Source organism: Dryobates pubescens, chromosome 31 (assembly GCF_014839835.1).
Source record: "Dryobates pubescens isolate bDryPub1 chromosome 31, bDryPub1.pri, whole genome shotgun sequence".
NCBI lineage: Eukaryota > Metazoa > Chordata > Aves > Piciformes > Picidae > Dryobates > Dryobates pubescens.
In genome coordinates, this window is record NC_071642.1 from 6,392,973 (window position 1) to 6,658,396 (window position 265,424).

The following is a 265,424-nucleotide window of genomic DNA, read 5'->3' on the forward strand; positions in this document are numbered from 1 at the left end:
GGAAGGCCCTGAAGGGGAGCCAGGGGAGGGTTGGATTGGATGTTAGGAGAAACTTCTTCACTGCAAGAGTGGTCAGGGAGGCCCCAGGGAATGGTGGAGTTGCTGGATGGTCCAAGAAGGCTGGAGAGAGACTGCTTCCAAAGGCCTGCAGTGCCAGGGCAAGAGGCAGTGGCTTCAAACTGGAGCAGAGCAGATTGAGATTGGATGTGAGGAACAAGTTCTGCACCAGGAGGAGGGTGGAACAGGTTGCCCAGGGAGGTGGTTGAGGCTCCAGCCCTGGAGGTATTCAAGGTCAGGCATGAAGGGAGGCTCTGAGCAACCTGCTCTAATGGAGGATGTCCATGCTGACTGCATGGGGCTTGGACTGGATGACCTCAGGGGATCCTTTCCAACCCAAACCCTTCTCTGTTTCTCTGATCTTCGAGGTCCCTTCCAACCCAGACCATTCCATGGTTCTCTGCTCTTTAAGGTCCCTTCCAGCCCAGACCATTCCATGGTTCCCTGATCTTTAAAGTCCCTTCCAACCCAGACCCTTCTCTGCTTCTCTGGTCTTTAAGGTCCCTTCCAACCCAGACCCTTCTCTGCTTCTCTGGTCTTTAAGGTCCCTTCCAACCCAGACCCTTCTCTGCTTCTCTGGTCTTTAAGGTCCCTTCCAACCCAGACCCTCTTCTGCTGCTCTGATCTTTAAGGTCCTTTCCAACCCAGACCCTTCTCTGCTGCTCTGATCTTTAAGGTCCCTTCCAACCCAGACCCTTCTTTGCTGCTCTGACCTTTAAGGTCCCTTCCAACCCAGTCCCTCCTCTGCTCCTCTGGTCTTGGAGGCCCCTTCCAACCAGCTCCATCCTGCGCCTCAGCGCCGTGGGGACGAGGCGGACAGGGGAATTCCTCATCCAGTTCCCCCTCCCTCCCCAGCCCTCAGGGGGATGGCTGAGGGGCTGGAGCAGGTCCTGTTGGTGACAGGTCGATGGCAGACGACTCCTCTAAGCCGTGCAGGAGGAGGTAATGAGACAGTGGTGAAATCTTGCCGGGATCTGTGTCAGTGCCCTAATCGCAGGCGACAGCTGGGCTCTGCGGCTGCTTGGAGATGATAAAATTCATGTCAGGAGGCATCAAGAGGAGGATGTGGCTTGGAAAGGAGGGGGGGGAAGAAAAAAATAGAGAGGGGATTACACTGAAGAAGAAGAGAAGAGAAACAGCCTTAATCTTTCACTGCTGGGCTCAGGGTGTGGGAGCGAGGCTGAGGGAAGCGTCTCAGAGTCACTGAAGCCAGCCCTGGATCCATCACGGAATGGTGCGAGGGGGCAAGGAACCTCTGGAGCTCGGCTACAGCTCCCTGGAAGGAGGTTGGAGTGAGGTGGGGGTTGGTCTCTTCTCCCCAGCAGCAGGGGTGACAGGAAATGGCCTCAAGTTGCACCAGGGGAGGGTTAGGTTGGAGATGAGGAGCAATTTCTTCCACGCGAGGGTCGGCTCAGGGCTGCCCTCCAGTCCCCAGCCCTGGAGCTGCTCCAGGAACCTGTGGCCACAGCCCCACGGTTTGGTGGCCACGGTGGTGCTGGGTTGCTGGTTGCCTTGGGTGACCTGGGAGAGCTTTTGCAACCCAAACAGGTCTGTGATTCCCTGACCCAGGGTGCCAGGGAGCAGCCCTTTGCCCTCCTGGCCCTGAAGCGGTGCCCAGCTCCCTCCTCTTCCCCTTGCAAAGCCATTACCAACGACCTGATTGCCTTTCCTCCCCACCCCAGCCCCTCTAATTGCTCTGCTTACCCCCTCCCCAAGCTCTCCCTGCATCCCCTCCAGCAGCTGCTGTAACCTCCAGGCCATTATTGAGCCATCAGCTCTTTCCCATCCCCTGCAGCCCCTTTAACCCACAGCCCTGGGCTCCTCCACCTGCACTTCAGGACCTTTGCTCCCCCACTTGGCTCTCATCAGCGAGTTCCAGGCCTGCTGCACTCTCTGTCTCCTGGGTTATTGATCCCTAATTTCTTCCCCACCCCCATGGGGAATTTGCTCTCTGATTGCTTCAGGAACTGATACCAGGGAGCAGAGCCCAACCCCCACCTGCCTCCAGCCTCCTCGCAGGGAGCAATGAGGTCTCCCTCAGCCTCCTCTTCCCCAGGCTGAACACCCCCAGCTCCCTCAGCTGCTCCTCCCCAGACCCTTCCCCAGCTTCTTTGCTCAAGGGTGAGGGTACAGGGGCAGCATCCTGCCTGCTTCCATGCCTGTGCAGAAGAGCTCTGGTGGGAATGGGATCAGCATTTCAGGATCCACTAGCAGCCAATTCCCTGGGGACTCCTCACGGAGCCAGAGAGGCTTTGCCCATGGCTTGTCCAGATCCTTGGTGCTGGATTTCCCCTTTCAGTCCCAGAAGGTCTCATTTCAGTTGTGATTTTCCCATTTCAGTTTAGTTTTCCCCTTTCAGACCCAGAATTTCCCCTTTCAGTCTAATTTTTCCCATTCTAGTCCCAATATTTCCCATTCTACTCCCAGAATTTCCCCTTTCAGTCCCAATTTTTCCCATTTCAGTCCCAGAATTTCCCCTTTCAGTCCAAAGATTTCCCATTTCAGTCTATTTTTTCCCCATTCTAGTCCCAGCATTTCCCATTTCACTTCCATTTTCCCCACTCCAGTTGGGACTTTCCCCCTTTCAGAGCCAGCCTTTCCCATTTCACTTCCATTTTCCCCACTCCAGTTGGGATTTCCCCCCTTTCAGAGCCAGCATTTCCCATTTTTCCCTTAGAGGGAAGCTGCTGGGGGATGAAAAGCCAAGGGGCAGCAGCTCTGTGTGCTGCCACAGCCCAGACAGGGCAGACCTGGGGCAGGACCAGGTCCTGCACGGCAGCAGCAGCAGGTTCAGGGGATGGGATGGAGATGTGGCCTGAAGGAGCTGCTGAGCAAAGAGCTTCTGCTGGCAGCAGGGCCAGGAGAGCTGGGCTAATTCGAAGCAGAAGGGAGTCTGGGGTGCTGAGAAGTGCAGAGCTGGTGGAAAAGTGGCTCCATGACTCAGTGATTGACTCTCAAACTCAATTACTGCCGAGGCTGCTGCTCAGCCTCAACCCAGCCCCAGCCCAGCTCTCTCCTGAGCAGATCTGCCGCTGCTGCCCTGCTCCTCCATCTCCCCCCTCCCCGGCTCTGCTGGTGGGGATGTGCCCTGGGTGGCATCTTTCTGGGCACCTGCTGAGCTCTGAGGGAGGCAGGGGCGAGCCCAAGAGGTCAGGAGAGCAGGCTGCACTCCACAAACCCCGGAGGGGACAGCTTTGCCGGCCCTCCCTTAGCACTTCTGCATTGAGAGATGGGATTGATGGGGCCATGAATCAAACTGCCTGGCTGGGTCGGCAGGAATGGGAGCTGCTCTCCTCTCCCACACCCTGGCTCCTCCTGCCCTATGCCTCCTCTTTCCTGTGCCCCCTCAGGGCTCTGGGGGGGGACAGGGCTCAGGGGTTGGGGGGCTCACACTGATGGCAATTGGGTGTGATGAATTTCCTCCCCTGCTCAGCCCAGCTCTGCCACAGGGTGAGGAGGAGAGCCCCAGCCCCCTGAGCTTCTGCTGGTGCCTCATGAAATCCTCCTCCTGAGGGCAGGAAGGGGTTGGGGGGGCTGGGAACCCCACTGCTAGAGGAGACAAGGAGGACCTGGGGGGCTGGGAGAGAGAATCTAGAGAGCTGGGGACCCCATCCCTCCTCCCCACCATGTTCCTGCCCTCCTGGCCACTGCCATGTGCCCAGGGGTGCTAGACAATGTCACCCTCTCTCCCCCACAATGCCCCTGTCCCTGGGGACATGTGGTGATGTCCTCTCCTCCTCCCCACACTGCTTCTGCCCTGCTGGGCACCGCCACATCCCCAGGGACACGAGACAAGGTCACCCCCTCCTTGCTGTGAGGCTCCTGCCCTGCTGGGCACCACCATGTCCCCAGGGGCACAGGGTGATGTCACCACCACCTCCTCCTCCTCCTCCTCCTGATGTTCCTGCCCTTGTGGGAACCACCACATCCCCAGGGACAGGAGACAATGTCACCCCCTCCTCCCCCTGATGCTCCTGCCCTGCTGGGCACCACCACATCCCCAGGGACAGGAGACAATGTCACCCCCTCCTCCCCCTGATGCTCCTGCCCTGCTGGGCACCACCACATCCCAAGGGACAGGAGACAATGTCACCCCCTCCTCCCCACGAGGCTCCTGCCCTGCTGGGCACCACCACATCCCAAGGGACAGGAGACAATGTCACCCCCTCCTCCCCACGAGGCTCCTGCCCTGCTGGGCACCACCACATCCCCAGGGACAGGAGACAATGTCACCCCCTCCTCCCCACGAGGCTCCTGCCCTGCTGGGCACTGCCATGCCCCCAGGGACACAGGGTGATGTCACCCCCTCCATCCCAGGGCTCCTCCACTGCCGGGAAGCTTTGGGCTGTGGTACAAACCTCTCCTCCAGCCCATCCTGGGAAGCCTCCTGTGCAGTCACAGCCCAAGTGCTCATTAAGTGCCATGCCCCAACTCCATTAATTAGTCCTGTTTCTAGTGGAGCATTCACAGCCTGCCCTGGGTGAACCCCCACTCCCCCCCTCCCTGCTCCACCTCCCACCCTCCTCTCCCTGGCACACAGCAGCAGCAGCAGCAGCAGCAGCTATTTTTACCCCTCTCCCCTGGAGATGCTTCGTGCCCAATTCCAATCATGGCATTTAGAGACACCCTGCTGCTCCTGCCACCCCCAGCCAGGCAGGGCAGAGCAGGGCAGAGCAGAGCAGGCAGAGCTTGGAGCAAGAGAGCAGCCAGGTTTGCTGCCAGGGCCTGGGGGCCATCAGGAGAATCAGGAGTCAGGGAATGGGTTGGGTTGGAAGGGACCTTGAAGCTCAGCCAGTTCCAAGCCCCCTGCCATGGGCAGGGACACCTCCCACCAGCCCAGCTTGCTCAGGGTCTCATCCAGCCTGGCCCTGACCTCCAGGGAGGAGGCAGCCACAGCCTCCCTGGGCAACCTGCTCCAGTGCCTCCCCACCCTCACTCTCAAGGTTTTCTTCCTCATCTCCAATCTAAACCTCAGAGCTGGTGGCCAAGGATGTGCTGGGGCAGATCCAAAGGTCATAGAACCACAGACTGCCTTTCCCTCCCACAGCCCTCAGCCCCCTTTCATGGGCACCCAGCACCCATCTTTCCCCCTGGATGATAGAATCATTCAGCTTGGCAAAGCCCTCCAGGATCACCCAGTCCAACATCAACCCAGGGAAGGGGCAGCCACAGCCTCCCTGGGCAACCTGTGCCAGGCTCTCCCCTCCCTCACTGCCAAGCATTCCTCCCTCATCTCCAGTCTCACTCTCTCCTGTCCCGACTCAAAGCCATTCCCTCTCATCCTGGCACTCCCAGCCCTTGTCCAGAGTCCCTCCCCAGCTCTCCTGGAGCCCCTTCAGGCACCCAGTCCAACAGCAACCCAACCCCACCACGGCCCCAGGTGCCACGGCCCCAGGTTTCCTGAACACCTCCGGGCATGGGCACTCCACCGCCTCCCTGGGCAGCCTGTGCCAAGCCCTGACCACTCTTGCAGGGCAGAAATTGTTCCTCATCTCCACCCTAGCCCTTCCCTGGCACAGTTCCAGGCCATTTCCTCTCCTCCTGTCACCTGATCTTCGCAGGCCCTCGGCTCCCACACCTCGCTGCCGCAGGGGATGTGTTTGGTACCTTCCCTTTCGCCTTGCTGTGAAGTCTTTGAGCCAAAATAATGCTCCCAGCTCCTCTTGCAGGCAGATTGTGTCAGGCCTGCAGTATAAATATCTCCACCAGCCTCCCAACACCCACCTGCCCCAAGTGATGCTTCAGGGAGAGGATGCGAAAACGCAGCCTCCGAGCTCCTCTGCCGCTGACGGCAACGATTAACCAGCTCCTGGGCTGCAGCCTCAGCAGTGTGGCCAGGCCAAGGGAAGGGATTCTGCCCCTCTGGTCTGCTCTGATGAGACCTCACCTGCAGCACTCAGCCCAGTTCTGGTGCCCTCAGCTGTGGGGAAAAAGTCCAGAGGAGGCCACAGAGATCACCAGAGGGCTGGGGAAGCTCTCCCGGGGGGCTGGGAGAGTTGGGGCTGCTCAGCCTGGAGAAGAAAAGGCTCCAGGGAGACCTTAGAGCAGGCTTCCAGTGCCTGAAGGGGCTCCAGGAGAGCTGGGGAGGGACTCTGGACAAGGGCTGGGAGTGCCAGGATGAGAGGGAATGGCTTTGAGTCGGGACAGGAGAGAGTGAGACTGGAGATGAGGGAGGAATGCTTGGCAGTGAGGGAGGGGAGAGCCTGGCACAGGTTGCCCAGGGAGGCTGTGGCTGCCCCTTCCCTGGGTTGATGTTGGACTGGGTGATCCTGGAGGGCTTTGCCAAGCTGAATGATTCTATCATCCAGGGGGAAAGATGGGTGCTGGGTGCCCATGAAAGGGGGCTGAGGGCTGTGGGAGGGAAAGGCAGTCTGTGGTTCTATGACCTTTGGATCTGCCCCAGCACATCCTTGGCCACCAGCTCTGAGGTTTAGATTGGAGATGAGGAAGAAAACCTTGAGAGTGAGGGTGGGGAGGCACTGGAGCAGGTTGCCCAGGGAGGCTGTGGCTGCCTCCTCCCTGGAGGTGTTGAAGGCCAGGCTGGATGAGACCCTGAGCAAGCTGTGCTGGTGGGAAGTGTCCCTGCCCATGGCAGGGGGCTTGGAACTGGCTGAACTTCAAGGTCCCTTCCAACCCAACCCATTCCCTGACTCCTGATTCTCCTGATGCCCCCCAGGCCCTGGCAGCAAACCTGGCTGCTCTTTTGCTCCAAGCTCTGCCTGCTCTGCTCTGCAGGGGCTTGGCACTGGCTGAGCTTCAAGGTCCCTTCCAACCCAACCCATTCTGTGCTTCTGTGAGTTCAGCAGCAAACAAAGCTCCCCACATCTTCCCTTCTCCAGCTGGCTGAGCACTTGGCAACACCAAAGGGTGCCCAAAGCTTTGTGCTTTTGCTGAGAGGACCTCAAGCTGCTCCCTCCCCCTCCCCTAGGCAGCCCCGGGGCTCCTCTGTCACCAGCCCCAGGGCCCTGGGCCATGTGTAGCTGGTTCTGAGAAGCCATCACCCAGGCAGTGTCAGGCTGTCCCTTGCCACCTTTCTTGGGGACTCATCTCATTAGAGAAGGAGCCAGGGCCAGGGCCGAGTTTCCACCCTGCTGCTCTCGGTTATCGCTGCGAGAGGGAAGCCAATTACCAGCAGCTGGCAAGGGCTGAAAATTATTATTAATTTCCAACAAAGCATATGCTTTGTGTTCACAATCCTCAGTGCTGTGGCAGAAGGGGGCCAACACCAGCCAGATGGCTCCAAACGTGCTGCAGGAGTGATTAATCCTCTCGCCCGGGGACGGAGGGGCGCGGGAGGCGCCCGCCGTGCCCGCCGCAGGGGCGAGCGGGCGGCTCGGGGCTCTGCTCTGCTGCCCCGTGCTGGGCAGCTGGAGCCAGGTGGGGTGGCCCTGCTGGCTGCAGAGGGCTTGGGCTGGATGACCTTAGGGACAGGCTCTGCTCAATTGCACCTTGTGATAGGACAAGGGGCAATAGATGGAAGCTACAGCGCAGGAGGCTCCACCTCGACAGGAGAAGGAACTTCTTCGCTGTGAGGGTGGCAGAGCAGTGGAGCAGGCTGCCCAGAGAGGTTGTGGAGTCTCCTGGTGTGGAGAGCTTCCAACCCCACCCTGGGCATTGTGCTGCTGGGCAAGCTGCTGGGGGTGCCCTGCTGGAGCAGTAGGGTTGGAGTGGATGAGCTCTAGAGGTCCCTTCCAACCCCTAACATCCTGTGAGCCACTGAGAGAGAGGATTCTGAACCTCTGTCCTGCTCTGCTGAGACCTCACCTGCAGTGCTGTGTCCAGCTAAGGGATCCCCAACACAAGAAGGACATGGAGATGGTCCAGAGGGGGTCACAAAGATCCAAGGGTTGGAGAACCTCCCCCCTATGGGGCCAGGCTGAGGCAGCTGGGGCTGTTCAGCCTGGAGAGGAGAAGGCTCCAGGGAGACCTCAGAGCAGCCTTCCAGTACCTGCAGGGGCCACAGGAGAGCTGGGGGGGGGATGTAGTGATAGGATGAGGGCAATGGCTTTGAGCTGGAGCAGGGCAGATTCAGGCTGGACATTAGGAAGTTCTGCATCTACTCATTGCAACGAAAACCACTGAGATGTGGTGCTGAGGGCTGTGGTTTAGTGGTGACCTGGCAGTGCTGGGCTAAGAGTTGGACTCCATGACCCTGGAGATCTCCTCCAACCAAAACCACTGAGTCTGTGATTCCAGGGCTCTCTGATTCCACCACTCCAAGACTCTCTGATTCCATCACTCTGAATCTCTGATTCCATCACTCTGAATCTCTGATTCCACCACTCTGACTCTGACTCTACCACTCTGACTCTGATTCCATCACTGTGAATCTCTGATTCCACCACTCTGACTCTGATTCCATCACTCCAAGACTCTCTGATTCCACCACTCTGACTCTGATTCCACTACTCTGACTCTCTGATTCCACCACTCTGACTCTGATTCCATCACTCCAAGACTCTCTGATTCCATCACTCTGACTCTGATTCCACCACTCTAACTCTCTGATTCCACCACTCTGACTCTGATTCCACCACTCTGACTCTGATTCCACCACTCTAACTCTCTGATTCCACCACTCTAACTCTCTGATTCCACCACTCTGACTCTCTGATTCCACCACTCCATGATTCTCTGATTCATTCAGCAGCCTGCACGGAGTCAGGACTTGGCCATAGCTCCCACCCATGGCCCAAATCACCACCTTCCTGCTCCTCATCCTGCACCTTCTCATCAACTTCCATCACTCCCCATCCCAAGAAGGCTCCAGAGCTCCAGCAAGGAGACAGGCAGAGAGAATCCAGACCCTCCCAATTAGGCAATTGTTCTGAATGAAGCGGGGTGGAGGCCAGGGGGAAGGCTGCTCCTCCCTTCCTGGGGCCCATGATTGACATCAATCCCAGGGCTGATTAGGGGCTTGTCATTTAGCACCTCTAATGCCTCCCTCCTAATAGCATTAGGGGCTCCTCAGCAAGACCTTAATGCAGTTTGCAGCTGCACCCTGGCGCCTGGGCTGCGGCTGGAGAGCTGCAGAAGAAGGAGCGCAGCTCTAATCTGAGGAGACAGCAAGGACAAGAGGAGCTGCCTTCAGAGGGTGCTCAGAGCAAGGAGGAAAAACAGTTCTGGGATGCCCAAGCCCAAGAGCATCCTCGTCCTGATTGCTTGGGGAGCTTGCTCCTTGATTTTGCCCATCCTCTCCACCCTGGAGATGCTTCTGTCCCCTCCCTGGCCAGGTTGGATGAGGCCTTGAGCAACATGGGCTGGTGGGAGGTGTCCCTGCCCATGGCAGGGGGTTTGGAACTAGATGAGCTTGAAGGTCCCTTCCAATCCAAACCATTCTATGGGTCTGTGGTTCTCTCCCTCTGCCCCTCCAAGCCTTGCCAGTGCAGCCGTCTAGCCAGCACAAGAGAGATGTGGAATCAGCTACTGGAGAGGGTCCAGGGCAGGCTGGGAAGGTGCTGAGGGGCCTGGAGAATCTCTGTGAGAAGCAAAGGCTGAGAGCCCTGGGGCTGAGAGCCTGCAGAAGAGCAGCCCCAGAGGGGAGCTGAGCAAGAGCTAAAGGAGCTGTGGGGGGCAAGAGGCTGGGGCCAGGCTCTGCTCAGTGGTGCCCAGGGGCAGGCCATGGGGCAGTGGGCACAAACTGGAGCCCAAGAGGTTCCATTAGATGAAACTTGTTTGTTGTGAGGGTGCTGGAGGCCTGGAGCAGGCTGCCCAGAGAGGTTGTGGAGTCTCCTGGTGTGGAGAGCTTCCAGCTCCCCCTGGGCATTGTGCTGCTGGGCAGGGTGCTGTGGGTGCCCTGCTGGAGCAGGGGGGTTGGACTGGACAAGCTCCAGAGCTCCCTTCCCACCCTCACCCTGCTGGGATTCTGGGATTCTCCCTCTTTTCTCCACCCTGGGATATATCTCTGGCTGTGGGCTGAGGAGCAGGGGGAGGTTTGCTGGTGCCCCTCAGAGCTCTCTGCCCAGTCCTGTGCTATGATCAGCCCTGCTGCTAAATGAGGTCTAATCAGCACCACACAATAAGGACAAGAACTCCCTAATCAGATTAAAACTCTCTCCATTCATCTGCAGCTTTACCTCCTAATCTCTTCCTCCCCTCCTCTCTATCCATTTTCTTCTCCCAACACCAACCCATGAAGGCTTTGCCAAGCTTCTGCATCCCAGATATTGATATTCCAGGACAGATCCTGGGTTGGTTTAGGTTGTTCCCCCCCCCCCCCTGCCTAAACCCTCAGCCATGCTGATGTGGAGAAGGGATAGGACAGAGTAGAGAAGAGTAGAGTAGAGTAGAGTAGAGTAGAGTAGAGTAGAGTAGAATAGAATAGAATAGAATAGAATAGAATAGAATAGAATAGAATAGAATAGAATAGAATAGAATAGAATAGACCAGGTTGGAAAAGATCTTTGAGATCATCCAGTCCAACCTATCCCCCAGCACCATCTGATCAACTCAACCATGGCACCAAGTGCCTCACCCAGCCTCTTCTTAAACACCTCCAGGGATGGTGACTCCACCACCTCCCTGGGCAGCACAGCCCAAGGGCCAATCTCTCTTGCTGGGAAGAATTTCTTCCTAACATCCAGCCTGACCCTCCCCTGGCACAGCTTGAGACTGTGTCCTCTTGTTCTGGTGCTGGGTGCCTGGCAGAAGAGACCAACCCCCACCTGGCTCCAACCTCCCTTCAGGGAGTTGGAGAGAGCAAGAAGGTCTCCCCTGAGCCTCCTCTTCTGCAGGCTAAGCAGCCCCAGCTCCCTCAGCCTCTCCTCCCAGGGCTGTGCTCCAGACCCCTCCCCAGCTTTGTTGCCCTTCTCTGGACACCTTCCAGCAGCTCAACATCTTCCCTAACCTGAGGGGCCCAGAACTGGACACAGGACTCCAGGTGTGGCCTCAGCAGTGCTGAGCACAGGGCAGGATGACTTCCCTGCTCCTGCTGGCCACAGTGTTCCTGACCCAGGCCAGGATGGCATTGGCCTTCTTGGCCCCCTGGGCACACTGCTGGCTCATGGGCAGGTGAAACCAAGAATGATTCCCTGCAGCAGCAAAGCCCCCAGCGCTCTGCCCAGCCTGGGCTGCTGCTGCTGCTGCTGTGAGGGTTGATTAGTGCCACTGGCAGCCAGCCCCTCGTTATCCCCCGAGGGGCACAGAGCAAATCTGGTTGGAGCCTCAGGAGCCTGCAGTGAAGTCTGGAAGGTGTTTGCCATTTGCTTGGGGCATGGATGAAGAAAAATCCTGGCTGGAGGCAGCTGGGAGGGAGGGGAAAGGATTGCAAGGGGAGGATGCTGAGGAGAGAGGACCTGTGTTAACACTGATTAATAATGGATAAGCACCTTAATGAGCACTAATTAATAATAGCACAGGCTTAAGGAATTGATTCCCTGGGAATGGTGGTTTTGCTGTCAGGAGGCTCCAGCTAAGCAAGCCTGGGGCCATGCCTGGGATGCCTGGAGGTTGGAGATGGGAACCAGCCTGGCTGTGGGCATGCATCATTGACTCCCAGAATCCTAGAATCCTAGAATCATGGAATCAGAGATTCATAGAATCATAGGATTACAGGATGCTAGGGGTTGGAAGGAAGCTCTGCAGCTCATCCAGTCCAACCTCCTGCTCCAGCAGGGCACCCACTGCAGCTTGCCCAGCAGCACAGTGCCCAGGGGGGGTTGGGAGCTCTCCACACCAGGAGACTCCACAACCTCTCTGGGCAGCCTGCTCCAGTGCTCTGTCACCCTCACCTCCTCATCCTCACCTGGGGTCCAGTTTGTGTCCCTTGCCCCTTGTCCTGACCCTGGGCACCACTCAGCAGAGCCTGGCCCCAGCCTCTTGCCCCCCACAACTCCTTTATCTCTTGCTGAGCATTGCTCAGCTCCCCTCTGGGGCTGCTCTTCTGCAGGCTCTCAGCCCCAGGGCTCTCAGCCTTTGCTCCTCACAGAGCTGCTCCAAGCCCCTCAGCATCTTCCCAGCCTGCCCTGGACTCTCTCCAGCAGTTCCCTGTGTGGAACTGAAGAGCCCAGAACTGGAGCCAGGACTCCAGATGTGACCTCCCCAGGGCAGAGCAGAGGGGGAGCAGAACCTCCCTTGCCCTGCTGGCCACACAGCCCAGACCAAGGTGTCGCGGTTGCCCTTGCTTGTTGAAACAGACCCAGGATAGGATGTGGAGCTGTGGGCTTAGGAGCATCTCCTCAGCCTGCAGCCTCCCTGGAGGTGTTCAAGGCCAGCTTGGATGAGGCCTTTGAGGTCCAGTGGGAGGTGTCCCTGCCTGTGGCAGGGGGCTGCAACTGGCTGATCTTTAAAGTCCCTTCCAACTCAAACCATTCTATGATGCTCTGTACCCATCCCACTGCCTTCTAAACCTCTCTTGGTCCCAGGGCATGGCCAGACCTGCCTCACTCTGCTCTTTTCCTTGCCCCATTGCTTCCTCTTTGGGGAAACCTGCCAGAGACTTGGCTTCTCCCTTGGGTTTGGACCAGTTTCAGGTATTTCTGCACAGGAAGCACCCCTGTGCCCTGTCTGCTCCCCAGCCCAAGGGGCCTGGTTGGTGAGGATCCATCCCAAGCCCTTCAATTCAGCCTGGGATGGATAGAGATTGATACAGAGCTTTAATCACCACACTACATAAAGCACTTAATTAGCCTTATTAAAACTCTGCACTTTGGATTTCCAGGATCCAGGAAATTAACTCAAGCACCTCAGAGTTTATTTGATTGGAAGAGTTTATAAATAATTCATGGCTTGTTGGTTGCAAACCTGCCAGGGTGCTGAGGGACCAGCAGCCACTTCCCAGGGTCCTCACATCGTGGTGGTGGAGCTGGTGGGCACTGGAGATGGGCACCAGTGGAGCCTGGGGACCATGGGGATGGAGCTGGTGTGCACTGGGGAGGGGTTGATGGGCACCAGTGGAGCCTGGGGACTGTGGGGATGGAGCTGGTGTGCAGTGGGGAGGGGATGATGGGCACCAGTGGAGCCTGGGGACTGTGGGGATGGAGCTGGTGTGCAGTGGGGAGGGGATGATGGGCACCAGTGGAGCCTGGGGACCGTGTGGATGGAGCTGGTGTGCAGTGAAGACAGGCACCAGTGGAGCCTGGGGACCATGGGGATGGAGCTGGTGTGCACTGGGGAGGGGTTGATGGGCACCAGTGGAGCCTGGGGACTGTGGGGATGGAGCTGGTGTGCACTGGGGAGGGGATGATGGGCACCAGTGGAGCCTGGGGACCGTGGGGATGGAGCTGGTGTGCACTGGGGAGGGGTTGATGGGCACCAGTGGAGCCTGGGGACTGTGGGGATGGAGCTGGTGTGCACTGGAGATGGACACCAGTGGAGCCTGGGGACCATGGAGATGGAGCTGGTGTGCAGTGGGGAGGGGGTGATGGGCACCAGTGGAGCCTGGGGACCATTCCATGCCAGGAGAACATCAGCTGATAGGGATTTGGGGCTAGAGGAGGTGGAAGCAGGAGAGTAGGAGGAGCAGGAGGAGGAGGAGGTTGCCCCAGAGCAGGTCAGGCTGTGTCAGGCCACGCACTGCTCTGGCTGCAGTGGGAAGAGAGGAGGCTGGCACTGCAGAGTCACCAGGCTGCTGGAGCTGGGTGCTTCATCCATACTTCAGAGGAGCTGGGAAGTGGTTTAACAATTAAGTAAAAAAAAAAAAGAAATAGAAATATCAACAACCCCAAAAAATGAATAATAATCAACCCTACAAAGGAGCTGGTGGCTGAGACAGAGGCACTGCTGGCAGCGGGCTCGTGGGGCGAGCAGGATGTGGTGGTGACCTCCGGACAGACACTGCCCAGCCCTGGCTGCTGCTGAGGGCTGGCCGTGGGCATCCCCTGGGGGGGGCCTCACCAGCTGGAGTGGTGAAGGAATTCTTCCCCAGGAGGCTGCTGAGGCACTGGGAAGAGATGCCCAGAGAATCTGTGGAGGCTCCAAGGACAGGTGGGATGAAGCCTCGAGCAGCCTGGGCTTGGAAGGAGGAGTCCACATCCATGGCAGGAGGCTGGAGCTGAAGGAGCTTGGAGGTCCCTTCCACCCCAAACCATTCTGTGGGCTGAGCATCTTCAAGCTGCCTTCAAGCTGTGGGATGTGCATCCCCAGGGATGTGCAGGATGGACCTGCATGGGCTCAGCACCATCTAGCTGTATCCATAAGATGGGATGTGCAGGATGGACCTGCATGGGCTCAGCACCATCTAGCTGTATCCATAAGATGGGATGTGCAGGATGGACCTGCATGGGCTCAGTACCATCTAGCTGTATCCATAAGATGGGATGTGCAGGATGGACCTGCATGGGCTCAGTACCATCTAGCTGTATCCATTATATGGGATGTGCATCCCTAAGCATGTGCAGGATGGACCTGCATGGGCTCAGTACCATCTAGCTGTATCCATAAGATGGGATGTGCAGGATGGACCTGCATGGGCTCAGTACCATCTAGCTGTATCCATAAGATGGGATGTGCATCCCTAGGGATGTGCAGGATGGACTTGCATGGGCTCAGCACCATCTGGCTGCATCCATGCTGTGGGATGTGCATCCATAGGACCGTGGATCAGCAGCCAGCATGGGATGAATGTCCCGGAGCTCAGCACCATCTGGATGCATCCATGGTACGGGATGTGCATCCCTAAGGACCAACCAGTGCTGGGTGAAGCATTCCAGGGCTGTGCATCGTCCACCCGCATCCCGAGTGCAGGATCTGCATCCCTAGGAAGACACAGGAGGATCCACAGCTCGCAGCGCCGGGCTCTCCGAAGTTCGTCAGGGCGAGAAGCAGGGGACCTGGGGGCCGATCCTGCCCGGCTTTGGCCCTCAGGCGTCTGGGATGCGAGCAGAAGGGCTGCGGGTGTGGGGGAACCAGTTGCCTGCCCGTCCTGCGGGCCCACAGTGCCCTCCAGTGGGAGCATCCCGGCTGGCGGCTCCACAGCTGCCCAGATGTGCCCCGCACCTCCCAAGGGACGTCTGGTCCCCTCCAGCCACGGATGGATGCGCTGCGCTGCGGGGAGCGGGGGTCTCGGCTCTACTGCAGAGGGGACGGCTTGGGGTGAGGGGGTGCTGCCAGCCGCAGGCCGGGGGTGGTCTTCTCTTCCTCTCCTTCCTCACCCCAATCACTGCAGGTTCCTCTTCTTTGCCAGCTTGGGGGCCACGTTGTCGTAGTCGGCGTCCCCCAGCCACTCCTTGCCCCGCAGCGGGAAGGGCTGCCGGAGCGGGACAGGTCTCTTGGGCACGGCGTAGTCGTCCCGCTGGGGGTTGTAGGGGTACTGGTGCCCGCTGGGCTCCTCTGGGGCCGCCTGGAGCTTCCAAGCCTCCCCCGTCACCTCCCGGGGCTCGTCGTAGACGCTGTGAGGGGACAGCCCCTCGGGCTCGTCGTAGATGTGGTAGGGCTTGGGAGGGGGTGGGGGCTGGCTGCCCTCTTGCCCCGCTGCCTCCCTGATGCTGGCATAGACAGGGTCAGAGACCTTCCTGGGGTGCTGGCCCAAGCTGCCCAGCTGGCAAGCCATGAGGTTCTTGGCGATGGTGTCGAAGGGGACGGCGTAGTCGGGCTCAGCAGCCCCCCCGGCCGCAGCCTCCTGCCTCCAGCTCTTCTCCGGCACCTGGGGGGTTGCCCGGCGCGGGGAGGTGCAGTGCTCGGCGTGGGGCGCATCGGCACCGCGGCAGGACAGGAAGGTGCCCGAGGGCTCCCCACACCCAGGGCAGCCGCTCGGGGTCGCGGCCGGCTTGGCTTTCGGCACCCTCCCTTCCCAGCCGGGCTCCAGCGAGGGATGCTTGGCGGCGCCAGGCTCCTGGTGCCCCTGTGCCCAGCTGGCGGCATCGTCCCCAGGGCCACCCGGCCGTGGCTCCTCGGCTGCCCGGCCCCGGTGCAGGCTGATGGCAGCCTCGATGGCCTGGAAGATCTCGTTGCCCTCCGGGGTCTCAAACTCGAAGCTGCCCTCTCCAGATGCGCAGCGCCGGCCGGCCTCGAAGGAGAAGGTCACCTGGGAAGGGGCAGGGGCAGGGTCAGGTCCCCCCTTGGCCACAGCCCACCCCCAGCCCACCCTTCCCCCGTCCTGCCTACCTTATCCCGCCCGAAGCGCCGCAGGAAGCGGTAGGGCCAGCGGTAGAGGAGCTCCAAGGTCTGGAAGTGCTGCAGCTCCAAGGCCTCCTCTCCAGCCCGCAGGAGGAACTGGCCCCGGAGCTGGCAGCGCTCGGAGGACTCGGTGGCCCTCACTGTCACCTCAAAGGCCTGCTCCAAGCCAGCTGGGGATGGAGGAAAGGGAGAAGTCTTTGAACAGGTCTTATGAGGAGTGGCTGAAGGAACTGGGGTTGCTTAGCCTGAAGGAGGCTGAGGGGAGTCCTCATTGCTCTCTACAGCTCCCTGGAAGGAGGTTGGAGTGAGGTGGGGGTTGGGCTCTTCTCCCAAGGAATGAGCAACAGGACAAGAGGAAGCAGCCTCAAGCTGCCCCAGGGGAGGTTTAGGTTGGACATGAGGAACAAATTTCTTCCACTTGAGGGCTGGCTCAGGCTGCTCAGGGCAGTGGTGGAGTCCCCACCTCTGGAGGTGCTCCAGAAACCTGTGGCCATGGCACTTGGGGCCAGGGTTTGGTGACCGTGGTGGTGTTGGGTTGCTGGCTGGACTCAATGATCTTGGAGGTCTTTTCAAACCCAAACAATTCCATGATTCTCTGACTTAACAGATGCAAGGAGCAGATCTCCTTGCTGCTAGAGCAGAGCTGCACCTCACACCCCAGAGGGGTTCTGTGGGGCTCACAACACCCAGCAGCTGGGGCAGTGGTCAGGCAGCGTCCGGCCGATAAGGACTGAGGGGCTCCAGCCACGTGGGAGCAGCCTGATAGCAGAGCAAGGGCCAGGCCCTGCCAAACCACAGGGCAGGAAGAGGCTGTTATGGGGAGGAGACTTTCCACTGTGCTGCCTGCATGTGCTGCTCCCTGGTGCAAAACTGGCCAAAGTGTCTTGGGAAGGGGGGTGAGGAGATGCTGAGGGACATCCTTGCCTCCTGTGCATGCAGCCCCAAAGAGGAGATGCTGAGGGACATCCTTGCCTCCTGTGCATGCAGTCCCAGAGAGGAGATGCTGAGGGACATCCTTGCCTCCTGTGCATGCAGCCCCAGTGAGGAGATGCTGAGGGACACATCCTTGCCTCCTGTGCATGCAGCCCCAGAGAGGAGATGCTGAGGGACACATCCTTGCCTCCTGTGCATGCAGCCCCAGTGAGGAGATGCTGAGGGACATCCTTGCCTCCTGTGCATGCAGCCTCAGAGAGGAGATGCTGAGGGATATCCTTGCTTCCTGTGCATGCAGCCCCAGAGAGGAGATGCTGAGGGACATCCTTGCCTCCTGTGCATGCAACCTCAGCTCCAAAGAACCTTCTCCTGCCCCAACCTCCAGTGCCTACCTTTGCCCCGGGAGCTGTAGAGAGAGTTTTCCTCCATGGAGAAGTCACTGTTGGTGCCCAGAAAGGTCTGCTGCCCATCCTTGCCCACAGCCTGCTCCTCCCTGCTCCTCTGAGCCAAACAACAGCAGCAAGTGAGCAGAGGGCAGAACATGGCCTGCCCCAGCATGTCACGCCACAGTATCCCCCTGCCAGGGTTCCCCCCCCCAGCTCCCAGTGCCATGCCCCAGTCCCTACCGGGAAGGCCAGCTCACACAGCTGCTGGATCCAGATGGCGGCCTCGGTGCCAGCAGCAGCCAGCAGGTACCTCTTGTCTGTGGTCTCCAGAAGGAAGGGGGTGGTGTCCTTGGGGCAGCTGGCATTGCTGCTGACCTCTGCCACGTGCACACAGTCGCTCAGCTTGACCAGCTTCTTGCTGCCCTCCCCCTTCCGCAGCTTCTCCGGGGCCAGTGGGGAGGAGCCCTCGAAGAGCTCCAGGCGAGCGGTGGAGCAGGAGCTGTCCCGGTACAAGACCCCCCAGAACCTCTTCCATTTCTGCTGTGGGCAGAGAGGAGCAGCGAGAGGGGTGGAAGCTCAGCACCAGCCAGCTCTGCTTCTGACCTTCCAGGAGTTCTCATCCCCTCGGGATCATGGAATCATGGAAGGGTTTGGGCTTGGAGGAGGTCATGGAGCCCAAGGCTGAACCCAGCCCTGCCAGGGCACTGCTGAACCGTGGCCCTCAGTCTCCACAGCTCTGCCCTGTCCTCCACCGTCGTGGGCATGGTGTGTGGTGGCAGTGGTCTTGATGGCAGGAAGGTGATGCCTTGCCTGCCACCCTGCCTGCTACCTTGCCTGCCACCCTGCCTGTGGCATTTGCAGCCTCAGCTGAGGGTGGCCGTGGGGAGCGAGACTCAGTGGTTTTGGGGTGCAAGAATGAGTGGCCATAGGGAAAAAGACTTGGTGGCCATGGGGAGCAAGACTTGGTGGCCATGGAGAAGAAGGCCCAGTGGCCATGGGGAGCAAACCTTGCCCGAGACACCTGGGTGGCTCCTTCCCCTTCTCGCCCAAGTGCGGTGCCAACGGAGCCATTGCCAAACCCTGGCTGCTATCAGCCACTGAGGCCACAGGGCTCTGGGGCTGCAGCTGTTAATGCCACAGCTCTGAGCCCCTGCTGGGGAGGCGGGGAGGGAGCTTTGGGGAGGGGGTGTCTCTTGGTGGAGTGTCCCCAACACCTTCCACCCTCCTGCCCATCCCTACCACTCCAGCGGGTGGTGATGAAGAGCTAAAAGATGGTTGGAGTCCTAACGAGTGGGAGCAGCACGTTCCCTTGGGATTATCCTCCCCATACCCCACTATACAGCCCAACCCAGCCCCCCACGGACCCAGCAGCGCCCCCCCCCCCCCGCCATCTCCTCACCTTCCCAAAGGTCTGCTGCAGCTGGAGGTAGAGCACACCCTGCTTCACCACTGCCTCCTCCATCCTCCAGCCACCAGCATCCTCCTGTGCTGCCCCTCTGATGGCGTCTCCCCGATGCTGTCCCACAGCTCTGGGGTGGAGCGGGGGTTCTGGGGGGGGGGGGGGTCCCAGCCCAGGCCCAGGTCTCTGTCCTCGTCCCAGCAGGGTGCTGCCGTCACGCTGAGCCTCGCTCTGTGACGTGTGGTTGGCTGCTTCTGCTTCCTCCGCAGGCTTCCTGTGGGCTTACCAGAAAGAGACCTTCCTGTGGCCTCCCAGGATCTGCAGGGGGCCTGCAAGAAAGCTGGGGAGGGACTTTTGAGGGTGTCAGGGAGGGATAGGACTGGGGGAGATGGAGCAAAACTAGAAGTGGGGAGATGCAGATTGGATGTGAGGAAGAAGTTGTTGCCCATGAGGGTGGTGAGAGCCTGGCACAGGCTGCCCAGGGAGGTGGTGGAAGCCTCATCCCTGGAGGTTTTTGCACCCAGGCTGTGAGCAACCTGCTGTGGTGTGAGCTGCCCATGGCAGGGGGGGTGGAACTGGCTGATCCTCTAGGTCCCTTCCACCCCTGACACTTCTGTGATTCTATGAAAGGGCAGCTGGTGGCACAGACCCAGTAAAAGCAGCTCTGTGCCCTCCCTGACCCCCAGCCCCAGTACAGCCCCAGTACAACCAGTCCCACACCCCTCCCAACCCACAGCATCTGCACTGGGCACCCCACCACAGCCCTGCCTCACATTTCCAATGGCTCCAGAGGCAGCTCCCAGGGTGGTCTTGTTGGCCTAACAACCCCACCCCCCTGCCTCCAGCTCTGCTGATCTACCCACTCCCAGGCATCCCAGTCCAAACCAGTGCTCCCAGTAAAGGTGGTGCAGCCCCCAGGGCTGAGATGCAGCTGGGGTGGGTTGGGAAGGTGATAGCAGCTATGAGGAGGAAGAGCTGTGGGCAGCACCAATGGCTCTGGTGGTGCTGGGCTGGGTAACTGGAGGCCACTGGTGCAAGGAACTGGGTGCAGGGCTGCAGCTGCAGGGCACTGGGGACACTGGCGCTGTGCCCCGGTGTCACAAGGTGACACTGGTGCTGTTCTGGGGCACAAGGCTCGTGTCTAACTGGGGTAACTGGGAGCACTGGTGCATGGAATTTACTATATGGATGCAGTACATTAGGAGCACTGGGAGCACTGGTGCATGGAAGTTGCTATATGGATGCAGTACATTGGGAGCACTGGGAGCACTGGTGCATGGAAGTTGCTATATGGATGCAGTACATTGGGAGCACTGGGAGCACTGGTGCATGGAAGTTGCTATATGGATGCAGTACATTGGGAGCACTGGGAGCACTGGTGCATGGAATTGGCCACATGGGTGCAGGATATTGGGAACACTGGTACATGGAATTGGTGACATGGCTGCAGGGTACCGGGAGCACCGGTACATGGAATTGGTGACATGGCTGCAGGGTACCGGGAGCACCAGTGCATGGTATTGGTGACATGGCTGCAGGGTACCGGGAGCACCGGTGCATGGAATTGGTGACATGGCTGCAGGGTACCGGGAGCACCGGTGCATGGAATTGGTGACATGGCTGCAGGGTACCGGGAGCACCGGTGCATGGAATTGGTGACATGGCTGCAGGGTACCGGGAGCACCGGTGCAGGGGCTGCTGGGGCAGGAGGCTGGTGCCAGCAGTAGCACTGGCTTAGGGAGCTGGGCAGATGCCTGCGGGACACTGCGAGCTGCGACACGGGGCCAGCGGCGCAGGGAACCGGGGGCACTGGGAGCAGCAGCGCAGGGGTTACCGGGGCACGAGTTTCACCCCTGGCTGGGCAGTAGTGCGGTGAGCTGGGAACCCTGGCTCTGGGGACATGGGAAGAGCCGGGAGCACGGAGGGTGCCCGGGACTCCGCCGGCCGGCGGCGCGGGGACCCGGGGCGGCCGGCGCCGAGGTCGCGGGCAGCGGCAGGCGCGAGGCGCGGCCCCTTTAAGCGCCTTGTCAACAAACCGCGCCCCTCCCCTCGGCGACGTCGCCGCCGTCATGACGTCACCGCCGGCTGCGCGGGGAGGGGCCCGCTGCGCGTGGGGGGCGCGACCAGGGCGTGGGAGGGCGTGGCCGGGGCGCGGCGGGCGGGCCGGCGCGTTGCGCGCAGGCGCAGAGGGGCGGGGCGGCGGCGCGTGCGCGCGGGCGGAAGAGGCCGCGGGGGGTGTGAGGGGAAGGGGGGGGGCAGGCGCGGCGGGCGCGTGCCGGGCCCGGCGGAGGCGGAGGGGAGCGGAGCATGAATGGAGCAAGATGGCGGATCATGTGCAGGTGAGGGGGGGCCGCAGGGGCACGGGCAGATGCGCACCGCTCCCACAGGCCGCCCGCCTATGCGCCTCCCCTCCTTCCCTCCCTCTTTCCCTCCCTCCTTCCCCGCCCGGTTGGCCTGCTGCGGGGCCTAGGTCTCGGTGGCGGCGCGGTGAGCCTAGGCCGGGCCCGGGGAGGCCCTCGGCGGGTGGGGGTGGCGGCAGGCCCGCGAGGCCCCGCGGAGCGACGGAGGTGCCGGTGTGGGAGGCGCTCCGCGAGGCCCGGCCGGCGCGGTGCCTCCGCTGCGTGTGGGCCGGGCGGCGGGGCGGGAGCCGGGCTGGCATGGCGGGCGCGGGGGCGAGCGGCCTGGCGGGGCCGGCGGCGCGGCCCGGCCCCTGCTCCCCGCTCCTGCTTCGCGAGCTGTTTACGGAGCCGCAGGCTTCGCCGTGCATCGCCGCCGCGCCGGGCTCGGCCTCGCCGGGGCGAAGAGCTGCCGGGCAGGATGCTTCGCGGCGGCTGCAGGCGCCGGTGTTTACCGGCCGAGCGGCCTCTGCCCCCTCCGGGAGAGTTCTCTAACGACGCCGGTAGCAAAGCTTCGGGGAGAGGAAACTCGGAGATCCTCCCCCTGCTTCGAAAGGCTCAGCCTGGGCCGCGCTCCGGCACCTCCAGAGCCCCATCTCTGCCACCCCTCTCCCGGTGCCTTAGGCAGGAGCCTGCCCCCTGCAGCCTCCCCTCGCCCCGGCTTCGGCATGTGCGGCTTTGCTTTTCCCCACGGCCTTCGCTTGACTCTTGTTTTTGCAAGCTACGAGGGAGAATTGGCCTTTAGGTAGAGCTGCTTGGATTGGCCTTCAAAACCAGCCCTTGGGGGCAGGGGGGAAGCCTCTCCGGGGGGGCAGGAGCCAGGAGGCAAACCGAAGGTGGCAGCGGCTTTGACCCCGTCAGGCTTGCCTGGTGTGCTGGAAAAGCCCTCGGAGGGGCTCTGTGCTGTCACTGAGAGACGAAATAAAAATAGCCCCAGCAGGAGGAAACGGTCGGGGTTGGTTGGCTGCTTGGTCGCTCGGGGGTTGGTTTGTTTGGGGTTTGGGTTTTGCATAACGTTTCAGGGCTGCGCTCGGGGGAGGCTTCGCTGGGCGTCCAAAAGCCTGACTGAAGTGTGATGCCGCCGGTAGTTCCATATTGTCTCTGCGAGTCCCGAACGAGGGAGCTGCCTCTCCTGCTCCCCCGCTGAACCACAAGGGTGAGCAGTTTATTAACTCACCACAGCGCCGGGCAGCTCCCAGGCTGGGAGCGAAATACCTCTTGGCTGATTTTCGCGGAGGGGGGAAGCCGAGGGATTGCTGCCCTGATAAACGATTCCCAGGCTTTCCCTTTCCTCATCTGACCCAGCCCTACCTGCCCCGCTTCAGCAAGTGAAACCTTGTTGCTTTAAAGCTCTGCTTTGCCCCCTGCTTTCCGTGTGAAAACGTTGAGGTGAGCTTATTGCGGGGCTGGGGTGGACTTAGATGACCTTTCTGGAGGTTCCCTTGCAAGCCAGAGCGTTCTGTGAGTGGAAGTGGGAGCTGCGGGGTTGCAGCGGCTGGATCCGGCTGGCTCGGTTAAAGTTTAACGGCAGAGGCTTGGAGGGTGCTGCCCCGGGGGCAGAACTGCTTTGCAAGTACAGCTAAAGGCACTGCAGCTGGCTGCAGATCCTGGGCAGGACAGCCAGAGCTGAGAGCAGCCTGCTGTGCTCTGCCTGGGCGATGCTGCCTCCCTCTCTTCCCTCCCTCTCTTCCCTCCCTCTCTTCCCTCCCTCTCTTCCCTCCCTCTCTTCCCTCCCTCTCTTCCCTCCCTCTCTTCCCTCCCTCTCTTCCCTCCCTCTCTTCCCTCCCTCTCTTCCCTCCCTCTCTTCCCTCCCTCTCTTCCCTCCCTCTCTTCCCTCCCTCTCTTCCCTCCCTCTCTTCCCTCCCTCTCTTCCCTCCCTCTCTTCCCTCCCTCTCTTCCCTCCCTCTCTTCCCTCCCTCTCTTCCCTCCCTCTCTGGTTTTCCTCTTCCTCAGCAGAGTGAGGTTCCCTCCCCAGGTGGTCTCAGGGGCTGCAGGCAGCAGTGGTGCTGACTCTCAGGGTGACTGATGGGGAGAACTGAGTTCTTGGCAGCTGCTGCTGGGGTTTGGTTCTGGGTTGGTGGCAGTGGGGACCTGCCAATAAATCCTGGCTGGCAGGAGCCCTGCAGAGTGGAGCAGGGGAGGTAAAGTCGTGCTGCTGTGTCCTGAGGGGCTTGGCTTGGGTGATAGATGTGCAGAGGGTGCTGCCTGCTGTTGCACCTGGGGTGCTCATACCTGAGGAAGCACAGAAGTGATATTTAGAGGCAGCTACATCTGGCCTGAAGTTAGTTGCTATGCTCTGTGGAGCAGCAGTGAGGGTTGAAGACAAACTTCTGAGGCCTTCATGAAAGAGAACCTCACAAGAGGTGTCCCCAGGGGGCTGCTGAGGCTGCACCTTGAAGTCTGGGTTCAGTTTTGGGCCATTCACTCCAAGAAGGACATTGAGGAGCTGGAGAAGGGCAACAAAAGTGGGGGAAGGCTCTGGAGAACAGGGCTGGTGAAGGAGCAGCTGAGGGCCCTGGGGGTGGAGAACAAGAGGCTGAGGGGAGACCTCATTGCTCTCTCCAGCTCCCTGAAAGGAGATTGGAGTGAAGTGGGGCTTGGTCTCCTCTCCCAAGGGACAGGGTTAGAGGAAATGGCCTCAAGTTGCTCCAGGGCAGGTTCAGGTTGGCCATGAGGAAGAATTTCTTTCCCCCTGAGGGTTGTGCAGGCCTGTCCCAGGCTGCCCAGGGCAGTGCTGGAGTCCCCATGCCCGGAGGGGTTCAAAGCTGTGGGGATGTGGTGCTGAGGGCCATGGCTTGGGGGGGTCCTGGCAGTGCTGGGTGAAAGGCTTGGACTTGGTGATCTGAAAGGTACTTTTGCCAAGCTGAACAGCTTCCTGCTGCTCTTCTTTAAGAAAGGGCTGGAGCTGGTGAGTGAGCCCTGCAGTCTGGGGGTGGGAATGGGGTAGTCCAGGCTGGCTGTGGAGCTTTCCCCTCCAAGGGAGAGCTGTTCCATGCCTGTAAACAAAGGATTCAGTGACAGTGATACAGGAGCAGGGAGAATCAGATGATTCTGGGTGGCTGAAAAGTAGGCCCAAGGTCTTAGAGCAAATTGTTTTGCAGCAGCTTTTCCACTTCCCAGACAGCTCACATGACCTTGTTTTGAATTTGTGCTTCTGCCTGTGCCCAGCCTCAGAAGCTTCACTTTAAACTGAGGCTCCAGCACCCTCACACCAAAGAGTTTTTATCTCATGGTGAGATGGAACCTCCTGGCTCCCACTTTGTGCCCACTGCCCCTTGGCCTGCCCCTGGGCACCACTGGGCAGAGCCTGGCCCCAGCCTCTTGCCCCTCACAGCTCCTTCAGCTCTTGCTGAGCATTGCTCAGCTCCCCTCTGGGGCTGCTCCTCTCCAGGCTCTCAGCCTTTGCTCCTCACAGAGCTGCTCCAGGGCTCCTCAGCATCTTCCCAGCCTCCCATTGGCCTTCTTGGCTGCACTGCTGGCTCATGGAGAGCTCATTGTCCACCAGCATTCCCAAGTCCTCCTCCTGGTTTGTTCCTCCCCTTGCCTGGAGTTCAGCCTTCACCTTCCATGTGTCACTGGAAGCTCTTACTGGGGACTTGTGTTGGTCTCTGAATATCCCAAGGGGATGCTATGCCTAAAAATGGAGCTGGCAGTGGTTCTTCAGCAAATTAGGGTAGGGTGGGGAGGGCTGGGTTGGGTTTGGGTTTTTTCCCTCGTTGAGAGCTGTTTGGATGCTCAGCACCACAGTTGCAGCACACCAGGGGTGGGTGTTGAGAGTTGGATATCAGGCTGGGAGCTGGAGGTGTCTGGTGTCACTTCAGTGTCTCAGGAGCCAAACTTTGGATGGAATTAAGGGGGATTCAGCTTTTCACCTCTGCCAGCGTGTCCCTCAGCTCTTAGCTGACACCTGCAGTGTGCTTAGGTGGAAGGTGAGCTCCTGGCAGCAGCCCCAGCCTGCTGAGCATCTTCTCTAGATGAAAGGGTGGGGAGGGTTGGAGGGGAGGTTTGAAGCAGACAGCCTAGGAGTGGAGAACCTGGGTGGAGGCCTTGCGGGTTTTCACACTCAGCAGCCTGAAGAGAGGTGGACTCGGCCTGCAATCCTCAGCTGAACTGCACATCTCAGCACTCAGCTCAGTGAATTCATGCTTGGTGTGGCCTCCCGCACCCAGCTGCTGGTGCTGCTCTCGGCCTCCCGCACCCAGCTGCTGGTGCTGCTGGTGCTGCTCTCGGCCTCCCGCACCCAGCTGCTGGTGCTGCTCTCGGCCTCCCGCACCCAGCTGCTGGTGCTGCTCTCAGCCTCCCGCGCCCAGCTGCTGGTGCTGCTGCTCTGGGCCTCCCGCGCCCAGCAGCTGGTGCTGCTCTCGGCCTCCCGCACCCAGCTGCTGGTGCTGCTCTGGGCCTCCCGCACCCAGCTGCTGGTGCTGCTGCTCTGGGCCTCCCGCGCCCAGCTGCTGGTGCTGCTCTCGGCCTCCCGCACCCAGCTGCTGGTGCTGCTCTCGGCCTCCCGCACCCAGCTGCTGGTGCTGCTCTCGGCCTCCCGCGCCCAGCTGCTGGTGCTGCTCTCGGCCTCCCGCACCCAGCTGCTGGTGCTGCTCTGGGCCTCCCGCACCCAGCTGCTGGTGCTGCTCTCGGCCTCCCGCACCCAGCTGCTGGTGCTGCTGCTCTCGGCCTCCCGCACCCAGCTGCTGGTGCTGCTCTCGGCCTCCCGCACCCAGCTGCTGGTGCTGCTGGTGCTGCTCTCGGCCTCCCGCACCCAGCTGCTGGTGCTGCTCTCGGCCTCCCGCACCCAGCTGCTGGTGCTGCTCTCGGCCTCCCGCACCCAGCTGCTGGTGCTGCTCTCGGCCTCCCGCACCCAGCTGCTGGTGCTGCTCTCGGCCTCCCGCACCCAGCTGCTGGTGCTGCTCTGGGCCTCCCGCACCCAGCTGCTGGTGCTGCTCTGGGCCTCCCGCACCCAGCTGCTGGTGCTGCTCTCGGCCTCCCGCACCCAGCTGCTGGTGCTGCTCTCGGCCTCCCGCACCCAGCTGCTGGTGCTGCTCTCGGCCTCCCGCACCCAGCTGCTGGTGCTGCTGCTCTGGGCCTCCCGCGCCCAGCTGCTGGTGCTGCTGCTCTGGGCCTCCCGCGCCCAGCTGCTGGTGCTGCTGCTCTGGGCCTCCCGCGCCCAGCTGCTGGTGCTGCTGCTCTGGGCCTCCCGCGCCCAGCTGCTGGTGCTGCTGCTCTGGGCCTCCCGCGCCCAGCTGCTGGTGCTGCTGCTCTGGGCCTCCCGCGCCCAGCTGCTGGTGCTGCTCTCGGCCTCCCGCACCCAGCTGCTGGTGCTGCTCTCGGCCTCCCGCACCCAGCTGCTGGTGCTGCTCTGGGCCTCCCGCACCCAGGTGCTGGTGCTGCTCTGGGCCTCCCGCACCCAGCTGCTGGTGCTGCTCTGGGCCTCCCGCACCCAGCTGCTGGTGCTGCTCTCGGCCTCCCGCACCCAGCTGCTGCTGCTGCTCTGGGCCTCCCGCACCCAGCTGCTGGTGCTGCTGCTCTGGGCCTCCCGCACCCAGCTGCTGGTGCTGCTGCTCTCGGCCTCCCGCACCCAGCTGCTGGTGCTGCTCTGGGCCTCCCGCACCCAGCTGCTGGTGCTGCTGCTCTGGGCCTCCCGCACCCAGCTGCTGGTGCTGCTGCTCTGGGCCTCCCGCACCCAGCTGCTGGTGCTGCTCTGGGCCTCCCGCACCCAGCTGCTGGTGCTGCTCTGGGCCTCCCGCACCCAGCTGCTGGTGCTGCTCTGGGCCTCCCGCACCCAGCTGCTGGTGCTGCTGCTCTGGGCCTCCCGCGCCCAGCTGCTGGTGCTGCTGCTCTGGGCCTCCCGCGCCCAGCTGCTGGTGCTGCTGGTGCTGCTGGTGCTGCTCTGGGCCTCCCGCACCCAGCTGCTGGTGCTGCTGGTGCTGCTGCTCTCGGCCTCCCGCACCCAGCAGCCGGTGCTGCTGGTGCTGCTGCTCTGGGCCTCCGGCGCCCGGCTGCCGGTGCCGCTCTGGGCCTCCGGCGCCCGGCTGCCCGTGCCACTCTGGGCCTCCGGCGCCCGGCTGCCCGTGCCGCTCTGGGCCTCCGGCGCCCGGCTGCCCGTGCCGCTCTGGGCCTCCGGTGCCCAGCTTTATGCTCTGGTGCTTGACATCTCACTGGTGGCATCCTTTGGACGCTGGGTGGTGTCAGATCTGTCTGTGACAAAATGTGCTCTGATGGTCTGATCCTTCTCAGCCTGCCAGGATTTGAAGGGAGCTGCAGGAGGGCTGGTGAGGGACTTTGTGCAAAGGCCTGGAGTGAGAGGGTGAGGGCTGGTGGCTGCAGACTGGAGCAAGGTGGATTGAGATGAGACATTAGGAGGAAATTCTTCCCCAGAGGGTGGTGAAGCACTGGAACAGGTTGCCCAGGGCAGCTGTGGAGGCTCCAGCCCTGGCAGTGTTGAAAGCCAGGTTGGATGAGGCCTTGAGCAAGGGAAATGTCCCTGCCCATGGCAGCAGGGGCTTGGGTCTGGCTGATATTTGGGGTCCCTTCCAACCCAAGCCAGTCCATGATTCCTTCTCCCCTCACCTATTGTCCTCTCTGGAAATGGGAAGCAGTTCTCCAGGCTGAACAAAATATCATGCTGCTGTTGAGTGCTGTCAACCAAAAGTCCTCCTTAGCAGCTCTTTGACAAGTTAAACTATTTTTAGGTGCAATTGGCTGGTGATTGCACTCTGCAGTGTGCTCTCCTGGTGCTTTTACCTGCTCTGGGCCTGTGTCTTCTGTACTTTTGCAGGTGGGCAGAGAATAGAATAGAACCAGAATTAACCAGGTTGGAGAAGACCTTTGAGATCATCAAGTCCAACCTATCCCCCAGCACCATCTGATCAACTCAACCATGGCACCAAGGGCCTCAGCAGGCTCCAGGGATGGTGACTCCACCACCTCCCTGGGCAGTACATTCCAATGGCCAATCTCTCTTTCTGGGAAGAACTTCCTAACATCCAGCCTAAACCTCCCCTGGCACAGCTTGAGACTGTGGCCTCTTGTTCTGGTGCTGGGTGCCTGGGAGAAGAGACCAAACCCCGCCTGGCTCCAACCTCCCTTCAGGGAGTTGGAGAGAGCAAGAAGGTCTCCCCTGAGCCTCCTCTTCTCCAGGCTAAGCAACCCCAGCTCCCTCAGCCTCTCCTCACAGGGCTGTGCTCCAGACCCCTCCCCAGCTTTGTTGCCCTTCTCTGGACACCTTCCAGCAGCTCAACCTCTTTCCTAAACTGAGGAGCCCAGAACTGGACACAGGACTCCAGGTGTAGCCTAACCAGTGCTGAGCACAGGGCACAATGACTTCCCTGCTCCTGCTGGCCACACTGTTCCTGATGCAGGCCAGGATGCCATTGGCCTTCTCGGCCATTTGGGCACGCTGCTGGCTCTTGTTCAGCCTGCCATTGACCAGTACCCCCAGGTCCCTCTCTGCCAGGACATCCCTCTGTGCTGTGTTGTGTTCTTGCTGGGGTGGTGGCCTGAGCTGGGGCAGGAGTGGTGGCTTAACCTCCCCCTGTGTACTCAAGGGGGCTGTCTGCCTCTCCAGGACCTACCTACTCGGAGCCTGCTGTGTGCAAATCAACACCCAGCTCCAGGTTTGGCAGCAGCAAAGGTTCCACCTTTTCAGCCTCCCCTTACTCCCTCAGCTGAGCTCCCTCAAGCTGCCTGCACCGTGGGAGAGCTCTCCTTGCTGCTTGGTAGTTTGCAGTGGAATTGCAGGCTTCTAACTGAACTTGTTCCACTCAGGCCTGCAGTGCTCAGTGCTCTGCTGTGATTCTGAGTCACACCAGAAAAACATCAAGCAAGAAGATCTTGACAGCAGTCAGACAAATTGGCCCTTTCCTGCCACTTTCAGCTGGCTGCTGGCTTGAATGAGTTGGATTTTCTAGCAATGGGAAACTTCTGCTTGCTGGCTGAATGCTGTAAAAGAACTTCTTAAATCCCCCCTCACCCCCCTAACTGGGCTGTGTTGTGGCTGTGCCCTCCCTGGAGGTGTTCAAGGCCAGGCTGGATGAGGCCTTGAGCAACCTGGGCTAGTGGGAGGGAGGTGTCCCTCCAGGGGGGAGATTGGAAGTGGAGGATCTTGGAGGTCCCTTCCGACCCAAACCCATGGCATGATCTTGTGGCAGAGGCAGGCAGCGGTGCGGGGCAGAGCCAGGCAGCGGTGCAGGGCAGGGGCAGCGGTGTGGGGCAGGGCAGAGGCAGAGGCAGGGCAGGGCCAGGCAGCGGTGCGGGGCAGGGCCGGGCCGGGCAGAGCCATGCAGCGGTGTGGGGCAGGGCAGAGGCAGGCAGCGGTGCGGGGCAGGGCAGGGCCAGGCAGCAGTGCGGGGCAGGGCAGGGGCAGCGGTGCGGGGCAGGGCAGAGGCAGGCAGCGGTGCGGGGCAGGGCCGGGCAGAGCCATGCAGCGGTGTGGGGCAGGGCAGAGGCAGGCAGCGGTGCGGGGCAGGGCAGGGCCAGGCAGCAGTGCGGGGCAGGGCAGGGGCAGCGGTGCGGGGCAGGGCAGAGGCAGGCAGCGGTGCGGGGCAGGGCCGGGCAGAGCCATGCAGCGGTGCGGGGCAGGGCAGAGGCAGGCAGCGGTGCGGGGCAGAGGCAGGCAGGGCCAGGCAGCAGTGCGGGGCAGGGCAGAGGCAGGCAGTGGTGGCGGGCAGAGGCAGGCAGCGGTGCGGGGCAGAGCCGGGCAGAGGCAGGCAGTGGTGCAGGGCAGGGCAGGGCAGGGCCAGGCAGCGGTGTGGGGCAGGGCAGAGCTGAGCCAGGCAGGGCCAGGCAGCGGTGGAGGGCAGAGGCAGGCAGCAGTGCGGGGCAGAGCAGAGCCGAGCCAGGCAGGGCCAGGCAGCGGTGCCGGGCCGAGGCAGGCACCAGTGCAGGCAGAGCCAGGCAGCAGTTGCTGTGTTGTGTTCATCGTTTCATTAGTGTTGGGCTTGTCCCCTGCCTGCCTCACAGGGCCTCCAGGGCTGCCTTGGGTTGTGCTGGCTGCGTTCCTTCTGCCCCTGGCACCCAAGTGAGAGGTGACTCGGTGCTTTGGGAGGTGATTTGGTGCTTTGAGAGGTGACTTGGTGCTTTGAGAGGTGATTTGGTGCTTTGAGAGGTGACTTGGGAGGTGACTCGGTGCTTTGGGAGGTGATTTGGTGCTTTGAGAGGTGACTTGGTGCTTTGCCACCCTTGCAGCCACTGGGGGGTCCGAGAAGCTTGGGCTGTGACACTGCAAATGGCTCTCTGGTTTTTCCCTTTGCAGTGCAAGGGAAAGTTAATGTCCTTCTAGGGATATGCAAATGAAGCATTTCCTGGATGTTTCTGTGCTGCTCATTAGGATCTTGAGCTCTGGTGAGAGCTGAAGCAGGCTCTGGGCTTGTAGGTGAGCAGTGGAGGACAGGCTTGAACCTGCTCTCGTCCAGCTGGTTTGGTGCTCTTTAGTCCTGCCTTGAGAAGGGAGAAGGCACAGGGAGGGAAGGAGCCACCCCTGACTGCTTGACTGAATTGCATCTGGAGGGGCTGAGGAGGCAGAGCCACCCAAGCAGAGCAAACCTGAATGTTCTAACACCTTCTGGCCTCTGTGGTCTCAGCACTGAGGACTCTGGCGAGGGAAGGGTCAGGATTCCTCTCTCTGCTGAGCAACTGTTTCCTGCCGCTCTTGCAAGCCCTTTGCAGAGAGGGAGCTGCTGGTGGGAAAGGAGTTGCCCATGAGCCAGCAATGTGCCCTCATGGCCAAGAAGCCCAGGGGTCACCTGGGGTCCAACATGAAGAGTGTGGCCTGCAGGGCAAGGGAGGTTCTGCTCTGCCCTACTGAGGCCACATCTGGAATACTGTGTCCAGTTCTGGGCTCCCCAGTTCAAGAAGGACAGGGAACTGCTGGAGAGAGCCCAGGGCAGGCTCCAAAGATGCTGAGGGGCCTGGAGCAGCTCTGTGAGGAGCAAAGGCTGATAGCCCTGGGGCTGAGAGCCTGCAGAAGAGCAGCCCCAGAGGGGAGCTGAGCAATGCTCAGCAAGAGCTAAAGGAGCTGGGTGGGGGCAAGAGGCTGGGGCCAGGCTCTGCTCAGTGGTGCCCAGGGACAGGCCAAGGGGCACAAACTGGGAGCCAGGAAGTTCCACCTGAGCAGGAGGAGAAAGTTGTTTGGTGTGAGGCTGCTGGAGGCCTGGAGCAGGCTGCCCAGAGAGGCTGTGGAGTCTCCTGGTGTGGAGAGCTTCCAAGCCCCCTCTGTGGGCATTGTGCTGCTGGGCAGGGTGCTGTGGGTGCCCTGCTGGAGCAGGGGGGGTTGGACTGGGTGAGCTCCAGAGCTCCTTTCCACCCCCCACTATGCTGGAATTCTGAATCCCCTGTGGACTCAACAGCTCTGGCTCTCCAAAAGGTTTATCTCCAGTTGCTGTCTGGTTCTTGCCCACACCTTTTCTCTGCCTTACTCCACAACCTCTTTCATCCTGGCTCAGTTCTCTGCTTGCCACATCCCTGTGGACAAGGAGGGGGGGTGGGTATGATCAGAGTGTTTTGGTTTGAAAGCTCAAGTGCCCTGGATTCAGCAGCTCAGTGTTTGTGAACACACTGATTAGAGGAGCTGCAGTCCAAGGACATCATGCTGGAATGTACCAATTCTGCTGCTTCCTCCTCTTGCCACTTGATAATGGTTTGGAGCCAGTTTCAGCAGTCAGTGGAAGGTGATTTGCAGCCCTGGGCTTGGTTTGCCCTCTCTGGAGGGTGACTTCGATCTGTCCTCTCAGAAGCTTGAATGTTTCCTGGCCCTGGAAGGGCTTCCTGACTTCTTTGGAAGGTTGCTGTTTTCTCCTCAACCATCATCTCAAGAGCAGAACTTGGGGCCTCATATTCATGTGCTTGGGTTTGGAGGCGGGGGGGGAGGGGGGGGGGACTTTGAGTCAAACACTGCAGTGGCTGAGGGTGGTGGTGGTGCCTGAAGGTGGCTTGTGCTGGAAAGCATTAAGAAGAGTGTGGCCAGCAGGTTGAGGGAGGTTCTCCTCTCCCTCTACTCTGCCCTAAGGAGGCCAGTTCTGGAGCACTGGGTCCAGTGTGGGGCTCCTCAGTTCAAGAGGGGACTCCTGGAGAGAGTCCAGGGGAGGCTGGGAAGGTGCTGAGGGGCCTGGAGCTATCTCTGTGAGGAGAAAAGGCTGAGAGCCTTGGGGCTGAGAGCCTGGGGAAGGCTCCAGGGTGACCTTGTAGCTGCATCTCTGTATCTGAAGGAGCCCTCCAGGAAGGCTGTGGAGGGGCTGTTTAGAAGGCCTTGTGACGCCAGGACAAAGAGCAGTGGCTTGGAACTGGAGCAGGGGAGATTGAGGTTGGAGGCCAGGAGGAAGCTCTGCACAAGGAAGGTGGTGAGACACTGCAACAGGCTGCCCAGGGGAGGCCACATTGCTGCCACCATTCAAGGTCAGGCTTGATGTGGCCTTGGGCAGCCTCCTCCAGCTGGAGGTATCCCAGCTCACTGTGGGACAAGATGACCTTTGAGGGGTCCCTTCCAACCCAAGGCAGTATTTGATCTGTGGAAGCTGGGGTTGGTCTCCAGCCCAATACTGCATGACCATAGAATCACCAAGGTTGGAAGAGACCTCAGACATCATCAGGGATCACCTCTCACCCAAGGCCTCATGACTGCTAAACCATGGCTCCAAGGGCCACATCCAGTCCCCTCTTGAACACCTGCAGGGATGGGGACTCCACCACCTCCCTGGGCAGCACAGCCCAGTGGCCAACAACTCTCTCTGGGAAGAACTTTCTCCTCCCCTCCAGCCTAAACCTCCCCTGGCACAGCTTGAGACTGTGTCCTCTTGTTCTGGTGCTGGGTGCCTGGGAGAAGAGCCCAACCCCCAGCTGGCTCCAACCTCGGGTAGTTGGAGAGAGCAAGAAGGTCTCCCCTGAGCCTCCTCTTGTGCAGGCTAAGCAACCCCAGCTCCCTCAGCCTCTCCTGGGATTTCAGTGGTGGGAATCCTGCGGGGGGAGGTTCTTGCCTGCCTGCTCCCCCTGAGCGATGGGGCTGCTGCCTCTGCCACCTTGAGCCCCCTTGAGCCCAGCAGGGGCTTCCTCAGGCAGCTGAAATGGGAAGCAGCAGGTGGGGAAGGGGGAGCCCATGGAGCTAGAGCTGCCTGAAGCTCCTTGCAGCCCCTGGGTGTGAAGAGCGTTGCTTAAGCAACCGTGTAATCCGAGCTCAATTGCACAGCAGCCCCTGGGGGCTCCTCTTAGGTAGCTGCTCCTTCTCCTGGTAAGTGTTTAGCACTTTAAAGATGAGCACAGGTTGCTTATCTTCAGCAGGGGGAAAACACTGCAGAGTGAGGAGGTTTCTTTTGTTGTTTGGGGCTTGCAGTGGAGATGAGAGGGAGAAGGGTTGGGGCCTTTGAGCCACCTTTGGAGCTTCATAGCTGCTCTCTTGTGGAGGAGAAGCTGAAGCCAGGTGCCAGAGCTGGAGGGAAAACAAAACTCACCTCAGAGTTTGGTGTTACTTAAGGAAATGAACAGTCAAGGGGTGCAAAGCTGAGAGGAGGGCTGAGGGATTGGCAACTCCTGCTCAGGGTTGCTCCCCCTGGGGAGAGAGTGGGTCAGGACCTGGAGGTGGGGAGAGTGTGGGTCAGGACCTGAGGTGCAACCAGAGCAGGATGCTCAGAGCCCCAGCCAACCTGACCTAAATTGCTTCCAGGGCTGGGGCATCTCTCTGGGCAACTTGGGGCAGGGTTTCATCAGCCTCAGTGCCACAAATTGCTTCCTTCTCTCCAAGTAAATCTCCCTCTTGGTTTGGAGCATCACTCCTTGGTCTGTCACAGCAGGCCCTGCTGAAAGCTCTGTCCTCATCCTTCTCATCATCCTGGAAGGCCACCAGAAGGTCTCCCTGGGGCCAGGCTGAACAGCTCCAATCCTCTCAGCCTGGCCTCCCAGCAGAGGGCTTCCAGCCCTCAAGTGATTTTTGTGCCCTCCTCTCCCAGGTGAATGTCCTCCTTGTGCTGAAGCTTCCAGAGCTGGAGCTGTCCCCTCTGCCTCAGCAGATGGCCTCCTAAACTGCCATCCCAAGCACTGCCTCACATCCCCTTCCCATCTCTCTGCCCCCTTCAGCCCTCCTTGCTGCCTTTTGCCTTCCCTGGCTGCAGAAAACTTCTTTGGTCTTTCTGCAGAGCATTTTGGGTTTGGAGCTCTTCCTTCTCCAGGCAACTTGTGGGTAGCTGTGGCTGTGCCTTGAGTGCTTCTTGCTCTCCTCAGCTCACCTTTCCAGCCCAGGCCACCAGTGCCTCCCCAGTTTCAAACACTGCTGTCTCATGCCTTGGGCCTTATCTGGCACCCCCAGAGGCCTGGCCCTGCCCTGATCATCCCACTGAATGGTGTTTGCTTTATCTTGGTTGCAGAGAGGAGGCAGGGCCTGGGCTCTAGGGAAGCAATCCACACCTCATCACCCCAGCTCCCTCAGCCTCTCCTCCCAGGGCTGTGCTCCAGACCCCTCCCCAGCTTTGTTGCCCTTCTCTGGACACCTTCCAGCAGCTCAACCTCTTTCCTAACCTGAGGAGTCCAGAGCTGGACCCAGGACTCCAGGTGTGGCCTAACCAGTGCCTGGCCCAGGCTGCCTGGGCAGGTGACTGAATCCTCATCCCTGGAGGTGTTTCAAAGGCCCAGAGCTGTGGTGCTGAGCCCCACCTCTCTCAGCCTGTCCCTCTGATCATCTTTGTGGCCTCTGGACCCTCTCCAGCAGGTCCTTGTGCTGAGGACCCCAGCACCAAGGCACAGCACCGCAGGCAGAGCAGAGCTGAGCTGGGGGCCGGGGCGGGGGTGGGGAGAATGCCTTCCCTCACCCTGCTGCTCACCCTGCTGTGGCTGCAGGCAGGCCATGGTTCTTTCTGTGTGGCACCCCCTGTTTCTGACCAGTCTCTTGTCCTGTTTTTGCAGAGCCTAGCCCAGCTAGAGAACCTGTGCAAGCAGCTCTATGAGACCACGGACACCGCCACACGGCTCCAGGCAGAGAAGGCCCTGGTTGAGTTCACCAACAGTCCAGACTGCCTGAGCAAGTGCCAGCTGCTTCTAGAGAGAGGGAGTGTATGTAAAGCTGTCTCAGGGGCCACAGTGTCTCTTGGGGTTGGGGGAATTGATGGGGGGAAGTGGCCTCGGGGGCTCGGTGTGCAGCGTCGATATTGCAGGCTGGAAGAGCCTGGAGGAGAGATCTTCAGAGAGACCTTAGAGCAGCCTTCCAGTGCCTGAGAGGGCTCCAGGAGAGCTGGGGAGGGGCTTCTGGCACAGGCTGGGAGGGACAGGATGAGGAGCAGTGGTTTTGAGCTGGGAGAGGGGAGATTGAGGCTGGAGAAGAGGAAGACATTCTTCCCAGTGAGGGTGGGGAGAGATTGGAGCAGGTTACCCAGAGAGGTTGTGGGTGCCCCCTCCCTGGAGGTGTTCAGAACCAGGCTTTGAGCAGCCTGGGCTGGTGGGAGGTGTCCCTGCCCATGGCAGGGGGCTCAAACTGGATGACCTTTAAGGGTTTTTCCAACCCAAACCATTCTGTGATGTTCCCAGGATGCCATGGGGAAGGGTTCTGCTCTTCAGTGCCAGGCTGGTGGGGAAGCTGATCTCAGCCCCTGCCCAGAATCTCTACACCAGGAGCATAAATCTTCTTAGGGGCTGCTGAGGGAACTGGGCTTCTTTAGGCTGGAGAAAAGGAGGCTGAGGGGAGACCTTCTGGCTCTGTGCAACTCCCTGAAAGGAGGCTGGAACCAGGTGGAGTCTCTCCTGCCAAGGAAGAAGTGACAAGGGCCAGAGGGCACGGCTTGGAGCTGTGCTGGGGGAGTTCAGATTGGATATTAGGAGGAGCTGCTTCACTGCAAGAGTGCTCAGGCCTTGGGACAGGCTGCCCAGGGAGGTGGTGGAGTCAGCATCCCTGGGGGGGTTGACAAGAACAGGCAGCTGTGGCACTCCAGGACATGGTGTGCTGATCATTTAGGTGTTGAGCAGAAGGTTGGACTTGATGACCTTAGAGGTCTCCTGCAGCCTTAATGATTCCATGATTCTCAGTTGCCCCAGGTGAGCTTCAGGTGGGCCATGAGGAATCATTCCATCCCCAAAAAGGGCCTGCAGCAGGGCAGGGCTTGAGTCTCCATCCCTGGAGGTGTTTCTGAGCTGTAGAGATGTGGTGCTGAGGGCCATGGATTAGCCCCAGCCTTGGCAGAGTTAGGGAATGGTTGGAGTGGAGGATCTTAAAGGGATCTTCCAACCCCAGTGCTTGGAGTGGACGATCTCAGAAGGCTTTCCCAACCCCAGTGCTTGGAGTGGACGATCTCAAAGGGCTTTCCCAACCCCAGTGGTTGGAGTGGATGATCTCAGAAGGCTTTCCCAACCCCAATGGTTGGAGTGGATGATCTCAAAGGGCTTTCCCAACCCCAGTGGTTGGAGTGGATGATCTCAGAAGGCTTTCCCAACCCCAGTGCTTGGAGTGGATGATCTCAGAAGGCTTTCCCAACCCCAATGGTTGGAGTGGATGATCTCAAAGGGCTTTCCCAACCCCAGTGGTTGGAGTGGATGATCTCAAAGGGCTTTCCCAACCCCAATGGTTGGAGTGGATGATCTCAAAGGGCTTTCCCAACCCCAGTGGTTGGAGTGGATGATCTCAGAAGGCTTTCCCAACCCCAGTGGTTGCAGTGGATGATCTTAAAGGGCTTTTCCAACCCAAATGGTTGCCCTGGAGGGCTTGGTGAGACCCCTGCCTGCTCTGGAGGGCTTGAAGGTGAAGGGAGAGCTTGTGCAGAGAGAGCTTCCTGTGGGATAAAACAAAACCCCCAGCAGCTTTCCTCTTGGAACCCTGCCCCTGCTCTGCTGTTGCCTTAATAAGGCAGCAGCTAAAAGCAGGGGAAATTGGATCCTGTGCCTCAGAATGAGTGTGTGAAGGGAGGGTGGCAGAAGATGCCAACCCTCCACCCTGGCTTCTTTTTGAGCCTGCCTCAGCCTTTCAGTGCCCCTTTCTGTGGCTGCTTTGGTTTGCTTTTGTCTCAGCCCAGACAATGAGGTGGAGGTGGTGGAGGGCCCCATCCCTGGCCACAGTCCAGGCTTTGAGTGGAGTTCTGAGCAGCTTGGATCTAGCTGGGGGAGAAGGGGGGGTGGTTTGGAGCTTCAAAAGTCCCCATCCAACCCAATGCAGCCCATGAGAGTGGCTTTGCCACCCTGCCCTTGGGGGGCTGTGACCCTTGGCAGGCTGTGCATCCAGCTGCTGTTGTGGGGGAGGCTCTGGGGAGACCTCAGAGCACCTGGAGGGGCTGTGGGGAGACCTCAGAGCACCTAGAGGGGCTCTGGGAGAGCTGGGGGAGGGCTTGGGAGTGCCAGGAGGAAGGACAGTGGCTTAGAGCTGGGAGAGAGGAGGCTGAAAGTGGAGAGGAGGAAGAAAGTGAGGGTGGGGAGAGCCTGGCACAGGCTGCCCGGGGAGGCTGTGGAGGTGGCTCCCTCCCTGGAGGTGTTGAAGGTGAGGCCTTGAGGAAGGTTTTTCCCCTGTCCAACCTGGTGCTGAGCATCTCCAGGGGGGAGGACATCCCACAAGCTCCCTGGGCAACCTGAGGTTGCCCAGGGAGCTTGTGGGATGTCCTCCTCCCTGGAAGTGTTGAAGGCCCAGGCTGGCTGAGGCCTGGAGCAAGCTTGGCCTGGCGGGAGGTGTCCCTCCCCGTGGCAAGGAGGGGGTGGGAACTGGCTGAGCTTTGAGCTCCCTTCCACCCCAAGCCCTGATTTAAGGCCTGCTTTCATTCTTCCCCTGTGCTGGGCTGAGGCCTGGAGCAAGCTTGGGCTGGTTGTAAAGCCACCCTGGCCCCAGGCTGGGGAGCTTGGGAGTCGAGGAGCTCCGAGATCCCTTCCGAGCCGGCGGAGGGTTCCCGGGCCGGGGTGGGGGGGGTGGAGGGTTGGGGGGGCACTCAGCTCTTCCAGCCTGGCTGCCTGGGCAGGCCCTGAAGCCCTGTGATAAACCTGTGTCTGTCTTCTGGCTGTTTGTTTTGTTTGCTTTGGTCTTGTCCTCCTCCAGTCCTCCTACTCCCAGTTGCTGGCAGCTACATGCCTTACCAAGCTGGTGTCACGCACAAACAACCCTCTGCCCCTGGAGCAGCGGATAGACATCCGTGAGTACAGCACCTCCCCCCTGGGGACAGGGCTTGGCCTGCAGGCCAGCCAGGGGCTGGGCAAGATCTCCTCTCCAGGCACTTTGTCCTGCCCAGTCTGGCCACCCTGGGCTGCTGCTGAGGGGCCTGGAGCAGCTCTGTCAGGAGCAGAAGCTGAGGGTGTTGAGGCTGGAGAAGAGCAGCCCCAAGAGGGGAGCTGAGCACTCTCTTGCTTTCCAGTCTGGCCACCCTGGGATGAGGCTGAGGGGTCTGGAGCAGCTCTGTCAGGAGCAGAAGCGGAGGGTGTTGAGGCTGCAGGAGAACAGCCCCAAGAGGGGAGCTGAGCAGTCTCTGCTTTCCAGTCTGGCCACCCTGGGATGAGGCTGAGGGCTCTGGAGCAGCTCTGTCAGGAGCAGAAGCTGAGGGTGTTGAGGCTGGAGAAGAGCAGCCCCAAGAGGGGAGCTGAGCAGTCTCTGCTTTCCAGTCTGGCCACCCTGGGATGAGGCTGAGGGCTCTGGAGCAGCTCTGTCAGGAGCAGAAGCTGAGGGTGTTGAGGCTGCAGGAGAGCAGCCCCAAGAGGGGAGCTGAGCAGTCTCTGCTTTCCAGTCTGGCCACCCTGGGATGAGGCTGAGGGGTCTGGAGCAGCTCTGTCAGGAGCAGAAGCTGAGAGACCTGAGGGTGTTGAGGAGCAGCCCCAAGAGGGGATCTGAGCAATGCTCAGCAAGAGCTAAAGGGTGGGGGGCAAGAGGCTCTTCTCAGGACAGAGGGCAGTGGGCACAGAGGGGAAGCCAGGAGGTAACAGCTCCAGCACAAATGGGTTTCATGTGTCTGGCACTGCCAGGGCAAAGTGGATCCCTCTGGGTGTGGATACACCAAGTTTAGAGACACCCCTGATACCCTAGATGGTTATTCTGGAGGGACCAGGAGGTCAAGGGAGGTTCTCCTCTGCCTCTGCTCTGCCCTAGTCAGGCCTCATTTTGGAGTATTGTATCCAGGTCTGAGCTTCCCAGGTCAAGAGGGACAGAGAACTGCTGGAGAGAGTCCAGTGGAGGCTCTGAAGATGCTGAGTGACCTGGAGCAGCTCTGTGAGGAGCAAAGGCTGAGAGCCTGGAGAATGAGAGAATCTGAGCAATGCTCAGCAAGAGCTAAAGGAGCTGTGGGGGGCAAGAGGCTGGGGCCAGGCTCTGCTCAGTGGTGCCCAGGGGCAGGCCAAGGGGCAGTGGGCACAAACTGGAACCCTGTTGAGGATGAGGAGAAAATTGTTTGGTGTGAGGGTGCTGGAGGCCTGGAGCAGGCTGCCCAGAGAGGTTGTGGAGTCTCCTGGTGTGGAGAGCTTCCAACCCCCCCTGGGCATCGTGCTGCTGGGCAGGGTGCTGTGGGTGCCCTGCTGGAGCAGGGGGCTTGGACTGGCTGAGCTCCAGAGCTCCCTTCCAACCCCTCCACGTTGAGGTTCTGGGATACTGTGAAATCCTTTCAGCCTCTCTGGCTGTTTCCATGTGCTCAATCTGATCACTCAGAGCAGGTTGGGGCTGTGGGGAAGGACTCACCTGTCTGTCACCACTTTCCAGAGCTGTTCCACAGCTTCCACTCTGCTAAAGGCACAACTTAAAGCTCCCCACCTGCACCTTCCCCCACTCCTGTGCAGAGCTGCCTTGGGAATCAGCTACCCAAAGGCTGCTTTTGCCTCTCAGTGTCACCACCTCAGCTCCACCTCTCCCATTTTCCCTCTCCAGACCCACCTCTTCTCTGTGTTGCAGGGAACTATGTGCTCAACTACCTTGCCACGAGGCCAAAGCTGGCAACCTTTGTCACACAAGCCCTGATCCAGCTGTATGCCAGGATCACAAAGCTGGGCTGGTTTGACTGCCAGAAGGATGAATATGTCTTCAGGAACGTGATCACAGATGTCACAAGGTTTTTACAGGTCAGATTTTCTGGGAGATGAAGTTCACCCCTGCTGGGATTTGCAAGTCCAGGCCCTTCACAGGTCTTAGAATAGAACAGGATAGAGCAGGTTGGAAGAGACCTTTGAGATCATCACATCCAACCTATCACCCAACACCACCTGGTCAACTAGCCCATGGCACCAAGCACCCCAGCAAGTCTCCTGAACACCTCCAGGGATGGGGACTTCACCACCTCCCTAGGCAGCACATCCCAATGGACAATCACTCTCTCTGGATAGAACTTCTTCCTAACCTCCATCCTAAACCTCCCCTGGCACAGCTGGAGACTGTGTCCTCTTGTTCTAGTGCTGCCTGCCTGGGAGAAGAGCCCAACCCCCACCTGGCTACAACCTCCCTTCAGGGAGTTGGAGAGAGCAAGAAGGTCTCCCCTGAGCCTCCTCTTCTCCAGGCTAAGCAACCCCAGCTCCCTCAGCCTCTCCTCACAGGGCTGTGCCCCAGACCCCTCCCCAGCTTTGTTGCCCTTCTCTGGACACCTTCCAGCAGCTCAACATCTTTCCTAACCTGAGGAGCCCAGAACTGGGCACAGGACCCCAGGTGTGGCCTAACCAGTGCTGAGCACAGGGCACAATGACTTCCCTGCTCCTGCTGGCCACACTGTTCCTGATGCAGGCCAGGATGCCATTGGCCTTCTTGGCCGCCTGGGCACACTGCAGGCTCATGTTCAGCCTGCTAGTGACCAGTACCCCAGAGGCTGAGGGAGCTGGGGTTGCTTAGCCTGGAGAAGAGGAGGCTCAGGGGAGACCTTCTTGCTCTCTCCAACTCCCTGAAGGGAGGTTGGAGCCAGGTGGGGGTTGGTCTCTTCTGCCAGGCACCCAGCACCAGAACAAGAGGACACAGTCTCAAGCTGTGCCAGGGGAGGTTCAGGCTGGATGTGAGGAAGAAATTCTTCCCAGCAAGAGAGATTGGCCCTTGGGCTGTGCTGCCCAGGGAGGTGGTGGAGTCCCCATCCCTGGAGGTGTTTAGGGAGAGCCTGGATGGGGCACTTGGTGCCATGGTTGAGTTGATCAGATGGTGCTGGCTGAGAGGTTGGACTTGATGCTCTCTGAGGTCTTTTCCAACCTGGTCTGGTCCTATTCTATTTGATTCGATTCTATTCTGATTCTATTTCTATTCTATTCTGGTTTTATTCTATTTCTATTCTATCTCTATTTCTACTCTTTCTCTTCTCTTTCTCTTCTCTTTCTCTTCTCTTTCTCTTCTCTTTCTCTTCTCTTTCTCTTCTCTTTCTCTTCTCTTTCTCTTCTCTTTCTCTTCTCAGCCATGCTGGTCCTGCTGACTGCTTTCCATGTGGCCCTTTCTTTTCCCCCCTCAGGATAGTGTAGAGCACTGCATCATAGGAGTGACAATCCTGTCCCAACTAACGAATGAAATTAATCAAGTAAGTGCTACAGCCTTCCTCAGTGAAGTAAGTGTCCCAATTTTCTCATTCATATTGTTGTGTCCTGCTCTGTGTGTGTGTCTTGTGTGGCTTTGGGGTTGCTTTGGGATGTTTTTAGGGGTTGGAGGAAGGGGGGAAGATGTTGTCTGCTTTGTTTGGGGTTTTTTCTCTCATGTGCTGTTGCTCTGGTGGTGAGATGCTGAAACTCCTTGTCCTGAGGAAGTGTTTTTGTTTGGCTGGCACCTTCCCATCTTCTCTCATACTGTAATGTGGTCTTCTGAGGTGAAAGAGGAAAAAGCAGTGCTAAGCAACTTAGTCAAGCCCCCCCAGGTGTGAGCACAAAGCCCTCAGTGTGAGGACAATCCCCAGAACCTCCTCTCCTGGGTCCCTGTGGTCATCATCCCAGCTTACAAGGAGGACATGGAGGTGCTGAAGAATATGGCCAGAGGAAGTCCTTGGAGTGTTGCTCAACAGCTAAAGATGAGTCAGAGTGTGCCCAGGTGGCCATAATGCCACTAGCATCCTGGCCTGCACCAAGAGTAGTGTGGTGAGCAGGGCAGTGCCCTGGCCTGGGCACCGGTGAGGCCACAGCTTGGGCACTGGTGAGGCCACAGCTTGAGCACTGGTGAGGCCACAGCTTGAGCACTGGGAGTCCCCTCCCTGGCCCTGCTGCCCACATTGCTGGGGATCAACCCATGACAGGCTGGGGCTGGGCTGGCAGTGCTCAGTGCTGGCTCATGTCCAGCTTCACACCCCCAAGCCCTCCTCCCCAGGGCTGCTCCCCAGCCTGGATTGATCCCAGGTGCAGGACCTTGCCCTTGGCCTTGCTGACCCCCCGAGGCTCACACAAGGCCACTTCTCCAGCTTGCCCAGGTCCCTCTAGCTGGATCCTGTCCCTCACTTGTGTCACCACTCAGCTCAGTGGCATCTGCAAGCTTTCTGAGGGTACACTTGATCCCAGTATGGCATTGCTGAAGGTACTAAACAGCACTGCTCCCAGTATGGACTCCTGAGGACACCACTTGTTACTTAGCTCCATCCAGACCTTGAGCTGTTGACCACCCTCCTGTTTGTGACCATCCAACCAGTTCATTACTCACTGACCACCCATCCAATCCATCTCTCTCCAGTTTAGAGAGAAGGATGTTGCAGGGGACTGTGCCAGAGGCTTTACCTAAGCCCAGGTAGACAACATCCACAGGGCTGGAGATGGATCCTATGGGAAGGGATGTTTGCATGTTGATGCTGTTGGAACAAGAGTCTGAAGGAAGTGGAGCCTCAGTGTGTGCCTCTGCACTGGGCTGCAAGCAGGCTCCATCCCAGTTGTCCTGGGGTAACTCCCTGCCCATCAGCTAACTGATCCTGGCCAAGTGCAACGTTGCCAGACCCTCCAAATGCATGGCCAAGATGGGAAGTTACTGCTTCACTTCTCTCCTTCTCCTACAAAACACTCCCAGAAGTGACCTCAAGCTGTGCTGGCCCATGCTGGAATGCATTGGTTGAGCCAAGTGGAGACTCTTAGCCAGTCTCAAGCATGGCCTGTGTGTATTTGTCCCTTAGATCATCTCAGCTTTTCATTCTGCTGTGGTGAGAGCTCCAGACCTGGAGTTTATAGCAGACACAGCAAAGTCCAACCTGGTTGTCACTGGGCAACTGTCCTCCTGGCTTGCTTCTCAGCTGTGCAGGTTCAGGAGGGGAATTAGAAGCGCTGGGAATTGGCCATGGGGCACTTCAGGACATGGTCTGGTGGTCATGGAGGTGTTGGGTCGAAGGTTGGACTTGATCTAGAGGTCTTTTCCAGCCTAAATGCCTATGATTTGGGGTCAGGTGGTCTGGTGGTCATGGAGGTGTAGGGTAGAAGGTTGGACTTGATGATCTTAGAGGTCTTTTCCAGCCTTGATGACTCTGTGATTCTGCCCCATGGCTGTGGGAAGGATTTAACCCTCAGGAGTTTGAAGCACTTCAAAAAGCAGCCTTGAAGGCTCTGAACTTGAAAATGCTGCTGTTGATCCTCCTTTGGAAGAGATCTAAATGAGCTTGGGGGAGGGATCTGAGTGAGCTTGGGGGGAAGATCTGAGTGAGCTTGGGGGGGAAGAGATCTGAGTGAGCTTGGGGGGGAAGAGATCTGAGTGAGCTTGGGGGAGAAATTTGAGCTTGGGGGAGGGATCTGATTGAGCTTGGGGGGAAGAGATCTGAGTGAGCCTGGGGGAAGAGATTTGAGTGAGCCTGGGGGAAGAGATGTGAGTGAGCCTGGGGGAGATGTAAATGAGCTCCAGAGCCAGCCCATCCCTGCTCTCTGGCAGGGGGAGCAGTCGAATCCGCCTCGGGGAGCGGCGGAGCTGGGCCCTCCTTTGAGGAAAGAGGCTTTTGCTCCGTGGATTTTTCTCCCAGCTGCTGGGACACCACTGCAGGGAGACAAACCTGGCTGCCCCAGTCTCTGGCAGGGTTCCTAGAGGTTCTGTTGCTCTGGTTGCAGCCCTGCCCCTCGGTTCTAAGCCTTGGTTTTCTCTCTGCTCAGGCGGACACCACCCACCCCCTGACCAAGCACAGGAAAATAGCCTCCTCCTTCCGAGACTCCTCCTTGTTTGATATTTTCACACTCTCATGCAATTTACTGAAACAGGTAAGGAAACCTTCAGCAGCTCCTCTGGGGGCTTGGCTGGTGAGGGCCACAGGCTCAGGGCTGAGGTTTCCTCCCGTGGAAGCTCCCCTGGAGCCAGCGCTTCGCTCCTAAAAGTTGGCTTCTGGCCTTCTTTCTCTCTCTCTCCCTCTCTCAAAGCTTTGGCTTGAGGAATCAAAGCAGATGAAGGTGACCCAAATCTGGAGCTGCTCAGTCTGGAGAAGGCTGAGAGGGGATCTGATCCATGTCTAGAAATATCTGAGGGCTGGAGGGGGCAAGATGAAGGGGCCAGGCTCTTTTGGGTGGTATCCAGGGACAGGACAAGGAACAATGGACACAAACTGGAACCCAGGAGGTGCTGCCTGAAGGTTGAGTGGTGAAGCCCTGGAATGGGTTGTCCAGGGAGGTGGTTGAGGCCCCAGCCCTGGAGGTGTTTAAGAGCAGGCTGGATGAGGCTCTGGCCAGCCTGATCTAGTGTGAGGTGTCCCTGCCCATGGCAGGGGGGTTGGAACTGGATGATCCTTGTGGTCCCTTCCAACCCTGACTGATTCTGTGAGGAGAAACATCTTTGGTGTGAGGGTGCTGGAGCCCCTGGAGCAGGCTGCCCAGAGAGGTTGTGCAGTTTCCTTCTCTGGAGACTTTCTAGACCCATCTGGATGTGATCCTGTGTGGCCTGGCCTTGGTGATTCTGCTCTGGCAGAAGGATTGGACTGGATGATCTCTAGAGGTCCCTTCCAGCCCCTACCCTTCTGTGACTCCAATAGATAACCCTTCAGCAGTTTGGATTGACCCATGCATGGCTGGAGCATGAGCTCTGGGTTAAACACTGCTGTCTTGAAGCATCAGGAAGGAGATGAGATGTTGGTGATGTACAGCACTGGCCAAGAGCTTTCCTGTAAAGTTAGGTTCTGGGTCTCTTTCTAACCTCAAGCTGAGGGAGCTGGGGGTGTTCAGCCTGGAGAAGAGAGGACTCCAGGGGGGACCTCAGAGCTGCCATCCAACAGCTGAAGGGATCCTCCAAGGAGGCTGCAAAGGGTCTTTTCTGAGGATAAAAACCCAGACACTGCAGCTTCCAAAGCAGCTGGGGCTGATGATGATCCAGAGGAGGCTGTGGAAGGGGACAGCACAAACACCTCTGATATGGAAGGTCCCCAGCACACCACAGCTTCTGCTCTTGGCATTGAAAGGGAAGAGGAGACCTGATTTCCTTCCAGGATCTGGAGGGATCCTCCAGGAGGGCTGCAGAGAGACATTTCCTGAGTGTGTCTAGAGCCAGGCCAAGGGGGAATGGTTTGGAGCTGAGGCAGAGCAGGGTTAGAGTGGAGCTGAGGAAGAAGCTCTTCAGTGTGAGGGTGGTGAGAGTCTGGCACAGGCTGCCCAGGGAGGCTGTGGCTGCCTCCTGCCTGGGGGTGTTGAAGGCCAGGCTGGATGAGGCCTTGAGCAGCTGAGTGGAGCTGAGAGCTGGCCCTGCCCATGGTGGGGAGGTTGGAAGAGGTTATCTCTGAGGTCCCTTCCAGCCTGAGCCATGCTGTGATGGTGATTCCCCTGGGTGCCTTGGAGCAGGATGGAGCAGGTCAGGAATCAATCTCTCAACAGCTTTCAGCATCTCCTGAGGCTGCAGGTCCTGCTCTTGTCCCATTGTTGTCAGAGCTCTGTAGCACTAAGCTCAACTCTGGAAGCATCAAAGGCTGAATGGCTGCCTCTGAGCCTTCCCTTCTGGGGGCTCCAGCTCCTCCTGTCCCACAGTGCTCAGAGCTCTGTAGCACTAAGCTCCAACTCTGGAAGCATCAGAGGCTGAATGGCTGCTCCTGAGCCTTCCCTTCTGGGGGCTTCAGCTCTTCCTGTCCCACAGTGCTCAGAGCTCTGTAGCACTAAGCTCCAACTCTGGAAGCATCAGAGGCTGAATGGCTGCTCCTGAGCCTTCCCTTCTGGGGGCTTCAGCTCTTCCTGTCCCACAGTGCTCAGAGCTCTGTAGCACTAAGCTCCAACTCTGGAAGCATCAGAGGCTGAATGGCTGCTCCTGAGCCTTCCCTTCTGGGGGCTCCAGGCTGGTGGAGATGAGCTCTGAGGTCCTCCCAGCCTGAGCCCTGCTGTGATTCCTATTGCCCCAAACTCAGCTCTCACCTTGATTATTTTGTTGTTGTTTTTTGGGGGGTTGTTTTTCCCTTTCATCCTTTGTTCTCCCCATGTTCTCTTCTAGGCTTCTGGGAAGAACCTGAATCTGAATGATGAGAGCCAGCACGGGCTGCTGATGCAGCTGCTCAAGCTCACACACAACTGCCTGAACTTCGACTTCATCGGCACCTCCACAGACGAGTCCTCAGATGATCTTTGCACTGTACAGATCCCAACCAGCTGGAGATCAGGTGAGCTGCCTGGCAGGGAAGAGGACCTGATACCAGCTGAGGGATATCCTAAAGCTCTCTCTCTGCCCCACAACCAGCACCAGGTCTGAGATCCACCCTTTCCCTTGGCGCGCCGGTTGGGGTTGGCAGTCTGGAGCCGTGACACCACTCCTGGAACCCTTCCAGTCTTCCACCTGCCAGTTCCACAGGAACCTGGGCTTTAAAAGCATCATTAGTATCTTCCTTGATGATCTGGATGAGGGGATTGAGTCAGGCATCAGCAAGTTTGCAGATGACACCAAGCTGGGAGCAGATGTTGGTCAGTTAGAGGGCAGAAGGGCTCTGCAGAGGAACCTTGCCAGGCTGGGCAGATGGGCAGAGGCCAACAGGATGGCATTCAACAAGCCCAAGTGCCAGGGGCTGCACTTTGGCCACAGCAACCCCAGGCAGAGCTACAGGCTGGGGTCAGAGTGGCTGAGAGCTGCCAAACAGAGGGACCTAGGGGTGATGCTTGACAGCTGCCTAAACATGAGCCAGCAGTGTGCCCAGGGGGCCAAGAAGGCCAATGGCATCCTGGCCTGCATCAGGAGCAGTGTGGCAAGCAGGAGCAGGGAAGTCATTGTGCCCTGTGCTCAGCACTGGCTAGGCCACACCTGGAGTCCTGTGTCCAGTTCTGGGCCCCTCAGTTCAAGAAGGACATTGAGAGACTTGAAGGTGTCCAGAGAAGGGCAACAAAGCTGGGGAGGGGTCTGGAGCACAGCCCTGTGAGGAGAGGCTGAGGGAGCCTGGAGAAGAGGAGGCTCAGGGGAGACCTCATTGCTCTCTGCAACTCCCTGAAGGGAGGTTGTAGCCAGGTGGGGGTTGAGTTCTTCTCTCTAGCAACCAGCACCAGAACAAGAGGCCACAGTCTCAAGCTGTGCCAGGGGAAGTTTAGGCTGGAGGTGAGGAGAAAGTTTTTCACTGAGAGAGTTGTTGGCCGTTGGGATGTGCTGCCCAGGGAGGTGGTGGAGTCCCCATCCCTGGAGGTGTTCAAGAGGGGATTGGATGTGGCACTTGGAGCCATGGTTTAGTCATGAGGTCTGTGGTGCCAGGTTGGACTTGATGATCTTTGAGGCTCTCTTTTGGCTCTTCCAACCTTGGTGATACTGTGATAAAGAACAGAGAACTCAGCAGCTGCTCCCCACCTCCTTGCTCTTCTCAGCACTGGTTTTGCAGGCAGGCCACAGGATGGCTTCTTAAAATAGGCTCCTGTCACCTGGGCTGTGCAGCCAGGAGCAGGTCTGCTGCATTTGTAAGCGAGGCAATGGGGTGGAAAAAAGGGCAATCCTTTGGGAATGTTCCTGCAGTGTGGTACTTTGAGGGTCTGGAGAGCAAGGCTTGTGAGGAGCAAGCTGAGGGAACTGGAGTTGTTGAGCCTGGAGGAAAGGAGGCTGAGGGGAGACCTTCTGGCTCCCTGCAGGGAGGCTGGAGCTGGGTGGGGGTTGGGCTCTTCTCCCAAGGAACAAGGGATAGGGCAAGAGGAAATGGCCTCAAGGTGCACCAAAGAGCTTTAGATTGGGCATGAGAAGAAAACTCTTGGCTGAAAGGGTTCTCAAAGCCTGGCACAGGCTGCCCAAGGAGGTGTTCCAGAGAGGCAGAGCTGTGGTGCTGAGGGCCATGGCTTAGCCCCAGCCTTGGCAGAGTCAGACTGGTTGGACTGGATGATCTCAGAGGCCTTGTCCAACCCAAACCATTCTGTGATTGGTGACACACTGCTGATCCTGAGACCCAGGGAAAGCAGTAAGTGGAGGTGTTCTCACCCAAACCCTCTGCTCTCTTGCAGCCTTCTTGGATTCTTCAACCCTTCAGTTGTTTTTTGATCTTTATCATTCCATCCCTCCTTCGTTCTCTCCTCTGGTAAGTTGGGGACTTCCCTTCTTTGCGCCCTGAGCTGGCACCAAGTGTTTGTGGGGCTCCTCTGCCTGACCTGCTGGGGACTCAAACACCACAAAGCTGACTTCAGACAGCAGCCTTGGCTTGGGTGCTGCCTGTTAAAGGCAGGGGGTGGCTCTTCTGGTCCTGCTGCAGCCACAGCTTTGGCATTTGACCTAAGAGCACCTTGGTTGCTGAAAAGCCCAACCTCCTGCTTTGGCCTTGGACAGCCTAGAACCTTCCTGCTCACTGCCAGCAAGGCCTTGCTGAGGGATGCAGCTTGCATGCTGCTAAGCTGGTGCTGAAAGCACCCTGTGAGGAGGCAGCGAGCCCGGGAGTTGCAACCCAAGGATGAGATCTCTCCTTCCATGCTTCCAAACTAGGCCATGTCCCAGTTGTGGTGAAATAGCCAAGAGCACAGCTGAAGGAGAAGCTGGCTTGGTCCTTCTTGACTCAAACCCTTTGCCTGCCAGGCATTTCTCTAGCAGATCAATACCCTTCATAATTGATGCTACAATAAATCCCCTGCCCTTGGGCTAGGGAGGGAAGGGGCCTTCAGAAGGCTCTTTTTCTGTTGTGTTCCACTGAGACCCTCAGCCCTCTTCATTATCTTGAAGGCCTTGCTGAGTTAAAAGTCTGAATTAGAGCCTCAAATATTCATGAGAGAACTTTCTAACAGTCTGAGGCTTTTCTTTTTAGCTCATTGCACTGCTGAAGGAAACTCTGAAGCAATTACATTTGGAGCTGGGCTGCCCCTTTGAGCCAGTAGATGTGAGAGCCAGTAGAGAGAAGCAGCTGGGAGCTTGAGCAGATGTTCCTTGCACTGGGCAGGGAGGGACTGGGGCTTTGCAGGGTGCTCCTCAGCACTGAATGCCGCTCTTTGGTGGCCCAGGGTGGTGGTGGTGGAGTCAACCATCACTGGAGGTGTTCAAGGAATGTGTGGCTGTGGAACTTTGGGGCTTGGTGGCTGTGGTGGTGTTGGGCTGATGGTTGGACTCAGTGATCTTAAAGGTCTCCTCCAACCAAAACAGTTCTGTGGTTCTTCCAGAGGATTGTGCCCCCTGGGCTGGGCACTGCTGAGGCCACAGTCCTGGGTTCAGTTTTGGGCCCTTGACTCCACAGACAGGGGCTGGAGCAGGGCCAGAGAAGGGCAAGGAAGCTGGGGAAGGGTCTGGAGAACAGGGCTGGGGAGGAGCAGCTGAGGGAGCTGGGGGGGTTGAGCCTGGAAGAGGCTGAGGGGAGAGACTTCATTGCTCTCTACAGCTCCCTGACAGGGGGTTGAAGTGAGGTGGGGGTCAATCTCTGCCAGGCAGCTAAAGATGGGATGAGAGGAAATGGCCTCAAGTTGCACCAGGGGAGGGTTGGGGATTAGGAAAGATTTCTCTGCTGCCAGAGTGGTCAGGGGTTGGCACAGGCTGCCCAGGGAGGTGCTGGAGTCCTCAGCCCTGGAGGTGTTCCAGAAACCTGTGGCCATGGCCCTTGGGGCCAGGGTTTGGTGGCCATGGTGGGGTTGGGTGGATGATCCTGGAGGGCTTCTCCAAGCCAAACAGCTCCTTGATTCTGGGACTGTTGTTCCTCTGGGTGCTGCTGTTTGGCTCCCTGCTGCAATGCTGCACAGGCTACAGAGAGCTGCAGAGGTGATGGCTGCACTCTCCCAGCCTCTCTCAAAGCAAAGGAGCTGCTGAGCAGCATTCAGAGGAGCACCAGGCTTGAAGGATTCCTTGTGCTAAGGAAAGAGCAGCATGGCTCAACATGGTTCAACAGCCCCAGGCAGTGCTGCAGGCTGGGGTCAGAGGGGCTGAGAGCAGCCAGGCAGAGAGGGACCTGGGGATAGTGGTGGACAGCAGCTGAACAGGAGCCAGCAGTGTGCCCAGGGGGCCAAGAAGGCCAATGGCATCCTGGCCTGCATCAGGAACAGTGTGGCCAGCAGGAGCAGGGAGCTCATTGTGCCCTGTGCTCAGCACTGGTTAGGCCACACCTGGAGTCCTGTGTCCAGTTCTGGGCTCCTCAGGTTAGGAAAGATGTTGAGCTGCTGGGAGGTGTCCAGAGAAGGGCAACAAAGCTGGGGAGGGGTTTGGGGCACAGCCCTGGGAGGAGAGGCTGAGGGAGCTGGGGTTGCTTAGCCTGGAGAAGAGGAGGCTCAGGGGAGACCTTCTTGCTCTCTGCCACTCCCTGAAGGGAGGTTGGAGCCAGGTGGGGGTTGGGCTCTTCTCCCAGGGAGGCAGCACCAGAACCAGAGGACACAGTCTCAGGCTGTGCCAGGGGAGGGTCAGGCTGGATGTTAGGAAGCTCTTCCCAGCAAGAGAGATTGGCCACTGGGCTGTGCTGCCCAGGGAGGTGGTGGAGTCCCCATCCCTGGCGGTGTTTAGGAAGAGCCTGGATGGGGCACTTGGTGCCATGGTTGAGTTGATCAGATGGTGCTGGGTGGCAGGTTGGACTTGCTGCTCTGTGAGGTCTTTTCCAAGCTGGTTGCTTCCCTTCTGTTCCATTCTAACCCCCTGCTGTCTGGCTGCCCTTGCCCCTGCCAGGTGTTGTCCTGCCTAGTGCAGATCGCCTCTGTCCGCAGATCCCTCTTCAACAACGCCGAAAGGGCCAAGTTCTTGTCTCATCTCGTTGATGGAGTGAAAAGGATACTGGAAAACCCCCAGGTGAGGCTGCCAGTGCAGCTGGCTCTCTGCTTCCTCCTGCACCTTCCTCCTTCCCTGAGAGCATCTCCTCATGCTCCTCTTCAGTGTGTTCCATGGGTGGTGTGGGCTGCGGGGGGCAGCGTGGCCTCAGCCGGCTGGCAGGCAGCACCACGCTGGGGGGGAGGGTGGCCTGCTGGAGGCTTGGAGGCTCTGCAGGGGCATCTGGCCAGGCTGCAGCCATGGGCTGAGTGAGGCCAGTGGGATGAGGTTCAACAAGGCCAAGCTCAACAACCCCATGAATGCTCCAGGCTTCAGGCAAAGTAGGTGGAAGCTGCCCAGCAGAGGAAGATCTGGGGGGGGGTTGGCTGACAGCGGCTGGAGATGAGCCAGGGGGTGCCCAGGTGGCCAAGGAGCTCACCAGCAGCCTGGCCTGGAGCAGCAATTCTGTGGCCAACAGGAGCAGGGCAGGGATTGTGCCCCTGGGCTGGGCACTGGTGTGGCCACACCTTGGGTATGGGGGTTAGGTCTGGGCTCCTCACTCCCAGAAGGACACTGAGGAGCTGGAGCCAGGCCAGAGAAGGGCAACAGAGCTGGGGAAGAGCAGCTGAGGGGAGCTGGGTTGTTGAGCTTGGAGAAAAGGAGGCTGAGGGGAGAGCTGCTGGCTCTCTGGAAGGAGGCTGGAGCCAGGTGGGGGTTGGTCTCTTCCTAAGGAGCAAGGACAGGACAAGAGGAAGTGGCCTCAGGTTGCCCCAGGGGAGGTTGGGCATTAGAAGCAACTTCTTGACTGAAGAGCTTCTCAAAGCCTGGAACAGGGAAGGGTCCAACCTCCCCCTGCTCCTTTCCTGCTGTCCCACCACAGCTCTCTGCCTCTTGCAGCTGGCTGCCCAGGGCTCTCCAGCACTTGCTGCTTCTCAAGTCTTCTCTTTCCCCTCCTAGAGCTTGTCAGACCCCAACAACTACCACGAGTTCTGCCGGCTGCTGGCTCGGTTGAAGAGCAATTACCAGCTGGGAGAGCTGGTGAAGGTGGAGAACTACCCTGAGGTCATCAGGCTCATTGCCAACTTCACTGTCACCAGTCTGCAGGTACCAGGTGGTTTGGTTGCCCTTCTGTGGGTGCCCATGCTCCTTGCCTTCTCCTGAAGCCAAATGCCAGCCGTCTGGTCTCTTTCTTTGCCCCCCACCCTGTATCCCCTGGGTGTTATTTTCACCCCAGGCCCTGCAGGTGCTGTGCCAGGAGCCTGCAGGCCTGCACTGCTTGTTCTGTGCAGGAGCAGTGTGTGGGGGCAGACAGGGTTGCTATGCCTCCAGAGGCTCCCTAGGTCCTAGCAGGGGGTGGGGGGGAAGAAAGAAACCCCAAATCTCATTAAAGAGAAGTTATTTTTAGAGCTCTCTGTCACTTCACTGGGAAAATGCAGTTGCAGGGAGTGCTGCTAAAGGGAAGAGCAGCTCCTTCTGATTGCTGGGGTCAGCTCTGGGTCCTGAGCTACAAGAAAGGCACTGAGGAGCTGGAGCTGGTCCAGAGAAGGGCAACAGAGCTGGGGAAGGGTTTGGAGAACAGGGCTGGGGAGGAGCAGCTGAGGGAGCTGGGTGGGTTGAGCCTGGAGAAGAGGAGGCTGAGGGGAGACCTTCTGGCTCTCTACAGCTCCCTGACAGGAGGTTGGAGCCAGGTGGGGCTTGGGCTCTTCTCCCAAGGAAGAAGTGATAGGACAAGAAGAAATGGCCTCAAGTTGCCCCTGGGGAGGTTTAGGTTGGACATTAGAAGAAACTTCTTCCCTGAAGGGGTTCTCAAGTCCTGGCCCAGGCTGCCCAGGGAGGTGGTTGAATTCCCCATCCCTGGAGGGGTTTCAGAGCTGTGCAGAGGTGGTGTTGAGGGCCAGGGTTTGGTGGTGCCCACATGTGCAGTGCTGGGCTAAGGCTTGGGCTCCATGGTCTAAAGGCTCTTTTCCAGCCTCACCCAGTCCACAGTTCTGCATTCCACAGGTTGCACTGGCTTGGCAGGGACCCTCAAAGGGCATCTTGTCCAACCCCATGGGTTCCCACTCGGTTCTCTCCTGGCTCACAACGTGCAGCCGAAGCCCTGCTCAGAAGCTGGTGCCAGGCTTGGGCTGCCTCAGTGCCTTCTGCTTGCTCAGTGGTGCACATTTCTCTGGGAAGTGGTTTTGAGCTGCAGACTCCCTCTGGGGAGCTGTCTGCAGCACCAGCCCAGCACTGGGTCAGGACCAAAACCTTTTGGCTCAGCTCCACAGCCCAGGGAGCTCAGGGATTCTCTCTCAGTCTCTCCTGGGTGAGCTCAGGTGGGAGCTGAAACTCTGCACCGAAGCCCTTTAAGGCTTTGAGATGTTGCTGCAGCTGACTCAGGCTCACCTGGGTGAAGCCACCAAGGCCACAACTCACTGTGGTTGCCTTCCCTTCTCTTCCTTTTGGCTGCTGGCAGCACTGGGAGTTTGCTCCCAACAGCGTTCACTACCTGCTGAGCCTGTGGCAGCGGCTGGCTGCGTCGGTGCCCTACGTGAAGGCCACAGAACCTCACATGCTTGAAACATACACACCAGAGGTCACAAAAGCTTACATCACCTCCAGGCTGGAGTCTGTCCACATCATCTTGAGGTAAGGAATGCAGAGAGGTGGCACCAAAGCTGCTTGGCAGCACCAGAGGCCCGAGGCAGGAGGCTCGGTTTGCCTTTGAAGACAGGCAGCGGCTTCACAGTGTTTGGGGAGACCTGAGGGAGGTTTGGCTGCAAACCTGGATTGTCTGCTGGGAGCCAGTATGACCAGAGAAGGGTCTGGAGGTATTGATCACCACTGAAGATGAGCCAGCTTGTGCCCAGGTGGCCAAGAAGGCCCCCAGCAGCCTGGCCTGGAGCAGCAGCGGTGAGGGCAGCAGGAGCAGGGCAGGGATTGTGCTCCCATACCGGGCACTGCTGAGGATGCACCTCGAATCCTGGGGTTGGCTTCCTCACTCCAAGAAGGGCATTGAGGGGCTGGAGTAGGTCCAGAGAAGGACAATGAATCTGGGAAAGGGTCTGGAGAACAGGGCTGGGGAGGAGCAGCTGAGGGAGCAGGGGAGAAGGGGGCTGAGGGGAGACCTCCTGGCTCTCTCCAGCTCCCTGCCAGGAGGCTGGAGCCCGGTGAGGGTCGGTCTCTCCTTGGGGCTACGGTTTCAACACGCTCTGCACTCAGAAGTTCTTTGCTGATCTGCTTTGCTGCTGCTCAGGGATGGCCTGGAGGATCCCCTGGATGACACAGGCCTGGTGCAGCAGCAGCTGGATCAGCTGTCCACCATCGGGCGGTGCGAGTACGAGAAGACCTGCGCCCTGCTCGTGCAGCTCTTCGACCAGTCGGCCCAGTCCTACCAGGAGCTGCTGCAGAGTGCCACTGCCAGCCCCATGGATGTTGCTGTTCAAGAAGGTGAGCCTGCTGGGAGGGCTGGCACCCAGCAGCTGGGGGCTGGCTGGGAGCCAAATGGCCCTTTCAGAAGCCTGAGCTCCTGGTGGAATCCATCAGCCAGGAGCCAGAGCCCTCCCCACCAAGGCTGCCTTGGGAAGGTGTCAGTGTGGGCTAGGATGTGCTTGGCTGTGGGCAGGCACTGCCACTGCTGGCTGAAGATGTCCTCCCAGCTGGTTCTGTTCCTGTTGGAGGAGCTGCAGTGCATCTCCTTGCCCAGTGCTTCAGAGACTAAGCTCTGAAGGTGCTGCCACAAAGGTGTGCCTCAGCACTGCCTGCCCCCTCCCTTGGCTTGTCTGCTGTGAAGCAGGGTGTGGGCTGCTCCTGTGAACCTCCTCACTGTCTGCATGGATGGCAGAGACTTGGAGAGATAACCATGAGCTTCAGAGTGGCATCTAAATGAAATCTCTGCTTGTAATGTGTTGTGGCAACACCAGGGACCTCACCAGGGTTCCTCAGAGAACAAGTTCCCCATGTGGAGAAGAAGATGAATCAAGAGGTTGCAAGAGCTCTGGCTGCATGGCATCAAAACTGCAGGCCATGGTCACACAGATCCTGATGTTTAGCCAACAAACCAGAGGCTGAATTGCAAAGCCACTTGAAGGAGGGTTGCTGGCCACAGCCTTGGGTGGGTTGAGCCTGGAGGTTTTGTTCTTGCCCAGCTGGTTGGTTTAGGATTTGCTTCAGCCTGGCCATAAAGTGGTTGGGAGGTTCAGCTGTGGCTGTCTTCTGCCTCCTCCCTCCCAGTGCAGCTGCCTTCCCCTCTTGTGCAGGGGTTGGGCTTATCAGCAAAGGTATGGCAGTGTTCCTCTTCCTTCTGAAACTCTCCTCTCATGGGGGAGGAACTCTGGAGGGCATCATGGAATGCTTTGGGTGGGAAGGCAGCTTTCAAAGCTCACCCTGCTTCCTTCAAGTTCAGAGAATCCCAGGCTGGGCTGGGTTGAAGGGACCTTGAAAGCTCACCCAGCTCAACCCCCCTGCAGTCAGCAGGGACATCCCCAGCTGGAGGGGGCTGCCCAAACAACCTGACCTGCAATGTCTCCAGGGCTTGGGGCATTTCCCACCTTCTCTGGGCAACCTGGGCCTGGCTCTCAGCACCCTCAGGATGCCAAAATTCCTTCCTTCAGTCCAGTTGATGATGTTGACTCCACCAACCACAGCTGCTTTATAGAGCAAAAGCTGAATTACATGGGAGGGAGTTGGACAGGGCAGTGGCTTCTGCAGTGGAGCAGCTGTGGGTGCTGAAGAGCTGCCAGGCAGACCTCAGCACCTCCTTCCCTTCCCCCTGAAGCTGTGCCTATTCTCCCCCAGGTGGACAATGGAGTCACTTTGCTGGAGATTGGGCACTAAAGCAGAAAGATCCTCTGACTGAATCCCAGAATCCCAGCATGCTGGGGCTTGGAAGCTCTGGAGCTCAGCCAGTCCAAGCCCCCTGCTCCAGCAGGGCTCCCACAGCACCCTGCCCAGCAGCACAATGCCCAGGGGGGGTTGGAAGCTCTCCACACAAGGAGACTCCACAACCTCTCTGGGCAGCCTGCTCCAGGCCTCCAGCACCCTCACACCAAACAACTTTCTCCTCATCCTCAGCTGGTTCCAGTTTGTGCCCACTGCCCCTTGGCCTGTCCCTGGGCACCGCTGAGCAGAGCCTGGCCCCAGCCTCTTGCCCCCCACCCCTTAGCACTTGCTGAGCATTGATTTTTCTCTTCTCCAGGCTCTCAGCCTTTGCACCCTTCAGCTACAGAAGTTCCTCCTGGTGTTCAGATGGAAGTTCTGATGGTCAAGTCTGTGCCCCTTGCCCAGGCACTGGGCACCACTGAAAGCAGCCTGGCCCCAGCCTGCTCTGGAAGTGTTGATAAGCTTTGAGAAGAGCCCTCCTTAGTCTGCTTTTCTTCAGGCTTAAAAGCCCCAAGTCTCTCAGCCTGTCTTCATCCCAGAGAGGCTCCAGGCCCCTCAGCATCTTCACAGCCCTTTGCTGTGTCCTCTCAACCAGTTCCTCGTTCCTCTTGAGCTGGGAAGCGCAGACCTGGAGGCAGGACTCAGCTGCGGCCTCACCAGGGCAGAGTAGAGGGGGAGGAGAACCTCCCTTGAGCTGCTGGCCACAGTCTTCCTTCACTCCAGGACACCACTGAGGCCTTCAGGGCCACAGGGCCACACTGCTGGCTCCTGCTCAGGCTCCTGCTCAGGCAGTTGTCCCCCAGCACTCTCAGCTCCTTCTCCCTGGAGCTGCTCCCCAGCAGGTCCCTCCCCATCTGCCCTGCTGCAGGAGGCTCTTCCTCCCCGGGTGCCGGACCCTGCACTTGCCCTGCTGGCACTTGATGAAGTTGACCTCTGCCCAGCTCTCTCCAGGCTTTCCTCCCCTCAGAAGCTGCTGCAGCCTGTGCCTCAGTTTCCCCCAGGCAAACTTCTCCAGCCCCTGGGGGTGGCCAGCGCCGAACCTCCGCCCTGCCTCCCAGCTCAGCTCCCGCGCGCGCCGGCTCTGACTGCTCAAGCCACAGCTCTGCTCCTGCTCCTTGCTGCAGGGTGTGAGGAGGAGGAGGAGGTGGTGGTGGGGTGTGGGGTGCTGGTTGTGACGCCCTGTGTCGGTTGCAGGCCGCCTGACCTGGCTGGTGTACATCATCGGGGCGGTGATCGGCGGCAGGGTCTCGTTCGCCAGCACGGACGAGCAGGACGCCATGGACGGCGAGTTGGTTTGTCGGTAGGGAAGCTGCACCTGCACCCCTCAGGGAAGCTCACAGCCAAGAAACTGCCCCCAGGCCCTTCCCCTTCTCCCCACCACCACAAAAAAATCCAAACAGAATCATAGAATCAAGGTTGGAAAAAGCTCAGAGAGCATCAGGTCCAACCCGGCACCCAGCACCGCCTGACAGCTGAACCACGGCTCCAAGGGCCACATCCAAGCCTTGTTTGAGCACCTCCAGGGCTGGGGACTCCATCACCTCCCTGGGTAGCACAGCCCAGAGGCCAATTCCTCTTGCTGGGAAGAACTTTCTCCTCCCCTCCAGCCTAAACTTCCCCTGGCACAGCTTGAGACTGTGTCCTCTTGTTCTGGGGCTGGCTGCCTGGGAGAAGAGCCCAACCCCCACCTGGCTCCAACCTCCCTTCAGGGAGTTGGAGAGAGCAAGAAGGTCTCCCCTGAGCCTCCTCTTCTGCAGGCTAAGCAACCCCAGCTCCCTCAGCCTCTCCTCACAGGGCTGTGCTCCAGCCCCCTCCCCAGCCTTGTGCCCCAGACCCCTCCCCAGCTTTGTTGCCCTTCTCTGGACACCTTCAAGTCTCTCAATGTCCTTCTTAACCTGAGGAGCCCAGCGCTGGACACAGGACTGGAGGTGTGGCCTAACCAGTGCTGAGCACAGGGCACAATGACTTCCCTGCTCCTGCTGGCCACACTCTTCCTGATGTAAGCCAGGATGCCATTGGCCTTCTTGGCCCCCTGGGCACACTGCTGGCTCCTGTTCAGCTGCTGTCCATCACTACTCCCAGGTCCCTTTGTGCCAGGCTGCTCTCAGCCACTCTGTCCCCAGCCTGTAGCTCTGCCTGGGGTTGCTGTGGCCAGAGTGCAGCCCCTGGCACTCCAGGGTGTCATCCACCACATAGAGTCCTAGAGCTGCTGAGGTTGGAAGAGACCTTTGAGGTCCTCAAGTCCAACCTGCTGGATGCTGTTCCAATTCCATCCACCTGCTGTGGACTGGGGGATTCTGAACCTTCTCCAGTCCCAGCTTTGCTTGCTGGCTGTGTGAGGACCTGCTGCTCCCAGCTGCCAACCACCCTCAAGTCACACTGAATGCCTTCTGCTCCAGAGTGCAACCAGCCTGGAAGCTGCTAAAGGAGCTGAACTGGAAGCTGCTGGCCTTGGTGGGGAGCCAGCTTCCCACCTAGCTGCTGAGCTCCCACCAGCTCAGGCTTCCCCACCTAGCTGCTGAGTTCCAGGAGGGGAAGTGGTGAGACCCTGACCATATTTCAGTGCCAACCTACAAGAGGCCTTTTCTCAGCAGCCAAGTCTTTGCCTTTTGTCTTCCTTCCCACTCCATGGCACTTGCCAAAAAGAGAAGAATTGCTGTGGTTTCTCCCCCTCAGTGTGTGCAATTTACCCCCAAATCCTTCCCCCCTCCCTGGCCAACAAGATCTCTGCTCCTCAAGCCTTCCCCCAGGCCACAGTTGTTGTTCCTGGGCAGGCTCACAGCAAAAGCCAGGCTGAGGGTTTGATGTCCTTTAGAGCCTGGCTCCTGGGAGGGCTGCAGGCAGTGGTTTCTCAGGTGGGTTTGAGGACATGGTGAGAGCAGAGTCTGGGAGACTGCTGCAGCACCCAGGACTCAGCTCTGCAGGAGGTTAAACCCAAAACCTTTCAGCCCCCCTTAGGAGGGGGTCAGGAGCCTTACAACTCTTAGAAGGGGCTTAGGAGCCTTTCAGCCCTCCTTAGGAGGGGTCAGAGGCCTTTCAGCCCCCCCCTTAGGAGGGGGTCAGGAGCCTTACAACTCTTAGAAGGGGCTTAGGAGCCTTACAACCCTTCTTAGGAGGGGGTCAGGAGCCTTACAACCATTCTTAGGAGGGGGTCAGGAGCCTTTCAGCCCCCCTTAGGAGTGGGTTAGGAGCCTTACAACCCTTTGAAGGGGTCAGGAGCCCTACAGCCACCCTTAGGAGGGGCTCAGGAGCCTCAGGCCATCCCTGCCCAGCAGAGGACCCTGCCCCGGTCAGCGTTTCCTTACCGCCCTCGGCCGTTGTCACCCCAGGGAGACAGAAAGCCCCAAAGGTGCCTGGTGGGCATCCTGGAAGCAGCCCCAGGTGGCTGAAGCCCCTGCTTTCCTTCCCAGTGCTGGCCAGTAAGGTGCTGGTTTCGTGTCCCCCCCGTGCAGGGTGCTGCAGCTGATGAACCTGACGGACTCCCGCCTGGCGCAGGCCGGCAACGAGAAGCTGGAGCTCGCCATGCTGAGCTTCTTCGAGCAGTTCCGCAAGATCTACATCGGAGATCAGGTGCAGAAGTCTTCCAAGGTAAGCTGCCCCCCTCTGCTGGGGTGCCCAGCCCGCTCCTGGCACAGAGTCAGGCCGTGGGAAGGGGTGGAAGGGAGCTCTGGAGGTGGCTGAGCCCGCAGCGGCGGCGCCCGGGGCGACTCAGGCAGGAGGGCGTCGAGGTGAGGCTGCGAAGGGTCCCAGGAAGGAGACTGCACAACCTCCCTGGGCAGCCTGCCCCAGGCCTCCAGCACCCTCACACCAAAGAAGCTTCTCCTCCTCTTGAGGTGGAGCCTCCTGGCTTCCAGTGTGTTCCCAGTGCCCCTTGTCCTACCACAGGACAGCCCTGACCAGAGCCTGGCCCCATCTTGCCACCCACCCCTCAGGTATTGGCAGCCATTGATCAGATCCCTCTCAGCCTTCTGCTCTCCACACTAAACAGCCCCAGGGCTCTTGGTCTTTCCTCATAGCAGAGATATTCAAGACCTTTCCAACACCTTTGTAACCTCCCCTGGGCTCTCTCCAGCAGCTCTCTGTCCCTCTTGAGCTGGGGAGCCCCAGACTGGACACTGCATTGCAGCTGTGGTCTCAGCAGGGCAGAGTAGAAGGGGAAAAGAAGCTCCCTAGCCCTGCTGGGCACACTTCTTGCTGCACCCCAGGCTGCCATTGGGCCTCTTGGCCCCAAGGGCACCTTGCTATCCACTAGGACACCACTGCAAAGCCAGTGGCATCCTGGCCTGGGTCAGGAACAGTGTGGCCAGCAGGAGCAGGGAAGTCATCCTGCCCTGTGCTCAGCACTGCTTAGGCCACACCTGGAGTCCTGTGTCCAGTTCTGGGCTCCTCAGGTTAGGAAAGATGTTGAGCTGCTGGAAGGTGTCCAGAGAAGGGCAACAAAGCTGGGGAGGGGTCTGGAGCACAGCCCTGTGAGGAGAGGCTGAGGGAGCTGGGGTTGCTTAGCCTGCAGAAGAGGAGGCTCAGGGGAGATCTTCTTGCTCTCTCCAACTCCCTGAAGGGAGGTTGGAGCCAGGTGGGGGTTGGTCTCTTCTCCCAGGCAGCCAGCACCAGAACAGGAGGACACAGTCTCAAGCTGTGCCAGGGGTAGGTTTAGGCTGGAAGGGAGGAGAAAGTTCTTCCCAGAAGGAGAGATTGGCCATTGGGATGTGCTGCCTGGGGAGGTGGTGGAGTCCCCATCCCTGGAGGTGTTAAGGAAGAGCCTGGATGGGGTGCTTGGTGCCATGGTTTAGCTGATTAGATGCTGCTGGGTGATAGGTTGGACTGGATGATCTCAAAGGTCTCTTCCAACCTGGTTGATTCTATTCTATGCTGTTCTGTTCTATTCTGTTCTATCCTATTCTGTTCTGTTCTGTCCTATTCTATTCTGTCCTGTTCTGTCCTAACACCCACTCCTCAGCTCTTTATCGACATTGATGCAGTCCCCTCTCAGCCTTCTCTTCTCCAGACTACATCCACCCCCCTTCACCCATCCAAACAAGTGGCACTGTTTGTTTCCCTCAGAGCTGACAGTGTCTCAGAGGCCTCCCTGCTGTGTGCTCTGGATGCCTGCCCAGTGTTAACTTGGCAAACTTGGAGCTGGTTTTGAGCAACCATCCCAACCACCACAGCCACGGAGACCTGGCTCCACTTCTATCTACCAGGCTTCTACTGTGGCTTCAAATGAGGCCCTCAAGGGACCTGTGGCAGTGTGTTGGGGTCTCACCACCTGGTGAGGAGCCTGAGCTTGGTGTCTGTGCCTTGCTTATCTCTGAAGTGGAGGTGTGGAGCCATCCTCTTCATCACAAGGCAGCTGGGCTTGGAATGTGGCTCTTTAAAGATGCAAAATACCTTCTGCAGGTGGAAAGGGAAAGGGTGGGAACATTACTCCAGAATGAGCTTCTCTTCCTTTCCACTTGCCCTAAGACCTTCCTGTCACAGATTGCATCAGGTTGGAAGGGACCCTCAGAGGTCATCCTGTCCAGCAGGGGACAGCTCCAGCTAGATCAGACTGCCCAGGGCCACATCTGATCTTGAATGTCTCCAGGGATGGGGCCCCAACCACATCCCTGGGCAACCTGTTCCAGTGTCTCACCACCCTCATTGTGAAGAGCTCTCCAGGCCCCCAGGACCCTCTTCTCCAGGCTCCCAGGACCTTCCTTCCCCAGCCTGAAGGCTTCAGAACAGTGATGTGACAAGAAGCTTAGAGTTCCAGACAAACTGAATCATTTGGGTTGGCAAAGCCCTTTAAGCTCACCCAGTCCAACCATTCTCTGACTCTACCAAGGCTGGGGCTGAGCCATGGCCCTCAGCACCACAGCTCTGCAGCTCTGGAACCTCTCCAGGGATGAGGATTCAACCACCTCCCTGGGCAGGTGGAGGAGCAGAGCTGCTGTATCCCCTTCTCCTAGGAAAACCAAATGCTTCAGCTCCTGGGCACAGGTGGAGAAGAGGCAGCAGTGATGAGGGCAAAGCTTGCTGTGGATCAGATCACAAACATCCATTGTCTGACTGACCTAGGAAAAGGAGGAAATGGATAAACTCAGATTGGGTGTCAGGAAGAAGTTGTTCCCCATGAGGGTGGTGAGAGACTGGAACAATTGCCCAGGGAGGTGGTGGAAGCCTCAGCCCTGGAGGTGTTTGCAGCCAGGCTGGAGGTGGCTGTGAGCAACCTGCTGTGGTGTGAGGTGTCCCTGCCCATGGCAGGGGGGTTGGAACTGGCTGAGCCTTGAGGTCCCTCCCAACCCTGACAACTCTCTGATTCTATGAAAACCCAGAGCAGCCCTCCCAGAAGTCCTGGACTCACAGAGCTGGTTTGCTTGCAAGAGACCTTTTAAGATCATGAAGTCCAACCACCACCCTGAGGCTGCTTCAAAGCAGGTCCCCAGGTGCCATGGCCACACATTCCCTGAGCCCCTCCAGGGCTGGGGACTCCACCACCTCGCTGGGGAATGCCACAAAGGCAGAAGTGATGCAGACCCAACTGATCCTTGCTCCTCCTTTGTTCCCCTGCCTTTAACCTGCTGCTGTTTTGTCCTCCCCCCCCGCAGCTGTACCGCCGTCTCTCAGAGGTCCTGGGGCTGAATGATGAGACCATGGTCCTGAGTGTCTTCATAGGGAAAATGTAAGTGGTGATGCCTGCAGGCAGCAGAGGTTCCAGGGCTGGTTTGAAGGTCTGAAGCAGGACAAGCTGGAATGCTGGGGGAGTGCTGTGGAGTCTAAAAGCAGGATCTGGTTGGCTGGAGAGCGCAGCAGCTGCTCTCGGGGCTGCTGCCCTGTGCAGGGCCCAGGAGTGAGCTATCCACCGTGGAGACACCAACACACACCCAGGACAATGGAGCCTCTTCCCAGTGCCTGCCTGCAGCCAAAGTCAGAGAGGGCACAGCCTCAGGCACCCTGGCACTCACCCAAGCTGCTGCAGGGAGGGCACTCGGTGCTCCTTCAGAGCTTCCCTTTGCAGGTTGTGCTGGTCAGGAGCAGAGCAGGGCAAGTCCTTGGCCTCAAACCTCTTCCCCTCTGGTAGGGACTTGATTTGGCCTCTTCCTTGGCACCTCTCCTCTGGTCCAAACCTCGGGGTGACCTTTTTTTGTCACGCCCTTGGCAGCCTTTGGAGCCGCCCGGTGCCGCCCAGCCCTTAGCTTCCCCCCGCCAGCTTCTTTAGCATCGCCCCTCCGTCTTTACCTGCATGGGGGCTTTGCCTTCCTCTCCCCCTCCACTCCCAGCCCAAGCTGTCCCTCACCCCCAGAGGGGTGCAGGTGGCTCTCCTGGAAAGAAGCAAAGGGCTACTAGAATTCTGCAGCTGACAGTGGATGGTGCAGGTGCAGAGTTGCAGACGTCTGCATGTAGTCACTGCCGCAGAATTCTCTTACCCTTGCTGCAGAAACCAGCCCTGGAGTGCCACAGAATTCCAAGGGCCTGGGTATGGGCCAGTGTAGCTTGGGACCCAAGTAGTGAAGATTATCTGAAGGATAATTTTTCTAGTCAACCAAATGTAAGTACAGTGATTTTCATACCCCTCTTTCGTGGCCTTGTGATGTCTGTGCTTTCGGTGGAGGGTGGAGCTGAGGACGGTGGGCTGACTTTGCAGCTGCAGCAACTCTGCCAGGAGACAGCAAAGGGGAGGCTGAGCAAACCCCTCCTGACCTCTCCTTGTTGTCCTCTTCCCTAGCATCACCAACTTGAAGTACTGGGGCCGCTGCGAACCTATCACCTCCAAGACGCTGCAGCTGCTCAATGACCTCTCCATTGGATATCCTTTGCAGAAGAGATGCTGGCTGCACGGGAGGCCTAAAGCTCAGCACGGGGCAAGAGTCACCCAGCTGCTCCTCTGACACCTGCAGCCCTCTGTGTGTAACAGGATCCTCAGCTGCTTCGCCCTGCGTGGCTTCACCCCAGCCACAACACAACACAGCACACAGGGATGGCCTGGGGGTACTGGTCAGTAGCAGGCTAAACATGAGCCTGCAGTGTGACCAGGGGGCCAATGGCATCCTGGCCTGCAGCAGGAACAGTGTGGCCAGCAGGAGCAGGGAGCTCATTGTGCCCTGTGCTCAGCACTGGTTAGGCTACGCCTGGAGTCCTGTGTCCAGTTCTGGGCCCCTCAGTTTCAGGACATTGAGAGACTTGAACTTGTCCAGAGAAGGGCAACAAGGCTGGGGAGGGGGCTGGAGCACAGCCCTGTGAGGAGAGGCTGAGGGAGCTGGGGTTGCTTAGCCTGCAGAAGAGGAGGCTCAGGGGAGACCTTCTTGCTCTCTCCAACTCCCTGAAGGGAGGTTGGAGCCAGGTGGGGGTTGGGCTCTTCTCCCAGGCAGCCAGCACCAGAACAAGAGGACACAGTCTCAAGCTGTGCCAGGAGAGGTTCAGACTGGATGTTAGGAGAAAGTTCTTCCCAGCAGGAGAGATTGGCCCTTGGGCTGTGCTGCCCAGGGAGGTGGTGGAGTCCCCATCCCTGGAGGTGTTTAAGAAGAGCCTGGATGGGGCACTTGGTGCCATGGTTGAGTTGATCAGATGGTGCTGGGGGATAGGTTGGACTTGATGATCTCAAAGGTCTTTTCCAACCTGGTTAATTCTATTCCTATTCTATTCTAGCCTAGTCTATTCTATCCCTATTTCTATTCTATTCTACAACTGCCTGAAGGGAGGCTGCAGCCAGGTGGAAGTTGGTCTCTTCTATTCTATTCTATCTTTCCAGTGAGGGAGGGAAGACACTGGCACAGGTTGCCCAAGGAGATTGTGGCTGTCCCCTCCCTGGAGGTGCTCAAGGCCAGGTTGGATGAGGCCTTGAGCAGCTTGAGCTGGTGGGAGGTGTGCCTGCCCATGGCAGGGGGTTGGAATTAGATGATCTTCAAGGTCCCTTCCAACCCAACCCATTCTGTGACCTCTGAGGTAGTGAGAAGGGCAGGGGGCAGGTGCCTGGTCTCATCTGGCTGTTGAGCTGCAGTAGATGGCTGTATGCAGTTTGGGTTTGATTATTTTGATAGCCTGGAGAAGAGAAGGCTCCAGGGAGCCCTCAGGGCAGCCTTCCAGTACCTGAATGGTCTCCAGGAGAGAGCTGGGGAGGGACTTAGGACAAAGGCCTGGAGTGAGAGGATGAGGGCTGACGGCTTCAAACTGGAAGAAGGGCTGAGATGAGACATGAGGAGGCAGTTCTTCCCCATGAGGATGGTGAGGCACTGGAACAGGCTGCCCAGAGATGCTGTGGAGGCTCCAAAGCTGGAGGTGTCCAGGGCCAGGCTGGGTGAGGCCTGGAGCAAGCTGGGCTGGAGGGAGGGAGGTGTCCCTGCCCACGGCAGCAGGGAGGTTGGAACTGGCTGAGCCTTTAAGGTCCCTTCCAACCCCAACCCATTCTGAGACTTTTTTTTTGACTCATAATTGCTTTGTAGCTCCCTGTGACAGTTAATTTATTGGCCATTAACTTAGTCACAGTCAATTAGGGTCCAGTCCCTCTCTCCTGGCCTCCTGCTTGGCTCCTCCTGAGAGGCTGAACAAACCTGTCCGCAGCGGAGGCTTCCGTGGCCGGGCTCCTCTCGCCCCAGAGGCAGGAGAGGTTGCAACACATGGAAGTGCTGCAGAGATCTTCAGTCCCCTTCCAGTCTTGCCCTGGCAGAGAGCTTTGCAAGCACTGCCAAGGAGTCTCCTGCTGCCCCTGGTGCTTCCTTAACCCCCATCCTGCACCTACAGCAGCGTGCGGAAGCTGGTGAAGCTCAGCGCCGTCCAGTTCATGCTGAACAATCACACGGTGAGTCCTGCAGCCTCCTGCCAGCCTCCCCCTGCAGGCCCCCTCCAGCTCCCAGGATCCCCAGGGATACACTCAGCTGCCTCCCAGGATGCAGAGGGACCTTGCCAGGCTGGACAGATGGGCAGAGTCCAACAGGATGGCTTTGAACAAGTCCCAAGCGTCGGGTCCTGCACTTTGGCCACAGCTACCCCAGGCAGAGCTACAGGCTGGGGACAGAGGGGCTGAGAGCTGCCAGGCAGAGAGGGACCTGGGGGTAGTGGTTGAGAGTAGGATGAACATGAGCCTGCAGTGTGCCCAGGGGGCCAAGAGGGCCAATGGCATCCTGGCCTGCATCAGGAGCAGTGTGGCCAGCAGGAGCAGGGAAGTCCTTGTGCCCTGTGCTCAGCACTGGTTAGGCCACACCTGGAGTCCTGTGTCCAGTCCTGGACTCCTCAGGTTAAGAAGGACATTGAGAGACTTGAAGGTGTCCAGAGAAGGGCAACAAAGCTGGGGAGGGGTCTGGGGCATAGCCCTGGGAGGAGAGGCTGAGGGAGCTGGGGTTGCTTAGCCTGCAGAAGAGGAGGCTCAGGGAAGACCTTCTTGCTCTCTGCCACTCCCTGAAGGGAGGTTGGAGCCAGGTGGGGGTTGGGCTCTTCTCCCAGGCACCCAGCACCAGAACAAGAGGACACAGTCTCAAGCTGAGACAGGGGAGGTTTAGGCTGGAGGGGAGGAGAAAGTTCTTCCCAGAGAGAGTTGTTGGCCACTGGGCTGTGCTGCCCAGGGAGGTGGTGGAGTCCCCAGCCCTGGAGGTGCTCAAACAGGGCTTGGATGTGGCCCTTGGAGCTGTGGTTTAGGTGTTAGGGGTTAGGTATTAGGTTGGACTTGCTGCTCTCTGAGGTCTTTTTCAACCTGGTTGATTGTATGATTCCATGAGATGCTTCCATTGTAGCTGCTGAGGCTTGAGAGGATGTAGGCTGTGAGCCAGCTTTGGCCAAAGCCTGCTTTGGGGAGGGAGTTCTAAGGGCCTGGGGTGATAGGGACAAGGGGCAGTGGTTTGGGGTAGGCTGACAGAATTTGGGCTGTGGAGCCTGGAGAAGGGAAAGCTCCAGGGAGACCTTAGAGCTGTGGTTCTGTAGCTGCAGGGGGCCTACAGGAAGGCTGGGGAGGGCCTGTGGGGGTAGGACCAGAGGCAGAGGTTTGAAACTGGGGCAGGGGAGATTGAGGCTGGACATAGGAGGAAGCTCTGCACAGTGAGGGTGGTGGAACACTGAAGCAGGTCAGCCAGGGATGGGCTTGAGGCCCTGTCCTTGGGGACATTGAAGATCAGACCTGATGTGGCTTTGGGCAGCCTCTTCTGCTTGGAGGTGTCCCTGCTGCCTGCAGAGGGCTTGGCCAGGAGGGTCCCTTCCCACCCAGTGCAAGCTGTGAAGCTGTGAGGCTGGAGCAGGGTGGATTTAGATTGGACATCAGGAAGAAACTCCTCATTGTTAGGGTGGTGAGAGGCTGGAACAGGGCACCCAGAGAAGCTGTGGACACCTCTGCATCCCTGGAGGTGTTGAAGGCCAGGTTGGATGAGCCCTGGAGCAACCTGGGCCGGTGGTGGGAGGTGTCCCTGCCCCTGGCAGGGGGGTTGGAACTGCCTGAGCTCTAAGGTCCCTTCCAACCCAGCTCATCCCATGGTAACTGGGTGATAGCTTTGGTCTCTGAAGGGGTGATGTGAGCCAAGGTCCTTGGCAAGGGTTGGGGCTGGGGCAGCCCTTAGGTCACTGAGCTGAAAAGTCAAACCACTGAGCAGAAGTAGCCAGGGGTGGCCCTGTCCTAAGCCCTGTCCTAAGGCAGGGGTGGCCCTGTTGTAAGCCAAGGGTGGCCCTGTCCTAAGGCAGGGGTGGCCCTGTTGTAAGCCAAGGGTGGCCCTGTTCCAAGCCAGGGGTGGCCCTGTTGTAAGCCCTGTTCCAAGCCAGGGGTGGCCCTGTTGTAAGCCCTGTTCCAAGCCAGGGGTGGCCCTGTTCTAAGCCCTGTTCCAAGCCAGGGGGGGCCCTGTTCTAAGCCCTGTTCCAAGCCAGGGGGGGCCCTGTTCTAAGCCCTGTTCCAAGCCAGGGGGGGCCCTGTTCTAACCCAAAGCAGGACAGAGCCCTCCTTACTCTCCATGGGAACACAACCACCTCCAGAGGCACCTTCAGGAGACAGCTGCTGCTGCACAGAGCAGTTGAGGAGTCCTCATGCAATTTAAAGCCCAACAAAAGCAGCCCAAAAGTGCTGATCTGGACAAGCTGCCACCTCCTGCAGCACTCAGGGCAGCAGCTTGGGCCCTCTGCTCCTTCCCTGGGGTGGATCTGGGGACACCGCCTTGAAATCAGCGGTGTTGGAAGGGGCAGCCGGGAGGCAGCAGCAAAGGAGCAGGTTGCTGGGAGCCTGTTGGCCATTTGATGCCCTGATGCTGAGCTGACAGGGCTCCCAGCACCACAGCCAGAAGGTCTGCAGCGAGTGGGTTGAGCATTCCTTGAGCTGGGAGCTGGTTTCCAGGCTGGTTCCACCTCCTGGGTTCAGCCCAGGAGCCGCTCCTGAGCCCGCGGAGAGCATGGGCAGAGTGACTCAGGGCCTCTCTGCAGAGGGGCTGGCTTCAAAGCCTGGAGTGGCTCCAGGAGCAGGTGGGCCAGGTTGTGTTTCTGCTTTGGAGGCAAAGCAACCCTCCCTGCTTGTTCTGCTGCTGGGCACTGCCCAGCTGAAGCTGCCAGCTCGCTCCAGGCCGTGCCAGTGCCCTCTGGTGCCTGGCAGAGGGGGAAGCGCTCGACCGGGTAGCCACGCAGCTCGCTGCTGCTGCCTCCCTCAGCCAGGGGAATGAGGCAGCCCCAGCCCTCCAGGCAGGAGCCCATGGTTGGCCTTTAACCCATCTCTTCCCTTCCCTTTGCAGAGTGAGCACTTTTCCTTCCTGGGCATTAACAATCAGTCCAACCTGACTGACATGAGGTGTCGGACAACCTTCTACACTGCACTTGGGCGTCTCCTCATGGTGGATTTAGGTACTTGGGCCTTCTCCTGGCCAGCAGAGCACAGCTCTGGGCAGAGGGGGACCTCATGGAGCTCCATGTTCCTCATGGAGGAACCAACCCCAGGCACCAGGGGAGTCCTGCTGGGAAGCAGCTCCCTGGAGAAAGACCTTGGAGTGCTGGTGGGCAGCGAGTTCTGCATGGGCCAGCAAAGTGCCCTGGTGGCCAAGAGGCCAGTGGCAACCTGGGGTGCAGCAAGGAAAGCGTGGCCAGCAGGGCTGGGGAGGTTCTGCTCTGCCCTGCTGAGACCACAGCTGCAATGCTGTGCCCAGTTTGGGGCTCCCCAGTTCAAGAGGGGCAGAGACCTGCTGGAGAGAGCCCAGGGGAGGCTCTGAGGATGCTGAAGGGACTGGAACAGCTCTGCTGTGGAGAGAGACTGAGAGCCCTGGGGGTGGTTAGTGTGGAGAGGAGAAGGCTGAGAGGGATCTGATCAATGTCTGTCAGTATCTGAGGGATGGGGGTCAGGATGAAGGTGCCAGGCTCTGTTGGGTGCTGCCCAGTGCCAGGACAAGGAGCAGCAGGGAGCAGCTGGAAGCCAGGAGGCTCCACCTGGAGAGGAGGAAAATCTTTGGTGTGAGGGTGCTGGAGGCCTGGAGCAGGCTGCCCAGGGAGGTTGTGGAGTCTCCTTCTCTGGAGGCTTTCCAGACCTATCTGAAGACTTTCCTGTGTGCCCTGCCCTGGGGGGGCCCTGCTCTGGCAGGGGGCTTGGGCTGGATGTCCAGAGGTCCCTTCCAACCCCAACCATTCTGTGATGTTTGGTTGCTGGGCTCTGCTGGGTCCTGCTCTTCAGGGAGCTGTAAGGTGCTGCAGGGAAGGATGTTGGAATGGGAGAACCCAAATGGGATAAGAAAAAGGATGGGGGGTGGGGGAGGAAAAAAGCTCCAGCCTGGATTTGATGCCTTGTGGCTGGGTGGAGGTAGGCCAGAGGTACACAGCAGCAAGGCTGAGGCTACATTTTGCCTCCAGGATAGCTCCAGATACTTTGCTGAGCTGGCAGGGGTTGTTCCAGGTCCTTTCTCAGGGCTGGGTGTTGGCAGTGCCAGCTCAGCCCCCTGCAGCCATGTGGGCTCTGGGGGGGAGCAGGGGCTGAAGGGCTGGCACAGGCAGCTCTGCAGGGGGCAGGGGTGTGCCCCTCTCTTCCCTCCTCACTCTGGTTTGGGGTTTTTTTGCCTTCCAGGGGAAGATGAGGATCAGTATGAGCAGTTCATGCTTCCCCTGACTGCTGCCTTTGAGACTGTGGCACAGATGTTCAGTACAAACACTTTCAACGAACAAGAGGCAAAAGTAAGTTGGGGAGGGCCACATCCTCCCTGCTCCTTCCCCTCAGAGCTCTGGCAGGACAGGAGAGAGCAGGCTGGGAGCCCTTCTGCCCTCTGAATGACCCCAATAGATGCTGGAGGGGGGAGGGCTTTGCTTCTAGGGTCTGGGGGAGTCTCCTGTGCCCCATGGGGTCCTGGGGTGGTTCAGAAAGCCCAGAAGCCAACCATCTCCTGGGCTGAGTCCCAGCAGCATGGGCAGCAGGGGCAGGGAGGGGATTCTGCCCCTCTGCTGTGCTCTCTGTGATCCCCCTGCAGTGCTGGGGCAGCTCTGGAGTCCTCAGCATAGGCAGGGACCACTTGGAGCAGAGCCAGAGGAGGCCACAGCAATGCTGGCAGGGCTGGAAGCCCTCTGCTATGAAGCCAGGCTGAGAGGGTTGGGGCTGTGCAGCCTGGAGAGGAGAAGGCTCCAGGGAGACCTTAGAGCAGCCTTCCAGTACCTGAAGGGGAGGATAGCTGGAGGGAGACTTTGGTGCAAAGGCCTGGAGTGGCAGGATGAGAGGTGATGGCTTCAGACTGGGAGAAGCTGGATTGAGATTGGACATGAGGAAGAAATTCTCCCCCAGGAGGGTGGTGAGACCCTGGAGCAGGTTGCCCAGAGAAGCTGTGGAAGCTCCAAGCCTGGCAGTGTTGAGAGCCAGGTTGGATGAGGCCTTGAGCAAGGGCAATGTCCCTGCCCATGGCAGCAGGGGCTTGGAACTGGCTGATCTTTAAGGTCCCATCCAAGCCAAAGCACTCTGTGATGACTGAATCAGGGAGCCTCATGTGCCAGCATCCCTCCTGCTGGGAGTGAAGGCCTCCAGTGCTGTCACTGCCCTGGCTCCCATCAGAGAGGGCAGCAGAAGCAGCAGAGCTGCCTGACCTGGGGCTGGCATCCAGCACAGAGCCTGTTGCTGGGAGGAAGGAGGGGAGGGGAGGGAAGGGAAGCAGCTCAGGGCTGGGGGTGCCAGGGAGGCAGAGCTGATGTCATGTTCTGTTCTAACAGCTCTTTTCTCTCTCCCCACACAGAGGACTTTGGTTGGCTTGGTGAGAGACTTGAGGGGAATAGCCTTTGCCTTCAATGCCAAGACCAGCTTCATGATGCTGTTTGAGTGGATGTATCCTTCAGTTGCCCTCACATTCTGAGTCATCCTGGCTGGCAGAGGGGAGCACTCTGGCTGACTGCATCCAAATGCCCTCTTTGGCCTGTGAAATCCTGCCTGGGGGTGGGGGTGGGGGGTGGGGGGAGGGTTTCTCTTCACTTGGTTGTGTTCTGTAACCCTCAAGGTCCTGCCTGTAAGGCCTGACAGAAAAACACAGCTGGGGCTTTAGGTCTGTCTGCAACCCAGCTGGAAACCTACCCAAAGCTCTGCTCTTTGAGGGGTGGGGGGGTTGCCCACTGCACCTCAAGAGATTTGAGCTGCAGAGCACAAAAGATCTTGCCATGTCCCTGCTTGTGTCACAGCCAGGAACAAGAGCAGCACCAGCAGCAGCAAAGCTTTTGCCTCTTGCTCCCTGAAGCCAGCAGCAGGTGGTGGTGGTGGTGTGCTCCTGGTAGGAGCTGCTCAGAGGGCGGGGGGGGGGGGGAGGTCTGCAGGCTCCAAGTTGCTCACCTCTCAGTCTGACAGATCTCTGATCCAGCTTCCCTTGCACTGCAGACCTGTTTGGCCTGCTGCAAGAAAGGTTGATGCAGCTCCTTTAGTGGATTCTTGGCTCCAGGGAGGCCTCAGAGCAGCCTTCCACTACCTGAAGGAGGGACTTTGGGCAAGGGCTTTGGGAGTGCCAGGAGGAGGGACAAATGGCTTGGAGCTGGGAGAGGGGAGGCTGAGAGTGGAGAGGAGGAAGAAATCCTTGGCAGGGAGGGTGGGGAGAGCCTGGCACAGGCTGCCCAGGGGAGGCTGTGGAGGTGGCTCCCTGGTGCTGAGCATCTCCAGGGAGGAGGACATCCCACAAGCTCCCTGGGCAACCTCAGGGTTGCCCAGGGAGCTTGTGGGATGTCCTCCTCCCTGGAAGTGTTGAAGGCCCAGGCTGGCTGAGGCCTGGAGCAAGTTTGGCCTGGTGGGAGGTGTCCCTGCCCCATGGCAGGGGGGTTGGAACTGGCTGAGCTTTGAGCTCCCTTCCAACCCAAGCCTTGATTTAAGCTTTAAGCTTTGCTTTCATCTTTCCCCTGTGCTCAAGCAGCCCCCAGCACCCTTCAACAGCCTCTTGGCACAAGCTGCTTGGGTGCAGGGCACACAGACAAACCCACCCCCCCCCCCAAACCAGAGCAGGGGTTTGGGGGTCAAATTCAGCCTTTCTTTCCCCCCCTCCCTTTCTTCCTGCAGAGCCACCCAAGTTCCTTAGCTCTCCCCTTGCAGCTACCCCTCCTACATGCCCATCCTCCAAAGGGCCATTGAGCTCTGGTACCATGACCCAGCCTGCACTACACCTGTCCTCAAACTGATGGCTGAGTTGGTTCACAACAGGTATGGAGGCTGGCAGAGCCCTGCCTGGCATGCTGCTCCAGCCTCTGTGTGGGCATTGGTGCCCACTGGGGTTTTCCCTCCTCCCTTCCCTCTCTGTGCTCTGAAGGCTGCCAAGGGCTCAGGGGAGGAGGGGGAGCTGGCAGCCTTTCAGCAGGGAAGGGAATGGAGCAGCTTGGCCAGCTCTCTGCTCATGGCTCAGGCAAGATCAAGGGTGGGGGGCAGGAGGTTTCTTTCCCTCCCCATCTGCTGTGTGTGCCCTGGTGAGAGCCTCATCTGGAGTGCTGGAGTCAGTTCTGGGCTCCCCAGTTCAGGAAGGACTCAGAGGCAACAGCAAAGGGCTGTGAAGATGCTGAGGGGGGTTTGGAACATCTCTGTGGTGAGGAGAGGCTGAGGGACCTGGGGCCTTTTAGCCTGGAGGAGAGCAGCCTGAGGGGGAGCTGATCAACCCCTCAAGGGTGGGTGCCAGGGCAGTGGGGCCAGGCTCTGTTCAGTGGTGCCCAGGGACAGGACAAGAGGTAAAGGGCACAAACCTGACCATTACAAGGTCCATCTGAACATGAGGAGGAACTTTAATTGCAGGGTGCTGGAGCCCTGGAGCAGGCTGCCAGAGAGGTGATGGAGTCTCCATCTGGAGAGATTCCACACCCAGCTGTATGTGTTCCTGTGGGGCCTGCCCTGGGTGAACAGCTTTAAGGTGCAGGAGCCCTGGAGCAGGCTGCCAGAGAGGTGATGGAGTCTCCATCTGGAGAGATTCCAGACCCAGCTGGATCTGTTCCTGTGGGGCCTGCCCTGGGTGAACAGCTTTAAGGTGCAGGAGCAGGCTGCCCAGAGAGGTGATGGAGTCTCCATCTGGAGAGATTCCAGACCCAGCTGGATGTGTTCCTGTGGGGCCTGCCCTGGGTGAACAGCTTTAAGGTGCAGGAGCCCTGGAGCAGGCTGCCAGAGAGGTGATGGAGTCTCCATCTGGAGAGATTCCAGACCCAGCTGGATGTGTTCCTGTGGGACCTGCCCTGGGTGAACAGCTTTAAGGTGCTGGAGCAGGCTGCCCAGAGAGGTGATGGAGTCTCCATCTGGAGAGATTCCAGACCCAGTTGGATGTGTTCCTGTGGGGCCTGCTCTGGGTGAACAGCTTTAAGGTGCTGGAGCAGGCTGCCCAGAGAGGTGATGGAGTCTCCATCTGGAGAGATTCCAGACCCAGCTGGATCTGTTCCTGTGGGGCCTTCTCTAGGTGAACAGCTTTAAGGTGCTGGAGCCCTGGAGCAGGCTGCCAGAGAGGTGATGCAGTCTCCATCTGGAGAGATTCCAGACCCAGCTGGATCTGTTCCTGTGGGACCTGCCCTGGGTGAACAGCTTTAAGGTGCAGGAGCCCTGGAGCAGGCTGCCAGAGAGGTGGTGGAGTCTCCATCTCTGGGGGCATTCAGAACCCACCTGGATGCATTCCTGGGTGACCCTGCCCTGGCAGGGGGGGGTTGGACTCAGTGCTCTCCAGAGGTCCCTTCCAAGCCCCCCTGCCCCCCAGGCTGTGGTTCTGTGAGGAGACCCAGCCCAGCACCACTGGAGCTGCTGAGTGTCTGCTCCAAGGGCAGTGCTGGCAGATGGAGGCAGCCAGCTCCTGTTCACACTTCCAGAGGCTGCTTCAGCTCAGGCTTGTGCTCTCTGGCAGCCAGATGACCACTTCAGCTGTAGAGCATCAGCTCTTCCTGGCAGCACAGAGGCCTCTCTGACGCTGCTCAGATCGTTCAGGAGCTGTCTGAGCTGGCTGGTGGAAGGCTGCCAAGAGGCTGCTCTGGCCAGCAGCCAGCTGAACACAAGGCTGGAGGAAGGGACTGCTGGTAGCAGAGTGGCAGGGACACAAAGATCAGGCCCTGGCTGGCTGGGTTTCCAGCCTGGTTACAGGGGGAAGTGCAGCAAAGAAGCTGAGGGGACTGAGAGAGCTCTGGGGAGGAGAGGCTGAGAGGATTGGGATCCTTTTAGCCTGGAGAAGAGCAGCCTGAGGGGGAGCTGATCAGTGCTGATCAGTGCTTCAAGGGTGGGTGTCAGCAGGATGGGGCCAGGCTTTACTCAGTGGTGCCCAGGGACAGGACAAGGGGGAACAGGCTGAACTGGATCAGCACAACTTCCACCTGAACATGAGGAGGAACTTCTTTTAAGGGTGCTGGAGCCCTGGAGCAGGCTGCCCAGAGGGGTGCTGGAGTCTCCATCTGGAGAGGTTCCAAAGCCACCTGGATGTGTTCCTGTGGGGCCTTCTCTGGGTGCCCCTGCCTTGGCCAGGGGGGTTGGACTGAGTGCTCTCCAGAGGTCCCTTCCAACCCCTCCCATGCTGGGGGGCTGTGAAATGCACTCAGGGCAGCAGCTTTCTCCCCAAGCCCTTCTGAAGTTGATCACATGAAAAGTGTGAGCTGCTCCTGGGACTTCTGTGGCAGCATGAGATGAGATATGGACAGGAGAAGGAACTTCTGCCCTGAGAGGGTTCTCAGAGCCTGGCCCAGGCTGCTCAGGGAGGAGGCTGAACCCCCCAGCCCCTGGGAGGAGGTTGAACCCCCCAGCCCCTGGGAGGAGGCTGAACCCCCCAGCCCCTGGGAGGAGGCTGAACCCCCCAGCCCCTGGGAGGAGGCTGAACCCCCCAGCCCCTGGGAGGAGGTTGAACCCCCCAGCCCCTGGGAGGAGGTTGAACCCCCAGCCCTGGAGGGGTTTCAGAGCTGTGGTGCTGAGGGCCATGGCTCAGCCCCAGCCTTGGCAGTCAGAGGATGGTTGGAGTGGATGATCTGAAAGGGCTTTTCCAGCCTTTCCTGTGGCTCTCTTTGAGAGCTGACTCCTCTTGCTGCCAGACCTTGCCACATCCCTGCAGCACCTCCGTCCAGCCTCTGCAGCACATCCACTCACCCACTGCAGAGGTGACCTGGGCTGCTTGCTGTGCTGGGAAGGGATGGAAGAAAGGCCTTTGACACTGTCCCCCCAGGAAACTCCTGGCCAAGCTGTCAGCCCCTGGCTGGGACAGCAGCTCTCTGAGCTGGGTTAGGAACTGGCTGGAGGCTGAGCCCAGAGAGTTGGTGGTGAATGGTGCCACAGCCAGCTGGCAGCCAGGCACCAGTGGTGTGCCCCAGGGATCAGTGCTGGGCCCCAGCCTGTTCAATATCTTTATTGATGATCTGGAGGAGGGCATTTAGTCAGGCATCAGCAAGTTTGCAGGTGACACCAAGCTGGGAGCAGATGTTAGTCAGTTAGAGGGCAGAAGGGCTCTGCAGAGGGACCTTGCCAGGCTGGGCAGATGGGCAGAGGCCAACAGGATGGCATTCAACAAGTCCAAGTGCCAGGGGCTGCACTTTGGCCACAACAACCCCAGGCAGAGCTACAGGCTGGGGTCAGAGTGGCTGAGAGCTGCCAAACAGAGAGGGAGCTGGGGGTGCTGCTTGACAGCTGCCTAAACATGAGCCAGCAGTGTGGCCAGGGGGCCAAGAAGGCCAAGGGCATCCTGGCCTGCATCAGGAGCAGTGTGACCAGCAGGAGCAGGGAGCTCATTGTGCTCCTGTGCTCAGCACTGGTTAGGCCACACCTGGAGTCCTGTGTCCAGTTCTGGGCTCCTCAGGTTAGGAAAGAGGTTGAGCTGCTGGGAGGTGTCCAGAGAAGGGCAACAAAGCTGGGGAGGGGTCTGGAGCACAGCCCTGGGAGGAGAGGCTGAGGGAGTTGGGGTTGCTTAGCCTGCAGAAGAGGAGGCTCAGGGGAGACCTTCTTGCTCTCTGCAACTCCCTGAAGGGAGGTTGGAGCCAGGTGGGGGTTGGTCTCTTCTCCCAGGCAACCAGCACCAGAACAAGAGGCCACAGTCTCAAGCTGTGCCAAGGGGAAGTTTAGGCTGGAGGTAAGGAGAAAGTTCTTCACTGAGAGTGTTGTTGGCTACTGGGCTGTGCTGCCCAGGGAGGTGGTGGAGTCCCCAGCCCTGGAGGTGTTCAAGAGGGGATTGGATGTGGCCCTTGGAGCCATGGTGTAGTCTTGAGCTCTGTGGTGCCAGGTTGGACTTGCTGAGCTCTGAGGTCTCTTCCAACCTTGGTGATTCTGTGATGCTGTAAATGCTAAGCTCTGAATGCTCTGCTCCTGCTGTGAACAGGAGCCCCTCAGCCTGCCCCACTCTGCTCCTTCCAAGGTGTTCCTTCTGCTTGTGTGCTGCCAGGGCAGAGCTTCCAGCCTCCAGCTCCTGAGGCTCCTCAGGGCTGCCACACAGAGGCCCTCCTGTGCCAGCAGAGCTCCTCTGCACCCGAGTGGCTCTGGGGGTGACCAGCAGCACTTTGCAGGGCAAAGAGGGGGAGTGGGGAGCTGAGGGGAGGCGAGGGGCAGGTGCTGGAGGGGCAGCTGTGGTGGCAGAGCCCTGTGTGAGCTCCCAGCCCATTCCTGTCTCTCCCTCAGGTCCCAGCGGCTGCAGTTCGATGTCTCCTCCCCCAACGGCATCCTGCTCTTCCGAGAAACCAGCAAAATGATCACCACTTATGGTGAGCCTCCCCCTGCCCCCTGCCCCCCTGCTTGCCTGGGCAGGGGCTGCTGGGGCAGCTGCCAGCCCAGAAGGCAAGCCTGGGCTGGAAGCGGTGCCAGAAGTCACTGGCTGGATGCGTGCCGAGCTAGGGAGTGCTGCTCCTGCTGCAGGGAGCTGCCTGGGGAGCTGCTGGGGCTGGGGGGGAGCTGCTGGAGCTGGGGGGAGCTGGGGGGGAGCTGGAGGGGAGCTGGTAGGCAGCTGGAGGGGAGCTGGTAGGCAGCCGGAGGGGAGCTGCTGGAGCTGGAGGGGAGCTGCTGGAGCTGGAGGGGAGCTGGTAGGCAGCTGGAGGGGAGCTGCTGGAGCTGGAGGGGAGCTGGTAGGCAGCTGGAGGGGAGCTGCTGGAACTGGAGGGGAGCTGGTAGGCAGCTGGAGGGGAGCTGGTAGGCAGCCGGAGGGGAGCTGCTGGAGCTGGAGGGGAGCTGCTGGAGCTGGAGGGGAGCTGGTAGGCAGCTGGAGGGGAGCTGCTGGAGCTGGTAGAGAGCTGGAGGGGAGCTGCTGGAGCTGGTAGGGAACTTGTGGGGAGCTGCTGGAGCTGGTAGAGAGCTGGAGGGGAGCTGCTGGAGCTGCTCCCTGCTGGAGGAGAGCTGGTGGGGAGGCAGGCAAGCAGAAGGGGCAGGAGCAGATCAGAAGGGGCAGCAAGGAGCCCAGCTGTGAGCCCCTTGGGAGTGTGCAAGGTGACATGGGGCCAAGCTGTGCTGCTGTGTAAGCCTGAGAGCAGTCCTGACCTTGGGCTCCCCTGGCCCACGTGGCTGTGTCCTGCCAGGGGTCCTACTAGAGAGCTGCAGAGCAGTTGGGGTTGGAAGGCACCTTGAAGTTCAGTTCCAGCAGCTCCACCTAGAACAGCTTCCTCAAAGCCCCATCCAGCCTAGCTTTGAACACTTCCAGGGAGGGCACATCCACAAGAGCCACCCTCTAAACCTGGAACTGGTGCCTTCCCCTTCAGCTGGGGCCTGGCTGCTGCCTGGGGCTGAGTGGTTGGACAGCAGCCAGGCAGAAAGGGACCTGGGGGTAGTGGTTGACAGCAGCTGAACAGGAGCCAGCAGTGTGCCCAGGGGGCCAAGAAGGCCAATGGCATCCTGGCCTGCATCAGGAACAGTGTGGCCAGCAGGAGCAGGGAGGTCATTATGCCCTGTGATCAGCACTGCTCAGGCTGCACCTGGAGTCCTGTGTCCAGTTCTGGGCCCCTCAGGTCAGGAAAGAAGTTGAGCTGCTGGAAGGTGTCCAGAGAAGGGCAACAAAGCTGGGGAGGGGTCTGGGGCACAGCCCTGGGAGGAGAGGCTGAGGGAGCTGGGGTTGCTTAGCCTGCAGAAGAGGAGGCTCAGGGGAGACCTTCTTGCTCTCTGCAACTACCTGAAGGGAGGTTGGAGCCAGGTGGGGGTTGGGCTCTTCTCCCAGGCAGGCAGCACCAGAACAAGAGGACACAGTCTCAAGCTGTGCCAGGGGAGGGTCAGGCTGGATGTTAGGAAGCTCTTCCCAGCAAGAGGAATTGGCCACTGGACTGTGCTGCCCAGGGAGGTGGTGGAGTCCCCAGCCCTGGAGGTGTTCAAGCAAGGCCTGGGTGTGGCCCTTGGAGCCATGGTTTGGCTGTCAGGAGGTGCTGGGGGTTAGGTCCCAGGTTGGGCTCGCTGAGCTCCGAGGCCCTTTCCAGCCTGCTTGAAGCCCCCGGGGCGGTGCCTGCCCTGCCCTGCCCCCGGGGCTGTGCCTGCCCTGCCCCCGGGGCTGTGCCTGCCCTGCCCCCGGGGCTGTGCCTGCCCTGCCCTGCCCCCGGGGCTGTGCCTGCCCTGCCCCCGGGGCTGTGCCTGCCCTGCCCTGCCCCCGGGGCTGTGCCTGCCCGGGGCCCGGGGCGGGGGTGGCTGAAGGCCGTTGGCTTCTGTGCCCGCGCAGGGAACCGGATCCTGACGCTGGGGGAGGTGCCCAAGGATCAGGTGTACGCCCTGAAGCTGAAGGGGATCTCCATCTGCTTCTCCATGCTGAAGGCGGCGCTCAGCGGCAGCTACGTCAACTTCGGCGTCTTCCGCCTCTACGGCGACGACGCCCTGGACAACGCCCTGCAGACCTTCATCAAGCTGCTGCTCTCCATCCCCCACAGCGACCTGCTGGTGAGCAGCCCCGGGCCCTGCCCGCCGCGGCCATGCCCGCCGCGGCCCTGCCCGGCACGGCCCTGCCCGGCACGGCCCTGCCCGGCGCAGCCCTGCCCGCCACGGCCCTGCCCGCCACGGCCCTGCCCAGCACAGCCCTGCCCGGCGCGGCCCTGCCCGGCGCGGCCCTGCCCGGCGCAGCCCTGCCCGGCGCGGCCCTGCCCAGCGCGGCCCTGCCCGGCGCGGACCTGCCCGGCGCGGCCCTGCCCGGCGCGGCCCTGCCCGGCACAGCCCTGCCCGGCGCAGCTCTGCCCGCCACGGCCCTGCCCGCCACGGCCCTGCCCGCCACGGCCCTGCCCGGCGCGGCCCTGCCTAGCACGGCCCTGCCCGCCACAGCCCTGCCCGCCACGGCCCTGCCCGGTGCAGCCCTGCCCGGCACGGCCCTGCCCGCCAAGGCCCTGCCCGGTGCAGCCCTGCCCGGCGCAGCCCTGCCCAGCACAGCCCTGCCCGGCGCGGCCCTGCCCAGCACAGCCCTGCCCAGCGCGGCCCTGCCCAGCACAGCCCTGCCCAGCACGGCCCTGCCCAGCACAGCCCTGCCCGGCGCGGCCCTGCCCAGCACAGCCCTGCCCAGCACAGCCCTGCCCAGCACGGCCCTGCCCGGCACGGCCCTGCCCGGCGCGGCCCTGCCCAGCACAGCCCTGCCCAGCACGGCCCTGCCCAGCACGGCCCTGCCCGGCGTGGCCCTGCCCAGCACGGCCCTGCCCAGCACGGCCCTGCCCGGCGCGGCCCTGCCCGGCGCGGCCCTGCCCAGCACAGCCCTGCCCAGCACAGCCCTGCCCAGCGCGGCCCTGCCCAGCACAGCCCTGCCCGGCGCAGCCCTGCCCAGCACGGCCCTGCCCAGCACAGCCCTGCCCGGCGCAGCCCTGCCAGCGGCGGCCTCAACCGCCTTGCCTCCCTCCAAGGAGGTTTTTTCTCCCCCCCCCCTTCCAAGGAGGTTTTTTCTCCCCCCCCCTCTCCAAGGAGGTTTTTTCTCCCCCCCCCTTCCAAGGAGGTTTTTTCTCCCCCCCCCTCTCCAAGGAGGTTTTTTCTCCCCCCCCCTTCCAAGGAGGTTTTCTCTCCTCTCCTCTCCAAGGAGGTTCCCTCCCCCCCACCAGCTCCAAGGAGGTTCCCTCCCCGCCACCAGCTCCAAGGAGGTTCTCTCCCCTCTCCGCTCCAAGGAGGTTCTCTCCCTGCTCTCCAAGTTGGTTCCCCCCCCCAGAGGCTCTGCTCCCATCTGCAGTGCTGGGTCCAGTTCTGGGCTTCCCATTTGAAGGAGGACAGGGAGGTGCTTGAGAGGGCACAGCAAAGGGCTGTGGAGATGAGGAGGGGGTTTGAGCATCTCTCTGGTGAGGAGGGGCTGGGGGATCCAGGGCAGCCTGAGGGGGATCTGCTCAATGCTGATCAATACTTCAAGGGGGGGAGGGCAGGAGGCTGGGGCCAGGCTTTGCTCAGTGGTGCCCAGGGAGAGGACAAGGGGCAAGAGGCACAGAGTTGAACCTGGGAAGCTCCCTGGGAACATGAGGAGGAACTCAACACTCTGAGGGTGGTAACAGCCCTGGAGCAGGCTGCCCAGGGGGGTGGTGGAGTCTCTGGAGGCTTTCAAGGCCCCTCTGGATGTGTTCCCCTGTGACCTGAGCTGGATTGTATGGCCCTGCTCTGGCAGGGGTGGGGTTGGACTTGATGATCTCTTTGGGTCCCTTCCAACCCCTGAGAGCCTGTGACAAGTGTGGAGAACCTGCTGGAAGGCTTGGAGGGGGGTGGAGGAGGGTGGGCAGTGTGATGGTGAGAGGCAGCTTGGGCTGCTCTCCTCCCAGGAGCTTCAGGAAGCACTTCCCAGGTGATTCCTGGCTGGGGTTGGATCCAGCAGGAAGCTTCAGCTGCTGGTTTCAAGCTAACCAAAGCCTTTCCCCTCTCCCTCCTTTCTCCCCTGCAGGACTACCCCAAGCTCAGCCAGTCCTATTATTCCCTGCTGGAAGTTCTCACCCAGGACCACATGAACTTTATAGCCAGTCTGGAGCCTCATGTAATCATGTATATCCTCTCTTCCATTTCAGAAGGTCTCACTGCACTAGGTAACTCCTGCTGCTCTCTCTGCTGGCCTTGGGCCTTGGCCTTGCAAGGGGGGGGAAGGACTTTTGCTTGGTGGGCTTCAGCTCTTAGAGTGAAAAACCTACCCTGGTGGTGGCTGGAGGAGCTTCACCCCTTCAAGCTGGAGGTGGATCCCATGGAGGGGACCCATCCAGGGCAGGTGGATCCCATCTATGGGCCCCTGGAAGCACCCATCCAGGGGAGGTGGAGTCCTGGAGGGACCCATCCAGGGCAGGTGGGGCCCTGGAGGCACCCATCCATGGCAGGTGGGGGTCTGGAGGGACCCATCCAGGGGAAATGGACCCCTCCAGGTGAGGTGGAGCCCTCCCAGGACCCCTCCAGGTGAGGTGGAGCCCTCCCAGGACCCCTCCAGGGGAGGTGGAGCCCTCCCAGGGCCCCTCCAGGGGAAGTGTCTGGCCGGGAGCCTGCCCAGGTGCCTGCAGGCCCAGGGAGTGCTGGCAGTGCCCCAAGGCCACCCTGTGCTGTTGTTGCAGACACCATGGTTTGCACAGGCTGCTGCTCCTGTCTGGACCACATTGTCACCTATCTCTTCAAGCAACTCTCTCGTAGCACCAAGAAGAGGAGCACCCCCCTGGCCCAGGAGAGTGACAGGTTCCTGCACATCATGCAGCAGCACCCAGAGATGATCCAGCAGGTCAGAGCCTTCTCAGGGAAGCCTTCAGCTTCCTTGCCAGGATGGCAGCTGGGGGCTGACTGCTCCCTGCCTGGGGCTCAGTGGGGTTTTGGTCTGCTGGTGCTGCCTCTCTCCTCATCCTCTGCTGGGGCTGCTCCAAAGCCACACAGTCAGAATCAAGCAGGCTGGAAAAGACCTCAGAGCTCAGCAAGTCCAACCTAGGACCTAGTCCCTAGCACCTCCTGACAGCTGAGCCATGGTACCAAGGGCCACATCCAGGCCTTTCTTGAACACCTCCAGGGATGGGGACTCCACCACCTCCATGGGCAGCACATCCCAGTGGCCAATCTCTCTGGGAAGTGCTGCTTCCTGACATCCAGCCTGAACCTCCCCTGGCACAGCTTGAGACTGTGTCCTCTTGTTCTGCTGCTGGGTGCCTGGGAGAAGAGCCCAACCCCCACCTGGCTCCAACCTCCCTTCAGGGAGCTGGAGAGAGCAAGAAGGTCTCCCCTGAGCCTGCTCTTCCCCACCCCCAGCCCCCTCAGGCTCTCCTCCCAGGGCTGTGCTTGCAGCAGGGTTCTGCTTTCCCAGCTGCAGGGAGCACCCAGGGGGGAGGTTCTTACACAGACTCATGGAAGGGGTTGGGTTGGAAGGGATTTGAAGGTGGTTAACCCCCAGCACTGCCCCAGGGCACCCCCAGGCCATGGCCCTCAGCACCACATTCCCACAGCTTTGAAACCTTTCCAGCCATGGGGACTCCTCCACTGCCCTGGGCAGCCTGGGGCAGGTTTGGACAACCCTCAAGGGGGAAAAAATTGTTCCTCATGGCCAAGCTGAACCTGCCCTGGGGAAACCTGAGGTCATTTCCTCTTGTCCTGTCCCATGGGAGCAGAGCCCAACTCCCAGCTGGCTCCAGCCTCCTCTCAGGGAGCTGCAGAGAGCCAGAAGCTCTCCCTCAGCCTCCTTTGCTCCAGGCTCAACACCCCCAGCTCCCTCAGCTGCTCCTCCCCAGCCCTGCTCTCCAGACCCTTCCCCAGCTTCCTTGCCGTTCTCTGGCCCTGCTCCAGCCCTCAATGTCCTTCTTGAGGTGAGGAGCCAGCACTGACCCCAGGACTCATGGAGCTTGCTGAGCATCTCAGGCAGGAGCTCCTGTGGTGGCCAAGCTGAGCTGAGCTCTTTGCTTTGCTTAGGTGAGGCTCAGCTCAGCCTGTGCCATCTAGTGCAGGTCCCTGTGTGTGCCACAACCCAGGGGATTTGCTCCCAGAGCCCTTGGTGCTCCAGAGGAGCCTCCTGGGGGGATCTGACCCTCCCTGCCTTACAGCAGATCCTTTCTATCTGCCTCTTGGCTGCTTGTGCTGCTTGGCAGAGCAGCTCTTGGGGTGTTCTGATGGTGTCATCCAGCCTCCCTCCCTGGAGCTTGTCACAGTGGCAGCAGGACTCCCAGCTGACAGCAGGCACTGTTGTCCCACTCCTGCTGGCAGAGAGGAGGGGTTTTGGGGGCTAGAATCTGTCTTTTCAACTCAACTCTGGAAGCATCAAAAGCTGCTCTTGAGCCTTCCCTTCTGGGGGCTCCAGCTCCTCTTGTCCCAAGGTTCAGAGCTCTGTAGCACTAAGCTCAGCTCTGGAAAGATCAGAGGCTGAATGGCTGCTCTGAGCCTTCCCTTCTGGGGGGCTCCAGCTCCTCCTGTCCCCCAGTGCTCAGAGCTCTGTCAGCATTGAAGCTCCAACTCTGGAAGGTTCAGAAGCTGAATGGTTGCTCCTGAGCCCTGCCAGTGCTGGTGTGAGGAGTTTTCAAGTGGTTTCCCAGCTCCCTTTGCCTCTTGCAGATGCTGTCTACAGTGCTGAACATCATCATCTTTGAGGACTGCAGGAACCAGTGGTCAATGTCTCGGCCTCTGCTTGGTTTGATCCTGCTCAATGAGAAGGTGACTCTTCCACCTTCCTGCCACAGGTGGAGGGGCTGGAGGGGTGCTGGAGGGAGAAGCATGGTGCCAAGAGGAGGGGGGTGGGAAGTTGGGGCTTGGTGGGGTGGGGTGGGGCAGTGTGTCCAGCTCTGCCCCGCAGCGGCCTGAGGAACCCTGCTGGAGTCACCCTGAAGAGCTCTGAGTGTGTCCTCCCTCTCCCCCCCAGAGCCTGTTGTGCGTCCCCCAGCCAAGGTGATGGCTCCTCTGACACCTTTCTCTTGCCTCCTGCAGTACTTCTCTGACCTGAGGAACAGCATTGTGAACAGCCAGCCCCCAGAGAAGCAGCAGGCAATGCACCTCTGCTTCGAGAACCTGATGGAAGGCATCGAGCGCAACCTCCTCACCAAGAACAGGGACAGGTCAGTGCGGGCCACAGGCCTGCTCCTGCCTGGGGCTGAGCCTCCTGCCTGGGGCTGAGCCTGGCCTGAGCTCTGCACAGCCCACAGCTGGCTGCACAACCAGCCCTGCTGCTCCTGCAGAGCCCTGCACCAGTGTGGGGGAGGGAGGGGTTGAGCTGCTGAAAGGAGCTCCAAGGAGGAGGAGCTGCTGTGGATGACCCTGCTCCGGGCTGGAGGGTTTGCAGAGCTCCCTTCCAACCCCTACCCTGCTGGGGCTCTGGGAGTGCTGGGCAACAGCAGGTTCCCCAGGAGCCAGCACTGTGTCCTTGGGGCCAAGGTCAGTGGTCTCCTGGGATGGCCAGCAGGGCAAGGGAGGTTCTCTTCCCCATCTCCTCTGCACTGCTGAGGCCACAGCTGGAGTCCTGGCTCCAGTTCTGGGCTCCCCAGTTCCACACAGGGAAGTGCTGGCTGAGAGGCTACAGGGAAGATGCTGAGGGGCCTGGAGCAGCTCTCTGAGGAGCAAAGGCTGAGAGCCTGCAGAAGAGCAGCCCCAGAGGGGAGCTGAGCAATGCTCAGCAAGAGCTAAAGGAGCTGTGGGGGGCAAGAGGCTGGGGCCAGGCTCTGCTCAGTGGTGCCCAGGGACAGGACAAAGGGAAACAGATAGAAAGTGGAACCCAGGAGGTTCCATGTGAAGATGAGGAGGAAGTTGTTTGGTGGGAGGGTGCTGGAGGCTTGGAACAGGCTGCCTAGAGAGGTTGTGGAGTCTCCTTAGCACAGAATCAATAAGGTTGGAAAGGACCTCAAAGATCAGCAAATGCAACCTTGTGTGAAGAGCTTCCAGCCCCCCCTGGCCGTTGTGCTGCTGGGCAAGCTGCTGTGGGGCCCTGCTGGAGCGGGGTGGGGGTTGGCCTGGCTGCTCTCCAAGCCCTAGCAAGCTGCCCCTGTGTGCAAGCAGGGCAGGGCAGGGGCAGGGGCAGGGCAGGAGTAGAGCAGGGCAGGGGCAGGGGCAGGGGCAGGGGCAGGGGCAGGGCAGGGCAGAGCAGGACAGGAGCCTCTGTGCTGCCCTCTTGACGCTTCGTCTCTCCCCGCAGGTTCACCCAGAACCTGTCGGCGTTCCGGCGGGAGGTGAACGACTCCATGAAGAACTCCACCTACGGCGTCAACAGCAACGACATGATGAGCTGACACCTCCCCCACCTCAGCACCTCTGCGGAGCAGCGGCGGCGGCGGCAGCAGCAGCAGCATCTCTTTGGCCTGGCCCAGAGGGCTTACCGTTTCCGATGGAAAGAAGAGGAGGAGCCTCGGAGCCTTTTCTAATCCCTGCTCTTCCCCAGGGCTTGGAACCGCAGGCGCTCACTTTTTGGGTCCCTGTACTCCCCCCTCCCCCCCAAGTCCTTTAACCCCCTCCCTTGCCCCCATCCCCCACCCCCCCCAGAAAAAAGCAGGGGAGGAGGGGAACAAGAGTTATAAAAACAAGAAAAGAAAAGAGGGGTTTGTTGAGCTCTCCAGCTGCTTGTTTTTGGGGTGGGGGGGAGAGGGGGTGGGGGTGAAAACAAACCACCACCACTGCCAGAGGAGTGGAGAGGGGGAGGGGAGAGGGGGGGAGGGAAGGAGAAGGGGGGGGGTCTCCCTTCTTGCCCTGACTGTCTGCGTGGAAGGCCAGCACCCTGCTGCAGCCCTGCCTTGTATAAACGTGTACATTGTTTTCATACCACTTTGAACAAGGTTTATATTGACTCCAGTTGAAGCAAAAGAGGAAGAGACACACACACACACACAAAAAAAAGAGACTCAAAAGACAAAAGAAAAGATTTTAAAAGGACAAAAAAAAAGACACAAAAAAAGATGAAAAAAAGACCAAAAAAAAATCAAAAAAGGACAAAAAAAGACCAAAAAAAAAAAATATCAAAAAAAGGACAAAAAAATAAAATAAAAGGACAAAAAGAGGTTAACAAAAAAAGGTTAAAGGAAAAAAAAAAACTAAAGGAGGAAAAAAAGCAACAAAAGGTTAAAGGAAAAAAAGGTGGAAAAAAAAGATTAAAAAAAGGTTAAAAAAAGGTCAAAAAAAGGGTCAAAAAAAAGTCAAAAAGGCAAAAAAAGGGTTAAAAAAAGGGTTAAAAAAGGGTTAAAAAGTTTAAAAAGGTTAAAAAATGATTAAAAAAAGGATTAAAAGGTTAAAAAAAGAAAAATGTTAAAAGAAAGGTTAAAAAAAGGTTTTAAAAAAGGTTAAAAAGGATAAAAGGTTAAAAGTAGTTAAAAAAAAGGTTAAAAAAAGTTAAAAAGGTTAAAAAAAAGGTTTAAAAAAAAGGTTAAAAAAAGGTTAAAAAAAAAGGTTAAAAAAAGGTTAAAAAAAAGGTTAAAAAAGAAAAAAAAGGTTAAAAAAGTTTGAAAAAGTAAAAAAAAAAGTGAAAAAAGGTTTAAAAAAAAGATAAAAAGTTTTAAAAAAAAAAAAAGATAAAAAAGGTTTTAAAAAAAATTATTTAAAAAGGTTAAAAAAAGCTTAAAAAAAAAAAAAAGGAAAAAAAAAAGTGATTGGAAGGTTTTTACAGAGTCTTGGTGCACCAAGGGGTTTTGCTGTGTGAGAGTGAGGAAAGTGTGTCCCAGGGGCTGGTGGTGGTCTGGGGGGGGTGTGGGAGGGGAGGGCCTGAAGCTTTCTTTGGGAGAGAGGGGGTGGGGGAGTGTGAAAGTGCAGAGATTGGTGCAGGGGCAAGTGCAGAGAGAAGCAAAAAGGACAAAACAATCCTAAAAAGCCAACAAATCCCAACCAAAAATAACAACAGCAGAGAAAATGATGAGGCCACAGCAGCCCAGCTGACAGCCACCAGCCACAAGCTCCCACCTAAGAGCCACACAGCCCAGCAGAAACCCCACACAGCCCAACTGAAACCCAACAGGAACCCCAAACCCCAACTAAAACCTACAAAGCCCAACAGGAAGACACAAATCCCCAACTGAAACCCAACAGGAAGCCACAAAACCCCAACTAAAGCCTACAAATCCCCAACAAAACCTCCAGGAACCCCCCCAAAACCCCAACTGAAACCCAACAGGAAGCAACAAAACCCCAACTAAAGCCTACAAACCCCAACAGGAAGCCCACAAAACCCAACAGGAAGACACAAACCCCCAATTAAAACCCACAAACCCCAACTGAAACCCAACAGGAAGCCACAAAAGCCCAACTGAAACCCCCAGACCCCAACTGAAACCCAACAGGAAGCCACAAACCCCCAACTAAAACCCACACACCTCAACTGAAACCCAACAGGAAGCCACAAACCCCCAACTGAAACCCCTCCAAACCCCAACTGAAACCCAATGAAGAGCCACAGGCCTCCCCAGAAACCCACCCAAAGCCAACAAGACCCCAAAACCCAACCCCAAAAATGGACAGAAACCCAAGAAAAAGTCAAGAGAAGCCAAGGAAATCCAACCCAAAAGGCAATGAAAGCCAACCCAAGCCAAGGAAGATCAACAGCCCCCAGTGAAACCCTGCCAGAAAGCCAATCAAACCTCCATGAAACCAAATCAAACTCCACCAAAAAGATTCACAAGGCCCTCCCAGAAACCTCATCCCAAATGGAGAGAATCCAAGAAAAGCCACCAGAAGCCCCAGGAAACTCAACAGAAGCTGAGAAAACTCAACAGAGCCCAGGGGAACCAAACCTAAGCATCAGTGAAATCCAAGGAAACCCAACAACAAGGCAAGAGATCCACAAAACCTAACTGAACCCAACCAAAATCAGCAGATCCCAGCAAGATCCCAACCAAAGCCCAACAAGATCCTATTCAAAGCCCAACAAGATCCTATTCAAAGCCCAACAGGACCCAAAAAGATCCCAACCAAAGCCAACAGGACCCAACAAGATCCCAACCGAACCCTAACAGGACCCAACAAATTCCCAACCAAAGCCCAACAAGATCCCATTCAAAGCCCACCAGGACCCAGCAAGATCCCTACAACCCCCAACAGAACCCAATAAAACCCCAACACCAATCAACGAAACCCAAGAAGGTCCCCACAGAACCCAACCAAGATGCCAAACCAGAACCCAACCAAACCCAACAGAACCCAATAAAAACCCAAGAAGAATCAACCAAAACCCAACAAGAATCAACCAAAACCCAACAAGAATCAACCAAAACCCAACAAGAATCAACCAAAACCCAACAAGGTCCCAAACAGAACCTAACAAGACCCCAAATAGAACCAAACCAAACCCCTAACAGAGCCAAGTAAAAACCCCAACAAGAATCAACAAGGACCCAACCAAACCCCAACAAGAATCAACCAAACCTCAACAAGATCCCAAACAGAACCCAACCAAGATCCCAAACAGAACCCAACCAAGATCCCAACAAGATCCCTAACAGAAATTAAGAAGGTCCTAACAGAACCCAACCAAGATCCCCAATAGAACCCAAGCAAACCCCTAACAGAACCCAACTAAAACCCAACAAGATCCAAACAGAACCCAACCAAGATCCCCAACAGAACCCAACCAAACCCCTAACAAGACCCAACAGAACCCAATAAACCCCCAACAAGAATCAAGAGGAGCCTAACAAGATCCAAACAGAACCTAACAAGGTCCCAACCAGAACCCAACCAAACACTCAACAGAACCCAATAAAACCCAACCAAGATCCCAACCAGAACCAACAGAACCCAACCAAACCCCAAGAAGATCCCAACCACAACAGGGTCCCAACAGAACCCAAACAAGATCCCAAACAGAACCCAATCAAACCCCAACAAGAATCAACAAAACCCCACAACCCAACCAAGATCCCAACCAGAACCTAACCAAACCCCCAACAGAACCCAACCAAACCCCCAACAGAACCCAACCAAGGTCCCAACCAGAACCTAACCATCAGACCCCAATAAACCCCCACCAAGAAACAACACACTCCAACAGAATCCCCCCCAGAGCCAGCTCCCCCCCCCCAGGCTGTCCAATCCCAAATGTCTCTTTGGCTTGGGGCTGTTTTTTCCTCCTCCCACCCTTGGCAAATCACAAAGTGTCCCACCCAGAGTTCCTCCTTTTTGCCCCCTTGTTATCAGGAACTCGAAGCCATGCTGCCTGCTCCTCCTTCCTGCTTGCTTGTGGCTCTCTCTCTCCACGGTGTAGCTGCTCCCACCCTGCTTCTCCAACCTTCTGGCCACCACCACCACCACCTCCTTTCCTCACTGTTTTCCCCCTTTCTCCTTCTGAGCTTGGGTTTTTCCTCCCTCCCCCATCTCAAGCTCGCAGGTAGCACTCCTGGGAGTGCTCCTCCAGGAGCTCAGCAACATCTCCCCTCGGCCTTGGGCTAGAGGTGCTGCTGCTGCCACCACCACAAGAGGGTTCTTAGTAACAAGGCTTGGCCTGCCATCAAGGGTGGGACAGCGGAACGGGTTGCCCAGGGAGGTGGTTGAGGCCCCCAGCCCTGGAGCTGCTCCAGGTTCTGAGCAACCTGCTCCAGCCAGGCTGTCCCTGCTGACTGCATGGGGCTTGGACAAGATGACCTTTGGAGGCCCCCACCCCACCCCCTCGAGTTTTTAGGTTGCCACGAGCAACGTTTGGGCTGGAAAATGGCCTTGGAGAGGGAAGCTGCCGGGGAAGGGAAGGGAAGCTGCCGGGGAAGGGAAGGGAAGCTGCCGGGGAAGGGAAGGGAAGCTGCCGGGGAAGGGAAGGGAAGGGAAGGGAAGCTGCCGGGGAAGGGAAGGGAAGCTGCTGGGGAAGGGAAGGGAAGCTCTTTGCCTTGTCCTTTGCCCAATCTCGTTGCTGCTAGCTGTGTGCATCCCTGCTCGGCTCCACCCACAGCTCCTTGGGGCTCCACTTCCTCTCCCTACACACCTCCCACTCTTCACTTTCCTTTGCGTCTCTTCTCTTCCTTCTCTTTTCCTTCCTTTTCCTTCTCTTCTTTTCCCTCCTTTCCTTCTCTTCTCCTCCTTCTTCTCCCTCCTTTCCTTCTCTTCTCCTCCTTCTTTTCCCTCCTTTCCTTCTCTTCTCCTCCTTCCCTTCTCTTCTCCTCCTTCTTTTCCCTCCTTTCCTTCTCCTCTTCTCTTCCTTCTTTTCCCTCCTTTCCTTCTCTTCTCCTTCTCCTCCTTCTCTTCCTCCCCTTCTCCTCCTCCTTTTCTCTCTTGTTGCTTTCTCTCTTGGTTTGCTTTGGGTTTCTTCCCTTTTTTGTGTGTTTTGGTTTTTTTCTTAATTTTCTTAATTTTATTCCCCTTTGCTTTTCTTTTTTGCTTTCCTTGAGGGTTTTTTCCCTTTCATTTTTCTCCTTTTGCTTTTCTTTTGGGTTTCCTTTGTAGGTTTTTCTTTCCTCTTTGTTTTCATTTTGGGTTTGGTTTCTAGTTTTTCCTCATCATTCTCTTTTGCTTTCTCTTTTCTTGTTTTTTCTTGTTTTTTTTTTCCCTTATTCCATTTTTGTTCTTTTTCCTGTTTCTTTTCTGTGTCCTTGTTTCCATTTTTTCCTTCTTTTCTTCTCTTCCTTTTTCTCTTCCTTCTTCTTCCTCTTCTTTCCTTCCATCCTCCTCCTTCCCTTCCTTTTTCCTTCCATCCTCCTCCTTCCCTTACTTCCTTCCATCCTCCTCCTTCCCTTCCTTCCTTCTTCTCTTTCCTTCCTCTCTTTTCTTCCTTTTTCTCCTTCCTTCTTCTCCTTCTCCTCCTTCCTTCCTTCTCCTCCTTCTCCTCTTCTCCTTCCTTCTTCTCCTTCTCCTCCTTCCTTCCTTCTCCTCCTTCTCCTCTTCTCCTTCCTCTCCTTCTTCTCCTTCCTTCTCCTCCTTCTTCTCCTTCTTCTCCTTCCTTCTCCTCCTTCTTCTCCTCCTTCCTTCCTTTCTTCTCTGCCTTTTTCTCTTCTCTTCTTCCTTTTTCTCCTCTCTCCCTCCTTTTTCTCCCCTCTCTTCCTTCTTTCTCCCCTCCTCTGCTGGTTGTGTGCTGAGTCCTTTCCTTTTCTGTTGGTTTCTGCACGTGAGCAGACTGCTGGGTGACTCCTGAGGGTGTTTGCTGCATTCAGTGTAAGCATTGTGACTGCAAATAAAACTTCAATGGTTTCTACTGAGCTGTGTCTGCCTGCCCATCGCCAGCTGGGCCCCCAGGGCTGGGCCCCACCTCTGCCCCAAGCTCTCTCTCCCCTGTGCCCAAGGCTTCTGCACCCCAAGAGCTACAAGTCTGTCATTTGATTTCCAACCCAAACCACTCAGTGCTTGGTGCCTGGACTCAAATCATCCTAAAGGTCTTTTCCAAATGGACTGATTCTGCCTGGGCATCCTCTGCACCTTGAGATCTGGAGCTCCCCTGCACCCCTATCTCCTGCACCCTCTCCAAGCTCTGGGCATCATCTGTGCCTCAAGCTCTGGGCACCCCCTGTACCCCAAGCTCTTGCATGCACCCCAAGCTCTCTCCTGTACCCCAAGCTCTTGCATGCACCTCAAACTCTCTCCTGTACCCCAAGCTCTCTCCTGTACCCCAAGCTCTCTCCTGCAGCCTGAGCTCTGAGCATCACCTGTGCCCCAAGCCCTCCCTTGCACCCCCAGCTCTGGGCCTCAGCTGCCCCCCTGCCCTCGCTCCTGCCACAGCCAGAAACCAGCCCCTGCCTCCTGCAGGAAGACTTTTCCATGTGAGCTGGATTCAAAAAGTGTTTTCAGATGGGGGTGGGGAGATCACAGCTGGGCACAAGGGGTCTCAAGGAGGGCAGGCAGAGCTTTGAGCCCAACTCACCCCAGATGCAGCCTGCTTGGGTCTGCTCTGCCCTTCCACCAGCTGCAGCACATGGAACTCCTTTACAAAACCAACCTTTATTTACAGTCTGAGCTGGGCAGCTACAGCTCAGCTCTGCCCCTTCAGCAGCTTTCCAAGCCCAGGCAGGGCCCTTGCTGCCCCTCCTCACGTGGGTGCCAGGTGACCTGGTGCCCTCCTCAGCCCGATGCCGCCTCTGCAGCCGGAGCCTTGGCGCTGCTGTAGAGGAGGCTGTTGCAGCCCTCCCTGTTGCGAGCGATTTCGATGGCGAAGAACTGGATCCTGGTGGCTGAAAGAGGGCAGAGGACAAACTGAGTGGCCCTGAAGGGAGGGACAAGTGGTGACCAAGTCACCAGGGGTGGCCCCAGGGCTTGCTACTGGAGGCAGTGCTCTGTTAACAGCTTCTGGATATGGATGAGGGGGATCAAGGCACCCAGATGGCACCAAGGTGGGTGAGATGCTGAGCTGCTGGAGGCTTGGCAGAGGGATCTGCCCAGCTTGGATCCATGGGACAAGGGCAATGGGATGAGGTTGGACAGCAGAAGAAACTTCCCCAAGGCTCTCAAAGCCTGGCCCAGGCTGGTGGCTGAATGCCCACCCCTGGAGGCATCCCAAAGCTGCAGAGCTGTGGTGCTTAGGGCCGTGGCTTAGCCCCAGCCTTGGCACAGACAGAACGGTTGGAGTGGATGATCTCAAAGAGCTTTTCCAACCCAAACCACTCTGTCATTTCCTGGGGGTTTCCCATAGCCTTCTGCACCCCTCACCCAGCTGGGACAGGGCCAGCTCCAGCCCCTGCATGGCTCTCCCAGCCCTGCTGAGCCCCAGCAGCCCTTGCTCACCAAAGATGGTGTTCTCCTCAGTGTAGTCCTTGCTGCAGTCCAGCCTCAGCAGGGTGCCATAGTTGAAGTCCTCCACCAGCCCCTCGAAGCGCAGGCAGAAGGGTCTCCATTTCTGGGGACAGAAGAGTTGGCATCCCCAGAACCCAGGGCAAAGGGTGGAAGGAATGCATCTGTCCCCCTGCTTTTCTCCCTACCCACCTCCTTGGCAGGCTCTGATTTGAGGTCTTCTGGGTCAAGCACATCGATTTTGAGATCCCTGAAGGCCTTCCTGAACTCGCTGTAGATTTGGTCATCGACTTTGGTGAGGTTGAGGAATTTGGGGTCCACAGAGGAGATGAGCTATGCAGAAAGACTGAAGAATTAACTGTGAGCCCTTCCACAAGCCCCCCCATCACTGTGACCCCAAAAAAGCCCCCCCTTCCCCAAGGACTTACATTGAAGTAGACCTGGGCGTGCTGGTGAGCCTTCATGGCCCAGACCAGCTCCACACGGGGCTGTGGAGGCAGGAGCAGGGTCAGGCAGGGCTGTGACTCCCTGGAGAGATCCTCTCCCTCCCATCTCCTCCCCTTGAGGGCTTGTGAGGGGCAAGAGGAATGCAGAGGGGAAGCAGGGATGGCTGGTGGGTGATGGGGTAGGGAGCTGTGGCCAGAGAGGCCCCTCCCCCGACCACCCACGGTGGGGATCACAGAGGGTGTTGCAGAGCTGGAAATCCCCAAGCAGCCCAGCCAGGTGGGACCCCTGCTTTGGGGGCTGACACCCCCTCGGCGCTGGGGATCCCCAGAGCTGGGATTCCCCCTTCCTAGGACTGGGACATTCTCCTCCCTGGGCCGTGGAACTCCCCCTTAGGATATGGACCCCCCCCATCAAGGGCTGGGACGACCCCAAGATCAGGATCCCCCTGGGGCTGTGACCCACACTGTAGGACAAGGACCCTTCTGGACTGGGATGCCCCTGGGCTGGGAACCCCTCAGGACTGGAAGCCTCCTGGGCTGGAATCCCCCAAGACTAGGAGCCCCTCCCAGGAACGGGACCCCTCCCCCTCAGGACTGGAACCCCCCCCAGTTCTGGGACCCTCCTCCAGGACGGGGACCTCACTGGATTGGGATCCCGCCATAGCTGGAACCCCCCAACCAGGGCAGGCTCCGACCCCTGCCGCGGCACTCACATCGTTACCGAAGGCCTCGGCCGGCAGCGACAGGGCATGAGCGGCCGCGGCGGCCTCCGCAGGTCCCTGCGCGGGGAGAAGCTGCTGAAGGAGCGGCGGGACGAGCCCAGCCCCATCTCCATCGCCCCCAAACCCCAGCTCCCACCGCCCCGCCCAGCCCCACAGCCGCCCCCAGCCGCACCAGCGCCATCGCCGCCATCGCCGGAAGTGGCGGCGGCGCGGCCGGAAGTGCGCCTTGACCACGCCCCGCCGCCCCCCAGGGCACGCTGACCCCGCCCACGGGGCCTGAAGCTCCGCCCACCGCGCCTCAGGCCCCGCCCAGGCGGGGGTTCGGCGCCGCCCACCGCGGCCGCAGCCTTGCAGGGGACGCGGGAGGGCCGCGGGGACACCGCGGGGCGTGGGGACACCGCGGGCCGTGGGGACACTGCGGGGTTGTGGGGACACCGCGGGGCGAGGGGACACCGCGGGGTTGTGGGGACACCGTGGGGCGAGGGGACACCGCGGGGTTGTGGGGACACCGCGGGGCGAGGGGACACCGCGGGGCGTGGGGACACCGCGGGGCGAGGGGACACCGCGGGGTTGTGGGGACACCGCGGGGCGAGGGGACACTGCGGGGCATGGGGACACTGCGGGGCTGTGGGGACACCGCGGGGTTGTGGGGACACCGCGGGGCGTGGGGACACCGCGGGGTTGTGGGGACACCGCGGGGCGTGGGGACACTGCGGGGTTGTGGGGACACAGCGGGGCGTGGGGACACTGCGGGGCATGGGGACACTGCGGGGTTGTGGGGACACCGCGGGGCGAGGGGACACCGCGGGGCGTGGGGACACCGCGGGGCGAGGGGACACCGCGGGGTTGTGGGGACACCGCGGGGTTGTGGGGACACCGCGGGGCGAGGGGACACCGCGGGGTTGTGGGGACACCGCGGGGCGTGGGGACACCGCGGGGTTGTGGGGACACCGCGGGGCGAGGGGACACCGCGGGGCGAGGGGACACCGCGGGGTTGTGGGGACACCGCGGGGCGTGGGGACACCGCGGGGCGTGGGGACACCGCGGGGTTGTGGGGACACCGCGGGGTTGTGGGGACACTGCGGGGCATGGGGACACTGCGGGGTTGTGGGGACACCGCGGGCTGCGGGGACACCGCGGGGTTGTGGGGACACTGCGGGGCGTGGGGACACTGCGGGGCGTGGGGACACCGCGGGGCGAGGGCACACCGCGGGGCGAGGGGACACTGCGGGGCGTGGGGACGTCGGGAGGACACGAGGGCAAAGGGGACACAGAGACGAGTGAGGACAGCAGGACCAGGGGGAGACAGGAGGATAAGGGGGGCCGAGGGGACACCGCGGGGATAGGAGGACGTTGGGAGCGTCAGACACGTGCTTAGTGGGGACATCACCCCCGGGGGCACGTCCAGGTGTCCCCCGCTGGTCGGCCATGAGGCAGGACAAGGGCTGGGGTCCCACAGCCGCGAGGGCTCTGATTACCGCCAAGGGCTCCAATATCACCCGCGAGGGGCTGCTGCCCTTCAGGAGCCGAACGATGCCCAACCAAAATCAGTTAGGGGTTGGGCTCGACCTTAAAAGCCCTTTTGCAACTGAAATGCTTCTACCTGGGCATCCCTCCACACCCCAACTTCCTCTCACCTGTGCCTCAAGCTCTGGGCACCCCCTGCACCCCGAGCTCTCTCCTGTACCCCAAGCACTCTCCTGCAGCTCAAGCTCCGAGCATCACTTGTGCCCCAAGACCTCCCCTGTGCCCCAAGACCTCCCCTGTGCCCCAAGACCACCTCTGTGCCCCAAGATTTCCCCTGTGCCCCAAGACCTCTCTTGCGCCCCAAGCTCTCTCCTGTGCCCCAAGACCTCCTCTGTGCCCCAAGACGTGCCCTATGCCCCAAGCTCTGGGTGCCACCTGTGCCCCAAGCTCTCCTCTGTTCCCCAAGCTCTCCCCTGCACCCCAAGTTCGGGGCCTCCCCTGACCTCTCCCGCTCACACCACGTCCAGGATCCAGCCCCTGCCTCCTGCTGACCAAACCCCCCCCTGGCTCTGACCACGGATCAGGCTCTGCTTGGGATGTCCATGGCTGAGAGCCTTTCTCCTTCCCTTCCAAGAGCAGAGGAACCTGGAAAGCTGCTCTCCTTCCCCAATAAAAGGCTCTGTTGCCCTCCTGGCTTTCTCTGCTGGGGTTTTGAGGTGGGGGGACTCTGGCAGCATCCTTCCCCTAGGGTGGGGGGGGGTCGGCAGTAGCCCCCCTACCCTAAATCCAGCCCAGGGTAAGGAGTGTGGCTTGTGAATGAGAGACAAAAGGGGATTAGGGAGCAGCAGGGAGATGATTGTAACTCATTGACCTGGCCTTGGGCGGCAGGCTGAAGGTATTTGGGGAGGGTCTGGTGCCCCTCAAGACTGGGGGGGAGGGAGGGGGGTGGGCACATGAGACTGCTGTGCCTCAGATTGGCTCCAAGAGGGGAGCTGAGCCCCCCACAAAGAGCAGCTTTAGACTACTCCAGGTGTGAGGCAGGAGGCTGAAAGCCTTTGTTGGGGGGATGCCAGAGCTGCTGGAGGGAACTTGGGGGCGGGGGGGGGGGTGGGGGTCAGGCCAGCCCCTACCTGTGTGGAGCAGGGCATGAGGATGGGGCTGGGGGAGCTGCTGGGATGGGGAGGGGGTGGGGGGTGGGGAAGGTGACTCCTGAGGCCGTTGCCTGGGAGGGCCACACGCAGGAGGTTGTGACAGGCAGCTCTGTCCCTCCAGCCTTCCCTCACCCCATGGGGGCTGCTTGCACAAGCCAGGCCCCCCGCCAGTGTGGTGACAGCTCCCCAGGACCCTCTGCCCCAAACTGGGCTGGGGCAGGGGGGGACATGCTGGGAGTGATGATGGCTCCGTGGCCATCAATCATCCCCCGTGGCTGGAGGGGGCCCAGGGATGCTGAGCCTGGCAATGGGGTGAGGGGAGCCTGGGAATAGGACGGGGAGGCAGAGGGGCGGGGGGGAGGTCTGGGACTGGTGTGGAAGGGGAGCCCTGAACTGGGGGATGCTCCCGTTTGTGGGGGCTGCAAACTGTGGTCTGGGGCTGAATTCCTGGCCCGGGAGGTGAGAAGACACCAGGGGAGCTCTAATTGAGGTCATTAGCACTGAATGAGGCTCCCCAGCCTCCCGCAGATGGGGCGGGGGGGGGGGGGGGGCTGGTGAGATCTCCATCATGCTTTTCCCGTGGGATCTGATCCCTGTCTTGCACGGATGGGGAAACTGAGGCACGAGCATGGGGGCACAGGGCTTCTGCACTGAATTATTCTGTGTCCTTCAGGGGCGTTTTAGCCACCTGGGGCATTCCCCCCAGCTCCCTCCCAGGGTCTTCAGAAGGCACTGAGCCCCTGCCTGCCCCAGCAAATGGAGCAGGGAGGGGGTGCACATCCTCTCCCCCATCCCTGGGGAAGTGCTAACCGGTGGGGCTGGGAGCAGGCCGGGAACACTGGGGAGCTGTTGGTGCCCAGAACCACCCCCACCACCCCCCAGCTGCTTAGAGGCCTCCCTGGTGCTTCCCTCTGTGTGATGCCAGGGCTGTGTGTGGCACCTTGGTGAAAGGAGGGAGACAAAAAGCATCCTCGGTGCCACTGCATCCCTGCCCCGGGCCTGCCACTTCCCTGGGGCTTTCTCCCACCTCCACAGCAGCTCCCTCTCCACCTCCCACGGCTTCACCATCTTCGACTCTCCGTGGAGTGAGGTGGGGACTTCGCTCCCCCCCACCCGAGCTGCTGAGTGTCCTCCCCGCCTCCCCCCACCCCCGCCCCCTCCTCCTGCCCTGTCCCCTTCTCCACCCCATCCTCCTTCCCTGCCTCCCAGGAGAGTCCAACCCCTCCCTGCAAGGACTTTTCCCCACCTTTAAAACCTTGCCGCTTGGTTCCCCACCCTCCACCGGGCCAGGGCTGGGAGGGTGCTGCTGGCTCAATGGCAGTGGGGGCAGCGGGTGCCAGCCCTGCCCTGCCTGTGCCCACCTTCGAGCCGCTGCTGGAGGGAGATGCCAACCACCGACTAAGCCAAGGCTGATGGGGTGGGAACGAAGGGGACAGGATGAAGCTGGATGTCCCCAAGCCTTAGGACGTGCAGCCTCCAGGGCTGGAAGAGGAAGAGGAGGAGGAGGAGAAGGAGGAGGAGGAGGAGGAGGAGAAGAAGACCAGACCCCAGCTGCCTCCCCCATGCTCCATCAGCGTTGGTGCTCCGAAGCCGTTGGCATCGCTCGTGACTTCCCCAGCCTGGTGACAACCTGGGCTTCACCCCCAGCCTCCCCCGGCCGCCCCGAGCGTGGGGATCAGCCGAGGAAGGAGGGGACAGGCAGCTGCTCGGCTTGCCCTGCCCCGGCCGGGATGTGCCGGCGCTGAGGGGAGGGCAGGGTCGCAGAAGAAGAGCCCCGGTGGTGCCTTCGCTTCATGCCGCTGCCCGAGGGGCTTCCACCGGCACCATGCAGCCCTTCAGCCTGCAGAACCTCTCCATGTAAGCCCCCCTCAGATGCTGCTGCTGCTGCTGCTGAGTTTCTTCTCGGTGCCACTAGACTCTGCTGTTCCTTGGAAGGGGGGGGTGGGCAAGAAGAGACAACAACCACCCCCCACCCCACCCCCAACCCCTCTTTTTATTCTCTCTTTTGTCTCCTGCTGCAGATGTTTCCAGCTCCTCATGTTCTCCTGTCAGACCCAGGTATGTGGAGGTCTTTTGCTAGCAGAGCCAGGCTGGCTGGCAGCACCAACTCTGCCGTGCCAGCTCGCACCAGGGATGGCCCAGTGTGGGCCCACCCCAAGTGGTACCCAGCTCGGGGCAGGGGAAGGATGCTGTGAAGCTGCCCACGGGGTTGGGTACCCACCAGAGCTGGTTGTGGCCCTCAGCACCCATCCCAGGGGCTGTGAAGGGCTGGTGCTGGGGTTGAGGACCCACCAGAGCTGATTGTGGCCCTCAGCACCCATCCCAGGGGCTGTGAAGGGCTGGTGCTGGGCTGTTGGTGCTGGGAAGTTGCTTCCTTCTTGGGTTCTTTGGTTTTCCATCTGCTCGGAGCTGGAGGGCCCCAGCCAAGCTCAGCAGCCCCAGGGGCAGAGGATCCATTTCTCACAGCCTCGCCAGGGAAGGGCTATGCCAAGTCCATCAGCCTTGAGCTGCCCAGGACCAGGCTGTGCCCTCACTCCCACTGCTGCCAGCTGCTGAGAGGGTTAACAGGGCACAGCAGGTTCTGGTTCCCCCCCACCCCCCATCATCAGCAGGGGTGGGGAGGGGGTAGGTGTGGGCATGTGTGAGGTTTCACACCCCCCACACACTCACTTCCCCTTTCCCCATCACCCTCCCAGGCTGCCCCATCCCCTTTTTTGTGCCTTAGAAAGGCAGTGGCTATTAAAATGCACTGTTCCATGTCAGCACCCTCTGCTCCAGAGCCCAAACAAAACCTCCTGGAGATGCTGGCCCCCAGCAGCCTTAATGCATGCTCAGAACCTTTCTTCTTCTTCTTCTTCTTCCCCCTCCACCCTTTTTTTCCCCCTCTTCCCCAAGGTAAATGCTTTTATTTCTTTGAAAATGAGAGGGGAAGGCAACTGCCTTTGATGCAAAAGGCTCCAACCCACCCCCACTCCCCCCCAGCCCACCTCCCTCAGCCAGCCCCAAAGGCTTTAAAGTGGATCCTGGCAGGAAATGAATCCCCAGGAGCACACAAAGGTGGTGGGGAGATGGAAATGGGGGGGTGTTGGAAGGGATGCAGGGGGGCAGGCAGTGCTCCCCTCCTGCATCTTGCTGCTCCCTTCCTGCAAGAGCAGGCAGGGATGGATCTCCTCTTGCTGGGCTTCACACCCAGAGAGGTGATGCTGCAGCCCAAGGTGGGTGTGGGGGGAAGATTCAGGGGGGATGCTGTGCACTCCAAACTGGGCAGCTGCACCTCAGAATGTCCTCTCTGGGGTCTGGATGGCCAGCTAGATCCCCAAAGTGGGCAGCCAGACCTCAAACAGGACACTTAGACCCCAAACTGGGCAGCCAGACCCCAGACAGGACAGCCAGACCCCAAACTGGGCAGCCAGACCCCAGACAGGACACTTAGACCCCAAACTGTGCAGCCAGAGCCCCAGACAGGACATCCAGACCCCAAACTGGGCAGCCAGACCCCAGACAGACACTTAGACCCCAAACTGGGCAGCCAGACCCCCAGACAGGACATCCAGACCCCAAACTGGGCAGCCAGACCCCCAGACAGGACATCTAGACCCCAAACTGTGCAGCCAGAGCCCAGACAGGACATCCAGACCCCAAACTGTGCAGCCAGAGCCCAGACAGGACAGCCAGACCCCAAACTGGGCATCCAGAGCCCATCCTCTCCCTTGTACCTGGGATGTGGAGCTGCTGCTGAGCATCTCTCCAGCTCCAGAAGCAGCACAGCCAGGAGCAGCAGGTCCCAAGGGAGTCCCTCCCGGAGCATCCCTCCCTGCATCTCCTTCACGCACAGGGATGCAAAGCAACATCCTCAGCCTCTCCTTCCCTGCTCTGCTGGTCCCTCAGGTCCCAACCACCTCCCTGACGGCCCCAGGCTGATGGCTGTGCAGGGTGGGGTGGGTCTCTGCGTCCCCCCCTTCCCCACGCCCCCAGGCTCCCTGCTCCTTCCCCTTGCTGGCCCAAACGAATTGATTTTATTTTTCCCTTTGTCAACAAAGGGGGAGAATCAACCTTCTCCTAATTTTAACCAGTATGTGAGGGACCAGGGGACCATGAGTGACCAGCTGAGCCGCCGGCAGATCAGGGAGTACCAGCTCTACAGCAGGACCAGCGGCAAGCACGTCCAGGTGACCGGCAAGAGGATCACCGCCACCGCCGAGGACGGCAACAAGTTTGGTGAGGGGCTGGGGAGCGCCCTGGGGCTGGGAGCTCCTTGGCTGAAGGGCTCCTTTGGGTTGGGAGACCCTTGGTTCAGTACCTCCCTTGGTTCAGTACCTCCCTTGGGTTGGGAGCTCCTTGGCTGAAGAGCTCCTTTGGGTTGGGAGACCCTTGGTTCAGTACCTCCCTTGGGTTGGGAGCTCCCTTGGGTTGGGAGCTCCTTGGCTGAAGGGCTCCTTTGGGTTGGGAGACCCTTGGTTCAGTACCTCCCTTGGGTTGGGAGCTCCCTTGGGTTGGGAGCTCCTTTGGGTTGGGAGCTCCTTGGTTAAGTACCTCCCTTGGGTTGGGGGCTCCTTTGGGTTGGTAATTCCTTGGTTGAAGAGCTCCCTTGGGTTGAGAGCTCTTTGGTTGAGGAGCACCCTTGGGATGGGAGCTCCTTTGGGTTGGGAGCTCCTTGGTTGAAGAGCTTCTTTGGGTTGGGAGGTCCTTGGTTAAAGAGCTCCCTTGGGTTGGGAACTCCTTTGGGTTGGGAGCTCCTTGGCTGAAGAGCTCCTTTGGGTTGGGAGGTACTTGGTTGAAGAACTCCCTTGGGTTGAAAGCTCTTTGGTTGAGCAACTCCCTTGGGTTGTGAGCTCCTTTGGGTTGGGAGCTCCTTGGCTCAGTAGCTTCCTTGGATGGAAGCTCCTTGGTTGAAGAATTCCTTTGGGATGGGAGCTCCTTGGTTGAGGAGCTCTGTGTCCAGTTCTGGAGCCTCTGTGCCAGGAAGGATCTGGAGGTGCTGGAAGGTGTCCAGAGAAGGGCCATGAGGATGAGCAGAGGGCTGGAGCTGCTCTGCTGTGAGGACAGACTGAGGGAGTTGGGGTTGTGCAGGCTGGAGAGGAGAAGGCTCTGAGGAGACCTAATTGTGGCCTTCCAAGATCTGCAGGGGGCTACAAGAAACTTGGGAAGGGACTTTTTAGGCTGTCAGGGAGGGATAGGACTTGAGGGGGATGAAGCAGAACTAGAAATGGGGAGATTGAGATTGGAAGTTAGGAAGAAGTTGTTGCCCATGAGGGTGGTGAGAGCCTGGCACAGGTTGCCCAGGGAGGTGGTGGAAGCCTCAGCCCTGGCAGGTTTGAAGGTCAGACTGGAGGTGGCTGTGAGCAGCCTGCTGTAGTGTGAGGTGTCCCTGCCCATGGCAGGGGGTTGGAACTGGCTGAGCCTTGAGGTCCCTCCCAACCCTGACAATTCTCTGATCAGGGCTGAGGAGCACCCCCCATGTCCTGCCCCAGCTATGGGGGTCTCACCATCCTCCTGGTCCCACTGCTGATGTGGGGAAGGCTGTTGTGGGGTAAGGTGGAGACAGGGTGAAGAGGATGGGACTGGTTTGGGTGCTGGAAGCTCGGGGAGAGGGTGGCACAGCCCCCATGGGACCTTTTCCCTTCTTCCCAGCCAAGCTGATCGTGGAGACAGACACCTTTGGGAGCCGTGTCCGCATCAAGGGGGCTGAGAGTGAGAAGTACATCTGCATGAGCAAGAGGGGAAAGCTCATTGGCAAGGTGAGCCCTGGCCCCACCAGCCCTCACCCTCCACAGCTCCCTGCTCCCCAGAGCTCAGCTCAAGCATCCCACAGAGCTGCTGGAGCTGGGATGCTTGGCTGAGCTGGTCCCTGTGCCGCTGGTCACAGGAGGGTTGGGGGTGAAAAGCCCCTGGGGAGATGGTCCTGGTGCTTCAGGGTGGGTTCCTGCAAGGAGAAACCCCTGGGGAGATGGTCCTGGTGCTTCAGGGTTGATGTCATGGTGAACACAGCAGGAGGTGGCAAGAATGAGATGAGGGGCAGCAGGAGGTGGCAGGCAGGGGCTGAGGGGTGGCAGGAGGTGGCAGGCAGGGGCTGAGGAGCAGCAGGAGGTGGCAGGCAGGGGCTGAGGGGCGGCAGGAGCAGGCAGGGCGGATGGCAGCACCCCTTCGATGCCAGCCCCAGCCCTTTTCCTTCCTCCCGCAGCCCAACGGCAAGGGCAAGGACTGCATCTTCACGGAGATCGTGCTGGAGAACAACTACACCGCCTTCCAGAACGCTCGCTACGAGGGCTGGTTCATGGCCTTCAGCCGGCGGGGCCGGCCCCGGCCGGCCGCCCGCAGCCGGCAGAACCAGCGCGAAGCTCACTTCATCAAGCGCCTGTACCGCGGCCAGCTGCCCTTCCCCAACCACCCCGACAGGCAGAAGCAGTTCGAGTTCGTGGGCTCGTCCTCCCCCACCCGCCGCACCCGAGCCCCTCGTCCCCGCACGTAACGGCCCCGGGACTCAGCGGCCGGCGCCCGGCCCGAGCCCTGCCGGCTTCTGCCCTCCTCATCCTCGGGCGCTGGGACTCGCCAGGCGCTCTCCAGCGCTGCTTCCTCTCCGCTTCTCTGGCTGAAGACGCTCTGCTTCGATGCTCCTCCTGGGCGTCGTGAACAGGGTGAGGAGGGCATGGGTGGCTAGAGCCCCGCTGGGGTTATTGCATCCTTGGAGCATCCCCTGGGACCCCTCAGGAGAGTCTCTGGGACCCACCTCAAGCATCCCCTGGGACCTACCTGGAGAGTCTCTGGGACCCACCTCAAGCATCCCCTGGGACCCACCAGGAGAGTCTCTGGGACCCACCTCAAGCATCCCCTGGGACCCACCAGGAGAGTCCCTGGGACCCACCTCAACACCAGGAGTCTCTGGGACCCACTTCAAGCATCCCCTGGGACCCACTTGGACAGTCCCTGGTACCCAGCTGGAGAAGTCCTGCTACCCCCCTTCACCATCTAGTGCCTTTGCCCACATCCCTTAGAGATTTATCCCCATGCCACCAAGGACTAGGACCCCCCTTGGACACATTCTCACCCACCCCCCCTTGGACCCATCTCCCCCACCAGAATGGGGTGGAGATGCCATGCCCATCCCTGTGAGGGGCAGCAGGGCACCATGGGCAGCCAGCTCTGTCCATCATGGGGGGGGGGGAGGGGAGGGGAAAGGGAGGGGTTGCCCGGGTACACAGACCCTGGGCTCAGCACTTGTATCCCCATGGCCTTGGGGGTCTCTGTGTTATATTTTGGTGGAGGAAAGTCTGTGCCCTCCCCTGGTGCTCCTGGTGGCATGATAGGTGCCCACCAGGCTCTGCTGGCCAAAGAGAAGCCACCCTTAGGTGCCTGGCCCTGGGTTCAACTGGTGCCAGTCAGTTTTAGGTCTAAACACTTAGAATTTGGAGTTTGTGTGAAGGAGGAAGCCCCAAGGCAAATAAAGATGAGTGTGCAGACTGCTGGGGCCTGGGGGAGTTTTCATTCCTGTGCCAAGGCTTTGCCAACCAGCTTTGTGCCTGCTGGGATGGAGGGCATCCAGCCCCCCCCCCCACCACAGGGTATCCTCACCCACCTGGGGTGCAGGAACCTGGAGCCTGGCGAGAGAAGTTGCCTGCCAGGAGGATGGAGGTGGGTGCTGGAGGGGAGTCTGTGGCACCCAGCCCTGCCTGTGCCCCTCAGTCTGTGCCCTGGAGGTGTTCCTGGCATCCTGAGGAACAGGTACCTTGAGGTGGTACCTGCTGCTTCTCCCTTTGGCATGGTACCTGCTGCATCCTGGTGAGCAGGGCATCACCTTCAGCCTGGCACCCAGAGTGCTACCTACAGTGCCACTCAGGGCATTCCCCTTGGGGTGGTACCTGCTGCATCCTGGTGGGCAGAGCATCACCTTCAGCCTGGTACCCACAGTTCTACCTACAGTGCCACTCAGGGCAGCCCCCTTGGGGTGGTACCTGCTGCTCCTCCCCAGGGCATCCCCCTTGGGGTGGTACCTAGCACGGCACCTGTTCTTCTTCCTCAGGACACTAGCTTTGGTGTGCCACCCAGCATGGTACCCTCTGCTTCTCCCCAAGGCATCACCCTGGCCTTGGTACCCAGCGTGGTGCCCGCTGCTCCTCTACAGGGCATCGCCACGGGCAGGATACCCACACTTCCTTCCACCCAGAGCCACCCCACTTCGGGCACCACCCAGGCTGTGTGTGTGTGTGTCCCCCCTCCCCTCATTCCCATCGCCAAGCTCACTGCCCCCCAGCCCACCCCACCGCCCCCTCCCCATCCTTCCTTTCCCCTGGGACAATGCCCTGGGAGGGAGGCGGCCGGCGGCCGGCGGCGGGGAGGTGTAAATCCCTCACCCGGGGCTCTCCCAGCCCCTACAAAGCCCTTCCAGCATAATGTGGGGAGGGGGGAAAGCACGGGGAGGGGGTCGGCAGGGGGAAAATTATAACAGTTTGAGTTCAATGGAGCCTCAAAAAGCAGCAGGGGAAATGCAACACCCAGCAATTAGTGCCCAACAATGCCCCCGGCCGCCGCCTGCCCAGGTGTGGGGGGCAGGATTCAGCGCAGCAACCAGGGGCTGGGTTTTTCCCACCCCCTCCTCACCTCCCTCCCCACTTCTCATTTCCTTTACCACCCCCCAACCCGCCTCCCCCCCCCCCCACCCCCAATTCCTCCTTTCTGCAGGAATTTGAGATGGTTTTGAAAGGAGAAGGCTTTGAGAAAGGAACCGACTGGGGCTGGACCCTCCCCTACCCCCTCTGCCCCCTCCTCAGTTTAGCCAAATCTTCAAAGGTGGAGGAGTTCCTTTTATGTAATCCCTGCTTGAATCATTTTTTCTTTTGCTCCCCCCATCCTTTCTCCCCCCCTTTTCTCTTCTCCTTCCCAACCCCTTCCTCTCTTTTCTTTCAGGGTTGTGAATTTTTGGTGGGTTCCCCCCACCCCCACCCCCACCTTCTTCCTCCCCTCTCTTTCTTCTCCACCTCCCCGGACAGAAAGGGCTCAGAAGTGTGAAGTCCTTTTTAATTATGGCCAGGGAGAAGGAGAGGGAGGGGAAAGGGGGGGAAACAACCCACCCCCAGAAAAAACTCCCCACCCCACCCCTCATGCTGCTTCTTTCTTGTGTTTTGAGGTGAGACCTGGGGCCGAGGGCTGGAGGTGGGGACAGGAATGTCCCTCTGTGCAGAAAGTGCACTGGAGGGTGTCTCACCCCCACCACAGCCTGCCCAGCCTTTCCCAAGGCTTTGCTTTCAAGCTGCAAGGGGCTGCCAAGGGGGTTAGGATGAGGGGGGGGGGGAGGCGGGAAGGAAGGGGGAATGTGCAGCCAGAAAGGGCAGACACCCCACCCCCCAAAGCCATGACCTCAGAGCAAACAACTCGATGTAGAAGTGATAGATGCCAGCCACCCACACCCCTCCCTGTGGGCTTTGTGCCCCACAGTGTCCTGTCCTTATTACCCCACAGTGTCCTGCCCCTGTACCCCACAGTGTCCTGTCCCTGTGCCCCACAGTATCCTGTCCTTGTACCCCACAGTGTCCTGTCCCTGTACACCACAGCATCCCAGTCCTGTCCTTGTACCCCACAGTGTGCTGTCCTTGTACCCCACAGTGTCCTGTCCCTGTACCCCACAGTGTCCTGTCCCTGAGCCCCACAGTGTCCTGTCCCTGTACCCCACAGCATCCCAGTCCTGTCCTTGTACCCCACAGTGTGCTGTCCTTGTACCCCACAGTGTCCTGTCCCTGTACCCCACAGTGTCCTGTCCCTGAGCCCCACAGTGTCCTGTCCCTGTACCCGACAGCATCCCAGTCCTGACAGAAGGGGTGGCCAGATCTGAACTGGAAGCACCACTGGGGTGGCAGGGACAGGTGCTCCCCGGGACTTGGGTCACATTCAGGGCTGCTGGCACTGGGGTGATGCCCCCTGCAAGCCCAGCAGCCCTGCAGTGGGGCACAGGGGCAGTCAAGGAGGGACACAGGAGCTGCATCCTCCCCAGGGGCTGTTCAAACGCTCCTTGGCCACATCTGCAGAGTGCTGAGGCTGAAGGCTGCTCCTGCTCATCCTCCATCCCTCAGTGAGGCTGAAGGCTGCTCCTGCTCATCCTTCATCCCTCAGTGAGGCTGAAGGCTGCTCCTGCTCATCCTCCATCTCTCAGCAAGGTCAAAGGATGCTGCTGCCCATCTTGCATCACTTGGTGAGGCCAAAGGCTGCTCCTGCACACCCTCCATCACTTCGTGAGGCTGAAGGCCGCTCCTGCACGTCCTCCCTCCCTCAGCGAGACTGGAGGCCCCTCCTGCACATCTTCCGTTGCTCCTTGAGGCTGAAGGCTGCTCCTGCACATCCTCCATCCCTCTCTGTCTCCAGCGGGCTGGGCGGGAGGCGGTCGCTGTGGCAACGCGCGGTGCTGCGCAGGGAGGATGCTGGGCATGGCTCCCGGACGGGCTGAGCTGCCTGCGGCAGGCCATGGGCTCCCGTGAAGGTAGGGCCCTGCTAACCCCTGCCCCGAACCCCCCCGCAGACCACCCCCCACCCCCGCATGGCAGAGCACCGGCAGCTGCCTGGGCATTGCAGGGCACCGCTGGGCTAAGGGGCGCAGCTGTGGGGCTGGCAGGCACAGGGTGGGCTCCGGGCAGCGCGGCCGGGGGTTGGCTTTGGGGGGTCGGGGGGGCGCGGCGGTGTGTGCTGCCCACTCGGTGCAGGAGAAGTGCATTTCCGACTCCTCCCTTTCCTCCTGCCCCCCCTCCCCCCCCTTCCCCACCCCCGGGTGCTGGCTTGGTGGGGTGGGGAGGGGGCTGTGCCCACAGCGGGTGCCACAGCCAGTTCAGCAGCCCCGGGCGCAGGTGGCAGCCACCGAGCAGCCGCTGCGGTGTCTTCATGCTTGAGAAACTGGGTTAGAGTTGGGGGGGGGCTGAGGAAGAGGCAGCTACAGCCTCCATTATTCATGGGCACAGCCCCTGGGGGGGCTGCTGGAGGGGGCTGGGGCCGGCAAAGCCCCCTCAGAAAGGAGTGGGGTGGGGAGGTAGGGAGGGGGGCTCGGAGCAGCGTCTCAGGGCTGAGGCTGTGATGCTTCCGGGCTAAGGACTCAGGTTGGCCCTGGCACCAAAGGGCCTGGCTGTGCATCCCCTTGGGGGTGTATCCCTGGGGGGGGTGCACCCCTGGGCGTGTGCCACCCCCAGATGTTCATTTCCCGCCCCCCTCCCCCCCCCCCCCCCCGACATTCATCTCCGGACAAGTGTCCCTGGACCTGCATCTCCCCCACCCAGCTGTGCATCCCTGGGTGTTTATCTCCCCCAGCTGTGCATCCCTGGGTGTTTATCTCCCCCAGATGTGCATTCCTGAGCATGTATCCCCCCCCAACCCCCCAGGCTGTGGATCCCTGGGTGTGTCCTCCCCTGGACCTGCATCCCCACCACATGCCCATCCCTGGGCATCTCCTCCTGGGCCAGCATCCCCCTCCTCCCCAGATGTGCATCCCTGGGTGTCTACCCCTCCAGATGTGCATCCAGCAGGTCCAGCAGCCCTCAGTGGAGCCAGGAGGGAAACTGAGGCAGTGAAGAGGCTGTGGCTCAGCACTGGGGAGGGGACCCAGCAGCGTTGCTGCTGTCACCAGGCATCTCCTCCCACACAGACCCAGGAATAGACACCAGCTCGTGCTGCTGCAGCACCCACGCAGCCCCCGGGGGGGAGGGTCCACCCATGACACCCATCCCGTGGGGGAGACAGGAGTGCCCCTCCCCCAGCCCCCTTCCCAGCCCCACGGCTGAGCTCTGGGGTCTGTGTCTCGGGGTACAGACAGTACCCAGTGGCCCCCAGCAGATGGGAGGGTTCAGGGTAGGGGTGGGCAGAGGCTCTCCCCGGCAGCGCCCAGGGGCAGGGCAGTGTCTGCAGAGGGCAGGGGGTGATGGTTGGCAGAAGCTCAGCACCTCCCAGGTCCTCACTGGGCTCTCTTGGACCTGGAGACAGAAATTGCTGCTCCATTCCCCCCTCCCCCCGCCCTATGCATCTCTCGGAGCACACCCCCCCCCCCCGCCCCCCCCAGGCCATCCTGGAGATGAGGCTGGATGGAGGAGGGGGTGCCATCCTCACCCACCGCTCCGTGGGGGTGCTCAGGCCCCTTGCTCAGCACTACAGAGATGGGGAGGGGTGGGAAGGGGTGGGAGGGGTGTGCTAAACCCTCAGCTGTGGGTAGGGCTGGGGAGGGGTGGGGACAGTGAGAGATGGAGCGGGGGGGGGGGGTGTTTGCCATCCTTACCCCCTCACCACTCCATGGGGTGCTCAGCCCCCTTGCTCAGCACTGAAAATCTTAAGTAGGGATGGGGAGGGGGGGTCTAAACCCCCAGCTTTGGTTAGGGATGGGGAAGGGGGGGGGTCTAACCCCCTAGCTGTGGTTAGGAATAGGGTTGGGGGGGGAGGGGGGAGGGGATATCATCCCTATTTAATGACAGCTGGAGGAGGGGGTGCCACCCTCAACCCCCCCACACCACCACTCCATGGAGTGCTCAGCACTCCAGAGCTTGGTCGTGGGGGGTCCAAACCCCCAGCTGTATGTAGGTATTTGGGGGGGGGAAATAAGATCCCTGTTTGATTCGCAAAGAGGAGCTGGAGGAAGGGGTGCTGGTGACACCCCCCCACCCCCACCCCACCCCCACCCCCCCCCATTCCAAAGCCCTCTCCAGGCTATTCCTGGCCGTGGAACAAACTGCTTTTATTGGTGTTTTCCTCCCTCTTTGTGCCGGGTAGGAGCTGGTTGGGGTTGGGGTGGGGTGTCGAGGTGTGGTGGGGGGGGTGTATAGGGGGGGTGGGTAGCGGGGAGGCGAAGCGAGCGTGGAGCGGCGGCGGCGGCGGTGGGGAAGCGAATTTGCTTCGTCATGATGCCGCTTAATTCTCCTCTTGTTGGGAAAGAGCCTGAGCCAGCAAGCGGAGAGGCAGAGAGGAGGGAGAGAGAGTTGCAACCACCCCACCACCACCACCACCACCCCCCCACGTAACCCACCCAACCCTAACCCTCTTCTTCCCCCACCCACCCACCCACCCCGCGGCCCCGAGGTGCCGGCTGGGGTTATCGGAGCGGCGCGGAGCGGCTGCTGGGCTCGGGAGATAGGAGCGGAGCTGCCTGCCGCCTGCCGCCCGCCGCTCCCGGCCGCCCTGCGCTGCCCGCCCGCGCCCGGCGCTCTGCTTCACCCTGGCTCCCAGCTGCCGGCGGCGCTGCTTCGGCTTCTAAAGCCAAAGCTTACAGCGATCCGGCAACCAGCGTGGGCTTTTGGGAGCCCACTTCCCCTCCGCCCCCCCAAAAAAAAAACCCCCCACCACCCCACCCCAATCCAAACCCCCCAGCGGAGGAGGCCAAGGGGGTCATCGGCGTCATTCTTCTCCTCACCATCCTCCTCCTCCTCCTCCTCCTCCACCCACCAGCTTCCCCGCGGCTGGAGGAGGGATGAGGCGTCCCCATCTCTAGGTGAGTGTCCTCTGCGTGCTGGTGGCACAGGGCGGGGGGGGGCACTCCGCTTTTCTAGGGGGGAGGGAGGGGGTCGCTTCGCGGTGGTCGCCATATCGCTCGCTGCTTGTTCCCCCCCGCCTCCTGCGGTGCTGCTGCTTCCCCCCCGCCCTCTTCCCTGGCTCTGCGGAGTCCCCTGCTCCTTTGGCGAGGGGGTTGGTGGCAGTTGGGGACAGCTCGCGTGTCGTCGTCCTTCACCCCCGCCAGGTCTTCAGCGGGGGCTGTGGCAATGTCCCCTCCCCACGGGCTGCCCTCGCTGGGGGCGTTGGGGGGGGGGCGGGGGGGGTGCTGCAGGGCGGTGACCCGAGGCAGGGACATGGAGGCTCTGTCGCTGTGTGTGGAGGGGGGAGGCTGTACCCGCCCTGGGATCCCCACTCGTGTCCCCTCCATGGCAGCACGATACTCCCAAGCACTCCAGTTCACCCCCTCCCCCCTCCCTAGCCCCCCCCAGCAGGGGCATCCCCCTGTCCTCCTGCCCTGGGGACACTGCCCTCCGTGTGCCCCCATGGTGTGGGGGTGACCTGAGCAGCTCAGCCAGTCCCAGCCCCACTTGTGGAGTGACTTTGGGGGGGGGTCTCAGCGTTGTTGCTGGGCTGGGGGGGGGCACATCCATCCCACTGCCCCCACCCTGGCCCAGGCTGTGGCAGGGTTTGATGCAGCCTGGTGGGGTTGTGGCAGTCAGGGTCCTGCCATGGGCAGGGGATTTTGGAGCCCTCCCCCGACTCCAATCCCATCCTGGAAGTTTCTCTTGGGCCCTTCCAGCCCCACTGCCATGGAGCATCATAGACCTACCTGGGCTGGGGGGGGAGGGGAACTATTTGGGGTGCAAAACCTGCTCCTCCCTAGCCCTTGACCGTGGTGTCCCGAGGTGTCCCTTGCCCACGGCAGGGGGGTTGGAACTGGCTGAGCCTGGAGGTCCCTCCCAGCCCTGACAGTCCTCTGATTCTCTGATTCTATGGATGGGGTCGGCTCCGTGCTGGGGAGGGGTCGGCTCCGTGCTGGGGAGGGGTCAGCTCCGTGCTGGGGAGGGGTCAGCTCCGTGCTGGGGAGGGGTCGGCTCCGTGCTGGGGAGGGGACAGCTCCTGCCTGTGGGCGTGCAGGGCTGGTGGGCAGGCAGGGCTAAACCCAGCCTCTCCCAGGTAGACCTGGGCCACCAGCTGCCACCTCAGCGAGCCCCTGCCCGTATCCCACTGTCCCAGTGCCCTGCCAGGTGGGTGCCTCACCCTGCTGGCCCCAGGGTGCCCAGGGACCTGCCAGCCCAGGGTGTGTTACGCAGGGCAGCCCCTGGGGTGCAGCCCGGCGCTGGGGGTTGGGGGTTCCCTTGGAGGCTGGGGGGGATGGGAGGCATCACCAGAGCTGTGCTGGGAGCCCTGGGGGGTCGTGGCCTCCCCACACCCCCCCCCCCAGCAGGTCCCTCCCGGCCCCTCCGCGTGCAGGATGAGCAGGCTAATCCCACTCTGATCCCAGCTTAGGTGCCACGTGAGCTGCTGCCCAGGGAGGGCTGCAGCGTGGCCATCAGGGCGGGGGGGGGCAGACGTGGGCACCCCCCCAGGAAGCTTTAGGGTGAGGGCCAACACATCCCTCCTCTGAACTCGCTGAGGGGCTCGGAGCTTCCCGGTAGGGCTGGTGGCCAGGGAAGCAGCCTTGGGTTGGCCCCAAAGCCCTCAGATGGGGAGGAAGAGAGGTGGGAATGGCCTCTGCACCTCCCTCTTCATCCCAACACCATTCCCATCTCTGTCTCCATCCTTATTGTCATCCCCATCTCCATTCCTATCTCATCTCCATCCTCATGCCTGTGTCATCCCTATCTCCATCCTCATCTCATCCCCACCCTCATCTCCATCCTTACCTCCATCCCCATTCATCCCCAACTCCACCTCTGTCCCCATCCTCATCTCCCTCCTTATCTTCATCCCCACCCCCATCTCCACCTCCTGGATGGGGTGGGTGGATGACTCCTCTCTCCCCCCTTCCCCAGCCAGGGAAACTGAGGCACAGAGCTGCCTTATGCCCACGGGGAGGGACACTGGAAGGGTGCACCTTGCACCCCAAGGGATGGAAAAATCCCAGGTGCTGGCAGCTGGTGGCTTTTAAGGCCACCTAGGTGTCCCCTGTGCCGGGTAGGGTGCGACGGTCCGGAAGCAATGGGGCTGTCGATAGCCAAAGGGTCGATGCCTGCTGCCGGGCGATGCTCTGGTGGGGATGGAAAGGACAAGAAAGAGGACAAAGGAGGAATCGGACACCGGTGAGACGCGGGTGGGGGCCCCACGTGCTCCCCGCTGCGATCGAGTTGCCGGTGGGGCCCCCACGGGTGGCCCTGCCTCGGTTTTTCCCCGGTGGGGAGGGAGGGAGGCATGGGGAGGATGCTGCTTGCCTCGCCCGTGCTCTGTTTGTTTGGGGTTGGGAGGAGGAGGAGGAGGAGGAGGAAGGGGAGGGCAGGGCTGGACCGGGAAGCACCGGACGCCGTTCCCAGGGCTGGCGGGAACCGTCTGTTCGGGGAACTTGTGACCCCAGCCTGTGTGTCCCCCACCCCCACTCCCCCCAGCTTCGGCGCTGGCAGGGAGCCGGGGACAGCTGTGGCAGCGGCAGGATGCCCATGCCCAGCGCTATGGCAAGGGCATAAAGCTTGCAGTGAGGAGGAGGAGGGAAGAGGAAGGTTGGAGGGGTCCCTGCCTGCTCCCCCCGCCCCGGGTACAGGGGGTTCCGTATAGCCTGGCCCCCCGCGCCCCGCCGCTGATGGCTTTGGCGGCTGTGAAAACTCCGATCCGGATTTCCTCGGGGTGGGGAGGAGGGAACTGGCCTCTTCCCGCGGCACAGCCGCTCCGGCTCCCCCCACGGGCTCCCCCTCCCTGCCCTGGGATGTGCCACGCAGGGCGGGGGGTGCCCAGCATCCCTCTGAGCCCCTACCAGCGCACGGTTTGTCTGTCCGTCCGTCCCTCCCGCCGCCCTTCCTCCAGCCATCCCTCCCTCCCTCCCTCCCCAGCGCCTCTCTCGCCCCGCTCCTGCCCGGGGTACCCTCAGCATCGCTTCGGGAGGGGGATGGCTGATACCAACCCCACCCCCTCCCCCTCCCTTCACCTCACCTCACTTCCCAGCAGCCTCCCGAGCAGGAAAATCCCAAACACGCTCCCGCGCCGCCCTTATCTCTGGGAGCAAGGGATGGTGCTGGGGACCTGCCAGCCAGGGCTTGCAGGGGAGATTGGAGGTTGCCATGGGCAGCGAGGCTGCCAGCGGGGCGGTGGCTCCCTGCCTGCAGCAGATAAGATGTCCCTGCGTCCCCCAGCTTTGGGGAGGGAGGGAGGGACGACACCCAGACAGACAGACAGACAGAGCAGGTTTGAGCTGCTCACGCGGCCCTGACGCCCTCTTTGCCGACCCTTTGGCTCCATCCTGGCATCTCCCTCTGCACCCCCTGCTTCCAGCTTGTTTTTCTTTCCCCACCAGCATCCCTGTCCACCCACCCCCACCCTCCCACCACCTTCCATCCCTTCCTCTCTCCTCTTCCATTTGCCATCTCATCCATCCCCCTCGCTGCCACCACCACCGTGTCCCCAGCGCCCCCCCAGCGCCCCCCAGCGCCCCCCCACAGCCACCCAGTGCCCCCCTGGCTCTGCCACTGGAAACTGTGAGCTCATGGGGGCAAGGGTGGCAGAGGCTTGCCCGGACAATGCTGCCTTGTACCAGGCTGGGTGGTGCCCATCCCACCAGCAACCAGCCCCTGGCAGCACTGGGAGCTGCTAGCTGAGGGTGGGAGGGGGTCAAGCTTCCCAGTGCTCCAACTGGGAGTTGTTTGTGGCAGGGTGGTCTCAGAGGAGGGGGTGAGGCCTTCGTGGAGCAGTTCAAGTGCTTGGCAGATCCTCCTTGTCCTGGCTTGACCCTCGTCAGAGCCTGCCAAGGCTGGTACCTGATGCCAGGCTGGCTGCTGGCAGCTGGAGGATGCTCCAAGCTCTGCCCTGATCATCTTCTTCACCTTCCCAGGGAGGTGGTGGAGTCCCCATCCCTGGAGGTGCTCTAAAGCTGTGTAGATGTGGTGCTGAGGAGCGTGGCTTAGGGGTGGGCCTGGTAGAAGGCTTCATGGTTCGTCCCCAGGATCTTCAAGGTCTTTTCCAACCTAAATGATTCTCCATCTCTCCATCCCACCCGTGCTGGGAGCCATGGGGCTGGGTGGTCAGCAGGGCTGGGGGGCTCCAGGCATGGTGGCATCTCCCCACACCTCTGCCCAGGGTGTCTGGGGTGGAACCATCAAGGCTTTGGAGGGCTCCAGGCATGGTGGCATCTCCCCACACCGCTGCCCAGGGTGTCTGGGGTGGAACCATCAAGGCTTTGGAGGGCTCCAGGCATGGTGGCATCTCCCCACACCTCTGCCCAGGGTGTCTGGGGTGGAACCATCAAGGCTTTGGAGGGCTCCAGGCATGGTGGCATCTCCCCACACCGCTGCCCAGGGTGTCTGGGGTGGAACCATCAAGGCTTTGGAGGGTTCCAGGCATGGTGGCATCTCCCCACACTGCTGCCCAGGGTGTCTGGGGTGGAACCATCAAGGCTTTGGAGGGCTCCAGGCATGGTGGCATCTCCCCACACCTCTGCCCAGGGTGTCTGGGGTGGAACCATCAAGGCTTTGGAGGGTTCCAGGCTGCTCTTGCTGGGGTTGCCTGGGCTGGGTGAGGTTTTCCCAATGCCACCCCCCCACAATCCTCCCCCCCAGCTCTGAAAGGAGAAGCTGGGAGGAGAATAGGGAATTTTCCCCTTTGTGTGGGTTTGAAAGCTCAGAGAGGGCTCAGGCCTGGGTGGGGGGGAAGGTTGGGGTTGCAGGATGCAGGGCAGGGGTGGTGGCTGAGCACAGCACTCCCTGTCCCGCTGCTGCTGGAGCCTTCTCGAGGCCACTCACTGGCTGGCAGGGGGACAAAGGGCTTCATTACCTCTGCTCTGCTTGCCAGCCCTCGTCAGCAGCCAGCAGGCAAGCAGGGACAGCAGGAGGACGAGGCTGGAGGTCCACCAGGGAGGTGGTGAGGTGGTGATCAGGGAGGTGGTGGGGTCAGCATCCCTGGAGGGGGTCAGGAAACCTCTGGCCGTGGCACTTGGGGCCAGGGTTTGGTGGCCATGGTGGTGCTGGGCTGCTGGTTGGACCCTGGAGGGGTTCAGGAACCTGTGGCCAGGGTTTGGTGGCCATGGTGGTGCTGGGCTGCTGGTTGGATCCTGGAGGGGGTCAGGAACCTGTGTCCAGGGTTTGGTGGCCATGGTGGTGCTGGGCTGCTGGTTGGACCCTGGAGGGGTTCAGGAACCTGTGTCCAGGGTTTGGTGGCCATGGTGGTGCTGGGTTCCTGGTTGATCCCTGGAGGGGGTCAGGAACCTGTGTCCAGGGTTTGGTGGCCATGGTGGTGCTGGGCTGCTGGTTGATCCCTGGAGGGGGTCAGGAACCTGTGTCCAGGGTTTGGTGGCCATGGTGGTGCTGGGCTGCTGGTTGGATCCTGGAGGGGGTCAGGAACCTGTGTCCAGGGTTTGGTGGCCATGGTGGTGCTGTGCTGCTGGTTGGATCCTGGAGGGGTTCAGGAACCTGTGTCCAGGGTTTGGTGGCCATGGTGGTGCTGTGCTGCTGGTTGGATCCTGGAGGGGGTCAGGAACCTGTGGCCAGGGTTTGGTGGCCATGGTGGTGCTGGGCTGCTGGTTGGATCCTGGAGGGGTTCAGGAACCTGTGTCCAGGGTTTGGTGGCCATGGTGGTGCTGTGCTGCTGGTTGGATCCTGGAGGGGGTCAGGAACCTGTGGCCAGGGTTTGGTGGCCATGGTGGTGCTGGGCTGCTGGTTGGACCCTGGATGACCTTGGAGGCCTTTTGCAAGCCAAACAAGTCCATGACTCTATGGCCACCCTCTTGGCACCCTTGTGAGCCATCATCACCTCTCTGCCTCTGTTGCAGGAGCAGCCCCAGTGCCCCAGCCTGGCATCAGCACCCAGAGGGATGTGGAGCCACAGAGGCAGCGGTGAGCTGGGGGTGGGGTCTGGCATGTACCCAACACCTCCTCCCCCTGGCCCAGGGCACACCCAGAGCTCTTTGGGCATCCCAGGGATGGTGGCACCCCCTGGCAAGCCTGTCCTGCTTGCCACCGTGTGCCAGCCTTGTGCCACCTTGGGGTATGGTGCCCAGGAAGGCTGCTGGGCTCAGCCCCACGGCAGGAGGGCGATGGAGCTGGGTACCAGTGCCCTTGGGGTAGTCTGTGCCCACCCTGGCAGTGCCCTGACACCCCCTGTCGTGTTCCCCTCCCATGCAGGACCCTGTGACTGACACAACCTCTCCAGCCCACAGCTGAATGGAAAGGCTGCAGAAGGTAAGAGGGTGGCATGGCAGGGGGATGGGGGTTGGCACACTGCTGGGGGCATAAGCAGGGTGCTGGGGGTTGGCATATTGCTGGGGGTATGGAGTAGGGGTGCTGGGGGTTGGCACATTGCTCTGGGCATAGGCACACTGCTGGGGGCACAGAGTGCCTATGCCCAGGTGCTGGGGGTTAAAATGGTCCTGGGGACACAGGGTAGGGTGCTGGGTGCACAGGACAGGGTGCTGGGGGTTAAAATGGTCCTGGGGGCACGGGATAGGGTGCTGGGTGCACAGGACAGGGTGCTGGGGGTTAAAATGGTCCTGGGGGCACAGGGTAGGGTGCTAGGGGCATAGGACAGGGTGCTGGGGGTTAAAATGGTCCTGGGGACACAGGACATGGTGCTGGGGGTTAAAATGGTCCTGGGGACACAGGACAGGGTGCTGGGGGTTAAAATGGTCCTGGGGGCACGGGATAGGGTACTGGGGGTTAAAATGGTCCTGGGGGCACAGGACAGGGTGCTGGGGGCACAGGACAGGGTGCTGGGGGTTAAAATGGTCCTGGGGGCACAGGACAGGGTGCTGGGGGTTGGCAGGGTGCCGGGGGGCATAGGGAAGTGGGGAGCCCTGCACCTAGGCGAGGCACGGAGGAGTTGGTGGCCAAGGACTTCGGCAGAGTCACCCTGGGATGCCGCTAGCAGGGTCCTGCCTTCCTCCTCCTCCTCCTCCTCCCCCAGTCCAGCCTGGCAGCACCACCTAGTGGCAACGTGTCCCGGCCCAGCCGCTGCCAGCTCCCGGGTGTCCCCTGCCCTGAACCACGGCGCTGCAGCTAAGGAGACCCCGGCGCCCAGCCAGACATAGCCCAGCCCCGAGGAGGTTTCTGTGCCCCGCTGAGGTCCATGGGGCGACAGGGGTGTCCCCGGGACCCCCTCCCCTCTCGTGGCCTTTGGGATCCTGCCCGCGGACCCCGAGGCCCTTCCTGGGCTGCTTGTGCCGAGGAGGAGGTTTGCTGAGGTCTCCTCTTCTCCTTCCAGCAACCACTGACCTCCCCTGGGAGCGTCTGCTCCTCCCGCGGCTCCAGCGTCCCGGGATCGCCCTCCAGCATCGTGGTAAGAGGTGGCTGACATCTGCCCACCGCATCCCTCCGCCCCTGGGCTCAGCAAGTGCCTTCCAGACCTTCTCCATCACCCCAGTGGGGCCATGGAGGCATCCCTGGGCTCAGGATATACCTTCCCAAACTTCCATCACCCCAGTGGGGCCATGGAGGCATCCCTGGGCTCAGCAAGTGCCTTCCCAAACCTCCATCACCCCAGTGGGGCCATGGAGGATGCATTCCTCCATCCCTGGGGGCAGGAGGTGATTCCCAACCCTTCTCCAGTGGAGCCATGGAGGATGCATTCCTCCATCCCTGGGGGCAGGAGGTGATTCCCAACCCTTCTCCAGTGGGGCCATGGAGGATGCATTCCTCCATCCCTGGGGGCAGGAGGTGATTCCCAACCCTTCTCCAGTGGGGCCATGGAGGATGCATTCCTCCATCCCTGGGGGCAGGAGGTGATTCCCAACCCTTCTCCACCACCCCAGTGAGCTCATGGAGGATGCCAGCCCTCATCTGCCCCAGGCCCTTGCTCTTCACCCCAAGCTGGAGCTGTTTCTGCTTCTTTCCAGGCCAAAATGGACAACGAGGTTCTGGGCTACAAGGACCTGGCTGCCATCCCCAAGGACAAAGCCATCCTGGACATTGAGAGGCCTGACCTGATGATCTATGAGCCCCACTTCACCTACTCCCTCATGGAGCACGTGGAGCTGCCCCGCAGCAGGGAGGTGAGGATCACCACCAGGGGGTCCCCCCCGCCCCCCCAGCGGTGTTTCAGGGCTCAGTGGGGGGCAGCCAACCCCCCTCTAGAGGGAGGAAGGGCAGAGGGTAGGTGTGGGGCTGCTGGCTGAAATCCCTTCTTGCCTTCTACAGAGGTCCCTGTCCCCCAAATCCATCTCTCCTCCTCCATCTCCAGAGGTGAGTAGCCACAGGGCATGGCCCCAGCTCTGGGATGGAGGGGAGGGGGCTGCAGGGATGGGGATGGTGGTGGGGATGGTGGTGGGGATGGTGGTGAGGATGGTGGTGGAGGTGGTGATGATGATGATGGAGGTGGTGATGATGGTGATAGTGGTGGTGATGGTGGTGATGGTGATGGTGGTGATGATGGTGATGGTGATGATGGTGATGGTGATGGTGATGATGGTGATGGTGATGATGGTGATGGTGGTGATGATGGAGGTGGTGATGATGGTGATGGAGGTGGTGGTGATGGTGGTGGTGATGATGGTGATGGAGGTGGTGATGATGGTGATAGTGATGGTGATGGTGGTGATGGTGATGAGGATGGTGGTGGGGATGGTGATGGTGATGGTGGTGATGGTGATGGTGATGGTGATGGTGGTGGAGGTGGTGATGATGGTGATGGTGGTGATGATGGTGATGATGGTGATGGTGGTGATGATGGTGATGGTGATGATGGTGATGGTGATGGTGGTGATGATGGAGGTGGTGATGATGGTGATGGAGGTGGTGGTGATGGTGATGGTGATGATGATGATGGTGATGAGGATGATGGAGAAGAGGAGGAAGAGGAAGGGTCGATGCCAAGCTACCAGGGGCTCCCTTCTCACCAGCCCCACTCCCCCCCCCCCCAGGTGATCCGGGAGTGGCTGGAGAGCAGGACCCCCAGCAGCGCCCCCCAGGCCCCCTCCCGCCAGGGCAGCAGCTCCACCCGCAGCAGCGTGCAGCACTTCCACCGGCCCGGTACGGCCCCCCCGGCCCCCCAGCCCCCCCAACCGCGGCTCAAACCCTCCGGGGAGGGGCTGGGGGAGGCCCTTCCCGCAGCCCCCAGCTCCCCCTTCCCTGCTCCCAGCCCCCAACTCCCTGCTTTGTCCTTCCAGAGACCGACACCACCGAGCTCAACATCTACAAGAAGCCTCCAATCTACAGGCAGAAAGGTGAGGGGGGAGGGGGGGAGCAAGGTGCGTGAGGGGGGGAGGAAGGTGTGTGAGGGGGGGAGGGGGGGAGGAGGGTGCGTGAGGGGGGGAGGAAGGTCTGTGATGGGGGGGAGGAAGGTACGTGGGGGGGGAGGAAGGTGTGGGGGGGGAGGAAGGTACGTGAGGGGGGAGGAAGGTGCGTGAGGGGGTGAAGAGGGTGTGTGAGGGGGGCAGGAGGGTGTGTGAGGGGGGCAGGAGGGTGCATGAGGGGGGGAGGAAGGTGCGTGAGGGGGGGAGGAGGGTGCGTGAGCGGGGCAGGAGGGTGCGTGAAGGGGGGCAGGAGGGTGCGTGAAGGGGGGAGGAAGGTGCGTGAGCAGGGCAGGAGGGTGTGTGAGGGGGGCAGGAGGGTGCGTGAAGGGGGGAGGAAGGTGTGTGAGAGGGGCAGGAGGGTGCGTGAGGGGGGCAGGAGGGTGTGTGAGGGGGGGAGAGGCGTCGTGGGGGCCGGGGGGGTCTGTTCCACCCCCAAGGGTGCTGCCTCACCTCTCCCTTGTGCCCTGCAGACCACCCCCACCCCGCCGCCCACCACGGGAAGCATCTCATCGAGGATCTGATCATCGAATCCTCCAAGTTCCCCGCGGCTCAGCCCCCGGACCCCAACCAGCCTGCCAAGATCGAGACCGACTACTGGCCCTGCCCCCCCTCCCTGGCTGTCGTGGGTAGGTGGGGGGCTGCGCCCGGAGGGGGGGTGTCCCCCCACCCCCCCCCGCCTCGGACGTCCAGGAGAGAGGTAACCTCCCCCTTTCCCCCCTGCAGAGACGGAGTGGAGGCGGCGGATGGCCTCCAAGCGAGGCGAGGAGGAGGAGGAGGATCTGACGGAGGAGATGAAGAACCTGCGGGAGCTGCAGAGGCAGGAGCTCAGCAAGGTGGAAGGGGGGGAAGGGGGAGAAGGGAGGCAGAGCCGGGGAGGGGGCAAGCAGCCTGCCAGGGCTTGGGGACCTGCTGCCACCCAACCCCTGTCCCTTCCCCCTCAGGTCACCTCCAACCTGGGGAAGCTGATCCTGAAGGAGGAGATGGAGAAATCCCTTCCCATCCGCAGGAAAACTCGCTCCCTGCCCGACCGGACCCCCTTCCACTCCTGTGCGTGGGGAGACAGCCCCTGCCTGCCCCCTGCCTGCCCTGCCTGCCCCTGTCTGCCCCCTGCCTGCCCCTGCCTGCCCTGCTTGTCCTGCCTGCCCCTGTCTGCCCCCTGCCTGCCCCCTGCCTGCCCCTGCCTGCCCTGCCTGCCCTGCCTGCCCCTGCCAGCTCCCACAGCCCTGCCTGCCCCCATCCGCAGGAAAACTCGCTCCCTGCCCGACTGGACCCCCTTCCACTCCTGTGCGTGGGGAGACAGCCCCTGCCTGCCCCTGCCTGCCCTGCCTGCCCCTGCCTGCCCTGCCTGCCCCTGTCTGCCCCCTGCCTGCCCCCTGCCTGCCCCTGCCAGCTCCCACAGCCCTGCCTGCCCCCATCCACAGGAAAACTTGCTCCCTGCCCGACCGGACCCCCTTCCACTCCTGTGCGTGGGGAGACAGCCCCTGCCTGCCCCTGCCTGCCCTGCCTGCCCCTGCCTGCCCCTGCCTGCCCTGCCTGCCCCCTGCCTGCCCCTGCCTGCCCCCTGCCTGCCCCCTGCCTGCCCCCATCCGCAGGAAAACTCGCTCCCTGCCCGACCGGACCCCCTTCCACTCCTGTGCATGGGGAGACGGCCCCTGCCTGCCCCTGCCTGCCCCCTGCCTGCCCCTGTCTGCCCCCTGCCTGCCCCTGCCTGCCCTGCTTGTCCTGCCTGCCCCTGTCTGCCCCCTGCCTGCCCCCTGCCTGCCCCTGCCTGCCCCTGCCTGCCCTGCCTGCCCCTGCCTGCCCCCTGCCTGCCCCCATCCGCAGGAAAACTCGCTCCCTGCCCGACCGGACCCCCTTCCACTCCTGTGCATGGGGAGACAGCCCCCTGCCTGCCCCTGCCTGCCCCTGTCTGCCCCCTGCCTGCCCCCTGCCTGCCCCTGCCTGCCCCTGCCTGCCCCCTGTCTGCCCCCTGCCTGCCCCTGTCTGCCCCCTGCCTGCCCCTGCCTGCCCTGCCTGCCCCCATCCGCAGGAAAACTCGCTCCCTGCCCGACCGGACCCCCTTCCACTCCTGTGCATGGGGAGACAGCCCCCTGCCTGCCCCTGCCTGCCCTGCCTGCCCCTGCCTGCCCCCTGCCTGCCCCTGCCTGCCCCTGCCTGCCCCCTGTCTGCCCCCTGCCTGCCCCCTGTCTGCCCCCTGCCTGCCCCTGTCTGCCCCCTGCCTGCCCCTGCCTGCCCCCATCCGCAGGAAAACTCGCTCCCTGCCCGACCGGACCCCCTTCCACTCCTGTGCATGGGGAGACAGCCCCCTGCCTGCCCCTGCCTGCCCCTGCCTGCCCTGCCTGCCCCTGCCTGCCCCCTGCCTGCCCCTGCCTGCCCCTGCCTGCCCCTGCCTGCCCCCTGCCTGCCCCTGCCTGCCCCTGTCTGCCCTGCCTGCCCCTGTCTGCCCCCTGCCTGCCCCTGCCTGCCCCTGCCAGCTCCCACAGCCCTGCCTGCCCCCCTGCCAGCTCCCTGCCTGCACCTCTGACCATCTCCTGCTCTCTTGCAGCCCTGCACTCCAGCAGCTACAAGAGCTCCTCGCTGCCTGCCTCTGGCAGAAGCACCCTCACCCGGGTGAGTGGGCAGGCAGCTGCCAGGGCTGGGCCTGGGCTGGGGCCTGGGCTGGGCTCTGGGGGTGGCACCACTCTGACTCTGTCCCTTTGTCCCCTTGCAGCTGCAGTCAGCAGAGTTCAACTCTGCAGGCAGCGAGAAGAGCAGCCCAGGTGGGCACCAACCCCCACGGCTTGGGCATGACCCTGGGCTGGGGGACCCTGGCTGGGGGGGGTAAGGGGCTGGGGGATGTCCCAGGGGGTGCAGGGATGCCCCCGGGGGGGTGTCCCCAGGGATGAGAGCTGCAGAGATGTCTCAGGGGTTACAGGGATGGAAGGTGCAGGGATGGCCCAGGGCAGACAAGGATGTCCTGGGGGATGTCCTGGGGAATGTGAGGAGGTCCCCAGGGGTGGGAGATGCTCAGGTCATAGAATCACAGAATTGTCAGGGCTGGAAGGGACCCCAAGGCTCAGCCAGTTCCAAGCCCCCTGCCATGGCCAGGGACACCTCACACCACAGCAGGTTGCTCACAGCCACATCCAGCCTGGCCTTCAGCACCTCCAGGGCTGAGGCTTCCACCACCTCCCTGGGCAACCTGTGCCAGGCTCTCACCACCCTCAGTGTCCCAGGGGATGTTCTGGGGGATGTGGGGATGACCCCAGGGCTGGGGGATGCTCAGATGTCCCAGGGGGATGTCCCCAGCAATGGGGGATGCCTGCAGGGACCTCCCAGGGGATGTGGGGGTGGCTCAGGAGAGGGGGGAATGCCCCCAGGAGCGGGATGGGGATGTCCTTAGGGATGGGACATAACTGGGGCTCAACAGAGGGTGGAAACCCAGGGGAGGATGTTGGGGGGCACACAGCAGGGGGGGGGGTCCTCAGAGCTGAGCCCTGCTCCTCTGTCTTCCAGGCATGCAGGTGAGTGCAGAGCTGGCTGCCAGTGTGGAGAGCTGCCAGGAGGGTGATGTATGCTGGGACCGGGGGTGGGGGCACAGGGGACACTTGGGACCACCTCTGTGATGGGCCCTGGGTGGGGGAACTGGAGGTGGGGAGGGTGGGGGTGCAGGGGGCCTGGAGCCCATCCCCTTGGCCTCGGTTTGGGTAGGAGAGGCAGGGGAGAGGGGCAGGGTGGGGGTCACACTGACATCAGGCTTTACCCCCCCAGAATGGTCAGCGTGGGCGCATGGACAGAGGCAACTCCCTGCCCAGCATGCTGGAGCAGAAGGTGGGTGGGGCTGGGGGGGGGCGTGGGTGGGGCTGGAGAGGGGTGTGGGTGGGGCTGGGGAGAAGGAGTTTGGTCGGGGCTGGGGGGAGAGGTCGGATGGGGCTGGGGGGAGTGCTTGGATGGGGCTGGGGGGAGAGCTTGGATGGGGGAAGAGCTTGGATGGGGCTAGGGGGAGAGCTTGGATGGGGCTAGGGGGAGAGCTTGGATGGGGCTGGGGGAAGAGCTTGGATGGGGCTGGGGGGAGAGCTTGGATGGGGCTAGGGGGAGAGCTTGGATGGGGCTGGGGGAAGAGCTTGGATGGGGCTAGGGGGAGAGCTTGGATGGGGCTGGGGGAAGAGCTTGGATGGGGCTAGGGGGAGAGCTTGGATGGGGCTGGGGGGGAGCTCAGATGAGGCTGAGGGGAGAGCTCGGACGGGGCTGGGGGGAGAGCTTGGACAGGGCTGGGGGGAGAGCTTGGATGGGGCTGGGGGGAGAGCTTGGATGGGGCTAGGGGGAGAGCTTGGATGGGGCTGGGGGGAGAGCTTGGATGGGGGAAGAGCTTGGATGGGGCTGGGGGGAGAGCTTGGATGGGGCTGGGGGGAGAGCTTGGATGGGGGAAGAGCTTGGATGGGGCTAGGGGGAGAGCTTGGATGGGGCTGGGGGGAGAGCTTGGATGGGGCTGGGGGGAGAGCTTGGATGGGGCTGAGGGGAGAGCTTGGATGGGGCTGGGGGGAGAGCTTGGATGGGGCTGGGGGGAGAGCTTGGATGGGGCTGAGGGGAGAGCTTGGATGGGGCTGGGGGGAGAGCTTGGATGGGGCTGGGGGGAGAGCTTGGATGGGGCTGAGGGGAGAGCTTGGATGGGGCTGGGGGGAGAGCTTGGATGGGGCTGGGGGGAGAGCTTGGACGGGGGAAAAGCTTGGATGGGGCTGGGGGGAAGCTCAGATGAAGCTGAGGAGAGAGCTCGGACGGGGCTGGGGGGAGAGCTTGAACAGAGCTGGGGGGAGAGCTTGGATGAGGGAACAGCTTGGCTGGGGCTGGGGGGAAGCTCAGATGGGGCTGTGGAGGGGCTGTGGAGGCGCTGGGGAGAGGATCTTACAGCACCCCCCAACCCCTTGCAGATCTACCCCTACGAGATGCTGATGGTGACCAACCGAGGCCGTGTGAAGCTCCCTCCCGGTGTGGACAGGACCAGACTGGAGGTAGAAGCAGAACCGGGAACCTGGGGGGTGGGGGAGGCAGAAATGGGGAGGGGGAGGAGGGGACTACCGGCAGCCAGCACCTCCTCACCCTCCTCTTTGCCTCCCTCTCCCCCCCCCGCCAGAGGCACCTCTCCCCCGAGGACTTCCTGCGCGTCTTCGAGATGCCCCCCGAGGAGTTCAGCAAGTTGGCCCTCTGGAAGCGCAACGAGCTGAAGAAGAAAGCCTTCCTCTTCTGACTCCTCCTCCTCCTCAGCCCCCGGCTCAGCCCCTGTCACGCCGTCTAGACCCCTCCCTCCCCCCTGCCTTTTTTTTCCCCTCTCCCAAAGCCCACTCCCTCCTCCCCTCCCTCCCCCCAGCTCTGCTCCTCCCCTCGCTCCTCTTGTAGGCAAAGGGCTCGGGGTGAGGGGGGGAAGGTGAGGGGGGGGCTCAAAGCTGCCCTTCCCCCACTCAGCCATGGGGCTGGGGGCAAATCCTGCCCCGCAGTGGGCACGGTTCAGCTCGGAGGGGAGGTGTTGAGGGGGAGGTCTGTGCTGTGTGCCCCCTCCCCTGCTCTCCCCACACCCCAGCCATGCTGCCTGGAGGGGGGAGCTGCTTTCAGTTGGCAGTGGAGAGATTTCCCTCCTCCCTGGGGGGGGACACCCAGCCCCCCCCGGGCTGCCTCTCTGTGCCCTCACACCTTCACCCCACCATGTGGGAAGAGCCTGGAGGGGGGGAGCACCTCACTGCCAGGCTGGTGTGCCCCCAGCATAACCAGGCCAGCAGCCCCCCCACTTTTAACACACAGAGAGCCCCCCTCTCTTTTAACACACACACAGAGCTCCCCCCTCGCCAGGCCCTCCTGTGCCAACAGCAAGGACCCCAAAGACTCCACTGCCAACACCTGCCTGGCACCAGGCTGGCAGAGGGCAGGGCTGGGATGCTGGGGAAGAGCACGGGGTGGGGGTCCCGAGGGGGGGGGGGGGGGGGGCGGATTCTAGGGCTGCTGATGCATCCAGAGTTGGGGAGGTGGGAAGGGGGGGCAGGAGGGGCAGCTGGGTACGGGGGTGAGGAACTGGGGCAACAAACTGGGCACTGGGGCAAGGAACTGGGTGATGAACTGGGCACTGGGGGACAATGAACTGGCTGAATGGGGAGGAGGGGGAGAGGGGTGTTGTGTCCCACTCCCCCCCCCAAAAAGGAGCAGAGCCCAGCTCAGTGGGCACCACAGCTGCCCAGGGGCTGGGTGAGGACTGCCTGGCACCCCCACAGCCATGCAGGGCAGGGCTCAGCAGCAGGCAGCACCTTTCCCTTTCTCACTCTCAACCCTTCTTCAGGGCACAGGTTTTTGGGCAGGACCCCCCCACACACTTTTACCTCTGCACACCACCACCCCCTCCCCCTTTTCCTTCCCTCTCATCCCCCTCCCCAAAATCTACTCCTCTCCTTCCCCAGGCTCCTCGAGTTCTGTTTCCAGCCACTTTCCAGCCACTTTCCAACCACCTTCCAGTCACCTTCCAGCCACCTTGCAGCCACCTTCCAAACACTTTCCAGCCACCTTTCAGCCACTTTCCAGCCACCTTCCAGCCACTTTCCCCAGTGACCTTCCAGCCACCTCCCAACCACCTTCCAGCCACCTCCCAACCACCTTCCAGCCACCTCCCAACCACTTTCCAGCCGCTCAACCTTGTCGGGATGTAAAGAATGTAATTTATTGGGGTCGGGGGAGGGGGGGGGTCGGGAGGGGGTGCTGGGGGGGGGTTGGGGGGGTGGGGACCACCGGGGCTCATTCTTGCCTTTCACTGCTACTGACCAGACACACAAAAAAGCGACCAGCCGAAGCCCACCACATCTATAAATAGCTATAAATAAGGGTCGGTTTGGGGGACTGAATTCCGAAGTGATTTCACTTTCTCTCTCTCTCTCTCTCTCTCTCCTTTTCGTTCCCGATTCCTTCTGTTTGTTTGTTTTGGAGTTGCTGGCGCCGGAGAAACCGCCTCGAGGGCGATGGAGTTGATTTGGTTGTCTTTGATTCGATTTCCGTTGGGTTTATTTTGCTTACAATTAAAGGTGAAATGGCTTTAGCCAGGCTCGGGGCTGCTCTTTTCCCCTTCCTCAATCCTCCTTCGCCCCACCCCGCCCCCGTAAGCGCGGCCCCAGGTCCCTGCAGATGGCGATGGTGCTCCAAGGAGGATGCGAAACTCTTTTCCCCCCGCCCTAACTGGGATGCGTTGGGGGGTTCCAGGGTGTGTGCGAAGCGAGCTGGGCCGTGCCGAGACGGAAAAGGGCTGGCCCGGTCCTGGTCCTGGTCTTAGTTCGGGGTCTTGGTCCCAGGTTCCGCTCTTGGTCCGGATCCTGGTCTTGATCCCGAGGTTTGGTCCAGGGTCCTGGGTTCTGCTCCTGGTCTCGGTCTGGATCTTGGTTTTGATTCTGGGGTCCCGGTCTTGGTCCCGGTCTTGGTCCTGGTGCCGGCTTTTGGTCCAGGTCCTGGTCCTGATCCCAGTCTTGGTCCCGCTGCTGGCGCCGGGTCCTGGTTCTGGTCTGGGTCCGGGTCCCGCTCCCGGTCTCACTGCCGCTCTCGGTGCCCGTCCCGGCGCGATGTGAGCGACCCCAGCCATGGCCCGGCAGAGAGGTACGGCCGGGGGGGTGCGGGGGGAGGGAGAGCGCAGTGCAAGGCTCTGAGGAGGGGGCGAGCCTGAGAAAGGGGAGAAAGAAGAGGCAGAGGGTGGGGGTGAGGAAGTGTAGGGTGGAGAAGGGAGTTGGGGGGCGGAGGGGGGGTCACCCGTGGGGATAAGATTGAGCTTGGGGGCTTCCCAGGAGGGTGTGGAAGGGAAGTGGGGGGCAAGGGATTAAGGAGAATGCAGAAAGAGGGAACTGGAGGGGGCTGGGGGAGTGGGGGGAAAGTGGGGAGTGAAGGGGTGGAAGGGGCAGGGTGGTGGGTGTCAGATCTTGGGGTGTCAGAGCAGGGATGGAGTGCCTGGGTGCCCCCCAAACGCAGCAGGGTGCCAGCGTGCAGGGTGTGGGTGCCAACAGCCTCCCTGGGGCCGTTCTGGGGGCGCAGGGGCCGTGGGGGCAGTGTCTCCACCCTCAAGCCATGGCCTGGAGCCTGCAGCGAGGTCATGCTGGGGCCAGGAGCGGCTCCAGGAGGCTCAGAGTGGCCTCCAGCCTCCTCCTCTGAGTCATCCTGAGCTGGGCATGAGCCGGAGAGGGGCCTCGGGGTATCCCTGAGCTGCTGCTCCCCCCCTCCCCTCCCCACAGAGGAGCAAGGCTGAGCCCAGGCACCTCTTACCCCTCCTGGCATGGATTAACACACGTGTGAGGGGGGCAGAGGTGCCAACCTGGGGTGCTGGCATCACCCGCGGCTTGTGTGCTCCTGGGGCATCCCTTGGGCAACCCTCTCCTGACGAGGATGGGGGTGGGGGGGGAGATGCCAGCAGGCTGGGCTCTACCCCACGGGATCAGGGCAGTGTGCTGGGATGTGTTTGTGGGGTCGGGGGGGGGGGGGGCGTTTTCCTCCCACCCTGGGGAGCAGAGCAGATGTTTGTCAGCTGGGCTGCCTCCCCCCTGGCCCCAGCTGCAGGCAGCCGGCACCGCCTCACCGGGGAGGGCATCCCCTGCCCGCTCCTCCCCCAGCTGTGGACCCAGCTGGGCATCACTGGGCATGGCTCCTCCTGCCCCGAGGAGGGCACTGGGGCCAGCTGGGGGCGGGGGGGAGCGCAGAGGCGGGGGCTAAGGAGAGGGCTGAGGGGGTGAGTGGACGGAGATGTCATTGCCCAGGAATTTGGCCTGGGCGGGGGAGAGGAGAGAGAGAGGGAGGGAGAGGAGGACCCAGGCACAGCGGGCACAGGGGGCAGTCCCCGTGCCCCCTGCGTGGGCACTCTCTGCCCTCCAGGTCTCTTCAGCCACCCCCTGCCCCAGCTTCCCCCCTCCCCTCCCCTGCCCTCTCCACCAATCCTCCAGGGCCTGTTCCCCCCCTTTCCCCCCCCCAGTTTCCAGGGCAATCCAGATGTTTGGGCCCAGCTCCGGCATTGCTCAGCCTGGCTGCCCTGCCAGATGTTTCCTCTTCCCCCCCTGGGCAGGGGTGTGGGCTCCACAGCTGGGGACAGCAGGGAGGGGGACACTGCTCCCCCCACCCCAGGCACCTCTGTAGGAGCTTGTTCCATGTCCCCTCCTTTCCCCACCTGCCCTCACCTCCTCCAGGGGAGCTGCCACTGGTTTTGAGGGGGCCCACATTGCATCCCTGCCAGCCTGGAGTGATGTGGGATGCAGGGATGTGCCAGGGCAGGAGGATGCCAGGGTCAAGTGGAGGCATTGCTGGGGGTTTATTGGCATTGGCCTTCTTCCTCCTCTCAGAGTGATAATGAGGAGGGAGGTTGGAAGCAGAGTGAGGTGATGTGGAGGGGATGCCAGCCCAGCCAGACCCCATGCCAGGGTGCCCATAGTGGCTCTGCACCATTTTATGCCAGCTGGGAGCAGGGGAGCAGAGCCCAGAGCAGCTGGGGCAGAGCGATGCAAATCACTTCCAGATGTGCAGCAGGAAGGAGTTGGGGAGAAAGAAATGGGCACTGACCCGGGCTGGGGGACCAGGGGGCATCTACCCACCTCTGTGATGGCACCTGGAGGTGCCCAGGGTGCCAGGCTTAGGCTGGGGGTGTGCACGATGCTGCTCTGCCACCTGCTCCTGCCATGAAGGAAACACCTGCACGGACCCAGAGCTGGTATTTGGGGCTGGGGGTGCCCTCTGCCCGTGCCCAGACCCCTCTGGGTCTCCCCAGCCTCCCACCTTCAGCCAGGAGGCACAAAGCAACTTCCTTGTCCCACTCCCTGGCACAGCAGGGTCAGGGTCCCCAGCTGGCACTGAGGCCTGACCCCATCCCTTGCCCTCAGAGCAGGCAGTGGGCGACTGCTCAGCATTTTCGGCGTGCCCCAGGCAGCCTTCATCTGTCGCTGCCGTGTGCCACGCCTCCTCCTCCTCCTCCTCCTCTTCTCCGTCGCACGGAGGCGCAGCCCTGGGCCACCCCGCGCAGCCCCCAGCCACGACTCCCCTCACCCAACCGGGAACAAACCCTCTCTGTGAGCACACACAGAGGAGCCTTCAGCGCCGCAGGTCCCCGTCGCCCCTCCTCATCCTCCCCCGTCCCCCCCATGCCCGTCAATAGGAGGATTGTGCGGGGCTGGGGCAGGTGCTGGGCGCAGGGGGCACGGGCGGTGGCACGGGGCACGTTTGCTGCCTGGCATCGGAGACCCTCTGCCCAGCGCCAAGGGCTGGGGACTGGCATCTCCGCCCGCAGCCTCCTGTTGGCAGGGGGTGGTGGCATGTCCTTGTCCCCTGCAGACCTGGACAAGCTGCTGGCGGATCTCAGATCCTTCCTGCTGATCCTGGACCGGGAAAGCCTCAGCAGCGCGGCTCGGGCCAAGAAGAAGTCGGTGGCCGAGCTCCTCTCCCGGCTGCAGAGCCCCTCCTGTGAGTCTGGGGGCTGCAGGGGGTGGGGTGGGGGGCGGAGGGGAGGCACAGGGATGGGAAGGGGCCAGGAGCGGGGGCGTGAGCGGGTGTCCCCCATCCCCCCCGCAGCAGAGGATGCAGAGTACATGATCATGCGCTGCCTGTCGCCCTCCCCGGGGACCCCGCACGGACGAGCCAGCCCCGGTGAGTCTGACCCACATCCCCCCCCTCGAACCCCCCTCCCCCCTCTGCTGGTGGCTTCTCAGGTGTGGTTGGGGGTCTCTGGGGGTCTCGGGCTCCTTGCAGAGCTGGCACATGGCTGCCAGTCCTGTTTTTCCCCCTCTCCCTTCCCCAGGACCCAGGACGGTGGATGGGACAGGAGGGAGAGGCTGTGAGTGCCGCCCAGCCAGCAGCCTGAGCCTGCAGCGAGGGGTGGAGGTGGGCAGGGGAGGGTGGGGGGCTAAAGGTGCCGGGGGGGGGCTTGGGAAGGAGCACTGTGCTGGGAGAGGGGATGGGAAAAGGGATGGGAGGGGATGGGAAAGGGGGCAGGGGGTGGAAAAAGGGATAGGGGATGGGAATGGGGACAGGGATGAGAGAGGGGGCAGGGGTTGGGAAAAGGGATAGGGGATGGGAAAGGGGGCAGAGGACAGGAAGAGGGGACAGGGAATGGGAAACGGGACAGGAGATGAGGAAGGGCTCAGAGGATGGGAGAAGGACCCCCAGTGGCCATCCCTGCACTGCACCCTCACTCGTAGCGGGGCTCCGGTCAGGCTGGGAAGGTTCCTGTGCTTCCTGCAGCCCTTTGGGGACCCTACAAGGTCACCCTGGGAGGACAGCACCTTTGAGCAGCCCTTCCTCCCCCCAGAGCAAGGCGCCGGGCACCTCACCACCCCCACCAGGCGATGACTCCTATGAAGATGCCGAAGCCCTCAGCTCCAGCAGGTGTCCCGGCTCTGGTGAGCAGCCCCCGCACCCCCTCCCCAGCATCCCCCCCCACGCACCCAGCCCCCTGACACCCTCCCGGCTCTCAGGCGACGCCGACAGCGACAGCAGCCACTACGAGTCCTACGAGGAGGAGGAGGATGGGCTGAAGGAGCGTGCCCACCACCTCGGCCCCGAGGCCGACCCCCCCGGTCGCCCCCAGGCTCAGCTTTGTGGCTTCCTCTGGCGGAAGCGCTGGCTGGGGCAGTGGGCAAAGCAGCTCTTCATCGTCCGTGGCCATGTGCTGCTGGTGAGGAGGAGGAGGATGGAGGAAGGGTGGGAGCTCAGTTCTCTGAGCTCTGCCGACTCCTCCGTGCCCCCACAGTGCTTCAGGTGCGCCACCGACCCGCACCCCCTGCTGGAGCTGGACCTGAGGGGCTGCCGAGTCGCCTACAAAGCCAAGCGTGGCAAGAAGATGCCCCACGCCCTGAAGGTGACAGGGGCCGTGGGGGAGACCCTGGCCATCGGCTTCCAGAGCAGGCAGCAGGCTGAGGACTGGAGGAAGGTTTGGAGGTGTTGCAGCCTGGGCAGAGCTCTGCGTGGGCAGGAGGGGAGGGGCGGGCAGGGAGAAACAGGAGGGGGTGGGGGGCACAGCCCTGCTGGGGTGGTCCTGAGGTGGCTGGAGATGGTGGTCTGGGGATCTGTCTCCAGTTCCTTCCCATCCAGGGGTGCCTGGAGATGGTGGTCTGGGGATCTGTCCCCAGTTCCCATCCAGGGGTGCCTGGAGATGGTGGTCTGGGGATCTGTCCCCAGTTCCTTCCCATCCAGAGGTGCCTGGAGATGGTGGTCTGGGGATCTGTCTCCAGTTCCTTCCCATCCAGGGGTGCCTGGAGATGGTGGTCTGGGGATCTGTCTCCAGTTCCTTCCCATCCAGGGGTGCCTGGAGCCTTGCTAGTTGGGGAGCAGGAGCTCTGGGCTGCAGCTCTGCCCCTCTCCCTTGGCAGGTGATCGAAGAGGTCAGCAGCGATGCCCCGGGCGGGCTGGCAGCCGTCAGTGTCCCAGGGCCAACCTCCTCCGGGCTCGGCAGGGTGAGCTGCTTGTCCTCAGGACACCCAGGCATGGGCAAGGGGCTGCTGGGGGTGTCAAGAGCACAGCCCCTGTCCCAGTGCGGTGATGCTGGGGAGGGTGACACGGTCAGGGGTTGGGGGCAGGGGGTCAGGGTTCAGGTGGCTTAAAGCCCACCGGGAATGGGAACCCTCTGGCTCTCCGTCCCCAGGCTGCCCGGGGCCAGCTCAGCAAGGAGAAGGAGGAGCAGGGCTGCTCCCAGCAGAGCCCTCCCCGCAGCCCCCGGCCTGGCGTGGATGTTAAAGGAGGTGTGGTGCTGTGGGGGGCATAGAAGGGTGCTGGGGGGTGTCCCTGCACCCCACGCTGATGGGGGCTGCCCCCCCAGGCCTCCTGGCAGTGCGGCTGCAGGGGCAGTGGCAGCGGCTGTGGTGTGCGGTGAGAGACGGAGCCCTGCGCATGTTCCCCGAGCCTCCTGGCAGCGCCCAGCCCCCGCCCCGGCCCCAGCACCCGCCCCGGCCCCAGCACCCGCCCCGGCCCCAGCACCCCACCTGTGCCCTGGGGCTGGAGGGCTGCCAGGTCTCCCCAGGGGTGGCCTCCAGCCCCCCCAGCCAGCACCTCCGCATCCGCATCAGCCAGCGAGGCCAGGAGCTTGCCCTGCTGCAGGTAGGCAACCCCCAAGGCACCCCTGTGCCCCCCACTCTGCCTCTCCAGGGGGGCACCCACCCATCCCAGACCCTCTGCCCCACACCAGACCCGCTCAGATGAGGAGAGGGAAGCTTGGCTGAAGAAGCCAAGGAGCGGAGGGGAACCTAGCAATGAGAAGACCCTCAAGGAGCCCCCCAGGCTGGGCAATGCCAGCAGCTGTCCCTCTGCAGGGTAAGGAGGTGCTGGCCAGGATTTGGCCAGCCCCAGCCCTCCCTCTCCACAGTGTGTGTATGTGGGGGGGGGGAATGGGCAGTGATGGGAGCCCTCTCCTGCCTGCAGTGGGCTTCTGCTGCGCCGTGTCCCTACCCCCAATGCCTACATGGATGACCCCTTTGGGCAGCCCCCACCAGCCCAGGTGCCCAAACACCTCTACTCCAACATGGAGAGGCTGCAGCAGCTGGTAAGCTCCACTGGTGCCACCTGGGGGGAGGGGTGTCCCCACCGTGGGACCCCCCCTGGCAGTCTCCCACCACCTGCTTGCCCTCTGGCTTTAATCTGCAGCAGCAGAGCTTGGACCCAGCGGTGCAAGGGCAGCGCAAGAGACCTGTGTCTGCAGTGCCCAGCGGTGCCCACAGCAGTGCCCTGGGCAGAGGTTTGTCCTGGCAGGGAGGTGAGCAGGGGCTGGATGCTGTGGCCAGGGCAGCAGTGGGGTCCCTCCAGGCACCCCAGCCCTGTGTGCTGGTTTGGAGGCTGCGGGAGAGGCTGGGGTGGAGGCTGAGGTGGCTACGAGCATGGTGTTGTGCTGTGATTCCTCTGCCCTTCCTCCCCACCATCCATCCCCTGCTCTTCCTCCCCACCATCCATCCCCTGCTCTTCCTCCCCAGCACCACCAGCAGCTCTCCAGGGCAGGGCAGATAGGAGCCAGGAGCTCAGGAGCAGGGATGTCTCCCAGTCCCAACGCACCCTGACACTACCTGAGAAGAAAGGAGCTGGGGACGGGCTGGATGCCCTCATTGGTAGGACCTCAGAGGGGCTCTGCTTTTGCCCCAGCAGCCAGAGGGGTGAAGAGGTGCCCGGGCTTGGCAGTGTCCCTATCGTCCCTGCAGGGAAAAAAGCTTTTCCCAAGCTGGAGGAGAAGGTGGAGCAGCTGGAGAGGAGCTGCCGTGTGCAGGGCAGGCTGAAAGCAGGCTCCGAGATGAACCTGCTGGCCATCGGCAAGTCGCTGAAGGGCCACACCGCTGCCACCGGCAGCTCTGAGGTGGGCAGGCACGAGGAGATGGGCCCTGGGGAGGGCACGGGCTGGGGGGAGGGTGGGCATTGCCCTCTGTCTGCTCTGCTTCGCCCCCAGGACTCTTTCCTGGCACCGCTGCTGAAGCGAACGGCGTCGGCGAGGAGCGCCCCGAGGCCGCCTCCTTCCCCGCTCCTGGTGCAGAGGGGCAGTGTGCTGCGGAAGAGAAAGGTACCCAGCTGAGGGGTGCTGGGCTGGGCACGGCTGGGGGTGAGCTGACTCCCCCCGAGGCCGCCTCCTTCCCCGCTCCTGGTGCAGAGGCGCAGTGTGCTGCGGAAGAGAAAGGTACCCAGCTGAGGGGTGCTGGGCTGGGCACGGCTGGGGGTGAGCTGGCTCCCCCCGAGGCCGCCTCCTTCCCCGCTCCTGGTGCAGAGGGGCAGTGTGCTGCGGAAGAGAAAGGTACCCAGCTGAGGGGTGCTGGGCTGGGCACGGCTGGGGGTGAGCTGGCTCCCCCCGAGGCCGCCTCCTTCCCCGCTCCTGGTGCAGAGGGGCAGTGTGCTGCGGAAGAGAAAGGTACCCAGCTGAGGGGTGCTGGGGTTGAGCTGGGTACCACCTGTAGCACTGCCTGGAGAGTGCCAGGCCAAAAAGAACCTGGAGGTGTTGGGCAACAGCAGCTGGAGATGAGCCAGGGGCTGGCCGAGAAGGTCACCAGCAGCCTGGCCTGGAGCACCAATGGTTTGGGCAGCAGGAGCAGGGCAGGGATGGTTCCCCTGGGCAGAGATGGTGCCCCTGGGCTGGGCACTGCTGAGGCCACAGCTTGAGTGCTGGGCTCAGGGTTGGGCTCCGCACTGGCAGAAGGACATTGAGGGCTGGAGCAGAGCCAGAGAAGGGCAAGGAAGCTGGGGAAGGGTCTGGAGAACAGGGCTGGGGAGGAGCAGCTGGGGGAGCTGGGGGTGCTGAGCCTGGAGCAAAGGAGGCTGAAGGGAGAGCTTCTGGCTCTCCACAGCTCCCTGAGAGCAGGCTGGAGCCGGCTGGGGGTTGATCACTTAAGGAACGAGTGACAGAATGAGAGGAATTGTCCTCAGGCTGCCCCAGAGGAGGTTTAGATTGGGACATGAGGAATAATTTCTGCCCCTTGAGGGTTGTCCAGGCCTGGCCCAGGGCCAGTGGTGGAGTCCCCATCCCTGGGTGGGGTTCTGAGCCGTGGAGATGTGGTGCTGAGGGCCATGGCTTAGCAGTGGAGCTGTCAGTGTTGGGTTAAGGCTTGGATCTGATGATTCCATGGTCCTGCTGCGGCAGGGGGGTTGGACTCCATGATCCCTGGAGGTTGCTTCCAAGCCCTAACATCCTCTGATCCTCTGATCTTGAAAGTCTCTTCCAACCCAAACCATTCTGTGACTTCGTGGCAATGGTGGGGGGGTGGCTGGGTGGGGGTCTCACCACCCTTCTCTGCCTCTCCTCAGGAATGGGAGATGAAGTCTGTGATGTGAGCAGCACCCAGACGTCCCTGCTGGCCTGGGCATCTCTCAGCACAGCATTGGGCTGCACGTGGATCGTGCAGGACCAGCCTGGCCCCGGTGGTTGTAACCAGCTCAGCAGCACCCCTCCAGCCACACATCTATCTTATCTCTCCACACACAACTAACCTTGGGGGGCTCCCAGGGGCTCTGGGCTGGGGCTGAGCTCCTGCCAAGCCCTTCCACCTTCTCAACACTCCCCCCAGCACCTTGGGTTTGGGGCACAGGTTGCACCCTGATGTCCACGTCCTTGGTGTGGGTTTGGTTGGCATGGTGCCACCAGCAGCACAGCCATCCCCTTGGGGTCAGGTCTGGGGGGGAGTGTTGAGCCCCTTCCACCTTTTCAATCCTTCCACCTTCTTGCCCCTTCCACCTTCTCACCCCTTCCACCTTCTCATCCCTTCCACTTTCTCATCCCTTCCACCTTCTCATCCCTTCCACCTTCTTATCCTTTCTACCTTCTCACCCCTTCTACATTCTCATCCCTTCCACCTTCTCATCCCTTCCACCTTCTCACCCCTCCCAGCACCTTGATTTTGGGGCACAGATTGCCCAGTGGTTCTCTAATGTCCTCAGTGTGGGTTTGGTTGGCACGGTGCCCCCAGCAGCACCCCAACCCCCTGCTGGGGACACCCAAAAGGGAGCAACCAGGGAGGGGAGGGGAGGAGAGTTGGGGGCAGAGAGCTGGGGGCACCCAGCTGCACCTTCCATGGAGCTGTGGAGCCCGGGCTGGGTCCTGGGTTGTTTTCCAGTTGCTGTGGCCCTCTGGACCGGGCTCTGACTGGAGAAATATGGAACAGTGTTATTAAAGGATTATTATTGAATGATGGTCAGTGTGGTGGAGTTGTTGTTGTTGTTGTTTATAATTAATTATTACTGACTTATTATTGGTGTAGTGGAATCATTATTATGATGGATTATTATGATGGATTACTATGAATTATCATTATGAATCATAATTCATTATTGTTGAATGATTATTGGCATTATTAGGAATTATTAGTGAATAATTATGGAATTATTATTATTATTATTATTATTATTATTATTATTATTATTATTATCATTATCATTATCATTATCATTATCATTATCATTATCATTACTATTATTACTGGATTATGATTGAATAACTTATAATACTTATAATAATGATTCAGTAATATTTCACTAGTAACTCCTATTATTATTATTATTGTTGTTGTTATTGTTATTATTGTTATTATGGTTATTATTGTTTTTATTTATTGCTACAATTAATAATTTTATTATTAGTATTTCTCTATTTTATATTATATATAATTTTATATGTAATACTAATACTAATACTAGTACTACTACTAATACCACTACTAATACTAATAATAGGAGTTACTAGTGAAATATTACTGAATCATTATTATAATATTAGGAAATATTACTGAATCTATTATTATTATTATTATTATTATTATTATTATTATTATTATTATTATTATTATTATTATTATTATTATTATTATTATTATTGCTATAGTTATTGTTATTATTATTATACTAGAATATTATTGAATAACAATTATAAGTAGTAGTAGTAATAATAATAATTTTACTTATTATTATTATTATTCTAGATTATTATTGAATAACAATTATAAGTAGTAGTAGTAATATAATAATTTTACTTATTATTGTTATTATTATACTAGATTATTATTGAATAACAATTATAAGTAGTAGTAGTAATAATAATAATTTTACTTATTATATTATATATTTTTATGTGCTAGTATAATTTTTAAAATATTATTAATTAATAATTCTACTAGTCTTTGTTTTCTCTATATTATATATAATTTTATATAAGTAATAATAATAATAGGAATTATTAGTGAAATATTACTGAATTATTATTATTATTATTGGGAATAATTACTGTATTATTATTATTATTAACAATAATAATAATATTACTATTAATATTACTAATATTACTAATATTACTAATATTCCTACTACTAATAATAAGTATCCTCATTAATATTTATTATTATTATTATTATTATTATTATTATTATTATTATTATTATTATTATTATTATTATTATTATTATTATTATTATTATTATTATTATTATTATTATTATTATTATTATTATTATTATTATTATTATTATTCTTCCTCCCGGGCTCCCAGCAGGAAACATTAGTAGCCTCATTACTGAATTATTCTCCCTGCTATTGAACTATTATTGAGTAATGATTAGGGTTTGGGTTCTTTTTCTTGGGGGGTTTGTAGGCTTCGAGTGCCTGGCTGGGGGTTTTGGTCGCCGGTTGGGGGTTTTTGTCGGGGCCTTTGGATGTTTTTCGGTGGGGGCTGTTGTTTGCCGTGGGGTTTAAGTTGTTGGTTGGGGGGGGGGAGGGGGTTGCTTTGGGGTTTTGTGGGGGTCTTTTTTGCGCGGCGGTGGTGTGGCTTGTTTGGGTTTGGGGCTTTTGGGGGGGGGGGGGGTTGGTGCTCTTGTCATTGGTGGGTTTTGTTTGGGGGTCTTTGTTCGTTGGGGGGGGGTTGTGGTTTCGTTGTCGTTCGCTGTGGGGGGTTTTTTGTTGCTGTTCGGGGTTTGGTTTTCATTTGGGGGGGGTTGCGTGTTTTTGTCGTTGTTTGTCGCGGGTATTTTGTCGTTGTCGGGGGGGGGTTGTTTGTTTTCGGGGGGGTAGTGTTTTGTGCGCGTCCTTTTCTGTGGGTTTTTTTGGTTGTTGTTGGGGGTTTGGGGTTTTTTTGTGGGGTTTTGTTGTTATCTGTCGCGGGTTTTTGTCGTTGTCGGGGGGGTTTGTTTTCGGGGGGGGTAGTGTTTTGTGCGCGTCCTTTTCTGTGGGTTTTTTGGTTGTTGTTGGGGGTTTGGGGTTTTTTTGTGGGTGGGTTTTGGCTGTTTTTTGTCGCGGGGTTTTTGTTGGGTTGGGGGGGGTGTTTGTTTTGGGGGGGGGGGTTCGGGGAGGGGGTGGTTCTCTGCGTGTTTTTGTTGTTGTTTGCTCGCTTGCTTTGTTTTTGTTGTTTCTGGGGGTGGGGTTGGTGGGGTTTGGGGTTTTGTTGTTGTTGTTGTTTGGGGTTTTTCTTTTCCCCTGCCCAAAACTTCCCCAACCGGGAGCCGGAGCCCGGAGCGAGCGGGGGCGGGGAGCCGCCGCTGCCCGGTGCCGCCTTCCCCCCCGCCCCGCAACGGGCGGAGCCAGCTCGGCCGAGCCGGGAGCGGAGCTCGGGGCCGCCGGTGGGGTGGGGGGTGGGTGGGTGTTGGGGTTTTTGGGGGGGGTCTCGGGAGAGGGGCGCAGCCATGCTGAGCCGTTTGGGTGCTTTGCTGCAGCAAGCGGTGGAGACGGTGAGTGGGGGAGAGGGGGGGGCTGGGATTTTGGGGAGGGGGCTGCGGTGGGACTGGGGTTGACTTGGGGGGTGTCCGCCCCTAATCCCCGGTGCCGGTGTGTATGGCAGCGGGAGCCCAGTTTGGATCTCCTGGAAGCATTCACGGAGCACTGGAAAGGAATCACTGGGTACTACCTGGAGGCTACTGGTGAGTTAGGGGGTAGGGGAGAGGATCCCTGTGCTTTTTGGGTGGGGGTCTTTGTAGTGTGGGACCAGGGGCAGCGTGTCCCGGGAGGGGGTCCCCTGCCCTATAAAATAGGGGCTTCATGGCATGGGAAGAAACTCCACGCGTCCAGGGGTGGGGATCCCCATGCTAGGAGCTTGTGCCTGGGATGGGTTCCTGTGTCCTGGGACAGGACCTTGTGCCCTTGGATGGGACCCCCACCCCCTGGGACAGGACCTTGTGCCCTGGGGCGGGACCCCCTGCCCTGGGACAGGACCCCATGCCGTGGGATGGGATCTTCATGCTCCATGCCAGGAGCTTGTGCCCTTGGACGGGTCCCCCCTGCCCTGGGACGGGTCCCCCATGCTCTAGGACAGGACCCCATGCCCTAGGACAGGACCCCATGCCCTGGTATGGGCTCTTCATGCCCCATGCCAGCAGCTTGTGCCCTGGCATGGGGCCCTGTGTCCCGGGACAGGACCTTGTGCCCTTGGATGGGACCCCCCCTGCCCTGGGATGAGACCCTCATGCCCTAGGACATGACCCTGTGCCCTGGACTGGGCTCTTCATGCCCTGGGCTGGGACCCTGTGCCCTGCGCTGTGACTCCATACCCTGAACGGAGACCCTTGCCCCCCCCGGCACCCCCCCAGCAGGGTCCGGAGGGGGAATTTGGGGTGCGTCCGGGTGCTCCTGGGCACGTCTGCAGGCTGGGGCACGTCCCGGCTTGGCACCACCCTCTAACGGCAGGACCCGGAGGGTCTCGGCCCCAGCAGGGTCTCGGCCCCCACCCCCCGCCCTGAGCCGTGCTGGCAGGTGGCCTCCGGGCTCGGCAGTGCCAGCGCCCAGGCAAGCGGCAGCTGGGGCACGGCCGCGGCCATGGCGGGCAGCAGCCGCAGCTCGTCGGGCCGGCAGCGGAAGGAGCAGGCTCGGGTGCTGCTGGGACTCCTTCGCCACATCGCCGCCTGGTGTCCTGCCGCTGGCTCCGCGGTGGAGCCTCCTGTGCCTGCCAGCTTGAGGGGTGCTGCTGCTGGGCACCCGGCTTTGGCTCCTTGGCACCCTGCTTTTGCTGCTGGGCACCTCGCCATCCACGGGTCCCCTTGCCAAGCCCGGTGACACGCTGCTGGTTCCTTACAGGGACCCCTGGGCACCCCACCATCCATGGGTACCCTTGACAAACCCTCTGGCATGCTGTTGGTACCTTGAGGGGACCCCTGGGCACCCCACCATCTATGGCTCCCCATGCCAAGCCCTGTGGCACGCTGCTGGTGCCTTGAGGGGACCCCTGGGCACCCCACCATCCATGGATACCCATGCCAAGCCCGGTGCCACCCTGCCAGTGCCCTGGGGACGTGGCACAGCCCCCAGTTTGCTGTGCCCACAGACGAGAGCACCCCGGCCAGACAGACAGACATCCCCTGGCACCTCAGGCAGATGCTGGACATCTTGGTCTACGAGGAGAAGCAGCACCCAGCTGGGGAAGCTGGACCCTGCCTGGAGTACCTCCTGCAGCACAAGGTCCTGGAGACCCTCAGCACCCTGGGCAAGGCAGAGGTGGGTGCCCAGGCCCCGGGAAAGACACTTTGGGGTGCAGGAGGGGCACGGGGGGGGGGTGTCAAGTCTTCAGCCTTCTCGAGCTGCTCGTTCCAGATCTCTTCCTTCATTGCTACAGCACTTGGAGGGCTGCTGGGGGGGGGGTCCGTGGGCTCCCCATGTGCTTCACTTTCAAGCTCCTCAAGCTGGGCAGTGAGAGTCTGGGGGGAAGCAGAAGCTGGTTGAGGTTGATTGGGCTTTTTACTGGGGGGGGGGTGTGTCATGGATTGCTGGATGGAAGCCCCCCCTGTGGGGATCCTTCCTGCTGCTTTCCCATAGGGATTTCCCCCTCCCCCCACTGCCATCCCTTCGTGCTCAGGAGTTGGGGGGTTTCCCCCCACCAAACAACCTGCTGGCACCTTGCTTGGCATCACAGGGGGAGGGGCTTGCAGGCAGCCCCTCCCCCCACAGCAAAGATTGCCCCCAGTGAAGGGCTCTGCTCTTCCTTCACCCCCAAGCATAATGAGATCCTCCCCAGATTAACCTTTGATTCAACCATGAGCAGTGTGGGCCCCAGGAACATGGCCTGGGGCTGCTGTGGCCATGAGGATTGGGGGGGGGGGGAGTGTTATTTTAGGGGGGGGGGTGTTATTTGGGGGGTAGTAGGCTTGCCCCCCCGCCCATGCTAGCACTGGAGCAATGGGGAAAGGGAAATAATCAATAACCACCCCCCACCCCCACCAGGGTTTCATTTGCATCAGAACTTAGTCACTAATTGCTAAAGGGAGAGGAGCTGGGGGGTCCCAGGGGGGTGGGGGGTGGTCCGTGGACCACTTTGCATCATTCCAAGCTTGGACCAGATGGTCTTGGGGTCCCTTGCTTGGCATTCTGTGACTCTGGGATACTGGGGGGCTCTGAGCAGAGAAGGCTCTTGCATGTCCCCCCTTCTTCTCCCCTTCCCCCCTTTTTGACCCTTTCCTTTACTCCCCTCTTCCCCCCCCCTTCCCCCCCTTTTTCCCTCCCTTTTCCCCCCGTTTCCCCCTTCCCCCCTTTTTCCCCTCTTTTCCCCCTTTTCCCCCCTTTCCTCTCCCTTTTCCCCCCTTTCCCTTCCCTTTCCCCTCCCTTTCCCCTCCCTTTCCCCTCCCTTTTCCCCCCTTTCCCCATCCATTTCTCCCCCCCCTTTCCCCCCCCTTTCTTACCCCCCTTTCCCCCCTCCTTTCCCCCCCCTTTTCCCCTCTCTTTCTCCCCCCTCTTTCCCCCCTTCCCCCCCAGGGCTTGCCGGGGGAGCCGGCAGGCGATTGGGGGCAATTAGAGGGCAATTAGTCACACCGAGGAGCGGTTGAGCTCCGGCTGACCTCTGTCCCCATCTGCCCTGCCCAGTACCCCCCCGGGATGAGGCAGCAGGTCCTCCTCTTCTTCAGCAGGGTGCTGGGGCAGGTGCAGCACCCACTCCTGCACTACCTCAACGTGCACAGACCGGTGCAGGTGAGCCTCACCCCCGGGGCAAGGCCTTCCCGGGAGGGCAGCTGCTGGTGCCACCACTGATGCCACTTGCTGGGCTTGGCCACATCCCTGCCAAGCTGATGCAGGGGGTGGGGGGAGCAGCCAGCACCCCAGCACTCTTCTCCCTGCCCTCCCAGAAGCTGCTCCAGCTCGGAGGCCACCCCCTGGGCTCCAGCACGGAGAAAGAGGAGGTGCAGTTCACAGGAGTCCTCTGCATGAAGATCAAGCAGGATCCCACCCTGCTGACCTACCTCCTGGAGGTGAGCAGCCCCCCAGGCAGCCCTGGGCTGGTGGGACAGCTCTGGGGTCTCCTCCCTGGGCTGGTGGGACACAGCAGTGTGGGTTTGGCTTGGTTAATCCTAGCATCATGTCCTGGGTTGGGTGGGAAGGGACCTTCAAAGCTCATCCAGCCCAGCCCCCTGCAGCCAGCAGGGACATCCCCAACCAGAGCAGGTTGCTCACAGCCCCAACCATCCTGACCTGCAGTGGTGCCAGGGATGGGGCAGCTCCAACCTCTCTGGGCAGCCTGGGCCAGGCTCTCCCCACCCTCAAGTGTCAAAAGTTCTTCCTTCTGTCTGGGCTCTCTCGGTCCCAGCCATCCCCCCTTGTCCTGTCACCACAGGCCCTGCTTAGAAGTCTGTCCCCAGCTTGCTTCTTAGCCCCTTGAAGTCCTAAAAGGCCACCAGAAGGTCTGCTCCAGGCTGCAGCACCCCATCTCTCTCAGCCTGGCCTCCCAGCAGAGGGCTTCCAGCCCTCCCACCCTTGCTGAGCTTTTCCATCCCCACTGCAAAGCTGCTGGGGGGGAGTGGGAGGAGGGTGGTGCTCAGCTGCATCTCCTCCTCTCCAGGGCAAGAGCATCCTGGATGGCAGGAGAGCCCAGGAGCTGCCAACCAGCCCCGTGGAAGGTGGTGTGGAGCATGCCCAGGGCACTGCCACCAGCTCCCCCCAGGCTGAGCCCTCCCCAGCACGCAGGGACAGCAACCTCATCACCTCCTTGGTGGGGCTGTGCCAGAGCAAGGTAGGCTGGGAAGGGCTGGCCAGGAGGGGGCATCAGGTGCCACTGGTTGTCTGACATCGCCTTCCTCCTCCTCCTCCTCCTTTCAGAAGAGCAGGGTGGCCCTGAAGGCTCGGGAGAACCTGCTCTTGCTCGTGGGGCTTGCCCAGGAGGCAGCTGCTGCCTGCCTGGTGCAGAGCAGCAACCTGTGCCAGCTGCTGGCAGAGCATCTCTGTGACCTCTACAGCACTGTGCCCTCCTGCACCCACCCCAACGACATCCTCTCCATGGAGAGGAGCAGCTGGAGGTAAGGTGGGCACCAGCTGGGGGCATCCCAGAGCACCTCCAAGGCTTTGCCACACAGCTCCACAGCCTCTACCCTGTAGGTCACAGGGGGATGGTGCCAGCTCCACATCCTCTACCCCCTGTAGGTCAGAGGGGGCTGGTGCCAGCTCCACATCCCTTACCCCCTGTAGGTCAGAGGGGGATGGTGCCAGCTCCACATCCTCTACCCCCTGTAGGTCAGAGGGGGACGGTGCCAGCGATGAGGCTTTCCCAGGCAAGGAGAACCTGGCTGCCTTCTTCTGCTGGCTGGACTACCTGGATGAGCTGCTGATGGGTGCCCACCTGGTAAGGAGCACCCCAGGCAGCCCCACAGAGCATGGGCAGCCCCCTCCCAGCCAGTGCCAGGGCTCAGGCTCTGCTGTCACCCCCAGGTTGTGGCAGATGCCCTCACCGAAGCCGTGGAGGAGAAGTTCTTCCAGGGCCTCCTGCAGCCACAGCTGCTGCAGATGTGAGTCTGGGGGAGGGGGCAGGAGTCAGCCCCCTGGGGGAGACTTTTCTCTCTCTCAGGGACCTCCTTGGGCTTGGGCCCTGGGGGCTCCCCTTGCCCCCACCCCCCTCCCGCTCTCAGGGACCCCTCACCTCGTCCCCCCCCAGGTCTGAGCTGGACGTCCTCCGGGCCACAGCGCTGCTGACGGGCACGGTGAGGCAGATCCGTGCCCCCTGCCTGCTCCACCACCTCCTCCTCTTCCTCCTGGGGCCGGAGCAGCAGCACCCTGAGAGCCCAGGGGACAGCCCCCACCCCCTGCGCGCCCAACTGATCGCCCGCTGCAATCACCTCTCCGACGAGGTGAGCCCCAGCCTGCCCCGGGGGGCGCAGGGGGTTAGTTCTTGGGGGGGGGAGGGGAGGTGTCTCACCCCTCTCCCCCCCACCCCAGATCAGCCTGGCCAGCCTGAGGCTCTTTGAGGAGCTCCTGAAGAAGCCCCACGAGCATGTGGCACGGAGCCTGGCCCTGAGGAACCTGGAGATGAGAGGCTACCTGCAGCGCAGCCTCCCCTTGCCCGACGGAGCCCCCGAGCTGGACCCCGAGGAGGATGGGCTGTGAGCTGGGGGTCTGGGGGGGGGTCTGGGGGGGGTAGGGCAAAGGTGGGCAGCTCCTCGGTGCCCACCCCTGCTCACAGCCTCCCCCTGGCCTGGCAGGGAGCTGGAGGAGGATCCCTATTTCACCGACGGCTTCCCGGGTGCCAGCTTTGGGGTGGTGCAGAAGGTGCCCCCGGCTGGCAGGGGCCAAGTGAGCGAGGTGGTGAGCAGGTAGGCATCTGCCAGGGGCTGCTCCAGCCTTGGGGTGGCTCTGCCTTGGTGCCCACTGCTCCCCTCCGTGGGGGAGGATGTGGGTTGGGGTGGGCACAGGTGGTGCCCAGCCCTCTCTCCACCCTCTTCCAGCTTCCTCTGCCTGGTCCCCGAGGAGGCCAAGACCTCCTGGTGCATGGAGGAAGGAGGTTATGACACCTACCTCCACGATGCCCTGGCCATGGTGAGTGGCTGGAGGTGAGGGGGGGGGATGTCCCCAGCCCCCCAGCTGTGGCTCTCAGCCCACCCTCACCCCTCCCTTGGCCAGGTCCAGGCGTCTCGTGCCAAGGCAGCCCCGTGGGGGTGGCCCCCAGCCCCCCGGCCCCTCGATGCCTGCCACCAGGAAGGGACATTTTATGAGGGGCACTTCCTCAAGGTGCTCTTTGACAGGCTGAGCCAGATCCTGGACCAGGTACTGGGCTGGGGATGGTCCTGGGCTCCCACCACTCCCTGCCTCTCACCTGGGCATGCTCGAGGGGGAGGATTGTTTCCCTAAGGACTCTTTGGGTTGGCACAGCCAAGGCTGGGGAGGGTTGGAAGGGAGAAAGCTTTGGCTTCCCATGGTCATTACCAGCTCCAGGGAGGGGGGAAAACCCCTTTGCAGGGTCTGGGACCCCCAGGCTGGGGTCAGAGTGGCCAAGAGCATTGTGGTGGTGGTGGCCACGGGGCAGGGCTGGGCACAGGGGAGGAGGTGGTGGCCATGAGGCAGGGCTGGGCACAGGGGAGGAGGTGGTGGTGGCCAGGGGGCAGGGATGGGCACAGGGGAGGAGGTGGTGGTGGCCACAGGGCTGGGCACAGGGGAGGAGGTGGTGGTGGCCACAGGGCTGGGCACAGGGGAGGAGGTGGTGGTGGCCACAGGGCTGGGCACAGGGGAGGACGTGGTGGTCACCACAGGGCTGGGCACAGGGGAGGAGGTGGTGGTGGCCAGGGGGCAGGGCTGGGCACAGGGGAGGAGGTGGTGGTGGCCACAGGGCTGGGCACAGGGGAGGAGGTGGTGGTGGCCACGGCGCAGGGCTGGGCACATGTCCCTGGGGGGAGGGGATTGGCCATGCTGGCTCCCACTGAGCATCCCCTCCCCCTCCCCCCCCAGCCCTACAGCCTGAACCTGCAGGTGACCTCGGTGCTGTCCCTCCTGGCCACCTTCCCCCACCCCCACCTCCACGAGTACCTCCTGGACCCCTACCTCAGCCTGGCACCTGGCTGCCGCTCGCTCTTCTCCGTCCTGGTCAGGGTAAGGTCACCGGCTGGGGGGGGTGGGAGGGATGGGGACAGCCCCCCCGAGGCAGGGGCAGCCCCCTCAAGCCTGGCACCTGCCTCTCTCCCACGTAGGTCATTGGGGACCTGATGCAGAGGCTGCAGCGAGTGCCCCAGTTCAGGGCCAAGCTGCTGCTGGTGCGGAGGCAGCTCCTGGGGGTGGTGCCTGGAGAGCAGTAAGTGCTGGGGGGAGGGACATGGGGTGGGGGCAGTGCCTGTCCTGCGAGGAGGCTGGGGGCAACCCCAGGGAGCACCCAGTGCTCAGCACCTCATGAAGTTCCAGCAGGGCCAGGGGAGGGTCCTGCACCCAGGGAGGAAGAATCTCCTGCAGCAGGGCAGGTCAGAGGTTCAGCACTGGCCACCCCCAGGGGCTGGAGAAGTTTGCCTGGGGGAAACTGAGGCAACAGGCTGCAGCAGCTTCTGAGGGGAGGAAAGCCTGGAGAGAGCTGGGCAGAGGTCAACTTCATCAAGTGCCAGCAGGGCAAGTGCAGGGTCCTGCACCCGGGGAGGAAGAGCCTCCTGCAGCAGGGCAGATGGGGAGGGACCTGCTGGGGAGCAGCTCCAGGGAGAAGGAGCTGAGAGTGCTGGGGGACAACTGCCTGAGCAGGAGCCTGAGCAGGAGCCTGAGCAGGAGCCAGCAGTGTGGCCAAGAAGGTGTCCTGGGGGGCATCAAGAAGAGTGTGGCCAGCAGGGCAAGGGAGGTTCTGCTCCTCCTCTGCTCTGCCCTGCTGAGGCCACATCTGGGGTCCTGGCTCCAGTCCTGGGCTCCCCAGTTCCACACAGGGAAGTGCTGGAGGCTGGGAAGCTGCTGAGGGGCCTGGAGCAGCTCTGGCAGCAGCAAAGGCTGAGAGCCCTGGGGCTGAGAGCCTGCAGAAGAGCAGCCCCAGAGGGGAGCTGAGCAATGCTCAGCAAGAGCTGAAGGAGCTGTGGGGGGCAAGAGGCTGGGGCCAGGCTCTGCCCAGTGGTGCCCAGGGACAAGGGGCAGAGGGCACAAAGTGGAAGCCAGGAGGAGAAAGTTTGTTGTGAGGGTGCTGGAGCCTGGAGCAGGCTGCCCAGAGAGGTTGTGGAGTCTCCTGGTGTGGAGAGCTCCCAACCCCCCCTGGGCACTGTGCTGTGGGTGCCCTGCTGGGGCAGGGGGGTTGGACTGGGTGAGCTGCAGAGTTCCCTTCCCAACCCCCCCCGCTGGGACTCTGTCTCCCCCCAGGATGGACCACTCGATGCTCTTCAAGGGGGTGGTGGTGCTGGAGGAGTTCTGCAAGGAGCTGGCTGCCATTGCCCTGGTTAAAGGACCACCGGAGGGCCCCCCCTGAGCTGTGGCTTCCCCACCCAGCAGCTCCCTCTTTGGCCAGGCTCTGGTGGCTACCAGAGGTGGCCCCAACCCTTGTGCCAGTAGCCTCCAGCAGCTCCACTCAGACTGGCACCTCCCCAGAGGTGCTGGCACCACGGGAAGGACACCAGCCCAGCAGCACCCAGCGAGGAGGAGGAGGAGAAGGAGGAGGCAGAGAGTCCTTCACCACTGCCTTGGCCCAACCTGGCAGTGATGCCACCTCCCTGGTGCAGGATGTACCCCCCCCAGGGTGCATAGTTGAACCCTGTTGTGTTTCCCTCGTGGGTGGTGGGATCTTGCTGCCCCCTGCTCCACGTTGGAGCTGCCCCTGAGCACCCCCCACCCTCCCTGATTTTACCTGGGAGGGGGCACTGAGGGGCTGTGTGGGCACAGTGGTGTCCTCTGTGGGTGGCAATGCCACCAACCCCCTCCCCCCCCTCCCCAGCTGCAGTTTGGGGTGCTGGGTGGGTGGGGGGATGCGTGGTGGGCACCCCAAGCCCTGCACTGGTGGGCACTGTGCCCCCTGGGCACTGGAATCAGCTGTAATAAAGCCCTGAGCTCAGCACCAGGTGCTGTGCCCCAAATCTCTGTGCTGTGCCTGGCTCCCTTCCCCTGCAGCCCCCCCAGAAGCCAGATCCTTGCCCCCCTCTCCCCTCCCCCCCCACTTTCAGCCACCTCCAGGTGGATGCAAGAAGCAGCAGCTGGGTTTTATTTCTCCTCTGGCTGGTGCTCAGCACCCACTCAGCACCATGCCCTGCCCCAAAACGTCCCCACCTGGGCACCTACATCCCTTGGGGGGGAGCTCTAACAACCAGGACACCCCACCCCCCCCACCCCCCCCCCCCCCAAACCACCACTCCAGTTGGACCCTCCCCAGGCCCAGCCCTGGGCTCCTGGTGCCTGCTGGCTGTGCCCTTAGCTGCGGATGGGCACCGTGGCGCTGAGCCGCTGCAGGATGAGTCCCTTCAGCCTCCCCTCCTCCACCTGGCACCAGCGCAGCTCAGGGCAGCGCAGCTCGGGGGGGGCACCCCCGGGGCTGCCCTCGGGGATGCTCAGCAGGACGTTAAAGCAGACCCCATCCCCCCCCTCCCCGGGCCCCCCCGGGTGGTGCTGCAGCCCCAGCAGCCCCAGGGGCCCCGGGCGGGGGTCCTGCGCCAGGCAGTCCCGCAGCAGGCGCAGCACGGGCAGCCGCAGCCCCCCCCCGCCCCCCCGGGGCTGGCCTGGGGCCGTGCCACAAGCCACCAAGGGCAGGTGGGGGGTGCCAGCCGTGCCCAGCAGCACCCAGAGGTGCCCGGCGCGGTTGGCGCAGGCGACGAGGAGCCGCAGGCAGAGGTGGGCGCAGGGCAGGGGCTGGGGCAGGACCGGGGGGTGCGGGGGGCTGCGGCGGTAGCGGGCAGCCAGCTCCAGCAGGGGCAGGATGTCAGGGGCACGCAGGGGGAGGGCACGGGGGTCCCCTGCCCACCAGGTGGCCTGGAGGGACTCGGCGTCGGCAGCAGCCAGGGTCTTCAGGGTTCCACCTGCGGGCAGAGGTGAGGAGAGCCTGGCACCGGCAGGACCCCCGCGCTGCGCTGGCAGAGGTTGGCAGTGCCAGGTCATGGGGGTGGTGGGGGCATGAGACACACACACCCAGCATGGGAATTGGGGCCATAGCAAGACCCTGTCATGGGGCTTACGGATAGTAGTATGGTGCTGGGAGAGTGGCACCCTGGCACAAAGCTGGCAGGGGACACTAATGCCCGTCATGGGGCTGGCAGGGGATGACAATGCCCTTGCAAAGGGCTGGCTGGGGCCACCAGTGCCCTGACTCAGGGCTGGCAGAGGAGGCTGATGCCCATGATTCTGCTGACTGGGGATGCCAAAACCCATACTGGGGTTTGTAGGGGACAGCAAGGGCCTGGCACAAGGTTGGCAGGGGGCTCACGATGCCCATTATTGGGTTGGCTGAGAATGCCAACAACCTGGCACAGGACTGGCAAGGGATGCTGCTATCCTGGTAGAGGGCTGGCAGGGGACATCGATGCCCCATCACAGGGCTGGCAGGGGACACTGCTGCCCGTCACAGGGCTGGCAGGGGACACTGCTGCCCATCACAGCACCCCCCCCACCCCAACCTCCCTCGCCCCTTGGGAGCACCCCCGTGCCACGCACCGGTGGGGCGGGCGAGGAAGGCGAAGCGGATCCAGGCCGGTGCCCTCTCCTCCAGTGCCAGCAAGGTGAGAGCCTCACACTCCAGCCCTGTCTCTTCCTTCACCTCCCTCCTCATGGCAGCCACGATGCCCTCACCGGGCTCCATCCTGCCCGCTGGCAGGTACCACTTCCCATGGCACTCGGCCTTGGCCTCCTGCACCAGCAGCACTTGGTCCTGAGGGGACAGAAATGGCTCCGGTGGGCACCGGGGTGGCACCGGCGTTGGAGGGAGGGGGGGGGTCCCGCTGCGTTTGGGGAGGGGTGGGGAGGGGCTTGTCTCACCTCCTCGTTGAAGAGCACAGCCAGGACCACGTAGCAGACGTTCCTCCCCAGGCGGGTGGGCACCGAGGGTCCGGGGGCACCCTCGAAGCTTGTCCCCACGTCCCAGCTGCCCCCACCCAGCACCGCCTCCAGCTCCGCCACGGGAGCCTCCCCCATGGGACTGGGGGTGGGGAAAGGAGAGCAGCAGATTCCCTGTGCCCCCTCACTCCCCCCCCCAGGCAGGTACCCGCTCAGGGGGTGGCAGGGTGTTGGGGTGGGGACGGCACCCCCCAGACGTGCAGCCGCGGGGACAGGGAGCCACGGCGCGGGGTGGGCTGGAGGAGTAGGGGAGGGAGGGGGTCCAGTGATTGCGGGGTGCACGGGGGGGTGAAATGTGGGTAGGGGTCTGCCGGTGGCAGCGGGGTGCAGGAGGGGAAGGGTTTGCTGGACTGGGGGATGTGGAGCGGGGTGTAAACGGGGGAGGGGCTGCTGGGCGGGGGGGGCAAGTAGCAGGAGAAGAGCTCGGTGGGCTTGGTGATGCAGGGAGGGGGGCAGAAGGGGAAGGGTCTGCTCGACTGGGGGACCCCCAGGGGGGTGCCGGAGGGGAAGGGTTGGCTCGATTGCAGCGAGTAGGAGGGGAAGTAATAGGGGCAGGGGTCCCTAGGTTTGGGGAGGCGGGGGGGGCTGCAGTAGAGGAAGGGTTTGCTGGACTGGGGGAGGCATGGGGGGGCAGAGTAAGGGAAGGGCTGGCTGGGGTGGGGGGAGTAGAGGGGGCTGTAGGGAAAGAGCTGGCTGGATTTGGGGAGGCGGGGGGGCTGCGGTAGAGGAAGGGCTGGCTGGACTGGGGGACCCACGGGAAGCTGAAGTAGGTGAAGGGTTTGCTGGACTGGGAGATACTGGGGGGATAGGGGCGGCTGGACTGGGGGAGACTCGGGGGAAAGAGGCGGGGGGACTGGGGGATGCTGGGGGGATAGGGGCGGCTGGATTGCGGGAGACTGGGGGGGAAGGGGCGGCTGGACTGGGGGATACTGGGGGGAAAGGGGCTGCTAGATGGGGGAAGGCTGGCGGGAAAGGGGCGGCTGGATTGGGGAAGGGTGGGGGACAAGGGGGGGCTAAACTGGGAGTCGGTGGGGGAGGAGGGGCGGCTGGACTGCGGGATGCCCAGGGTGGGGTAGAAGAGGTCGCGGGGATGCGGGGTGCTCGGGGGGCTGGGCCAAGGCGGGGAAGCTGCGGGAGATGGGGGCCAGGGCGTGCTGGATTGCAGCGTGCTATAGGCGAAGGGGTGGTCGGGGGGCTGCGGGGTACAGGGGGGCGAGCTGGGCTGCAGGGTGCTATAGGGGAAGGGCTTGGGGTGCAATTGGGCCGGGGGGGGGCGGGGGGCTTTGACGCGCTATAGGGAAAGGTTTGGTACGCAAGGTGCAATGGGGAGCTTTGGGGTGCTATTGGGGAAGGACTGGGGTGCAGGGTGCAATGGGTAGGGTTTTGGGGGGCTTTGGGGTGCTATTGGGGAAGGACTCGGGGTGCAGGGTGCAATGGGTAGGCTTTTGGGGGCTCTGGGGTGCTGTTGGGGAAGGGTTTGGGGTGCAGCGGGGGTTTTGAGGTGCAGGATGCAGTAGAGGAAGGGCGCAGGGGTGCAGCAGGTGCAGGGTTTGGGGAGGGGGCTGCAGGGTGCAGTGAGGGGTCGGGGGGGCAGCGCCGGGGCGCGGGGAAAGGGCGCAGGGACCCCGCAGCCCCCCGCTTCCCCTGCGCATGCGCGGGCCACTCACCGCGTCCTGGCGGCTCCGTAGCGCCACCCCCTCCCACCCCCTGGCAGCTCATTGGTCAGCCTGTGAGGAGATCTCTCTTTCCATTGGTCAGTTCTGCTGTCGCTTCCCCGCCCTGCCGAGGGGGCGGGGCTGGGCCTTAAAGGGGCCGGAGGCGGCGTTGGGAAGTGCGTGGCCAGGGGAAGGGGCGGGGGGGCGTGTGTGTGTGAGGGGTGTGCTAATTGAGGAGGGGCTAATTGCACGGTGTTAATTACACAGTGCCCCTTGCGTGGTGTTAGACACACGGTGCCCCTTGACTAGTGCCCATCACAGGGCGCCCTCTGCAGGGTGCTAGTTGCATGGTGTTAATCACACGGTGCCCATCCGTTGGCACCCGCTGCAAGGTGCCCACTTCGTGGTGCTAATTGCCAGGGGCCCATTGCAGGGTGCCCGTTTCAAAGTACTAATTACACAGGACCGTTTCCTGGTGCCCACCCCAGGGCAAGCTCCAGCAGCACCCCAGCACCCCAAACCTCATCTCCCCCTTGGCCTCAGGTGGTCAGGAAGAGGCAGAAGCACCCCGTGCCACGCTGCCAGGCCCCAGATCTGCCACCCCCCCCCGTCTGCCAGGCCAGGGGGAAGGAACAGAGAGGTCGATGCCACACAGAATGGAGATGCTGGTGGTGCCAGTGGCCCTGGCACGCTGTAGCCACTTTTATTCCCCAAGAATCCCCGGGGTGAGCAGGGAGCAAAGCACCAAGCAAGAGGTGCCCGGCCCTGGCTCCTCCTGGCACCAGAGCTCCAGCCTTGTGCAAGCATCCTCCCGAGCTGCCAGGGCCACCTCACTTGCAGCCCTGCAGAACTTCCACGGCTTCCCGCACAGCGGAGAAGATCATCGCGTCCAGCTGGGGAGGGGGCAAAAAGAGCAAGGGAAGGGAGGTCAACCCTGCACCCCGCACTGGGGACACCCCCCCACATACACACCCCCCCCAAACTGCCCACCCACCTGGGCACGCAGCTGGTGAGCAGCCCTGGGGAGGGGGCTGCCGGGGTCCCGCAGGTGAGTGATGTTCTCTGGGGACAGGAACCGCTGCTCCACGCTGATGGTGCTGGTGAGGGTCTGCACCTACCCAAGGCACGGTGCTGGTCAGGGCTTGGGGGGTGGGGGGCTCGGCTCTGCCTCAGTTTCCCCACTCTGCTCCCCCCGGGAGGTGGGGGAGCTGCCTACCTGGTGGGGAGCCCCAGCAGGGACCAGCACTGCGTCCCCCAGGAACTGGAGGAGGGTCCAGCTGCTCACCCCCCACTCCTCACGCAGCTGCCGCCGCAAGGAGAAGTCGAGGTAGAGGCTGGGGGGCTCTGCTGGGGCCTCCCCCTCCTTTCCTTGGTCCTCAGATGCCTGTAGAAGGTTGGGGGTGAACAAAGTGGCAATGAAGCTGGAGAAGGGTTTGGAGAACAGGGCTGGAGAGGAGCAGCTGAGGGAGCTGGGGGTGTTGAGCCTGGAGAAGAGGAGGCTGAGGGGAGACCTCATTGCTCTCTACAGCTCCCTGCAAGGAGGCTGGAGCCAGGTGGGGGTTGGGCTCTTCTCCTTAAGGAACAAGGGACAGGATGAGAGGACGTGTCCTCGAGTTGCCCCAGGGGAGGTTGGGACATGAGGGAACAAGCAACAGGACAAGAGGAAACAGCCTCAAGTTGCAGCAAGGGAGGTTTGGGTTAGACATGAGAAACAATTTCTTTGCTGCAAGAGTGGTCAGGGACTGGCACAGGCTGCCCAGGGAGGTGTTGGAGTCTCCATCCCCGGAGGGTGGCACTTGGGGCCAAGGTGGTGCTGGGTTGCTGGTTGGACCGGGTGATCTTGGAGGCCTTTTGCAACCCAAACAATTCCATGATTCAGACCTATGAAAGTGGGGAGGGGGCTGCTGGGGGGAGGGAGGGGGCACTGCCAGCACCTACCTTGTGCAGGAACTCCTGGATGCGGCTGGCATCCTCGGCACGGAAGATGTGCCACAGGGCACCAGGCTGGCTGCCCGCAGCCCAGAGCCTCTCCTTCTGCAGGGCATCCAGGCCGTCACCATCAGCAGGAAGGGGCACATCTGTGGGCAAGGAGGTGCTCAGGCTGGGGGCATTTAGGGTCAGGGGACACCCCCCACCCCCCATCCTTCCTCACTCTGCCACCTTACCCTGCCGTGCCCCCTCGGCGTGCACCAGGATGCTGACGGAGTCTGTGGCCTCCACCGTTAAGTTCTTGGTGCCAATGGTCGGGTCCTGGGGCTGCACACCTGCAAGTGGGTGGGCATCTTGGTGGGTGAATGGGGGAGGGTGCTGCCCAGCTTGCCCTTCCCTCCCCCTGGGCACAGCCTGGGCACTCACCGTAAGCCACGCTGACCCTGGGGCGCAGCCAGCGCCAGCCCCGCCGGCCCCGCAGGTAGGTGGCCAGGTTGAGGCAGCCGCTGGCACTGCAGTACTCTGGCAGTGGGAGGATGGCACTCAGGTTGGCAGCCCTGGGGCACAAACGTGGTGCTTGAGGCTGGGGCAGTGGGGGCCAGCGCTGGCAGAGCCACCCCTGCTGCCTCCAGCCCTGGGGGATGCATCCATCCCCTTTCTCCCCCCGCCCCCCAAACTCATGCCATGATGCAGCTTGCTGGCTGCAGGTGCTGGCACCCTGCTGGCAAGGGGAAGGGGCAGCAGGATGCCAGGGAGAGGGACACCCACCCTAGTGAAGCCTGTGCCATCGCCTACCTGCACTTCTCCATGGCCCCAAAGCCGCTCTCCAGCTTCAGCAGGTCACCAGCACCCTGCTCCTGGGATGCTGTGGGGCAGAGCGTGGCATCAGCACACGGAGATGCGGGCACTGTGCCACTGGGCACCTCCCAGGGAGGCAAGGATGCACAGATTGCCTCACCCTCCCCCCACACACAATTGAGACCCCACAAACTCGTTGCCTACTCACCAGTAAAACCATCCCAGAACTCCCTGCTGCCCATCCTGAGCCGGCTCTTGGGTGCCCTCAGATTCACCACCTCCAGTGCCTGCTCCCCCTCGGCTGGCAGAAAAGATTCTGGGCCCCACAGCCTCCCCTCCAGCCTCTTCTGAAGCCCTGAAACAAGGACAGGCTGCCGGGGAGGGGCAGCCAGGGGTCAGCAGGGCTTGGGGTGAGGGCAAAGAAGCCCCAAGGAGGAGGGAGAAGGAGGATGGGGAGAGGTCCTCAAATCCCCAAGAGAGAGAAGGAGGAGGATGGGGAGAGGGCTTCCAAGAAACCCTAAGGAGGAGGATGGGGAGGGGTCCAAAAATCCCCAAGGAGGAAGAAGATGGGGAGAGGGCTTCCCAGAATCTTTAAGGAAGAGGAGGAGGAGGATGGGAGAAGGTCCAAGAATCCCTAAGGAGAAGGAGGATGGAGAGGGGTCCAAGACTCCCCAAGAAGGAGGAGGAAGATAGGGAGGGGGCTTCCACAAACCTCCTAAGGAGGAAGAGGAGGAGGGGTCCAAGAATCCCCAAGGAGGAGGAGGAAGAGGATGGAGAGGGGAGGAGTGGGGTCCCGAGGAGGAGGCTGGGGAGGAAGTGTCTCACCTGGCCTCGCCGCCAATGCTCCTGGAAGAGTTTGTAGCTGCTGGTGTGGTTGGGGTCTTGCAACCAGAGCAAGCCACTGGGGGCCAGGATGCAGTGGGAAGCTGGGGGGCCGGGAGGACTGGGGGGGTTCAGCTTGCTCCCCACTTGCTCCCTCTCCTGGATCTTCTTCTCCACCACCCGGGCGATGATGCTGTCCAGGATGCTGGTCAGGCGGTTGTCCTGCGGGGGGAGGGGGATACAGCATGGGAATGCCATTATCCCACCTTAGCCCCACCCCCAGAGAGCCCTACCGAGGGGGGGGGAGGGCAGGGGCGGGGGTTGCCCACCCCAGGGACTCACGCTGGGCAAGGCAGGTGAGACAGGGGCGAAGGCCATGCGGACCCCGTCCTGCCCCAGGCACAGCTTGACAGCGGTGGAGGCCAGGAGGTCGCAGAGGGTGGAGGGCTGCACGGTGCCCCCACCCTGGGGAGGAGGAAGAGGAGGAGGCTGCCCTGGGGACGGTGACCTCCCCTCGGGGCTCTCTGCTTGGGGGAGAAAGGGGTCAGGGCTGCCTGTGCTCTTCTTCAGGTCTTGGCACCCCCATAGGTGGTGGTGGTGGGGCAGAATCCCCAGCCCTCACACCCCCGGAGCAGGGCTGGTCCCACGGGAGGGGGGCGGGGGGTGGGGTGTGACACAGCCAGCTTTACCTTCCTTGATGGGTCTGGAGGTATCAGCTTGGCCATTGCTGGGTGGCAGGGTGGGCACCGTGGCTCCTGGGAGCTCCTGAAACACCCCAGACCATGTGGGGTGGGGGCATATCCTCCCCCCACCCCTACGGCTGTTCCCCTCCCTGGCACCATGCAGAAGCCCCCCCCCCCAGGGCTGTTCCCCTCCCTGGCATCACGCAGAAGCCCCCCAGGGCTGTTCCCCTCCCTGGCATCACGCAGAAGCCCCCCCCAGGGCTGTTCCCCTCCCTGGCATCACGCAGAAGCCCCCCAGGGCTGTTCCCCTCCCTGGCATCACGCAGAAGCCCCCCAGGGCTGTTCCCCTCCCTGGCATCACGCAGAAGCCTCCCCAGGGCTGTTCCCCTCCCTGGCACCATGCAGAAGCCCCCCCCCAGGGCTGTTCCCCTCCCTGGCATCACGCAGAAGCCTCCCCAGGGCTGTTCCCCTCCCTGGCACCATGCAGAAGCCCCCCCAGGGCTGTTCCCCTCCCTGGCATCACGCAGAAGCCCCCCCAGGGCTGTTCCCCTCCCTGGCATCACGCAGAAGCCCCCCCAGGGCTGTTCCCCTCCCTGGCATCACGCAGAAGCCCCCCCAGGGCTGTTCCCCTCCCTGGCATCACGCAGAAGCCCCCCCAGGGTTGTTCCCCTCCCTGGCATCATGCAGAAGCCCCCCCAGGGCTGTTCCCCTCCCTGGCATCACGCAGAAGCCCCCCAGGGCTGTTCCCCTCCCTGGCATCATGCAGAAGCCCCCCCAGGGCTGTTCCCCTCCCTGGCATCACGCAGAAGCCCCCCCCCCAGGGCTGTTCCCCTCCCTGGCACCATGCAGAAGCCCCCCCAGGGCTGTTCCCCTCCCTGGCATCACGCAGAAGCCCCCCAGGGCTGTTCCCCTCCCTGGCATCATGCACCCCCACCCTAGGCCACCTTTTTGCAGGGTTTGGGCTGCACCTTCCCCCCCTTTATCTCCCCTCCCCACCCACCCGCAGCCCCCTCCCTCATACCTGTGTGCCCCCCGGGCTGTGCCCTGCAGCCCCCTCCCGGCAGGGGCAGTGAGATTCGATGCTGAACTTGGCCCTGACCTCATGGAGCAGCTGCCAGAGCTGGGTCAGGACTGGGGACAGATGGGGACAAAGTCAGAGCTCAGGGAGGGAGGGGGAAGGGGGCGGGGGGGGACACACACTCACCACTGGTGGGGACAAACTGCGTGGGGACAAGGGAGGCGCCGCGGTGGTCTCGGCCCGGGGTGCACTCAGGTGGCCGTGTGGGACCCTCTGTGGCACAGAGGAGGAGGGGGGTGGATGTTTGTCCCTGTTAAGCCCCCACCAAGCTGCCACCCTCCTTTCCGACTCCTCCCCCCGCCGCCCCCTCCCCCAGGGTCCCTGTACCGTGGCCGTCAGCCTCCTGCCTGCTGCGGCGGCAGTCGGGGCACAGCTGGAAGCCACATCTGGCACAGCTCCAGTGCGAGTTGAAGAAGCCGCGCTGGCAGGCGTCACAAAAGTGGGGGGCTCCTTCCCCCCGCCTCCAGGCTGTCACTCCTGGGGGAGGGGACACACAACTCTCAGCCTCCCCAGGGCCTCCCCTCCCCCCCAGTATCGCCCCTCCCTCCCCAGCCCCGCTTACCCTCAGGCCCACCGGCAGCTCCTGGCAAGGTGTCCCTGTCCCTGCAGACAGCCTGGCAGAAGGGGTCCCCCAGGACGCCCAGCAGGTATTTGGCCAGGCAGAGAGGGGGCCCCGAGCCCCTGGCCCCTCGCTTGGGGCTGGCCCCATCCAGCCTCTCCCCTTCTGCCCCTCCCAGGGTGCAGAAGCCATCGATGCTCAGCTCCCCACTGTCCCCAAAGGCAAACCTGTAGGGGAGAGGGGACAGGAGAGGGTGATCTGAAGGGGGGGGGACAGGAGAGGGTCATCTGAAAGAGGGGGGACAGGAGAGGGTGATCTGAAAGAGGGGGGACAGAGGACGGTGAACTAAAGTGGGGGGGGTCAAGAAAGGGTGATCTAAAGTGGGGCAACAGGAGAGGGTGATCTAAAGTAGGGGGACAGGAGGGTATGCTCAAAAGTGAGGTGAGAAGAAAGGATGCTTAGAAGTGGGGTGACCAGGAGGGGGTGCCCCAAAGCAGGGTGACCAGGAGGGGGTGGTCCGTGCATCCCAACACGCTCAGGGCTGTGAGCTGCCCAGCACCACCCTGGGCTCACCTGCGGAAGTGCAGCAGTCTGCAGGTGCTCTCGGGAGGATTCTCCTCCTCCTCCTCCTCTTCCTCCCCTTCAGGGTCCCCCACGGCGCGGGCAGCGCAGGCACAGCACCGCGGGATGCTCTTGGGCAAGGCAGTGCAGGGCACACTCTGCAGGCACCACGGCTCCTGGCTGGCACCGTTGGGTGGGTCTGGGGGCGACAGGAGGTGACTTTGGGACACCGTTTGCATGGGGACACGGCAGCCAGGAGGGGCTGGCACCGTTGGGTGGGTCTGGGGGAGCCAGAGAGTGGCACGACCATGGCAGGGGTTGGAAATAGTGTCAGACAGGAGGAACTTGAGAGCCACAGAGGTCAGGGCTGAGCTACTGGCACGTCCCCAAGGAGGGCTCTGACCCAGTGACAGCATTTGGCACCCCGCTGGGCATCACACCCAAGGGTGCTGCACTGCCCCAAAGGGGCATTTCGATCCATCCCCACTCTGGGCACGGCTGCCAGCGGCTTTGCCAACTCTGCCGTGCCCGTGGCGTGCGTTGTGGGCACTGGGAACTGGGCTACGAAACTCCCCCACGGCCCGGGCGCTGGCACCGTCCTGCCCCCAGCCCTGCCCCGCACCCCCCTGCCCCCAGCCCTGTCCCGCACCCCCTCAGCCTTACCTCCCTCTCCCAGCTCCATCCTCCTCTCCTCTCTGCCCTCCGTGCCACCCTCCTGGCACGCTGCAGCCACACGCTGGGTGGCCTTGGTGCCCCTTTTGGCCACCGCGGCGCTGTCCCCGGTGCCGTGCGGGCGCTTGGCCGAGCGCTTGCCCTCGGTGCCCGGCTCCTGGGCACCGTCCCGGCGCGGCGCTTTGCAGCGCGGCAGGGACTGCTCCGAGTGCCGCGTCAGCCAAGTCTTCTTCAGCTTGGTGTGGTTGCTGGGGGGGCACGGGAAGTGGCCCCCAGGGATGCCCAGGTTGGGCTCGAAGGGACCCAGCCCCCCGCAGCCCACCCCCGGGCACCCATCACAGCCTGGCACGCTGCAGAGGCAAGCCGGGGATGGCTCCGGCTTGGCGAGGGGGGCTGGGCAGTGCCCGTCCTTGAGGGGAGGCGATGGTTCTGCTTCTCCCGGCGCCGGTAGTGAGCCAGGCTGGAGGCTTTGGTGTGCCAGGCGCTCGGCTTTGGGCTCGGAGGGCTGGCCCGGCCCTGCTTCCAGGGGGAAATCGGTGGCACGGGGCCGGGTGCCCACCCAGGGCCCCCCGCAGCCCCCTGCCGTGCCAGGCTGCAGGAGGAAGAGCGGGTGGCTGGCGCTGGGGGGAGGCGTGAGGGGGTGGGGAGCTGGCATCCCTGAGCTGCCCCCAGCTCTGCCATCCCTCCAGGGGGTTTCTGGCAGCTGTGGCACCACCAGCTCCCCCTTCCCGGCTCCATCCTGCTCCTTGCCCAGCAGCTGCGATGGTGCCCGGTCCTTGGCGGGGGGGGTGGATGCCAGGCTCCTTCTTGGGGTAAAACTCCTGTGGGGAGCAGAGGGTGGGTAAGGGGGGTGGGCATCACTGCTGGTGCCACCCCAGACGTGGGTCCCCATCCCTGCCTCCACCCCCACGCCGTCAGGAGGTGGCGACGGGCAGGGGCCCGTGGCCCTGCCTGAGTCTCCCCTCCCGAGCTGGGCAGCTGGCCGGAGCTTTCCAGCCCCGGGCAGGGACCGCTGCCCATGGCGGGGGGGTGCCAGCGCCACCCCTGCCCGCGTGGGAAAGGAATGGGCACCCGCAGTGGCACAGGGTGCGACGGGCACGCCCTTGGGCTGCCACCTCCGTGCCACCCTGGCTCAGCCCAGGGGCTTGCATCACCTTGGGGGGGAGGGGGGCAGCATCACCCCACCCCCACCCAGGGGCACAGCACCAAATCTTTGTGGGGGGGAGGTGCTGGGACCCCCTTGCCAAGCTGCAGGAGTGAGCAGGGGGCTGCTGCCCACTCAGCTGGGTATAGCTCAGCCCTGCCCTGGGCACGGGTGCCAGCATCACCTCACACAACCCAGCACTGCCAGTTGGGGTGACCCAGGGGAACTGGGGGGGCACTGGGGAGAGGAACTCCAAACACCCCCACTGCAGAGCCAGAACCATGCCACCATGTGCCACTGTGCCCAGCCAAGGCTCCCATGCCACCATGGCATCCACTGTGTCCAGCCAAGGCTCCCATACCACCATGGCATCCAGTGTGTCCAGCCAAGACTCCCATGCCACTATACCATCCACTGTGCCCAGCCAAGGCTCCCATGCCACCATGGCATCCACTGTGCCCAGCCAAGGCTCCCATACCACCATGGCATCCAGTGTGTCCAGCCAAGACTCCCATGCCACTATACCATCCAGTGTGCCCAGCCAAGACTCCCATGCCACCATGGCATTCACCATGCCCAGCCAAGGCTCCCATACCACCATGGCATCCACTGTGCCCATCCAAGGCTCCCATGCCACCATGGCATTCACCATGCCCAGCCAAGGCTCCCATACCACCATGGCATCCACTGTGCCCATCCAAGGCTCCCATGCCACCATGGCATTCACCATGCCCAGCCAAGGCTCCCATACCACCATGGCATCCACTGTGCCCATCCAAGGCTCCCATGCCACCATGGCATCCACTGTGCCCATCCAAGGCTCCCATACCACCATGGCATCCGCTGTGCCCATCCAAGGCTCCCTACCTTGTTCCCTGAGCTGGAGCAGTCCTGGTAGGGAGCTGGAGCTGCTTTGCACCTCGCTGGGAGCCCCAGGTAGAGTGGCTGGCCCCAGGGGGGCACATAAGAGCCCAGGTGCCAGTCCGTGCCAGCAAAGTGCCCCTCAGCCATTGTCCCGGGTCTCTCTGGTCCCCCCCCACCGAAGTGGGGGTCAGCTGGGGCTGGGGTGGGCAGCAGGGAGGACAGGAGGTAGGGGCTGTGCTTGGCCTCCAGGAGGAAGGGGCAGTGGTGGAACGTTGAGGGCTCCCTGTCCCCCGCGGTCCCTCGAGGCTTGCCAGGGGTGCCAGGGGTGCCAAGCTGCTGGCTGTCCAGCCCTGGGAAGGGCAGGGGGTAGCGGTGGTAGGCGTGGCTGTAGAGTGCCAGGGGTGCCAGCACGGCCTCAGCCCAGCGTGGCCCGGGGTGCTCCTTGCAGGGCTCGGCCCAGCCTGCCTTGGGCTGCCCGTTCCTGGGTGGCAGCAGCGGTGCCAGCTCGGCTCCATCCTTCGGGTGGCACAGGGCATCCCGCAGGCACGGTGGGGCCGGTGGGTAGGGGCAGCCCAGCCTGGCGCTGTCGAGCTCCTGTCTCGGTCCCAAACATCCCTGGGAGCCCCTCCAAGGGCATCCCTTCGGTCCAGAGCTCAGCTTGCCAGGCTCCGGGCGGCCCACGAGTGCCAGCTCCGGAACGGTGCCACGGGGCAGGACCAGCCCGAGGCTGTCCGTCCCTCTGCCGTCCTCTGCCGCTTCCTGGCCCCTCCTCCACCTCGCTGGGGGCTCTCCCATCCTCGCGTCGCTGGCCATGGCCCTCTGCCACTCATGTGGTGCTCAGCGTCGCCCCGGGCTGGCCGGACCCTGCGGGTAGGGAATGGGCACCGTCAGTAGGGCACCGACCTGAGCCCTGCCTGGGCAGCCACCTGCGGGTTGCAGTGAGGGAGACTGAGGGATGGGCATGGTGAGGAGTTGGTGCTGAGGGGCTGCTTTCATCCCATCCCATCCCATCCCATCCCATCCCATCCTATCCCATCCCGTCCCATCCCGTCCCGTCCCATCCCGTCCCGTCCCGTCGGGAAGGTTCCCTGGCACAACAAGGGCACCCTGTGCCCCATGGCATCCAGGGAGGGGGCTGCCCAATCCAGGAGGACACGTGGCTGGAGCATTGGTCTCCATCCCATCCTCCCTGTGCCCATCCCAGCAGGGCTGGCAGGCAGCAGGCACCTTGTGCCCACCCCGTCCCTTCCGCGCCCAGCCTGGCGCCGTGCCCGGCCGCTGGCACCCGGCGTGGGGAGGCCTTGCCCAGCCCAGGTATTTGCCTGCAGCCAGGGCTGGGCTGAGCTTCCCAGGAGGCTTTGTAGGGAGAAGGGGGAGCTCCCAAGGGCCCCTCCTGGAAGACATGCCTGGAGAGATTTGCTGGATCAAGGCTCCTCGGGACCCGGGGCCACACACGGAGCTGGCAGCAGCTGGAGGGCACATCCCCTGCCAGCAGGGCAAATGCCACCACCCCTTGTGCCCCACTGGCCCTGCCTGGCAGCTGGAGGAGCTGAGGGGGACAGATGTGGATCCCTGCAGCCCAGCTCTGGGGTGGGACAGAGCCACCTGGCTGGCTGGGGAGGGACAGGGGAGGGGACATGGAGTCTGTGTCCCCAGAGCCGCCTGTCCCGGGCACGTCCCCGGCCCTCGGAGCTCAAAGTGCCCACTCAGGAAGCACCCTGGGGTGGAGAGGCAGCCTGGGCACCCCTTACCCTGGCCCTCCAGAGCCCCAGCTGGGCTCTCCCAGCCATCCCCACGCTGGTAAGGAGCTCCCAGCACAGCTCCCTGCCAGTGTCCCAAAGGCTGCCCTGCCACACACTGGCCCCAGGGTGCCCTCCCAGCTTGCCCAAGCTCATCAGTGATGCCCTCTGCCCTTCCCCCCACCTAAAATCTCAGTCCCAGAGGCCACTGCCACCCCACAGCTACCAGGAGAGTCCATCAGTGATGCCCCCTGCCCTTCACCCCATCCAACAAACAGCCCCACAGATACCAGGAGGGTCCATCAGTGATGCCCCCTGCCCTTCACCCCATCCAACAAACAGCCCCACAGCTACCAGGAGGGTCCATTAGTAATGCTCTCTGCTCTTCCCCCCACCTAAAATCTCAGTCCCAGAGGCCACTGCCACCCCACAGCTACAAGGAGAGTCCATCAGTGATGCCCCCTGCCCTTCACCCCATCCAACAAACAGCCCCACAGCCCAGTGCCACCCCACAGCTACCAGGAGGGTCCATCAGTGATGCCCCCTGCCCTTCACCCCATCCAACAAACAGCTCCACAGCTACCAGGAGGGTCCATCAGTGATGCCCTCTGCCCTTCACCCCTCCCAAAAACTTGATCCCACAACTCAGTACCATCCCACAGCTACCAGGAGGGTCCATCAGTGATTCCCCCTGCCCTTCACACCCCCACCCCCCGAAAACCTCAGCCCCGCAGCTACCTGGAGGGTCCATCGGGGGACCCTGCCCCCTCTCCCCTGTGGCAAGGAGGATGAAGGTGGGAGGCGGGGGGAGGTCTCCACGGGTGGGCACCGGGTCCAGGAGAGGTGAAACCGCTCGGGTGGCTGCACCTAAACCCAGAGGCTGAAGGGATCCGGCTCCGGGATCTGGAGGAGGCAGAACGCTGCCCCCACAGCCCTGGGGATGTTCTTCTCCGAGTGCCGGAGCTGCAGTTTGTGATCCATTGGCCTGGGAAGCTTCGTGGTCCTCCTGCCTATTGTCCTACAACGTGAGGGAGGCCCCGGGATGTCGGGAGGGGGTGGGGGGAGGGGGATGCCAGGGAGAAGAGGGTGCCCAGGAGCCAGCCAGGTGTTCCCCTAGCTCCTTAAGCCGCCTTGAGCATCGCGGGCTGAGCGCCGGCAGGGTGAGGCGGTGCTGGGGCTGGGGCTGGATCTGCTCCTCTCCAAACACCAGCAGCGACTGGGCAGGTAGGAGGGTGCCAGCTGACGCCCGGGAAGCGGCGTTGGTGCCACCCAAGCCCCGAGGGCAGGGGGAGCAGAGGTGGTGCCAAGGGCCGGGCAGGTGTGCCAAAAGAAAGCTGCCTTTGTTCGGCCGATGAAAGACAGCAGCTGGGTGAAACTGGAACGGGAGAGGAGCCGGGAGGGGCCGGCAGCCCCGGTGCCAGCAGCCCCGGTGCCAGCCCCGCCGGGGGCACGCTGGTGGCACGGAGCCTGGGGCTGCCCCGCGAGTGGAAGGCTTCCGGCGGCTCACGAACCGCCTCTGGTTCGCCCGACCGGGGCCACTTTGCCCCCCGCGCACGGCTCGGGGTCCAGCTGAGGCTTGGCCCACCCCCTCCAGCCCTCCCCCAGCTGCCTGGGATGAAGGCAGAGCTCCTCTGCCTCCCCTCGTGGCTGGCAGCTGGGAGGGGGAAGGGCAGGATGCGACCCAAGGGGTACCCAGGGGGTGGCACAGAGGGTGGGGGGCAGCTGCAGCCACATCCCAGCGCTGCCAGCAAGCCTGGGAGCAGCTGGGGGCACCAGAACCCCTTCCACTCATCCCAGCCATGCCCTGGCACTCCATCAGCCTGCCAGTGCCCACCCAGAGCCCTCACCCAGCACCAGCAGCTCCCAGCAGCAAAGCACGCTGCCCCCAAAGCTACCCACTGCTGCCACCCCACTGCTGCCACCCCACTGCCCACTCCTGATGTTCCACAGGGCAGGGAGGTGGGCATCCAGCAGAGAAGGGAGGGCTGGGATGGTGCCACAAGGCAGAAGGCCCCTCAGGTGGGCACCCAGCAGGGAACAGGGAGGGCTGGGATGGACCACAGGGCAGCAGGTCCCTCAGGTGGGCACCCAGCAGGGAACAGGGAGGGCTGGGATGGTGCCAAAGGGCAGCAGATCCCTCAGGTGGGCACCCAGCAAGGAACAGGGAGGGCTGGGATGGGACCAGAGGCCAGCAGGTCCCTCAGGTGGGCACCCAGCAAGGAACAGGGAGGGCTGGGATGGGACCAGAGGCCAGCAGGTCCCTCAGGTGGGCACCCAGCAGGGAACAGGGAGGGCTGGGATGGACCAGAGGGCAGCAGATCCCTCAGGTGGGCACCCAGCAGGGAACAGGGAGGGCTGGGATGGTGCCAAAGGCAGCAGGTCTCTCAGGTGGGCACCCAGCAGGGAACAGGGAGGGCTGGGATGGTGCCAAAGGGCAGCAGATCCCTCAGGTGGGCACCCAGCAGGGAACAGGGAGGGCTGGGATGGTGCCAAAGGCAGCAGGTCCCTCAGGTGGGCACCCAGCAGGGAACTGGAGGCTTCTCTGCTGCCACTGGGCAGTGAGCCACCCCCCATGTGGGCACCCAGTGAGGAACTGGAGGGGGTTGTCTGGTGCCACCAGTCAGCAGGTTCCCCAGCAAGGAGCTGGGGGGATGTCAGCTGGTGGCCCAGGGCTTCGAGGCCCCCCAGGTGGGCACCCAGCAGGGCACTGGGGCAGCTGAGTGGTGCCAGCAGCCCGGGCTGGGTTTATGTAAGCTGAGTGTGTCCCAGGGACACCCTGGGCAGCCTTACATAAACCACGCTGCCTTCTCCTGCCACGGCTCAGCTTGGCATGGCCTGGCAGGGCACGGCTGGGCACAGCACCCTGGGGGGCTGGGGGGACCCGGGGAGGAAGGGGGGGGTGAAGGCAGGGCACTGCCCTCCTGAGCCCAGCAGACCACGGGGCTCGGGCACAGCTCAGTGCCCTCTGGGGTCTGCCTGGCGAGCGAGGAGCTGTGCTGAGCTCTGCCCGGTGCTGGGTGCCACCCAGGTGCCAGCTGCCGAGTGCCCCCAGCCCGTGGCTGGAGGGGGAAACTGGGGAGGGGGGAGGGAAGGTGGAGGGGGTGGGGAGGAGGTGATGGCGCCTGGGTGCTGCTGGCTGCAGCCTCTGGGTGCCAGGGAACAGGGAGGGGACCCAGACAGGGCCCGGGGCACGGGCGAGCCCCGAGCCTGCCCGCGATGAGAAGGTGCTGAAAGACGAAAGCTCTCTTCCCGCTCCCTCCCTCCCCTGCCCCCGGGACGGCGGCGCTGGCACCGGCAGGGATCCCGGCAAGCATCCCGGGATGCCCTGGGCCGTGCCAAGGGAGCGCTGGAGCAAGCGGGGAGGACGCTTTGTGCCCCCCCCGATGCTGGCAGTCCCCAAGGAACCCTTGCGGGAAGGGGCGGGGGAGGGAAGCAGGGAGCTGGGGAGGGGCAGAGGATGCAGGAGGGAATTTCCCACCCTGCACTGGGGCAGCATCTCTGGGCGCTGCGCCCTCCCCCGCGCCCCCTTGGCCGCGCTGAGGTTGCCCCTTCCCGTGCCAGGCTTGGGGCAGCCTCCCCGGGGCGGGGGGCAGGGGCAGCTCCCGGGGGGGCAGGGGGCAGCCACAGTGGCTGCAAAGCTGCCCTGGAGCTTGGCCACCATCCTGCCCTGGGCCCAGCTGTGGGCTCCCTGCCTGCCCCCCACCCCTGGCACAGAGGGCTCTGCCTGCTGCCCACCTTTCCTGGCATCCTCCACACGGAGGCTGCCCCCCAGGGGAATTTGGGGGGGGAGAGGGGGGGGATCAGGCTGAGTTTTGCCAACCTAAACTGTGCCCCAGGGCCGGGGGGGGCTCTGCCATGGTGGTTTGGCACAACCAGTCCCAGAGCTCCAAATTCTGGGGGGGGTTCCCCCTAAAATCAGAGGGTGGGCACCCACGAGCCCAGTGTTGGCCACCAGACACAGCAGGAGGCCATCAGAAGCCACATTAGAAACCCTGGCAGCCCTGCCCTGCTCTGGGATGGCAGAGGTGCTGCAGGCAGGCAGCCTGGGTGGGGGCATTGTGCCCCCCAGTGCCCCATGGCACCACAGACTGGTGCGGGGGGGGGGGCTCTGGGGATGCTGCAGCACTGGGGAGGGGCACAAGTTGTGGGGGCCTGGCATCACTGCTGACCCAGCAGCTCCTCTCTGCACTGATGCCCTGGTAGCACCCTGCCCTGGCACCCTCATCCCCTGCTCTGGCACCCACACCTTCTCTCCTGGTGCCCACATCTCCTGCCCTGGCACCCATACTCCCTGCCCTGGACACCCACACCCTCTGCCCTGGTACCCACATCTCCTCTCCTGGTACCCACATCCTCTGCTCTGGCACTCATATTCCCTGCCCTGGCACCCACATCTCCTCTCCTGGCACCCACATCCCCTGTCCTGGGCACCCACATCTCCTCTCCTGGCACCCACATCCCCTGCCCTGGGCACCCACATCTCCTCTCCTGGTACCCACATTCCCTGCCCTGGACACCCACATCTCCTCTCCTGGCACCCACATCCCCTGCCCTGGGCACCCACATCTCCTCTCCTGGCACCCACATCCCCTGCCCTGGGCACCCACATCTCCTCTCCTGGCACCCACATCCCCTGCCCTGGGCACCCACATCTCCTCTCCTGGCACCTACATCCCCTGCCCTGGGCACCCACATCTCCTCTCCTGGCACCCACATGCCCTGCCCTGGCAGCCCAGGGAGGGGAAACCCCCAGCCCCCAGCCCCCCAGAGCACTTCCAGCTGGGAAGCAGCCTGGCATCCAGCACTTCCCCATACGGACTCCAGGGGTTCCCCATGGGATCCAGCCCTTTGCCACGAAGCCCAGCACCATCCTCCATGCCAGCTCCACTGCCCATGCCCTCCCCATGCCCTCTCCTCCAGCTCCCTCCGAGCTTCCAGCTCCCTTGGCATCCAGAGCCCCAAACCTTCCTCCTCCCTCCTTCCCTCCCTCCCTCCTCCTCCTCCTCCCCGAGCCTGGCAGGCACTTACCTTCCTCCACCACGGCGCAGGTGAGGAAGATGAGGCTGCAGCCAGAAGAAGAAAAGGTTGCTGGAGGTGGCGGGGGGGGGGGGAGGGGGCAGGGGACAGGGGGGAGGCTTTCCCCCCCCCTCCCCCAGCAGCACGCAAGGTGGCCACGAAGGAGAAGCTTTTGCTAATCTGCACTCAGGGCTTGGAGAGAGAGAGAGAGAGAGAAATAAGAAATAGACAAGGGGGAAAGAGCGAGAGAGGAAAAAAACAACAACTCCAACCCCCCCCCGAGCCAACCAAAAGCCAACCCCGCGTCAGACCTTGAGGAGCGGGGAGGCTGCGGCGGAGCGCAGGGCACGGGAGGACAGCGACTCCCACACGAGCAGCTTGCTGGGAATTAGGGCCACAGCCCAACTGCTCTGCCAGCCTCTCTGCTTCTCCCCTCCAGCCCCTGGCCTCTCCTGAACCTCCCTCCCTCCCTCCCCCCCCCCCCCCCCCCCCCCGGCCTCACCTCCAGCCCCCTCTTCCTCTGCCTTCCGTCCTTTCCCCCTCTCCTCCAGCCCCTCTTCTTCTCCCCTCCAGCCCCTCTTCTTCTTCCCCTCCAGCCCCTGTCCTCTCCTCCCCTCCTCACTTCCAGCCCCTCTTTCTCTACCCTCTAGCCCCTCTTTTTCTCCCCTCCAGCCCTTCTCCTCCCCTCCAGTCCCTGTCCTTACTTCCAGCCCCTCTTACTCTCTCCAGCCCCTCTTCTCCTCTCCAGCGCCCATCCTCTCCTCCAGTCCCTCTGCATCTCCCCTCTAGTCCCTCTTATTCCCTCTAGCCCCTCTTCTTCTCCCCTCCAGCCCCTGTCCTCTCCTCCAGCCCCTCTTCTTCTCCCCTCCAGCCCCTGTCCTCTCCTCCAGCCCCTCTTCTTCTCCCCTCCAGCCCCTGTCCTCTCCTCCAGCCCCTCTTCTTCTCCCCTCCAGCCCCTGTCCTCTCCTCCAGCCCCTCTTCTTCTCCTCTCCAGTCCCTGGCCCTACTTCCAGCCCCACTTCTTCAGTCCTCCAGCCTCTGTCCTCCCCTCTAGTCCCTCTTATTCCCTCTAGCCCCTCCTCTTCTCCCCTCCAGCCTCCTGCCCTCACTTCCAGCCCCTCTTCTGGCCCTCTTCAGTCCTTGTCCTCTCCTCCAGCCTCTCTTCTTCCCCCTTTCAGCCTTGGTCCTCTTCTCCAGCCCCTCTTCTACCCTCCAGTCCTGCCCTCACTTCCAGCTCCTCTTCTCTCCAGCCCTAGGGAGGTGGTGGCAGGAGAAGTCACCTCACTGGCAGCAGCCACCACAGGGCTGGACGTTTGCTCCCAGCCTTAATCTCCTGCTTTCCTCCCAGGGAGGTGAGTGAGAGCCTCGCTAATCCCATTGGATTGGCTGCCAAGGAGAGGCTGGCAGCTTTCCCCGGGCTGGGGGGCGGGGGGGGGCAGGGGCTTGCACTTTGACACCCCCAGTGCCCTTCTAAAGCCCTGCCCTGGCTGGCTGGGGATGCTCAGCAGTCCCTTGGGATTCTCCTGGGAGCCTCCCAGAGGCCCTTGAGTTGAGAGAAGGGAGAGGGAGGGAGGGAGGGAGGGAGGGAGGGAGGGAGGGAGAGGGAGGGAAGAGGCAGGGGGAGGGAGGGATAGGGAGCAAGGGAGAGGATGGGAGGGAGGAAGAGGATGGTGAGGAGATGGCCAGTCAGGGACAGCCCCCTGGCCTGGCTGGCTCTGGGTGCTGAGGGTTCCCTTGGGATCCTCCCAGATGGCCTGAAGGGGAAGGCAGGGGTGGGGTGAGGGGGTGGCCAAGGGGCTGAGCCCCGTCAGGAGAGAGGACAGAGCCCACCCCTGGGGACCTCTGGCTGCTCACAGTTCCCTTGCGATCCTCCCGGACGCCCTCAAGGTGAAACCCGGGACGGGGACCAAGAGCCAAGGCACTGCCAAGCCACCTCCTGCGGCGCCCCCCTGCGGTGCCAGCCCTGCCCGGGGCGCGGAGCTGCTCGGGAGGCTGCCGCCGGCTGCTCCTTTTCCCTGCATCCTTCCTTCTCCTCCCGGGGGCAGGAAGAGGCATCCTGGCGCTCCCCCAAGCGCAGGGGCGCGGCGTGCCAAGGGAGCTGTGCCACCCCCCCTGCCTCAGCTCCTCCTCCCCAGCCCCCCGGGGCCGCTGTTTACCCAGCTCAGCGCCAGCGAACCGGCTCCAAAGACTTTGATGTCATTAAAAGGTCGTCCCCGGGGCCAAAGGCTTAGGACGGGCGCCAGGGCCACTGGCAGCCCCTGTGCCACCTGCGCGCCGGGCGGGCAGCTGCCGGCTCGCTCCACAGCACCCACCCGGCAGCACCCCGGGGCGCGCAGAGGGGGAGTGGGGGGTCGGGGAAGGCGGATCTCATGCCCCCACCCCAAGCCCCCCTCCCACCGGTCAGCCACGGGGAGGAGCGAGCTGGCAGCGGGATGGGGCAGAGCCTGGCAGCGGGATGGGGCAGAGCCTGGCAGCGGGATGGGGCAGAGCCTGGCAGCGGGATGGGGCAGCCCCTCTGCCCTCCGCCCCGCTGCCCAGGGGTGCTGGGGGGTCCTCAGGATCTGGCCCTTCCCCCCCCTCCCCCCAAGGTGTGATCCCCAGAATGCTGCTGGTGTCACAGCAGGGACGTGGCTCCAGCCCTGGGCCACGGAGCTGGCATCGTCCTGGGTGCCAGCGCAGGCAGAGGCTGGCTGGGGACAGCCGGGGCCCGGGGGGGGCTGGGGGGGTGGGGACAGGGGGAGGTGGAAGGCGGAGGTGGGGGCGGGGTGGGACGCAGCATCCTTCAGCCCAGCGTCCTCCCACACTCCCGGGCACCTCCAGCGGCCCTTGCCCAGCCCCTGCTCGCCTTCCTCTTCCTCCTTGCCATCCTCTCCCTCACTCTCCTCACCCTCCTCTTCCTCGGTCTTCCCCTTCCTCCTCCTCACTATCCCCACCTTCACCCTCCTCTTCCTCATCCTGCTCTTCCTCACCATCTTCACCCTTCTCTTCATCATCACTCTGACATCATCTTCTTCACTATATTTGCCCTCACTCTCCTCACCTTCCTCTTCCTCCTCCTCACCAACCTCTTCCTCAGCCTCCTCTTCCTCACCATCACTCTCCTTGACATCATCTTCCTCACACTCTTTGCCCTCACCATCCTCCCCCTTCCCCTCCTCTTCCTCCTCACCCTCCTCTTCCTCATCCTGCTCCTCCTCACCATCCTCCTCCTTGACATCATCTTCCTCACCATCTTTGCCCTTCACTGTCCTCACCCTCCTCTTCCCCCTCACTCTCACCATCCTCTTCCTCAGCGCCAGGGGCGGGCTGGCAGCGCAGGGGAAGCTGTTTGAGGACACAAGGCCGGGGTGGGGGAGGCCAGAGAGGTGCTCGGGGGGGGGGGGGGGGGGTGTCCTCCTCCCCCCACCCCCCCCCCTCCCCAGCACAGAGGCCAAAACTCCTCTTACCTGCCAGGTGATGCCAGCAGGAGGAGAGGGGAGGGGGAGGAAGAAGACCTCAACCCCTCCCCAGCCAACCCCTTTGCCCACGGGCACCATTCTGCCAGCGGCTCAGCATCTTTGCTCCTTGCCCCTCCCCTCTGAAGCAGGAGGCAGCTGAAAGCAGCTCCCTGGGGCTGGCAAACCGGAGGGGGGGAGGGGAGGAAGACCGGGAGATGGAGGGGGGGGGGGGGGAGGGGGTAAGAAAGAGGCTGCATTTAAACAACAGCCATAATTATGCTTTTGATACCATCTGCTAAAAATACAACGAGCTGTGCCATGTGTGCCCAGCCTCACATGGCTCCTGCCTCCAGCAGCTGACTCAGGCAGCCGGGCTGGAGGATGCTGCAGGGAGGGCACAAGGAGCAGGGCACACCCTGACCACCACCCCCCAGTCTCCACCCCACCTCCATCACGGTGGCAGCTCCCAGTCGGGATGAAAGGGGCAGGGAGGGAGGTGGAGGTCACTCAGTGCTACCAGTGGGGGCATGGGGTGGGGGAAGGTGGCACCTGGCAGCAGCACAGGGGCATGCAGCAGGGGGAGGGCAGCACGAGGGTGGCAGCAGCATCGTGCCCACCTCACCTTGATGGACTCCCAGTCGGGGTGAAAGGGGCAGGGAGGGAGGTGGAGGTCACTCAGTGCTACCAGTGTGGGCATGGGGTAGGGCAGCTGGCACCTGGCAGCAGCACAGGGGCATGCAGCAGGGGGAGGGCAGCACGAGGGTGGCAGCAGCATTGTGCCCACCCCACCCTGATGGACTCCCAGTCGGGGTGAAAGGGGCAGGGAAGGAGGTGGAGGTCACTCAGTGCTACCAGTGTGGGCAGAGGGTGAGCCAGCTGGGACCTGGCAGGAGGATGCCAAGGGGTGGGAATGGCACCCAGGGCAGCCAGCAGGTGCCTGGGGGTGGGGGGCTGGGGGCAGATCCTGTTATTGAGTGACAGATCCCAGAGCTTCCTGGGGGGGCAGGGGGGAAGGTTGGAACCAGCACTGGGCACCAAGGCCATGGCACCCCCAGGAAACTGACCTGTGGTGGTGCCAAGGTGCCAGCTCATGCCACCTCTGGGCTGCTGCCCTGCAGGAGCAGGCAGTGCCACGTCCCAAGGGCCGTCAGCCCTCAGCCTGGCACCAGAAACCCTGCTGCAAAGAAAACCCAACCCCAGAGCTGTGCCCACTTCTCCTCCAAGGATCCAAAAGACTCCACTGAGGTCTCCCTGGAGCTGAGCTGGGCAAGCTCAGGTCACAGGCACTTAATTGCCAGGCTGGGGCTGTGCCAGCTGCAGGAGATTAGAGCTTTGCTGAGTGCAGCCTGGCACAGCCCTGCGAGCTGACACAGCTGGGCTCAGCGCTGGCACCTGGCAGGGCACCCAGCCTGCCCCAGCCCAGGGCACCCCCTGGCCCCTCCTTGGGGGAAGAGCACAGCAGGTTGGCAGGGGGGCAGGGATTGCAAACTCCTGCCCCTGAATGCCAGCAGGGATGGGGTTAGGAAGGGAGCTCTGGGGATCAGCCACTCCAAGCCCCCTGCCCCAGCAGGGCTCCCACAGCACAGTGCCCAGGGGCACAATGCCATGGGGGGGGTTGGAAGCTCTCCACACCAGGAGACTCCACAACCTCTCTGGGCAGCCTGCTCCAGGCTCCAGCACCCTCACAACAAACAACTTTCTCCTCCTGGCTTCCACTTTGTGCCCTCTGCCCCTTGTCCCTGGGCACCACTCAGCAGAGCCTGGCCCCAGCCTCTTGCCCCCCACAGCTCCTTCAGCTCTTGCTGAGCATTGCTCAGCTCCCCTCTAGGGCTGCTCCCCTGCAGGCTCTCAGCCCCAAGGCTCTCAGCCTTTGCTGCTCACAGAGCTGCTCCAGGGCTCCTCAGCAGCTTCCCAGCCTCCAGCACTTCCCTGTGTGGAACTGGGGAGCCCAGGACTGGAGCCAGGACTCCAGATGTGGCCTCAGCAGGGCAGAGCAGAGGGGGAGCAGAACCTCCCTTGCCCTGCTGGCCACACTCTTCTTGATGCCCCCCAGGACACCTTCTTGGCCACACTGCTGGCTCCTGCTCAGGCTCCTGCTCAGGCTCCTGCTCAGGCAGTTGTCCCCCAGCACTCTCAGCTCCTTCTCCCTGGAGCTGCTCCCCAGCAGGTCCCTCCCCATCTGCCCTGCTGCAGGAGGCTCTTCCTCCCCGGGTGCAGGACCCTGCACTTGCCCTGCTGGCACTTGATGAAGTTGGCCTCTGCCCAGCTCTCTCCAGGCTTTCCTCCCCTCAGAAGCTGCTGCAGCCTGTGCCTCAGTTTCCCCCAGGCAAACTTCTCCAGCCCCTGGCTCCCAGCTCAGCTCCCAGCCTCCTTCCCCCATCCTGACTGCAGCCCAGCACCCGGCTCAGCACCTCCAGCAGCCTCCTGGGGCTGTATCCTTGCAAGAACCTCTTTCCCTAAGCGGATTGGGGGGGTGGGAGGGGGCTGGATTATGGGCACCCCCCTTGCTCCTTGTGCTGTCCCCACCCAGCCCCTTCCTTCTCCACTGCTTTAAGTAATCATCTCTGAGACAATTTGCTGGGGCTAATCCCTACCACCTCCACTTAAGCTGCCCCCAGCACCCCCTCCCTGCCCCCTTCCACCACCCCTGGGTGGGGGCAGACTCTCTCCATGCCCTGAGAAGGCCCCACACACACACACACCCACCCCCACCCCCTACCCCCTCCATGTCCTCCATCACCATCCCCTTCCCAGGGCAGAGAAGCAGCCAGGGGCTAAAAATAAAGGTGGCCTGAGGGGAGAGGGCAAAGGAGGATTGGGCACAAGGGGATTTGGTGCCAGAGAGAAGGGCACCAGGGGACAGGAGGGCTCCCAGGGGCAGTGCCAGGAGGCTTGCCACCTTGTGCCACCCTGCTTGCCCCTGCAGAAGCTTTGGGCCCTGTGTCCTCACCCCCTGGGGACAAAGTGCCTAAGAGAAGGAGCAAAAGGAGATGAGGTCCCCCCCCGACCCCCCCCCCCCGCCCAGGGTGGGACTGGGGAGCCCTGGCAGGGTGCAGGCAGCTTGCCCCTGGCAGGGACAAGCCAGGGCTGGTGGCCAGGAGGGGCACACAGCTGCCTGCAGCCCTGGCATGGGGTCCTTGGTGTGCCAACAGGGTCACAGTGGCTGCTGCCACACCGTGGGGGACACAGCTACTGCAGGGGGGAGGGGGGTGGCGGTGGAAACCAGAACCCAGCACCCCAGAACCCCCAAGTCCTGCTCTGTCCCCAGGACCCTCCCACCCCCAACAGCCTCAGGGACCCCAGAGGGACCCTCCCCTCAGACATGCAGCCCCAGAGACCCTCCCCATGGATGCAGGGACCCCAGAGGGACCCTTCCCACAGCCTCAGGGGGCCCAGAGGGACCTTCCCCACAGTCCCAGGGACCACAGAGGGACTCTCTACAAACCCAGGGACCCTCCCCCTCAGCCCTACAGCCCCAGAGACCCTTCCCACAGCCTCAGGAACCACAGAGGGACCTTCCCCACAGACTCAGGGACTGCAGAGGGACCCTCCCCCCCAGCCCCAGGGACATCACAGGGACCCTCCCCTCAGCCCTGCAGCCCCAGAGACCCTCCCCCTAGTCCCAGGGACCCCCAGAGACCCTTCCCCACAAGCCCAGGGCCCCCAGAGGGACAACTTCAGCCCCAAGGCCAACTTCTGGCAGTCTGAATAAAGCCCAACTCTACACCTTTATTTTTGAGAACCCCTTCCTTCCCCCCAAATTTTAGGGGGGGGGGAGGGGGGAGAATGTTAAAACCAACATAGTGTGGGGCAGAGAGCTCCCCAGGTTCAAGTATTTGGGGTGAGGGGGAGTCAGCCTGCAGCTTTTTTGGGGGGGGGGGGGGCGGGTGGTCTTGGCCAGGGGCTGTGTCTTTGGTTTCAGATGGGGACAAGGCACAAGTCATGCCCCCCCCCCCCCCCCCCGGCAAAGGGGATGTGGGGGAGGGGTAAGGCATCATGGCAGGAGGAGTTTGGGGTGGGGGGCAGCCAGCAGAGCCTGTAAGTTAATTGGGGAGGGGGGCAGGAAATTGAGGAGGGGGAGTTGGACCCCCGGGGGAGAGAGACGCCAGCGCCAACCCCGCTGCAGGGGGGGTCCCGAACTCAGGAGGTATTTACAGTCAAGGTCGGGGGGGGGCAGGGAGGGAGGGCCGCGGGGTCCCCCTCCCCCCGCGGCGGTGCAGCAGCAAAGTGGAGTTGCCGGTCCCGGCCGAGGCGCAGGCTGCCCCCGGGCTGTCAGCTGTCCTCCGCCGGAGCCTTCCTCCTGCTGCGGCTGCGCAGGGGCCGCGAGGAGCCCTGCCCGAGGAGCCAGGGGCTGGGGTCGGCTGCCCAGGACCTTGAGGAGCAGCCAAGTCCAACCCCAACCCCCCCCCAAAAGGCTGGGGTGGGGGAGGGCTAAGCCCTCGGCACCGCAGCTCTGCAACCCCTCCAGGGATGGGGATTCAGCCCCCTGGCCTGGGGCAGCCTGGGCCAGGCTTTGGGAACCCTTCCAGGGGAGAAGTTTCTTCTGCTGTCCAACCTAAACCTCCCCTGGGGTCACCTGAGGCCATTTCCTCTTGTCCTGAGGACACCTTACAAGAACCTTTACGACAGAGCCCAAGCCTTAACCCAGCAGTGCCAGGGCACCAGCAAGCCGTGGCCCTGGGCACCACAGCTCAGAGACCCCCTCCAGGCATGGGGACTCCACCACCGCCCTGGGCAGCCTGGGCCAAGCCTGGACCACCTTCCAGGGGCAGAGATTCTTCCTCATCTCCCTCCTCAACCTCCCCTGGGGTCACTTGAGGCCATTTCTTGTCATCCTCTCAAGGCTCGTGGGTGGAAAGCAAGGCCTAGAGACCCCCTCCAGGGATGGGGACTCCACCACCGCGCCCTGGGCAGCTTGACCCAAACACGCTCCCCGCCCCCCCCAGCCTGGTACCTCTTTGCTTGCTGGCTTCTTCTTGGGCACACGCAGGCTCTGGCTGCGGGAGGGGGGTCTGGGGTCCCTGCTCCAGGGGGGAGGCTCAGAAGAGCCTGGAGAGTCCGACCAGAGCTCCTCATCCTCCGTCTCGCTCTCGCACCGCCGCCCGCCCGAGGCCGCGCCGTAGGCTGGGGGCAAGGAGGACACCCCCCCAGTTCCCAGCACCGGGAGGGACCACTTCAGGCCCCCAGGCCGATTGCTCCCCTTTCCCCCAGCTCACCCAGCAGCTGTCTGGGGTGCTCCTGCTCCTCCAGGTAGAGAGGCTCCTGGTAGTGCAGGGGGGTCTGGTCGGGGAGGGAGCGCAGGTCCTGCATGCTGAAGCTGCGCAGGCGCCCGGCCAGAGCGCCCTGGCTCTGTGGGGGACACAGAGAGAGAGGGTGGAGGGGACCCCAATAGGGGCAGCACAGACTCACCAGGCAGGGCTCTGACCTGAGATCCCCTTCTCCTGACAGCCAAAGTGGGCTGAAAGTTCCTTCCCTGACTCCTCCCAGCATGGAGGGAGTTGGACCTCTGAAGTTCAGGGCTCCCACAGCAGAGCTCAGCCAGCTCAAGACCCCCTGCCCCAGCAGGGCACCCACAGCAGAGCTCAGCCAGCCCAAGCCCCCCTGCCCCAGCACCCCCAGCAGAGCTCAGCCAGCCCAAGCCTCCCTGCCCCAGCACCCACAGCAGAGCTCAGCCAGCCCAAGCCTCCCTGCCCCAGCACCCACAGCAGAGCTCAGCCAGCCCAAGCCCCCCTGCCCCAGCACCCCCAGCAGAGCTCAGCCAGCCCAAGCCCCCTGGCCCCAGCACCAGCAGAGCTCAGCCAGCTCAAGACCCCCTGCCCCAGCAGGGCTCCCACAGCAGAGCTCAGCCAGCCCAAGCCTCCCTGCCCCAGCAGGGCACCCACAGCAGAGCTCAGCCACTCCAAGCCCCTGCCCCAGCACCCCCAGCAGAGCTCAGCCAGCCCAAGCCCCCTGGCCCCAGCACCCACAGCAGAGCTCAGCCAGCCCAAGACCCCCTGCCCCAGCAGGGCACCCACAGCAGAGCTCAGCCAGGGCTGCTCTTCTGCAGGCTCTCAGCCTTGGCTCCTCACAGAGCTGCTCCAGGCCCCTCAGCATCTTTGGAGCCTCCCCTGGACTCTCTCCAGCAGTTTTCTGCCCCTCTTGAAGTGGGGAGCCCAGAACTGGAGCCAGGACTGCAGCTGTGGCCTCCCCAGGGTGGAGCAAAGGGGCAGGAGAGCCTCCCTCAACCTGCAGGCCACGCTCTTCTTCACATCCCCCAGGGCACCATTGGCCATGACGACACTTTGCTGGCTCATGGTGACCTTGTTCCTCCCCAGCACTCTCAGCTCCTTCTCCCTGCAGCTGCTCCCCAGCAGGTCCTCCCTCCCCTGTCCTGCTGCAGGAGGTTGTTCCTCGCTGGGTGCAGGGCCCTGCACTTGCCCTGCTTCAACTTCCTACGAGCTTCACCTCTGCCCAGCCTGGGTGTGATCCCTAAGGGGGGTGCTGAAGCCTCCTCAGGGCTGTGGAGCATCCTGGTACCTTGGTGGCTGCCTGGACTGCAGCTGTGGCTGCCAAGTTGAGTCCCCTCCTGCCGAAGCTCACCATGGCCTGGTAGCCACGCTCCTTGGTCTGGACGATGTAGCTGTCGATCTCCTGCCACACAGCCAGGCCATGGGGGAACCTCAGGGTCCTGCTCAGCAGGCTGGGACCCCACCCAAGGTCCCTCCCAAAGCCAAGGCCAGCCAAAGCTCTGTTACCTTCTCCCTGGAGGACAGGGTGGGGTGCACGAACTTGCGGTAGAGCAGGCTGGCCCCGCGCGTGTAGGGGGAGAGCAGCCAGAGCACAAAGGCCATCTTCAGCTCGTAGTAGAAGGGGAACCTGGGGGAGAAAGGGGGGAAAATGGGGGCCCCAGGGCATGGAGAACCCCAACAGAACATCTTAAGCTCATAGCAGAAGGGAAACCTACAGGAGAAAGGGGAAAATTGGGGTCCCCAGGGCATGGAGAACCCCAACAGAGCATCTTCATCTCATAGCAGAAGGGAAGCCTAATGGAGAAGAGGAAAACTGGGGGCCCCAGGGCATAAAGAACCCCAAGAGATCATCTTAATCTTATAGTAGAGGAGAAACCTGATGGAGAAGAGGAAAACTGGGGGGAGCAGGACATGGAGAACCCCAACAGAGCATCCTAAGCTCATAGCAGAAGGGAAACCTAAAGGAGAAAGGGGAAAATTGGGGTCCCCAGGGCATGAAGACCCCAACAGATCATCTTCATCTCATAGCAGAAGGGAAACCTGGACATGAAGACCCAGACAGACCATCCTAAGGTCATAGTAGAAGAGAAACCTGATGGAGAAAGGGGAAAATTGGGGTCCCCAGGGCACAGAGAAGCCAAACAGAGCATCTGAATGTCATAGCAGAAGGGAAACAAGAAGGGGAAAGGGGGAAATTGTGATTCCCCAGGACAGAGCATCTTCATGTCACAGGAGAAGGGAAGCCTAAAGGAGAAGAGGAAAACTGGGGTCCCCAGGACATGGAGAACCCCAACAGAGCATCTTCATCTCATAGGAGAAGGGAAACCTGAGGAAGAAAGGGGGAAAATTAGGGGCCTCAGGACATGGAGACCCCAACAGAACATCTTCATCTCATAGTAGAAGGGAAACCTTAAGGAGAAGAGGAAAACTGGGGGGGAGGGAGGGGGGCAGGACATGGAGAACCCCAACAGAGCATCTTAATCACATAGTAGAAGGGGAAACCTGGACATGGAGAGCCCCACAGACCATCTTAAGCTCATAGCAGAAGGCAAACCTAAAGGAGAAAGGGGGAAATTGGGGTCCCTCAGGGCATGGAGAACCCCAACAGCCATACTGCCTGCAGCAGCAGTGCCCACACCAGAGGCTCACCAGGAGATGAGCAGGTCAGTGATGGTCTCCATGGCCATGAAGAGGGCAAAGACAATCCAGTACATCATCCAGCGGACCTGGGGGAGCAGGGGACTCCATCAGCCCTGGGGCTGCACAGGGGGAAGGAGTTGGAGCCCCCAGGAAAAGAGGTGGAGCCCCTGGGGATGAGTCAGGGAAGGAGTTGGAAGCTGGGGAAGGTGTCAGAGCCCCAGGGAGGGGAAGGAGCTGGAGCCCAGAGAAGGTGTCAGAGCTCCAGGGAAGGAGCTGGAGCCCCAGGGGGGGTGGGAAAGGTGCCTGGAGAAGGAGATGGAGCCTGGGAAAGGGACTTGGGGAAGGAACCAGAGCCCCAGGGGTGGAGAAAAGGGCCTGGGGAAAGAGCCAGAACCTCAGGGCAGGGAAGGAGCCGGAGCCCCAGGGGGGAGGGAGAGAAAGCAGCCTGGGGAAGAAGCCGGAGGCCTGGGGGAGAGGGAGAGAAAGCAGCCAGGGGAAGGAGCCAGAGCCCCGGGGGGGAGGGAAGGAAAGCAGCCTGGGGAAGGAGCCAGAGCCCCAGGGGGGAGGGAGAGAAAGCAGCCTGGGGAAGGAGCCAGAGCCCCGGGGCGGGAGGGAGAGAAAGCAGCCTGGGGAAGGAGCCGGAGCCCTGGGGGGGAGGGAGAGAAAGCAGCCTGGGGAAGGAGCCAGAGCCCCGGGGCGGGAGGGAGAGAAAGCAGCCTGGGGAAGGAGCCGGAGCCCTGGGGGGGGAGGGAAGGAAAGCAGCCTGGGGAAGGAGCCGGAGGCCCGGGGGGGGAGGGAGGGAAGGAAAGCAGCCTGGGGAAGGAGCTGGAGCCCCCTGGGGGGAGGGAGAGAAAGCAGCCTGGGGAAGGAGCCAGAGCCCCAGGGGGGAGGGAGAGAAAGCAGCCTGGGGAAGGAGCTGGAGCCCCCTGGGGGGAGGGAGAGAAAGCAGCCTGGGGAAGGAGCCGGAGGCCCGGGGGGGAGGGAGAGAAAGCAGCCTGGGGAAGGAGCCAGAGCCCCGGGGGGGAGGGAGAGAAAGCAGCCTGGAGAAGGAGCCGGAGCCCTGGGGGGGAGGGAAGGAAAGCAGCCTGGGGAAGGAGCCAGAGCCCCGGGGGAGAGGGAGTCAGAGCTGCAGGGGGATAAGGAGCTGCCCCAGGCCCCCCACTCACGTATTCCCGGATGTTTTTGCTCTTGACAGCCTTGTAGGAGGCGTAGGCAGGGTAGAGCATCCCGAAGAGCAGCCTGCAAGGCAAGGAGGGGGTGAGGCACTCTGGCCACCCCCAGTAGAGCAGCAGCAGCAAGGAGTAGCCCAGCTGCTTGCCCCAGCGCCAGAGCTTGGCCTTGACCCTCTCCAGCACCATACCAGCCCCGGAGCCGGTGGGAAAAGGGACGGCACCGGGCTGGGAGCTGCCCACGGAGTCGCCCACGGCCAGCGGGGACCGGCAGGACCTGTTGGGGTGGTGGCAGGAGGCAGAGCACAGGCTTGGGAGGAAGGATTGGCCCCACCGGTATCCCTGCTGGAGCAATACTGCGTGCCTGGCCGGGCGCTGGCGCCAAGGCTGGGTGCTAGGTGCCAACCTCTGCCCCCACAGCACGTGGGGGAGGTGGCATCTCCAAACACACGCCTCGGGGCTTGGTGACTCGCTGGCCATAGCCTGGGGAGCCACTTCCCTGCAGGGTGGCATCGCACCCACCTCCTGCCAGCCCCCCCCCCCCCCCCCGCCAGGGACCACATCCTGTGCCACCCTGACCTGGGCATGGGAACACGGGTGCCCCCACCCCCAATCTGCCCCACACACAGAGCTCCCTGGGCATCCTTGGCCACCAACCACCCAGCCCAGGTGGCCACGGCATAAAAGCCGAGTGGGCTTGGGGAGGGGGCTGGACAGTGCTGGGGACCCTCAGCCACATTAAGACGCCCCCCTCCCCACCCCAACCCTGGGCTGGGGGCCAGCAGCAGCTCCGGGACCAGGACCCTCATTCCGGGGGAGTAAAATCCGGGTTGTCCCCACACAAGGGCATCTGGGGTCACGCATCAGCAGCCCCCTCCCCATCAAAGTCTGCTTCTATTAAGCACCCTGTGCCTCCCCCCTCGCCTTCGGAGGCCCCGCGGGGGCTGCCCGTTAAACAGGGACCCCCGGGGGAAAGGGGAGGGGAAGGAGGTGTCTCGGCAGCCCCATCCCAGCTCCGGGGTGGGGGCGGGAGCGGGGGGGGGGGGGGGGGGGTGTGCTACCCATTAAACGAGATACCTAGAGGGGGGTCTCGACCGCCACTCTGCAGCCCCACCAGCACAGGTTGCTCCCGGGGGTGCTGCCTGCTACACAATGACCCGGGTGGGGGTCTTCGACCCTCGTTTGGGCAACCCCACCCGAGGATGCACCGGGATCCCCCCCAGGGTGCACCAAGACCCTTCCCCCCTCCCCCCGGGCTCCCCCGTACTCACACGATCACCCGGCTGAGCAGCCAGGACACCATGGTGGGGCCGAACGTGCTGTGCTGGGTCGGGGGCACCCCTCCAGACCCCCCCCGAAGCCCTCGCCGTCCCCCCCGCCCCCAAAAAAGGCCGGACCCCGCCCAAAGCAACTTGAATGTTGCGGCCGCCGGGTCTGCGCAGGCGCAGCGCAGCTCCGGTGGGCCCCACAGCAGCGGGTCAACCGGCCGCCAGGGCTCTTAAAAGGGCAACGGCAACGGCAACGGCTCTTAAAGGGGCGACGGCTCTTACAGGGGCAATGGTTCTAAACGGGCAACGGCTCCTAAGGGGGCAACGGCTCTTAAAGGGGCAACGGCTCCTAAGGGGGGCAACGGCTCCTAATGGGACAACGGCTCTTAAAGGAGCAATGGTTCTAAAGGGGCAACGGCTCTTAAAGGGGCAACGGCTCTTAAAGGAGCAACGCTTCTAAAGGGGCAACGGCTCTTAAAGGGGCAATGGCTCTTAAAGGGGCAATGGTTCTTAAAGGGGCAACGGCTCCTAAGGGGGCAACGGCTCTTAAAGGAGCAATGGCTCCTAATGGGACAACGGCTCTTAAAGGAGCAACGCTTCTAAAGGGGCAACGGCTCTTAAAGGGGCAACGGCTCTTAAAGGGGCAACGGCTCCTAAGGGGGCAACGGCTCTTAAAGGAGCAACGCTTCTAAAGGGGCAACGGCTCTTAAAGGGGCAATGGTTCTTAAAGGGGCAACGGCTCCTAAGGGGGCAACGGCTCTTAAAGGAGCAACGCTTCTAAAGGGGCAACGGCTCTTAAAGGGGCAATGGTTCTAAAGGGGCAACGGCTCTTAAAGGGGCGATGGCTCTTAAAGGGGCAATGGTTCTTAAAGGGGCAACGGCTCTTAAAGGGGCAGCAGCTCTTACAGGAGCAACGTCTCTTAAAGGGGCAATGGCTCTTAAAGGGGGCAACGGATACTAAGGGGGCAACGGCTCTTAAAGGGACAACGGCTCTTACAGGGGCAATGGTTCTAAAGGGGCAATGGTTCTAAAGGGGCAATAGCACTTAAAGAGGCAGATGCCACCCTTGTGAGGGCAAATGCCACTCAAGAATGAGAATTCGACCCCTAAGAGGGCAAATTCCACTCTTAGGAGGCCAAATGCCACACTTAAAGGGGCAAATGCCACCCTTGAGAGGTCAAATGCCCCACTTAAGAGGGTAAATACCTCTCTTAAAAGAGTCACTCCCCCTCCAAGTGGAGCACTGGGCTCCTCCTCCTTTTTTATTCCCCTGCCCACCAAAATAGTTGAGTCTGGGATTTCTTGGTTTGCAAAGAGCCTTTGAGTGATGCTGGGGCGTTATATTGGGGGTTGAGGGATGTCTGTGTGATGCTCAGGTAGGGGCTCACTGTGGGGGATGCACAGAGGACCTCACTGACATATTGAGGGTCAGGGAGGACAGGGCAGAGCGAGGTAAAGGGTTGGGTGGAGATGGCAGAGCTGCTGGGTCATGCCAAGGCAGTCAGATGTGGTGGCACCACCCTGCCACGTTGATTCAGTGGGGCTTAGCAAAATGCCCTCCCTGGCACACCCCAGCTGGGTTTATGCCCCATGTGTGTGCTTAACCTTAAGCCACCTGCTCAGGCATGTTCTGAAACAAGGCCAGGGCTCTGCAGCAGGCAGGGAGCCCTGTGAGATGAAGAGAGGAGAGGAGAGGAGAGGAGAGGAGAGGAGAGGAGAGGAGAGGAGAGGAGAGGAGAGGAGAGGAGAGGAGAGGAGAGGAGAGGAGAGGAGAGGAGAGGAGAGGAGAGGAGAGGAGAGGAGAGGAGAGGAGAGGAGAGGAGAGGAGAGGAGAGGAGAGGAGAGGAGAGGAGAGGAGAGGAGAGGAGAGGAGAGGAGAGGAGAGGAGAGGAGAGGAGAGGAGAGGAGAGGAGAGGAGAGGAGAGGAGAGGAGAGGAGAGGAGAGGAGAGGAGAGGAGAGGAGAGGAGAGGAGAGGAGAGGAGAGGAGAGGAGAGGAGAGGAGAGGAGAGGAGAGGAGAGGAGAGGAGAGGAGAGGAGAGGAGAGGAGAGGAGAGGAGAGGAGAGGAGAGGAGAGGAGAGGAGAGGAGAGGAGAGGAGAGGAGAGGAGAGGAGAGGAGAGGAGAGGAGAGGAGAGGAGAGGAGAGGAGAGGAGAGGAGAGGAGAGGAGAGGAGAGGAGAGGAGAGGAGAGGAGAGGAGAGGAGAGGAGAGGAGAGGAGAGGAGAGGAGAGGAGAGGAGAGGAGAGGAGAGGAGAGGAGAGGAGAGGAGAGGAGAGGAGAGGAGAGGAGAGGAGAGGAGAGGAGAGGAGAGGAAGCTGCTTCCTCTTCCCAGAACCAAAGCTGGGCTCAGAGGCCTGACCACTGGCCTTGGAGCATCCCACCCACCTCAGGGCATCCTGCTGACCTTGAGGATTCCATCCAAATCCACCTTGGACCATCTTTCTAGTCTCAAATATCCCCCCCACCTTGGAGCATCCCATCCCTCCCTGGGCCACCTCTTCCCCTTGGCTCTGCCCCGCCAAGCAGTGGTCCAGGTCACCCCAGCTGCCCCTCTCCCAGCCCTCTCTGCAGCTGCTCCTTGTGATTCCCACTTGGCTTTAAAATCCCTTTGGTTTTTTCTCTTCCCCAGGTAGGGAAACTGAGAGAGAAATGTGGCAATGCCCTGTGGTGGTTGGCACCACGCAGGGCTGGGCTGCGGCACTGGGTGCTCTGCCCTCGCTTTGCCTCCAGGGCAGGGCTGGATTTGGCTGCCGGGGGTGGGGGCTGAGCTGGGGACCAGTTTCAGGTTCTGCAGCCTAGTGAGGAGGTCAAACCCAGCTCCCAAAAGCCCAGGGATGCCCCGGGGGGAGGGTTCTGTTAACCGTCGAGAGGATCTTTATTCATGAGCTTAATTGGTGAGGTTTTCACCTCCTCGTTTCTATCCCTGGGAGGGAGGTGGAAAAGGGAACTGCTGCCCTGGAGAACCAGCTGGGTGGCTGTGCTGGTGCAGCTTGGGCTTCCCCAGGCTCCAACTGGGCCTCCCCTTTCCTGGGGAAACACTTTCTGCTCCCCCACCCCAACCCACGGGCTGAAGCATCTGCAGCAGAACAAGACCAGGCAAGCCCTGGCAGATCCTAACCCAAGGGGTTCCTCCCCCAGTCCTGGGCTCAGTGGGGTTTGTGCAAGGAAAAGGGTTCTGTGGGGGCCCCCCACCACGCTGTGGGTAGATGCAGGCAGGGCTGGGGGGTCACAGTGTGTTTATTATGGGGGGGTGTTTTGGTGGGCACCTTGGGTACAGCTGGCACATTGGGGCTGTGCATAGAGGAGGAGAGAAGCCAGCAGCCAGTCCTGCTCCTGTGGGTGGTGGCACTGCCTTGGCAGCAGCATACTGCCAGCCTGGAGCATCCACTGTCCTCCAGCATCCCATCTGCTTTGGGACATCCTCTTTGCAGCCACCCTGGAGCATCCTGCTGGCCTCGAGTATCCCATCCTCCTCAGGGCATCCCATCCACCTCCAGCATCCCATCTGCCTTGGGACATCCTGTCTGCAGCCACCTCAGAGCATCCTGCTGGCCTCAGGCATCCCACCCACCTGGGAGCATCCCTTCCCCACCCATCTTGGAGCATCCCCCCTACCTTGGAGCATCCCCTCCACCTTGGATCACCCCATCCACCTTGGGGCATCCCTTCCCCACTCACCTTGGATCATCCCATCCACCTTGGGGCATCCTTTCCCCACTCACCTTGGATCATCCCATCCACCTTGGGGCATCCCTTCCCCACTCACCTTGGATCATCCCATCCACCTTGGGGCATCCCTTCCCCACCCACCTTGGACCATCCCTTCCCCACCTACCTTGGAACATCCCATCCCCATCCACCTTGGAGCATCCCATCCACCTTGGGGCATCCCATCCACCTTGGGGCATCCCATCCCATCCACCTTGCAGCATCCCATCCTGGTCCTGCCTGGCACATCCCTGCTGCCACCCCACTCCAGTGTCCCCCTCCCCTACTCCTCAGACCTCCTGCCACCAGCCTCCAGCCAGCCCAGCCAGTGCCACAGAGCCAGCACCCTCCTGTCCCACCCTGCTGCCCGCATCCCACTGGGGGCTGGAGAGGAAACTGGGAGTACTGGGGGGCAGAACTGGGACTTCGGGGAGGGCGGGGGGATGGAAACTGAGACCCTGGAGAACCAGCTGGGTGGCTGTGTTGGTGCAGCTTGGGCTTCCCCAGGCTCCAACTGGGCCTCCCCTTTCCTGGGGAAACACTTTCTGCTCCCCCACCCCAACCCACGGGCTGAAGCATCTGCAGCAGAACAAGACCAGGCAAGCCCTGGCAGATCCTAACCCAAGGGGTTCCCCACCCCCAGTCTTAGGCTCAGTGGGGTTTGTGCAAGGCAGTTTGAGGGGTGGGTGAGCGTGGGGTGACACTGGGCTGTGACCAGGGGGAAGGAAGGATGGGGAGGGAGGGGGAGCGCTGGTGGGCACATGCATAACCGGGGAGGGGGGTGCAGGGGGAGGGTGAGACAAGAGCCCCATCAAGACCCCGGAGAGCAGCCCGGGCTCTGCTAAAGGCTGAGGTCCACCACGACGTGGCGGTAGACCACGGTGTTGGCTTTGAAGCTGGGCGCCAGCAGGAGCTGCACGTCGGCGGCGGGGACGGAGCGGAAGGCCCGCGGCGCCTGCACCGACAGCTCCTGGAACTTGACGAACTTCTGCTTCTCCTCTTCCCAGCGGTAGAGGTGGGTGAAGGAGAAGTCGCTGCCCAGGGCCAGGTACTGCCGCTGCCGCACGGCGAAGGGCTGCATCACCATGGAGCCGCGGGAGGGCAGCGCCTGCACCTCCACGAAGCGCTGCTGCCCTTCCCAGCGCAGCACCTTGGAGTCGCCGATGTAGCGGCTGAGGCAGAGGAACTGCTCCCGCTTGGCCCTGAAGTGCTTCACCATCTGCACGTCCAGCGTGTCCCCCACCTCCCCCTGCGCCACGAACTGCTTCTGGGCTCGGTTCCACTGGTAGAGGAGAGGGGCTTGGGAGCTGCTGGAGATGATCAGCCGCGGCTTGCCCTCGTTCTCCACGTACTCCACGTCGGTGTCGCGGTGCCAGGGGTGGAGGGCTTGGTGGGAGTAGAAGCCGTTCTGGCTGAGGCGGTAGAGGCTGGTGGAGCCCGCCTTGGAGCTGTCCGCGATCACGAAGTACCAGTCCCCGTCGATCTGGAAGGCTTCCACGTCGTTGGGCTTGCGAGTCCTCTGGCTGTCGATGTCCTGTATCTTGATGAACTTGTCCACGGCCGTGTCCCAGCGGTAGATGTAGGACCCCCCGAAGAGCTGAGCCACCACCACGTACAGCTGCTCCTGGGCCACGATGGGCTTGCAGTGCACTGCCGAGTGAGCTGCCGGGGCAGGGAGGTGGCACCGGCCTGCCCCTCCTCCTCCTGGCACGCCGGAGAGAGGGGCGGGGAGGGGGGACCTCCCCTGTGCTGATGGCTTAGCTGGGACCATCCTCCCTCCTTCTCCAGGCACCCAGAAAGAGGGGGGACAAGCCAGGGGGGACACCCCCCCCCTCCCCCAGTCACCCAAAAAGAGAGGGAACAAGCACCCAAAAAGAGAGGGGACAACCAGGGGGATCCCCCCCTCATTCTCCAGTCACGCCAAAAGAGGGGGGACAAGCCAGGACGACCTCCCCCATGCTGATGGCTTAGCTGGAACCATCCTCCCTCCTTCTCCAGGCATCCAAAAAGAGAGGGGACAGCCAGGAGGATGCCCCCTCCTCCAGTCACCCAAAAACAAGGGGGGACACAAGCCAGGAGGACCCTTCCCCTCCCCCCAGACACCCAAAAAGAGGGGCGGGAACAAGCCAAGAGAACCCTCCCCCCAGACATCCAAAAAGAGGGGAGGGGGCAAGCCAGGAGGATCTTCCCCCAGGCACCCATCACGAGGGGAGGGGGCAAGCCAGGAGGACCTTCCCCTCCCCCCAGACATCCAGAAAGAGGGGAGGGACAAGCCAGGAGGACCTTCCCCCAGGCACCCATCACGAGGGGAGGGGGCAAGCCCGGCCCCTCCCCGCGCCGTGCCGCCTCACCAGGGATGCGGTCGAAGTCCCGCAGCTTGCGCTCCACGTAGTCCCACTTGAGGATGGTGCAGCTGCTGGCGCCAGGCTGTGCCAGGGCCACGTACAGGTCGCTGGCATAGGTGAAGGGCTCTGCCGACACCGACTGGAAGGGCAGGACCTGGTGCACCACGAAATCTGGAGGAGGGGGAGGGAGATGATGCAGCACTGAAGGTCTGGAACGCCCACCCCCTCCCCACACGCCCCCCTCGCCAGGGGGTGGGGGGCAGGGGTCCCTCACCCGTGGTGATGCACTGGAAGTCGCCCAGTGCCAGGTCCCGGATCCGGGTGCCCTCCAGCTGCCCGGGGCTGCTGCAGAAGGTGGCAGGGACGGTGGTGTTGGTGCTCTCCAGCCACTCCACCAACCACTTGATCTTGCAGTCGCAGGCCAGAGAGTTGCCCCGGAGGTCCCTGAGGGGGAGGATGGTCGTGAGGCACTTCCCCCAACCCCCAGCCCCAGCCCCCGGCACGGGGGGAGGCAGAGCGGCCCCAGCGGAACCCTGAGACCCAGCGTGTCAGCCTGGCACCAGCACTGTGTCCTGGGGGTGGCACCTGGGGGTGTCAGCCTGGTACCAGCACTGTGTCCTGGGGGTGGCACCTGGGGGTGTCAGCCTGGCACCAGCACTGTGTCCTGGGGGTGGCACCTGGGGGGGTCAGCCTGGCACCAGCACTGTGTCCTGGGGGTGGCACCTGGGGGTGTCAGCCTGGCACCAGCACTGTGTCCTGGGGGTGGCACCTGGGGGGGTCAGCCTGGCACCAGCACTGTGTCCTGGGGGTGTCCTGGGGGTGTCAGCCTGGCACCAGCACGGTGTCCTGGGGGTGTCAGCCTGGCACCAGCACTGTGTCCTGGGGGTGTCCTGGGGGTGTCAGCCTGGCACCAGCACTGTGTCCTGGGGGTGTCCTGGGGGTGTCAGCCTGGCACCAGCACAGTGTCCTGGGGGTGGCACCTGGGGGTGTCAGCCTGGCACCAGCACTGTGTCCTGGGGGTGGCACCTGGGGGTGTCAGCCTGGCACCAACACCTTGTCCTGGGGGTGTCCTGGGGGTGTCAGCCTGGCACCAGCACTGTGTCCTGGGGGGTGGCACCTGGGGGTGTCAGCCTGGCACCAGCACTGTGTCCTGGGGGTGGCACCTGGGGGTGTCAGCCTGGCACCAGCACTGTGTCCTGGGGGTGGCACCTGGGGGTGTCAGCCTGGCACCAGCACAGTGTCCTGGGGGTGTCCTGGGAGTGTCCTGGGGGTGTCAGCCTGTCCCCAACCCGAAGTCACCCTGTCCCCAGCACAGTGTCCTGGGGGTCCCTCCCTGTCCCCAGCACAGTATCCTGGGGGTCCCTCCCTGTCCCCAGCACAGTGTCCTGGGGGTCCCTGGTGCCTTACAGGTCGCTGAGGATGTCCAGGGGCTTGAAGAGGTCCCGTGGCAGCGTCTGCAGGTTGTTGTTGGCCAAGGACCTGTGGGACAAGAGGGGTCGTGGAGGTGACAAGGAGTGAGGAAGGGACAAGAGCCATCCCTGCGTCCCCAGGGGGTGTAGGACCCCTCCCTCCCCTCTCCCCCTTCCCCCTCCAGGCACTCACAGGTGGGTCAGGGACTTGAGGCCCCGGAAGGTGTCCTTGGAGAGGGCCTGGATGTCATTGTTCTCGATGAACCTGGGGCAGGAGGAGACGGTGACAGGGCCACACCGAGGGGACCAAGATGCCCACACCCTCCCCATGCCCCCCCCGGGGCCGTGCCCAGGTGCCCACGTCCCCCTGGCACGCACAGGTACTGCAGGTGTGAGAGGCCAGCGAAGGAGTTGTCCCCCAGCAGGGTGAACTTGTTGGAGTTGAGGAGGCTGCAGAGAGAGGGGAGAGGTCTCAGGGCTAGGGGTGGGCAGGATGGGCACAGGGGGCACTTAGGAGAGTCAGGCAGGATGGGCAAGGGGGGCCAGCAGAATGGTCAGGGAGGAAGGGCACAGGAGGCACCAGGATGGTTGGGCAGGATGGGCATGGGGGACACCAAAGATAGTTGGGCAGGATGGACAGACAGAGCACTGGGCTGGTTGGGCAGGATGGACACAGGGGGCACCAGGCTGGTCGGGCAGGATGGACAGAGAGGGCACCAGGCTGGTTGGGCAGGATGGGCATGGGGGGCATCAGGTCGGTTGGGCAGGATGGACAGAGAAGGCACCAGGCTGGTTGGGCAGGATGGATACAGGGGGCACCAGGCTGGCTGGGCAGAATGGACAGAGAGGGCACCAGGCAGGGTGGGCAGGATGGGCATAGGGGGCACCAGGCTGGTTGGGCAGGATGGATACAGGGGGCACCAGGCTGGCTGGGCAGAATGGACAGAGAGGGCACCAGGCAGGGTGGGCAGGATGGGCATAGGGGGCACCAGGCTGGTTGGGCAGGATGGGCATGGAGGGCACCAGGCTGGTTGGGCAGGATGGGCACGGGGGTCTGGGCTGGCTGCGTGGGATGGGCAGAGGGGCAGGGGGTGGCCAGCTGCCGGCACAGCTCACGTACAGGAACTGCAGGGAGGGGATGTGGGCGAAGGCTGCCTCCCGGATCTCGGTGAAGGCTGCGTTCACCAGCGTCCTGCCGGCGAGAGCCAGCCTCAGGCCTCTGCCCCCCAGCGCCCCCCAGCGCCACCCCCGCTGGCGCCTCCCGCCTGCCGCTGCCCGCTCGGGGCGCCGGGCGGGGAGACGGTGCCCCCCTCCGCCCCCCTCAACAGTTCTGCCTGCTGGAGGGTGGCACAGAGGGGACAAAGGACAGAGCGGCCCCTGGGGTTGCCACCCCCCCCGCCAGGTGCCCGTGCCCTGCGGTGCCAGTGGCCTGGGTGGGTGTGGGGACACTGACAGCGCAGCTGACACCGGGCACAGAGCCCCAGTGTCCCCCCCGTGTCCCCAGGGACCCACCAGCCCTGTCCCCTTGGGGCTCTGGTCCCCAAGGTCACTGCAGCCCTCGCTGGTGGATGGCTGCCTGTGCCAGCACTGCAGGACAGCAGGGCATGGGCACCAGCCCCCGGGGGTCCCCCCATCCCCTGCCACCACCACAGGACAGCACCCAGCCCCTGGGTGTCCGCCAGACCCCTGCCACCACCACAGGACAGCAGGGCACGGGCACCGGCCCCTGGGTGTCCCCCAGTCCCCTCCTTCCCTGCCCCAGGAGAGCCCTGCATGCCCTCACCCCACCCTGCCGCACATTTGCCCATACCCCCCAGTCCCCCATGCAGCACAGAGAAAGAGCTTGTCCCTGGCACCCCGGGGACGTGTCCCTGCCAGTCCTGCACCCTGGGGACGTGACCCCGTGCCCATCCCCGTGCCCATCCCCACCCCGGCGCCTGGGCACTCACAGCGAGATGACCTCGGGGGGCAGGTTCCTGGGCACGGCCTTGGAGTCCACACAGAAGGCTGTGTCCCGGGTGCAGGAGCAACTGGGGGGGCAAGGAGGTGGCCGGGGGGGCCTCCGCCCTTCAGCTGGCAGCCAGAAGCAGGCCAAGGTGAGGAAGAGGAGGAGGAGGAGAGCGGAGAGCTGACCCCATGGCATCTTCCTTCCGCGCTGCAGCTCCATCCCTCTGGCCTAGCCCTGCTCTCAGTCTCCTGGAGCTGATCCCTCTCCTGCTGCGCCCGGGGGGGTCCAGCAAAGCCTCTTCCTCTCCTCTTCTTCTTCCTCTCCTCCTCTTCCTCTCCTTCCCAGGAGGTTTCAGCGTGGAGGGGCTGAGAGGGTGGCAGCTGAGGCTGCCGGAGCCTGAGCGGCTGCTCTGCAGCGCATCGTGGTCCTGTGCTGCGGGAAGGAGGGAGGGATGGGAGGGGTGGGAGGGAGGGAGGGAGGGATGGAGGCAGGGATGCAGCTGAGTGACAGCCCGAGCATCCCTGTGCCAGCGCCTGGGCGTGCAGCGGCACAGCTGCATGCCAGGGAAGGTGCCCACAGGGCGCTGGGTGCTTTAGGGGTGTCCTGGGCTGGGGGCACAGAAGGGTTACCCAGCTGCAGAGGTGATGCCAGCCACGGTTCTCCCACCCCAGGGCTTCACCCTGCTGCCCGTTGCTGCAGTGCTGCCCTCGCCAGCTCCCAGCCTGGCCTGCCAGGAGGCACTGGGCACCACTCCCACCCGTCCATCCCGTCCCTGGCACGGGGTTGCCAGCCAACAATGAGCCCAGCCAGCCCTTGCTCCATGCTGGGGAGGGAGGAGGGGGCACAGCTGCCATGCCCCGGGCAGCAAGGACCCCTGGGGACGAACGCTGAGGGTGCTGGGTCCTCGAGCAGAGCCCGCGGCTGGGTGTGGAGGGTGGTGCCCGCTGTTTGCCTTGGCACCCCTCCACCCTGCTGGGAAGAAAGCCCTCAGGGGGTTTCACTTCCCCCTCCCCAGCTCCACTCCAGGCTCAGCAAACAGAGCACAAGTGGCACCTTGGCAACTGGGGTGGCCCCCAACCTCCTGCCGGCCAGCCCGGGAGCCTATAAATGCCCCCCAGCTGCAGCTGGCAGAGGGACAGGAGCCACTCAGCGAGGGAGGGCAGGATGGACGCCAGCTCCAAAGAGGCACTGATAGAGGAGGCACCTCCGGTAAGGAGCACCCAGCCTGGGCAGCTGCCGTGGGGCTAGGCAAGGCAGCTGGTGCTCAGCCCCATGCCAGCTGCTCAGCTGGGTGCCTCCCCCCCACTTTGTGTCCCGCAGAGGTACACGGCCGCCCCCCACCTGCCTGGCATCCCTCACCAGCTCAAGTGCCTCCTGCTGGTGGTGGTGGTGGTGCTCATCCACCTGGTGGTCATCGTCACCTTCCTCCTCCTGGGGCTGCACATCACCGAGACGCACACCGAGACGGTGAGGAGGCACCGGGGAGGGCACCGCGGTGCCAGCAGCTCTGCAGACGGCTTTGGGATGGGGCTGGAGGGTTTGCAGGGAGGGCACCGCGGTGCCAGCAGCTCTGCAGACGGGTTTGGGAAGGGGCTGGAGGGTTTGCAGGGAGGGCACCGCGGTGCCAGCAGCTCTGCAGACGGCTTTGGGATGGGGCTGGAGGGTTTGCAGGGAGGGCACCGCGGTGCCAGCAGCTCTGCAGACGGGTTTGGGAAGGGGCTGGAGGGTTTGCAGGGAGGGCACCGCGGTGCCAGCAGCTCTGCAGACGGCTTTGGGATGGGGCTGGAGGGTTTGCAGGGAGGGCACCGCGGTGCCAGCAGCTCTGCATACGGGTTTGGGAAGGGGCTGGAGGGTTTGCAGGGAGGGCACCGCGGTGCCAGCAGCTCTGCAGACGGCTTTGGGATGGGGCTGGAGGGTTTGCAGGGAGGGCACCGCGGTGCCAGCAGCTCTGCAGACGGCTTTGGGATGGGGCTGGAGGGTTTGCAGGGAGGGCACCGCGGTGCCAGCAGCTCTGCAGACGGCTTTGGGATGGGGCTGGAGGGTTTGCAGGGAGGGCACCGCGGTGCCAGCAGCTCTGCAGACGGCTTTGGGCAGGGCTGAGGTTTAGAGCCCCCCTCCCCTGGCAGGTGCTGCAGATGACCATCCACGGGCTGGATGCAGAAGGGACCCCCCAGCACCTCTCCATGAGGCAGGGGGAGAGGACAGGGACGTTCTCGGTGCGGGATGGGCACAACGCCACTGCCATGGTGGTCTACGACTACAGCAAGGTGAGAGGGGGTGCCAGCAAGGTGGCCAGGGGGTGCCAGCCCTGGGGGCAAGGCTGAGCTGACCCTGAGCTCTGCCTGCCCACAGCTGCTGGTGGGCTACAGGTCCTGGCAGCACCACGCCTGCTACATCACCCACGTGGACAAGGACAACATCCCAGGGCTGGACTCCGTCACCCAGACCTTCCAGCGCCGGCAGGTGACTGCTGCCCGCCTTGCCCAGATGCCCGCCTTGCCCAGATGCCCGCCTTGCCCAGATGCCCACCTTGCTCTCATGCCTTCCTTGCTTAGATGCTCCCCTTGCTTAGATGCCCTCCTTGCTTAGATGCCCTCATTGCTCAGATGCCCACCTTCAATGGATGCCCACCTCAGATGCCCCCCTTGCTTAGATGCCCCCCTTGCTTAGATGCCCACCTTGCTTAGATGCCCTCCTTGCTTAGATGCTCCCCTTGCTTAAATGCCCTCCTTGCTTAGATGCCCACCTTCAGTGGATGCCCACCTCAGATGCCCCCCTTGCTTAGATGATCCCCTTGCTTAGATGCCCACCTTGCTTAGATGCCCACCTTGCTTAGATACCCACTTTGCTTATATACCCTCCTTGCTTAGATGCCCACCTTGCTTATATGCCCTCCTTGCTTATATGCCCTCCTTGCTTAGATGCCCACCTTGCTTAGATACCCACCTTGCTTATAATGCCCTCCTTGCTTATATGCCCACCTTGCTTAGATGCCCACCTTGCTTAGATATTTCCCTTGCTTAGATGCCCCCTTTGCTTAGATGCCCTCCTTACTTAGATGCCCTCCTTGCTTAGATGCCCACCTTGCTTAGATGCCCTCCTTGCTTAGATGTCCCCCTTGCTTAGATGTTCCCCTGGCTTAGATGCCCCCCTTGCTTAGATGCCCACATTGCTTAGATGCCCACATTGCTTAGATGCCCCCCTTGCTTAGGTGCCCTCCTTGCTTAGACACCCCACTCCCACCCCCCAAGCCAGCTCCTGCACCCTGGGCTCTATGTGTGGGGCTGCTGGGCTTCCCCTGGAGGGCATCCTGCCAGGGATGGCAGCCCCACCCTCCCCCCCCTGTGTTTTTCCCTCCTGCAGGCTGAGCTGAAGGGCACTGGGGGCAGTGCCATGCCCTTGGCCGACCGCTCCATCCTGGGCACCACGGTGAACATCCTCTGCAGCACCGTCCCTGTCTACTGGGCATAGCCCTGCCTGGGCTCCTGGCTTGCCTTGGGCACCTCTCCTCCTCCCCAGCCTTGTCCTGCTTGTGACCCAGGAGAAGCCACCCCCCCGACCCCCCACCCCCCAGCTCAGTGCTGTGGCTTTCCCAGGGCACTTCCAAGAATAAATCCAATGGGATTTGCTTCGGGATTCCTGCTTCTGTCTGCAAAGTAAAGCCTCTGTGGCCCTGCTCTCCTCCTCCTCTCTGTGCCAGCCAAAACGGCCCTTCCCATGGTGCCAGGGGGGAGGTGGCATCCGTGCCCCCCAGGGGTGTCACCCTGAGGGGCCTGGCATGGGGAAGTGCAACTCAGATACCTGATCTAGAGTGAGGTCTGCCCGTGGCAGGCAGGGGTGGAACTGGATGAGCCTTGAGGTCCCTTCCAAGCCTGACAGCTCTATGAATCCTGGGTTGAGTCCTGGGCTCCTCACTCCCAGAAGGACATTGAGGAGCTGGAGCAGGGCCAGAGGAGGGCAACCAAGCTGGGGAAGGGGCTGGAGAACAGGGCTGGGGAGGAGCAGCTGAGGGAGCTGGGGGGGGGGGTTGAGCCTGGAGAAGAGGAGGCTGAGGGAGACCTCATTGCTCTCTACAGCTCCCTGAAGGGAGGCTGGAGCCAGGTGGGGGTTGGGCTCTTCTCCCAAGGAAGAAGTGATAGGGCAAGAAGAAATGGCTTCAAGTTGCCCCAGGGGAGGTTTAGGCTGGGACATGAGGAACAATTTCTGTCCCTTGAGGGTTGTGCAGGCCTGGCCCAGGCTGCCCAGGGCCAGTGGTGGAGTCCCCAGCCTTGGAGGGGTTTCAGAGCCCTGGAGATGTGGTGCTGAGGGCCATGGTTTGGTGGTGCTGCACTAAGGATTGGACTCCATGACCTGAAAGGTCTCTTCCAACCTAAACCACTGCATTCCATGATTCCATCCTTCATGTGCCCACTACAAGGACCACCCAGCCCAGCAGAGGAGCAGCCACTCCTCTAGGGGATGTCTCCATCCCCACCCCCTCCTCATGCCCACAGGGCCAGGGGAACATCTTGCCCCTGATGAGAGAAGGACATCCACAAGCACCACCATCCACTTGCTCCAGCTCCCCTCCATCCCTGATGCAGCCCCATTCCCAGCAGCTCCAGCTCCTCTGCCCCAAAGCAGCCAGGAGCACCCTGGGCAGGGGACATCTGAGCACTGCACCAGAGAATGGAGCTGGGGGGGAGAAAAGAGACCCCAGGAGGAGCCAAGCCCCGGAGCCAGGCTCACAGCAGTGCTGGGCAGCATGACTTCACCTTGCCATGGGTGCTGCCTCCATGCTGTCCCTGTGACCACCACCAAGGACATCAAGGAAAGGGCCCAGCTCCAGGAGGAAGCTGATGCTCTGCTGGCAACAGGAGGCAAAATGCCCCTTGGCACCTGGCACCGTGGGGGCTGGCATCTCTGCACCCCAAAATGCCATCACCCAGTGTCACCCTGGCAAAGAGCAGGGTCAAGGAGGGTGTGCACAGCTCAGGAAGGTGATGAGGGCCCCCACAGCCCTCTCCTGTGTGTGGTGATGGAGAGCAAACAGCCAGGAAGCACTTGAGGGTCTCCTGTGCTCCTTGATGTCCTGGGACAGGAGGTAGCAGGGTGCAGCCCTGCAGCCTCACACCCAGCTGCAAGTGTCTGGGGGCCAAAGGGTCAAGGAGGGGCCCCAGGGGTGGCTGGAGAGGACCTGGCCCACAGCTCCAGGCTGTCCTGATTGCACCACACCGGAGCTGGGACCCACCTCACCCCCAGCAATGCCTGACCACGGGCAGCCTGGAGAGTCCCAGCACCAACAGCCTGAGCCCTGCCGGTGCCAGAGCACCCTCAGCACCACTGCTGTGGAGCACCCAGGCTGCCCACGGGCCAGGGACATGTCCCCACTTCCTGGTCACCTCACTGCCACCCCAACCTTGTGGTCTGTGGGGCAGCTTTGATGTTCTGTTTGCACTTTGCCCACCTCCAGCAGCTCAGGTTGCCCAAGGGCCGTGGGTCCGGAGCCAGGTCTCGCCTTGCCCGTGGCCGGATGCTCCACCTCGGGGGGCAGCTCCAGCCCGGGCAGGAAGGTTTGTTTTGGCCCCAGCACCTCGCTCTGGACCTTCAGAGAGCTCCCTGTGCTTGGGGACAAGTGTCCTCAGAGCCTCTTGAGCAGCAGGTTCCCAAGGGAATGCAGCCCTGGAGAAGGGGATGGGCAAACACAAGTCAAGAGGCTTCCACACCCACGCCTGCCTGCACAGCAGTGCCAGGAGCCCACTCACAAAGGGCCACCCAGTTCCCCATCCCAGTATAAAACCCACAGGGCCAGCAGCTGCTGGGCAGCCCAGGCTGGCAGGAGGAGGAGGAGGAGGCAGCCATGGAGAAGCAAGTGGTGGTTGAAGAGCCTCTGGTGAGTCTCTGTGACCTGTAGAGTCACCTCGGGGGTGCCCAGCAGCACCACTCAGCACAGGGCTTAGTCCAGCTCAGCCCAGTAAGGCACCAGTGCAGGTGTGGTGGAGGAAGAGCCCCTGGGGTGCTGCATCCCCAGAGCTTGAGGAGAAGGAGAATTTGGGATGCTTCCTCCATCCCTCAGATCTCATCTCCTTCCTTCTCAGCCTGGCTTTACACCTTTCCCATGCCTGCAGGAGCCAGACAAGGGATCTTATCCTGAGGGAGGAGGAGGAGGAGGGGAATTGGGGATGCCTCCTTCATCCCTCAGCTCCCACCTCCTTCCTTCTCAGCCTGGCTTTACACCTTTCCCGTGCCCACAGGAACCAGACAAGAGCTCTCATCCTGGGAGAGGAGGAGGAGGAGGAAGAGGGGAATTGAGGAGGAGGAGGGGAGTTGAGGAGGAGGGGGGGAGTTGGGGATGCCTCCTCCATCCCTCAGCTCCCACCTCCTTCCTTCTCAGCCTGGTTTTCCACCTTTCCCATGCCCGCAGGAGCCAGACACCTGCTGCCTGCCCTGTGCCAGCTGCTGCACCAAGTGCTGCCTGCCCTGTGCCAGCTGCTGCACCAAGTGCTGCCTGCCCTGTGCCAGCTGCTGCACCAAGTGCTGCCTGCCCAGCTGCTGCAAGTGCCCCAAGTGCCCAGGCTGCCACGGCTGCCCTGGCTGCTCCTGCCTGAAGAGAGCTCTGTGCTTCGTCCCTCGCCTGCTCTGCTACCTGCCCCGCAAGCTGCTCAGCTGCCGCCACCTCAGCTGCCTGCTGATCACGGTGGTGGTGGTGGTCCTGCTGGTGGTCATCATCGTGGGTGCCCTGCTGATGTGGCTGCACGTGGGCCAGGAGCACTCTGATGCTGTGAGTAAGGTGGTGGGAGGAGGAGGAGAGTGCTGGGAGTGGGTTGGGAAAGAGCTTTGGGGTGGTGAAGGTCAACCCAGCGCCGCCCCAGGGCACCACCGAGCCCTGGCCCCCAGCACCACATCTGCAGGGCTCTGAAACACCCCCAGGGATGGGGACTCCAACACTGCCCTAGGCAGCCTCCTGGGCCAGGTCTTGATCACCCTCAAGGGGATGGAATTGTTCCCCATGGTCAACCTGAACCTGCCCTGGGGTAACTTGAGGACATTTCCTCTTGTCCTGTTCCTTGGGAGGAGAGACCAAGCCCCACCTGGCTCCAGCCTCCTGTCAGGGAGTTGGGAGAGACCCAGAAGGTCTCCCCTCAGCCTCCTCTTCTCCAGGCTCACCTGGAGGCTTCTGGGGGCTCCACCCCCAGCTCCCTCAGCTGCTCCTCCCCATCCCTTGTTCTCCAGACCCTTCCCCAGCTTGGTTGCCCTTCTCTGGCCCTGCTCCAGCTCCTCAATGTCCTTCTTGGGATGAGGAGCCCAGAACTGAACCCAGCACCCAAATGTGGCCTCAGCAGTGCCCACTCCAGGGGCACAATCCCTGTCCTGCTCCTGCTGATTCCCTCTGCAGAGCCTCCAACCCTCCAGCAGATCACCACTGCCTCCCAGCCTGGTGTCATCTGCAGAGTGACTGAGGATGCTCTGATGCCCTCCTCTAGACCTTTGACAAAGACACTGAACGGAGCTGGTCCCAGGATTGAGCCCTGGGGACACCACTGGTGGCCAACCACTGACTGGAGCTGACTCCAACCCTCACCAAGCTTCAGAGCTGGCCAGCTGGCCCCAAGCAAGGGTCCACCCTCACCCCCCCAGGGAGGGAAGTGTCCCAGGCAGTGAGTTCCTTCCCCCACACTCCACCAGGTGCTGAGGATGGGGATGGAGATGTGGAGAGGGCCAGGCTGGGAAGAGGATGTGGCCACTTTCTACCTGGATGGTGAGGATGGGAACCCAGCCACGGTCATCTACGACTACAAGAACGTAAGTGGGGCCATGGAGGGGGGGAAGGTTGGGCCAGGGGTGGGGGTGATGAGACCCAGGGGTGATGGGGATCTGTCTGAAAGCAGCTGCTGGCAAGCTACAGATCCCAGCTCCACCCCTCCTGCTACATCACCCCTCTGGACAAGGACAACATCCCAGGGCTGGACACCATCGCTGAGACCTTCCAGCGCCGGCAGGTGAGAACTGCTGCTGGGAGCAGGACAGGGCAGGGGGTGAGGGGTCTGGAGAACAGGGAGCAGCTGAGGCACCTGGGAGGGTGTTGAGCCTGGAGAAAAGGAGGCTGAGGGGAAACCTTCTGGCTTCTCTGCAGCTCCCTGATGAGAGGTTGGAGCCAGGTGAGGGTTGGTCTTCTAGTAAGAGGTGATAGGACGAGAGGAAAAGGCTTCAAGTTGCTCCAGGGGAGGTGTAGGTTGGAGATGAGGAACAATTTCTTGACTGCCAGAGTGGGCAGGGGGTGGCACAGGATGCCCAGGGGGGTGGTGGAGTCCCCAGCCCTGGGGGTGTTCCAGAAACCTGTGGCCATGGTTTGGTGGCCATGGTGGTGCTGGGTTGAAGGTTGGACTGGGTGATCCTGGAGGGCTTTTCCAACCTGAAGGATTCTATGGCTCTGTGAGGGGCACCTGGCAATGCCCTGGGCATGATGAAGATTTGGGGTGCAGCCTCATGCTGCTTCTGCCTCACTTTCCCTCCTCTCCCACCACCAGGCTGAGAAGACACTGACCATGCCCTTGGCCGATCGCTCCCTCCTGGGCACCACAACCAGCATCCTCTGTGCCACCCTCCCCATCTACTGGGCTTAGCCTTGCTGGCTGAGGGTGAAAGGGTCCTGCTGCCCACAGGGGTGGGCAAAGAGGGCAAGGGGACCTGCCCCTCCACCAACACCCCCTCACAGCATCTGACTTTCCTTGCAACATCCCAGCCCACACGATGCTGCCACAACCCCTTCATGCCTCCAGAAGCTTCACCACCACCCCTGCAACTGGGCAACTGCCTGACTTTAGGATGTGCCAGGGTCCAAGGGGTGCCAGGGGGCTGAGAAGAGGTTTGTGAGCTTGGGGAGGTTGGCACTGGAGGGTGGGGGGGGGGGCTTGATTTTGGTGTGTGGTGTTGCATCCCTGCTGCAAACATGGGGTTGGGTTCAGTTGAGTTGGGTTGGGTTGGGTTGAGTTGTGCTGAGCTGGGTGAGTTGAGTTGGGTTGGGTTGGGTCGAGTTGTGCTGAGTTGGGTTGGGTCGAGTTGAGTTGGGTTGGGTTGAGATGGGTTGGGTTGGGTTGGGTTGGATTGAGATGGGTTGGGTTGAGTTGTGTTGAGTTGGATGAGTTGGGTTGGGTTGAGGTGGGTTGGGTTGGGTTGGGTTGGGTTGAGTTGGGTTGAGTTAGGTTGGGTCGAGTTGAGTTGGGTTGGGTTGAGATGGGTTGGGTTGAGTTGGGTTGGATTGAGATGGGTTGGGTTGGGTTGAGTTGTGTTGAGTTGGATGAGTTGGGTTGGGTTGAGGTGGGTTGAACTGAGAGGGGTTAGGTTAGGTTGGGTTGAAGTGGGTTGGGTTGAGATGGGTTAGGTTAGGTTAGATTGAGGTGGGTTGTGTTGGGCTGAGTTGGGTTGGATTAGGTTAGGGTGGGATGGGTTGATCTGGGTTGGGTTTGGTTGGGTTGAATTGGGTTGGGTTTAGTTGGTTGGGTTGGTTTGGGCTGGGTTGAGTTGGGCTGGGTTGAGTTGGGCTGGGATGAGTTGGGCTGGGATGGTTTGGGCTGGCTTGGGTTGGGGGGGTGTGCTGGAGGTGTTGGTTTCTCACTTAAAGTCTTCTCAGCTTTGCCAAACTTGGGTGCAAAAATGAGCTTAAAAGAACCCAAATCATGAAATGTAAAGCCAGAAAATTCTCTCTCCCAGTCCTTTGCTCCTGCCTGGCTTTGGGGTTTTTTATCCTTGAAACTGGAATGTGGGGCCCTGAGCAGAGCTTTAGGTTTGGGAATAAGCAAGGAACCTCCCCCAGAGCACCCCAGGGAGCAGGGCACGGCCCCACCAAGCCCTGCTGGAGCCCAGGCTGGCAGGAAAACTGGATCCATGCTGCTGAAGGGGAGGAAGGCAGGAGGAGAAAGCAGGGATGGGAGCTGAGCCTGGGGGCAGGATCCAGGCAGGGCCACCAGACACTGCCCTGGGGCTGGGGGCAGGATCCAGGCAGGGCCACCAGACACTGCCCTGGGGCTGGGGGCAGGATCCAGGCAGGGCTACCAGACAGTGCCCTGGGGCTGGGGGCAGGATCCAGGCAGGGCCACCAGACACTGCCCTGGGGCTGGGAGCAGGATCCAGGCAGGGCCACCAGACACTGCCCTGGGGCTGGGGGCAGGATCCAGGCAGGGCCACCAGACACTGCCCTGGGGCTGGGGGCAGGATCCAGGCAGGGCCACCAGACACTGCCCTGGGGCTGGGGGCAGGATCCAGGCAGGGCCACCAGACACTGCCCTGGGGCTGGGAGCAGGATCCAGGCAGGGCCACCAGACACTGCCCTGGGGCTGGGGGCAGGATCCAGGCAGGGCCACCAGACACTGCCCTGGGGCTGGGGGCAGGATCCAGGCAGGATCACCAGACACTGCCCTGGGGCTGGAAGGGCTGGGGGCAGGATCCAGGCAGGGCCACCAGACAGTGCCCTGGGGCTGGGGGCAGGATCCAGGCAGGGCCACCAGACACTGCCTTGGGGCTGGGGGCAGGATCCAGGCAGGATCACCAGACACTGCCCTGGGGCTGGGGGCAGGATCCAGGCAGGATCACCAGACTCTGCCCTGGGGCTGGAAGGGCTGGGGGCAGGATCCAGGCAGGGCCACCAGACACTGCCCTGGGGCTGGAAGGGCTGGGGGCAGGATCCAGGCAGGGCCACCAGACACTGCCCTGGGGCTGGAAGGGCTGGGGGCAGGATCCAGGCAGGGCCACCAGACACTGCCCTGGGGCTGGGGGCAGGATCCAGGCAGGGCCACCAGACACTGCCCTGGGGCTGGAAGGGCTGGGGGCAGGATCCAGGCAGGGCCACCAGACAGTGCCCTGGGGCTGGGGGGGCTGGGGGCAGGCTGCTGGTGCCACTGGGATCAGGCATTGCCAGGCCAGGGCTGCTGGAATTCCCAGGAGCAGGAGTTTGGTGCTGCTTGGGATCAGGCAGGATAAGGACCAAGAGCATTCTTAGGATCAATATTAGGAGAGGGTTAATGTCACTACTAGAAGGATTATTAGGAGGGGATTAAGACTAGGACAATTATTAGGAAGGGATTAATATTAGGATCATTATTGGGGGGGTTAATATTAGGCTCATTATTAGGAGGGGGCTAATATGAAGACCATTATTAGGAGGGGGTTAATATCATTATTAGGAGGGGTGATGAATATCATTATTAGGATGATTATTAGGAGGCCAATATCAATATTAGGATGATTATTAGGAGGGGTGATTAATATCATTATTAGGATGATTATTAGAGGGTTAATATTAATCATTAGATCATTATTAGGAGGGGTTAATATCATTATTAGGATCATTATTAGGGGCTAATATCAATAATTAGGATGATTATTAGGGGGTTAATATCAATACTAGGATCATTATTATGGGTTAATATCAATAATTAGGATCATTATCAGGGGTTAATATTATTAGGGGGCTAATATCATTATGAGGATCATTATTAGGGGCTAATATCAATAATTAGGATGATTATTAGGGGTTAATGTCATTATTAGGATCATTATTAGGGGCTAATATCAATAATTAGGATCATTATTAGGGGTTAATGTCATTATTAGGATCATTATTAGGGGCTAATATCAATAATTAGGATCATTATTAGGGGTTAATATCATTATGAGGATCATTATTAGGAGAGGGTTAACAACATCGTTATTAGGGTGATTATTAGGGGGTTGATACCAATAATTAGGATCATTATTGGGGGGGGGGTGTAATATCATTATTAGGATGATTATTAGGAGGGGGCTGCCGGCCCAGGGCCAGGCAGGGGCTCCCCCCAGCACGCAGGGCGGGGAGTGGGGATCAGGGAGCAGCCCCAGCCCAGGACCCACCCCCAGCACCGCATCCTCCTCCCCTCCGCCCCCGCTCCCGGCTCCGGCCCCCGCTGCTCCCGGGGAGCTTTGCCCTTAGCCGCAGGGATGCTGCAGCTGCGGCTGGACAGGACCTGGGGCACCCAGCCAGCACCTCCTGGAGGTTGTTGTTTTTCGCTCCGGGGGCGCCCACCCCCAGCTCAGCTGCATCCCCCCGGCCCCGAGGAGGACCCAGGTGTGAGCTTTATTGGCTGCCACCAGCATTCACCCCGGGCAGGGTGGGTGAAGAGTTTGGCAAAGGCTCAGCACCAGCTCCCCCTTCTCCCACCACCACCAGCGCCCCCCCAGCGTGATGGAGCAGCTGAAGCTGAGCTGCCAGAAGCCTGGCAGGACCTCCTGCTCCTTGTGCAATCATTCCTGCAGCCAGGAGAAGCTTTTCCTGCACCTCCCCTGGGTGCTGGGGGTTGGGGTGCTGGGGGGGGCGACAACCTGGAGCTCAGTTTGGGGGTGGTCCGCCCGTGGCAGCTGGGTGCAGGGTGGGGCTGTGCCCTTCGTGGGGGGCAGCTCTGTGGCTTCGTCCTGCTCCCAGCTCCTGCAGGAGCATTTCCTTCCCTCCAAGGAGGACACTGAGGGGCTGGAGAGGGTCCAGGGAAGGGCAGCCAAGCTGGGGAAGGGGCTGGAGAACCTCTGAGGAGCAGGTGAGGGACTTGGGGCTGTTCAGCCTGCAGGAAAGGAGGCTGAGGGGAGACCCCCTGGCTCTGTACAACTGCATGAAAGGAGGCTGGAGGCAGGTCGAGGTTGATCTCTTCTCCCAAGAAACAAAGGAACTGGCCTCAGGTTGCCCCAGGGGAGGTTCAGGTTGGCCATGAGGAACAATTTCTTCCCCCCTGGAGGGCTGTCAAGGTTTGACCCAGGCTGCCCAGGGCAGTGGTGGAGTCCTCCCCCTCCCTGGAGGGGTTTCAGAGCTGTGGAGATGTGGTGCTGAGGGCCATGGCTTAGTGGTGCCCTGGCAGTGCTGGGTGAAGGGCTGGATCCAGTGACCTTGGAGATCTCTTCCCACCTAAACAATTCCAGCTTCCATCACTTGGGAGAGAAAGAGCAGCAGGGTGCCTCATGCCAGGCAGGTGGCATGGAGAGCTCTTGGCGTGGTTGCACGTCAGGAGTTAGACCCCAGGCCCCAGCCTGTGCAAGCTGCCAGCCCTGCCTGCACCCCTGGCACCAGGACCACCCCCTGCCTGCTCCCTGCCCACCCCCCCCAAAACCCACCCAGCCCCCCTCACATGCTCCTCACCCTTCCTCACGTTCCTCTCACCCTCAGCAGCTCCAGCAGGACCTAACAAGATGGCACCAAAACCTCAGCCGTGCCCCCTGCCCAGGCTGGGGGCACACTATGCCCCCAGACCCTGGTGGGATGCCCATCCTCCCTTACCCAGCTCCATGCAGGCATGGTCCTTGTCCAGGGGGCACGGTCCAGGGATGGCTGCAGCCCTCCGGGCAAGGGGCGCTGTGGGCATCCTGGTGTGGGGCACAGCAGGGACCTCAGGGCTCCTGGGGGGAGAAAGCAGAGCAAAGCCTCCCCCAGTACGTGCTGGGGGTGCTGGACCTCACCCCCAGGAAGAGGAGGTGCACCCCTCAGCCCCCCCCCCAGCTGCTGTCGTTGTGGGGGGAGGGACAGGCAGGGGGCAGGGGGTGGCCCTGGTGCCACTCACTCACCGCCCAGGGGTCCCCGGGGAGGTGCCACCGGTGCCAGTGCTGGTGGGGAGCAGCTCCTGGGGGCAGCCCGGGGCGGGGGGGCGCTGGCTGCTGTGTGCTGCGGAGCAGAAGCGAGGGTGGCAGAGACGCCAGCAAGGAGATGCCGGGGGAGGGGAGCTGGAGCAGAGGGGGAGGGGGCTCCAGCCCCCCAGGCCCCTCCCCCCCAGCCTGCTCACCCTGCAGCCTCCTGAGGAAGCCCAGCGCTGCCCTCTCCACGTAGCCCAGCTCGGGAGGGTGGACGGTGCCCAGGCGCAGGGCATGGTACCTCCAGGCTGGCAGCACCCTGGGCACCGCCACCTCTGCTCGCTCCGGCCCTGCTCGCCCCAAGGAGACCACCAAGACCCCCAGGTCCTCACACTGGGAGAAGGCTTCCAGAGCCTTCTGGGCTTCCCCATCCCACGGGGCCGTGGTCCCCGGCCCCACCACGAGGAGGAGACGGAGGCGGTTGGCAGAGCTCCGAGGGAAGACGTGCTGGAGGGTCCATGCCACCGTGCCACCCAGGGGTGCTGAGGCCACCCTGGGCACCAGCGCCAGGAGGAGCTGCTCCCGGAGCTGCCGCCCGGAGCTGGGAGGCCCAAAGGGGATCTCGGCCAGACCCTGCCCCGGGGTGGAGGGGGCTGTCAGCACCAGGGCCACGCGGGTGCTGTGCTGGGCAGGATGCGGCCCTGCCAGCTGCGCCAGGAGGTGCTGGCAGAGCTGCCCGACGGCCTCCAGCCTCGCCGCTGGCATCGCCGGGGCTGCGTTGTCCACCACGAAGGCCAAGTCCAAGCCCAGCAGGTCAGGCGCGGCTGTGGGGCAGCCCCCGGGGTGGCAGAGGTCTGGGGGGTGAGGAGAGATGGAAGCTGAGCCCCGTCCCTGGTGGGCACCCATCCTTGGTGGGCACCCAATCCTGTTGGGTAGTCATCCCTGGTGGCTACCAAATCCTGGTGGGCACCCATCCCTGGTGGGTACTAAATCCTAGTGGGCACCCATCCTTGGTGGGCACCCACCCCTGGTGGCTACCAAATCGTGGTGGGCACCCATGCCTGGTAGCTACCAAATCGTGGTGGGCACCCATCCCTGGGGGGCACCCATCCCTGGGGGGTACTAAATCCTAGTGGGCACCCATCCCTGGTGGCTACCAAATGCTGGTGGGCACCCATGCCTGGTGGGTACTAAATCCTAGTGGGCACCCATCCTTGGTGGCCACCCATCCCTGGTGGCTACCAAATCCTGGTGGGCACCCATCCCTGGTGGGTACTAAATCCTAGTGGGCACCCATCCTTGGTGGGCATCCACCCCTGGTGGCTACTAAATCCTGGTGGGCACCCATCCCTAGTGGGCACCCATGCCTGGGGGGCACGCCAGGGCTGCCTACCGAAGCAGAGGACGCAGGGCAGCACAGACTCCCTCAGCACCTCCTCATCCCTGGCTGGCTCTGCCAGGGGCAGCTGGACCACTCGGAAGAGGTTGTTGACCTGGGGGTGGGGGGAGGCAAAGCCACAACCTACAGCCTGCAGCGCTCCGTGGCAGGGGGTGGAGCCAGGTGGGAGAGCTCTGTGTGCTTGGCACCTTCTGCTGAGAGGGCTCGGTGGGGGGGGCCACAAGTCAGCTCCCCAGCTGGCTTGGAGTGGAAGAGTCTCCCACGGGGTGAGGGATGGCACAAGAGGAAATGGCCTCAGGTTGCCCCAGAGAAGGGCTCAGGTTGGCCATCAGGAACAATTTCTTCCCCCTGGAGGGCTGTCCAGGTTTGACCCAGGCTGCCCAGGGTGGTGGTGGAGTCTCCATTCCCCCCACCCCAAACCTTGCCTCCCCCTTGCTTTACACCCACAAGCCTTGGTAGGCCAAAAAGAAATGGCCCCAGGGCAGGTTCAGGTTGGCCATGAGGAGCAATTTCTCCCCCACCCCTGGAGGGTTGTCCAGGCCTGGCCCAGGCTGCCCAGGGCAGTGGTGAAGCCTCCATCCCTGGAGGGGTTTGAAAGCCCTGGAGATGTGGTGCTGAGGGCCAGGGTTTGGTGGTACCCTGGCAGTGCTGGGCCAAGGCTTGGATTCCTGTGGTGGGTTGAAATTCCACCCCCCTCTTCCCCCCCAACATTAACCACCACAACTCTACGACCTTGAAGACCTTCCCTAGCCTCAACGCCTCCACATCCCCATGCTTCTGCAAAGCCAAGCCGCTCGGTGGTGCTTGGAGGCCACTGAAGGATCGAGCTGAGCAGCCACCGAGCCCCGGCGGGGAGCTCACCTGGAAAGCCTTCAGCACCTCGGGCAGGGGGCCGAAGGTGAGCACCGCCGGCACGATCCCCAGAGCTTCGTACTGCAGGGCAACCTCCTCGATGCCCTCCAGGTCCTGCTTCTGGCCGCTGGTGACCAAGATGACCACCTTCCTGCCCAGGACGGCCGGCCGGACCCTCTTGAGGGTGTGCTGCCCCACGAAGCTCAGGGCGGCAGCCAGCCGGCCCCGCCGGGCGGAGCGGGTGGGCGAGAGGCGGCGGAGCCGAGCCAGCAGCCCGGCCCTGCTGCCCACCTCCCCGGCACGCAGCAGGGAGGTGGTGCTGGCCCCGTAGGCTACCATGGCCACCCGAGCCCCCGCCGGGCATCCCGCGGGGGAGACCTGCAGGTCCCGCAGCAGCAGAGCCAGCAGCTCCTTCATGCGGGAGAAGAGGGCTGGGGACACCGTGGAGGAGGACTCCAGCACCAGCACCAGCTCGGTGGGGTAGAGCGGGCAGGAGGGGGAGGTGGTGGCTGCCGAGGGGTGGGTGCTGCTCAGGGGGTGCCAGCCCACTGCTGGTGTGACCTGTGCCCAGCCTGTCCCTGTCCCCTCCCTGCCAGCCCCCTGCTGGTGTGACCTGTGCCCACCCAGCCACCTCTGCGGGTGTAGCCTCAAGCCGTGTCCCCACCACCCAGCCCCCCCTTTGTCCCCTCCACCCTGGACCCCACAGCCAGCCTGTCCCTGTCCCCTCCTTGCCACCCCCCTGCTGGTGTGACCTGTGCCCACCCAGCCACCTCTGCGGGTGTAGCCTCAAGCCGTGTCCCCACCACCCAGCCCCCCCTTTGTCCCCTCCACCCTGGACCCCACAGCCAGCCTGTCCCTGTCCCCTCCTTGCCACCCCCCTGCTGGTGGGACCTGTGCCCACCCAGCCACCTCTGCGGGTGTAGCCTCAAGCCGTGTCCCCACCACCCAGCCCCCCCTTTGTCCCCTCCACCCTGGACCCCACAGCCAGCCTGTCCCTGTCCCCTCCTTGCCACCCCCCTGCTGGTGTGACCTGTGCCCACCCAGCCACCTCTGGGGGTGCAGCCCTAAGCCGTGTCCCCGCCACCCAGCCACCCCTTTGTCCCCTCCACAGCCAGCTCATCCCTGTCCCCTCCCTGCCACCCCCCAGCGCTGTGCCAGGTTCTCACCACAGCTCCTGTGGATGAAGTCCTTGAGCTCACAGGGCTGCAGGGATGCACCAAGTGAGGTCAGTCCCAGGTCTCCTGCCCAGCTCTTCCCAGTAAGGCTTTGCTGGGCGATGGGGGCGGGGGGAGGGGGAGGGCGCAGGTGGCCACCGAGCTCTTCGTTGCCCCCCAAGGCCACCCCTCAGGGCTGAATTCCCCCCATCCCCAACCAGTCCACCACCAGCATCCCATACCGTGGATGGAGCAGTTCCTGGTGATCCTTTTGGACCCTGGAGCAGCAGGAAGGGAGGGAGGGAGGGAGGGAGATGAAGAGGAAACCTGAGCGAGGCTCACTGCCCGCCCACTCCTGCCCCCCAGCCACCCGCGGGGGGCTGCAGGCAGAAACGTGGCAGGGCAAAAAGGCAATCCCTAGGGAATCACCATCTCTCCTGGGGGTCCCACGCTGCCAGGGCCACCAGCTTCTCCCCTGCTCCCGGGATCACCCTGGAAAAGCCCCGGGATGCTGAGGGGAGGGGGCGCCACCCGGTGACCTGGGCAGGGCATGCACCATACTCACCCTGCGCCCCGGCAGCCCTCGTGGCCCCTGGTCCCCCGGGGCTCCTCTCTCACCCCCATCACCCTGGGGGGGGACACACACAGAGCCAGAAGAAGCCAACCAGCCCCATCCTGACCATCGCCCCCCGGCCCCTGCCCCCCGCTCCCGGCACTCACCTGAGCCCCAGGGTATCCTGGCAGGCCCCGAGCACCCTGGGAGGGGAGCAGCACAAGTGAGTGACACCAGGACCCCAACCCCTCTGGCAGGCAACCCCCCCCCCCGGAGCTCTGCCCCCACCACGCTCATCCCACCCGTGCCCAGCCCTGCTGCGTGCTGCTGGCACCTTGGCACCCTTGCTGCCTGGGGCACCTCTCCGGGCACAGCCGACCTCACCCTGGCAAGGAGGAAAAAGCCCAGAGTGGGTTACTGTAGGACCTACACAACCCCCCCCCAGCTGCCCTGGCCATGGCTTTCCCATGCCTTTCCCTGCTGGGAGGATGGGGACCCACCCCAAGGCCCCGGGGGGCACAGCCTTACCAGGTCACCTTTGGGTCCCTGGGGTCCCACGCTGCCCTTCAAGCCCTCGGCTCCTGCTTGCCCCTGGAAGAGAAAGCGGGGCTGGGGGTGCACAGGGCTGGGGGGCAGTGTGGGGGCTGTGAAATGCCACCTGGTGGCCTTGCTCACCTTGTCACCTTTGGGGCCGGCTGGGCCAGCTGCTCCCGGGGAGCCTTCAGCTCCAGGCAGCCCCTGGGTGAAAGGCAAAGGTGGCTCAAGGGTGCTGCTGGGCACCCACCTGTGCGGCCACCAGCTCGGGGGGTGCCCAGCAGCACCCACCCACGACCCCAGCACGGGGAGGGAGGGCAGTACCTGAGGTCCTCTGCTGCCTGGGTGGCCAGAGACACCCACTGTCCCCCGTGGTCCTGGCAGGCCCTGCAAAGGGGGAGCAAAGGGGGACGTGGGGATGCCCACTTGGGGGTCCTGGTGCCAGCAAGGCTCTGCCCTGGCCTCACCTGGGCTCCTTCATAGCCCTTCTGTCCCTCGGGGCCAGAGGTGCCACGGTTGCCGTGATTGCCCTGGGTAGGGACAGGACAGCTCAGGCTTCAGTGTCCCCATCCCCAGGGCACACAGCCCCCAGTGCCCGTGGGCACTGCCAGCCCTACCTGTGCTCCCTTCTGCCCTTTCTGGCACGAGGTCTGTGGAGGCAAGAGCCATCAGCAGGGGGGCTCATGGCACGGGGTGGACAGCAGTGCCCCCCGTGCCCTGGCACCTACCGGGTGAGCAGGGGGACCTGCTGCTCCAGGTGGCCCTGGGGGACCGTCCTGGCCGGGGTCTCCCTGCAGACCATGGGAGGGAAGCAGAGCTCCTGCTTGGGCCTCAGCTCCTGCTGAGCAGCTGCTCCAGCACTGCCACCCCAAGCATGGCTCAGTCCCCTGCCAGCCCTTACCTGGGGCCCTCCATCTCCTCTCCACCCTGGCACTCCGCTCTCGGGGCTGGTCCTGCCAGGTGCCCCCTGAGGAAGCAGAGATGGGGCTCAGCGAGCCCCCTGGCACCCCCTCCCCCCATGGAACCCCAGGGCTGCCAGCCCATTACTCACCCCCTCACCACAAAGCCCTGGGGGTCCTTTCTCTCCCCGGGCACCCCGGGAGCCTTTCTGCCCCTGGGGTGAAGGCAGGAGAAGGAATTTAGCAGCTGGGGGGTGGCAGAAGGAGGCAGCTCCGGGCCAAGGCTCAGCTGTGTCCTACCTGCCTGCCCAGGGACCCCTTCTCCCCGGGGTGCCCCGGGGCCCCTGCTTCACCCTGGGGGGCAAAAGAAGAGGCTGGCACCATGCCTGTGCCAGGCTGGAGGGGTGGTGGCAGCAGCTGGCACAGCCCTGCTGCACAGCTCACCTGCTCCCCGTCCACGCCGTCCACGCCGGCGTCTCCAGGAGCTCCCTTCAAGGGGGGGTGACAGAGGCTGATGCCAGGGGGCACAGCGGCAGGGTGGCACAGCCATGCCCCCAGCTTCGCCCCAGCCCATCCCACCCTTCCCTTCCATCCACCAGGACCACCCCCAGGTCTCTTCTTCCCTCAGCCTCCAGCCGTCCGTGGCCTCAGCCACCACCTGCAGGCTCAGTCCCCTACCTGCTCCCCAGGGTGACCCACGGAGCCCTGCAGGGAGACAGAGAGCAGCTGGGCAGCAGTGGGCACCCAGGCTGGCAGGTGGGGGGGTGTGTGTCAGCCCAGGTTGGCACAAGCCCTCACCTTGGGTCCACACTGTCCTGGGCAGCCCTGCACCCCTCGGCTGCCAAGGAGCCCTCGTGGCCCCTGCTCCCCCTGTGCTCAGGAGGGGAGAGGAGACATCAGGTCGGGGTGGAGGTCTCCTCGACCCCCCAGGGCCACCCCGTGGCCAACTCACGCTGTGTCCATGCTCTCCTTCATCTCCAGCACGTCCCTGGCTGCCTGTCACCCCCTGAGACAGAGAGACCTTGGGAGCAGAAGCCACAAACCCCCCAGCCCCCACCCCTAGCCCCCACCCCAGCCTGGGGATGGAGCCCAGAGTGGGAGCCAGTGTGGAGGAGAGAAGACTCAGAGAGGATTTGATCAATGTCTGTAAATCTCTGAGGGCTGGGGGTCAGGAGGGGGGGGACAGGGACAGGCTCTGCTCAGCTGCACCCTGGGACAGGACAAGGGGCAGTGGATGGAAGCTGCGGCACAGGAGGCTCCACCTCCACAGGAGGAGGAACTTCTGCACCGTGAGGGTCCCAGAGCCCTGGAGCAGGCTGCCCAGAGGGGTTGTGGAGTCTCCTTCTCTGGAGCCTTCCCAGCCCTGTCTGGAAGTGTTCCTGAGTGCCCTGTGCTGGATTCTCTGCTCCTGCTCTGGCAGGGAGCTTGGACTCGGTGATCTTTGAAGGTCTCTTCCAACCCCTAACATCCTCTGATCCTGTGGCTGAGCTCCTTCCCAGCTCATGGAGAAAGGGCTCCCAGAGCTCCCCTTGGCCCTGGGGCAGGGCTCTGGCGCTGTGTGTGCAGCACAGGGGTGCACGGGGAGACCCTCCCCCTGCCCACCCAACCCCCTGCCCCTCAGCCTGGCCCTGCTTTGCTCAGTGCTTGGGCACCCTGGCAGCACCATCAAGGTGGGCACAGCCCAGGGCCCAGCAGAGAGGGGTGGGCAGGGTGGGATGGGCAGTGGTGGGAGGCCTGGGGGAACAGCCTCTCTGCTGGGGAAGGGAAAGCCCTAAGCACCCCTCCCACATCCCCCCCTGCTCCCCCAGGCCCTTACCTTGCCCCCGGGGGTGCCACCAGGGCCTCGTGGTCCAGGCAGCCCCACGCAGGTGCAGGGACAGCTCTGGCAGCAGGTCCTCTCTGCCAGGGCCAGCTGTGGGGGACATCCCTGCTCAGAGCCCCTGGGGCAGCCGCTGCCCACCCCCTCCGGCCCCCCACTGCGGCCTTTTCCTCACCAGCTCCCGTGCCAGGTGCCCAGCAGCCTCTGGCATGTCCAGGGCCAGCTGCTGCCCCCTGCCCAGCTGCCTCCCGAACTCGGTCTGCCGCAGCTCCCCCAGCCCCGAGCCGTTGTTCACCGCCACCACCAGCAGCAGGTCAGCCTTGCCTGGAGGTCAGGGGGGTGCCTGAGGCTGCCACGTCGTGCTGGGCGCCCCCTCCAGCCTCCCCCAGCCCTCCCCCAGCCAGCCTCACCTTGCCTCCGAGCCGAGGCTGCCACCTCCTGCATCTTCCCTGCCTCCTCATCCAGCCCATCGGTGAACAGCAGCAGCGCCTGGCAGAGGGGAAGGGGGCAAAAGGCTCTGCAGCAGCCAACCCAGCAGCACCTCCCCCAGCCTCCCAGGGAGCCAGGAGGGCGCTGCTCACCTTGGCATCGGCCTCTTGCTCTACCAAGGTGCCAAGGAAGCTCTGCAGGGCAGCTGGGTTGAGGTAGGAGCTCTGGAAGGTGTGGGCCTGGGCCAGGCGCCCCAGAACCTCCCCCCAGGGCTCCACCAGCTGCTCCTGGAAGAGGGTGGTCCCATCCTGCTGGGTGCTCTGCAGGGTGATGGCCAGCTCCAGAGGGCGGCAGGTGAGGTGGTTCAGCAGGGCCAGGTCCCTTAGGATCCTCTCCAGGTAGGGCTGGAGGTTGGACTGCTGGTAGTCAGTGACATCCAGAGCCACCAGGGTGTGGAGGGTGCATGGTCCTGCTGGGAAGGGCAGGGAGAAGCAGCCAGGATGTGTGGGACCCCAGCTGGAGCCTGGTGTCTCCAGCAGGGACCTGCATGGCCCCTGGTGGGACACCTCCCTGGCATGGAGAGGCAGTCATGGAATCATGGAATTAGAATCACAGAAGTGTCAGGGCTGGAAGGGACCTCAAGGCTCAGCCACTTCCAACCCCCCTGCCATGGCCAGGGACACCTCACACCACAGCAGGTTGCTCACAGCCACCTCCAGCCTGGCTGCAAACACCTCCAGGGATGAGGCTTCCACCACCTCCCTGGGCAGCCTGTGCCAGGCTCTCACCACCCTCCTGGGGAGGAACTTCTTCCTCACATCCAATCTGCATCTCCCCACTTCTAGTTCTGCTCCATCCCCCCAGTCCTATCCCTCCCTGACACCCTTAACAGTCCCTCCCCAGCTTCCTTGGAGCCCCCTGCAGATGCTGGAAGGCCACAGTGAGGTCTCCTGGAGCAGGCTGCCCAGAGGGGTTGTGGAGTCTCCTTCTCTGGAGACTTCCAGGACCCATCTGGATGTGTTCCTGTGTGACCTGTCCTGGAGTCTATGCTCCTGCTCCATCCTCCTTCTCCCTCCCCCCAGTCCTACCACTCCCTGACACCCTCAAAAGTCCCTCCCCAGCTTTCTCCTGTGCATGGCCCCTGGTGGGACACCTCCCCCCCTCCCCTGGCCATGCACAGGGCTGTCCTCACTCACCTGCCTCCCTGCTCCAGCCCCTCCTGGCTGCGAGGAGGAGCAGAGCCAGGGGCACCAGGAGGAGCTCCATGGCCCTGCTGGGAGGGCCACGACCACGGTCACCAGCGGGGAGCCAGCTCCCCCCCCCTGAGCTCTGCAGCTGCAAGGCGTGAAGGCAGAGCTGGGGCCAGGCAACCACCAGCCTCGGGGAGGCCCAGAGCTGCCTCCAGCTCTCCATCCATCACTTCTGACAGGTCCACCGTGGAGCAGAGCCCAGCGCCGGCCTCATCCTGCCCGGCTGCCGACGGCGCTGGGCGCCTGCTGCCGCCCCGCAGCTCCTGGTGAGCTGCAGGGAGGGCGCTGGGGGGGGCAGGGGAGGGCAGCACGGGGGGGTGCTGAGCTCCTGGTGGAGCTGAAGCGCTCCTGGAAGGGCTTTGGGATGGGTTTGACCCCTGCTCCTCTGCCCAGCGACCTCCCAGCTCCCGCCTGGGGGCTGCCGGGGTGCAGCTTCCCAGAGGGATTTGGGGATGCTCCTGGGAGCTGGCCCAGCAGCCAGCCCCTCACCGTTCCACATGGCAGGAAGGGCTGAGGATGGGGCCAGGAGCCCTTCCTGCCCATCCTGCTTGGTCCCCCCTCCAACCAGCAGGACACAACCCACCCCCGACCCACGGCCGGAGCGAGAGCCGAGGAGGGCAGTCAGAGCCCACCGGGAACCGGCCAAGAGAGGGCTCCGAGGCCACCAAGAGCCCAGGCTGTGGCTGCCTGGGGATCAGGGCAGCCCCTTCTTACCTCCCCTGTGCCTTCAGAGGTGTGGGGCTCCACGGGCAGTGCTGGGTGCTGCAGCTGAGCACGGGCTGCAGGAGCTGGATGCCTGCGTGGGAGGCAGGCCCTTCGGGGGGTTATTTATTCCAGGGCTCAGGAAAAAACATCAGATGTCCACCACGTCAGTGGGAGCTGCCTGCAAGCCAGGCAAGGAGGCTCCCAAGCTCCACGGGGCTTGCTCTTGCATCTCCCCATCTCTTGCCTGGCACCCCGAGGGCAGGAGGAGATGGCCGGGGGGAGGTGGAGGTGCTTGGAGGACCTGGGTGCTAAGGGAGTGGGGGGGAGCCTGAGGGGGAGGGAGGTGGGGATGGTCGTGGCCCTCCCAGCAGGGCCATGGAGCTCCTCCTGGTGCCCCTGGCTCTGCTCCTCCTCGCAGCCAGGAGGGGCTGGAGCAGGGAGGCAGGTGAGTGAGGACAGCCCTGTGCATGGCCAGGGGAGGGGGGGAGGTGTCCCACCAGGGGCCATGCACAGGAGAAAGCTGGGGAGGGACTTTTGAGGGTGTCAGGGAGTGGTAGGACTGGGGGGAGGGAGAAGGAGGATGGAGCAGGAGCATAGACTCCAGCACAGGTCACACAGGAACACATCCAGATGGGTCCTGGAAGTCTCCAGGAGAAGGAGACTCCACAACCCCTCTGCTGCAGGGCTCCCAGGAGACTTCATTGTGGCCTTCCAGCATCTGCAGGGGGCTAAAAGGAAGCTGGGGAGGGACTGTTAAGGGTGTCAGGGAGGGATAGGACTGGGGGGGATGGAGCAGAACTAGAAGTGGGGAGATGCAGATTGGATGTGAGGAAGAAGTTCTTCCCCAGGAGGGTGGTGAGAGCCTGGCACAAGGCTCTGTGGGAAAGGGGAAGGCAGCAGGCTGGAAACCAGTGGCCAGATCCTGCCATCATGGATTTACATCACCTGGGGGTGGGGGGCTCAAAGCCTCAGAGATCCTTCCCCAGCAGAGGATGGGATGAGAAGGAATCCTCCCCCCGCCCCCCCCCCAGGCCAGCTTGTGCTCCACCAGGCACCCAAGGGCCTCTCAGGAGCCCAGCAAGGAGCTGGGAGAGGCAAGGAGGAGGTTGCTCCCCACATGCCCACCCCTGGGATGTGGGGGGGAAGCAGAAGGGGACCAGCTTTGGGGGGGGCTGAGGGGGTGGGAGGTGTTTCTTTCTTTGCTCAAAAGCAGCAAACCTGGGGGTAGGTTTTGCAATGCCCAGAGGATGCTGCTGGGGGGGAAGGGAGGGAGGGAGGGAGGAAAAGTGCCTGAGAGGAGCAGCTGAGGAGGATTCCTCCAGGCTCAGGGAAAGGTTGGGATGAGCAGGAGGGAGGCTGCAGGGGGGACCAAGGGAGGCTGCAAGGCAGGAAGGCAAAGCAGAACAGTCCCTGCTTGGGCACAGCCAGGGGAGCTGGGGGCTGGGGGCACCACTGCCCTCCCTGCCCCAATCTGGGAGGGGGGGACACAGCCACCCTGCCCCCACACACTCAGCAGCAGCCCAGGGTGGGCAGCCAGGAGGTGGTGGAGGGCAGTGAGCTGGGTGGCAGCACTGGGAGCACCACAGCCATGTCCTGCCTGGTGTCCAGCACCTCCCAGCGAGCTCCTCCCCCACCCCTGGGTGCCTGAGTGTGCAGCTGGGTGGCCCTTGGGGACCTTCCTGATTGGGGGTGGGGTTGCTCCTGGGGTACTCACTTTGGGTACATGCCCAACTCCTGGGGTGCTCACCCAGCCCCTGGGGTGCTTATCTCACCCTCCACATGGTGCTCCCCCCAGTCTTGGGGTGCTCATCCCACTCCTGGGGTACTCCTCTGCCCTCCCCAGAGTGCTCTCCCAGCTCCTTGGGTGCTCACCCAGCTCCTGGGGTCCTCACCCAGCCCCTGGGCTGCTGGGGATGCTGCTTTCTCCTCCTTCTGCTCCAGCAAGGCTTGGGATGAGGGATATGGGGTGCAGGATTTGGGGGTTCATGGTCAGGAGCTACAGGAGGCAGGGCTGAGGAACTCTGCAGTGGGTCTGGGGGGGGAAATGTGGGGTGCAGAATTGGGACCATGGGGTGCTGGGAACAGAGGTTGCAAGGTGCCAGGACTGGGTGGGGTGTGAGGCTCAGGGCAGGGGGGGTGTAGGAATGGAACTGGGGGATACAGGATGAGACTGGGGGGGGGGCAAAAACAGGACTGGGGGACAGGATGGCAGCAGAGGGAGCAGGAGTGGGGTTGGGGGCACAGGGGATGGCAGCAGAGGGAGCAGGAGTGGGGTTGGGGGCACAGGGGATGGGAGCAGAGGGAGCAGGAGTGGGGTTGGGGGCACAGGGGATGGGAGCAGAGGGAGCAGGAGTGGGGTTGGGGGCACAGGATGGGAGCAGAGGGAGCAGGAGTGGGGTTGGGGACACAGGGTGGGAGCAGAGGGAGCAGGAGTGGGGTTGGGGACACAGGGTGGGAGCAGAGGGAGCAGGAGTGGGGTTGGGGGCACAGGATGGGAGCAGAGGAAGTGGGATTGTGACTGTGGGATCCAGGATGGGACCGGGGGGAGCAGGATCGGTGCGGGGGTGGGGGGAGGGGTATGGGATGTGATATGGGGAAGCAGGAATGGTGCCGAGAGACACGGGACGGGACCGGGGGGGTGCAGGAGTGGGGTTGAGGGTTCCAGGCTGGGCCCGGGGGGTGTGCAGCAGTGGAGTTGGGGGGTCCCAGGCTGGGCCCGGGGGAGAGTCAGAACCAGTGCCGGGATTTGCAGGCTGGGACCGGGGCGGGGGGGAGAGGCTGGAGGCGTTGCGGATCGGGGCGCGGGGGGGGGGGCTGCCACGACTGAGCCCAGGCGGCTGCAGGAGCAGGTCTGGGGGGGCTGCGGACCGCAGGCTGGCTGCGGGGAAGGGGGTAGGGGGCGCGGGGGGGGTGAGGGGGGGGGTGGTCAGGAACTGAGGCTGTATCCTCGGCAGCAACTTGGCCCCCACCCCCTGCACCCCTCACCCCCAGCCCTGGCCGCGCTCCCAGCCCTCCACCCGGGGCTATAAAAAGGGGGCAGAGCCTTTTCACTTTGAAACCCGCCCCCGCCAGATCTCATTTCCCTGAAAAAAAAAACACACACAGAAAAAGGAAGGGGAAAAAAAAACCACCGGGGGGGGGGAAGAGAGAGAGAGAGAGAGGAAAAAAAGGAGAGAGGGGGGAAAAAGAGAGAGGGGGGAAAAAAAGAGAGGGGGGGGGAAGAGAGAAAGAGAGGGGAAAAAAAGAGAGAAAGAAGGAAAAAAAAGGGGAGAGAAAGGAAAAGGGAAAAAAGAAGAGAGAGGGAAAGGGTCAAAAAAAAAAAGGGAGCGAAGAAGGAAAGGAAAGAGGGAAGAGAAGGGGGGGGGAAAGAAGCCAAGCCCTGCCCGCGGAGCCATGGCCGGGCTGAGGAGCTGCGGGCTCCTGCTCTGCCTGCTCCTGGCCCGGGCCAGCCACTTCCCGGACTATTCCTACGTGCTGGAGGAAGAGGAGGAGGAGGATGAAGAGCCCCTGGATTACAAAGACCCCTGCAAAGCTGGTAGGACCCACGGATAAAGGGGGGGGCGACTTGAGGGGGGGGGGGGGGGATGTATGGTAAAGGGGTGGCCGGAGAAACAAAGAGCGGTGAGGGGGTGAGGAGTGAGCAAAGCTGAGGAGTTGAGGAGTGAGTAAAGAGTGAGGAGTGGGAGCGGGGGGGAGGGGGGGGCTGTGCCCCGCGCGGCTCCCTGTTTCAGGGCTTTAAAGGCAAAACTTGGTGTGGGTAACCCCCATCTCCCCCCCGCCCCCAGCCGAAGTTCCGAGCTCGTATCCCGGGGCTGGGGGCTCCTGGCTGTCCCGAGGAGGAGCAGGGGAGATAAAAAGGGGAGCAGAAGCGGCTGGTCCCGCTCGGGAAAGCGTCTGGTTGCACTTAAAGTGGGGAGCAGAAAAAGAGGGGAGGGGGGCAGCTGGAGAGGAGCCCCCACCCCGGGGTTCTGTCTCCCCAGTCTCGGCTGCACTGGCAGCTGTCAAAGGTAGACGGCAGCCCCCCCCTCCCCCCCCAATCCCCCTGTTGCACCCCCGGATCGCACCCCCACAGAGGGATTCATCCCACCCCCATCCTACCCCATCCCAGGTCCCCATCCCACCCTGGAGCTGGACCTATCCCACCTCACATCCCAGCCTAGAGCCGGACCCAGCCCACCCCCCATCTTACCCCAGAGCCGGACCTATCCCACCGCAAAGCCGGACCTATCCTACCCCCCAGCATCCCACCCTACACCGGACCCATCCCACCCTGGCCCCCCACCATCCCACCCCATTCCCAGACCCTTTCCGTGCCCCTCGGCTTTTCTTCCCTTCTGTCCCAAACCTCTTCCTTCCCCCACCCCCCCTCGGGGCCAGCCAGGCTGTGGCCATCCCGGGACACCCAGGTCAGGCTGAGTGTGTGTGTCCCGTTCCCCGCACCCCCCCCGGCGCTCCCAACCCAGGCTGAGCTGTTCCATGGATTTTGGGATGGCTGGGAGGAGGATGGAGCTAGGGGGGGCGAGGGGGGGGGACGACAATCAACGTGTGCCAGAAGGGAGAGAAAAAGGGAGGACAGGAGGAGTTGGGGGGGGGGGGGGGGGGGTGGAGAGGCGGGGGGGAAACTGAGGCACGGATTGACTTGGGAATGCTGAGTGCGGAGGCTTGGGGCTGGCCGGGGGGGGGTGGGGGTGGGGGGGAGGGTCTTTGATGGCATTGTCTGCTCTGGAAGGCGGTGTTGATACAACTCTGGCTCCATCAGGGGTTTGTTATTTTGCTGGCCAAAAAAATCTCTTCCCTTCCTGCCCCCCTTCCCCCCACACCTCCCTTTCCACCACCCCCCCCGGCCTGAAACAGCTCAACTTGCAAAACCATCCGGGCAGAGCGGGCTGGAGTTCAGCTCCTGCTTTGAACCACCCCCCCGGCAAAGAAACAACGACCCCCAAAGAACTTGGGGTGGCTTCGATGTCAGTTCCCTTCCTCACCCCCCCCAAGCACACACCCCCCTCCCCTGGGGGGGTTAGCGAGATGGTTGCAGTCGTTATCCTTCCCCCCTCCCCCTCCCCCCTCCCTGCCTGCCTGTACGAGATCCTTATGTGACTAATTTAATTACAGCAGCTCTTCCCCCGGGGCTGGGGGGGCAGGGTTGTGGGGGGGGTTGGGGGTGTCAGGCCCTGCCATGCACCCCACAAACTGGAAATTTACCCCCTCCGAACCCCCCCAAGATGAGCTCCACCGGACTGGGATGGCGACAGGTCCAGCGCTGGGGGCTGCTTGGCAGCCAGGACCCCCTCCCCCCCCCCAAACCCAATCTTCCCCTGCCCCATGCTGGAGCTCGTTGGGGTTTTGGGGGGGGAGCATTTCCAGCCCCCCACCCCCGCGGTGGAAAGAGCTGAGCAGCGAGACCTTGACGCTGCGACGAGGAAAGGGATTTGGGTTCCTTGGCACCGAGCTGTGCCCAGAGGTATCCTGAGGACGGCTGCCCGCGGCTCGCCAACCCGCCCCGGTGATGCCCCCCCCCCCCGGGTGCCAGCTGTCGGTCGTGCCCCGCCGTGGCAAGGGGAAAAAGCCCTCCCGTGAGTCCTCGGAAGAGCTCTGTCTGGTCCCAAGGATGCCGAAAGAAAAGATGGGATCGCTGGGAGATCCGGCCCTGGAACCTACCCCCCCGCCCCCAACCCATCCCATCCCCCCCCCCACCCCCCCGTCCCATGCCAGGGCAGCCAGGGAGGGAGGGAACGATCCACGATCCCGGCTTCCCTTCACCCGGTCAGCAGGATATCCAGGTCTCCTTGCCCGCTGGGAGGAGGGCAGCCCCCAGGCTGGCATCCTGCTTGGCTTTCCAACTGGGAAAAGCCACTGGCAGCGCTCCCAGTGCCCCCCCCCCGCTCCCCCACCCCCCCCCAGCCACGCTGAGCTGTGTTTGCAGAGCTCTAACCAAACAATCCGGCCCCAGGCTTTGCTTTTGGCTCATCCCCGGCTCGGGGGGGGAGGGGGAGGCTGCTGAATGATTCCGCCATGGGTGCCAGCACCCTTTGTGTGCCCACCCCCAGCACCCAGGGTGGGCCACGTCTCACCTTGGCTCCCCTCATATGCAGCTCCACAGCCGGCTTTTGGGGGCTGCCTGGTTAAACTGGGGACACACACACACACACACACACACACACACACACACACCCAGGCCAGGCTTAAGCATCCCCCTCACACACACCCCCCACACACCCCCCCCCCAACCCAGGCTGGGGTCAGGACGCTGCTGAGGTGCTCCGTGGAATTAGGGGGGGGGTCGGGGGGAGGATGGGGACTCTCCAGAAGGAGCAAAGGATTTTGGGGAGAGGGGTTGGAAAATGAGGCTCGGGCAACCCACAGCCCTGCTGTGGAGGTGGGGACGGGGAGTGCACAGCCCTGGATGGGGAGGCGGGGGGGGGGGGGGGGCGGGGGTCTTCACCTTGCCCTCCAAAGGGGACTCTGCCCTCCCGCTCCATCCATCTCCTGCCCTCCACATCCCATCCCTTCAACGCCTCCTGCCCACAGGGGCGGTAGCGCGGTGTAGGGATGGGAGGTAGGGGGGGGGGGCGGAGAGGGTGTCCTAACTGCCCCCTCCCCAAGCTGTTTCCCAGCGCCGTGAGCTTCCCAGGCGTGCCTGGAGCGGCTCTGGCTCCCTCTCCGCCTGGCTTTCACCTAGCTTCCACTTTCCAGGCGTAGCCGGCAGAGGCTCCCGCTTTGCAGTCACACTTTGTCAGGCTGCCCGAAAATACTTTCCAGCCGTTATATGTCACTTATTCGGGCGGGGGGGGGTGGTGAAAAGAACCCATCCACCCCACCCCCCCCCCGAGCCGTGGGGGGCGGGGGGGGCCAAGCGGGAGGCCGAGACGCAAACCCTCGGGCAGGCAAAACCAAACCCCCCCCAGGGTCTCAGCAGCCTCTCCCCCAGCCCCCAGGATTCTGCTTTATCTTTGTGTAATCAGCCGGCTGGGAGCCTGGCTGGAGGATGGCGAGGCCAAAGTTGGGGGCTGGGGGGTGGGGTGTTTAGAGGGGAGTGGGGGGTGGGGGTGGTGTTTAGAGGGGAGTGGGGGGTGGGGGGATAGCGGGGGTGGTGTCTGCTCGCCTTGCCCGGCTTCGCTTCCCTGCTTCCCCAGCCCCTGGGAAACTCTCCGGCTGCTGATTCACGCCGGCCGGGTCGTGGGGAGGGGAGGGGAGGGGAAGGGAGGGGAGGGGTGGGGAGATGATGTTTCCCTGAGGCTTTATCCGCCTGGGAAAGGCACGGCCGAGGGGACTGGGGTGGGCGAAGGGAGCTGTGGATGGACCTAGGGGAGGACAAAGCAGCCAGGAGGGGGATGTGGAAAGGGGGGGGGGGGGGGGGGGGGGAAGGAGGAGGATGGCTCCTGGGTGGCTTTGCTCCCTGAAGTTTCCATCCTGGCTGTGCTGTTGGGGGTGTTTTCCAGGCAGGGATAAACCTTCCTTGTCGGCCAAGGCTTCCTGGAGGTCTCTGGCAGAGCAGTGGGAAGGGAAACAGCATCCTGCGAGGATCCCACAGCTTCCCATAGGATGCCACTGCATCCCATAGGATCCTCCAGCATCCCACCCAGTGGGTGGCCTTATAACCCGGCCCAGGGCTGCAGGAGGGCTGTTGGTCACCACTGTGCTGCCTTCCTTGGAGGGTGGGGAGGGGGTTTGTTGGAACCCCCCCCCCTTCACAGTGCCCAAAAGGCAATGAGAGCATCCCCCACACACCAGTCCCGAGCTGCAGGAGGGTTCAGCTCTGCCAGGGAGCTGCAGGCAGACTTTGGAAGCAGTGAAATGAGGGCTGGTGGGGCCAGGATTGAGCAATGAGAGCACGAGGAGAGGGGGGAAATGTTTGCAGGCAGAGCCCTGGGGCAGGTGCCCAGAGGTCTGGCAGCCTTTGGGAGCCGGTGCCCCTTGGCAGAGGCGGTGCCAAGCAGCAGGCCCTGGTTCAAAGCCACTGCCAGAGTGGTTGTCCTGTGCTGTGAGAGCTGGGGTGACCCCCCCACGTGCTGAGCTGGGTGCTGGGGGCACATTCCCATCACTGAGGGGCTCTGCTTCTCATTGGGTTCCTGTCCCCAGTGCCACTGGGCTCCTGTCCTGGCAGGGGAATGCAGCAACCACCCCCACCCCCCTCCTGCTTCCCCCCCAGGTCCCCTTGGCAGAGCCCTTTGCAAATATTTTCCTTTCCAGCAGCTCTCCCTTTCACCATTGACCTGAGCTGCTGGCCCCAGGCTGCCTTCTCCTCACTGACCTGGCTTTGGAGAGGGGAGGCAGGGAAAGATCCACCACACTGAACCCCAAAGTCCTTCCCTGGGGGGTGGGGGGCTCTGACTTGCCAGTGCCCTCTGACAGGGTCTGGAGAACAGGGCTGGGGGGGAGCAGCTGAGTTATAGGCATGAAGGCAGAGGGATGTGGAGCATCCTCAGGGAGCCTCAAGGTCCCCCTGGTTCCTGCAGCCTGCCACTGGCTGGTGGTCCTGTGGGGAGCCTGAGGTGGGGAAGGGTCTGGTGAGCAGCAGCTGAAGGCCCTGGGGGTGTTTAGTCCGGAGAAGAAGAGGCTGAAGGGAGACCTCATTGCTCTCTACAGCTCCCTGCAAGGAGGCTGGAGCCAGCTGGGGGTTGGTCTCCTCTGCCTAGTCTCAGCTGTGATAGAAGGAGAGGAAATGGCCTGAAACTGTGCCAGGCTGGAGATTGAGGAACAACTTCTGTGCTGCAAGAGTGGTCAGGGACTGGCACAGGCTGCCCAGGGAGGTGGTGGAGTCCCCATGCCTGGAGGTGTTCAGGAAACCTGTGGCCATGGCCCATGGGGCCAGGGTTTGGTGGCCCTGGTGGGGCTGGGTTGATGTTGGACTGGCTGATCCTCGAGGGCTTTTCCAACTGAAACAATTCCATGGCTCACTGATTATAGGGTTGGCAGCCTCCATGCCCAGCTCTGGAGGAGGTTTGTGTTTTTTCTCCTCTGTTTTGCTGCCACCAGAGAGGAGCAGAAGGAAAATCCTCCCCTGGAGGGCTCAAACCCTCCGGACCTGCCCCTGGAGCTTCATTAGCTGGAAGCTCTTCATTAGAGCCTGGGCTCCGTGGTGCTCATTTCACACCACGCTGGAGCACTGCCTGGCATGCAATGGGCAAAGGGCTCAGAGCCCAGGAATGGGCAGGGAATTTGGCTGTGGATTCCCAGGGTGGGCAGTGGGTGATGCCCCTGCGAGGGATGTGCCTTGCACCGGGAAGGGAAATGGGGAGTGGGCTCCAGCCCTTTGCCTTGGAGGCTGTGCTTGTGCTTTGCCATCTCTGCCTGCCCTGGGTGCTGGGCTTTGCCCACCCCCTAGGGAGAGGAAGGGTGGGAGAGTGCCCAGTGCTGGTGAGGAAACGCCAGGAAGAGAGCCCCAGCAGCCTGTGGGGACAGTGACCCAGAGCAGAGCTCCTTGAGGGCTTCCTCCTTGCCACTAACCAGCTCCATCACCCCCTGCCTCAGTTTCCCCCCTGGTTTCAGAGGGACTGGGAGCTGGCCTGGCTCCCAGCTTGCCTGCTGAGCCCTGAATCCCTGCTTTGTGCCTGTTGTGCTCCTCAGGAGGTGTCTGGGAAGCAGAGATTCCACACCCTGGCGTTTACAGCCTGACTGCTCCTGGCTGAGGGGCACCAGGAGGGGGCTGCAGCCCTGGGGGGAGAGGGGAGGGCTGGCTGCCTGCCTTCCCCCTGCCACAGAAGCACAGAGTGCTTTGGGTTGGAAAAGCCTTCTGAGATCAACTCCAACCAGCCACCCAACCCCACCATGGCCATCAAAACCTGGCCCCAAGTGCCACGGCCACAGGTTTCCTGAACCCCTCCAGGGCTGGGGACTCCACCACCTCCCTGGGCAGCCTGTGCCAAGCCCTGACCACTCCTGCAGCACAGAAATTGTTCCTCATGGCCAACCTAAACCTCCCCTGGGGCAGCCTGAGGCCATTTTTCTCTTGTCCTATCACTTGTTCCTTGGGAGGAGAGACTAACCCCCAGCTGGCTCCAGCCTCCTTGCAGGGAGCTGTAGAGAGCCAGAAGGTCTCCCCTCAGCCTCCTTTTCTCCAGGGCCCCCAGCTGCTGCTCACCAGACCCTTCCCCACCTCAGGCTCCCCACAGGACCACCAGCCCGTGGCAGTCTGCAGGAACCAGGGGGACCTTGAGGCTCCCTGAGGGTGCTCCACATCCCTCTGCTTTCACACCTATAACTCCCTCCGGGGCTCTGCAAGCAGGACAGAGCCCCCGGAGGTCAGGAGGGACCGCACCACCCCCCCAGCCCCATCCGAGCGGGGTGTCCACTCCTCTGGCCGCGGCCGCGGTGTGTTTTGCTGGAGCGGAGCTCGCAGCTGGGCCGGCTGCGGGGGCGAGGGGCGGTGCGAGAAGCATTCCTGACATATTTAAGGGCTCTGCAGAGCCAGTAGGATGCTGCCCCGCTTGACTCCGCGGCTTTATGACCTGGCTGAGGCTTCCACACACCTAGAAAACCACCCTCCTCTACCCCTGCCTCGGCCATTCCTACTCCGTAACTCCCCGGAGGCTGCAGCCAGGGTGGGGGTTGGGCTCTTCTCCCAAGGAACAAGTGGTAGGATGAGAGGAAACGGCCTCAGGTTGCCCCAGGGGAGGTTTAGGTTGGAGATCAGGAAGAATTTCTTTGCTGTGAGTGTGGTCAGGCACTGGCACAGGCTGCCCAGGGAGGTGGTGGAGTCCCCAGCCCTGGAGGTGTGCAAGAAACCTGTGGCCCTGGCACCTGGGGGTTTAGTGGCCAGGGTGGGGTTGGACTTGATCCTAGAGGTCTTTTCCAACCTTCCCGATCCTGTGGTGCCTCCATCCCACCACTAGCAATGCCTCCATCCCTGGCCAGGTCAGAGCCACTTGTTCCCTTGCCTCCCTGCCCTCTCCAAAGCCTCCACTCAGGGGTGCCAGGAGCGATGCTCACCGCTCAGCATCGCTCGAGGACCGCACAGTGCCTGGGCTGGAGCTGCTAAACCAGGGAGGGAATCCTCAGCCCAGCCCAGCCCCACCTGACACAGGATCCATGCAGGTTCTTCCCAAGGCTCATCTGCCCCAGACTGACCTGGAACATGATCCTGCCCTGTTTGTCTGCCTCCCTGCCCTGCCAAGCCTTCCCCTGCTGCTCTGTTTGCTTTTGCCTCTCAGCGGAACGCTGCGTCCGTGCCCCGGCCTCTTCCCAAGGCTGGGATGGTTTTGTTCTTTCCCTCTCTCTGACACAATTCCCAACCTTGGTGGAGTCCAAGGGCAGGCTCATCCCCAAATCCTGGTGATGCAGAAGTCAGGCCCATAGGGTATCCCTCTGCTGCTTTGCACAAGGAAGGGCCTGGTTGGAAACAACCAAGCAGGATGGGGCCAGGCTCTGTTCGGTGGTGCCCAGAGACAGGGCGAGGGGCAATGGGCACAGACTTGAACAGAGGAAATTCCGTCTGAACCTGAGGAGCAGCTTCTTGAAGGGTGACAGAGCCCTGGAGCAGGCTGCCCAGGGAGGTGGTGGAGTCCCCAGCCCTGCAGGTGTGCAAGAAACCTGTGGCCATGGCACTCGGGGCCAGGGTTTGGGGACCAGGGTGGTGTTGGGTGGAGGCTCTTGGAGGTCTTTTCCAACCCAAACAATTCCATGCTTCCATGACTCCATCATCTCCAGCTCTTAGACCATGTCCCTCAGCTCCTCATCCAAACAGCTTTTCAAACCTCTCCAGGCATGATGACTCCACCACCTCCCTGGGCAGCCTGGGCCAGGGCCTGACCACCCCGGGGGATAAAGGATGCTGTGAGCAGCTCCTACATCCCTGGCAGGGAATACAGAGGGACCCCAGGAGCCAGGAGGACAGAGGGACCTCCTGCAGGGGCAGGAGATGCCTGGAGCTGGGGGATGGGATGGAGGGGGGGGGGTGACCGTAAAGCTTCGGCCCCGGGGGGTGATGTCACCGCCCTGAGAACCCGAAAGCAAACAGCCAGAAGTCAAACAGCAGGGCAGGGCTGAGCCATCCCCTGCTGAGGGGGGAGGAGGAGCTCGGGGGGAGCCCTGCTGGCAGGTCCCAGGCAGCTGCTGCTTTCCTGGGGGGGGGCAGGAGGGATGTGCGTGGCTGGAGCTTGGATGCTTCCCCCTCTCCCCTTCTTATTTGCTTCTGGCTGAGGAGGATCAGGATGGGGCCATCAATGCGCTGTGGCTGGTGCCTGCCCTTGGAGCTGGTGCCCTGCTGGCACTGCGTCCTCCTTGCTGGCATCTTATCCCCCCACCCCCCACTGGCATCATATCTCCTCCACTGGCACCACATCCCCTCCACTGGCACTTTATCCTCCCCTGTGGCACCATAGCCCTCCCACTGGCACCACATCCCCTCCACTGGCACTTTATCCTCCCCTGTGGCACCTTATGCCCCCCATTGCCACCATATCTCCCCCACTGGCACCATATTCCCTGCACTGGCACCGCATCCCCCTCTCCCCAGCATCTTATCCCCTGCACTGGCACCACCACAGCCAGCACTGGGGTGAGCAGAGGGCACAGCCCATGGCCACCCAGGCGGGGAACAGCCTGGTGGCACTCATTTGCCCTCTGGGCAGGGCTGGGGACCTGTGCCCCATGGTCTGGGTGCTCCTGGGCACTCAGGTGGCACCGTGGCCCTGCAGCAGGTCGCAGGGCACGGATGCCAAGGGGTGTCACACCTCAGCAGGTGCTGTCTGCTGCCCGGTGAGCACAAAGCCAGGCTGGCACCTGATGGCAGTGGGCTGGGACCTCTCCTGCCACCAGCATGGTGCCCTCACCCTGTGAGCCCCTACTTGCAGGGGGGGTTCCCCTCCACCTGGCAGGGAGGATGCTTGCTTGGCAAGCTGCTGGGGCACAAGCTGGGAAGGGACAAGTGGCAGCAGCGTGGCAGTGGGTCCAGCAGTGCCCCCTGGGGAGGTCAGAGTTGTCTGGAGGGCTTTTGGTGGGCAGACCCCCCCACCCCCCTCAAAATAAACCCCAACCCTCCACCCAGCCCTGGCCCCAGCAGCAGGGTGCATGGGGAGCAGGCAGGAGGAGGACACATCCGACGTGGCCACTTCTCAGTCCAACCCTCTGGGCTTGTCCCCAACGTGTCCTTAGGGGGGAGTGCTGCTGGGGCACCCCCTGTGCATCAGTCACCCCACGGGGAGCACCAAATCCCCTTCCCCACTCAGGATGGGGGTTTTTTATTGGGGGGGGGGGAAACCAAGCTGCCTGGAAAAGCAGCTGCCCCCCGGCCCCCCCCCCCCCCATTCCCAAGCTCTCCTGCCCAGCTCTCTCACGTATCCCAAATCCCTCACATCTGGATTCTATATCCCGCGGCTCCTCCGGCGCTTGCCGGGCTCTAAGGAGCTTTCCTTTCCCTTGTCCTTCCGTGCAGCTCCTTGGCACGGGATGAGCCTCCTCAGCCTCCTCCCCACCTTCTCCCGGTCCTCCTCCAGCACTGCCCGTTTGGACACGTCTCGTCTCTCCCAGCATCCCGGGAAAAAAACCCGGGGGCCGGCTCCTTGCCTTTTCTCTTTTGCCCTCAAATTGCAGCCTGCTTGTGCCAGCGGCAGGTTGGTGCCAGGGGAGGTGCCGGTCCCGGCTTGTTTGCTCTTCCTTTCGTCTGCTCTCCACCCTGGGGCTTCCTCTGCCTGGGATGTAGCCACCAGCAACAGACCCAAAATGTTGTGTTTTTTCACCCCGAATATTTTTTTCCCCACCCCAAATATTTTTTCCTCCACCCCAAATATTTTTCCCCCACCCCAAATATTTTTTCCCCCACCCCAAATATTTTTTCCCCCACCCCAAAATATTTTTTTCCACCCCAAGTAAATTTTTTCCCGCCCAAAATGGTTGGAGGTTTTCCTACAAAATGAATTTTTTTTCCCACCCAAAATATTTTTCCCACCCCAAATATATTTTTTCCACCCAAAGTAAATTGTTTTTCACCCAAAATGTTTGGAGATTTTCATACAAAATGAATTTTTTTTCCCCACCCAAAATATTTTTTCCACCCCACATGTATTTTTTTCCACCCAAAGTAAATATTTTTCACCCCAAATGTTTGGAGATTTTCACACAAAATGGAATTTTTTCCACCCCAAATATTTTTTTCCACCCCAAGTATATTTTTTTCCACCCAAAGTAATTTTTTTCACCCCAAATATTTGGAGATTTTTCATACAACATAATTTTTTCCCACCCAAAATAAATTTTTTCCACCCCAATTATATTTTTTCTACCCAAAGTGGGGTTTTTTTGCCCAAAATGTTTGGAGATTTTCACACAAAATGGACTTTTTTTCCACCCAAAATATTTTTTCCACCCCAAATGTATTTTTTTCCACCCAAAGTAAATATTTTTCACCCAAAATGTTTGGAGATTTTCACACAAAATGGAATTTTTTCCACCCCAAATAATTTTTTCCACCCCAATTTTTTTTTTTATACCCCAAGTATATTTTTTTCCACCCAAAGTAAATATTTTTCACCCAAAATGTTTGGAGATTTTCACCCAAAATGGAACTTTTTTCCACCCCAAATATTTTTTCCACCCCAAATCTATTTTTTTCCACCCAAAGTAAATTTTTTTCCACCCAAAATATTTGGAGATTTTTCATACAAAACATTTTTTCCCCCCCCCAAAACATTTTTTCCCCCCCCAAAATATTTTTTCCCCCACCCAAAATGTTTGGAGATTTCCATTCCCAATAGAAGTTTTTTTTTTTCACCCCAGATTTTTTTTCCCCCACCTAAAATATTAAATGTTTGGGGATTTTGATACAAAATCTCTTTTTTTTTCCCACCCAAAATATATTTTCCCCCCCCAAATAATTTTTTTTCACCCCAAAAATGTTTGGGGAGTCTCATATTAAATGGACTTTTTTTCACCCAAAATGTCAGGTTTCACCCCAAATATTTTTTCCCACCCAAAATGTTTAGGGATTTCCACACTAAATGGATTTATTTTCTTACCCCACCCAAAATGTGCTCTTCCCTCCCCAACTGTCCCATGCCACTCACTCAGATGCCAAGCTGAGGTGCCCAGGCTCATCCTCTCACCCTGTGCCAACTGGTTTGGGCTCCCTGGGGCTTTCCCTTGCTGGGATGTACCCACCAGTTACAGACCCCAAATGCTTCTTTCTCACCCCAAATGTTCTTCTTTCACCCCAAATGTTTGTTTTTCCACCCCAAAGTGCCCCATGCCAGCCCCGGGGCTGGGTTTGGGCCGGGTGCCACGCAAAGACACAGGGTTTGGGCACGCCGGGGTGCTCAGGGTCATCCTCTCACCCCACGCCGGTTGTTCTGGACTCATCAGGGCTCTCCTAATTGTCCCGCCTTGCTTTTGTAATTAGTGGCTCCTTTGGGACCCTCTCGCTAATCTCTCGGAGCGCAAACCTGGCACCGCTCCCCATCGCCCTTCGAGCGCTTCCAACCCCCCTGCTCCCCACCGCTGGCCGTCCCCAGGGACCGCTGAGGGCGGGCGGGACGGGGGGGTACCCGGAGCCACCCATTCACCCGCTGGTGCCCACAGGGCCGCCGTGAAGCCCCAGCTCCACCCCACCCAGGGCCGGAGTGCTGGCGTGGTGGCACGGAATGACCTCAGCCCGGCACTCGTGCTCCGGCCGCGGCGTTTCCGCCTGCGCCGGGTCCCCGGAGCTCGGCGCTGGCCAAGAGCCGGAGCCGGGAGCCGCAGACTCCTCCTGCGGCGTTGACTCACGGCTGAGGGCAGCATGAAAGGTTCTGCAGGGGTTATGTCCTCCGGCAAAGCGATGCTGAAGCATCTTTGAATCCCCTCTCTTCCACCCCGAGCGCGTAGGAGCTGCGGCAGAGTGGTGCCGGGGGAGGTTCGCGGCCCCGGCAGACGGCCGGACAGACGGTTGCCCCTAGGCCAGCTCCGTTCCTGCGGGCCCTGGGCACAGTGGGAGCTTTTCCGTGGCCATATGGCTTCTCTTTTCGTGGTGGGAGATGACTCAGAGGTCATCAGAGCATCCTGGGGCTGGCAGGGCTTGCACCAAGGCTGGGGGGTGAGGAAAGGGGGTCCCGAGCCTACGGCTGGGTTTGGCCAAGTCATCGAAACCGGAGCAGTTTTGCAATGCAAAATAGGAGCAGAAAAGCTGAAAGTGATGGAGTGGCCTTGATGAGAACCAGATGTTGCCGTGGGGCTGGATCCAGCTGCTGGGAGAGAGAGGAGCAGGGGGGGAGCCCAGCCGGCACCACGCTTGCTTTCCCTGCCGGCCTCTGGCTGAAGGAGAAAGGGAGGAGGAGGAGGAAGGGTTTGGTGCCTTCTTCTTCAGGGGTTTCCCTGGTGTGGAGGGGCTAGGGGGAGTGTGTGAGTGTGTGTGTGTGTAGATCAGCCAAAATAGGGTTTGGGGTCCTTGGGAAGAGACATGGGGGCTCACACCTCCTTCCTTCCACCCCCTGCCAGCTGCCTTCCTGGGAGACATTGCCCTGGATGAGGAGGACCTGCAGCTCTTCCAGGTGGACCGGGTGGTGGACCTGACCCGGCACACCATCACCCCCCTGCACACCAACTCCTCAGGTACCACCATCACACAACTGTAGAGACTCAGGATGGGTTGGGCTGGAAGGGACCTTCGAGATCATCCAGTTCCACCCCCCCTGCCATGGCCAGGGACACCTTCCCCCAGCCCAGGTTGCTCAAGCCTGCCCTTGAACACCTCCAGGGAGGGGACATCCCTGGGCAACCTGTGCCAGTGTCTCCCCACCCTCACTGTCAAGAATTTCTTCCTCCTCTCCAGTCTCCGTCTCCTCTTGATCTCGGAGGTCTTTCCCAGCCTCCTTGCGCCGCCTGTTCCAGCATCTCCCCCACCCTTACCACGCTCCCAGCCTCCCCAGCCACCTCCATCCCAAAGTGCTCCCCATGCTGAAACCTGTCCCATCCCCCACCCCTCTTCCCCCCACCCAGGCACCAATTCCACCCGTGCCAACCCACGGGGAGGCCACCGAGCGGGCAGAGGCGGCCGGCAGCGGGCACGGAGCCGGCGGGCAGCCACGTCCCGGCCGGAGCGAGTGTGGCCGGACGGGGTCATTCCCTACGTCATCAGCGGCAACTTCAGCGGTGAGTGCAGGCCAGCTGGGAGGGGGGAAGGGAGGGAGAGGTGTGGGGGGGGGGGTCCTGCTCCATCCCTGGGGGGAGTGCCTCAGTTTCCCTCAGTGGGCTGAGGGCTGCCCCCCGCCCGCAGGCAGCCAGCGAGCCATCTTCCGGCAGGCGATGAGGCACTGGGAGAAGCACACCTGCGTCACCTTCCTGGAGCGCAACGATGAGGACAGCTACATCGTCTTCACCTACAGACCCTGTGGGTAAGGTGGAGGAGGGTCCTGGCTGCCCAGCAAAGACCACCCCTGGTGCTTGGCCTCTGTGCTAGGAGGAGGGGAAGCGGCGGCTCGGGAGGGCGCCCTGGCGGCGGAGCGCCCGCGGTGCCCGCGGGGCGCGGTGCCGGCTGGGCTGGCCCAGACCTGCCTGGGTTTACAGCATGATGAAATTGGTTGGCAGGGGGGGAAAGGCCTCCAAGGTCATGGAGTGCAAGCAGCAACCCAACCCCACCGTGGCCACCAAACCCTGCCATGGCCACAGGTTTCCTGAGCACCTCCAGGGATGGGGACTCCACCACCTCCCTGGGCAGCCTGTGCCAATCCCTGAGCACAGGGGAATGAAGGGGACAGAATCCCTGATCCCAGCACGGATGGGGTTGGGATTGGAGCTCTGGAGCTCAGCCAGTCCAACCCCCCTGCTCCAGCAGGGCTCCCACAGCAGCTTGTCCAGGAGCACAATGACCATGGGGGAGTTGGAAGCTCTCCACACAAGGAGACTCCACAACCTCTCTGGGCAGCCTGCTCCAGGCCTCCAGCACCCTAACACCAAACAACTTTCTCCTCCTGCTCAGATGGAGCCTTCTGGATGACAGTTTGTGCCCAGTGCCCCTTGGCCTGTCCCTGGGCACCACTGACAAGAGCCTGCCCCCAGCCTCTTGCCCCCCACCCTTTAGCTCTTGCTGAGCATTGAGCAGATGCCCTCTGGGGCTGCTCTTCTCCATGCTGTGCCATGCTGTGCCATGCCGTGCCATGCCAGGCAGCCTTGGGCTGGGGGGGGAGGGCAGTTTCCCAGTCCCCAGGCAGAGGCATGGCTCAAGGCCCCCTCCTGGCCATAGCTCCCAGGCAGCAGAGATGCCTCCAGGCTGCCCCAGCCCCAGCCTGGCTCACAGGGCAGCTCCGGGATGCCCACAGCACCCACGGGGGGGCCGGGACTCAGCCGGGGCCGCCCCCCTCCCCCTCCCCAGGTGCTGCTCCTACGTGGGCCGGCGGGGGGGGGGGCCCCAGGCCATCTCCATCGGCAAGAACTGTGACAAGTTTGGCATCGTGGTGCACGAGCTGGGCCACGTCATCGGCTTCTGGCACGAGCACACCCGGCCCGACCGCGACGACCACGTCTCCATCATCAGGGAGAACATCCAGCCAGGTAGGCACTGGCCTTCCTCCCCCCCACCTCCTCCTTCTCCTCCTCCTCCTCCTCCTTCTCCTCTTCCTCCTCCTCCTTCTCCTCTTCTTCCCCCTCCTTCTCCTCTTCCTCCTCCTCCTTCTCCTTCACCTTTCTCCTCCTCCTCCTTCTCCTTCACCTTTCTCCTCCTCCTCCTTTTCCTTCACCTTTCTCCTCCTCCTCCTTTTCCTTCACCTTTCTCCTCCTCCTCTTACTTTTCCTCCTCCTCTGCCTCCTCCTCTGCCTCCTCCTGTCTCCTTCTCCCCCTCCTCCTCCTTCTCTTCCTCCTCCTCCTTCTCTTTGTCTTCCTCCTCCTTCTCTTCATCTTCCTCCTCCTCCTCTTCCTCTTCCTCCTCCTCCTCTTCCTCTTCCTCCTCCTCCATGTATGGGATCCAGGGTTCCTCCAGGGTGTCTCTGCTGCCCCTGCTAACCAGACCCCTCCATGGGATCCTGAACAGAGCACAACGATGCCCACGCTGGAGGGGACGTGATGGGATGCCCCTACCACAGGCTGCAGCCCACCTTCTCCTGGGCTTTTGCCCAATCTCAGGGTCTTGGGAAGCTCTTAATGATGTCCCCTCTGACAGTGTCCCCAACCCCACTTTGCCTCCCTCCCCCCCAGGGCAGGAGTACAACTTCTTGAAGATGGAGCCAGAGGAGGTGGAGTCCTTGGGTGAGACCTACGACTTCGACAGCATCATGCACTATGCCAGGAACACCTTCTCCAGGTACAGCCCTGGGGGGGCTTGGCCTCCTGTCCCTGTCCTCCCTGCACTGCCAGGGGTCATGCCATGGGGGTCCCCAGCTCTGGAGAATGGTGCCATGAGGCCTTCAACCCCAGCCAACCATGCCACAGAGTCCCCAGACTCGAGGGACAGTGCTAAAGGATCTCTGGACAAGGTTATGGAGCTCCTGGGCATGGTGGCACAGGGGCCTCAGCCATAGGTGGCAGTGGTACAGAGTGCCCAGCCCCAGGAGATAGTGTCCCCAGCATTGAGGGACAGTAGTGCAGGGTCCTCAGGCCCAGGGGACCCTGGCATAGGGTGCCCAGTCCTGGGGGATGGTGGCACAGTGTCCCCATCCCTGGAGGATTGTCCCTGGTGGACAGTGTTATGGGGTCTCCATCCCTGGGGGATGGTGGCAAAGGATCCCCAGCCTGGAGGGTGGTGGCACAGGGTCTTCAGCCCCAGAGGACACTGTCATGGGGTGTCCAGCCCCAAAAGACAGTGGCACAGGGCCCACAGCCCTGGGCAGAGGTGGCACAGGGTCCTCAGCCCTGGAGGATGGTGGCACAGCATCCCTAGCCCTGGAGGGAGGTGACACAGCATCCCCAGCCCTGGAGGAGGGTGGCAGGAGGTCTCCAGCCCTGGAAGACAGTGGCAGGAGGTCTCCAGCCCTGGGAGGTGGCAGCTGCAGGGGACAGCAGCACACTGTGAGACGGTGGCACAGCTCCTGCCTGGGGTTAACTCACTCGGTGCAAGGCTCCCATCTCCAGCAGCTGGGCAGGATGAAACCCCCACAGAATCTTCTAGGGCCCAAGCTGTGCTGTCCCCTGGTCGCCTCTGCCGGGGCCACGTCCCCACCGAGTCCCCTCCCCCGCCGAGTCCCCGCCCCGGGGCTTTAATTAGCTTGGGCTGTTTTTAGCATCCTCCCCCTGGCCGCACCGAGCAGCCACAGAGGCAGAGCTCTGCCCACTGCTGCTCAGCCTCTGCCCACTCCCACCCCCAGGGGCATCTTCCTGGACACCATCCTGCCCAAGTACGATGTCAACGGGGTCAGACCTGCCATCGGGCAGAGGACAAGGCTCAGCAAAGGAGACATTGCCCAGGCACGGAAGCTCTATCGCTGCCCAGGTGAGTGCCACCCGGAGGGCTCTGCCCAGGGCTGCCTCACAGCGTGGGAGGGCTTGGAAAGGACCTCTGGAGCTCAGCCAGCCTGAGCCCCCTGCCAGAGCAGCATCACCCAGGGCAGGGCACACAGGAAGGCATCCAGGTGGGTTTGGAAAGTCTCCACACAAGGAGACTCCACAACCTCCCTGGGCAGCCTGCTCCAGGCCTCCAGCACCCTCACACCAAGCAAGTTTCTCCTCCTGTTCAGGTGGAGCTTCCTGGGTTCCAGCTTGTCCCTGTTGTTCCTTGTCCTGGCACTGGGCAGCACCCAACAGAGCCTGGCACCTTCATCCTGACCCCCACCCCTCAGATATTGACAGACATTGATCAGATCCCCCTCAGCCTTCTCCTCTCCACACTGACCACCCCCAGGGCTCTCAGTCTCTCTCCACAGCAGAGCTGTTCCAGTCCCTTCAGCATCCTCAGAGCCTCCCCTGGGCTCTCTCCAGCAGGTCTCTGCCCCTCTTGAACTGGGGAGCCCCAAACTGGGCACAGCATTGCAGCTGTGGTCTCAGCAGGGCAGAGCAGAACCTCCCCAGCCCTGCTGGCCACACTTTCCTTGCTGCACCCCAGGCTGCCATTTGCCTCTTGGCCACCAGAGCACCTTGCTGGCCCATGCAGAACTCGCTGCCCACCAGCACTCCAAGGTCTTTCTCCATGGAGCTTCTTCCCAGCAGGACTCCCCTGGTGCCTGGGCTGGTGCCTGGGGCTGTTCCTGCCCAGATGCAGGACTCTGCCCTTGTCCTTACTGAACTTCATGAGGTTCCCCTTCTGTGAATCACAGCATGCTGGGGGTTGGAAGGGACCTCAGGAGATCTCTGAGTCCAAGCCCCATGCCAAGGCAGGGTCACCAAGCCAAGCACCATGTGCCAGGGCCATGGCATCCTGTGGCTTCCAGATGGCACCGCTGGGCTGGAGCCAGCCATGGCTGTGTGGAACTAAACCAGAGCCCAGGTGATGAGCTGGTTCCCTGCATGGCAGGGGGCAGGGGGCACACACCACGGGCTCTGGTGGCATGGTGCTTGTGAGGGGCTGCCAGGGGGCATCACCAACCCCTCTGGCAAGGTTTGGGCCTTTTATAGGGTGGTGATGTGGGTTTGTCCTCGGGGATGGGAATTTGGGGGGCAAAGAGGGTACAGGGGGAGGATGCTGGGGCTGGCCAGAACCCGAAGCTGGGGGCTTCCTGGAGGCCTGACCCCCTCTCCTCTCCCCCTCTGCAGCCTGCGGGGAGACGCTGCAGGACAGCCAAGGCAACTTCTCCTCCCCTGAGTTCCCCAACGGATACTCTGCCCACATGCACTGCGTCTGGAGGATCTCTGTCACCCCTGGAGAGAAGGTACCAGCTGTTGGGCACAGCCCCCCAGGCACCCACCTCCTCCCAGCCCCCCTCACCCCATCCCCTCCACTTCCTGTCGGGGTGCCATCTCCCGGCTGTGGTTTGGCATCGCCACAGAGCAGGTCCCTGGTGGCACCCCGAGGGCTGGCACCTGGCAGGGCACACCGAGACCCCCACGGGGCACAGTGCTGGGGCTCACCCCAGGCTCTTCTTCCCCACCCCAACCACAGATCAGCCTGAACTTCACCACCCTGGACCTCTACCGAAGCCGGCTGTGCTGGTACGACTACGTGGAGGTGAGAGACGGGTTCTGGAGAAAGGCCACGCTGCGAGGTAACCAACTGGGAGCTCTTAGCCTGGCTGGCACTGCCTGCCCCACTGCCTGCTCCTGCCCTCACCTCCTGCCCCACGGGGATGCTCTGGGTGCAGGCAGCAGGGCAAAGGGCTTCCCACTGCCTCCTGATCCATGGGGCTGCCCCAGGTGCAGGCAGTGTGGTGAGATGTTCCCTTCTGCCCTCACCTCCTGCCCCACAGGGATGCTCTAGGTGCAGGCAGCAGGGCAAAGGGCTCTCCTCTGCCTCCTGCCCTCATCTCCTGATCCATAGGGATGCTCTGGGTGCAGGCAGTGGGGCAACAGGCTCCTCTCTGCCCCTTTCCCTCACCACCTGATCCATGGGGATGCTCCAGGTGCAGACAGGCTCTTCCCTTCCCCTATCCCTGCCTGTACCCCTGCCTGACTGCGATGTGCCAAACCCTTGGAGCAGGGGGAAGCTGACCCCAGAGGCCTTATTGGGGTGAGCAGGGCTCCCAGTTTGCTGGCACATACCACTCAAACCAGTCAGGCTGTCCCAGCTGGCTGGCAAATCTCTCCCCAGAACCTGGCTCTCATCCCCCTGCATTTGGCTCCAGCCCCCAGCACTTTGGAGTCTCAGCCACAACCAAGCTGGAGGGGAGCTGGGGGAGGAGCAGCAGCGTTTTCCCGCTAGGATGCTGGGCAAAGGGGCACGGGGGGAGGGAGAGGGGGGGCTGGGAAGGACTGGGATGTGGTGGTGAGGAAGAGGAGGGTGTCTGGCCAGCAGCACCCAGCAGCCCTTCCTCCCCAGGCAGGTTCTGTGGGAACAAGCTGCCCGAGCCCATCATCTCCACCGACAGCCGCCTCTGGGTCGAGTTCCGCAGCAGCAGCAACTGGGTGGGCAAAGGCTTCTTCGCTGTCTACGAAGGTAGGGATGGGCATGGAGGGGGCACAGGGCTGGGGGGAGGGCAAGAGAAGGGCTCAGACGGCTTCTCCTCCCTTCCAGCCATCTGTGGGGGGGATGTGAAGAAGGACAATGGACACATCCAGTCCCCCAACTACCCTGACGACTACCGGCCCAGCAAGGTCTGCGTCTGGAAGATCACCGTCTCCGAGGGCTTCCATGTGGGCTTGACCTTCCAGTCCTTCGAGGTGGGTGAGCATCCCCTGGGCTGTGCCAGGCCATTCCCCTTCCCTAGGGAGGGAAAAGCTCCCCAGCAGCACCTCCCTGAGCCTATGGTGGGGCTGTTGTCCCTCTGTGCCCCCCTGCGCTGCCTCCCTGCCTCGGCTTCCCCCCTGAGGTCTTCCCCTTTGACTCCACCTCCTGCCCCGTGGGGATGCTCTGGGTGCAGGCAGTGGGGGGTGAGGTGTTTCCCACTGCCCTCACCTCCTCATCCCATGGTGGCTCTGGGATTAGAGTCATGGAATTGTTTTGGTTGGAAAAGCCCTTTGGGATCATCCAGTGCAACCACTCCCCAGCTGCTCCCAGGCTGGGGCTAAGCCATGGCCCTCAGCACCGCAGCTCTGGGGCTCTGAAACCCCTCCAGGGCTGGGGATCCAGCCACCTCCCTGGGCAGCCTGGGCCAGGCTTCCAGAACCCTTTCAGTCAAGAAGTTTCTTCTAATCTCCAACCTAAACCTCCCCTGGGGCAACCTGAGGCCATTTCCTCTTGTCCTAAAGATGTCTTAAAAGAGATCTTTAAGCTCATCAAGACCAAGCCTTACCCCAGCGCTGCCAGGGCACCACCAAACCATGGCCCTCAGCACCACATCTCCACGGCTTGGAAACCCCTCCAGGGATGGGGACTCCACCACTGGCCTGGGCCAGGCCTGGACAACCCTCCAGGAGCAGAAATTCTTCCTCAAATCCAACCTCAACCTCCCTTGGGGCAACTTGAGGCCATTTCTTTTCATCCTATCAAGGCTTGTGAGGGCATAAAGCAAGGGGCAGGCAAGGTTTGGGGCTGGGGGATGGAGACTCCCTGGGCAGCCTGGGCCAAGCCTTGACAACCCTCACGGGGGAAGAAATTGTTCCTCATGGCCAACCTGAGCCTGCCCTGGGGCAACCTGAGGCCATTTCCTCTTGTCCTGTCCTTTGCTCCTTGGCAGAAGAGCCCAACCCCCAGCTGGCTCCAGCCTCCTTGCGGGGCCGTTTCTTCTCGCCCTGTCAGGGCTTGCGGGTGTAAAGCAAGGGCTGGGAGGGTGGAGGGGAGGGAAGAGGGAGGGTGGTGGGGCCAGGATGGCAATTGTCCCCCCTGCTGACGCCTCCCTGTGCCAGATTGAGAGGCACGACAGCTGCGCCTACGACTACCTGGAGATCCGGGACGGCAGCAGCGAGTCCAGCAGCCTCCTCGGGCGCTACTGCGGCTACGACAAACCCGACGACATCAAGAGCACCTCCAACAAGCTCTGGATGAAGTTTGTCTCCGACGGCTCCATCAACAAGGCGGGTTTCGCCGTCAACTTCTTCAAAGGTGAGAGGTGGGGCTCGGGGGGGGTGGTCCTAGGGAGGCAGCGGGGGAGGGGAGGGGCGGGTGGTTATCGTGAGGGGACGGTAGGGGTTGGAAGAGACCTCCGGAGATCCTCGAGTCCAGCCCACCCTGGGTCTGGGGGAGCAGGGGAGGGATGTGGGAGGGGTGTTTAGAACTTTCCCTTCCCCAGCAGAGAGGCTGTTCCCCCAGGCCTCCCACCACTGCCCATCCCACCCTGCCCACCCCTCTCTGCTGGGCCCTGGGCTGTGCCCACCTTGATGGTGCTGCCAGGGTGCCCAAGCACTGAGCAAAGCAGGGCCAGGCTGAGGGGCAGGGCGTTGGGTGGGCAGGGGGAGGGTCTCCCCGTGCACCCCTGTGCTGCACACACAGCGCCAGAGCCCTGCCCCAGGGCCAAGGGGAGCTCTGGGAGCCCTTTCTCCATGAGCTGGGAAGGAGCTCAGCCACAGGATCAGAGGATGTTAGGGGTTGGAAGGGACCTTCAAAGATCACCGAGTCCAAGCCCCCTGCCAGAGCAGGAGCAGAGAATCCAGCACAGGGCACTCAGGAACACTTCCAGACAGGGCTGGGAAGGCTCCAGAGAAGGAGACTCCACAACCCTCACAGTGCAGAAGTTCCTCCTCCTGTGGAGGTGGAACCTCCTTGGCAGCTCCTTTTGCCTGCCCACTCAGCCTCAGTGCTGCAGCAGGTCCAGAGAAGGGCAAGGAAGGGTCTGGAGAACAGGGCTGGGGAGGAGCAGCTGAGGGAGCTGGGGATGTTGAGCCTGGAGAAGAGGAGGCTGAGGGGAGACCTCATTGCTCTCTACAGCTCCCTGAGAGGAGGCTGGAGCCAGCTGGGGCTTGGTCTCTTCTCCCTAGAATCAGGAGATAGAAGGAGAGGAAATGGCCTGGAAATGTGCCAGGGGAGGTTCAGGTCCACAGATTGACAGAATGGTTGGAAAGGATCTTAAAGGTCATCCAGGCTGGGCAGGAGGAACAATTTCTCTGCCAAAAGAGTGGTCAGGGATTAGCACGGGCTGCCCAGGGAGGTGGTGGAGTCCCCAGCCCTGGGGGTGTTCAGGAGCTGTGTGCCCATGGCACCTGGGGCCAAGGTTTGGTGGCCATGGCGGGGCTGGGTTGATGCTTGGACTGGCACAGGCTGCCCAGGGAGGTGGTGGAGTCCCCAGCCCTGGGGGTGTTGAGGAGCTGTGTGCCCATGGCACCTGGGGCCAGGGTTTGGTGGCCATGGTGGGGTTGGGTTGATGCTTGGACTGGCACAGGCTGCCCAGGGAGGTGGTGGAGTCCCCAGCCCTGGGGGTGTTGAGGAGCTGTGTGCCCATGGCACCTGGGGCCAGGGTTTGGTGGCCATGGCGGGGCTGGGCTGCTGCTTGGCCTGGGTGACCTTGGAGGCCTCTCCCAACCCCTCCTCGTCCCTGTGCCCAGAGGTGGACGAGTGCTCTCGTCCCAACAACGGTGGCTGTGAGCAGCGCTGTGTCAACACCCTGGGCAGCTACAAGTGTGCCTGTGACCCCGGCTACGAGCTGGCCTCCGACAAACGGCGCTGTGAGGGTGAGTTCGCCGCCCCCCACCCCCGCCCCCAGCTTCCCCCCACCCCGTGCAGCGTGCCGGGCGCCCGCGGGTGGTGATGGGTGCCCGCGGGTGGTGATGGGTGCCCGTGGGTGGTGATGGGCGCCCGCGGGTGATGATGGGTGCCCGCGGGTGATGGGTGCCCGCAGGTGATGATGGGTGCCCGCGGGTGGTGATGGGTGCCCACGGGTGATGATGGGTGCCTGCGGGTGGTGATGGGTGCCCGCGGGTGATGATGGGTGCCCGCGGGTGATGGGTGCCCGCAGGTGATGATGGGTGCCCATGGGTGATGGGTGCCCACGGGTGGTGATGGGTGCCCGCGGGTGGTGATGGGTGCCTGCGGGTGATGGGTGCCCGCGGGTGGTGATGGGTGCCCGCGGGTGATGATGGGTGCCCGCGGGTGATGGGTGCCCATGGGTGATGATTGGCACCCGCGGGTGATGGGTGCCCGCGGGGGGTGATGGGTGCCAGCGGGTGGTGATGGGTGCCCACGGGGGGTGATGGGTGCCAGCGGGTGGTGATGGGTGCCCGCAGGTGATGATGGGTGCCCGCGGGTGATGATGGGTGTCTGCGGGTGATGGGTGCCTGCAGGTGGTGATGGGTGCCCACGGGTGATGATGGGTGCCCGCGGGTGGTGATGGGTGCCCGCGGGTGATGGGTGCCCGCAGGTGGTGATGGGTGCCCGCAGGTGATGATGGGTGCCCGCGGGTGATGGGTGCCCGCAGGTGGTGATGGGTGCCCACGGGTGATGATGGGTGCCCGCGGGTGATGATGGGTGCCTGCGGGTGATGATGGGTGCCTGCGGGTGATGGGTGCCCGCGGGTGGTGATGGGTGCCCACGGGTGATGATGGGTGCCTGCGGGTGGTGATGGGTGCCCGCGGGTGGTGATGGGTGCCCACGGGTGATGATGGGTGCCCACGGGTGGTGATGGGTGCCCGCGGGTGATGGGTGCCCGCGGGTGATGATGGGTGCCCACGGGTGGTGATGGGTGCCCGCAGGTGGTGATGGGTGCCCACGGGTGATGATGGGTGCCTGCGGGTGGTGATGGGTGCCCACGGGTGATGATGGGTGCCCGCGGGTGATAGGTGCCCACGGGTGATGATGGGTGCCCGCGGGTGATGATGGGTGCCCGCGGGTGGTGATGGGTGCCCACGGGTGATGATGGGTGCCTGCGGGTGGTGATGGGTGCCGGCTGCCTCCTGCCCTGCAGCTGCCTGTGGAGGTTTCCTCACCAAGCTCAATGGATCCATCACCAGCCCGGGGTGGCCCAAGGAGTATCCCCCCAACAAGAACTGCATCTGGCAGCTGGTGGCCCCCACCCAGTACCGCATCTCCCTGCAGTTCGACTTCTTCGAGACCGAGGGCAATGATGTGAGTCAGCCCCTCCCCCCCCTGCCTGTCCCTCCCCCTCCCAAACCTCTCCCTTCACCCTGCTGGTGACTGGCAGGGTGGCACAGGTCCTTCTCCACAGGGTTGCTCTCTGCTAGATCACTTCCCAGCCTGTGCTGCTGCACTTTAGTCATAGAATCATGGAATTGTCAGGGCTGGAAGGGAGCTCAAGGCTCAGCCAGTTCCAAGCCCCCTGCCATGGGCAGGGACACCTCACACCACAGCAGGTTGCTCACAGCCACATCCAGCCTGGCTGCAAACACCTCCAGGGATGAGGCTTCCACCACCTCCCTGGGCAACCTGTGCCAGGCTCTCACCACCCTCCTGGGGAACAACTTCTTCCTCACAGCCAATCTCAATCTCCCCACTTCCAGTTTTGCTCCATCCCCCCCAGTCCTATCCCTCCCTGACACCCTCAAAAGTCCCTCCCCAGCTTTCTTGGAGCCCCCTGCAGATCCTGGAAGGCCACAAGAAGGTCTCCTCAGAGCCTTCTCTCCAGCCTGCACAACCCCAACTCCCTCAGTCTGTCCTCACAGCAGAGCAGCTCCAGCCCTCTGCTCCTCCTCGTGGCCCTTCTCTGGACCATTCCAGCACCTCCACATCCTTCCTGGCACAGAGGCTCCAGAGCTGGCCCCAGAGCTCCAGCTGTGGTCTCAGCAGAGTGGAGCAGAGGGGCAGAATCCCCTCCCTGGCCCTGCTGGCCACACTTCTCTTGCTGCAGCCCAGGCTCTGCTTGGCTCTCTGGGCTGCAAGTGCTCTCTGCTGGCTCCTGTTGAGCTTCTCCTCCCCCAGCACCCTCAAAGCCTTTTCTTGAGGGCTGCTCTCCAGCCAGTCCCTGCCCAGCCTGTATCAGTGCCTGGGATTGCCCTGCCCCAGCTGCAGGACCTTGCCCTGGGTCTTGTTGACCCTCATGAGGCTGGCTTGGGCTCACCTCTACAGCCTGCCCAGGTCCCTCTGGACTCCATGCCTTCCCTCCAGCGTGGTTTGCTCCTTTCCCAGGTGCAGGACTCTGCACTTAGCCTGGTTGAACCTCCCTTAGGTCTGCAAGTACGACTTCGTGGAGGTCCGGAGCGGGCTGACCGCCGACTCCAAGCTGCACGGCAAGTTCTGCGGCGCCGAGAAGCCAGAGGTCATCACCTCCCAGTACAACAACATGAGGATCGAGTTCAAGTCTGACAACACTGTCTCCAAAAAGGGCTTCAAAGCTCATTTCTTCTCAGGTAGAGTTGCCCAGCCCTGCCACGGCCGCCCCCTGCCCTCCCTCACCCTGCCAACCCTCCCTGCCTCCCCCCCCCACCCCCACCCCGGGCTGCCGCTTCGAGCCTGTCCTCAGCCCGTGCCAAGGGTGCAGCCCCTGGTGCCAGCCTGGTGGCAGGGTGACCTATGGGTCTCTTGAAAGCCCCCTTCCAGCCTCTGCCAGCCTGGCATTGGCTGGCAGCTCATTTTGCTGCCTCTCAGGTTCAGGGGGACAATTTGGGGTCCTACTTCAGATGCTGGCAGGGGTCCCCTAACGGCTGATGGGTGCTGGGCTCCAGCTGCATCCACAGAGGCAGTGGGGACAGGGATGTGCTGCCAGCTCTGCCCCTCCTAGACCCACCACGGGCCGGGCACTGCACCCCTTGGGCACTGCTGCTGTGGGGAGGGTGGTGATGCCCCCGGCGGTGCCCTGCTCTGCTGCCTGCTGTGCTGCTCCCCCCTGCTACGCTGCACGGCCTTGGGCTTCCTCTGCTCCCCAGCCAAACCTGGAGGGGGAGGGGGGGGATCAGCATCCAACCACCACCACCATGACTCAGGTCTCCCAGGCAGGTCCCTCCACCCAAAAGCAACCCCATTACCTGCTTATCCCTCTCTGTTCTGATGCCCTCTCCTGGGCCACCCCAGCAGGAGGATGGTGCCACCTTTGGCTGGGACTTGGGAGGGGCACAGGGATGCAGACATGGAAGCAAAGCTACCACCAAGCATCACCCAGGACCAGTTCCCAGGCTGGGGGAGGGGAAGGTGGGGGGGGCAGGGGGGAGGCTACCACAGGACCTTCATGCAAGAGAGGGTCCCCTCAGCATGATGTGGTGCCCTGGACGTCAGCCTGGTCACGAGCAACCAACAGCACCAGGCTGGGCTGAGCTGGGCTGGATCAAAGCATCACCACCTTGCACCTCCTGTTGCTTTTTGGCCCCATTTTGTGGGGGCTAAATGAGGTCATTTTTGAGGGGCAGCATGGTCACTTGGCTGAGGAGAGCAGCAGGAGCTGGCACCTCCAGGAGCCCGGTGGCATTCCAGAGCGGCACAGACCCACGGGCTGGGGGTAGAGAATCTTTGCTTTCATCTCTTGATTAAGACCAAGGCAATTAAAGTGGCCCAGTAGGGTCCAGCCAGCAGGAGCCAGCAGCCTCCAGCAAAGTGAGACCTTGGGAGAGCCCAGAGGGACCATGGGGCAAGCCAGGTGAGTCTCCCCTCACCATCCTTTGAGCTCCTTCCTTCTCCCCTCGGCCATCCTTGTCCTCCTCCCATCAGGAGGTGTGTGGTGGTCCCGGGGGTGCTGTTGCTATCCCAAGCCACCAAACCCTCTCCTCCACCTCTCCCCACGCAGGTCTTGGGCTTTCCCAGCAGCAAGACCACGCTGGAGGACTTGACCACATCAGGGTCCCTCCTCTGGTGTCCCCCCAGCCCCTGGGGGTGCTCCTCACCAGCCCTGGGCGAAGCATCTCCCACGCAGCTCCTTTTTAGCCACGGAGGCTTCAGCCACCCAGCTCTGCCCCTCGGTGCCACAGGCAGCCTGGCAGCCCAGGCACCCTTTCCCCCACCCCCCCACCCCCGTGAAGATGTGGCCCCTTCTATCTCCTCCTCCTCTTGATGGGAGGCAGCAGCCAGCTCCAGCAGGATGCACTCAGCTGGGAACCCACCACGGTGTCACCACCCAGGTAGGTTCCCTCCTGCTCCTCCACCCAGCCACCGTGCAGGGGGGTGTCCCTAGTGGGGTGCTAGCTGTAGCTTTGGGAGGGGTGGAGGGGGCTGCAGGGTGCTGAGCAGCCCCAGAGCCATGGGCTGAACACTGGGAGAACAGGGAGGAGATGGCTGGAATCAAGGGTTGCTCCAAGACACCCACCCGGGGGTCTCCTGCCCGCTGCCAACTCTCTCCGCTCTTGTCTCGCCCGCCCAGGCTCCCTCCGTCCTGCTAGGGGGAGTGGGGGGGGGTGATGCTGTGAACACTTCCTAACCCCCCCCCTCACCCCCAATTCCCTCCAAGCCCGGTGCTGGAGCTGCTGGGAGCCCACCCAGCCTATCTGAAGCCCCTTCCCATCCCCAAAACCTGAGCTTCCACTCCCAGACCTAGGAGACATCAGGCTGTGAGAGGCGGCCGCGGGGCTTGGGGCTGCCCCAGAGGGGCTTTCGGGGGGGGGGGGGGGAGAGGGGGGGTAGCTGGGGTAGGATTTCCCCCTCCTCACTGCTGCTGCTGGCTCCAGGAGGGGTGGTGCTCTTCTCCAGCACCTCTGGGAGCTTGGAGAGGGGTGCTGGGGGTGGCTGGTGCCCGCTTGCTGCTGGCTTCTCCCCTCTGCCCCCCACCCCACTGCCCACTCCCCGGCCCATCGCCCCGGGGTAGGGGGGGACAGGGAGGGCTGATGAGCCGTGGGGCAGCCCAGCTCCGAAGTGGGGGCTTGTCGGGGGGTGTGTGAGGGGTTGATGAGCTCCAAGGCATTGGTGGTAGGGCCCTTGAGCAGGTGGTAGGCACTGGGAGGTAAGTATGGCCAGCCCAGGGTGGGGCAGGGGGCACACCTGGCTCTGGGCAATCCTGAACCCCTTCCACTGCCATTCTCACACCTCCCCCAACCTAGACCCCCCCACCCCCCCCCTGAAGCCCCCAGCCTCATCCTCCCAGACCCATGCACACACCACTTCAGCTTCTTCCTCCCCACCAAGCCAAAGCTGCATGAGGGCTGGGGGTGCACGGGGGAGGGGGCGTATGGGGGGAGGGGGGTCCCTTCTCTACCTGCTTCCTCCGGCTGCCGCTCTGCATGTCCCACAGCCCCCCCCTAACAACCCCCCCCAAAAAACCCACCCCACTCACCCCCAGCTCCTCCCTCCCCCCTCCCCCTTTATTTTGTGTGTGTGTGTGTCGTTGGTTTGCTTTTGTTTCCTTTTCTTTGGGGTTTGTTTTGCTTTGTTTTCCCTTTTCTCTCTCCCTCTCTCCCTCCAGAGAAGAAGCAGCAGCTGCAGCCCCCCAAATCTCGCCCCCCCGGCCTGAAGCTCCGCCTGCAGAAGAGGCTGAGGGCCCCCTCCTGAGCCCTCCCAGCTCCTCCAGCTTTCTCAGGAACGCCCACAGCTCCCAGCCGAGCCGTGCCAAGCCGAGCCAAGCCGTGCCAGGCCGTGCCCCTGGCTCTGGCAACCCCCCTCCCCCCCCCCCTCCCCCCCCACCCCCCACCTTTGCTTGACAGAACTGGTCGTTGGCCTCCTTATTTTTCTTGGTTTCCATGGGTTTGGTTGGTTTTTAATATTTTTAGGGGGGGGGGAGGGGTTAAGACCCACCCCCCCACCCCCCCCATACCCCCTGGTTGGTTTTGTCATCACCCAGCTGAACTTTGGTTATTTTATTGGATTATTTTTTTTCTCCCCCTCCTCCTCCTCCTCCTCCCCCCCCATCCCCTCCCCCCCAGTTTTGTGGCATTTCCATGAGTAAAGAGAGGGGGACACTACTGCAGCGTCCCCCAGGTCTTTTCTTGTGCATCTTTGGTTGTCACTGTGTCTTCTTCTACCTTCTTCCTCCCCTGCCCCCTCCCCGACCCACTCCCCCCCCCCCCCCCCCCCCCCACCCCCTCCCAACCCATAAGCAGGTAATGGTTGTGCCCCCACCCCCACCCCCTAACCCCCACACTTCATGAGTGACCTCAAGGGAGAGGAGAAGCCACCCAGCCAGCCCCGGGGCTGGTCCTGCACACAGGTGGAACCTCGCTTTGCTGCTGGCTCTGGGCGCTTGCTTGGCTGCTGTGGCAGCGGTGTGGGGGGCACCAGCAGGGCAAGGCTTGTGCCATGCTGGGGGTTGTTGGGTTGGGGAGGGGTGATGGGGGCGGTTTGCTGCTGGCTGGGGGGGGGTTTGTCCCACCTGGCTCAGCCTGTTGGGGGTGTTTTCTGTCCTTGCTCTCTTGGCAGATAAGGATGAGTGCTCCAAGAACAACGGAGGCTGCCAGCACGAGTGCCTCAACTCCTTTGGCAGCTACGAGTGCCAGTGCCGCAGCGGCTTCGTGCTGCACGACAACAAGCACGACTGCAAGGAAGGTGGGGATGCACCCTGAACCCCCCCAAATGCCCCCACAACTCCCCCAGGACCCCACCACAGCATGGAATCACACAGTCCTTTGGGTTGGAAAAGAGCTTCCGACCCAAGCCCTCACCCAGCGCTGCCAGGGCACCGCCAAACCCTGGCCCTCGGCACCGCAGCTCCGTGGGCTCGAAAGCCCTGCAGGGATGGGGACTCCACCATGGCTTCTGGGCAGCTTGGGACAGGGCTTGGCAGCCCTCAAGGGGATGAAATTGTTGCTCATGGCCAACCTGAATCTGCCCTGGGGCAACCTGAGGCCATTTCCTCTTGTCCTGTCCTTGTTCCTTGGCAGAAGAGCCCAACCCCCACTTGGCTCCAGCCTCCTTTCAGGGAGCTGTAGAGAGCCAGAAGCTCTCCCCTCAGCCTCCTTTTCTCCAGGCTCAACACCCCCAGCTCCCTCAGCTGCTCCTCCCCAGCCCTCTTCTCCAGACCCTTTCCCAGCTTCCTTGCCCTTGTCTGTCCCTGCTCCAGCTCCTCAATGTCCTTCTTGGAGTGAGGAGCCCAGCCCTGAGCCCAGCACTCAAGCTGTGGCCTCAGCAGTGCCCAGCCCAGGGGCACCATCCCTGCCCTGCTCCTGCTGCCCACACCATTGCTGCTCCAGGCCAGGCTGCTGGTGACCTTCTTGCCCACCTGGGCACACTCTGGTTCATCTCCAGCTGCTGTCAACCACCCCCTCAGGTCCTTTTCCACCAGGCACTTTCCAGCCACTCTGCCCCCAGCCTGGAGCCTTCCTGGGGTTGCTGTGACCCAAGCTCAGGACCCAGCTCTTGACCCTACCATTGTCCCTGCCTTGTCTCCACAGCTGGCTGCGATCACAAGGTGACATCCATCTCAGGGACCATCACCAGCCCCAACTGGCCTGATAAGTACCCCAGCAAGAAGGAGTGCACCTGGGCCATCAGCACCACCCCCGGGCACCGCATCAAGCTGGTAGGGATGGAGTGGGGGGCACCAGGGTAGGTGGGTGGGTGGGCAGCGCTGGCACCTCCCTTCCACTGAGCTCTGCTGGGCTTGGCCATTGCCTCCCCTGAGCTCTGCTGGGCTTGGCCATCCCCTCCCCTGAGCTCTGGTGGTTTTGGCCATCCCCTCCCCAGACCTTCTCAGAGCTGGACGTGGAAGCTCAGCAGGAATGTGCCTATGACCACCTGGAGATCTACGACGGCAGAGACGCCAAGGCCCCGGCCCTGGGTCGCTTCTGCGGGGCCAAGGAGCCCGAGCCCCTCGTCTCCTCGGGCAGCAGGATGTTCCTCAAGTTCGTCTCCGACAACTCTGTCCAGAAGAAGGGCTTTGAGGCCACCCACAGCACAGGTAGCAGCGAGTGGGGCCGAGCAGCCTCTGGTGCCGGGGCGGCAGGAGCCCCGCGGAGCCCTCCTGACGCCCCCGCGCCGCTCCCTTGGCAGTGTGCGGCGGCCAGGTCCGCGCCGAGGTGAAGACCAAGGACCTGTATTCCCACGCCCAGTTTGGGGACAACAACTACCCTGGGGGCTCAGACTGTGAGTGGGTGATCATGGCTGAGGAGGGCTACGGCGTGGAGCTCATCTTCCAGACCTTTGAGATCGAGGAGGAAGCCGACTGCGGCTACGACTACATGGAGCTCTTCGACGGCTACGACGGGACGGCCCCGAGGCTCGGCCGCTTCTGCGGCTCCGGGGTGAGCCGGGGCTGGGGGGCAGGGCTGGGGAGGCTGCAGGGATAATAGGGGTTGGAAGGGACCTCTGGAGAGGCCCAAGCCCCCCCTGCCAGAGCAGGAGCAGAGAATCCAGCCCAGGGCACACAGGACACATCCAGACAGGGCTGCGAAGGCTCCAGAGAAGGAGGCTCCACAACCTCTCTGGGCAGCCTGCTCCAGGCCTCTGGGACTCTCACAGTGCAGAAGTTACTCCTTGTGTTGAGCTGTAACCTCCTGTGCTGCAGTTTCCATCCATTGCCCCTTGGCCTGTCCCAGGGTGCAGCTGAGCAGAGCCTGTCCCTGTCCTCTCCCTCTTGACCCCTAGCCCTCAGATATTGATAGATATTGATCAGATCCCCTCTCAGTCTTCTCTTCTCCAGACTAACCACCCCCAGGGCTCTCAGCCTCTCCTCATAAGGCAGTGCTGCAGTCCCTTCAGCACCCTGGTAGCCCTCCCTTAGACTCTCTCCAGCAGATCCTTGTCTCAGGATCTAGAATGGTTTGGGTTGGAAGAGACCTTTAAAGGTCATCCAGTCCAGCCCCCCTGCAGTCAGCAGGGAGCAGGTTGCTCAGAGCTTCCCATCAAGCCTGACCTTGAATGTCTTCAGGGATGAAGCCTCCACCACCTCCCTGGGCAAGCTGTGCCAGTGTTCTACCACCCTCAGAGCAAAGAACCTGCAAGCAGAGGGCAGAGGACTTGCAAGCAGAGGGCAGAGGACTTGCAAGCAGAGGGCAGAGGACTTGCAAGCAGAGGGCAGAGGACTTGCAAGCAGAGGGCAGAGGACTTCTTCCTGATGTCCCAAGGGGATGATGGATGAAGCTGAGCCAAGCCAGAGCAGTGCAGCGGAACATGCTGGGCTAGATGACCTCTAAAGGTCCCTTCCAACCCACTCTATGATCCTCTGAGGCCTTGAGCAACCTGGGCTGGTGGGAGGTGTCCCTGCCTGTGCCAGGAGGGGGTTGGAACTGGATGATCTTCAAGGTCCCTTCCAACCCAACCCATTCTATGATTCAGTCCCTTGGGAGAGGGGGAGTTTGGGGGTTGTGCAATGATTTCCCACCCTTCCCATTGCAAATTCCCCACGTGCTGAGCCCCCCCTCTCCCTCCCTGTCCCCCTGGCAGCCCCCAGAGGAGATCTACTCAGCTGGAGACTCGGTGATGCTCCGCTTCCACTCGGACGACACCATCAACAAGAAGGGTTTCCACCTTCGCTACACCAGCACCAAGTTCCAGGACACTCTGCACACAAGGAAATGAGGGGCCCAGGGTGGGGGTCCTGGCCCCTCCATGGGCAGAGGAGGAGGAGGAGGAGGGCAGGGAGGAAGGAAGCCCTGCACAGACTGCACGGAGGAGCACACAGCCAACCTCAGCACTCAAGGCACGCTCGCAGGGGGCCACGGGGCTCGGGCACCCACGGGCACAAAAGGGGGCAGAGCTGAGGGGGGGGAGGGGATCCCCTCTGCCAGCAGCAGCCCCAGAGCTGGAGGAGAAGGGGGGAGGGGAGGGGGCACTGAGTGGGACCCGTTGCACCCCTTCCTCGAGCTGGCCACAGCTCTCTGAATGTACAAACCAGTACCCAGGAAGAGCCCCACCACAGAAGGTGCTGTCTCTGTCTTGTACCCATGAAATAAATACCCTTGTACTGAGGGGGCAGCTCTCTGGCTCTGGGGCAACCTGGGGGTGGTCAGCCTGGAGTAAAGGAGGCTGAGGAGAGACCTTCTGGCTCTCTACAGCTCCCTGGAACGAGGCCGGAGCCAGCTGGGGCTTGGTCTCTTCTCCCAAGGAATAAGGAGGAATGGCCTCAGGTTGCCCCAGGGCAGGTTCAGGTTGGCCATGAGGAACAACTTTTGCCCCTTGAGGGCAAAAGTCAAGGCCTGGCCCAGGCTGCCCAGGGCAGTGGTGCAGTCCCCATGCCTGGAGGGATTTCAAAGCTGTGGAGATGTGGTGCTGAGGGCCATGGCTTGGTGGTGCCCTGGCAGGGCTGGGTTGATGCTTGGAGGTGATGATCTGAAAGGTCTCTTCCAGTCTAAACAATTCCATGACTCCATGGTCTTTTGCTTCCTCCCTGAGGCCAAAAACATCTGAATCCAAGCTAAGCTGGGCCAGGGTGGAGGGAGGAGAACCACTCCAGCAGCCTGCAGCAGATGCCCCATCCTTGGGCCTCCCCGAGCTGGAACCACAGGACCTCACTGCAGGCTGCTCCTGCCCTGCTGAGGGAGTGCCTGGGGCTGGACCTTCTCCCAGGGGCATGGCTCAGTGCTGGCTGATTCCTTGGGTGCTGGGTGGTGTCTTGGGTGCTGGGCAACTCCCAGAGGCATGGCACGGCTCGGTGCTGGCTGGTTCCTTGGGTGCTGGCTGGTTCCTCAGGTGCTGGGCATCTCCCAGAGGCATGGCATGGCCCAGTGCTGGCTGGTTCCTTGGGTGCTGGCTGGTTCCCTGGGTGCTGGGCATCTCCCAGAGGCATGGCATGGCCCAGTGCTGGCTGGTTCCTTGGGTGCTGGCTGGTTCCCTGGGTGCTGGGCATCTCCCAGAGGCATGGCATGGCTTGGTGCTGGCTGGTTCCTTGGGTGCTTGGTTGTGCTGCAAGGAGCCTCCTGCTCCCCCCTGGGCCTCTCCCTTGGGCACTCTGCAGGGCAGGTGCTGACCTACCTTTGTATCTGCAGCAGGGGAGGATGCCAGCCCAGCAGAGCTGGGCAGCTGTCGCCTTCCCTTGGCGTGGGGCAGCCGGGCACCACGTGCCGCCGCCACCTCCCCACACCATGCTGCTTGCTGGCAGATGGCAGGTGGGCTGTGCCCCCACCCCCGGTGCCCGCCTCGTTGCTCCCTCGTGCCTCAGCTCCTGGATGTGGCTTTCATGTGCCCTTCATGTGCCCATGCCTGCTGCTGCTGGGCAGCCGGGGTGGGTGCTCCTCGGGCCCACCCCCTTGGCAGCAGGCTGCTGGGGCCGTGCAAGGGTGGCAGCGTGGAAAAGCTGGGCAAAGGGTTGGGATGCCCCCACCCCGAGATGCCCAAATGGGCACCAGGGCCTTGCTTTCAGGAAGGATTTGTCACCCTGGTGGTGGGGGAGGAGGTGCCCAGCCCAGGTTTTGGTGGAGGGGATGGGGGGGGGGGAGGTACAGCAGCGTGCTGGTGGTGGCGATGCGGCGATGCCCTTCACTGCCACATCATCATCATCATCACTCTGTGCCATCCTCAGCCCTCTGTGTGTGTGTCCTTCCCCATCCTTGCCCGTGCCAGGAGCTGGTGCCACTTCCCGGGGTGCCAGTGCTGGGGGAGGGGGGGCACAGAGGAGCGTGACACGGCCGGCGGCGACCGCACAGAGTTTATTGATACAGCGCCAGCACAGCACAGGGATGCTGGGGGAACTGGGAGGGACTGAGGGGAGTGGGGGGTGGGTGTGGGGGAACTGGTGGGACTGGGGCGGGGGGGCGGGGGGTGTTCTACCGTTACAACGTGCACGGGGCAGAGAGGCGGGGAGCGGGCACCCAAGCGCCATGCTGCCGATGGCTCATGCAGGGTGAGGGGCACAGGGTTGGGAGGGGAGGGAGGTTAATTAGCTCTGCTTCCCCTCCCCCTCCTCCTTCCCCCCCCCCCCCCCCCCCCCTATTCCCCAGCCCCAAGTCCTCCAGCTGCCCCCCTGGCTGTTGGGGTTGGGGGGAGGGGGTTGGTAGCACGGCGATGGCAAAGAGCAGAGAGCGGACACGGCACAGTGCTGCACGACACGGGGAGGGGAGCAAGGTCCTAGGACCCCAACGACACTGAGACCACCGCGGCTGCAGCCCCGGAGAGGTGCGGGTGGCATGGGGGTGCCCACCCGAGCGCCCCTCTCCATCCCTGGGAGAGGTTGAAAACCTGGAGCAAGGGGGCCGAGGAGGTGATGGGGAAGGGGGGGATGGGGGTGCCGGGGGAGAAAAGGGGTCCCACAGCTCAGGCCGGCGAGGATGATGCTGGTCAGCCAGTCCAGGAGATGAAGGCTTTGCCCCTCGGGCTGCAGAGCGGCACAATCTCTGCCTCTGCGCCGGGTGAGCTCCCTGCCAGCTCCTTCCCCCGGGGCGGGCAAGGGAGGGCACAGGACACGTCGCTATTTACACCAACCCCCCCACCACCCCCACCACCCCTCCCGACGTCCCCAAGCACCACCCCAGCGGGCTCCTCCTCGCCAGCAGCAGTCCGTGGGAGAAAGCCCAATCCGCGGTGGGCACCCTGCCCTGCCCTGCCCTGCCCCGCCCTGCCCAGCCCCTTAACGCCCCACGCTGATGTTGCAGGTCTTGCAGCTGGGGTCCTTTTTGGCGTTGGCGGTGGAGAGGCTCATCAGCTGGTGCCCACTGATCTCCCCCAGCACGCCCAGGCTGAGGTCCACCGGCTCGGTGTAAATGACCTCCAGGATGCTGTCCTGGGCATGGCGGTACACCAGCTCCCCCTCCTCCACGCTGCACGTCAGGAACCGGTTGGAGGAAATGTCCAGCTGGGGCAGACGTTCCCGGCAGAAAAGATCTCCCGAAGAACCCTTGGGGGCCAAGACCAGGACCACGTAGTGGTAGGCGGTGTACATGCAGTAGAAGTCCGCGAAGTAGAGGTTGGTGTTGGGGTTGAAGAGGCGCTGGGCCGGGATCTGGAAGCGGTACCGGCCGTAGGGGGAGTCCTGGGGGGGTTGCCCGGTGTTGAACTCGGTGTTGCAGCTGAAGAAGATGCCGTGCAGCATGCCGCTGGTGGGGGAGCCGTGGCTGCCGCTGTTGTCCTTCAGGGAGGGCTTCATCACGTTCCCGCAGTGCATCCTGCAAGCAGGGGCAGAGGTAGGTCGGGCGTCAGGAGGCAGCTCTGCAGCACGAGGAGGGGGAGGGGGCGGGGGGGAGGCCCTGGGACAGGCTGCCCAGGGAGGTGGTTCGCAGGATCAGAGGATGTCAGGGGTTGGAAGGGACCTCCGAAGATCATCAGGTTCAACACCCCCCGCCCCGGCCAGAGCAGGAGCATAGAATCCAGCACAGGGCACACAGGAAGGCAGCCGGATGGGTCGTGTAAGTCTCCAGAGAGGAAGACTCCACAACCTCTCTGGTTGAGGCTTCATCCCTGGAGACATTCAAGATCGGACTGGATGTGGCCCCGGGCAGCCTGCTCTAGCTGGAGGCGTCCCTGCTGCCTGCAGGGCGGGGGTCGGACAAAGACCTCCGAGGGTCCCTTCCAACCTGATGCCATCTGTGAACCCTGCGGGTGGGCAGCGAGCCCAGGAGGAGGGGGAGAGGGAAGGACACACATAGAGAGGTAGGCTGAGGGGATGGGGTCCTGGTGAGGCCCTGGGAGGGGTGAGGAGCAGGCCTGGGGGGTACCTGACGTGCTGGAAGTATTCCTTGTGCTGGTTGCGGTAGAAGACGGAGAAGCGCAGCATGCGGCCGGCGATCAGCTCGGCCTTCTCCTGCAGCTGGGCCAGGTGCTCCTTGGCATAATCTGGGGGGGGACAGAGCCACCAGGGTGTCACCCATCAGCACCCTTCCCCATCCCCACACCCCATCCTTCTCTCTCTCTTTTTTTTCTCCCCCATTCCCTAGCAGCCCATCCCGTTCCCCCACACCTCTCCCTGCCTCCCACTCAGCAGCTGCCGCTCCAACCGGCCCTGGCTTGTGCAAGCTCAACCGCATCGCCCCCGTCCCTCCCAGTTCCCAATCCCAGCGACTCCAGGGCTTGGCCACCAGCAGCAGCAGCAGCAGCAGCAGCAGCAGCAGCAGCAGCAGCAGCAGCATGCCACCCAGTGCCAGCTCACCCCCAGTACAGAACTCCACGGTCTCGCTCCAGCCAGACACCAGGTACTCGCCGTCGCTCTGCTTCACCGCCGTCTGCACCGCCACGCTGTACTCCGTGCGGGGGCTCAGGAACCAGTGGCCCCTCACTGTCATGGGCAGGGGCACTGCCTTGGCCACCAGCTTGGTGGGGACATCCTGTACCCAAAGGAGAATGGCACTGTCATGGGAGAATGGCACTGGTGTGGGCAGCAGCACTGCCTCGGCCACCAGCTTGGTGAGGATGTCCTGTACCCAAGGGAGAACGGTCAAGCAGGATGGCACCAGCATGGACAAGGCTGAGGACATCCTGTACCCGAGGGAGAATGGTCAAGCAGGATGGCATCAGCCTGGGCAGTGCTGGGTACATCCTGTACCCAAGGGAGAATGATCAAGTGGGATGGCATCAGCCTGGGCAGTGCTGGAGACATCCTGTACCCAAGGGATAATGTTCAAGTAGCGTGGCACCAGCCTGGACAGTGCTAAGGACATCCTGTACCCAAAGGAGAATGGCACTGTCGTGGGCAGGGGCACTGTCTTGGCCAGCAGCTTGGTGAGGATGTCCTGTACCCAAGAGATAATGGTCAAGTAGGATGGCATCAGCCTGGGCAGTGCTAAGAACATCCTGTACCCGAGGGAGAATGGTCAAGTGGGATGGCATCAGCCTGGGCAGGGCTGGGGACATCCTGTACCCAAGGGAGAATGGCACTGTTGAGGGCAGGGGCACTGTCTTGGCCAGCAGCTGGGTGGGGATGTCCTGTACCCAAGAGATAATGGTCAAGTAGGATGGCATCAGCCTGGGCAGTGCTGGGGACATCCTGTACCAGAGGGATAATGTTCAAGTAGGGTGGCACCAGTGGGGGCAGTGCCACCACCTTGGCCATAAGCTTGGTGGGGACATCCTATACTCAAGGGATAATGGCCAAGTGGGATGGCACAGCCCCCCTGCTTTACCCCCCTTGCCCCCCCTTATCCCACACGCCTACCCACCCAACACCAAGGGGATGCTGGTGGTTCCCACACGCTGCCAGCTGCCCCCACTGGTGCCTTTGCTGTGCTTTGCCCAGCACTGAGACACCCCCCAAAGTGCCCCCACTGCCACCTTTCTCCATCTCTAGCTGCCTGCACCGGCTCCAAACACCTCCCAGCAAAGCTGCTGCTGGAACAGGGAGCGCAGAGTAGACCCTAGCGGGGGTGGGGGTCTTAGGCACAACCCCCCCACCCAACCCCAGCCCCTGGTGGCATCTCGTGGTGTCAATAGGGCACCGAGCAGCACCGCAGTGCAGAGCTGTTTCTGTGGCAACGGTGGATGCTGAAGATGGGAGACACAGGGGAGAGAAAAAAATACATCCCACCCCCCTCCAAACCCCCTCCCCCCCACCCCCCTTCTGATTATTGGGGAGGAGAAAGAGAGAGGGGAAAAAAAAAACTCCTGTGGAAGATGAAATAGCATCACCCTGGCAACCGCTGCTAAAAACGGCCTGAATTGGTGACTCCAACCAGGGGGAGGGGGAGAGGCAGCGCTTGGCAGCTCTGCTCCCCCAGCACCGAGGCTTGGAGGGGCTGGTTAAAGCCCTGTCCCCATCCTGCTCCCCGTCCCAGGCACCCTTCTGGTCCCCATCAGTCATCGCTCCTGGGCTCTATGGCAGTCCCCAGCACCGGTCGTGTCCTCTGGGCAGCTCTGGTGGCACATGATGGAGTCAGGAAGGGTAGGAAAGCTCTGAAGTCATCAGGTCCAACACCACCGTGACCTCCAGAGCATCTGACCCCACATAATACAGCCAGAGAGTCAGGAAGGGTGGAAAAGATCTCCAAGAGCATCAAGTCCAACACCACCGTGACCTCCAGAGCATCTGACCTCAAATCATACAATGATAGAGTCAGGAAGGGTGGAAAAGACCTCCAAGAGCATCAAGTCCAACACCACTGTGACCTCCAGAGCATCTGACCTCAAATCATGCAATCATTAAGGTTGGAAAAGACCAACCTTCAAGTCCAACCTTCAACCCAGCAGCACCACCCCCAAACCATCTGACCCCACAGCAGAGAATCATTAAGGCTAGAAAAGACCTCTGAGACCATCAAGTCCAACCTTCAACCCAGCACCTCTGAGACCATCAAGTCCAACCTTCAACCCAGCACATCTGAGACCATCAAGTCCAACCTTCAACCCAGCACCTCTGAGACCATCAAGCCCAACCTTCAGCCCAGCACCTCTGAGACCATCAAGTCCAACCTTCAACCCAGCACATCTGAGACCATCAAGTCCAACCTTCAACCCAGCACCACCCCCAGACCATCTGACCCCACAACAGAGAATCATTAAGGCTGGAAAAGACCTCCAAGACCATCAAGTCCAACCTTCTACCCACCACCACCAGGACCATCAGTATGCAACTGGCTGCAGCCTTACTTCTCCCCCTTCAAATCTCCTTTTTTCTCCCCAGATGGAAGGCTGGGGGGGGGCTGTCCCATCCTAAATCTACCCAACACCTCCAAGACCATCAGGTCCAACCTTCCACCCAGCACCTCCGAGACCATCAAGTCCACCCTTCAACCCAACTCACCACCAAGACCATCAAGTCCAAACTTCAACCCCATACCACCAAGACCATCAAGTCCAAACTTCAACCCCATACCACCAAGACCATCAAGTCAAAACTTCAACCCCATACCACCAAGACCATCAAGTCCAACCTTCCACCCAGCACCATCAAGACCATCAAGTACAACCTTCCACCCAGCACCATCAAGTCCACCCTTCAACCCCATACCACCAAGACCATCAAGTTCAACCTTCAACCCAACCCCCCCACACCAGACCATCTGACCCCACAGGAGAGACTCATTAAGGCTGGAAAAGACCTCCAAGCCCATCAAGTCCAACCTTCAACCCAACACCACCAAGCCCATCAAGTCCAACCTTCAACGCAGCCCCCTCACCAGACCATCTGACCCCACAGCAGAGACTCATCAAGGCTGGAAAAGACCTCCAAGCCCATCAAGTCCAACCTTCAGCCCAACACCACCAAGCCCATCAAGTCCACCCTTCAACCCCACACCACCAAGACCACCACTCTGTGACCGGCTGCAACCTTACTTCCCCCCTGCCCTCAACCCCTTGGTTTGTTCTCCCCAGCTGGAGGGCTGGGGGGGGGGGGGAGCTCTCCCCTTCCCCCTTTCCCCCCCTTCCCCAAGGCTCACCCGGTGCTTGAACTTGTTGGAGTTCTTGTTCTCCTTCTTGTTGAGGTCAATGAAGTAGTGAGTGACCCTCTCCAGGTCTCCCTTCTCCATGTGCCAGGAGATGCGGAAGGAGTCGCAGGTGATGTTGTTGATCTCGATGTTCTTGGGGGTGGAGAGCAGCTCCATGGCCGGCAGGGGGGAAAGCTTTGGAGCTCCTGTGGGCACAAATTTCTGTTGGGGTTTTTGCTTTCTTCTTCTCTCTTTCTCTTTTTTCCCCCTCCTTTCCTTTCCTTTCCTTTTCTTTCTGGGGGGGGGGGGGGATCCAAGGTGGCAGCTGGCAGGCGGGCAGCCGCCCGCTGCCGGTGGCCCCCGCGGCACAGCAGATGGCAGAGGGGTGGATGAAATAGAAAAGAAAGAAGTAACAACCCCCCCAACACCACCCCACCCCCCCCCCCTCGCCCCCCAGCCTTCCCTCACCCACCCCCCCACCCCTCAAAAGGAGCCAGGAATAGGCAAAGGAAAGCAGGAGAAGGCAGTGGGAAGCCGGCAACCAACCCAGCTGGGAGAGCGGCTACGTGAGGGGCACCACCCCCCCAGCGCCACCCCCAATCCCCCCCCCCGCCCCCCAAACATCACCACCCAAAAAAATGCCTCGGGGTGCCTGGCACCGTGCCCAGGGGGTGTTCCAGGGGGTTGCTCAACAGCAGGGTGGGGAAAGAAAAACAAGAGGGAGTGCTGGGAGAGCTGGGAGGGATGGCACTGGAAAAGCTGGATCTGCTTTTTGCCCTGCCCCATAGCTGCCCCCGTGCCTCAGTTTCCCCTGTGCCAGCAGCTGGGGTTGCCACCCGCCCTGTGCCCTGCTCTGTGAGGTTTGCCCCCACCCCGGGGTAAGGGAGTTGTGGGCATGGTGGATGCCAGTGGTGCCGACAAGGAATGGAAAACAGGGGATGCCCAGAGGAGGCTGGAGGGGGTGTGGGTGGTGCCCCCCACGCTGCACCCTGGCAGAGTAGCCCAGGGAGCAGCACCCACCTGAGCCGTGGCACAGTGAGGCTGCCAGCTCCCCCAGCACTCCTCATGCCACCCATGGTGGCTCCTCTGTGCCCATCTCTCGCTGCTGCAACCCCCACCCCCCACCCCGTGCTGGTGCCAGAGCCGCTCAGCACCCACGGGCACAGCCACACCACCCACGGGCACCCGTGGGCACAGCCACTGCACCCACGGGCACAGCCACTGCACCCACAGGCATCCATGGGCACAGCCGCCCCATTGATGGGCACCCGTGGGCACAGGCAAAGCCACCCTCCGCATGGGCACCCATGGGCACAGCCAGCCTAGCTGCAGGCACCCAGAGGCAGAGTCACCTCACGTGTGGGTACCCGTGGGCACATCCTCCTCATGCATAGGCACTCACGGGCACAGCCACCCCTCCAGCAAGGCACCCACGGGTGCAGCCCCTCCGTGTGGGGGCTCAGTCACCCCATCCCTAAGCACCCGAGGGCGCAGCCACGTCACGCGTGGGCACCCACTGTCACATCGACCCCACGCGCGGGCACCCGTGGGCATTGCCACCACACTCACAGGTGCAGCCATCCCGTGCGTGGGCACAGCCACCCCCCTCACGGGGCACCCACGGGCACAGCCACCCCCCCCCACGCAGGTACCCGTGGGTATATCCACCTTATGCGTGGGCACACACGGGGGCAATCCCACACACACACTCCCCCGGGCACAACCACCCCACGCATGGGCACCCGTGGGCACACTCCCACAGCCACATCCACACCCCCGCTGCGTGCCCAGCTCCGGGAGTGCCAGCAGGCAGGCGCAGCACTTTGGCACCCCACAGCCCTGCGACAAGCTGCACCTAGCACCCCGCTGCCAGGCGGCCCCCGGCCTCTGCCAACCGGGTGTCACCGCCACGCTTGGCACCCTTGGGCAGAGCAGAAGGTCACCTCTCTGGGGACAGCGTGCCAGCCTGCCGTCCTGTGCCAGCTGATGATGGCACGGGGGCTCTTGTCCTGCGCTGGGAGCTTCGCAACTGGGTCACGATGCCCCACGTCCTCGATGTCTCCATGCACCCCGTGCCCCCCCTTCCAGAGCCCCCCTTGCCAGGGCTCATGCGATGCCAGGGGGATGTTTTCGCTTGCCCGATGCCAGCGAAGCCCTTACCTGGATGCGCTGGGAGGTGCTGGGATGCCGGTGGGGTACCCGCGGGGTACCGAAAGGGTACCGAGGGGTTACCGAGGTGGGGGGAAGGGAGTGGTACCGAAGTGGTACCAGGAGGGTACCGGGGGAGGGGGGAGGGGGAGGGTTGCTGGACAGGGCAGGGTGGGAAGGGCGAGAAGATGCCCAAGCGATGGTGAAGCTGCTGCCTGCGGCTGCTGCGATCAGTGGGATCCTCCCAGTCAGCTGGGAAATAGCAAAACAGCCTCCAGAGGAGAGGGGGGGTGGGAAAGGAGGGGAAAAAAATCCGGGGGGGAGAATAAAAAAAAAATATATATTTAAGGAACTGGGAGAAGGGGAGGGGGGGGGAGAAGAGGGGGGTGGGGGGAACCCACCCCGGGTTTCTGCCAATCGGATGGCAGGTTGGGGACGGCGTCAGGTGATGGATGGAGGCTGTGGGTGCAGGGTTAGGGTTTTTTTGGGGGGGAAGAGGGGGGTGGTAAGCTCCTGCCTATGTGCGTGTGTCCCCGCCCCCCCCCCCTCTTCATTTTGGGGGGGGTACCCACGCGGGACCCCGAGGGAAATGTGGGTGTGAAGAGGATGTGCGTCGGGGGGGTTGCTGCTGGTGATGTGGGGGATACTCTTGTTTGGGAGGGGGCAATTTTTCTTTCTTTTTTTTTTTTTGGGGGGGGGAGGAGGGGAGCCCTCCAAAAATTTCCTTGTCCCTCCAGCCCCCCCCCCGGAATGTGGCCACGCGTGACATCCCCCCCACCCTCAGCCAGTGGGGTTTCAGCCTTGCTGGGTGCCCCCTTTGGGTTGCAGGGGACTCTAGAGAGGTGGCTGCAGCCCTGGTGGCTGTGGGGGGTTAAACGAAGGGGTGAGCGACCCCACTCACCAATGTCGTCGTCCCGTCCCTCCCCACCCCCCCGCACTGCCCGCTCCCAGACCCGGACGCTGCCCGTAACAAAGATGGCGCCGTCGCCGTCTGCATGAGGTCGGGCAACGCCAGGCACAAAGATGGCGGCGCCTCATTGACAAGCTCATCGAGCCCTTAACAAAAATGGCGGCGGCAACGTCCTTCCGGGAAGGGACGAACGCACGGCACGCATGCGCAGTGGGGCCGCGAAGCCTGTGGGTGCCCGGGCCGGGTAAGGGGCGGCGTGGCGGGGAGTGGGGCACGGGTCAGGGGGTATGGGGAGGGAGGGGGGCTGAGCAGCCTGGGGAGGGGGCTGCGAGTGGGTCCTGTTTGGAGGTGTATGTGGGAAGTGAGCAGCCTGGGGAGGGGGTTACGAGTGGACGCTATTTGGGCTGCTCTGCGCGGGGTGAGCGCCCTGGGGTGGGGGATGCGAGTGGGTCCCGGTACCTGTCTGTGGGTGGGTGCGGGGGTGAGCAGCCTGGGGGGGGGAGGGGGCTGCGAATCGACCCTGTTTGGGGGTGCGAGCGCCCTGGGAAGGGGGCCGCAAGTGGATCATAGTGGGGGTTGGGGGGTGCAGCGTGGTGGGGTTCGAGGAGTGCAGTGTGGTGGGGTCTGAGCCTTCTGTGCGAGGTGCTGAGCTGGGTGCCCCTGACCTTGTTTCGCGTTGTCGTCGTTCCTACCCAACCAGGGCCAGGCCGAAGATGGCAGAGGGGGGCTCAGGTGATGCCAGCTCGGGAGGCAGCCTGCGGCCAGGGCTCCCTGGGGCACGGGGGCTGCTCGGGAGGCGTCCTGCTGCCGCCCCCCTCACCCCCGGGCGCCTGCCCTCCATCCGCTCCCGAGACCTCACCCTGGGAGGTGTCAAGAAGGTGAGGACGCATCTGGAGGGGCATCTGGAGGGGGGTTGTCCCCCAAACCGACCCTTTTGAGGTGACCCTGCAGCCTGCCCCAATGCTTCAGGACCCCCATGGTGCAGGTGGGGTGCAGGAGGGGCAGCTACGGGGTGTTTGGGGTACGAGGAGGGGCAGCTAAGGGGTATTTGGGGTACAAGGAAGGACAATCCAAGATATTTTGGGGTGCTAAGAGGGGCAATTCAGTGGGGGGTGCAAGGAGGGGCAGCTAAGGGGTGTTTGGGGTGCAAGGAAGAACAAGATATTTTGGGGTGCAGAGAATGACAGCCTTGGGGTTTTGGGATGCAAGGAGGGGCAGCCTGGGGGGGGGGGGGGGTTGGGGTACAGGGAAGGACAGTCCAAGAGATTTTGGGGTGCAGGGAAGGGCAGCTGGGAGGAGGGGTGTGAAGGTCAACCTGGGGGTTTTTGGGGTGTGAGGAAGAACAATCCAGGAGGTTTTGGGGGCTTGTGGAGAGGCTGCTGGAAGGGGCTTGGGATGCAAGGAGGGGCAGCCTGGGGGTGGGGTGTTGGGTCCCCAGCCGCCTCCTCCAGCCCCGGGGGCAGTTTGGTTTCTGTTGCTTATCTGGGCTCCTGTCACAACTCGTCCCTCTTGCTTTCCCTGGCAGAAAACCTTCACCCCCAACATCATCAGCAGGAAGATCAAGGAGGAGTAAGTGTCCTGCTGAGCCTTTCCCCTGGGACGCGGAGGTGGATTTGCCGCCTCGCTCCCTGCGTGCCGCAGGGCTTTTGGTTGGGCAAAGCGTACCCTGCTGCTGCTGTAGGGGGGTGACAGTGGGTGAGAGGGGGTGACAGGCCACCTCCCTGCTCCCCAGGCCCAGAGAGGATGTGTCCATCAAGAAGGAGAAGAAGGAACGGGATCGGGACCGGCAGCGGGATGGGCACGGCCGCGGCCGGGGTCGGCCTGAGGTCATCCAGTCCCACTCCATCTTCGAGCAGGGTCCTGCTGAAATGATGAAGAAAAAAGGTAATGGGAGCTACCTCCCCCAAGCTTCCTGAGGTGTCTTTGTTGGTGGGGGTGGGGCTCACAGCTCATCCTGGGGCTGCTCCCCTCTCCCAGCAGGCTCCTGGGACAAGGCGGTGGACATGGCGGACTTCGGTCCTTCCCACATCATCAACATCAAGAAGGAGAAGAGGGAGACGGATGAGGAGACGAAGCAGATCCTGAGGATGCTGCAGAAGGATGATGTGAGTGGGGCTGGCTCTTGGAGGTGGCTTTGGGGCCACCAGGCTGGTGTTTGAGTGCCCCTCTGCTGTCCCTGCAGTTCCTCGATGACCCAGGGCTGAAGAACGACATCCGTAACAAGCCGGTGCAGCTGCCCCTGGCCCACTCGGGCTGGCTCTTCAAGGAGGAGGTGGCAGAGCAGGAGGACACCAAACCCTGGCTGCCTGCTCCCAAGGAGGAGAAGATGGAGCTGGACCCACCAGCAGTGAAAGGTTTGCCGGGGTGGTGGTGGGGGAATCCCAGCAGGCAGGGGCTGGGGGTGCCGCCCGCCTTTCTCCGTGCCCAGCCGGTGCCACCTCTCCTTCTTGGCCCCAGTGAAAGAAGAGCCCTGCGATGAGGAGCCTGTGCCCAAGCCTGAGCAAAGCAAGGGACCTCCTGGTTTCCCACGGGATGTCCCCGTGGCTGAGCTGCTGCAGAGGCTGAGCCTCTCAGCTGAGGAGGAGGAGCTGCTCTTCCTCCAGCTGCCCGACACGCTGCCCGGCCAGCCGCCCACCCACGACACCAAACCCATCAAGACCGAGCTGCAGAACGAGGAAGGACAGATGGTGGTGGTGAAGCAGGAGAAGAGCCAGGTTAGGGGCTCGTTGTGGGGGGACAGCAGGGGGTGGGGAGGGAGGGGGGCAGCCTGGTGGTGTCCCAACCAACCACCCCCTCCCCTTGGTGTCCCTGTGGCAGGAGGCGAGGCAGGCGGAGAACACCTGCACCCTGGCAGACCTCCCCGAGGGGCAGGTGGGGAAGTTGCTCATCCGAAAGTCGGGGAAGGTGCAGCTGGTGCTGGGCAAGGTGACCCTGGATGTCACCATGGGGACCCCCTGCTCCTTCTTGCAGGTAAAAGGGGCGAGCTGGGGACATGGTGGGTGGGGCTGCACCTCAAAAATAGCCCCTTGAGGGGTACCTGGTGAGGTTGTGCTCCCTACAGCTCCCTGGAGCCAGCTGGGGCTTGGGCTCTTCTCCCAAGAAACAAGGGATGGGACAAGAGGAAATGACCTCAAGTTGTCCCAGGGGAGGTTTAGGTTGGCCATGAGGAACAATTTAGTCCCTTTGAGGGTTGTCAGGGCCTTAGCCCAGGCTGCCCGGGGCAGTGATGCAGTCCCCATCCCTGGAGAGGTTTCAAAGCCCTGGGGGGGTGGTGCTGAGGAACGTGGTGGCCTGGCAGTGCTGGTTGCCTCCATGACCTAAAAGATCTTTCCCAACCAAACTGATTCCATATTTCCATGCTGGCCTTGGCTGAGGTGGCTCCTGGGCAGCTCATCCCTGTGCTGTGGCGGTGGGGAAGGATCCTGCCCTTGTCCCCAGGGGGTGGGGAGCAGAGGGGACACATCTCCTCCAGGTTCAGGGTCCCCAGCCCTTTTCCCACCTCCATTGGAGGGTTTCCCAGGGGGCTGGGCTGCTCATGCGTGCTTCCCCTCCTCTGGAACAGGAGCTGGTGTCCGTTGGCATCGGGGACAACCGGACAGGGGAGATGATCGTCCTGGGCCACGTGAAGCACAAACTGGTTTGCTCCCCGGACTTCGAGGCGCTGCTGGAGCACCGCCACCGGTAGCCATGGGGGGAGCCCCCCACCCACAGCCCGTGGGGACAGCCTGGGGATCCTGCAGCACCCTGGCTCTGCCCTCCAGCCGTGCCCTGGGGACACGGAGAGTTGTCTTCTGCCGGCGTGGGCACAAGCGCTGGCTCCTACCTCCTTCCCAGCCCTGCAGTGGGGCGAAACCGGGGCTGGGGGCTCTGGGTCTGCTGCCCACCCTGTGTGTGAAACAGGGGCTGCAGCTGCCTGCATCTCACGGATTCCCTGGTGTGTGGGACTGTGGTGTCCCCCAGCCAGCTCTCCAGCAGCTCTGGGGAGCAGGACGTGCACCTGTGGGGATAAACGTGGAATAAAAACCTCTCTTCTTTTGCTCCCTTCCCCTCCGACCCTGGTGTGGGGCTGCTCTGTCTCCTCCTGCTTCATCAGCCCTTTGCCACCTGCCTGACCAGTTGGCACCAGCCTGGCATTCTTTGGGCTGGCAGCTGCTGTCACATCCTCGGCCACTCGTGTCTGCTTTCTTGGGAGTGCCCAGGAGGGTCCCTTGTGTGGTGCCAGGGGTTAATGGGACCCTCTACCAACAGGGCTGTGCCAGAAGCAGGCAGCTGGGGGCATCACCTTGCTCTGGGCCAAGGAAGCAGCATCAGGGTGACACACCCTGGAACTCCTGGAGGGCTTCTGAGTGGTGGTTGGAGGCTGGGTGTCAACACAGGGGACACTCAGGTCATCCTGGACCTAAAATGCCCCCTGGGTGCCCCCCAGCTTCTCATGGTGGGCTCCCAGCCCATTCTTTCTTACCCTACCTCCATCCCATTTTGCCCCTTTCCTCCCATCCTAACCAATTTTAACCCCCCATCTCATTTTGCTCCACTCATTCTGTCCCATCCCATCCCATCCCCTTCATTCCATTTTGCTCCTTTCCTCCCACCCTATCCCATTTTAAACCCCCATCCCATTTTACTCCCCCTGTCCTATCCCATCGCACCCCATCCCCTTCATTCCGTTTTGCTCCTTTCCTCCCACCCTATCCCATTTTAAACCCCCATCCCATTCCGTTTCCCCTCCACCCCGGTCCCCCCGCGTTCCTCGGCGCGCCGCGGTGCTCGCGGGTGCCGCCTCCTCCTCCCGCCCGCCAGGGGGCGCTCCGGCGGAGCGCGGCCCGGCAGCGGCTCCGTGGGCGGGCGGCCGGGCGAGCGCGGGCCCGCTGCTGCGCCTGCGCAGTGAGGCGGGGGCGGGGCCGTGGTGGTGCTTGGCGCCTGCCGCCTGCTGCCGGCCTCGACGGGGCGGCCATGGAGCCGCGGCGAGTGTTTCGCTTACCCCGCCCCGGCCAGATCCCTGACCCCCCTCAGGGCAGGCTGCAGGGACTGCCGGGTCGTGTCCAATGCCAGCCCTCTCTCCCCCGCCCCGCTGGCCCCGCTCCCCCCAGCCCCAAGCCCAACGTGGCGCCGCTCTCCACCCTGCTCCGCAGCCTGGGCTTCCACGAGCAGCCTTGTCCCCCTCCGGGGGGGGTCAGCTTGCCCCTCGGTAGGTGACCGTGGCCGGGCTGGGGTCGGGGAGGCCAGGCCTGGCTCCCTGCCATCCACCGGTGGCCTCTCCTTCCCACAGGCCGTGGCGGCGGCGCTGCGGTGGAGGCTGCGGCCTGGCCCGGCCCGGGCCCGAAGGATGACGAGGGGGTGGCAGCGCTCCCCGCGGGCCCGCGGTGAGTCCTTCCCTGTCCCCTTCGGGCCTTGCTCCAGCCTCTGGGCCTCGTGGTTTGGTCCCCAAGCCCGGTGGTGGTGGGCTGGGGAGCACCCTGGGGGTGTCAGCAGCTCCTGCTCTGCTCCCTCAGCAGCCTGGGGCCGTGGCCAGCTTGGCGCCACAAGTGCCTGCTCTGAGCATCTCCAGGCAGGCAGCACTCCACTGCCTGTGGGGCACAAGGGCCTGGCTGCTGGGGCCGAGGGGGGCTTGCACCAGGAGTTGGTGTTGGTGGGGAGTCCCTTGTTTGGGGGGGAGGGG

General features: G+C 62.0%; 18 protein-coding genes and 3 long non-coding RNA genes across 26 annotated transcripts in view; 11 read left to right on the forward strand and 10 right to left on the reverse strand.

Moving 5' to 3' along the window:
- Window positions 1–14,917: 14,917 nt before the first annotated feature.
- On the reverse strand, window positions 14,918–18,928 carry DOK2 (docking protein 2). The gene is made up of 5 exons (XM_054174842.1): window positions 18,829–18,928; window positions 17,670–17,966; window positions 17,436–17,544; window positions 16,099–16,280; window positions 14,918–16,018 (listed from the first exon to the last, which is right to left on the reverse strand). Exons 1-5 carry the CDS (start codon window positions 18,889–18,891, stop codon window positions 15,152–15,154), a joined length of 1,518 nt encoding a protein of 505 aa, XP_054030817.1. The 5' UTR covers window positions 18,892–18,928; the 3' UTR covers window positions 14,918–15,151.
- A 2,143-nt stretch (window positions 18,929–21,071) lies between these two features.
- XPO7 (exportin 7) lies at window positions 21,072–85,607 on the forward strand. Of its 2 annotated transcripts, none has more exons than XM_054174837.1 (28): window positions 21,072–21,167; window positions 35,100–35,246; window positions 38,197–38,290; window positions 40,027–40,193; window positions 41,549–41,641; window positions 44,133–44,237; window positions 46,435–46,600; window positions 48,402–48,475; window positions 51,019–51,138; window positions 52,054–52,200; window positions 53,552–53,724; window positions 54,332–54,525; window positions 57,151–57,256; window positions 59,409–59,544; window positions 62,544–62,617; window positions 63,662–63,742; window positions 65,668–65,731; window positions 68,622–68,730; window positions 69,935–70,041; window positions 71,082–71,170; window positions 72,410–72,517; window positions 76,916–76,998; window positions 78,924–79,138; window positions 81,090–81,228; window positions 81,739–81,899; window positions 83,705–83,803; window positions 84,074–84,201; window positions 85,272–85,607. In XM_054174837.1, the coding sequence occupies exons 1-28, from the start codon at window positions 21,150–21,152 to the stop codon at window positions 85,363–85,365; spliced, it is 3,291 nt and encodes a 1,096-aa protein (XP_054030812.1). In that variant the 5' UTR covers window positions 21,072–21,149; the 3' UTR covers window positions 85,366–85,607. The 2 variants fall into 2 exon arrangements, with proteins under 2 accessions (XP_054030812.1, XP_054030813.1); XM_054174838.1 differs by having other exon boundaries at window positions 41,549–41,614.
- Window positions 85,608–91,972: 6,365 nt separating this feature from the next.
- Window positions 91,973–94,113, reverse strand: PBDC1 (polysaccharide biosynthesis domain containing 1). Its single transcript, XM_054174840.1, has 6 exons — window positions 94,093–94,113; window positions 93,912–93,977; window positions 93,181–93,240; window positions 92,945–93,085; window positions 92,747–92,858; window positions 91,973–92,196 (listed from the first exon to the last, which is right to left on the reverse strand). The coding sequence occupies exons 1-6, from the start codon at window positions 94,108–94,110 to the stop codon at window positions 92,087–92,089; spliced, it is 507 nt and encodes a 168-aa protein (XP_054030815.1). The 5' UTR covers window positions 94,111–94,113; the 3' UTR covers window positions 91,973–92,086.
- A 4,013-nt stretch (window positions 94,114–98,126) lies between these two features.
- Window positions 98,127–103,007, forward strand: FGF17 (fibroblast growth factor 17). The gene is made up of 5 exons (XM_054174839.1): window positions 98,127–98,395; window positions 98,560–98,596; window positions 100,612–100,756; window positions 102,170–102,276; window positions 102,720–103,007. Exons 1-5 carry the CDS (start codon window positions 98,364–98,366, stop codon window positions 103,005–103,007), a joined length of 609 nt encoding a protein of 202 aa, XP_054030814.1. The 5' UTR covers window positions 98,127–98,363.
- A 3,863-nt stretch (window positions 103,008–106,870) lies between these two features.
- Window positions 106,871–125,305, forward strand: DMTN (dematin actin binding protein). Its single transcript, XM_054174844.1, has 17 exons — window positions 106,871–107,003; window positions 115,929–115,992; window positions 116,281–116,337; window positions 117,356–117,430; window positions 117,987–118,142; window positions 118,288–118,332; window positions 119,010–119,118; window positions 119,256–119,312; window positions 119,852–120,007; window positions 120,105–120,214; window positions 120,323–120,428; window positions 121,927–121,991; window positions 122,092–122,140; window positions 122,877–122,884; window positions 123,132–123,191; window positions 124,289–124,369; window positions 124,492–125,305. Exons 3-17 carry the CDS (start codon window positions 116,320–116,322, stop codon window positions 124,603–124,605), a joined length of 1,209 nt encoding a protein of 402 aa, XP_054030819.1. The 5' UTR covers window positions 106,871–107,003; window positions 115,929–115,992; window positions 116,281–116,319; the 3' UTR covers window positions 124,606–125,305.
- A 1,525-nt stretch (window positions 125,306–126,830) lies between these two features.
- On the forward strand, window positions 126,831–135,213 carry LOC128898775 (actin filament-associated protein 1-like 2). The gene is made up of 15 exons (XM_054175399.1): window positions 126,831–126,977; window positions 129,681–129,809; window positions 129,918–129,992; window positions 130,144–130,226; window positions 130,654–131,274; window positions 131,714–131,797; window positions 132,001–132,082; window positions 132,160–132,437; window positions 132,526–132,650; window positions 132,759–132,879; window positions 132,981–133,089; window positions 133,304–133,435; window positions 133,526–133,677; window positions 133,768–133,878; window positions 135,111–135,213. The coding sequence occupies exons 1-15, from the start codon at window positions 126,962–126,964 to the stop codon at window positions 135,135–135,137; spliced, it is 2,145 nt and encodes a 714-aa protein (XP_054031374.1). The 5' UTR covers window positions 126,831–126,961; the 3' UTR covers window positions 135,138–135,213.
- A 3,233-nt stretch (window positions 135,214–138,446) lies between these two features.
- FHIP2B (FHF complex subunit HOOK interacting protein 2B) lies at window positions 138,447–147,110 on the forward strand. Its single transcript, XM_054175191.1, has 17 exons — window positions 138,447–138,511; window positions 138,622–138,700; window positions 140,098–140,267; window positions 141,627–141,731; window positions 141,887–142,009; window positions 142,597–142,767; window positions 142,854–143,050; window positions 143,265–143,373; window positions 143,460–143,536; window positions 143,683–143,875; window positions 143,964–144,127; window positions 144,227–144,337; window positions 144,470–144,560; window positions 144,645–144,788; window positions 145,467–145,607; window positions 145,706–145,806; window positions 146,835–147,110. The coding sequence occupies exons 1-17, from the start codon at window positions 138,467–138,469 to the stop codon at window positions 146,938–146,940; spliced, it is 2,127 nt and encodes a 708-aa protein (XP_054031166.1). The 5' UTR covers window positions 138,447–138,466; the 3' UTR covers window positions 146,941–147,110.
- A 703-nt stretch (window positions 147,111–147,813) lies between these two features.
- On the reverse strand, window positions 147,814–150,364 carry NUDT18 (nudix hydrolase 18). Its single transcript, XM_054175190.1, has 3 exons — window positions 149,427–150,364; window positions 149,106–149,319; window positions 147,814–148,474 (listed from the first exon to the last, which is right to left on the reverse strand). The coding sequence occupies exons 1-3, from the start codon at window positions 149,580–149,582 to the stop codon at window positions 147,873–147,875; spliced, it is 972 nt and encodes a 323-aa protein (XP_054031165.1). The 5' UTR covers window positions 149,583–150,364; the 3' UTR covers window positions 147,814–147,872.
- Window positions 150,365–151,871: 1,507 nt separating this feature from the next.
- HR (HR lysine demethylase and nuclear receptor corepressor) lies at window positions 151,872–163,200 on the reverse strand. Its single transcript, XM_054175465.1, is given in 20 exon segments — window positions 151,872–152,052; window positions 152,154–152,273; window positions 152,376–152,543; window positions 153,098–153,237; window positions 153,325–153,423; window positions 153,515–153,645; window positions 153,884–153,953; window positions 154,095–154,257; window positions 154,712–154,930; window positions 155,051–155,232; window positions 155,398–155,473; window positions 156,413–156,522; window positions 156,596–156,682; window positions 156,797–156,946; window positions 157,032–157,255; window positions 157,602–157,870; window positions 158,239–159,051; window positions 159,053–159,082; window positions 160,273–161,133; window positions 162,747–163,200. Coding segments are annotated over 19 exon segments (3,924 nt in total). The 5' UTR covers window positions 161,083–161,133; window positions 162,747–163,200; the 3' UTR covers window positions 151,872–151,989.
- An 11,533-nt stretch (window positions 163,201–174,733) lies between these two features.
- REEP4 (receptor accessory protein 4) lies at window positions 174,734–180,821 on the reverse strand. Its single transcript, XM_054175128.1, has 8 exons — window positions 180,770–180,821; window positions 179,496–179,568; window positions 178,339–178,415; window positions 177,196–177,316; window positions 176,978–177,091; window positions 175,678–175,810; window positions 175,416–175,585; window positions 174,734–174,793 (listed from the first exon to the last, which is right to left on the reverse strand). The coding sequence occupies exons 1-8, from the start codon at window positions 180,799–180,801 to the stop codon at window positions 174,734–174,736; spliced, it is 780 nt and encodes a 259-aa protein (XP_054031103.1). The 5' UTR covers window positions 180,802–180,821.
- A 4,444-nt stretch (window positions 180,822–185,265) lies between these two features.
- LGI3 (leucine rich repeat LGI family member 3) lies at window positions 185,266–190,632 on the reverse strand. 2 transcript variants are annotated; one of them, XM_054174994.1, is made up of 8 exons: window positions 190,177–190,632; window positions 189,348–189,419; window positions 188,606–188,677; window positions 188,421–188,492; window positions 188,226–188,297; window positions 187,093–187,262; window positions 186,825–186,989; window positions 185,266–186,135 (listed from the first exon to the last, which is right to left on the reverse strand). In XM_054174994.1, exons 1-8 carry the CDS (start codon window positions 190,392–190,394, stop codon window positions 185,315–185,317), a joined length of 1,662 nt encoding a protein of 553 aa, XP_054030969.1. In that variant the 5' UTR covers window positions 190,395–190,632; the 3' UTR covers window positions 185,266–185,314. The 2 variants fall into 2 exon arrangements, with proteins under 2 accessions (XP_054030969.1, XP_054030970.1); XM_054174995.1 differs by lacking the exons at window positions 188,606–188,677; window positions 189,348–189,419.
- A 478-nt stretch (window positions 190,633–191,110) lies between these two features.
- SFTPC (surfactant protein C) lies at window positions 191,111–193,723 on the forward strand. Its single transcript, XM_009900137.2, has 5 exons — window positions 191,111–191,384; window positions 191,496–191,642; window positions 192,302–192,442; window positions 192,528–192,638; window positions 193,539–193,723. Exons 1-5 carry the CDS (start codon window positions 191,283–191,285, stop codon window positions 193,644–193,646), a joined length of 609 nt encoding a protein of 202 aa, XP_009898439.2. The 5' UTR covers window positions 191,111–191,282; the 3' UTR covers window positions 193,647–193,723.
- Window positions 193,724–196,014: 2,291 nt separating this feature from the next.
- Window positions 196,015–198,778, forward strand: LOC128898726 (pulmonary surfactant-associated protein C-like). Its single transcript, XM_054174873.1, has 6 exons — window positions 196,015–196,047; window positions 196,579–196,605; window positions 196,657–196,935; window positions 197,841–197,957; window positions 198,044–198,154; window positions 198,683–198,778. Exons 1-6 carry the CDS (start codon window positions 196,015–196,017, stop codon window positions 198,776–198,778), a joined length of 663 nt encoding a protein of 220 aa, XP_054030848.1.
- A 4,938-nt stretch (window positions 198,779–203,716) lies between these two features.
- LOC128898786 (collagen alpha-4(VI) chain-like) lies at window positions 203,717–208,708 on the reverse strand. Its single transcript, XM_054175466.1, has 13 exons — window positions 208,695–208,708; window positions 208,552–208,614; window positions 208,369–208,477; window positions 208,222–208,284; window positions 208,028–208,078; window positions 207,861–207,896; window positions 207,706–207,768; window positions 207,570–207,632; window positions 207,328–207,418; window positions 205,996–206,495; window positions 205,129–205,228; window positions 203,948–204,589; window positions 203,717–203,829 (listed from the first exon to the last, which is right to left on the reverse strand). Exons 1-13 carry the CDS (start codon window positions 208,706–208,708, stop codon window positions 203,729–203,731), a joined length of 1,896 nt encoding a protein of 631 aa, XP_054031441.1. The 3' UTR covers window positions 203,717–203,728.
- Window positions 208,709–209,277: 569 nt separating this feature from the next.
- On the reverse strand, window positions 209,278–209,617 carry LOC128898727 (uncharacterized). The gene is made up of 3 exons (XR_008462961.1): window positions 209,571–209,617; window positions 209,427–209,480; window positions 209,278–209,341 (listed from the first exon to the last, which is right to left on the reverse strand). It is a non-coding gene; the product is annotated as an uncharacterized LOC128898727 (long non-coding RNA).
- Window positions 209,618–209,800: 183 nt separating this feature from the next.
- Window positions 209,801–211,019, reverse strand: LOC128898722 (uncharacterized). The gene is made up of 4 exons (XR_008462959.1): window positions 210,943–211,019; window positions 210,079–210,132; window positions 209,925–209,996; window positions 209,801–209,831 (listed from the first exon to the last, which is right to left on the reverse strand). It is a non-coding gene; the product is annotated as an uncharacterized LOC128898722 (long non-coding RNA).
- Window positions 211,020–216,661: 5,642 nt separating this feature from the next.
- Window positions 216,662–249,157, forward strand: BMP1 (bone morphogenetic protein 1). 2 transcript variants are annotated; one of them, XM_054175210.1, is made up of 20 exons: window positions 216,663–216,864; window positions 229,734–229,847; window positions 230,235–230,387; window positions 230,512–230,629; window positions 231,607–231,785; window positions 232,426–232,531; window positions 233,532–233,656; window positions 234,913–235,028; window positions 235,259–235,361; window positions 236,132–236,248; window positions 236,327–236,472; window positions 237,598–237,793; window positions 239,230–239,355; window positions 240,585–240,745; window positions 241,803–241,983; window positions 245,906–246,031; window positions 246,877–247,004; window positions 247,169–247,382; window positions 247,475–247,725; window positions 248,867–249,157. In XM_054175210.1, the coding sequence occupies exons 1-20, from the start codon at window positions 216,723–216,725 to the stop codon at window positions 248,999–249,001; spliced, it is 2,937 nt and encodes a 978-aa protein (XP_054031185.1). In that variant the 5' UTR covers window positions 216,663–216,722; the 3' UTR covers window positions 249,002–249,157. The 2 variants fall into 2 exon arrangements, with proteins under 2 accessions (XP_054031186.1, XP_054031185.1); XM_054175211.1 differs by lacking the exons at window positions 245,906–246,031; window positions 246,877–247,004; window positions 247,169–247,382; window positions 247,475–247,725; window positions 248,867–249,157 and adding an exon at window positions 244,956–245,164 and having other exon boundaries at window positions 216,662–216,864.
- Window positions 242,778–244,138, forward strand: LOC128898763 (uncharacterized). Its single transcript, XR_008462970.1, has 3 exons — window positions 242,778–243,203; window positions 243,351–243,681; window positions 244,008–244,138. It is a non-coding gene; the product is annotated as an uncharacterized LOC128898763 (long non-coding RNA).
- Window positions 249,158–251,951: 2,794 nt separating the features above from the next.
- Window positions 251,952–259,131, reverse strand: PHYHIP (phytanoyl-CoA 2-hydroxylase interacting protein). The gene is made up of 5 exons (XM_054175225.1): window positions 258,868–259,131; window positions 256,720–256,913; window positions 253,500–253,674; window positions 253,069–253,186; window positions 251,952–252,519 (listed from the first exon to the last, which is right to left on the reverse strand). Exons 2-5 carry the CDS (start codon window positions 256,882–256,884, stop codon window positions 251,985–251,987), a joined length of 993 nt encoding a protein of 330 aa, XP_054031200.1. The 5' UTR covers window positions 256,885–256,913; window positions 258,868–259,131; the 3' UTR covers window positions 251,952–251,984.
- A 1,280-nt stretch (window positions 259,132–260,411) lies between these two features.
- On the forward strand, window positions 260,412–263,551 carry POLR3D (RNA polymerase III subunit D). Of its 3 annotated transcripts, none has more exons than XM_054175223.1 (8): window positions 260,412–260,643; window positions 261,291–261,334; window positions 261,498–261,649; window positions 261,746–261,870; window positions 261,948–262,119; window positions 262,223–262,479; window positions 262,583–262,735; window positions 263,328–263,551. In XM_054175223.1, exons 1-8 carry the CDS (start codon window positions 260,479–260,481, stop codon window positions 263,448–263,450), a joined length of 1,191 nt encoding a protein of 396 aa, XP_054031198.1. In that variant the 5' UTR covers window positions 260,412–260,478; the 3' UTR covers window positions 263,451–263,551. The 3 variants fall into 3 exon arrangements, with proteins under 3 accessions (XP_054031198.1, XP_054031197.1, XP_054031199.1); XM_054175222.1 differs by having other exon boundaries at window positions 261,743–261,870; window positions 263,328–263,550; XM_054175224.1 differs by having other exon boundaries at window positions 260,529–260,750; window positions 261,743–261,870; window positions 263,328–263,550.
- Window positions 263,552–264,718: 1,167 nt separating this feature from the next.
- Window positions 264,719–265,424, forward strand: part of PIWIL2 (piwi like RNA-mediated gene silencing 2) — a 12,042-nt gene continuing 11,336 nt past the window's right edge. The window contains exons 1-2 of the mRNA XM_054175467.1: window positions 264,719–264,953; window positions 265,035–265,128. Of these exons, the coding sequence (XP_054031442.1) occupies window positions 264,719–264,953; window positions 265,035–265,128 (329 nt within the window). The remainder of the gene's footprint in view (window positions 264,954–265,034; window positions 265,129–265,424) is intronic.

Coding starts and splice junctions, on each gene's coding strand:
- PHYHIP (XM_054175225.1), bottom strand. CDS start 256,884: ATGGAGCTGCTCTCCACCCCCAAGAACATCGAGATCAACAACATCACC. Junction 253,187..253,499: donor CGTGGAGTTCTGTACTGGGG/GTGAGCTGGCAC, acceptor GTCCCCCCCCAG/ATTATGCCAAGGAGCACCTG. Junction 252,520..253,068: donor GAATACTTCCAGCACGTCAG/GTACCCCCCAGG, acceptor CCCTGCTTGCAG/GATGCACTGCGGGAACGTGA.
- POLR3D (XM_054175222.1), top strand. CDS start 260,479: ATGGCAGAGGGGGGCTCAGGTGATGCCAGCTCGGGAGGCAGCCTGCGG. Junction 261,335..261,497: donor AGCAGGAAGATCAAGGAGGA/GTAAGTGTCCTG, acceptor CCTGCTCCCCAG/GCCCAGAGAGGATGTGTCCA. Junction 261,650..261,742: donor TGAAATGATGAAGAAAAAAG/GTAATGGGAGCT, acceptor CCCCTCTCCCAG/CAGGCTCCTGGGACAAGGCG.
- XPO7 (XM_054174837.1), top strand. Junction 68,731..69,934: donor TCTCCTCATGGTGGATTTAG/GTACTTGGGCCT, acceptor TTTGCCTTCCAG/GGGAAGATGAGGATCAGTAT. Junction 84,202..85,271: donor CTCACCAAGAACAGGGACAG/GTCAGTGCGGGC, acceptor CTCTCCCCGCAG/GTTCACCCAGAACCTGTCGG.
- PBDC1 (XM_054174840.1), bottom strand. Junction 92,859..92,944: donor AATCAGAGCCTGCCAAGGAG/GTGGGTAGGGAG, acceptor TTCTGTCCCCAG/AAATGGAGACCCTTCTGCCT. Junction 92,197..92,746: donor TGAGGAGAACACCATCTTTG/GTGAGCAAGGGC, acceptor GCCCTCTTTCAG/CCACCAGGATCCAGTTCTTC.
- DOK2 (XM_054174842.1), bottom strand. CDS start 18,891: ATGGAGGAGGCAGTGGTGAAGCAGGGTGTGCTCTACCTCCAGCTGCAG. Junction 17,967..18,828: donor TGCAGCAGACCTTTGGGAAG/GTGAGGAGATGG, acceptor TGCCCACAGCAG/AAATGGAAGAGGTTCTGGGG. Junction 16,281..17,435: donor CTACAGCTCCCGGGGCAAAG/GTAGGCACTGGA, acceptor CTCCATCCCCAG/CTGGCTTGGAGCAGGCCTTT.
- NUDT18 (XM_054175190.1), bottom strand. CDS start 149,582: ATGGGGGAGGCTCCCGTGGCGGAGCTGGAGGCGGTGCTGGGTGGGGGC. Junction 149,320..149,426: donor CTGTGCTCTTCAACGAGGAG/GTGAGACAAGCC, acceptor CTGTCCCCTCAG/GACCAAGTGCTGCTGGTGCA. Junction 148,475..149,105: donor CTTCCTCGCCCGCCCCACCG/GTGCGTGGCACG, acceptor CTCTGCCCGCAG/GTGGAACCCTGAAGACCCTG.
- FGF17 (XM_054174839.1), top strand. CDS start 98,364: ATGCAGCCCTTCAGCCTGCAGAACCTCTCCAT. Junction 98,396..98,559: donor AGCCTGCAGAACCTCTCCAT/GTAAGCCCCCCT, acceptor CTCCTGCTGCAG/ATGTTTCCAGCTCCTCATGT. Junction 98,597..100,611: donor TGTTCTCCTGTCAGACCCAG/GTATGTGGAGGT, acceptor AATTTTAACCAG/TATGTGAGGGACCAGGGGAC.
- REEP4 (XM_054175128.1), bottom strand. CDS start 180,801: ATGGTGTCCTGGCTGCTCAGCCGGGTGATCGT. Junction 178,416..179,495: donor GCAAAAACATCCGGGAATAC/GTGAGTGGGGGG, acceptor CTGCTCCCCCAG/GTCCGCTGGATGATGTACTG. Junction 175,586..175,677: donor GCACCCCAGACAGCTGCTGG/GTGAGCTGGGGG, acceptor CCTTGCCCCCAG/CCTACGGCGCGGCCTCGGGC.
- LOC128898726 (XM_054174873.1), top strand. CDS start 196,015: ATGGAGAAGCAAGTGGTGGTTGAAGAGCCTCTG. Junction 196,048..196,578: donor TGGTGGTTGAAGAGCCTCTG/GTGAGTCTCTGT, acceptor CCATGCCCGCAG/GAGCCAGACACCTGCTGCCT. Junction 196,936..197,840: donor GCCAGGAGCACTCTGATGCT/GTGAGTAAGGTG, acceptor ACACTCCACCAG/GTGCTGAGGATGGGGATGGA.
- FHIP2B (XM_054175191.1), top strand. CDS start 138,467: ATGCTGAGCCGTTTGGGTGCTTTGCTGCAGCAAGCGGTGGAGACG. Junction 138,701..140,097: donor GTACTACCTGGAGGCTACTG/GTGAGTTAGGGG, acceptor CTGTGCCCACAG/ACGAGAGCACCCCGGCCAGA. Junction 140,268..141,626: donor GCACCCTGGGCAAGGCAGAG/GTGGGTGCCCAG, acceptor TGCCCTGCCCAG/TACCCCCCCGGGATGAGGCA.
- LOC128898786 (XM_054175466.1), bottom strand. Junction 206,496..207,327: donor GGGGAATTCAGCCCTGAGGG/GTGGCCTTGGGG, acceptor ACCCCTCGGCAG/CCACCACCTCCCCCTCCTGC. Junction 205,229..205,995: donor AGGTGCTGAAGGCTTTCCAG/GTGAGCTCCCCG, acceptor CCCCACCCCCAG/GTCAACAACCTCTTCCGAGT.
- DMTN (XM_054174844.1), top strand. Junction 117,431..117,986: donor GATCGCCCTCCAGCATCGTG/GTAAGAGGTGGC, acceptor GCTTCTTTCCAG/GCCAAAATGGACAACGAGGT. Junction 118,143..118,287: donor AGCTGCCCCGCAGCAGGGAG/GTGAGGATCACC, acceptor TGCCTTCTACAG/AGGTCCCTGTCCCCCAAATC.
- SFTPC (XM_009900137.2), top strand. CDS start 191,283: ATGCCCCCCAGCTGCAGCTGGCAGAGGGACAGGAGCCACTCAGCGAGG. Junction 192,443..192,527: donor TGGTCTACGACTACAGCAAG/GTGAGAGGGGGT, acceptor GCCTGCCCACAG/CTGCTGGTGGGCTACAGGTC. Junction 192,639..193,538: donor AGACCTTCCAGCGCCGGCAG/GTGACTGCTGCC, acceptor TCCCTCCTGCAG/GCTGAGCTGAAGGGCACTGG.
- LGI3 (XM_054174994.1), bottom strand. CDS start 190,394: ATGGAGCTGCAGCGCGGAAGGAAGATGCCATGGGGTCAGCTCTCCGCT. Junction 188,678..189,347: donor ATCCCCTCCCTGCAGTTCCT/GTACGTGAGCTG, acceptor CTCTCTCTGCAG/CCTCCTCAACTCCAACAAGT. Junction 186,136..186,824: donor GGACTTCGACCGCATCCCTG/GTGAGGCGGCAC, acceptor CTGCCCCGGCAG/CTCACTCGGCAGTGCACTGC.
- LOC128898775 (XM_054175399.1), top strand. Junction 129,810..129,917: donor CCGGCTGCAGAGCCCCTCCT/GTGAGTCTGGGG, acceptor TCCCCCCCGCAG/CAGAGGATGCAGAGTACATG. Junction 132,438..132,525: donor AGGAGCTTGCCCTGCTGCAG/GTAGGCAACCCC, acceptor GCCCCACACCAG/ACCCGCTCAGATGAGGAGAG.
- BMP1 (XM_054175210.1), top strand. CDS start 216,723: ATGGCCGGGCTGAGGAGCTGCGGGCTCCTGCTCTGCCTGCTCCTGGCC. Junction 247,383..247,474: donor TGAGGCCACCCACAGCACAG/GTAGCAGCGAGT, acceptor CTCCCTTGGCAG/TGTGCGGCGGCCAGGTCCGC. Junction 247,726..248,866: donor GCCGCTTCTGCGGCTCCGGG/GTGAGCCGGGGC, acceptor TCCCCCTGGCAG/CCCCCAGAGGAGATCTACTC.